General features: G+C 43.5%; 3 protein-coding genes across 9 annotated transcripts; 2 read left to right on the forward strand and 1 right to left on the reverse strand.

Moving 5' to 3' along the window:
- The first annotated feature begins 15063 nt into the window (after window positions 1–15063).
- STBD1 (starch binding domain 1) lies at window positions 15064–16701 on the forward strand. Its single transcript, XM_061354685.1, has 2 exons — window positions 15064–15319; window positions 15442–16701. The coding sequence occupies exons 1-2, from the start codon at window positions 15094–15096 to the stop codon at window positions 16221–16223; spliced, it is 1008 nt and encodes a 335-aa protein (XP_061210669.1). The 5' UTR covers window positions 15064–15093; the 3' UTR covers window positions 16224–16701.
- A 5187-nt stretch (window positions 16702–21888) lies between these two features.
- Window positions 21889–51667, reverse strand: CCDC158 (coiled-coil domain containing 158). Its single transcript, XM_061354687.1, is given in 23 exon segments — window positions 21889–22805; window positions 24016–24117; window positions 26209–26421; window positions 27916–27983; window positions 28309–28368; window positions 29788–29939; window positions 31945–32070; window positions 33717–33809; window positions 34708–34866; window positions 35410–35522; window positions 35965–36120; window positions 37401–37587; window positions 38334–38816; window positions 40090–40287; window positions 41800–41919; window positions 45591–45705; window positions 46528–46578; window positions 46580–46636; window positions 47270–47343; window positions 47684–48011; window positions 48260–48369; window positions 48786–49529; window positions 51626–51667. Coding segments are annotated over 22 exon segments (3381 nt in total). The 5' UTR covers window positions 49107–49529; window positions 51626–51667; the 3' UTR covers window positions 21889–22710.
- Window positions 51668–62466: 10799 nt separating this feature from the next.
- SHROOM3 (shroom family member 3) lies at window positions 62467–205748 on the forward strand. 7 transcript variants are annotated; one of them, XM_061354693.1, is made up of 12 exons: window positions 62467–62512; window positions 65193–65314; window positions 106311–106465; window positions 174068–174196; window positions 183881–184012; window positions 186752–190007; window positions 192785–192861; window positions 196508–197425; window positions 198567–199079; window positions 199888–200038; window positions 203886–204158; window positions 204777–205748. In XM_061354693.1, exons 1-12 carry the CDS (start codon window positions 62488–62490, stop codon window positions 205131–205133), a joined length of 6108 nt encoding a protein of 2035 aa, XP_061210677.1. In that variant the 5' UTR covers window positions 62467–62487; the 3' UTR covers window positions 205134–205748. The 7 variants fall into 7 exon arrangements, with proteins under 7 accessions (XP_061210677.1, XP_061210675.1, XP_061210676.1 ...); XM_061354691.1 differs by lacking the exon at window positions 62467–62512 and having other exon boundaries at window positions 65123–65314; XM_061354692.1 differs by lacking the exon at window positions 62467–62512 and having other exon boundaries at window positions 65123–65314; window positions 198570–199079.
- Window positions 205749–208141: the final 2393 nt, after the last annotated feature.

The raw sequence follows: 208141 nt of genomic DNA on the forward strand, positions 1-208141 counted from the left end.
AATGCCTTCCCTAGAAGAGAGCAAGCAAACCATCAAGTGGATATCCTGCTAAGATGTACTGAAGCATTCTGCCTCATAAATACTACTTCCTGTAATTGTAATTGTAGTAAGAGTGTTATGTTACTCTGGTCCTTTTGCTCATGAAAGGTGATGAGGTCACATTTCATAGTTCGGAACACTGGAAATTTTTGTGGTTCCACCCATGCAGTAAAAAGAAAAAAAAAAGAAAAAGAAAAGGATAATACTGTTCTGGAGGTTTGTTTTCCTTCAGATTCCCACTCTGAGGTGGTGTTCTCAGCTCTGTTTCATCACCAGCTCTCCAAAAGCAAACAACACAGTAAATAATTACACTCTGGTTTTGGAGGCTAATTTAATGACAGAATTTAATGACAGAATTCTCTCCCTGGAAAAAGATCTCCCATGAGGTCTCTCTCTCTGAAACTATAAACCTTCCCTGACACTGTAAAATACTGGCCTTTGGTGGCGACCAGCTGTAAGGACAATTCTTACAAGCAGATGCCTCCTCCTGCAGCACATTAAACCTATTTTCCATGGCTGCTGAAGCAGAAGGGAGACCTTCTCCTCATCTCACCTGAAGCAGTCTCACTGCTCTGTGACTTCTGGTGTTTAGTGAGGACATCTTGCTGCACTCCAATCTCAGAAAGAAACTGACCAGGTCATGTGTCTCTAAATCAGAGATAAACACAGAAGAACAAGCACAGACTGAAATTCTCTATTTCTGCAAAGCCATTTTTGTCTTAACTACTTTTCACAGCCAGGAAGCATTTTTATTAATGATGTTAAGGAACGTGCTGGTTTACGTGAGCACTGAAACCCTGGGAAATTGGAAAAAAAAAAAAAAAAAGGCAGGAATAGTTAAGGAATTCCAGCATTCTGAGATATCTTAAATGGGAGACACAGGGTTTTCTTTCAAAGGCTAAATTTGGTTTGCTACTGCAAAAGGATTCTTGCAGCCCACAGGACCACTGAAATTCTTTTAGCTGAACCCTGGCATGAATATTTATGAATATTTACAGATCAAGTGGTGATTTCTTGAATTTTTGGGTTTGCTTTATTCAGTGGGGTTTTTGTTTGGGGTTTTTCTTGTTTTGGTTTGGTTTGGTTTGGTTTGTTTTTTTTTCCATAGAAAACTACCCCTGTGATGCACAGAATCCCATCACTTCTCCATACAGATTTTCCAGATTCTCAGTTGTGAATTATTTTCTTTTTTTTTGGCAAATTATTTTACCTTTGGAAATGGAGAAAGTGCTTACTAGCAGTGACACACTTAAAATATTCCCATGAGGGGTGACTCCACCTCTGAAGTGCAGCATGGGAATGCCGTGGGTGCACTGCTGGCTCAGGGCACTATACTGTGCTGTAATTATAAATCCCTGAAGCAAGCAGAGGCACATCTTCCCATACCAGGTGATATTACAAGAGGAAGAGGGAGATAAGGCCGACATTCAGGAAAATATGTGCTTAGCCAAAGAAGACTTTGTGTCCTCATTCTTTTTCCTTTCTTACCCCCGTCCATTAGCCTTCCCTCTCCCTACTCCTTTCACTTTTTCACCATTTAATTTGCCATTCCCAAGAATGGCCACCACTTAAAATAACAGTATTTATTCCTGTTCTAATGGAAGGTGTCTGGTATAGTAGAAGGTGCTCCCACTCATGGCAGGGGCTTGGAACTGGAGGAGCTTTAAGGTCCCTACCAACCCAAACCATTCTGTGATTTCATGACGTTCATGGTAGTTACTCTGCTCATGATCTACACTGCTGTCATATCTCCATTGTAAACTCTGGGCAGAGCTTGTTTTTCTGTTACTGTACAGAACCATCACAACTGGGTCCCAGGCATGGTGGGTGTCTTCCACCAACACCGTAAATATGATGAAAACAGTAGAACACACCAAGCAGGCAGCTGTGGAGGCTGCCCCAGAAAGCACCCGCCACCCACATACACTGCTGGGCTGCCCCAGATTTTGTCTTGTGATGAAATGGGCAGGCTTCATGCTCCTAGGGCTTTAGCCCAGGGTCTCTCCTGATGATTTCCACCTATTAAAATTACTTGAAAACCCCTTTCAAAAACGAAACCATGGATGAGGCAGTCCTGCCCTATGCACTGGAAAAATGTTTAATAAATATAAAAGGCCACTACTTACTGAGGTTGTCCATGTGACTTCTCCAGTTTAACACGAGTTTCTTGGCTCCCTGGGATCTGTGTAAGGAAGGAAAAGGCTTGTCAAGGAAGGAATTTGGAAATCAGCTAGCTTGGTGTCAGCCAAATCAGAATAGGTTCCAGAAATCCTTCATCCTACTCCTGTAATTTAGTAACTGTTAGTAACCTTTCTTTAAGGAATGTTTTATGTTAGGGTGCGAACAGCAGACAGGAAAAGTAAAATGTTGTTTGTTGTCTCTTTATTCATATCCATGTCACCTCATGTATTTCTGGTCCTTGCCACCCAAGACAGGAATTGCACTTGTCCTCAGTTCTGATTTTGGTGCTACAATTGTCTCTCACTGCTGACAGACCTGTTTACACCAGGACTAACTGGATGCCAGTCTTACACTGCTTCCTTCAGGAGCTGTGACCTGAGGGCATATAGAGACATGAAACAGCCTTTCCAGAGCCAAGTGTAGTTTCATCTCTACAGTGAGAATGCAGTTGTAATGAAATCTCGTTTCTTGCTAACATTTTGGTAGACTTGTCCACTCATCTCCTTCTGCTGTATGGTGTTTGCAGTCTGCTTTTATCTATGTATCTGTGGTTCTCTTTACTTCCATCTCCACCATTGCGTTTCTGAATCCTAGCTATATTTTCCCCTGGAATACACAACAGAAGAAATTCAGAGATAAATATTACAGGGACTGACATCTTCTAGTTATCAAGAATGGTACTTTTATGAAAGTGGAACATCTCTCTCTTTGGCATAGTGTCAGGAATTAAACTCCTGGTTGCCATTTAGCTCAGCCCAGCTCACCAACAGAACATAAAACATATGACAGGTGACCTGCAGGTCCTTAACATCTCAAGTTTCCTGACAGCTCACCACAAAGAGCCTCTGCTGGCTGCATGTTTCCCAGTCTTAGAAGAGCAGCTCTTGGGAAACACCCAAGGAAGATGTTTTCAGAGACTTTGCTCTTCCCCCTTTCATGTGCAGCTAATACACATACTTGTCATCAATGAAATTACACATATTATGTATGTTTCTAGTGCTGTATGCATAATTACTAAAATAATAATCTAATTATACTGATTTCATCTGAGAGTTGAGAAACTTTTGAAAGGTTTGTAAGTGGGTAGCAACCAAATTTCACTGCACTCAAGCTTTCTGCCCACGCAGTACAAATTAACTGCTGGGAGGGAAGCAGTTCACTATAGGGCAGAGCTCCCCTGCAATTACGAGGTTCAACAGCGATCTCAGAAATGTGAGCAAAGCTGCTGCTTGTGCAACAGCAGCCTTTGCTCATGGCTTAGCTGCACAGGGATGCACACAAAGTGCATGCACTGGACAGGGATTTGTGTTTAGAACACTGTCTGACTTCTGCAACTGGGACAGTGACATTTTAGGAGATGAGAGATTTGTCTACAGCTTTGCTTCTGAGGAAATTAATACTTTTAACAAAAACGTTCTTCCTTCTGAAATCTGGTCCTGCTTGACTCTTTGACATTCTCCAGCTAAACAACCACAGTCCTCATGAACTGTAAGCCACACATACCTCTTCGTTCATGTCATAACTGTGATATAGGTCATGTAGTAGTATTTTAACATTACACATACACAGGTATATTCCTCATAATCTGAGCTCTACCGGGGTTAGCTAGTGCATCAGCTCACACCCATCAGCTGCTTCTGGGTTGCTCTGCTGCTTCCCTGACTCATTGGCTACTTCTGCACATAGAGACTTGTGACTTGGGGGTGGCCAATTGTGCCATCTCTGTGGGAGGGCAGAGTGTTGCTTCAGGCCACCTTTTTCTTACTGTTCTTTTCACCCACATTTCTCTCCTTACTCAACTCTGCTCTGTTCCATCCTCTTCTCCCCACCGCATTGCCTGCTGACCCACAGCAGTTCACTTTACTCAGCTGAACATCTTGTTTTCACCACTGCTGCAGAGCAATGCCAGAGCCCTCACTGCTCATCTTGGGCACTGTCAAGACGAACGTGGCCAAGAAACCATGCAAAGGGATGAGGGATGGAGGAAATAATTTGTGTGCTTGCAGCCCAGAAAGCAACCATGTCATGGGCTGCATAAAAAGAAGCATGGCCGGCAGGTCAAGGGAGGCAATGCTCTCCCTCTACTCTGCTCTGGTGAGTCCTACATCCAGCTCTGGGGCCCCCAGCACAAGAGGGACATGGAGCTGTTGGAGCAAGTCCAGAGGAGGCCACAGAGATGCTCCAAGGGCTGGAGCACCTCTGCTCTGGAAACAGGCTGAGAGAGCTGGGCTTGTTCGGTCTGGAGAAGAGAAGGCTCCAGGGAGACCTAAGAGCAGCTTCCAGTGCCTAACGGGGCCGGTGAGAAAGCTGGAGAGGGGCTTGGGACAAGGGTCTGTAGGGACAGAACAAGGAGGAATGGCTTTAACCTGGCAGAGGGTAGATTTAGACATGAGGAAGAAGTTCTTCCCTGTGAGGGTGGTGAGGCCCTGGCACAGGGTGCCCAGAGAAGCTGTGACTGCCCCAACCCTGGCAGTGTTCAAGGCCAAGGTGTCCCTGCCCATGGCAGGCAGTAGGAACTGTATGAGCTTTAAGCTCCCTTCCAATCCAAACCAAGCTGTGATCCTATGAAATATGCTGTGGGGTGGGAAAATGCCACTAGTGGCTTATGACCTGCACTAAGCTGTGAAACAGAGATTTTTCTATGAAAGGAGAAGAATCTGCACTTGGATGTATGGGAGACTGTGGGAAGTGGCACTGTCTGGATAACATAAACAGTGTACCAAGTTTGGTGAGGACCTGGCGTGCGGTGCCAACCCCATCTAGTCAGTAAATCTCCTACTGTCAGTGCTTTACTATCTTAAATCAAGTTATAGCTGCTAGACTGCATAGTGCTTCACTGCAGGTTGCAACAGCCAAAGAACACTATCTTTTCAAGTGCTTGATCTTATACACTTACTTGCTCATTAAGTCCTGCTATCCACCCTGTTTCTTCCCTGAGGGCAGCTCAGGGCATGGGAGGATCCATTATGGGTTAAACTGCTAGAGTCCAAGGAGACTGACAGAGCAATACAGTCCTGAAGCAGCTCCAGGACCAACGAGGTTTGCTTGATCTGTTGCTGATGAGCACTCCAAACAGCCCTGGACTGCTGGGAGCACCCTCTGCACACCAAGAGACAAGCAGAAGCGCAGGAGCACCCAAGGAGGAGCTGAGAGCACAGCTGAGACGTGCCCATGGTGTTCACAGCAATAGAGCAAAGATAATCTGGCTGTGCTGACAAAGAAAAAGGATATCCATAATTCATCTCGGCTTGCTTAGACAACAGCAGGGAAGGCAATGTGTCACTCGGTAGGGCTCCTGGCAGACCTGATGAGCATGGGGGCAGTCAAGAGGAGAGTGTGGAGCACATGTCCCAAGAGCACAGCAAACAAAGCAGATAGTACCTGAGGATGAGTGACTGAGAGCTTCTCTTGGCCCCGCAGGCAGTTCTGGATGCAATCTTCTAGTGACATGGACTTCACACAAGCATCTGCCTCTCCTTCTTGCATGTTCACTCTTTCCTCCCGAAGCTCCACCTGGAGCAGACCCAAACACATCAGGGTTAGCAGCATTTGGACCTAGTTCTTCCCTTTTAAGTATGTTATTGGGAAAACAGGCAAACCAAATCTGTTTTATCAGCCCCTGCTTTGTAATCTAGTCCTTCATCTGGCTTCTGAATGTCAGCATCCAACACAGCTCCCGTCTCACACCCTGAGACCTTGGAGCCTGAGTGGTCCTGCATGTTTGGTCCTCAGCTTTGACACCGGCCAGTGAAGATCCCTACTTTGTGTCCACCTGGTTCAAATAAAGGCACATAAAACATCTGCTAAACCAAACTGCAAGCTCAGGTCAAAGCAGGGAGCTGGGAAATATTTCATAAGGGAGATGGACCACCACCTTAGCCACCACCCTCAGTTATTTCACTCTCATTTGAAAGACAGCATCTTTACAGAGGTGAAGGCAATGTAGGTGTTGCTATTCTTCCTTGAAATGAGCATCCATCCAGTACCTGAAATGCAAAACCAGTCCAGGATTATGTTCCTTATAAATCCCCTCCCTGTCATTATTACTTACAAATAGGAAGACAACAAAGCCTGGATCACCATAAAAAATGTATCTTTGACCTTACCATAGGTAAAGCTATGAGGAGCTGACAGGTTTCTGAGACACCTTGCTAACATGGTCAGATTAGTCACACAGCTCAGTTACTGAACCACTCCCACACTCCCATCAGTATAGAGCACTGGAGAGCAGAAGCTTTACCCTCCAGCTGTGAAAACATCTCGAGATAACCCTGAACTTGCCAGAAATAGTAAAGAATCTCTTATTTCAATGGAATAAATGGTGATCATATACTTTGTCTTTTTTTTTTTTTTCCTATTTTATGCTCCTAAAAAAGTGAGGATTGCAGTCTATAGCTGTCAGTGGGACTTTGTTCAGGGCCCAAATCCACATAAATTCAGCGGTAGATGGAAACTGTGGTTCCTGACCCAAGGCCTTTGATTTGACAGGAGCTTTGTACACAGAAAGTGCTGAAATGCGAAAGCAAATCACAAGTCAGTTTATTCTGTTCAGATTCTGCTGCCAAGTGCATCTGTTTACTCCGGCACTTACTGGTGAGGGGTCAGAGAGACCTGTTAACGTTTATTTGCCTCATTTTGATTCAGCCTGACTAAGCACAGCTGCAACTGTCCATATACCTAGCTTGAAGTGAACGGTACTGGAGAGAGTACATTTTAAATGGGCAAACCAATGGCACACATTTCCCTGTGAGTCATATTCCACATGAATGCCACTCTGACAAGGTGAAGGATGCTAGACTGGAATACGGTAAGACAGAAGCATATCTGAAATGTGTTGCTGCTACACCCATTCACAGCACCACCCATACTACTCCTCTTGAAGCCGAAGACAAACCTTCTGTGTAGTTGTGAGGGACCAGTTGACCCAGTACCTTTATAAATTGCACTACAGTGCTCTAGGATGCTCTTTTTTTCCCTTTTATTAGCCTATAGCTCAACTTCTTATTGATCTGAAACAATTCAAGAGCAGATTCTGGAGCTTAAAATGCATGCTGCTGCAATGAAGCCTAGATGCACACGACCTCTACATACTATTTTACTAAGGAAAAGTGGAGGTCTGGAACAGTAAGCAAGGGATTTTTCCAGTCTCTGCTAACTACAGTTGACTGTGCCTGTGCATTTGAGCAGACCTCTAATCAATGTCTGCTTTGTGTCTTAAGTCAAGGCTGATATCTTCCCTTGTTCCTGAAATAAACATAAGTATCAAAGGCTGCAATTAGATGATTTTGTAGCCTGCATTACATTCTTATTTACTCAGGTAATCAACTAACTGTAATTGAAATTATGAAATGCAAGTATATTTTAGCAGGCAGTATCAGCATAGAGCAATACCAGCACTGAGCTCTCTGGAGTCTTACCATGCACAAATCCTGCAGACTGTCCCTCCTGAGAGAGCTGGGCTTGTTCAGCCTGGAGAAGAGAAGGCTCCAGGGAAACCTTAGAGGAGCTTCCAGTGCCTAAAGGGGCTACAAGAAATCTGGAGAGGGGCTTTTGACAAGGGCCTGCAGGGACAGGACAAGGGGGAATGGCTTTAGCCTGACAGAGGGGAGATGGAGATTAGACATTAGGCAGAAGTTCTTCCCTGTCAGGGTGATGAGACCCTGGCACATGTTGCCCAGAGAAGCTGTGGCTGCCCCATCCCTGGCAGTGTTCAAGGCCAGGTTGGGCAGGGCTTGGAGCAACCTGGTCTAGTGGAAGGTGTCCTTGACCATGGGAGGCTGTAGGAACTGCATCAGCTTTAAGCTCCCTTCCAACCCAAACCGTTCTATGAGTCTATGGCTCTATTATTAAGTGCAACGTATTGGCACAGATGAGGAAAGAGACCAGAAGGGCTCACACTGGGGGTCTCTTCCTGGTTCCCGATGTCTGTTGCACATAAATGCATGTTTGGTAGGCCCAGAACTAAGGCTAGAATGAGTCATTCTTACTCCCTAGCCCTACTCCCAGCTAGTCAGTGGCAGCCATCAGTAAACAAATGTTTTGTGTGTCAGCCTTGATACAAATAGCTTGTGTCTACCAGCTTGTACAATGAGGTTCTGTGTGTGACAGCCCACAGCTCCTGTCCTGGAGCGGGGCAACACTGGCTAAAGGCATGACAGGCACTAGCTTCCCTGGAAATGTGCCACACAGCTGAGGTCTTAAAGTGACCACTGCAGGAGAAGGATGAAGGAAAACTATGTTAAAGTAGCCCAGACTGGGGAGTTAAAGAAACGAGGGGGCTTCTAGGGGCCTAATCCTGGTATGAAGCCTATGGCATCTCCTTCCTTAAGACCTTTGAGCAGCCTGGTCTAGTGGAAGGTGTTCCTGCCCATGCAAGTGAGTTGGAACTAGGTGTGCCTGCCAGCATGAATTTTGAGTATTTACTATCTTGTGGCCAAAAGCAGTGCTGGTCCCTAGGGTGGGAATCATTAAACTAGAGCTTCAGCACAGTCTGCAGTATCTTGTATAGGGTAGCTGTATCCCCTGGCACCACTGTCAGGGCAAAGCAGAAGACACTTTGGAGAAGCAGAAAGAAAATCACACTCCTGGTTGGTTGTAGCATGTGACCTGGGTCTCAGGATGGAGTCACTACATCAAGTGTTAGCTTGTTAAGCCAAATTACTGGCTAATGTCTTGCCTTTTCCTCTAACATGACTGGGTGGGAAAGGACTTCATGCTTTCTCCTGTCATCAGACCAATGCAGCACATGACTAAGTGACCAATGGCATCATCCTTCAAAAATTTGACTCGGGAAGAGGAACTTGCAGGAACAGTTTCAGAATAGGGCATGCAGATTTGATGTCAGCAAAACTGTATTTCAAGACACATGAAAGACTGCTGTTACTGCCTTATTTATAGATAAGGATATATCCATGACTGCTTATTTCGGGGAGGAGAAATATGTAACATCCTGATAAAGGATTTGATTCTAACCTGGGAGGAGGGAAAAAATGTCAGGCACCAATCATGAAATACAACTGTACCAGCTAAGACAAAAGAGAATGGAGAACAACGAAATAGAAAGCATGAGTTTCAAAGAGGGCGACTAATAAACTGAAAAACCTGTCAAATAATGGCTCACTGGAAAGAAATCTATGAGGAAAGGGGATTTATGGGAAGCTGTCATTCCTTGATACTACTAGCACAGTACACAAGTTCAGAGAAAATAAAGGAAATACAACAAGAGTCCGGCCTGGGCAAGCCATAAGCTCTTTCTCAAACCCAACAAGTCAGGTTACTATAGGTAAGTAGTAAAGAATGGTGTTAGACCCATTTGATGCTTAAAGTAAGCTAAACAAGGGTGATATGCATTATAATATGAAAAAAATTGTAGAAGAAATTCAGAATCACAAGCTGTTTCTTTGAAAATTCATGGAAACCTGGTGTACTTCCAAAGAATCTATTCAATGTGCAGATGGCACCCAGTTAGAAAACACTACAAGGAGGTTAAAGGGCTTCAGATGGATTCAAAGTGATCTTGACATGGTGGACAGAACCTGAAAAATAAGGGAGTGCAAAACCAGGGCCAAATGACTTCTCTGAAGCAGAACTTCTCAGCTGTGCAAACACTGAATGAGGAACAACTGATGAGATAGGAGTTCAGCAAGGGAAGAATATGGGGATTCTGGTAGACTGTAAATGTCAGCCACATCCTCGTTGTGCAAAAAAGGAACCATCCTATTGTGAGAACCAAGACAAACATGAGATAAGTGTGCTTCTCAGCTTGGGTGGGACCACCCCTGGGGGCGATGTCTGTGTCCTGCCCTGGTTACTGTTCTTCAGGAAAGATGGAAACAAATTCTAAAGAAAATGGGGAGAGCTACAGGACTGGTTACATACCTGTGACTGGCATGCCAAGATAGAGCAAGCAGAGTTTCTAATACAGTTAAGAGATAACTGAGGGCATGCATCGGAAGATCCAATTAAGTACAAGGGGGATAAAAGACACTGGAATTACTTTGCTTCTCATATTTCTTTGGGACAGGTTTAGGTTACAAACTAACAATGGGTTTCTAACAGAAAGGACAGTTAAATATTTAATACATCATCTTGAAGGCTCTGGTTTATTGCTCTTTCAAGATCAGCTACATAATCATCAGTAGGTTGATGCTGTCTTGTAGGAGAAGGGTAAAAAAGACCAGCACTTCTTGACTGTTAGAAGTTGTGTTTTGTAGAGAACACATGGACCCTCTTACAATTATTTTGGTGGCTATGAAGAACAAAGCCCTTAAGATATAGCTAAGCTTTACTGTCTTACAATACTTGGATTTCACAATAAGAATGATAAACATTCAACTCTGTAACTGGCAGCAGTTGGGAACCTGTGCCTGCTGACAGGCAGAAACGTATTTGCCATCCACGTACATGTTGAAGGGGAGGAGTTTCAAAATAAATACGTTTACGGATGACCTCCAGGTGACCAGAAAACTGGACCCCAGAGATCCCTTTCAGCCTATTGTTTTGATTCTTTGGACACAAGGAAAGGCCTGGCTTTCCTTCACCGTAAGACATATAGACACTTGTGCTGATTCACTATGAGAAACAACTCATCCCTGGCTGCCTTCCAGATTTTAATGGCTGGTAATGTAAAGCAGGTCTGGATCTGGGGGTACCCTCATTACTAACTACCCTGAAAGCCAGCTCTGAGGGCACCACTCCCACCAGTTCTAACCTGCCTGCTTCTCTGCTCTCCCTTTCTTCAGTCCCTCGCTGCAGAAAGCAACTCGTTCGTCAGCAATCTAGGACAGAAGGTCCTCATGTTCCACCTGCTGGCTCCTGGGAAATGTTGCACCGGGAAGAGCGCTCAGTGCTCGTAAGCCGGCGTGCTCGCAATCAACATGATTCTTAAAGGATGGCACAGGGTTCTGGTTTCTTCCCGAGTCTGATGGAGGTCCAAAGTAGGTGAATACTTTGCCCATACCATTTGTCTGCCTGGTTGGGTGGGGACCCAACACAGAAAGTGTGGAACAGCTGCCAGGAAAACCTCCATGGCAGCAGTGTCTTGGTTTAGATTTTAACCTGGCTTCTAGGGAGAGCTACCTTAGGCTTTGTGAGCTACGGTTAAGACATCTATGAAATGATGCTGTTTCTTTGCCCATCTCCATTTAGCGCTGCCTTTGGGCACATCTTCTCACTGGGGACAGGAAGAAGAGATGAACAAAATACCCTACCTCTCTACTTGCATCCACAGCTCCATCTGTGCTTCTTCCTTCTCCCTATATCCCCTACGTGCCTTCCTCTACTCTGCTGCGCCTTCTCTTTTACTACAGAGGTATATTCCCAAACAATCCTGACTGCTTCCAGTTAAACTGTTTACTCCTTTGGCTGAAAAAAAACCACAACCCAACTCACTAGCAAATGGCTGGTACGTGACCTGTTCTCCCTTCCCCTCCTCAATACAGCTTTGTAAAAGCACCACTGGGATTTTTACATGTGCTGTCCTTATCCTTGGGAAGAGCTCCCTGCAAACCTCCATAAAGCCTTCCTTGCCAAACTCATTCTTGAATTGTCTCTGGATCTTGCAGATGCCCTGATAGTATAGCCACAGGGCTCCCTTATTTGTATTTCTTTTGTAGGTGTCCATATTTCCATTTTGTTCTATTATAAAAGTAAAACTGGAAGAAGCACTGCACACACACAAGGCTTGTTTAAGAGCAGTACTCTCCAACATCTTTAATACAGCAACTGTGGATACCACGGGATCAGACACTGGCCATGCTCAAAAGCGCTCTCGAAATAGCATCCCTGACTGACAGAACTGGAATTCTGATTCAGCAGGGCTCTTAAGCTACAGCTGAGATTCCCTGTCACCACACTAGATGGCACATTTTACAGACTAAGAACGGAGACGGCAGATGTGAGCTAGACCTTCCCAGTAACACCTATGGCTGTAGAGTTGTTTATAGAACTGTGATAGCAAATATCTGCCCTCTGACTCGGTTTTGAAATGTGAAGCGGCAGGTTTGAGGCTCCTGATCTCAGGCCAGTAATTAATCCTAGGCTGGTAACTCTGCAAAGTCTCATGTAGCTTTTCAAAATATGGTCCAGCAACTGCTATCCCGTTTTACTGAATGAACAATGGTGGGACGAAGCCTCGGTGTTCAGAGAACACTAACTTCCAAACTAACACCACATCAGAAATGGCTGCGTGAACAAACTAAAACCTTGAATTAATTAGAAACAGAATTGTGCCCTGAGGCTTGGAGAAACTATTTCCTTACGCCTTTATTGTACTGTCCCTTCATGCTGTTCCAATGAAAGCTTCAAGAAAAACACAAGACACATTTTGAAACATTTCTGTTGATCTGTTTGGAAATTTCCAGGAGAGGCAGAGGTCTCCATGTTCTATGGGATGTGAGCATTTCAAGAATCCCTAGGGAGGAAAGGCTACCAAAACCCAGGGGTATGTTACCTAAGGTAAACCTGTGTGTTTGCTTCAGAAGAGGAACATCAGCATACTGTGAGCTCTTAGGCCATGACTATTCTGTACAGTATCTCTGCTTCTAACATTCAATGAGTGATCAGTGACTTGGGAATTTCAGCCTTAGTGTTCTCCAAGAACCCGGTTCTAAAAAAAAAAAAGGAACAGAAAATAAATTACAGACATCCTAAGAGGAGTTCCAAAGCACAAACGCACTGTTATCGGGAAAGGGTATCACTGTTTCAAACATGACAGAGCAATTTAAAACTAGTTATACCCTATACATATAGTATATGTACTAGTTATGTAGTCAAATGCATTTCTAGTAACAACAGTTACTCTCTGAGCACTCAAAGTAATCTGTGTGCTTTGCTTTAGTTTCTTCTGGAGATAATGGGTGAAAAACAGTCTGGCGACATAAAAGAGTTGTATGAATATGGAAGATTAATAGAACTGAGGAGACCTTTGCTCTTTCCTTGCCCATTAAAGCAGCACCCTGCTTTTCATCACGTGCATTTTTGTGTCTTCCAAAATAAACTGTTCCTTAAGGATTTCTGTAATAGTCACTTCTAAGCTGTGTCAGTTTGGTGTCTCTTCTTTCCTAAGCTGTTTTCTCAAATATATCTAAGAAAAGAAATGTGGTTAGCATCTCCAAACACTACCTCTTCATCTGTGCTGAGGGGTGGCAGAAAGATGCTTAGTCTCATAACACAATAGTTAAGGATTTTTGTCTGCTCTGCTTCAGGGAAGTGACTAGGAGGTTTAACTTGCAGTACACACACACTACTTCACAAGCAGTAGGTGCCCCAACTAATAATCCCAGCTGAACAAGGTGGTGTACAATGGGACTGTCTCTGCTTTGAAGGCTAGAAAAAAGAAATGCAAGGAAACTGGGAAAATATCTACTATGCAAAGAGCTTCAGTAGTTAGCACAGCTCATCACAGTCAAGTGTCTGTTTTAAGTAGCAAGGCTAAGCTGGCCTTGAAGCATCAGCAGTGGTAAAAGACTGCACCCAAAACCACATTCCCTGAGAACAGTGCCCAGGCAGGTCCTAGCTTCTCAGTTCTTTTCTTTCACTGTATTATTGAGCAGAAGATCTGAGCAGTGCATGGTTAGCACATGCCTGAACACATCCAGACATTAAAGTACCAAAGTGGGTATTTTACTTTACACAAGCTCAGCACTTTGCTGGAGGAATGCTTCAGAGAAGATCTCTTAGCTACTGTGCTAAGCAAAGAAAGGGAAAATATGTAGGATCATGAACTCTGTGCATTGGCACAGGCCACCATATTCCATACCAGCCAGCAAACTTTGCTGTGAAGGCTGCACACTTGTGCTTCTATAAATTCAAATGACATTTACTGTCCTGTTAAGCTGAGGTAGCACTGCTCCAAATGACACGGAAAGATTAAGAAGTTCACACACTGGAAATAGACTTTTCTAATGAGATAGCCGATACAATCTCATCAGTGGGCTTTAGAAATCAAGGAATGACAACTCCTTTGTTCAGAGAGAGAGAATGGGTTTCAGAAAGGCAGCAGTCAGATTGCACGGAACTGCCTCCCCTAACTTCTCCTCTGGGGTTAATCTTTGGTGTTAATAATGTAGACCCATAAACATTTTTACACTTTGTCACTCTAGAACTACCAAAACACAAAGTCATACGTTGCATTTACTAAATTTCTTGGTTCCTAGTAAGACTTACCTGTGTAACCTTTTAGTTTTGAAATACAATTTGACATCATTGCTTACAGAGGAAACTTGAATAGTACAACAAAGGCAAATTAAAAGAAATATCAATTATCCTCTGCACGCCCAAAAAAGCTTCCTGAGCAGAAGGAGACAGAAGAGTAGGACAGTGTTAAGAAATCCGATTGTAGTCTTTAGATGCAGAAGTGACAAAATTAGTAGTGAATTTAATGTCACTTGCATAGGGATAACAGAAAAAAAAATGGATTTTCATCAGGTCAGGCATTAAAAGTACAAAGCAAATCAGTTACCCCAGCTACAGCATATAAATCTAAGGTCACCCGTACTGCTAGAATTAAGCTCCATAAACTTCTGCAGCACCTATAGCAGAAATAGGAAAGAACCTCACTCATCCAGTCCTTAACTTCTGTGTGTCCTCTGCTCTCATTTTTGCATTATATTTGGCTACCTTGTGTGGGCTGCCTTCCCCCAGATAAGGAAAGAGAAGGGGGAAAAGGGGAGATGATAGAAAAGGGAGCCTCTCAACTTTTCTCACCTAACTTTTGCCTGTGTTATCCTGACATGCCCTTTCCCTCCCTCCAGCCCCCCCCGCCCGTCCGACAAGAGCCGCCTCCCGCCTCAGGGCCGGCTCCTCCCCGGGGCCGGGGCCCGGCTTAAAGCGGCGCCGGGTGGGCGGTGGCCGCCCCACTGCAAGCGCCCGGCCATGGCCCGTGACCGCGGCCCGCCCGTCCTGCGGCAGCCCGCCGCTCCTCCGCGCTTCCCTGCGGCCGCGTTGCCGGCCGAGGCCCGCGGCTGGGGCTGGCTGTGGCCGGGGCTGTGGCCGGCGCTGGTGGTGGGGCTGCTGGCCGCCCTCGTCGCCTGGTTCTGGTACGGCGGAGGTGATGGGCGAGGCGAGGAGGTGGCCGGTGAGACAGCGGCGGCGGCCAAAGGTACCGGGCGGGGGGACGGCTGGGGGCCGGGGTGTGCCGCTCTGCCCAAGTGCAAGCGAGGAGTTGGTTTGCTCCTGTAAAGCTCAACTGCATTGCTAAAACCATTCCTCTTCTGTTTCTAGAGGGTCTTACAGAGGCCAAGGCTGCTGCCCTGACCAGCACTCGGAAGCCAGGAGAGGGTCTGTTGGCTGGGCCAAGAGAAGAGCTTAACCATGTTCAAGGTGGTGGAGTTTCCAGTGAACCTCTGGAGATGGAGCAGCTGCTGCTGAAGCAGGGTGCCACTGGCTCCAGGGAGCATCCAGCTGATACCCATGGAAGCCAGGCTGATGAACCAAGACCCCAGATGGGACAGGAAAGTGATGGATGGAGTATGATGAACTCGCCAGGAGCCCCTGATAGTGTTTGTAAGGATAGAAGTGAGGAACAGCAAGGTCAGGAGAGTAGGGACTTGGACCGTGAAGACTGGGAAGTTGTTTCTGATCATCTGGCTTGGGGGGAGGCTGGCAAGAATGGCAGAGTGGAAGACGCAGACAGCAAGGAATGGGAACAAGGAGACTGCCCCGATGGGGATTTGAGAGCCAAGCGAGTTGCAGCCGTGCCCCCCATGTTTCAAAACATCCACGTGACTTTCCGTGTGCACTACATCACCCACTCGGCTGCTCAGCTCATTGGTGTTACTGGCGACCACGAGTGTCTTGGCCAGTGGCACAGCTATGTTCCCCTCAAGCATGATAAGGATGACTTCTGGTCTGAATCTGTTAGTCTGCCAGTAGACACCAGAGTTGAGTGGAAATTTATCTTGGTGGAAAATGGGAAGGTGAGACGCTGGGAAGAATGCGGTAACAGAACCCTGGTGACTGAACATGAGGATAGAGTTGTTCATCAGTGGTGGGGACACCATTAATGGGATTTTGGAAGCTGCTTATCTAATGGCAGACCTGCTTAGATTAATCACAGAACCCCTAAACTTCACCCTGTCTGCAGTAGAAGACCTTCTCAAGTGCAGAGCTGTGTAAACCCTGTCTCAAACCTGGTTCAACTGCACGAGCAGCAGATCTCTGCCACCCCCTTTAGGAAATGGTTTGGCAACCTGTAAAATGAACCTCAAGTGTGTTTTGAAGATGTGCAAGGTAGGCTACAAAGGCATGAGCAGTGTTCCAAGCAGCTGCCTGGCTAGGTAAATCTGGCCCCTGGACTGGAGCTGGTGTTGCTTTGCGTAGGGCTATGGGATGAATGCATCTCTGCACCAACTGCTTACAGCTTTTGAGGCATACTAGGAAGTGTGGTTACCTACACTGTAATAGGAACTTAGGTGTTTTAACTTATGTAATGTATTAAGTAAACAATAAATGCTTTAAGACTGATGGTCTGTTACACCTTGACCAGTGAACTGACTCAATTTATTAACTTTGATAGAAGTGAGTTACTTGACCTGAAATCTTAGTGCTAAAGAATTCTTGAGGAGTGGCTGGAGTAACAAAGGTTTAAGCCTAGAGTACCTTAGTCCCTACTCCCTACTTTCCAGGAAGCACCTCTGCTCAGATGCTTGGCGAGTGAGTCCCTTTTAGTCAGATTATCCTGCTGGGAGAAGAGCAAAGGTCAGGAAGGACTGTCCTCGGCTTAATGTATTACTTTGTCAGGGTGGGAGCAGGCTTTCAAAAAACCTGGACTGCGCTGATGGGTAGGGAATAGGATCGTTTCTGAAATAAGAGATGGCATATTCTGCATACCTAGAACAATACCACAGTATTGTTAGCAACTACTTAGCTTAAATTCGTATGTGGTTTTTTTTTTTTTTTTTCCAAGGTAAGGCTTTTCAACACAGATTTATTTTAAGTTGTGGCCTTTTAGTATGACAGATAATGTAAAATATTTCCAGCTTCTATCAGGTGGTATTTTTATAGGGCAGAAAGCTGCTGTACTTGCCAGTTCTTTGTATTTTTTGTTACAAACATATGCTGCCATTTAAGCAAGCTTTTCTTTCCATAATGAGGAGCCTAGGTCTAGCTTGCACTCCGCTTCGTTGGAGTGAACTTGGTCTGAAGAACATAGTTCTGTAGGAGTTCTGGAAATGCATAAATTAGTATGCTGGTTTGGGACATTTAATTCAAAAGCACGTTGCTGATCGAATTGTCTCCACTAAGTCTTTCCTGCTTTGCATGGTGGGGCAGTCTGAACACATGAAATGAAAAGGGTTTTGGTGGTGGACTGGAAGATGAGCTTCAGCAGCTTACCTCCTGCATCTCATGGTTAATGAGCACCTAGTTGGTGGGATAATACCAGAGCTCTTGTGAAGAACAGTTGTCTGGAATGCTGTTACTGGGACTTAAGCACCAGCTATTTCATTGAACATATCCACTGGGAGCAGGCTAGGCTGCCTGCGCATGCAGGCATAGTCACAAAACCATATAATGGTTAGGGTTGGAAAGGACCTAGTTCCAACTCAAGCTGAAGAAAATCTGGATCAGGCATTGAAGGGAGGGTGAGAGGGAAAGAGACCAAGGCAAGCGAACAACTGCACTGACAAGTTGGGAGTTTTTGTGCTCTCATGTAAAACAAACTCCTCCCAGCTGTTGCTACATGGCAGAGCAAGTTGTTCTGTAGCTCAGTTATGTCTGCTGAAGTAACTTTTGCTCTCTGGTTGCCTTGAACAACATGAAGATTTGGGAGAATAAATCTTCTTTCCTTCAAGGGGTCTTTTATAGGAGAGAACAGGTTAGGAATTGTGGGTGGGAGCTGACCTCAAGACTGACTGTAAGCTTTCTGTTAACTGTTTGTCCAGGGTGAGAAATACTGCAGGTCTGAGAAGAAGGTGGTATCATTTCTGTGCACTAACTCAAAAGGGAGAGGATGGAGCTGACAATTCAGTAGGTGGTTGGTGCTGTTTCAGTGGTCTTAAACATATCAGCATGTGTGTGTAGTAGCCCTCAACTGTCTCAACTGGAAACTAATCGGGGACTTAAGTTACTTTATAAACTTAAAAGGAAAATAGGACATAGGTAGCACACCCTGGATTAAAAAATAAATATTAAGAAGAGGCTTATTTTTAGGGACTACGGTTTCACTGTAAGAAATGTTCGTACTGTTTAATTATGACTCTGCTTACTGTGTATAAACAGAAAGCTCTTAAATCCTGGCCATATGCAGCAGCAGAGAGCACAGAGAATGTTTACATGGGTTTCAGTCAGTAATTTACAGCTGTAACTGAACAGGTAAAATTGTGCTTGACCTAATGCCTATAATGGCAATTGCATTTTTTTATAACAGTAAATTTAAATGAACAATATACTTAAGATTAATAGAATTACAGACTGGTTTGGGTTGGAAAGGACCTTAAGATCATCTAATTCCAGCCCCCCTGCCATGGGCAGGGATGCCTCACACTAGCCCGTATCAGCTAAGGGCTCTGTCCAACCTGGCCTTGAACACTGCCAGGGATGGAGCATTCACAATTTCCTTGGGCAACCCATTCCAGTGCCTCACCACCCTTACAGTAAAGAACTTTTGCATCTAACCTGAACTTCCCTGTTTAAGTTAGATGGCATTGCCCCTTGTCCTATCACTACAGTCCCTGATGAAGAGTCCCTCTACAGGATCCTTTTAGGCCCTCTTCAGATACAGGAAAGCTGCTATAATGTCTCCACACAGCTTCTTTTCTGTTCAGGCTGAACAGCCCCAACTTTCTCAGAGGTACAGCTGAAATAGCTATAATAGAAGATGACTTGTCAAGTCAAAGCAAAAGGTTGTTTCAAGCTGTTCACAATTTCTTTTCCCATTAGCGCAAGCTGTTCAAATAGTGATATACTGTTAACTTAATAGGCATTTGTCCAGCAGCCACGGCCATTTGAGTGTATTTATGCATACACTGGAGGCTTGTTGGAGGAGATTAACTGTGGTATTAGGTTTTCAGAGCTGAACGAAGGACAACTAGAAAGCCACTTACCCTGCACTAGAATAGATGCTCTAATGCAATGATGAACATGCTTCAAACAGACTAACCCCGAGAGGTCTCCCAAACTGAGAACTTTTATTTTTTATTTTTTTTTCAATTAAACACCCTGCACTTTGGTCCCACAGACAAGCTGTGATTGCATCACCTTGCTGAATGGTTGAGCAAGGTTTCTGCAAAGACCTGCACTGTGCTTTTGCTCTAACCTCTGAATTATGCCATGCACATCACTGCTGGCCCAGCAGGGTTGATGCTATAAAAAGTAAACATTATTTTGTATTACTGGAGGAGTTGATTAGTACTTCCTCTAAGTGTACAGAGCTGATTCTTCACTGTTGGAGAATCTGTTCACTTAAGTGTGAAGTTAGATTTAAATCAAGTTGCCTTGCTGCATAAAAATGATTCTGCTAGATGGGGCTGCTATCTGGCTAATCCTGTTTCCTGGCTGTGAGACTAGTGAACCTACAAGTGAGAAACAAGCTCTTGTTGACATTCCTATGTGGATGTAACAGCCTAGCAGCCAGTGGCTCAGGATATCAAAGAGCAAATAATAAACTGTCTCTCTCACAGTTTGGCAAAGCCAGAAACTCTGTAAGTAAGGAGTTACCTTTTAAGTTCACCTGCTCCTATTGCTGATAATAAACTTCTGACAAATTGGACATTTGATTACTTCTAGGTAAAATGTAATCTGCTCCTACTTATGAAGTGGTTTGGTGTACAAATGCTAAATGCTGTATGTGGATGATAAGCTTGAGCTGATGACCTGAGTCTGCAACTACTGGGTGTAAACCAATTTCAAGTCACACACAGAAATCTTGCAATGCAGCTTGTTTGCTTCCTATTCGTTTTGCAGGTGCCTCTGCAAAAAACATTTTCAGCCCACATTCTCTCTGGGAGTTAGACTTACTGTTTGGAGCCTCTCACATGATCCATTCAAAAATATTAGCCTGATACTAGGTTTTCTCTCTAGCGGGGTGGTTGCCATCTGTGATGTCCTGCTGTGGTCAAGATTTGCCTAATAGTCTTCCTGTGTGATCTGCCTGTGTGGCATGGAATAACAAAGTGCTATTCATGCTGCTGTTCAAGTCCAGGATGGCTAGAGCTTCTCTATGGCCCATGAGTTTCTGACCCTCTTGCCTCCCCAGGCCTGGTGCTGGTGGCACAGAGGAAGCCCAGACACGTTCTCAACTTCACTGGATTACACCACAAGCTGCTTTTTCACTTGACAGATCTCCCTTCTCTCTGGCTATTTGTACTGATCCACCTGCTCCTTTCTGTTCTCACAGAGCTGCAGTCTTTTGGAACTCTTTTTAGCCTAGCTCCTTAAACACAAACGAGAGTGCACTTTTCACTGACCTTTTCCAACCTGCAGAACTACAGGGTGAATGTATGTTCCCATCCTCTATACCTCACTCTTATGAAAACTTTGGTAGATCTGTCAAATATGTGTAGTAAGTCCAAATTGTAATGCACAAGCCAACTAAAATGATCCTTTCGTTTTCAATACAACCAGTTCCTAGGAAAGGAGAGGTAACTTAATTAACATTTTCACTAAGTTTGCAATAGTGTTGCAAAAAATGACAGAATAAATGAATAAAAAATAAAGCAAATTATCTGAATTAATACAAAATACTGCTGACAATAACTGAGGATAGCTTAGGACTAACTCGCTGATCTCTTCTTCTGGCACAAGAAGACCCTAAATTGAAAAAACCATCAGAGATTTGATCCACTCTGAATACAGTTCTGTAGATTTAAAGTCAACAAACCCAAGCTTGTATCTGCATGGCTTGTGCTCATGAAGCTACATTTGCTGATCCATAGCTACAGAACATTTGGTTTGGACAAAATCACTGGGTAAGCCCTTGAGTTCAAGCATGGCATTCCATGCTGCCTCAAATGCAAGGCAATAACTGCTTTTCAGAAAGCAGAAAATGAGGAAAAACACTAATGCTAGTGAAGCTGTGCCACTGGCACCTCCTGCTGACCCTGGGGATGATTTGCTGGGGTACGGATTTATCACAGGACATCTTGCACCTTGTTTTGTTAGTACTGTATGCAGAAAGGACTCTCCTGCTACTACCTAGTCAGCAGCTTCTGTGACCAGCTTCTCAGAGAGCCTTGCTGGGGCCTGAAGTGGCAGTACTATTAATCTGCTCTTCACAACCAGTCCCCAGACAAAAATCCAGTGGCAAATCCTGGAAAAGTAATTAGTTTGGGTTCTTGCTCAAAGTTCTTCCTCGTGTGCCTATTTTTAAACAACTATTTTGTGCCCTGAGATACCGTCAAACACTAATGAGGCTTTAAACATCAACCCGATACTTAGCCATCCTGTTCATCTTCTTACTTTGGAATTGTTTTCAGCATTGGATAGTCTTTTAAGTGCAGTAAGTCATTTGCCCACTGCTGCAAAATCCTCAAATGTCAAACACATAGCAGGCTTTAAAATCAATTCTCATATGCCGTGTGCTCTCAACATGCCCTCCTGTTTATTACTAATCTCACACTAGGAATGGCCTTTGAATACATTATTCTTAGGCACTCATATTAAGGGAAGGTTGTCTGTGTCGGTAAGTGAAGAGCATTTTGGGGACGGAAAGTAATACGCCCAGTGTTTAGCAAACTTCTTAATAGTGGTGGTGGAGCATGGTATATAAGTCATACTAGGCTGTTATTAAAATAAATAAGTCAGTATAGGTTAAAAAATGCATTTTTTTATGCATGAACTTCACCTGTTTTAGTTTTTATAGAGGGACACAAATTGGGGAAGGACAAAAAGTCCCAAACTAGGAACATACATTCTCTCAGCTCTAAGTAAAAATAAAGTGCTTACAAAGCTAAGCCCAATGTAGACTGTGGACCCTCTATTTGTTACTACACTTGAATCCATTCTGCTTAAAGAAGTCATGGTATAGGATGAAATCTGTGCAGTCTTGCAGTTGCAGGTATGTGATTCAACACTTTACCTCACTGTTAACAGACGCCACAGGGAGATTTCCTGCTTTTATTGGACATACTTGGCAGTTCTGGGGTATTCAGATGAATTGAAGTTTTTTGAAGTAATAACAAGAAGTATGGAGTGAAGGGAAGCCAGTTCATTTTAGAATGAAAAGAAGCAGCCTAAAAAACCGTTTTAAAACTAACTTTGTAAACAACAGGACCTGAAATGGTGTGCAAGATCCAGAATCCATGGAAGAGCTACTTCAGCTTAAAGCAATCAGCTTGTGTCTGTGTCCCTCACAGCACGCAGCTATTGAAAATGTGTGCCAGTGAACGAGTCCGTATTTATATATGTTTCTACTGTGTATGTCCCACTCATTTAAAAGTTAAAAACTATAAAGAGTGTCATGGTGCCAGGCAAGAATGACAAAACTGTAAGACCTTTTATTATTAATCTTTAAAAATATAATTTAAACACAATGTATATACATGAAAGTAATCCTTAATGTACAAAGCGTCTTCCTTCTGATAGCTTTTTCTCCTTTTCCTTTGCTTTCTCTGTCTTCACTTCATGAGTTCTGATCACTGGTGACGTGTCTGAAAATAGCAGCAAGAACGGATTATCTGACCACCACCTTATGTTAAAATGATTGAGGCCTCAGGTACAGACACCTCAAGCTTTCCAGTATATGTTACACTGTACTTACCAAGCCCTCACAAATGCAGCTTTAGTTTGTAATTATTTACATACAGAGCCTTAATAGAAAAGAGAAAGCTGGTTCTAAACAGACACCACTTCATCTGCTTTGTGAAGCCAAAGCAGCAAATGCTGGAGTAGACGTGAAGTACCATAGATTTCAGAATCTCTCTTATTGGATGGTGTGAACTTAATACTTACTTAAATTATTAAATCAAATTATTAATTATCAGCAACAATTATAGAATTAAATCATTTAATTAAATTAACAGTTCATGGAAACAAGTTTACTTTTATATGGTAACTCTTAATATATTACAGGCAGGAACATATACTATTATGTGGATATAAAACCAGGACAACTGAAGATGTTAATGGATGGCAAAAAATGAAAATGAGAATGTTTACCTTATACTTTAAATAAACAACTTGATTAATTTTCCCTAAATCAGGTCACTTGTAAGTCCCTGACACATGTGCCCTGTATGATGTGAGAAATAATAATTTTACAAGTCTATGCAGTGAGACTTAAAGGGCCAAAGGGGAAGCAACTGGAATGCACAATAAGAAGTGCAGAAAAAAGAAATTCCATCTCACTTGGCCTCCTACAATCAAAGGAGCTCACAAGCACTTTACCAGTGACTTTCAAGGGAGCAAGAAGAAAACCTGGAAAGTTCTCCATTGTCATTGTGGTAATCTCAGATTTAAAAAAAATGGGAAAGAAAGGGTATGCTTCTGAGGCCACTGCTGGGAAACTGTATTTTTGGAGTCGACTGCTGTCAGAGTATCCTTCAGTTTCCATGAAAGAGTCATCAGCTTGTCAAAAATTTCACTTAATTGGACACGCCAGCACCCCTCACCAGCTGCCATGTTTGAAATGTTAAGGATCTTGAAGCTTATTAGAGTTAAGGGGCTGAACAGCAGTGCATCATGGAGTTAATCCAATTTTTCTCCTAGGAGCAGGGTACTGCTAGTAAACCAGGCACATCTAAAATTGCCTCATTTTAGATAAAGCAAAAACACAGGTAGTGCTTTGGCAGGCAACAAGAACAGTCTCTGCAGAGTGTGTATTTTCAGTAAAGTAGGAATACTTTTGGTAAATCTTTGTACCTTGGTTTTTTATCTTTAACACTCCCATCAGGTTCTGCAGGCTTTTCATCTTGTTCTGTGGCCTCCTATGTGTATCCTTACTATTTTTCATTGGCTGAGAAGCTAGTGAGAAATTATTCATCAATATGTTGTCACAGATTAAAAAAAAAAGTCATTATAAATTATTTTAACATTCCATCTGACGTTCTTAGAAAATAAAATTGCAAACAATAAAAATTCCAGTAACAAAGAAAAATAAGTAAGAAGTGAAGGCTATTAACAGAGATTTATACTTAGTGGGATTTCTGTTTAAGTGACAATGCAAACACATTTCTATTTTGCCTATAAATGTCCCCATTTGGGGAATGGAGAGCAAGGGTTACTAAATGAGTATTATGCCCACAACTTCTAAGTCCCTCTTTGCCAGTAAAACTGCAAGAGTTGTGCAAAGGAGAGCAGTAGTGTCAGTTGCATTTTATAGATGGAAAACTAAGGTATAGAAAGATGTAATGTACTGAAGCCAAAAATAAAACCAGAAAAGGTAACCCTTTGAGGATTCAGACCAGTGCAAAATTCAAAAGGCACTGTGCCTCTGGGACTGAGCACTAACACCCACAGACTGACAATACATACTACAGCCTCCCACCCTTTCAGACCTTTCTGAACAGAACTTGAACTGTTTCGTTTTTGCTCCTGTCAAATAAAAAGAGGGGAAAAAACAAAACCAAACCCAAAATGAGCTAGAGGTGGAGGTAACTGGCTGACCAAATTAACAAACAAGACAAAAGAACCTCACTCATGTTGCCAATTCAGCGCTTTGATGGGGAAATGCCACACACATTCATGTTCTGTTTACCAGCAGGCACTTCTTAGTTGTGAAACAAGCATTAAAAACTATAGATTAGCTAACAAACATGCACTTCATCTTCACACAGCCAAGCAGCTGGGGGAATCAAAGGTCAATGAGCAGCAATATTAATGTTCTAGTCAGGGTGATTGCTCAGCCCAGCTGTTTTAGAGACAAGCTTCTGATGTTCCAAGAATGCAAAAGATAAAGTGACTGGGAAGTCTGCATTATAACAGAAGATAACAATACAATACAGACATGCTGAAGTTAAGTTGGAACTACAAAAAAAATGCCACCTGAGAAGCATGAAATACTCCTTGGAGCTATGGTTAGATTTCTGCCTGTAATAGCTCTAGCTTAGAGCTGGGTGCACAGCATCTTTATTACCCTCCTACCTGCAGTGCTTATGTGTCTGTATTTTCAGACCTTGAAAAACAGAGAAATGTAGCGTTTCAACAAGACAGTCAGTTAAGTATTATATGAAAATCTAGTTTTTCCTACTGCATCTATTCATTTTGGGGTGTTTCTGCCACTTCAGTGTAATAAAGCAGTCCTGATAGCCTGGCTCCCTGGCAAGTCATTAATAGACATTAATAGACCCTGAAAATGTTCTTCACCCTCACACCTATTCTGTGATGCAGGAAAGCTTATTTTTATCACTTAAAAGCTACACAAACACAGCCTTACATCAATATTTTCAGTAAACCCCAAGGCTTTCCTAAATGTGTTACAGGAACCACAACTATGACAAATATTTAGTATTAGGCAACTGTTATGCCTGTTACTGCAAATATTGATGTTAAGCATCCCTACATTATTTATCCAAATAAAGCAATTTACCAGTACTGCATGGAATTTCTCTTCTCTTTGTATAGTACATTCATTAGCTGCTACATTTTACTCACGATTAATTTATCCCAGAATAAACTTTCTGCTTGAACAGAACTGTGACAGGCAGCCTGATGGATGCAAGAACAGGTAAGTGGGCCACAGCTGCTAAAGCAGTGCTTTAAAATGAACCCTCAGTACATTATGTTTCAATAAATTTGCATACTGTAATTGCAGTTGTTGGAATAAATGGAAGACTGATCCCATGCCAGCCCTGTACACTTGAGAGTTTGTCTTCATATTCAGCAACATGGATGGATTCTGTAAGTGATGTATTACAAAGGTACATGAAAAAATAAATGCAGTGTGAAGTACAGATACTACAATCATAAAGTGTAAGAGACCAGTGACTGATAGTGGGATTCCCCTGATTTCTACAGAATGGCTGAATTTAATGTACAGTTTATAACTCACACACTGTACTGGCTCAGAAGAAACCTAGCCAAGCTCTCTGGATCAGGGAATGGGACTGTACTTACTTATATGGGGGACTGTGGCTGCACCCTCTGGAGAGCAGACCTTCTGTGTTGATGGTCTGTGCTGTGGTGAGGCACTGGAGCCAGCTGCAAGATAATCTGGTGGAGCAGTTAACAACAAGTGTACTGGAGACTTTTCTCTGTGTCTCTGCTCCTGAGACACCTTCTTGGGGTCAGATGTATAGTTAGAAGCTGGTGAGAAGATGGATGCACCTCCTAGAAGATATCCAAGCAAAAAACAGTGAGCACATACCTCAAAAGAAACCCCCATTCAGGCTTTGATGTTATATCTGTAGCAGTTACAGGGTTGAGGTCCCTTCATCACTGCATTATTTCATCCTTTCCATTCCTTGTTAGTAACCAAGGTTGCAGGAGAGTATAGCCTCTTTTCAAAATGCTTGTTTCTCTTAAAGTGATTCTCGTGTGAAGAACAGCCAGTAAAATTGCCTAGGAGAAAGCAGGGCCTGCTTTTTCTGCTGTGTCTGTAGTGAGTATCCTAGGTACTAAACCCCAATGGTCCCCCTATGATTTTGATCTCATAACTTAGGTATAAGCAGCAGAAAAAATAATGTTGCTTACACAGGTCTGCTATTTCCCTTCTTTCCAACAAGTGACTGATATGCTTTGAATTCCTGGCAGAAAGGGAGTTATAAAGAAAAGAGACAAGACATGCACAGAAATACACAATTGACAGATTATGTAACATACTTTCATATGCTGGCACACTGTGTGCATGTAAAAATAAAGAAGAGGTTGCATGCAACTAGTAAGGGGAATAGTTACTACAGGTTTTCCATTTTTCTTCTTATAGTCTGTTTCCATACTCTTAACACCCCCCTCCTGGAACATCTTGAAAATAATTTGGTGGGTTTCTAACAAACTCCCCGTGCTGAGCTACATCTCAAGTCTTCTGTGTAAAAGAACCTGCTTGCAGCTGCTTTGGGAGCTAGGAAAAACACCTGTATGTTGAGTAGGTTTGCTAGAAGGCTGACAGTAACTACCCAGGAGATTTTCTTTAATACTCAAAAATATAAAAAGAGGACCTATAGTAGTTACTCCTCAGGACAAACAGAGGAGTTCTAGCCTATTCCTGGAGCACAGTGGCTTAAATAATAATAGAGAATATTTAAATGTATGAGCATCTGCAGGCAAATCTCAGAGAAAATTCACAGAATGGATAATCAATGGGCAAATAAAGAGATGGTGTCAAAGTCTGATATCTTCAAACCCTAATGCTCAAAGCTGTATCTATCTCTAGTTACATTACTAAACTCATGTCACCCCATTTTAAAAGGTACTGACCACCCAGTACTTGGAAAGAAATCAACGGCATTTGCAATGAGCTGATTCCTCTCAAAAGCATATCCATATTTAGATATCTGAATATAGAATTCAAGAGCCTAAATTTAGGCACCAAAAATGTGACAATATTATCCATAGTACACAACACTGTGACTATTCATGAATAACTACCATGGAAGATAAACATTTTCGGTACAGTGGTATCAACCTGCATGGACCTGGTTTGCAACAAAATACAGATTTACAGCAAGTTCAGTAAAGACTTCGTAACAGAACCTGATAGGTATTTGGGTAATGACCTAAGAAAATATACTGTATTTGGACTACATTTTTTGTAATATTATTTAATGTTCCAGTTTGATATTGATACAGCACATTCGTCCTCAACTGCAGCCAGTGAAAACTTACCAACGGATGTAAAGGGCAGGGTAACATCTTGGGACAGAAGATCTGCTGTATGGAAGGATAAAGGATCCCTGCAAGCAAAATGATGGCAAAACTGGCATTCTGAATGTATTATGCTAAGTTTTGGTAATACTAGCTAGCCGTGAAGCCCTCCTATGTAATCTCCAGATTTTATACATGTAAATTAAAAGCTAATGATGTAAAGAAGCTCCAGAGCTCTTAGAAGGATGAAAGTAACATCACAGTTTTGTTTTGTAATTCCCAGGAAGCTTTACCATTATGAATAAACCAACATAAACAAGCTCAGGGGTGACACTGTATTAAAGAAGCCTTAGGAACTTGTTCTTAAATGAGTATTTTAAGTAGGTTACTCAGCTGAGTGAAAGCACTTCTCACCATCCACAAGTATCCTTTTCCATGCTGTTTTCAGTAGCAGAGTCTTTAGATGTAGTCTCCCTGTACAGAAACACACATCACTGTCAAAAACCCAGCAAAGGCCATGACAGTAGGATCACGACATTCACATTTTTAGAAGATAAGCTTGTTTTTTTAAGCAGAGTACAATGGCAGCCACATTGTAACAGTGAAGAAAAGGCATCATAAAATTGTTATGTGAGTCCACTAAAAGAAGTCTATTAGTGTTATAGTGAATTTAGACTATTTCTCTGGGGAAATAATGACTAGATTCACAGTCATAAAGGTGGAAAAAACCCCAATAACTGCTTTAGACAACTACTGCCACTGCAGTCTTCCTTCTGGTTACTCACACAACAATGCTTCTAATTAGCTTCTTCAAACCAGCCTCTTTTTAGCTCATATTTCACCATAACATAAACTCTTGCCTTTTCCAGGTTTGGACCTATGTCTTTCCTCAGGCACTGTAAATTTTTAGAGTACAGTGGTATTTGGTAAGAGAATGGAAATGGATAATTAATTAAATTAAAAAACCCCGAACAGCTAGACTAATATTGAGCATTGAGAGACACTTCGTAGTGTTCCAAAGAAGTAAAATCTTGCTGAATTTAATGTTGACCTTTTGTAGAACTGCTCCATTTCCACCAGCAGCTCTGCTATTCCATCTCTATCTACACCACCATGTCTTGTGGATGTCACCACAATATTTTTCTTTCCAGAAAATGCCAAGGTGATGAATGCCTTTTGGTAATTCTTCCCACTTGTTTAACACCCATTCTGTAGTATATAAACCCACAAGCTTTGGAGATTATGGACACAAGCCTGACCAATGAATCTTAACACATCGTTACTTCACTAAGCTATCTCAGAGTTTTGATCTACAAGGAACTTCTAGTCTTCCGTAGAACACAGCACCAAACACAGTGTCGAACCTGGAATACATAGGATATTGACCGATATGATTTTGTTCCAACGGTGTGTATGATGGGAGAAGTGTCATGGTTTAAATAAATATGATTCTAACAGAAGTCCATTAATTATATTTTCCTTTATGTAGTATCTTTATGTTCTGGCTTAGAAATATCAGAATTTGTGCTGTATTGATTTCTCAACTTCAGGCCATTACCAGTTGTTTAGTAATTAGCTGCTACAACAATGAAAGGAAAGATATTTGCACAAGGCAAAGGAGGAACAGAGTTCTACATGAAAACAAAAGGAGAAACATCCAAAAGCAAACAATAAAGGCAAATGGTGTAGTAACCTTCTATTACGCTACCACCTAAAGCATCTGAGGAACCTTGAAAACAACAGAATCTTTGGAAGCTTTCAGGTTAACTCAAGCTAACTTATAAACCCTATTTTCTTGCCAAAAAGGTTTGCTTCTGAGGCACACAAATATCCAGATCCCAGTTTAAAAAGGCAAGACAAGTACACACCATGCAACAGAAGTAATACTCTTACACGGTTGCTAAAGGTGATTTTCTCCCACCATTGCTGCCATCCTTGCCAAGATCCACAGACGGAATATTGTTGCCTGAGCTTGTTAATTCTCGAAGAATCCTCTTTAGATCCTGCAATGGTTCATCCTTAAAAATGTCTGGTTTGAAAGACATCTGAAATAAATTTCAGTTACAAAGTATTTATAAAGGTACTCTCTTTTTCAGTTCCTTCCTATACTCATCCAAAGTCACATATTTCCCCTCCCCATGCTCTTGTCTTCACAGTTAGAAACAAGGCAGATTTCTTGTCATTTTAGTTCAGAAGTGTTGAAGGCTAGACTTGATTATGGGAAAACTGTCAAAATACTCTCCAAATATGACTGCACTCTTATCTGGAAGTTATCTGACAGCAATGTGTAAAGCAACTAAATACGACTGAGGAAGGATATGGCTAACAGCTGCATTTTCAATAAATATTGTAAAAAGGTTATGACTACTGTTTCAAGGGTAAAAACATTAAAGTAAGCCTTTCATTATGAAAGTTTTCCCCCCCACCCCTCTACAACCATTACCTTTTTCAGTATGCAGCACCAGTAATCATTGCTTATGTGACAACCACGTTTGCTCCTTTCTGACCTGTGACCCCAGGTATTACTGTCCAGTACACAAACACAGCTCTGAAGATTGAAATTGTTGTACCATGGTGTTGTCTAGGCACTCATTTCTATCACAGCTGAGCTGTCTGCAAATATAAACCACTTCATTGTCACAGCTATGCTCTGAGATGAAGTGCTGTATTATTCTCATTTTACTAACTGGGACTTGAGGCAAAGGCCTGGTTCAAAGAATCCTCTCTTGACAGGCAGAACTGGATTTTTCAGACTACTCAAGCACTTCTCATGTTCAAAGCACTGCTCCTACTGAGTTATGCTTCATCTGTGGATGGAACTGGCTAGAAACATTTTGCTAGCATGCTTTCATTGAAAAAGTTACTTCCAATCGGAACACACTAGTTTCAGCAGAGCTTCTATGGAGAACAATTCCTCAGCTTTGTAACGGGTCAATGTGATACTTAGACCAAATCCATCTTTCCCAAACTCTGGCTAAGAAACCAGGCTATCGACCAGGTAGGGTCTCTGTCTCACATGACAGAGCTGCTTCATTTTGTACAATAACTAATCATGCAGGAGCCAAGAAGATTCAAGTAAGACCTTGAATAAAGTTCTCTTATGACCTCTTAGGTTGTTGCCATGGTACTACATTAAAAATTTTACTTTACCATCAGAAGTATACATTGATTAAAGTAAAGAGAAGGGGAGTACCTGATACTGCAGGGAGTTTACAGACTTAACTCTCCTTTGTTCTTTGATGTAAATGTTTGTCACCACATCAGAAAGTAAAACAGAAAATATTATTGAAAAATATCTGCAGTAGCTTGTAGTTTCCTACAGATTTTGAGGTAAAAATTAATGAAAAAACCTCTACCAATTTCTACGGGAGATACATCAGGTCCCTTTTGGAGAATGAGATAAAATCTACACATAAAATACCAAAGATTATATTTTTTCATGAGAGATTTGAGTTGATCTATTCTGTAATGAAAAAACAGAACACTAGTACCTAAAGATGTACAAAAACAAAAAAAAAAGGAAGGACAGTGATGTGTCTTTTAGGACAAAATTGGTCATAGTAAAAGCCAGCTTGGAGAAAGATTTAAGTATTAAAAGCTACTACAGGTGAATCAGATGAAATTTATCAGAAATTATGTACCAGTCTATTTTCACTGCCAAATGTAAAGGATTTACAGCAAGTAGAGTAATAGCAAAAAAAAAAAAAAAACCAACAAAAAAAAAACAACTGAAGAACAAATTGCTTACAGATCAGTACCTTCAATTTTAACAGATTATAAATGTCATTGGTGATAGAGGTAAGATAAACTCCTATTACAATCCATAGAGTTTTTTTATTGTCTGGTTGTTTTTTGCATATAAAAAGAAAGAAAATCTGAAAGGGCCTAGCATACAAGAAGCTATAGAAAATTTTTTCATCTCTGGTGTTAAGAATTCACTCTTGGACAATCCTACTAGATGCTCTCCCATTTATCAATCCCACATTTTTTTTTACTTTTTGGAACATCCCTGTTTCCTGTGCAGTCTCCCATCTTGAGACAGGTACTCACTTGAGTGACACAGCTGGCCAAATTCAGGGAAGGTGGCATGACAGCTGAGTGCAGGTGGGAAAGGGGCACTATGTGCCGCAGCTTGCCTGAAGGAAAAGGTGCCAAGTAGCCTCGGCCCTGCAGCTCCTGTGGAAAAACATGAGCCAGGCAGAATAAGCAAGTACAGCTAAGCAGAATAAACAGGTATAGGCATCATGCCCTCTGTAACAGGGCATCTCTTAGCCAAATACCTTATAATATGCACCACTCATTTTTCAGACACTTCTTAGCGTTTATTAGGTGTTCTCAGACATAAATCTTCTAGTGACTGTATCAGGTGCAGGAGTGGTAGCTTCATTTCTTCTCAGAATTTTAATATACAGTCTGAAACCATTCAAATGGAGGAGGTCTCAGGGCCATCACAAAATTGAACTGTCTCACAGTTCCTGTACCTCTTTTTTCCCACTTGCATGAGAATTTCTTTCATTTCAGTAAGAGATTTCCTGCCTTTGCCATTGTTCATATGAAGTATTTACTGGACCAGAGGTGGATATCACTCCGATGTAGAGTGGCATTTTAAAAATAACATTTTGTTTCTCACTCAAAACTAGCAATTGGGGTGGGTCACTAAAATTAACAGTAATTCCATTCCAAGTGTTTCATTCATTTCTAGCAGTAGTTTCATTGCAGCCTTAATAGTCTATGGTTACAAGTAAGGCAAAGGCAAGTAATATTCTCTGTTAAACTCATTAGTAAAGGTAGAGATTGGACTGAATCTATTGGGCAATGAAAGTTCTAGGCTCTATGACACAGATACTGGCTTTTCATTACTGCAATGACTTTCCCTATACCCCATCTTTCACTACTGCTCTATAGCTTGACAGATGTCAATTACAAGTTTTCCTTTTTCTGTCCCAGATGTCTCATGACTGTATTTCCTTTCTCACTGCTAACATCTCTCCTGGTGTCTTAAACATGATTTTCATTGGTGCTGCCTAACTTAATAAGCATAATCAGATTCTCAGAGTCCTTGTTTCCAACCTTTATGTAGCTTTAAGGTTGCTGGTTTTACTTCAGGCCTGAAGAAGGATGTGAGTGCCCCAAAGATTGTTAGTGCTTTCTAGCTGTAACAGTTCACACTAGTAAAAGACATCCTTTCAGACCTCTCCAATTCATTTTCCATCATAATGCCATTAACATTTCTTGCTTTTATTTGCCTAAGGCTGCAAGAAAATGATGAAGTGTCACTAAAATCAAAGCCCAGCAGCTGAAGCATACGATCCAGTATTCCTGTAGCTATTGATTTTTTTTATTGCTCTTACTGTACATAGCACTTCAAAGTAACTGAAATTATGGACATTACTTGTGCAACAATCATAGAATCACAGAATCACAGAATGGCTTGGGTTGGAAAGGACCTTAAGATCATTCAGTTCCAACCCCCCTGCCATGGGCAGGGACGCCACACTCTAGACCACATTGCCCAAGGCTCTGTCCAACCTGGCCTTGAACACTGCCTGGGTGGAACATTTACCACTTTGGTCAACCTGTTCCAGTGCTTCACCACCCTCACAGTAAAGAACTTCTTCCTTATATCTAACCTGAACTTCCCGTGTGTAAGTTTAAACCCATTACCCCTTGTCTTATCGCTACAGTCCCTGATGGAGAACATGTAAAAAGAGGTTTCAGAACACAAGCTTTGTAGAGTACTTGGCAATAAATAGGGTTAAGCATGAAGTCAGGACACAAAGCAAATGCGTCTAAGTTTATACCCATGCTTCTCAATAACATACTTTTACATCTAAAGTATGCTGCAGTCTGAAACGCATTGCTTCTTGTTCCTGACACTGGATTATGCACTGACATTCTGCAAATTGCAGCGATGCCTGTAAGAGAGGAAAAAAGAGGCATTAATTTTGCTAACTTTCTGTGGATTGCAGTCTTTTCTATTTTCTTTCTCATAAAGAAACAAGGTACAAAGAGAGATGCTGTATTTATCTACTGCTATCAGTATAGAAATACTGCAATATGACCAGATACCTTTCTTGAGAGACTTACAAAAGCAACTCACCTGTTACACAATCCTAGTAGTCATAATATGCACACCATGATATCACAGAAGGGAGCTAATCCTTTCAGGAACAGTCCTAGACCTATTGAACACCTCTGGGATTAGAAAATTCAACTGTGTTAGTGTGGCAGAACCCGAGGTTTTAAAATGGGAGGCTGATAACTTTGTTGACGTGTCTCATTGTTATATATTCTTTCTTCTTTACAAGTTTAGCCTGAAAAGGTGTGAAAAAATCTAATTATGGAGCTATTTTTCACTGAGGGCTTATCAGGATAGAAAGAAGAGTGGAAGCTCTAGGCCAAAGCACAGAAAGAAGCAGAGAAGGAGCACGAAGAAGTGTGCTGAGTCTGGGTGTGCCAATGCTTAATTTCAGTGGACCCCTGTTATACTGAATAATTGTCCCTCTCTCCACAGAAGAGTTTCTTTGTGCCAAAGACCCAGAGGCAGGTCTAGAAGGTCAGCCTAATCTGTTTTAAATTCCCTGCAGCTTTTATTTCCCTAAAATAGTAAGGAGTAAGTCAAGAATTCTCTTAATGAAAACAGAAGACTGTTATCATTAAAAAGACCCCAAAAGATGATCTTAATTACAGATCTTCCTTTAGGTAAGAATCTTACAGTACCTGTGAATAGGACATACTTAAATACAACCTAGGTAAGAGGTCAGACATTCTCTTCCTAAAAAGGAAGGTCTCACTGAAAGCACCTTAAATTACCTTATCAAGGGCTGTCTCCATCTTGGATATTTTTTCTTTTAGAAGTTTGTCTTGTGATCGCAGGATCTCCAGTTCCCCAGCAATCCTGGTGTTTTCTGCTGTAATATAGCTCAATTCTTGACCTAGTTTACTATTTTTTTCTCTGAGGTAATGCTTCTCCTGAATTTAAGATGAGGATAAAAAGTATGAGTCAAAAATTCGTAACTATCTACATTATACATATCTGTTTTCTGATTTTTTTTCTCTTTGACAGATGTGAATCAACCCTTTCAGAAGCTTAGCTATTGCATTTTACAGAAAGATGAGGTTTCTGCAGCAAGAAGATAGCTCTTATAAATAAAAGCACAGTTGGACTGGTCACAATGAGATAACATCTCAGATTTTAGATCCACTCAGAAGGATACAGAATGCATTAGGTGACATTTTTAAAAAGAATGGGTATGTAAGAACCTGCTTCTTACTGAAACCAGTACTGTTCTTTCACAGAGAATAACTATAAATTAAAACCTGTCTTTATGCAAAAGGCTTATTTATGTAGTGGAGATATTCCCTCATATATGTTAGAGGTAGGACAGGGTAGGTGACCATTACACCAAATTCTCTTTGGTCCTTCTTGGGACAATTGTGCTTTGGGCCTTGCATTTCTCTAAATACAAATTTCTCTAAATACAGTTAAACACTTTTACAGGGAGCTCTTCTGACCTTAGCTGCATTTGTCATTGCTTCTTCCAAGAATTTAATCTTGCTCTGTAACACATCCATCTGTCCTCTCTTGGCTGTGATCTGCTTCTGCATTCCCACTGCAACTTTCATAGCTACAAAAGACAAAGTTCATTCTCAATGAACAACATTGATTAAGTATTCTGTCAAAAGACCCTGGAAGTTGGTTATCAGCAATATGTTAGAATAAGTAAGTCGAACCAGGATTCCATAGTCACTTAAGTGTCCAAATATTAGCATTAGCTGGAGTTTTCCATGGTAGTGACACCAGATCCATCACACTCACAAGATGAAAAGAGAGCATAGCCTAGAAATAGGCATAAAGATCACCTGAGGAAACTCAACTTCTCATTTAAGTTTTACAGTATGTAGTAAAAGGTTAACAAAAAAGTATGTTGTTATCTGCAGTACTGATTATTTATTTCACAAAACATCTGGAATATTATTATAGTATCTATTGAGGGATCAATAGTTAGAAAAATCCCCTCGTTAAAAATATAAATTATGTGATTCTGGGGAAGCTCGATCCATAATTACCATTGCCATCATATCCTTCCATAGCCTTTAGAGCAGTCCTGGTCTGTTCTAATTCAGCTTGGGCAGATTTCAACTGCATTTTCAGCCTGTTTGCTGTATTTTCCATCTCCTTGATTTTATCCTGGTAGTCCCTCTTCAAATCTTCAAATCCCTCTGGTGAGAGTAAGATTGAAATTATAGTGACAAAAAATTATCATTCTTCTAGCCAAGATTACTAATCTCCCACCTACTCTCTTAAAAGGAGTATGAGACATGCAGATAGCTAAGACATAAAGCAAATAACTAACAAATGCACAACTAGCAATTCATTGTCCTGCATGTCACCAAAAGCTTCTGTTTCACCAGTAACAAATTTGTTCTTTGGTTGCTCACCAAAGCAACAGCTCAAGTAAATGATATAAACCCATGTTTCTGAATTCTGCTGCTAGACCCAAGTGCATACTGTGAAAGTTAAGGGTATTGGTGATATACAGCATTTTACCCTGGTCATTCTTTTCCCAGACACGCCTATAACCAAGGGCTGAACTGATCTAATTTGTCAACCATTCCCCTGTAACTCTGTTTCTCAGCTCTGCTCTTCTTATTTCTCTGGAACTCTTATGTCATCCACACCACTACAAGCCAGTCAGCTGTGAGCTCAGCCTCTATCAACAGCTTGGCCTTAATTTCTCTGTGGTCATTCACTCCAATAAGCCTTTCTTAAAGCTCATTCACCCTGATAGTACTGTACAAAGTTAGGGCAGACACACAGGCTCTGTTTAATTCTTACAAAACTTAGTAAGTTTAGAAGTGAGGACATCCATGTTCCAAATGGGAATTTTATGAGAGTAGGGGGGTGTGTAGAGAACAAAACATGTGAACAGTATCATCTGGCTGGCTGCAGTGCAGATTAAGCAGAGGATCCCCCTGAATTTTGGTGGTTGGCTTAGCTCCAGACCTTACTTTTGATTATTTTTTTTAACATTATCTTGATTTGCTTTCCCTCACATTACTTCTGAAAACAGTGGAGTTACAACATAAAAATTTCTAAATAACATTGTAGCAAAGCTACAACAAAAGAGAAAGTTCCACTGTAATTTAATCACAGACTGTTAATAGGATCCCCTAGTGCTCTTTAATAACACTCAGGAAAAAGCAGTCGAATATCTGTTCTGTGATTTACTACGTCTGTTTCTTTCATCTCCAGAGCCAGGCAGTTTAAGTACTTTTGGTCAGGGTAGTGAAAGACTGCATAAAGATTGTATTTCCCCCATTGTGTGCCAGAATCCCAAATCGACACAGCTCTCTGAAGTGACCTGACCACCCCTTGCTGGCAGGGAACGTTCTGCTGTACCAGCAGCCATATTTGGATTCAGCAAGCAAGCTGCTCTTCTATTTTTAACACCAGCCCAATTTAGCGGCTATCAGAGCTGAGCCAAGTTGAAGCTCCCTACCAGCAAGGCCAGCTAGCTTACCCTGACTGGCTTCAAGTTCATTCATTAGCTGGTCTTTTTCCAGTTTCATATCGTTAAGTGCATGGAGCCTCTCAGTGCAGGTGTTAACCAGTTTAACCTTCTCCAGTTCCAGTTCACTCAGTCAGGCTTCCATTTCATGTATTCTGGTTTCTTTCTCATCCTTTGCAATCTAGTTACATAAAAGACAATGTTAACTATGTGCAATACACATAATTATATAAAATAAGCACAAAGATGGGCAGACATCATCATTACTTTAAATCTTGGTTGTCAGTGAAGAGTTTGAGGCAAGAAAGAAAATCAGAGTAAAGCGGACAGATTAGTTCTGTGAAAATTGCTAATCCAGGCAAAAGGGTGCAACAGAAACTGATCTCATGGTTTACAGCATGTTTAAACTTAGCAGGTACATTGTATGAAAATCATTTCCATCCTTTACTAGTAGCACCTCCATATTCACCTTTAATTCTCACAGAAGAGAATGAGATTCTCCATCTGGAGTGAATTTGTTCTGAAGATACTGACCTGCATAAGACTGTCCTACCTGTAATTCTTGTCAGAGTAATAAGTAGTTCTAAACAGTGTCTTCAGTTTGGAATTCTGAGTGCTACTGTGTATTATTTTTCAGTAACACTTTGTATTTCTGGTTCTGTTACTGGTGTGGACAACTGTACCACTGAGGAGAGCATGTTATATTCCAGCTTTCAGAAGCCTTTTGGCAACTGCTTTTTACCAGTGAATTATTCATTTTTGGTGGAAATATTCTCTCTGCCCACTAACTCTTTTATTGCTGCTAGGATTCAAGGTGCATTGTCTGATCTGCATTAAAACCACAGTATTAGCACATTAAGACAGACATTTAAAACCAGAAAATATTTCCTGTATTACAAAGACATAAATAAAGCATTGTTTGCACACCTTAAATTCTTCTGCTTTGAGTTTCCAGTCATCTATTTCTTTTATAAGCTGGGATTTCTCAATTTCTATTGCTCTAGCAGCTCGACTGTGCTGGCTCACAATCTTGGTCATGTTATCAATTTGCTTTTGGAAGATCTCAATAATCCTTTCCTTCTCTGATATCTGCAGTTTCAGTGTTTCACACTCTGACTGCACATAATGTAAACGGTCCTCTTCATTCTTTAGATGCTGGAACTCCTGCATCCTACTGCTAAGTTGTGAATGCAGCTTCTCAATTTCCTCACTGGTAGCATCAAGGGCTCTCTCTTTCTCCTGCAGACAGGCTGTCAGACTTGACACTGTTTTCTCAGCAACCTCCAAATCGATCTGTTTGGCTGTAAGATCTTCTTTAACTTTACAGAGCGTTTCCTTGGTTGACTCCAGCTGGACAGTCGAAGAGGAGATTCTTCCAATGCTTTCATTTTTTTCCTTATTTGCATCCATCTGAATAACAGAAATATAAAGATCAACCAAGAGAAACTTTAATTTCTACCTTTAAAACTTTCTGTCACATTTCTATTTTTCTAGAGTTCACCTTAAAACATCTGGGCTTTACAGGAAAATTAGGTCAGCATGATCTAGTCTACAATGACTGTGATTCTTCTTGTTTTCTTTCCTTTCCCCATCTTAATAAGTTAAGAATTGCTTAGAATATTGGGGTTTATTATAGAAAATGGAAAAGGTTAAACTGATGGGAAAAAACCAAAACCAACAAAACCACAAACCTGCAATGTTAGTATGAAATTTAGAGCAGCTGAGGCAAAAGAACTTTCAGTGTTAGAACTCGACTGACAGCATTGTAAGTTGGGGGGGGGGAAAGGTATGTACATGAATAATTTATACTGATTTTATTCCTGCAGGCAGCAATGTGCATCATTTAAAGCATCAAGTACTGTGACTCAGGATATGCTAATAGTATAAAATAGGAACAGGAGAAAAAAATGAACTTCCTGGTGGGAGGATTTTAAAGGAAAAATAATGGATTGAGAAAATGTAGAAGGCTATGTGAGGTAGCACAAGCCTGTAGTTTGGTCGAAATACAAAGTAATTAGCTTGATCTTTACCCATAATGCAAAGAGGGGTACCTAATTACAGCTCATTTCTGAGGGGCTGAAGTCTTGAAGAAAGAGGAATGTATTACAAGTCAGTGTCTAGGAATCTACTTTGTCAGAATTAATTCTTTCTGACATAGCACTGCATTCAGCTTAGGTTTATAAACATAAACATTATGTTTTCATTAAGCACTACATAAATGAAAGCATTATGAAGGCCTTTCATTTACCAATTATTCTTACAGAAAATACTACCTTCAATAGTTTGTTTGTTACATCTGCCAACATCAAACTTTCTGGAAATTTACACAAGGTTGTGTCAGAGGTTTATAGTCAAAATCAAGCACACGATCAGCAGAACATTTACTTTCTCCTAAGCCTTGTATGTCAAAAATCAAAATTTAAATAAGGGTTCTACATCTTCATAAGTAATGAGAAGTGAGGGCTGAACAGGTCAGAAAAGGGGAAAAAATGGAGAAAAAATAGGGGAAAAATGCAGATTTTGAGTGTTGTGTATCTGCATCTTTGGGAGCAAATTTTTACCATGTTAGCCCGAGAGGTCTGCCATCCCATGGTAACCAGTTACAATGCTTCTACCTCAAGTAAAGCCCCTATTTGGTGCTCTTTCTATTCTGAACACTATCACATCGCAGCTGCTCACCAACCTGGTACTCCAGTTGACTCTGACATTCAGTCCTCATTTCCTTTGCTGTGTTTTCCATACACTGAAGTTCCTTGGTTTTGTTGTCTAGTTGTCTCCTTAGATGGTCAATGGTGATGCTGCTGTCTGTGTTTTGATCCCAGATTTGCTTGTTCTGCTCTTTCTCTAGACTTAGTTCTATCTCTTTTTTACGAAGTTCAAGCTACAAGAAATTAAAGTCACCTACCTCTTTAAATCACATCTAGGATTTTTTTCTTCTTTCTCTTAACATCAGCAACATTCAATTATACAATTTGATAAATGAATAGGGACTACTGTATGGATTTACACTTAGCAGAAGACAGGAATATTGGCTAAACAAGTCTGACACCTCTTACATGTTTTCTTCCAACAAAGCAGTAAGTTTCAACTTCATATACTGCTGCTATAGTTATTTTGAAGCATGTAACACCTCAGCACTGAAGTCTTTCATGTCATTTATATCTATTCCAAAATCAGTGTAAGCTACAAAATTAAAAACGTTTGTGTTGTGTCAGTATCAAATGAAAAACAATGAAGCACACTGCATTCCAAGGAAGGCTGCTCTTGATAAATATCCATCTTTACCACCAATAAGAATTGCTCGTTTCATCTCATGAAGCAATTTGCCACATGTTCCCCCTAGCTTAAATGTTTTCTACTTCAGATGTAACAGTCCATAACTGAAATTATAAATGATAATTTAAAATGTTAATATTATTAAAAAATCCTGACTTTTCAGAGCTATTCATTTTGAAAATATAAATTTAAAATGTGCACAAACTGAATTATCAATAGGCATTTCTGCTAATCATAACTTTTGCTGTTGTAACCATCTGCATATTGTAAAAGTGGAAGTAGAAAACGAACTAGGAAGCTCAGAGAATGTCAGAATAAAAACATGAGCTGAAGACAGAAACAAAAGGAATCCTAAATTAAGTTTCCTAACCCTCAATTATACAATGATTTTTCTGACTCGTCTTCTCAATAGCTATGTAACATTCTGTAGGAAAAGATTTACACTAACATACCCTTGAGTAGGAGAATGCAGTATGGAATGAAATTATTTCAACATCTCTTTCAGAGCACCGTGACAATAACTAGGCAAACAAACCTAATGAAACCACACAAACTAATATCCCAAAATTCAGTCATTAAGGAATAATCTTGTGTAAGAAGAAAAGCAAGGCTAATTATAGTACATGAAGCCAGTTGTGGTGAAATCAACCCTATGTGGCAAAGCTTTTTTATACTGTATGATGTCCAATTTGTGAATATTCTCAATCAGCTATAAAGGAATGTTTAGTGCTATTAGGAAAATCCCAGATATGTCTTGCAAAGTGTGTTAAGGAATCAAGGTTCTTGAACAGAGGGACCTAAACTGTGAGGTTAAAGTGAAGGTGGCTCAGCATCTTTAATATGATTTGCATAGGATTCAAGGGTTTTGTGTTTTTGACAAAGTTAATCTTAATATAGGATGTCCTGCACTGCTAATGGCAAAGGCCTTGGGAAATTTTCTTGATGGCTAATTCAATTTTCTAAATAATCCTCATAAAAGAATAAAAAATAATCCTCATACTTAATTATAAGGGGGCTGCTGCACTTCATAAACAAACAATGAGCAAATCTCAACACCATCAGTAGAGAGAGGCTTTTAGAAAGCAAGATTCTTTTCAATATGATCACTTGTTTTTACCAGTAACTGATGAGTCTGGTTATTTGGATATCCAGATTCTTGGCTGCTTTGATCCTGTTCTGTCTGAGCTTCTATCACCTCAGAACGAACTAGGTGCAACTGCTTCTCAAGATCCTTGACCTAGAATAAAGAAAAATATTCATTAATAATTACCTTAACATATTCTATTTTAAATACTACATTGGATTTTCTCTACTGTCCTTCTAGGTTCTACTCAAAAGAAGACCAAACATCATCTTTTAGCTCAGCAGTGATTCCCTAGGTGTATTCAGAACTGTGTTGTTTTTCAGCGACTAAGATCAATTTCATTGCAGAGTTAGCTGAGGTTTCTGAGAATGAACTGGCTTCCACCATGATCCACAGCTCTTTAAGAATTCCTTACCTGCACTGTAAACGTTAAAAGGAACAGGAAAACAGCCACTTGAGAAAAAAAGTTCAAGCTCCTTGCTTGATTTGCAATACTACTAGTTAGAAAAGCCAACATAATGCAAGTATGACTAAAACACAATCTATATGGAATCATTCAATAAGAATATATGAAATCTCCTAACTAGCACTCTTCTAACAACCACTTCAGGATCTGCAATCTCTCTTTTGGCTGCCACCAAAATCTGGGCATTTCCTTTCTACTTAACTTAAAAATGTTTCTTCAGCTTGTGACAAAACCATTCATCTCTTTCTTTCCTCTTCTGCTCCCCTCTTTCATGCATCTGATTATAATGAAGACATAATTCTTTTTAATTACTAATGGCCCATTTATGCAGGGTTAGTGCCAAAAACTCAGGTCTTTCATCAACTGGAGGTTGGGCACATCATGATGAAAAGATGTTGTCAAGGGAAAGTTCTGAAGATCTTCTTATGAAGTGTTTCTTCCCCAAAACTGAACTGGTTCTCCTCCTAGAGCTCCAATGGCTAAATAGTGGAAGGACATTTTGAGGGCCTCTTCCTCCTGTAATGGGCTTAGGTCCTTTCTGAAAGGGGTTCCTCTCATCTTGTGGAACCCTCCAATAGGAGAAATCTCAGTAAATCCCAGGCCACTTCTCCCTGAATCCCTCCTTACACAACTACTCCATATGTCCACAGAAAATTTAAACCTTAAGTACACCCTCTACAGAGCTCAATAACTGTGTACAACATTATCAACAGGGCTTTCTCTGACAGTGACAGAAAGAGCTGTTCTCACATAGGGCCCTTCCTATACAATTAAGTTAATTTAGGGAGAAGTTTGTCCCAAGCATATATTCAGCCATATTCACTCTGTGTTTAATGATATAGTGAAATTCACCAGACACACTGAAGTCTAACAGCAGGTTTTATGTCGTATATGCAAACAGATCACTTACATGTTTAGATTTATATCCACTAAAGTACCACATTTTTCTGACTGCTGAAACTGTCTCGTATCAACAACTTATACCATAAAATAGTAGCTAGGGCTGGAAAGGACCTTGAGATCACCTACTTCCAACCCCCCCTGCCATGGACACGGGCACCTCACACTAAACTATGTCACCCAAGTCTCTGTCCAGCCTTGTCTTGAACAACACCAGGGATGGAGCATTACTCTTAGCCCTGCCCAATTCTGCAAGCTGTTGCAACTTCAACATACTTTGGCAGGACCCTCCCCATGTCTACTGCCTGTTGCATGAACCAACACGCTTTTCTGATTTTTTAAACCTTGCTTTTAACGATCCCAAGATTTTACGCTGGAACAGACCATGAGGTATCACCCTTTTCATCCTTTCATGCTCAGTCATCCTTTTCACACTGGTTCTGATCTTGTAAATCTCATTTATGTAACATCCTTTTTCCAGGCTGAAGAGTCCTAATTAGCTCAGTCATTCCTCATACTGAAACTGATGCTTAACTTCATCTTTGGCTTTAGCTTCTACCTACTCTCTTGAAAATTTTAGTTGTTAAGGTTTTTACCCCACCAGAGAAGCCCTGGAGGAAGGCATGTTGTAAAAACAAGACATACATTTATAAAACCTTTATTTAGATTCTCTCTCACATCTTCCAAGGAATGACTCCACATGACAACCTAAGATCAAATTATCTCCAGCTATCAACTGGTCTCTCACTAAAGTCTCCCTTAGCGATTCAGTTTATTACACTTCCTTTTGAAAAGCAGTTTTTATTGGATAAAGTAGCGTATTCTTTCCTAGATATACAACCCAAACATTTTCTGGAGTTGGTAGACTGTGAAAAGTAGGCTTAAATTGATTCCCAGTTTCCAATTTTACATCTGTTACAAGGTAAGCATTTTGGAAGGGACACATGCCTATGGAGTATACACTAAGTTAGAGCTATAAATTTGATACTATCTTATGCTATGCATTGCATGATTTGAATCAAAAGAATTCAGGTAAAGCTGACATGAAAACATACCATACATTGTACCCTCCTTGAGGATGACATACAATAATGGATATTTATTTACAAATTCCCTACAGGTCAGTTATGAAGCTGTGAAAAGTTACTTTTGGAACTGACTAATGTAAATTTTAATGCATGTCAATCAATGGGATTGACAGAGTGGAAACCTATGGAAATGATAAACCACCATGTCCTTCCTGCTGTTTTATACTGCAAGTACACACGCACCATTGCTTTACTGGCTTGACCTGCGCATCCCTGCCATTCCATTCTCAGACCTTTTTGGATCAGAGACCACGAGCTCTGCCAAACTTCATGGAACTCCTGTGACCTGAACTTTCCTTTTTTAACAGTATGTTGGAGAAGGATGCTTACATCCTCATGACTTGTAATCTAAGACAGATTTGGGTCCATCAAGCACTTCTGCATGGATCAGCTCCACTGATTTTTAAAGAGAGTGGCCAGTAACTGTTTTCAGATAATTTTCTAAAGAAAACATAAATTATCTTTCACCCCAAATAAGAAGGAATTTAAAGCTATTCAAATTGTTTATAAAACTGGAAACAAAAGCAGTGAAATAACCGAAAGATGCAGTGGGTGTGATATAGAAATGGGATACAAAATGCTGCACTGCAAGACATGGCAGAGATTTTGTGTGTAACTGTAAGACGTTCTCTCTATCTGTTGGTAGTAACTCCATGCTGTGCTACCTGGAAATGAGTTGGGCTTCAGGGAGCAGCAGGGTTAAAAAAAAATTGTCAAGATTAATGTTTTCTAACAGGATTAAGAAATAGTTTGAATACACAGGTGCTGGCCAGACCCTCTGTTTTGCCTGTATTGTATCCTGCTGGTATCCTGCCTTTGGATTTCAATAAATGTTAAAGATTCTTAACTCACAGATGGGGCATCTCCGGGCACCTGAATGCTTCTCAAGCACTGCTGTAATCTCAATGTCCTCCCATCCTTCCACTTACCAAGACAAAAAGTTACCAAAACACTTTTCTGGGCAGTACAACATAAATAAGAAGCCATTTTTACTGCCTGTTTTTGCTGACATATTTTCTTGCAGTACAGTACAACAACATTCTTGTCCTCCATGTACAAGTGATGTTTGCAGTGCAAAATCATTTTATTTATTTCCAGAAGGCATCATTATGGTATGCTCTCAATACACTTCGCAAAACTATTTTGTTCAGTGAGTTTTGCAGAGATATTTAGTGCTAAAAAGAAAGATAATGTGTTCTTAAAACTAATACAAACAAATCAACTCAAGGATGATGTAATTTATCTTATTGTACACACAGTTTTTCTGAAGCCAGCCCTTATAAAAATACTTTTCTTATATACCTAGAACATTCCAGGCACCTACACAGTTTCATTGGCACTAATGTTAACACAGAAATCCATACACATACCTTGTCTTCATATATCCTCTTAGCTTCTTGTAGTTCAGAACGCAGCTCAGAAACTGTAGATTCCAAGTGACTAACTTGATGTGCATGCAATGAATTCTGATTTCTTGTCTGCTCTCTAAGAAGATTTTTAGGTAGAGAAATTAGAAACTGTAAGAACCATGGAAGTATGAAACATCTTGTGGTTTTCACTGCAATCATTATGATCACTGAAACTCACTGCTTTGAAGTAGGATTATCACTCGCAGTGGGATCACATAAAAATTACACCCTCTTACTGGTCAGATTTGCTCTCTGATATCCATCTCAGATAAAATTATGTAATCGAAATCCTGCTGCTTTTTGTTCCTGATAAGAACTCATTTATTCCCAAGCAAGTTTTAAGAAAGGCAAGTCTGCTTTCAAATGCACCCAAACTATTCTACAAGCAGAAATGAGAAGCTTTTGCATGGTCTCAACCATGCAAATCAGATATTAATGCATACTCACATTTTAATCTCATCTTAGGCTTGCAACACTGCATGGCATGTCCTCATTTTTTTAGCTGATATACTGAGGACTGATTTCTGAGTTGTCAAGTGGCTGATGAGAATTAGTGTCTTTATATTCTCACTCAATTGTTACCAAAGTCAACAGAACCAAAACATCTATTTATCCCAAATGAAACTACCCTTTCTTTAAAATTATTATTCACTACTATTTGTACATGTATGCAAACAACCCAACTGTTTACCCATCCTTGTTTGTGAGTCAACTGAAAATGCTGCTGGAAATTAATTTTATATCTGAATCCATAGAGCATTTAAAAGGCAAAGGTCACAGTGCAATGAAATAAGAAACCAAAAGCGCAGGGCAGATAGCAGAGTATATAAGCAGCATAAGCTTTCTCTAAAGTTAAGGTTACCCTTAACATTTTCTATACTATAATCACAAAACATACTGAATGATCTCCATCTGGCTTTCCATGCTATTTGCACAGCTATGTGCATTGTGCTTTATCAGTCAGTGCTGCCACCTCCTGTTCATGCTCACTTACTAGTTCCTCAATCCTGTTTCGAAAAGAAAATACTGGTTACAATTTTAGTCTTGTCAAGAAGTTAACTTCTGCACTGAAAACATAATGATATTTTCCAGTATTCAGAAACCTAACCATTTTGATGTCCTATTGTGAATGAAATGTTATGTATTGAGTTACTGACCTTTATATTTTGAACAGGTTACCATATAATTCAGGTAGATAGGTGGGGAAATTAGGACTTCTTAAAGAGGGAAGGATAAAGCTCTTCGTGAAATTAATGAGAAAAAGTTGATGCAACTACCAAAGTGATTGCTTTCAATCTTTTCTTTCAATGGTGGAACTAGTCTCCCAACAAATTCTAGATGTCCAGCTAAATAGCCAATCACACTTAGAAAATTAAGGTGTAGAGATTCTTTTGAAATAGTAGTTTTTGATGCAGTGAATAAAACAGGAAATTGTCAGCGTGGAAGGAAAAAGCAACAGAAAGTCAAGAGTAATGAAACATCTGGAGTGGAACAATTATTAAGTCCTCTAAAACATTGCTTGCTGCCCACACAGCCAATTCCACCACCCCCCAATTGTCATCATCAGAAAAGAACTATCTGTGGAACATGTGAGAAAACATCTATTTATGTTATATTAATAAAAAATGGAGAACAGGTACCTATTTTGGTGTTGTTGAAGCAGTTGTTTTTGGGTTTGTGAATCTTTTTTCAGTGACTCAAGTTCTTCTTCTACCTATTGCAAATAGATGACAATGCTAATGCCTACAGAAGAGACACTCGAAACTGTAGATTTCAAAGTGTAATTTCCTTCCTTTTTCTGCCACCTTAAACTGTGAAACCAGTTACATGTGGTTAAATTCTGGCAACAAATCCAACCTCAAGTTCAGGGTAGTCAAAAAGGCTGGCAAACCAGCACCTGCCATCTTAACTGCAAAGTATCATTTGTATGCATTTATGCCATAACCATTTCCTTCAGCTGCTTTAGATGGGAGGTCACAGAGTTACCAAAAATACCTTCTAAAAATACAGAACATAGAAGTCTTGGAAGGAAAAGTATAACTTTCTTCACATACCAGGGCAACCTTTTCTTTGAGGTATGACACCTCTGAGTCTAAATCTTGCAGTACGCCAGCAAGTCCTCTGCTCAGGCTGTGCATCTGTCGGCTAGTAATATTCTCATGGTCACAGAGTTTCCTGCCTGTGCTGTCTTCGTAGTCCATGAGGATGCCATGGAGTTCCAGAAGTACTTCCTCATAGCTGTGGACCATCTTTTCCAGATGTTCAGTTTGGCTGTCAGCCTCCCTTAGCATCTTCTCCTGCAGGTGGCTGGCAGCTTCCAGTTTTTTAATAGTAGTTTTTAGCTGTATTTTGATAGTCTCTTGGCTCTGGAATTCCTTTTGTCTGAATTGGGAAAATGAAGAAATGATTTAGAAAACAGAATTCGCAACATGGATTTTTATCCTGAATAACAGGTTACTTACACTGATCAACTTTTTTTTGCAGCTACACAGTAAGCCATTTTCTAAACCAAGGGGCCACAGTCTCATAGTTGCCATTCCTGAGGGCAAGTTTCTCATTTAAGAGATGCGGTGTGCCTCTCAAAGCCCATATACACACTCCTCACAACACATCTGTCCTGGCCTTCATACCTAGCATCCTGAAGCGCATCTCTTTCCAATTGCACTTCCATCAGTTTGGTCTGCAAATCAGCAATGATCAACCTTAAATTGCTTTTCTGTTGCTCACGTAGCTCAGTAGTCTAAAGGAGGAAAAAAAAAAAAACAAAGACGCTAAACCAACCAAAATATTAAATAACCTCCACCCCCCCCCCCCCAAAAAAAAGAAAAAAGAAAAAAAAAGAAAAAAAAAGGCTGAGAGCAGCAAGGGTATGGGAATCAAAGGGTTTTTTAATATTTCTTAGTTAACTTGCTAGTCACACTGTGCTGTCATGGACTGACTATGCATGGAAGACTGTTACAAGGATCATGACAACATTACTACCCATTGTCTATTTCTGTCAAACGGCACGTGGAAATCATGATGGCCAAGTACAATTTACAGCAGCCAAGTGGATGCTCAAAACAGTGCTGGTGAAACTGTCCAAAGATTCAGCAATGACGAAACCAACAAAAGCTTGTCCGTATTTTAAGAAGCTGCCCCAAATTTGCAACTCACTTCATTCAGACTCTTCTGCGCATCTCTACCTTTCTGCAAGTATTCTTCTAGAATGTTTTCCATGTGTTCTTTGCCAGCACCACTCCTGTTTTCTTTCTCAGAATCAGTATGTATTTCATAATTGGAACACAAGACATTATTGGGTGAACTGCTAGTGGTACTAGAACAGGCTGAGCTCTTCATCACTGTGCTGAGAATGGAAGAAGCTGAAGCATTCTGGTTGCTGAGAAACGGAGTAGCAGCACCTGAAAGACAGATAAATTTAAATGCTGAAGCAAAAGTCATACGTGAGTATAATTCATTATCTGTACAACAGGGCATTTGTGCCTCTTAGTGCCTACCAACAGTACAGCCTAGGAATCATCTTTTCTAAGTAGAACAAATCCAGCCAATCCCAGGACTCCCCACTGGGTGTATGAAACTGGGTGTTCAGAGAACACTTCAGAGCTGCTCTGCCTTTACCTTGGGATTGTGCTGACAAGAGCTGTTCAAGACACAGGGCCTAAAGAGGATTCAACTTGAAATATGTAACATGAACTTCTAAGTCACGTAACAGTCTGCAATGTTTATAGTAATGTATTCCCATATCTTCTGAAATCTATTTAATACTTGCCCAAACTAGGCATATTGCCACTTGGTAAAGATTCCTGATGACTCAAGGGATGTATCATTGATTCCACCATGCATTTGGTGGTTTCTTTGTGGAGTTTCAGAGACTCTTTTCGCTGTTTTTCCAGTCTCTCCCTGCAGAAAAGCACACAAAAACATTTGCTGAAAAGGCAGGACTGAATACAGAAGAGCATCCAACTGCAGGCCATCACAAATGAAACCTGACAGGACTAACTGAAAAAAACCAGTGAATTTGGCAACACTGTTGTACTTTCCTGGTTTGCATGTGTATTTGGCAACACAGTGACACATCTTCAACTGCTGCAGCTCCACTGTAGACAACTGAACTATGGTCTTTTGCCACTAGCAGGCATAATCTATTAAAGTCCAAAGAAGTAAAGCAGCATTTCATCAAAGAGAATTAAGTTGGTTTACCTTCTGAAAAGGGATTTCCCTTTATTTACACATTTTTTCTGCTAGCTGGCCAGTAAAATACTACCTTACTGAGACAAAGCTGGAACAGTATGGTCCATCAAACCCACAGAAATCTATCAAATACTTCATTTGCAGGCATGATAAGACACATCTAAGAGAACTTAGAATCAAGAGACCTGTTGTTTGTTGTTTGGTTGTATAAAACCTTGAGCACAGAAGAAAGGAAGCCTGTGCCAATACACACCATCTGATTTTACTGGACTTCATCGGGCATCAGATAATTTGCTACTTTCCTGAGGGGAAGCTGGGGAGGGGGCATGTGTGTGTGTGTGTGTGTGTGTGTGTGTGCAAAGAAAGCAGGCAGATAAGTTAAAAAAGGGCGAAATCAGTTTTTTCTGACCAAAACAGAAAGAAATCCATCTAAGTGAGAATAATAGACAAGTTTTGGCAGTTCAGCTCTAAGCAGTAAAGAGAAGAAAACTAAGAGGAAACATGAAGAAAAAATAGTTGAGGGACAAACTGGAATCTGAAATTGTGGAAAAACAGTTTAATTGGCAAGTCTACAGTTGAGGGAAGACAATGAGATCAGCAAGGAGAGCAGCTCCCTGTCATTGACCATCAGTGCTCTTGTGTGTACATACCAGGACTGTGACATTCACAAATGACCCAATTACAACATGCAGAGTTGATTTCTGCCCACGCTGCACTTCTTTTTCACAATGCAACAGGTCCCTATGTGCACTGCACTTGTTATACTGCCTCTATGCAGCTGTATCAAGGCATCCTGATAAACCTTAATTTTCTTTCTGTGACATTACTGATGAAACAAGATCAGAAGACACTGAAGCAAACAGAACTACACAGCACAGGGAAAATCATCCCGAGTTTGTAACCCTAGAATCACGAAGAAGAGGGAAAGCTGGAAGTTCTAGTAACACTGCCCTGTTATTGTGGAGTATGACCTAAATGTGCAAACAGGTTAAAAGAATGACTATACAAACACCAAAGACTAACAAATTTGACAGTCGGGACAGATATTTAGATTCAGTAAGTCTTTACATTCTAATTCCCTGGAAACTGCAATGTACTATGGAAAAATACTGCTTTTTCCTCACCATTTTTCTTGTGACATCTGCCACTAGACACTGTTGTAATGAGTGCACTGGTGAGATTACACTTCAGCCTGATCCATCAGAGTCTGAGTGAATCAGTAGATCAAAGTTTTGGGGAGACAAATACAATCCCAATTCTTGTCTGCTGGCAATTAATTTTCAAATCATTAATTATCTTTCTTTGGGAGACACTTTCAAACATTATGTAGACTCATAGAATATTATATACATAACTGTACACAAAAATCACTAAACCCAAGCACTACCTTCTGGGGAAAAAAACTTCAAACACTCAAACCAGTAAAAGTCACCAAATTTCACAAGTATCACTTGTGGGAGAATCACAGACCCCTCCAAATTTATTCCAAAGGGCAGTACCATATACTTCTCTTTGTGCAGAAATCCCATTGCCAGTGAAGAACTCATTCCACTGTGGATACAAATTCAGCTATTACCCTTGCACACAAATTACATCATACAGTGTCGATCATCCTTCACTGCAGAGTGCCTTGGGCAACCATATCCTTAAATTTTGTGTTCACACCTTCCCAGTCACATTATTATAACAGACTACACCTTAGGAATCTTCTGGCTTCCATTTTCAGTAAGTAAGTGTGCTGTTTACTACAATGACAACAGCAGGTACAGGAATTCATCTAATAACAATTAAAATCTGTGTACTACCTTAATTCCTGGATATTCTTGTTCATTGTAACGGCACCTGTGGAGAAAGAGATGTCTCTTTATTTTCTAGAATATTAAAAATCAACTTTATGTAACAAAAATTAATTTTCCCGTCTGATTTTAACACTGCAGGAGGAATTAAAGGATATTCAGGGAGATAGTTTCTCTCCTTTTTAAAGTCTTATGCTTTGTTTTACAGAATGAACCCAGTACTCGCTTCTAAGTACTTGCTTGCTAAGTTTTGCAATAATAAGTGTCACATCATATCCATGACCACTTTCCTATGATGTTTCCAGATGCAGATTTTTTCTACAAGAAACCAAAGACGAGATTTCGATAAACATCTGCATTGACCTTAGCTACAAGTGTTGTCTATGCCAACATGCTCAATTAAAACCAAACAGACCTTTTCCTCACCAATGTGAGGTATGTCCAAAAGAAAAGAAAAACTTGAAGTCTAGGGCAAGTCTAGACTTGTACATCTCTAGTTTTGGGAATGTGATTGCTATTAACAGTCCCCAATTACACAATTAATTTATGTGTTGGGGGACAACTCTGTAAACCTCAGGGGCAGAAAAGGAAAACATGAAGAAAAAAAATTATTACTCAGGGGTAGCTTTGAGCCAGATGGTATTTAATGAGGTTTTATTTGCATTATTTGAATTTTCCTGGGTGACTGGTCCCCTACAAGATATAGGACTATATTGTAAATCAAGAGGTGGATGTAGTAGCAGTTTCCACACCATGGCCAATTTAACACCTTCGATAAACACATTAGACTGAAAAAGACCTCCGTAGGTGCTTCCTAAGGACACATAACTGAGAAAGCAGAATTCTGGGAATTCCAGACCCCAACTCTGAGTACCAGAAATACTTCTTTAATGGGAAAACACTGCCTCTAATCCTCGCATAACCACCCCTGGAAAGTTCAGCTCTACTACGATGACAGGCACTCTTCCTAAACTACGGCTGCCTTGCCACTTCCCCTCCCTGGCTGCATTTTCCATGAGCAAAAGGAAGACAAGGCTGGTTATGGATCTCCCCAGCGGCGATAACGGTACAAACCCGACCAAGAGCTGACAAAATGTCTGCTGCATGCAGCCTTTCTGTGGCGGGAAACGAAGGAAGGAAGTCCTTGGGAAAGTGTTCCTGACTGGTCTCCCCTGCCTGCACAGGTCTGTTCCCAACTCCTTTAAACCTCTATCAACCCTCCACATTGCCGTTCCAACGGGCTTTGTACTTCATGAGGGCAGGCACCGGCTACCCCATCCCCAGAGAGGCCACTGCCTCACACTGAGGAAAAGTGCCTCGCCCCTTCTCCAGTCTCTTCCCCCAGAAGCAGCCCTCCCATATCCTCGAGCCAATCCGAAAGGAGCCGCTCGCTTCATCCTGCTGTAGACCTGGGTAAGCTGCAGCAGGGATACCGGAACCGAGCCGCCACGGGGTGTGCCCCTTCACCCTTCCCATTGACCCCAACATGGCTGCTCACATGTGCCACCCTCAGACGATGGGCACTAGAGTTAAAGCGCCCTCACGGCTGCTGGATGGTGATAGCAGGTGGTTTAATGATGCCGTGCTTGAGAACGGAGATAAAAAATCCTCTCATAAGGGGGTAGGAGAGGGCATGCATCATCTTTTTCATGGTATTTAGCCAGCAAAGTATCACATATTGGGGGGTGACCATGACCCAAGTTGGGTGAGGAGACTTCTTCCTGCCAGAGAAAAGGTGAGAGGTCCATCTTCCCCAAAAGCCCTCTTCAGAAAGCAATATTAAATAAAGTTGATTTTCACACCAGTATCTTCAGAGATGAAACGGTTTTGAATTCCCAGAAGTGGTTGCCTGATAGGCATCCTTAATTCTTCGTCAGAGACTGAGTGCAGAGTCAAGAGACTATCACTTTATTTCAGAAAAGAAAATGATTTGGGTGTCTCCCCCATTTTGGATCTTGATTAGCAGAGTGAACATGCAGGCGTCAGTTGTCTGTTTGTCTTTTCAAGTTATTCAGAATAAAAGCCAACAGCTTATACCAGACACAACATGTTACAAGTTTCCAGGAGCAGGTGTGTAAGCTGGGCCCAAAACAAAATTACCAGAGAGGTGGAGAACTGAAGTCCGAGCAAACTCAGGAGACAAACATGTATGCTTATATATTTAAATAACTAAGAAGAAAACCAGGTAACATTTCCATAGTAGCAACACACCATTTTAATTTACAAGGGAAGAAAACCATTCACCTAGTGCTAGAGGACAAATCGAAAAGTGCTTTTACATGGGCTACTTTAAACTGAGCAAAGAAAAGTAAGAATTAACTGGATGAAAACAGACCTTTGGTCTCCACTCTCCTTACTCAAGTGCACTCCAGTTTTCAGTGCATCAGTGGCAAAAAACATACGCAGAGGATGGCAAACAGCTTGAGGAAAAAAAGTCTTTTTATTGCAACCCCCACAAAAAGAGGCAGCACTGAAAATATATAGCTTATTTCTACCCACAAAGAGGCAAAGGAGTTTATAGGTAAATATGCTATACAATATCCTGAAGCCAGATTTCAGCGCTCCAACAGCCCTGGGTGTCAACAAAGCATGCAAACTCATCTCGGAGGCAGCTTGCACCTACCTCTGACAGACACAGCTGAGGTTTGTTTCTCCTGTTTTTTGAATGATTCATCGAGACTTGCTTCTTGCCGTGGGACTGGGAGGGAGGGGGCACTGATCATCTCGCATTCACTCCTGCTTTTGCCGTGCTGCAGACCGCACATCCGGCTCCCAAACCCAAAAGCTCCAAGGGAGCCACCTGCCCCTAACCCCTTCGCCCGACTCTGTAGCCGTGGAAACAAACTCCTCCCTCTGGAGCTGATCATGTGCATGAGGGGAAGCCAATAAACGCTGATCCCAGTGTCTGATTTCCCTACGAAGTGACATTCAAAGGCATTCTTCAGTGGGAAACTCGATAACTTTTCCCCATCAAGGCCCTGGTGGTGTGATTTCTGGGGAACGTTGCCTGTCCTAGCAGCAAGTGCCTTTTTTGTCTAGCGTTTCACGGGAGTCCAGGCCTCTTGAGCATTCCAGCCTCTGCAGCTCTTTCTGCCTCTCCTGAAACAGCAGTTACAACCTGGGGACAGAGTAACTCAGGATGTAATTCCCAAATATCTTTTTTTCTATTTTAGGAATATCTGTGAGAACAAACATCTAAATATCACCGTAAGTTTACCAGCAGGATACAAATACAAGTGTCTAGTGTTTAAAATAATTCATTTCTTCCACAGAGAGGACTATGAAGTGTGCAGGGGGGTTATAGCTTGAGAGGAAGGTAATGGAGTAATTTATGACAGTAGAGGCTCTACATCAAAAATGCTTTGGTCACGCCCACCAGCTAGGTCAGATTTGGTTAAAGGCATTAATAATGGCTTTAACTGTTAAAAAAAATTAATCTGTTGAACCTTCCATGTTTCTTCATATGCCACATATTAAACATAACAATATATAGAGTTTACCCTTCTCTTTACAGGATGAGTTCAGACACAGGGCTGCGTCATCAGAGCTTGCTGCAGTGTTCATCCTTAAAAAAGAGCATCTGGCCATGGTGCCTCAGGTGACTTCAGCTGTAGTCCATCTTGCAAGTAAAAATTGCAAGAAATAGCTTGGCACAGAAACCTCTGATCTAAGCAGATAGGTGTACCTAAAACCTGACCAATTGTGTACCGAACCTGCTAGGGTAAAGACAAATACTACACAGCTGCTCAGTTAAATGAAGTGATGGCTGCCCTGAGCATTTTGTGCTGGTTTCTTTTTCTAAAGTGTGTAACTTAGTCTCAACAAAGGAAAGCCCTTAGAATTATAATACTGGATAATTCCATGTGATCATGGAATCTTTTATTAATTTAGTGTTAGAATGAGGACTTTGATGTCCCTGCTTTTGTGCATCTTATTTAGTCTATTCAGAGTGCAAAATGGCCTGTTTCTCTGGAAAGGCTTACAGTAATAAATTGAAAATCAGGGGTTGCTATTGCTGAAGTGTCCTCAATGTTGTTACAGGTATAATGCTTGTGTAACAACAGCAACCTATATGTTGCAAGGTTTCAGTGTTGTACTGTGTTGTCTCTTTTTTGATTCCTGGTTTCTGATTCAAACTCTTGGTTCAGTAGGGTGATTATCTTTGCATTACATCAGATAGATCAAAATTCATACTTGGGGAGAAAATCTGCAGTTCTGCAATTCAGATACCCTGAATTCACCTCTTTGAGTTGTGGCAGCACTTGTACTCTCCTTGGAGGAATGGAGCTATTCCTCACATTGACCTGTTGCTTCTCAGTTTGCTTTGAGTAACTGAGGAACACAGAGCTATTTTGTGCTAGAGGCAATACTAGATGGAGAGACATTTTTATGTTCCTGTCATGGTTTAACCCCAACCAAGACAGCTTGTGCACTTACCCCCAGTGAGTGGTGCCAGGCTGGAAGCAATCGAGGCCCACGTTAGTCCGTCCCCCCCCCTTCCCCAGGGGCTGCCCCTCCTCCTTTCCCCGCTCCCAGAGGGATGGGGAGGAGAATCGAAGGAATGCAACTCCCACGGGCTGAGATAAGAACAGTCTAGCAACTAGTGTACAATACGAATCACCACCGCTACCACCAACGACAACAATGATAAGAGAAAATAGCAAAGGAAAGGAGTACAATACCACGCGCCGAACCACCAGTCCGACCCGGCCGACCCCCTGTCCTTCCGGGTACCTCCCAGTTCCCCCCTGGGCATGACGTGCTGTGGTATGGAATACCTCTTTGGTCAGTTTGGGTCAGGTGTCCTGTCTCTGCTTCCTCCCGGCTTCCCCTCCTCCCTGGCAGAGCATGAGGCTCACAAAGTCCTTGGCCAAACCAAAACATCATTTTTATCAGCTTTGTTCCCAGCCTGAAAGTCAAAACACAGCACTGCACCAGCTACCAAGAAGGAGAAAAAATGACTGCTGCTGCTAAACCCAGGACATTATCCACCCCTTATTCCATACCATTCACGTCATGCTCAGATCCTACATTTTCAATATACCATCACTCCGATCTCAGTGCACTTCTATCTTAGTGCATGGACTAGTCCCTATAAAGCTGCTGAGTCCATCTGGTCCATGATGTCAGGCTCCATCTCTTGTAACAGTCTTTCAGAACAGGAGAGGCCGCGTGCAGTATTGGGTCATTGCCTGCTGATGCTGATCATTCCCTTACTGTAGAACTTGTCTGGTTCTGTCAAAGTTCACTCTCTGTTGGGATGATTGGTTGAAGGGAAGTCAGGGCTAGTCGCTGGTGGCCTGAAGACATCTGGTTGATGGGCTATTAAAGTATTACACAGCAGGCAACAACATACAATTAAGTTCATTGGCTGTTTTCCCCTAAAATTAAATCCCCTTGAGGTACACATCGGACTTCCCCATCATCCCGCATTACCCACCAAGTGTATCCAGGTCCCTGAGCAAAAGCAATCCCACGAGTGGGTTTGCCTTTACTTGAAGCAGGAATAACTCAGACTGTCTTCCCCAGCAAATTCTTCATATGCACCACAGGAACTTTGTCCCCTCTACAATATGTAAAAGTTCCGACTGGGCTGGGCCGGCTCTGTTGGCAGATCCTCTGGTGTTGACCAACCAGGTGGCCTTTGGTAAGTGTGTAATTAGTGTAGCCCATTTACTCCATGTAGCATCAGTTGTATGATGCATAGAGGAGACCCTGCCTTTGAACATCCAGCCTAGCACGGGCAACCGGGGTGCCAGGAGGAGCTGTGCTTCGGTGCCAATCACTTCCGAAGCAGCTCAAACCCCTTCATAGGCTGCCAGTATCTCTTTCTCAGTTGGGGTATAGCTTGCCTTGGATCCTTTGTATCCCTGACTCCGAAAACCAAGGGGTCGACCTTGAGTCTCTCCTGGAGCTTTCTGCCAGAGGCTCCAGGTAGGGCCATTCTCCCCACCTGCGGTGTACAATACATTTTTTACATCTGGCCCAATCCGAACTGGTCCAAGGGCCACTGCATGAACTATCTCGCGTTTAATTTGCTCAAAGGCTTGTTGTTGCTCAGGTCCCCATTTAAAATCATTCTTCTTACGGGTCACATAATAGAGAAGGCTTACAATCAAACTGTAATTTGGGATGTGCAGTCTCCAGAACCCCACTGCACCCAAGAAAGCTTGTGTTTCTTTCTTATTAGTTGGTGGAGACCTTGCTGTTATATTGTTGACCACATCTGTGGGGATCTGCCTATGTCCATCTTGCCATTTTATTCCCAGAAATTGAATCTCCTGTGCAGGTGCCTTGACCTTACTTCGTTTTATGGCAAAACCGGCTTTCAGCAGGATTTGGATTATTTTCCTCCCTTTCTCAAAGACTTCTTCTGCTGTATCGCCCCACACTATAATGTCATCAATGTATTGCAGGTGTTCTGGGGCTTGCCCCTGTTCCAGTGCAGTCTGAATCAGTCCATGGCAAATGGTAGGGCTATGTTTCCAGCCCTGGGGCAGTCTGTTCCAAGTGAACTGGACACCCCTCCAAGTAAAAGCAAACTGTGTCCTGCACTCTGTTGCCAAAGGAATTGAGAAAAACGCATTGGCAATATCAGTCGTGGCATACCACTTGGCTGCCTTTGACTCCAGTTCATACTGAAGTTCTAGCATGTCTGGTATGGCAGCACTCAAGGGTGGTGTGACTTCATTCAGGCCATGATAGTCTATTGTTAGTCTCCACTCTCCGTTAGACTTTCGCACTGGCCATATGGGGCTATTAAAGGGCGAGTGGGTCCTGCTGATCACTCCCTGACTCTCCAGTCTACGAATCAGCTGATGGATGGAAATCAGGGAGTCTTGGTTGGTGCGATATTGCCGCCGGTGCACTGTTGTGGTCTCAATTGGCACTTGTTCTTCGACTTTCAGCAGCCCCACAACAGAAGGATCCTCTGAGAGACCAGGCAAGGTGGACAGCTGCTCAATTTCCTCAGTCTCCAAAGCAGCAATACCAAAAGCCCATCGGTACCCTTTTGGGTCTTTGAAGTACCCTCTCTTGAGGTAGTCTATGCCAAGGATGCATGGAGCCTCTGGGCCAGTCACAATAGGGTGCTTTTGCCATTCTCTCCCAGTCAGGCTGATTTCAGCCTCCAGTACAGTCAACTCTTGGGATCCTCCTGTCACTCCAGAAATATAGATGGGTTCCACCCCTTGACAGCTCGATGGCATCAGGGTACACTGTGCACCGGTATCTACTAGAGCCTTATACTTCTGTGGGACTGATGTGCCAGGCCATCTGATCCACACAGTCCAGTAAATCCGATTGTCCCCTACCTCCACCTGGCTGGAGGCAGGGCCCCTCTAATACTCATCACAGGATTGGACGTTTAAGTCATGTTGAAAGGGATTATTCTTCTTTATCACAGGAGCTGGAGTAAAATCAGCTCTTCCACTCCACCTGGGAAACTGCTCACCAGAGACTGAAGCCGTAGCTCTCATGGGACGATCAGTCTTGGCCTTTGCTCCTCTTTTCAATTCACTCACCCGTTCCTCCAAAATTGAAGTAGGTTTTCCATCCCACTTTGTCATGTCTTCTCCGTGATCCCGCAGGTAAAACCATAGGGTAGACCGTGGCGTATACCTCTTGTATCTCCTTTCTCGAATCGTGGGACGCCTTTTGTTAATAACTGAAACATGTGCTGGTACACGCGAGGAGTTGGATAAGTCAGATATATCGTCCCTCAATTGTTTGAGATCCTGGGACAGTTTTTCCACAGCTGAGATGATGGAAGGGGTGAGATTGTCTTCGAACTCACTGAGTTTATGAACCATTTCATCCACTGTTAGTGGTACTATGTCATTCCAGGTTACTGTTGCCAATGAATGGGCATATGATGATGGTGCATTCCGTGTAAGTTTTCGCCACATGGGTCGTGTACATTCGACTTCATCTGGATCTATGGGTCTATTCCCGTTATTCGGCTTGATGTGATAGATAATCCCTACGATGGCTGACTGGATGCCTTTGTCTATAGTAGTCCACTTGGCCGAACGACTCATAACATTGTCCTTGTATGGAAACCTTTCTTTGACAGCTGCCAAGAGCCGCCTCCAAAGACTGAGGGACATTTTCTCTCTTGCAATTGCTTTGTCAATTCCCCCTTCTCTAGCAAGTGATCCCAACTGCTTGGCTTCTGTATCTTCTAGTTCATGACCATCGGCCCCATTGTCCCAGCATCGGAGCAACCAGGTGATGATGTGCTCCCCTGGTTGACGGGTAAAATCTTTTCGCATATGCTGTAGCTCGGTTGAGGTCCGAAGTCGAGAAGTCACTTCTCCTTCTTCTCCATCATGTGATGGTGACTCCTGATCAGGTTCTGGATCAAGTAGTGAGCACACTGTTTCTTCATCTTGCTTTAACCTTCCTGCCTCCTTTTTGCTTTTTCTCTTGCGTACAGGGGCAACCGATATTGGTACGAATTGGTCCTCTGGTTTAGTTGCAGTGGTTATCACTGTGGTTTGAGTAGCGACTGTACTTGTTGCTGGGGGTGATGTGGCTGCTGTACTTGGAGCTGGAGTAACTGTACTGACTGTTGCTTTTCCCTCAGATCCAGCGACATTTTTTTCCTTTTGAAGGTGCTGGAAAGCATTGAACATGGCCCTGTAAGCATAGGCCAAGCCCCAGCACGTTGCCATGATTTGTCCGTCTCTGGTATGGCCAGAATGACCACACACCTCATTTAAGTGTTTTACTAATTCTTCTGGATTTTGCAGTTGTTCGGTGGTGAAATTCCAAAGTACTCGAGGGGCCCACTGACCTAGATACTTGCCCATACTGTCCCACACAACCTGCCACTCATGGCTGTCCAGGCTCAGAGAAAATCTCTTGGTCCTCCTACTTCATCGTTTAACCCCAGACAAGACCCAAACCTGACTCTGCTTAACTTTTGAAAACAGATGAAATAGTTGTGGGCAAAATACACTCTGTATACGTGCCAACATGGTGATCCCCATCACAATCAGCAAACAAGTCTCAATAGCATTAAGAGGCCATTCAAAACTCTCAAATGATGCTGTAAATGCTCTGGGGGGGAGGACTGGGAGGGTAAAAGAATGCCTCCTTCACAGGTTGGCCACCCGAGAAGGAGAAAGTGTGTGTGTAATTGCTAAGCACTTCTATTATATACCTCCCAAAGTATAAAGGTGGTGACCATACTGGGAACATAAGCCAGATAAGTTTCATGATCAATAATTCTATTGTGTTACAAGTCATTATCGTAAAGTACACTGAGACAAGAACTTTAGCCCAAGCCCCACACTTGAAAAACACTAATACAGCAAATACCAGATGGAAGTAAGTTACAACATTCTGAAGCTGTGAGATCAAGAGGAACAAAGAAAATTCTTTATTTTCAGACTTTAAAGACAAGGGCCTTTTCCAGCACAAAAGGGATGCAAAATCATGGATTTTGCAGCTTACTTCTGTTTCTCAGCTTTGTACTTTTCTTTCACTCTCAGATGTCTTGTCTTTTCCTTTCTGTCTTATTTTTCATATGCCACCTCAGGCCTATCCAGAAAATCAGGCTAATTCTGTGGCCTGGAATGAAGACAAACTGAAATCCAACCTGGAATCTGAACAGAGCTTCACTTTTTAGCCCTAGGAATGTTTTTCTCTAGCAACAAATTTTGAACAGTGGTAACTGACCACAATCCCTTTGGGCCTATACGATGTCTTAAAGTGTGTTCCTTACTATAATTTCTTTAAGATGCAAGACTGACATCTTGTTTGAGATGTAAGACTGACATTCCCTGCCCATGGCAAGAGGGGTTGATCTAAATTGTCTTTAATGTCCCTTCCAAACTAAAACATTTTATAATTCTAAGATCTTACAGAGTTGATTGGATGGATATGATACAGTCAGCTCAAGTTGGAGGTAAGATAGAAAAGCTATATTTTCTATTTATCTGCTTCTAATTTTTTTACATAATAAATCTTCAGGAGAATTGTTATTCCAAGAAGAAATTATTCTCTTCTTAAGGGATCCTGGGCTGATTCAGGTGGGTTAAGTCTTTTGGCATGCGTGTTTTGTTCCATCCTACTGCAGATTTAGGTGAATGGCGTCAGGTTTCAGGGGAGATAAAGAATCCGTGGCAACTGGTGCTTGAAGGCTGACTTATTTAAAATTCCTGAAGCTCTTCAGCTTATACAGAGCCCTTTCTGGAAGAAAAAAAAATAAGTTGTTCTGTGATAAAACCAGTGAGCTAGGAAGAAGCAATGCTTTCATTTTTCACCCTTTTCATCCTTCTTGTATGACCAGAAGTAAGTCACCCATTCCCTCTGTATCTTGAAAGGTACAAAGACCCACATTTCTATCCCCTTTTGTCCACTTTGAGAATACTAAATATAAATTCTCTCAGACAGGGCTGTTGCAAGCCTTTTCCTTGTTCAACAGGAGTTTGTGCACAACTACAAATAGAGAAGACTTCACAAGCAGGAGCAAATGCAAGATTATCAGTGTCCATCCCTTCATATTGAGCTTTTTGTCAGCCTGCTTGTAATGATAGTTTTCTGCCAAATATGATATATTGGGTCATCAGTTACATTTCTGCTCTTCTGATATCCAACTCTGAGCTATTTTAGCATGTTAATACTCCTCAGAAGTCCCTTCAGTACAGATAAGGGCTGCTTTATTTTGTAGAATTTCTCTTTAGAGATAAGTTGAGATAAATTTGCTTCCTCTGAATGTACGGGATATAATTAAACAGCAGGTACATTTGAACGAAGCATAATTTTTAACTGCCCCATCCAAAAAAGGCAGTAACAAATACATACAAATTTTAGGAGCTGAATTTCCTTTGTTTGATTTCTGGGTTTACCTTTAATCTGACCTAATGATGTGCCAGCTCAGGGACCCACGTAAGATCAATAACACCACTCTGAATAAGATTCTGCCTCCTTTCTGAAAGGGAAAAATGTAGCAAATGGCAGCTAACTAAACTGTTATATATTTGCGTTTAAACCAACGAAGTAAACTAACAATTGTGACAATTTATAGTGCCAGCAGATAGGGGGCAGCATTGCTCTGATGAACTTAATTTGCGAAAGACACTAGACGATTTGAAGGAACTGAGGAAAAGCCAGAGCAGGCACCAGGAAGGAGGCAGTACCTTTGTTAATGATAAATGTAGGGTTTGATCATGAACACTGAAAAGTGAAATCAGTGGGAATTTCTTCTGGTTTAGCAGCGCAGTACTTGACAGTTGAGGAGAAGGGTTATGACATGAGTCTCTCAAATTTATTTTCTCTTACATTGGAACCATACAAAATTTTAATTCAATTATATTGTTCTGCATGGACGGCACTTTCCTGAACTTTTTGGTCTTTTCCATTTCACTGCAACAGTATCTCAGCTCTGTCCTGAGGGAACTCATCGTAGAATAATTTCTTTCTTGTGGCAAACAGTGGTAAGCTATTTATGCTATTTGAGGTTCATGCTAGAGGCAAGATGAGGAAAAAACCTCGTACTTCATACTTTAAAATGTTTGCATGTAGGTGAATGGTGAGTATTGATTTACTTGTATTCAGCACTGAAGTCTATTTCTCAGAAAAATGAGTTTTCAGCTAAAGTACAGCAATGCTCATCTCCATGTTGTTAAAAATCTAACTTCCTTCATCATTACTGCTATCTCTAGTGTTCAGAAAATCCATGTGTTTCTTAGGGCATCACCAAGAGGGATGGCCCAGTTTCTTTATGAGAAATGTATGGGTAACACAGATAGGAATTAGATTCTATGAGCACCTGATGGATTTTTAGCTCCTATGTGGAATAAGAGCCTGCTGAGAAAGCAGCACAGTATCTGACAGCCCTTTTGGGGTACTGATGTTTCCTTAGCTGATCATGGTCTCTGATACATGTACGCACCTGTATGTGACATTTTTTGAGCTGAATTAAGTGCAAACAACTAGTAAATCTGGAAGTAGTAGGGGGATAAAATTATGTGCAGGAAAGTGTAAAAAAATTGATTGAATTTTCCCCCTCTTCACAACTTCCAAAGCCCGAAGCAGAAATGATGCACATCCTAGGCACTAAGATCAAAAGTTAGGGTCACCTTGAAGGCACATGCACTACTATTTGTCTACTCAGCTCTGCCAGCAGAAAAAGGAGCAGTGTGTGGGCTGCCGTCTCTATCATGCTCTTCAAGGGCTGATAGAAAACAGAAAATATTTTTAACACCTTCGCTGATGTCAACACCAGTTTAAGGGATGAATCAAATCCCTAAGCAAAAATATATATGTGCAAAAGCAGATGCACCCACATTGATAAATTTGACAGTAGTCATTGGTAACTGCCCAAATTAATAAAAGTATTTGAAATTCTTAGTGTTATTTCTTATTCCGTACACTGAGAAAGCACCTACCTTTTAAGACAATTTAAATGAGGGAAAGAAACATGTCTAGGGAAGCTGATAGGCTCTGTGTAGAGGAAAAGCACCTTAATGAGAGCAAAATTATCAGCAGTGTTCCACTGTGCTGATTTGGAACAGGTCCATTGTAGTCAGCAACTGTCAGTTTGGATTGTTAGAATTCCTTGGCAAGTACAATAGAAAGATGATGGTTTCCGGGGCATAATAAAAGGGTGAGCCTCAGCTTTTGCACACTGCATTTTATAATTGCATGCTTGATGTGCACAATTGGGCAGTGCTGCTTCACTTGCCTTAATCCATCTCTCTCCCCCTCTCTCTCTCACTTCCTCAGCCTCCCTCAGAGCAGCAGTAGCTGCTGCAGCTTTGGCAGATCATAGGGGGAGCGCGGTACATAAAAAGAGTTCAGTCATCGTCTTAACTATTTTCCCAAAGGATTAATTTCACCTCCTTCTCCAGTTTTCTTGACAGACTTTTTTGCACTTTTTAATCCAATAAATACGGAGTTACTTCACATACTAACCCCCTCTTAAAAGTTTTAGGAATGGACTTTTTCCTCTCCTCCTCCCCAACTTTTTTTTTTTTTTTTTCCTACAAGTCAGAAAATTGTGGAGTGAGCAGACAGAGTAACTGAGAGAAGAGGCAGAAGACACTTCCATTCTTTCAGTGCACTGGGCTGAGGCGAAAAGGCCATTGTAATGGTAAATCGCATGCAGAAAGGAAGAAAGGACTGATAATCAATCACAACTGAAGCATTCGTTTGGATTTTGGCAATTTGCTGGCCAGGGGCTTTTAAGTCTGTAAACTTTTTCTAAATTATTTTTTTGCCTGCATCTTTAAAAGCACAAGTTTGATATACTGAAAACAGAATCTTTATAGTGCCCAGGATACCTGGAAATGGGGATAGCACAGTGCTGAAACACCAGTAAAACATCACAATTCTGAAGGAGAAACAGCATTCTAAAATGTTGATGGGAAATATTTTTAACCCATCACCTTGGACTCCAGCTCTGAAGAAAAATTTTCTGTCTCAGACTCTTTTTGTTTCACTTCTTCAGGGATGAAGAGGGCTTGTGGGCTTCTGAGGACAACAACTGTTGTTTTGTGATTGCCTGAGTATGTGATAGGACAGATGAGGATGTTAGACAATATTAACACCAGCATATCATCTTCAGAATGCAGCGTTACCCATAAAGGACGATATATCTACCTGGAGGCACTGCTTCTAGGAGGTGCTCCATGGGGATTCACACTGAAAGGTGGACTGGAGCACGGGGAGCCCTTAATCATCTCAAAGGTATATTTTTCTTATTTTAAATGAAAATGCAAGCAAGTTAGAAGTGGTGCCCGTTTAAAGGGCAAGGCCTATAAAATAACACTGAAATGTTATATTTTACACTGTGTTTGGCTTGGTTTTGAAAGCTATTGAGCACCTATTCAAGTTAGTAGGTTTGTTCAGGAGCTACGTGTTTGAGAAACACGAGAGCTCTTATCATTGTTTAACTATCAAAGTGCAGGTTTTGTCCCACAGGAAGTATCTTGGCTTTTAGAAATTGGATCTATTCATTTCACTACTGTAAAGGAGAGTGAGTAGGGGACTCTTATGAGGTGATGGTGTCAGGAAGTCATAGCATATCTGAGCATGTTCAGTAATCCATCACTGCCTCATCTGAAGAGAGAACGTAAGTGCTTTAAGTCAGAAGACGTGATGTTAGCTAATTAGAAGTGTGTGTACATGTGTATGCAAACAGAATAATAAATACTTGTACCTATTTGGTATGTGTATGTATTATATTATGCTAGTGTTTTTTTCACCCTACGTACTCTCTGCTTATTAAATAACTATGCCTCCAATATTTTCATTATGCCAGTTATTCATGACTGAGTATTGTCAACAGGCAACTAATAGCATAACTCGAAAGGTTATTTTGTGGGAAAAAAGATGGGCGGAGTTCTTCATTCTCATCAGAACAGGGCTATTAAAAGTACCCAGTTACCTTGAGATGCAGATACTGAAAACAACATATTTTCCAAAGTATCAAATTGAATTGACGTATATCTAATGTATGTTTGACCTATGGCCAGTAAACTGCTTTGAAAATACCATTTAGGTATTTCTGAATTTTAACTTGTAGTGGCTTTTAACCATTTTTCTCTTCTGTGCATTCTGCTTGTGCAGCATGCATTTATATAGCAAGCTGCTAGGTGCATATGTGATTATGTCTCATCTTTCTCTGTCCTGTACACTAGGATGTATGTGGGGAATTAAAGGGTCAGAGCCAATGACAGCTAACAGAACACGGTGATAATCAGTCAATGAGAACCAGTGTCATTCAAAGCCTCTGCAACTCACTGTGCAAACACATTCACATGAAGACTGTCAGTTGCTTGAATAGTTCAGCTGAAATAATTCATTTGTAATTAGTGCATCTACATGTGGAAAGGAAGAATGGGGGGAACTTCCATAGACGTTCTGCCATTAGAAAGGGATTTCAGAATTTCACATTATCTTCATTCTTGAATGACCTCCTTGGAAGTATTTGATATAGCCACATAAAGCAAAAGTAGCCTCACTGAATTAGTGTTGTGTGTTTGAACTTCGTAAACTTGAGGGACTAACACTTCAGCCAGGTTGTTCACTCCTTTTGGTAGTGTTCTGCATCTGTAAGGAAAAGGTTTCTTTTTGCTATGACATTCTTCCATGATGTAAAAAGTGCCACCCCTTTTTTAAAAAATTTAGCTGGGGGAAGGGAGGCAGAAAGGGAGAGAGATGGCTCTAGCTGCGGAGCAGTAATTCATCTATGGGAATTGGTTGCCACAACAACCAGGCCCCTTAATGTCAAACATGCCTGGAGTGTGCATAGTGCCACCGGGAGCTGTGTGACTTGTGCCTGCTTTCTGTGAAACAGCACTGCAAAAATGTGGTGGTGTTTTTTGATTGCGTTGGTGGTTTTTTCACTTGTAGCTTCTGCTTGGTTTGTGCTATCGCTGTTAGCATTTTATTGCTTTCCTCATGCACCACTGATACAGAACTGGAGCAAGTGAAAGCTGTGCTTTCAGGAATTCATGCAGTACCTATGGCTGTTTCCTGGTTTCCAGTTTCAGCTGAGAAATTCCTCTTGTGTGTGAATTTGCTATGTACTCTTCAGAATTATTTGCGTATTAGTCATTTAGCTAATTCAGTATTTTTCTAGTTATACTGCGATGTATTGAGAAACTGTGAAGAAATGATAAATTGAATCATGTTACCGGTTGAATTCTGTACACACACACATTCATAGAAGGGTTTAGGTTGGAAGGGACCACTAAAGGTCACACTACTCATGCAGGTTGTTGTGGTTTAAGCCCAGCCGGCAACCCAGAATCTTGCAGTTGCTTGCTCACTCCCCCCCTTCCTTCCCCCACTCCCAGAGGGACGGGGAGGAGAATCAAAAGAATGTAACTCCAATGGGCTGAGATAAGAACAGCTCAGTAACTAAGGTATAACACAGTAATGAATGTATAGCACAAAACCACTACTGCTACTACCAATAATAATAATGGTAAGGGAAATAGCAAGGGAAGAGAATACAACCACTCACCACCCACCGACTGATACCCAGCCTGATCCGAGCAGTGATCTAGCCCTTCCAGGTAACTGCCCCCAGTTTATATACTGGGCATGACGTGCCGTGGTACGGAATACCTCTTTGGCTAGTTTGGGTCAAGTGTCCTGTCTCTGCTTCCTCCCGGCTTCTCCTCCTCCCTGGCAGAGCATGAGGCTCAGAAAGTCTTTGGTTAGACTAAACATTACTGAGCAACAACTAAAAACATTGGTGTTACCAGCACTGTTCCCAGGCTGAAAGTCAGAAACACAGCACTGCACCAGCTACTAAGAAGCAGAAACATGACTGCTACTGCTGAACCCAGGACAAGTTACACACTAGGAATGAACCAGCAAGAGTACTAAAGCATATTACCTATAAATATCAGAAAATGTGGACATCAGGTTTTAATTTCTGATTATTCATAATTAAGGTTGGATTGCTGTTTCAGTTTCAGCTCCCGATTCTGTTTTGGCAAATACATTATGTCCACTTAACTGTCTGTATCAACAGTGGTGTTAAACGGCCCTAGGGTAAATAAAAATGTAGCTTTCAGCAAATATTGAAGCTGGTACCCATGAAAGCTTGCAACATGACTTAAAACAATCAAAGTAACATTGATGTATTGGTATAGAATACTAGACAAATAGCAAATCTGTGTGAATGCAGTAGTTCTGTCTAGCCATCAGGAACTGATACTCATTTGAGATCCACAAGTGTTGGCCTGTCTCAGCTTCAGACCAAAGGCTGTGATGAAAGTTAAAATCCAAAATGAGTGAATTTACAAAGGGCTTGGGTGTATGAAAACTTGTTCTTGCAGCTCTGACAGATTTTTCCACCAATAATATGCCAAGAAATTGCCCTGAAGCAATGGGAACAACAGTTGGAAGTACAAGTTGCAAAAAAAGAGACCTATATTCTCAGCTGATAGAAGGTGCTGGTTTAGGGATATTAGTAGCGTAGTATTAGTATCACGTCTGAAGTAAGAACGTTTGCTGTATAGATGTATTACTGTGCTTCTGTGCAACACAACAGGTGGTTTCTTGGTGTGTGTGTCTGAAGCTGAGTGCACAGATAGGCAAATTTACAGCTAGTAAATACTTTGCTGAATCAGCCTCAGTGATCAGCAGCACATCATGCAACCAAGTTTAAAGCAACTTGTCAGAAATGTTGGCTTTGAAGCTAACATGAATTTGGGTAGTTAAAGTAGATGACCTTTTTGTGCTAATGCTGTTCTTTTTTAACCTGTGGAAAGACAAACCAGTTTCATAACAGCTAATTCAAAGTCCTCAGAACAGGTCTCTTCATAATGTATTTTGCTGGAGGTGGGGGCAGACCATAATCAAATTTATTACATCCAACTCACCTTTCCCCCTCTCCATATAGGAAGCTGCTTTGACAATTTCCTCCAGTCAATTTGTTTCTGTTTCATTTCTGGACTGACTATATGTAACTCATCACATGAAGGCTGTAGAATCACTACTTTGTATTATGATTCTGTCAGTATAGGACATTTAAAAGAACATAGTGATTTTCAAAGAAAAGAAATTTGGAAATGCTAATGGTGTGTCAGCAAAATGGAAACTCAGGGTGTTGACCATCCTAGTGCAGCACTCAGCCACCTTGGGGACACAGGGACATTCCTTTGTCTTCTGGAGCTGCCTGCTGGGACACAGCACTTCAGGACTGTGCATGATACTCCTGGTCTGCCACCTCAGCTTGTGAGGGAGCTTCAGAAATAAGCGTTGTGGAGTCTACCTAACATTAATTTTTGTTCTACCAGAAGGAAAGGGGTGAAAAGATGGGCTTCACCTCAAGGGAACATCCAAAAAACCTAAGTTAGCACCAGAATGTCACTGGTTAGCAATGGGACAGTGTCCAAAAAGATAAGTCATGGGCTGCAAATTAACAAAATGTTTTTTTCCCGCTTTTGTATGGATCCTCTGGTATAAGACATGCTGTCAAGAGTGTAGGTAGGAGACTGCAAGGGAGCTATAGTCCTAACATTCTGGGGAAGAATTTCTCATTTATAAGAGCTTAGAGAATAGCTGTCAGTCAAATTCTTTACTTGGAACTGTTCACAGTTTCTCCCTATGTTTTCAAATACATAAATGTCTTGAAGATCTGAAGAAGGAAAAGAGGCTGGTGGCAATAGTAAAACACTTCTCTAAGAACAAGCATGTTTTGCTAATTTTTTCCTGCTGAGAGAATTTTGCGAGTTCATAGACCTCGATGAATGCAGCCTATACCTGCAGAAAATGTGCCACTCATAGTTATCAAATACTCCTTGGGCCAGAATGTTCTCAAATTTTCAATTTCTTTCACTTTTTTTTTTAAACATTTCTTCTCTGTTCATTTGTGTTTAAAAGGTAACTTTGTATCATAAATGTGTCACTGATACTTCAGAAACAGTAGAGGTCACATCTCCTGTAGTGACCTCCACTTCTCTGTTTTCAGATCTTGATTCATATAGTTCAACTTCTGCTTTTTATTTTGCCTGTTTAGTCTTCAGAACCAAGATTTGGGGAGATTGCCTCACAGTGGAAATGTTTCTTTACCTGGAACTGGAAATCACATGAGAAATGCAAAAGGGATTGAAGGTGATAATCCCAGAAGGAAACCCAAATTTCCATGTCAGTATTTTTGTCTCCTCCTGTGCTGTAAGATCAAATTTGCAAAATGAAAGCCCTGAATGTTCTAGGCAGGAAGGGCAAACTGGTAACAGAAGTGTTCGTTCCTTCTCAATTTCCTTCAGGAATTTTTAATTTGGGATAATTAATGTTAATCAGTCTCAACCTTTTTGTAGCCAGGCAGTCTATTTCTGGAGTCTCTTTCTCATTGCTACGCACAAACCTTTGCAATAGTTTTAGCTGTTGTAGGCCTCTGAAATGCCCTTTTTTTGAGCTCCATGATGATGATACAAACAAAAGAGTTATTTCTCTTGCCTTGGAATTAAAGCATCTAAAGCGTTCTTTCTTGGGTAGTGGCTACGTGGGAACACTTTTCCCATGCTGTTCTGTAGTTCATCGGTTCCCTTGACTCAAAAGGGTAGGTCATTTACAGGCACCTCATGCCAGAAGCATGGCACAGACTCTGAGGTTTACCTCTCAGCAGGGATGTAGGAAGCAATAAAAGTTTAATAATAATAGGAATAGCCTGGGACAGAGCCTCAGAAATAATCCCGAGTTCCTGTAAGGTGTTTAAACCTTGTTGGGAGCCTGATACATCTTCTGATGAAATGAATAGCCCTCAGCAACTGGTGCTTACTGGAGCCGGACAGGGCTGTCTTCCACAAGGCTCCTGTGCCTCTGCTACTTCTCTAATATTTTTGGTTATGATGACTTGCTCACCCCACTTGAGTGAGCTCATAGAGCAGTTAGTGACATTTAATGAGAACTGTTCCACCCCTGTTGACAAAACAAGCCCCAAAAGGCTATTCTGAGGCACTTACCTCTGTGCCTCTCATCAAAGCACTTGGAGTCAGTGTTTTCCCATTAGGTTAGTACCAGGAGCCCACTGCTTTCCCCACTCAAATGCCCAGAGTCCCCATAAACACAATTACATTATCTTTTGCACTGACAGGCAAAGTTGCTTTGCATCCATTCCCCATATCCCTCTGTGTGACAAATGGTGATTTAGAAACTGTTAACCTTTTTGTAAGTCTGCAAGCACAAAGATAACCACTGTTCACATTAGGGGTTTGTCTGAAGTTGGCAGAGTCACTACAGACTTATTGGCCTGGGCCTGATGACATAAAACTGAGCCAGAGACAGGGTGACTTGTTCTGTGATTATTATTTTTTTTTAACTTACTTTTTCTTTGCAAGTTTCCACACTTGTTCTTTTCCAGTTAGATATGGACTTTATTTCTCTCCACACTGCTGAAGAATAGCTTGGGGCCTCTGTGTTGTTAGTGTTTACAAAACTATCCCTTTTCACTATCTATCTTTCAGTACTCTGTGAATGGGCTGATGAAGGTTTCCATTTCAAAGCCATTTTACACTCATGCCTTCTTTCAGAGCACTGGCTATTCATTTAGGGACATAGATATGGATGTTGTGTATAATATGGCATAATACGTGTATAATATGTTGTATATAATATGTGTTTTTTCTTGTGTAAGAACAGAACAAGAATGGTACATAAGAATCACCTGAGTGCTGATCTCTTACTAATTAACTACATCAACTTACAGGGCATGAAGGTTTGGCACATTTGTTGTTCCTTCACTTGTATTCATCGGGGAAAGCAGTAAGTGAACAGTAAGAGGACAGTAATTCACCTAGGACTATACCATAATGTAATTTTTTGTTCTTGGTCTCAGTCCATAGGCAGGTGAAAAGGTGTACCTGTGAGTAAAAAGAAGTACAGATCTTCACTAACAGGCATCCTGTCTGGGTTGTGGTAAAAAGATCGAGAACCAAATCAATCTGGTCAGCAGAAAGTATTTCTTCCTGATTCCCCTCTTCCTGCCCACCAGTACTTCTTTTAGGTTTGGCACTGGAGAAAGGTGTGCTCTGTCTGCTGATGAGCTAAGGGGTGCATCTGCCTACACAAGTGACTCTAGTTGCTGGACTGTGGCAGCACAGAAGGCAGACGCCTGATCGCAGAAAGCAAGAAAATCTGCAGACCTTTGCTTTTAGAGATGCAGAAAGGAACTGCTGTAATTGTTTTGGAAAGCAGAGAGGCAATTTCTCACCACTCTTCCTTGTTTCTCAGGGCTCAGATTAGGGCCTCACTAAAGACTGCTGATGCCAGCACAAGGGACAGACTCGTCTACCTTTTCTTAAAGCTAGGGAACTGCTTGATGAAAAGGCCTCTATTGTCAGCCCCTCCATTAGGCTGCCGACAGTTCTCTAGCACAAAAAGACTTCTGTTCAGTTCCACAGCACTGAATTAGCAATTGGAGACAAACTGACTGATTGACGTGAGCAGCGGCTTGCTGGGCATTGCTGCTGCACCAGCAAAGTCACTAGTAGCTTTTCAGACTGCCGATGGGCTGTCCAATGAGGTAGTGCCGGCTAGTCTGCTATGCATCACGATGACCCTGTCTATTGGGAATGCCTTGCTTGTCCTTATTAACAAAGATCAGCAGAGATGGATCCCAAGGTGCACACACAACTCGGTGATGTGACTTTAATGAATGTGCATATGCAAGGAAATGACGCTTGAAAAAAGTTATGCCTCTGTGCTGACAAGCTGTGGGGCTGATGACTGACAGGGGTCTGTCTCCAGCTGACCAGTCATGCTTCAGAGTTACCTCCTCACCAGAGAGGTCAATTTAGGCTGCAAAGTTTAGGTCCAAACCCACAGATACAGCTGGTCTAAAAGATCAGGTCTCTACCACTGCATTGCAACTGCATGAGTTACAGAGGACCATATGCAGTGTAATGTCCTTCAAAGTCACAAAAAGATGTACCAGGAGTATTTTCTTCAGAGGTTCTTGGATGAGAGGAGTCCTGTGTCATTAAACACAACATGTAATCCTTAGAGTCAATAAATGTAGCCTTGGTAAATCCTGCTCTAGCTTTAGCTTACATGAAAGAGATTAGAGAGAAAAATGCCATGTATCCTTGTTTGCTTGGCTGTAGCAGGTATAACCAGTTGAGATTTACACTGAACCTAGAATGAGAACCAGAGAATGCACTTTTTAAATCAGCGTTCGTGCAGAATACATGATTGTTTATGAAAGACTGTACTACATTCAGTCTTTCCCACGCTTCTTGGAAGCCCAAGGCATAGGAGGAAAAACCGTCATCAATAATAGAGCTGGAGCTGAGCTAATCTCATCTCAAATTTCATCAGTGTTTGCCTTCAGGATCTTTTGATGAATCTCAAAACTGTGAAGCATGAATCAAGTATGTGTGGTGTGAGCCACTCAGACTTTGTGAGGGATCTCTGAAGGTGAAACAAACCTGGGTTCTCAAAGAAAATATATCTAGAGACCTTTGAAAATCGCCTGAAACCACAAAATCGCGTGCACCTACTTGTGTATTTCAAAGCCGTCTGGTGGCAGCAGAGAGCACCCAAGACCAGCGTCGGAAAACCCTGAATCTGTCAGTATCCCTCAGCCCTGGAGGCAAATCTCTCCCAAAGGCAACAGACTTTGCCTTTGAGTTTGAACAACAGAAACTGATGGGCCTTTTGCCATCTTTCTGGCGTCTCCAGGCTGTGTTTCTGCTCCTGCTTAGGAGAGGCTTTCTTTTCCTGTCACAAACCTGCTCTTATACTTGAAACGGAGAACATCCAGTTAATAATAGAAAAATACCATTCAGCATCAGGACTAGCTGCAGGAGATTTGGCATCCTCTAGGTACCTAGCACCCAGCCACATCAATCTCACATCTGGATTTCTGTCTGTGAAGCCAAGAGCATGGTCTGCATGATGAATGCCTGCCAGGGTGTGTGCTGAACAGGACCAAGCCTGCTTCATACACGTGAGATGTGGAAATCAGACCCTTGAGTAGCCCTGACTGTGCCACACCAGTGATGGAGCAAGGGTTTCTAGATGTTTGGAGATTCCATAAAAACTTCCTTTGGCTGGATCAGGTCTATGTCAGATATAATTTAGGAAGTGTGGATTTCTAGTGCAGTAAACATGTTCCTCCTTTTCCTTATAATCTCATATCATATAGGCTTCCATACCTGTGTTTGTATCTCTCCCAAAAGGTTCTTGCTTTTTTTTGTAGGTCCATTTACATCCCTCAGCTTTGACTCACTTACTAGATGCTTGTTTCTGAGGGAGATCTGGGCAGTATACTGCAGATGAACTTGCCAGAACCCAGCTCTTTAAAGAGGCTCAGGTCAGGAGCTGTTAAATTCCAGGAAGCATCTTTTCCTTGTGGAAATGCAGTTTCTGTACCACACTTAGAACTGTGAGTGAAAAATATATCTTCCTAAATGTTGCTTGTTTTAAGTAAGGGAGCGCTTGTACAATGTCTGAGCTGGAAATAAAGTTCTGCTCTCCCCATTTTCAGCCAGACACTGCCTAAATCTATTTCCTGTTACTTTGCCATGAACTTAAAAAAACCCAAATAAGTGGATCCAGGTTTCTTGGTCTATTGAAATTAGGAAAAGGACAAGACCAGCTTATCCAGGACACAGCTTGTTAACATCCTAACTGGTATACAAACATAATATTAGTTTTTCACACTTGCATTAAAAATCACACACACACACACACAAATCAAACCCCAATGAAGAATGATTCCTGCTGATAATAAAATCACTGTGCTTAAAATCATTAATAGAATACGCTGTGAGATACATTTCAAAGCACAGGCTGAGAAATAAGCTCCCAAATCCCATTAAGAAATAACAGGATTTATGTGCATTCCTCCCATATATTAGCTTTCCCTCTGGAAACGCCTTGTGCTGACTTGGTGCCATTTTTCAGGCAGGTACAATGTTCTGCAGTTCCCACAGACCTCTCCAGATAATCTGCCAGCCTGAAAGCCATGCCCTATTCTCACTCAAGAATGGGGATTTTCCAATGAACGGATGAATGATGAGTTTGGCAGAAAAATATCATAGCTCTGTGTTCTACTGGGATACAGACACACATTCTGCAGTGATGCTGTAAGCATTTTTGTCTTGTCCATATCAACAGTTAAAATGTTTTAAGCAACAGCTAACAGAAATATTAGAGAGACTGGTTCTTAATAACCATTGTCAATAGTGGACCATTATCTGAGTATGACTTGACATATACAGTCAAGTCAATCTGTGAGGCTGAAGTCTTTGTGTAATTGGTTTGTATTGTCAGTGGTGTTTTTTTTTCATTAGCAGTCAGTGTTTTTTCACCCTTTTATTGAAATGAATCTTCACATTTGTCATTACTTACAAGAGTTATCATTACTTTTTTCCTTTTAAAGACATGGATAAATGTCAAATGTTAATTCAGAGAAAAGCAGATATAAAGTGTTACAGAAATATTTGCCAAAGCAATGGACAGATCTATTTCAAAAACTGGAAACTATTTCATGGGCAGAAGGAGGCCAGAAGGGTCTCAGGATCCCTGAAGAAGACACATGCTGTAGACAAAGTTATTTCAAAAGAACTGAAAGAGCACACAGTCCACTACGTGCTGCAGAAAATTTCCTAACACCTATAGAGAACTACTGATTTCCTGACAAGTATTTACTAGCCACATGTACGAGTCATATGGGAATATTTTTCTTGGTTTTCTGTTCAGCTTGTAATCAGCATTTATCTTTTCTATCATGGAAATGCCAGCAGGTCTCAGCTGAAAACTACAACCCCTTTATGCTGCTTGTGAATGTAATAAATAAATCAGTATCTGCCTGTTCAAAATTTGTAGTTGTGATACAGTCACAAGATGTAAATATGGAGAAACAAATACAGCAGTGCGTGAAGACTGAAGCAAGGTGAGTGCAAATGCATCGGTGAATTTACTACCTCTTTTACTAAGGATGTTGCTTGGAGTTTATGCATTATTTAATGTTGGATTCTAAACTCTTTACAATGGCACATAATCACCAGAATGTTCTTGAAAACTTGCAGTACTGCTGGATATATTATTGCGGTTTTTTTTCTGTAAAAATAAGCATTATTTAAATGAACACTTCATTTAGAAAAATGGATTAGTCCCTAGTGTCAGACTTCATGTTTTTACACACTGATAGATGACCAGTCTTGCCAGTGGACTGAGAGAGATCCACATTTCTCAGATGTATTCTCACAGAAAATGGGAAATGAGTTGGTGAAATTCAGACCAAAGATCTGGCTGTTTTCCAGGACCAAATATGTAGCAAGATGCATTTCCACTTTCAAAAGAGAGGCTTGAAATGGAGAAAGAACATTTGGATAGAGATGGGTGGGTTTTTGAGGGAATCTTCAATGATCCTATTCCTCTCCCTCCTGCTCTGTTCAATTTCATGTTTGCTTAAAAGCACTTGCCAGTGTTTGTTGAATAGTGTCAGCAGAGAAGGGATGTAGCCACTGACCTCACTATGAGGCAACAGCAAAAGGTTAGTAGAATTAGTCTTGTACTGCAGGCTTGTATTAATAGTTGTATTGTGGTGTTGTTGGCACAAACTCCACAGTTAAATAAGTTGTTGGCACTCTTCCCTAGGTTAAATTACTACTACTGTTCCTCCTGCTTGCAAGTCAATAGATAACAATACTTTTGGGAAGGCAAGTTCAAACATTTTGGTTCTTTTGGAATTCTTCACATTTCTGATTTCAAGCTAAGAACTTTCTGCTGGCTTTCCAAGCAGACCTCTGTTGTTCTGTCTCTGCAAACAACCCATGCAAACTAATGCTGGAATAAACAAGCAGGGGAGGAAGTAGGTGAGGGGGAAAGACTCAACAAAAGACTGATGTAGAAAAAAATGCCTTTAGAAGGGTCCTTGCTTTGTTTCATGCCTGCACCCATGGATGTTTCTTAGCACTGAGCTGTTGTAGAGGATTAGGTTTCCATCACAGCTTCATCAAAGGCAACTTACCCTTTTTATCAGTTCAGAAAGACAGCCACAGATGCGGGGAGGGGAGTAGTGGTGTATCCCCACCTATCCTTGCCCAAAAGTGGAAAGCAGCCACTTTTTCCAGACCAAGACCCAATTCCCACTCCTGCTATAGTCAATGGCAGTTGGGTTTGGCTTGGAGCCCACCCACCTGACAGCAATATACCTCCCCAGTCCTGCTTGCCAGAGAAGTTCCTATTTTCAATTTATTAACAGATCCTTCTACTTTACTCTTTTATGCTCTTCCCTAGCACATCATAGTTTTGTTTTCCTATTTTCAGTAAAGCTAGGGAGTCAGCCAGAGTCTGACCTCTGTTCATGACCTACATGAAGACTAAGACTTAAGATGCAGTCCAGTTCTTTGGGGTAGCAAAACGTAAACACAAGAAGAGGAAGTGCTTCAGATGCTCTTTCAATGTGGCCAGTGTTGAAATGCAGCAAGACTGTGGGGAGACTGTACTACTTCATGAGTTGAGAAACGTGTCCATCTAATGTTTTTCTAAGAAACTGGTGGTATACAGGAAAACTGTCTCAGGACAACCTGTGCTTTCCTTAAGACTAGCTGCTATTTAATCAATTGTCAGATGTTGATAACAAACTGCATTTAGAGGTTTCCCTAACAATGTAATGATCTTACCATGGCTCGTATCAGTGTTCAATGGAGATTGATAGAGAGTGAGCCTCTTTCACATCAATGGAAGCTGGAAATTAGGAGAAAGGAGTAAGCAGAAACAAAAGTAAGTGCGCTTGAGTGACTCTCTGTCACTTCTTGTGTATCTTGTCAGCTGCTAAAACAAAAGGTTCCTCTGCTGGTTGGAGCTGAAGAGAGCCAGGGTGAGCATTTATTGTTCTATATATTTTATTATTCCTGGGCTCTGATCTTGTCAGTCCTCATTAGCTTAACAGGTTGTGCTGTGTCACTCTGTGGATGGGAGACTTTGAAACATGATGAGAAATGACATGATGAGAAATGACACCAAGTGGTTCAGTTTGTAGCCCTGCCTCCACTGTGTCAGTGCTGAATCACTGACCCATCAGAGTTTGGGGTGGAGAAGGTCTGATACTGCCTGCTTTGTGGAATATTCTGGCTTTGGTGATGAGATATTATAGAGGGTCAGTTGGTGGCATATTATAATAGAAAAAAAAGTGATCTCAAGAGGCAAATTCTGTTTGGGATGAGTTACATATGTACACCAGCACTATCATCTTAAATTTTTCTTGTTCTAGAGCAGCTAGGGGTTGCAGGTAGCTGTAGTGAGATGCCTTGGTAAGAGATTGCAGTGCTGCACTGAGATGGTTGTTTTTTTAAATATGTATATATATGTGTGTGTGCGTGTGAGCTGAGTGTATGTATAATTCTAATCCCATAAAGTACAAGGATGAAAAAAACCCCATGCTTTTGAACAGAGTTTAAATATATGCTGGAATATAGAACTGAAAGGTAATACAGAACTGCATTTGGAGGGGTCCCTGAGCACAAGTTACATACTCTTCTCTCGGCTTAAGTTTGTGTTCTATAGACAGTGGGAGAAAACAAGCCATTACCTCAGAAAATGGAGATAAACGCACTAGTGGGAAATGAGTAAATACAAATATGCAATGCTTGTGTAATACACTTATGTCATTTTGATGGTGACAACATACAACTGGTGCTAGTTAAGAAGTCTGGTCTATGCATCCAGTCATCTGACTTTTAAGCCCTCTTTATAGTTCACAGAGTTGCAGTCTGCCGTGGTACTTTTTCTGACCAGTCGTAGACCAGGCAGAATACCCATTAAAAGGTCTCTGGTTAGTTGCAGAGTCTTCAGCACTCAAGAGTGAGCCTGCTTTTCTTTAGAGCAATTAGAAAATGGTGGTAATATCCTGCCATTTCCAATAAAAGCATTGTCTCCCATTGTGTATGTGTATGTGGCATTCCCAAGTGACATAAAGGGCACAAATCACTCTGTGGCAATTGAATCTGAGTGCCAGTGTTGTGAGGCTCCCTGCAGCTGTGCAATTACATTGGCCATCTTCAGCAATACCTAAAAATCTGCAAGGCAAGTGTGTTGTGTAGAGTAAAGGCTTAAAGTATTTCCTAACAAAGTAGTTCAAGGTATGAATGAATACACGTTCTACAAGTTGGTAGTGTAGGAGATAGGTAAGGAAGCCATAGTCAGAAAGACACCTCTCTGCACATGAGAGACTGTTCCTTTCCAAATTCCACATATGTTCCTGCAAACTCTCTATCCAAAACCAACCCAAATCCCCCAAAACAAGGAAGGAAAAAAAAAATGGACAAAAGACAAGTGTGGTTATCTCATAGCTGCTCAGCAGGCAACTCTAAGATTCTTCTGGCAAGATCAACTGAAGCTGAATTTGTCATTGTATGGCTTGTGTCACCCAGCTGGTCGGGTCAGAGAGCTTCTCTGACCTGAGTCCACAAGTGATGGACAGGTCTGTAGAGGGCATTATCACAGCATAATCACATGGAATGAAAGGAAAACCATGTGTGCCCCAACTTGCCCTCCCCCGCTCCCCGAATCTTTAGGATAATACATCTTTTCTTATTTTACTCTGAATCTGTTAATGCTCCTGTTATGTGATAAGGTTTTCACAGCAAAATATGGCCTGGAGAGTAGTAAATGGAGCTCTTCCAAGGATCCACAAAAAGATCTGCGAAGATACTGTTGCATTAATCATAGTCAGAAATATTTCCTGCTGGGTTTTAGTGTGCTCTCTGGTTTCCTCTGTCCCTCAGGCACTAGTGGAAATTCCAGCTGATAAGAATGTGGGGTTTTGGGGTGCTTTTTTTGCCTGTTTAAGTTAGCTGTATCAGTTTTGGAATGAAACAGAGGGTCTGTAAGTTCTTAGTGGTATTACTGCCCTTGCCAAAATCAACAACAGCCAGGAAGAAATATGCTAGAAACCCAAAGACCCTGGTCAGGAGGAAACCATGGGAAGAATTCTGTTGCTCTGGGGACTTTGAAATTCCTTTTATCTTTTTGTACATCTGTATATCTGTGTGTTGCTGGGTTTGAGGGAGTGTGGGAGGAGACATGCATTTGGAGCAGGCAGCATCAGTTTGGTAGTTCACTGAATTTACAGGTTTTATTTAGTCACAGGATACTGATCATGGCATGAAAGCTGACTTTTAATACATGTAAAGCTTAAAGAACATAGAACTATGAAATGTTCTTGGTTTGTCTTGTACCAAAAGACTAGCTCCTGGGAACCCTGAACCAAAATTGTGGCAAAATAAAAGGAATAGAAAAAAACAGGGGTTTGTGTTGAACAGAGAAGTGTTGTTTGACCCTGTAGCATAACTTTGAAGTGAAAATAATAACCAAAACCAACCCCAAAATATTCTGCTTTAAAACTGTCAAAGTTAAAAGTTTCAACCCTTTTAAGTTATTCTTTCTTCCCTGCCTCTTTGGGATCAACACTATTTAGTGCATTTAACCCACGTGTGAGAGCAGTCTTGTTCCTGCCACTCAGAATCACACTATAGCTAAATAATGATGCCTTACTTCTGTCAAAATACTTCTTTCAAAATAAAGTTCTGCTTGAACGTGGAGCAATTTAGATTTCATACAACTCTTGAATGACATTCCTCATTACCTTTGTGTCTGATTTTGACCTTTTGTCTTCTGGTGAAATAGAGCTGAAACTCGCCAGAATTCTCCTTTAAGACCTTTTCTTAAGAGTACAAGTGATATACTAAGCTCTTAGGAAAATCTGGGTAGTGAGGTAAAATTTTTATGAAGGAATGAATGTGGTAATATCCCTGGATATTAATCCTGTTCATTTCATATTTCTAATGCAATTGTGATGCCTCAAAATACATATTATATAGAGGAGTGCAATGATATTCAGCAATGTGCCTACTACTCCTTTTTTTTTTTTTTTTGCATATAGGAGCAATAAGGATGGATTGGAATCACCATGTGCTGTATAGTCTGAGTAAGAAAGAGACACTGTGTGCTCACCATTAGTGCTCAACCTTCCCCCAAGCCCCAGCTGCCAAAACCTTGTTATTTCAACTACTCTAAATAACTTCTGAGATTTGTCCTTAAATCCAGGGGTAGCATTAATCCAGGGAAAGAGGCTTTGGTAGTGTAAGGCCTCATCAGTAGAGCAGTTTGAGAATGAAGCAGCTTTTCTTACAGCTTATGTGTATGCACCAGTCCAGTAGTTCTGTACCAGTGTAAGCTCTTGACTTTGCTCTAGGTTCACCCATGTAGGCTCTATTTACATTGGCACTGTAGGCATGTGTTAGAGTGACAGACATCCGTAGCCCAGAGAGGCCTACAGTTCTCCCACTGCTGAGACCAAAGGGGAGAAAACTGACAGTCATGTGTTTCACCATTCTTTGCTCAGTTTTGCATAACTCACACCTCAGTCACTTAGCTCTGTCTCTGGCCGTGCTGTGCACTTCATGTTGTGCACCTAATTTAGGGTGCTGTTATTTACCAGTCTGGTGGAGAGCACTACAGGAGCGGGAGCTACCTGGGTGCTGGTGCTCAGCATAACCCTCTAGCCGTCCACAGCAGCATTAGCTGGAAGTCCACGAGACTTGGTGTTTCTGTTCTCAGTTGAATATTGAGATATCTGTAATTCCTGGCTCGTGAGTTATCACCCTTAAGGGCTGCACAACAGCCAAGGGCTTGCCCTGGCTGAGGAGTCATGATATTTAACCAACTCAGCCAGCTGAAAGGTTAAGTCAGGACAGCTATTGTAAGCAGGTTGATGGCTCACTCTGTGCCAGCCTCATGCATCTCCTCCCCATGTGAAACATGGGAACAGTCAGAATGGTGTTTGAGGGGAAGGTGGGATGGGATCCCAGCCTTTCTGGCATCCGTGCGTGTGTGTCCTAATGAGGACCAGAGGTGACGCCAGGCAGCTATCTCAGTGTCATTTGCACATGAGTGCACCAAGAATGCACCATCTGTTCAAGGATAATAGGTTTTCATAAGCACATGTTTCTGAGCATGTCAAATTTTGTACCCTGAATAGAGGCTAAAATCCATGGAATCTGACACTGGGGAAACAACTGCATTTGAGAGGAACTCATACAAAGGGGAGTTCACATTACTTCCCAGCTAGAGCCTAAGAGTGGCTTTTCTAACACAATATCACACATTTATTCCTTAAGCAAGATTAAAACTTCAGAAAAAGAAAGATTAGTCAGCAAGATTAGAGTAGAGGAGGTTCTTTTAGTCAGCAAGATTAGAATAGAGAAGGTTCTTTTAGTCAACAAGATTAGAATAGAGAACATACTTTGAGAGTTATATTAATCATAAAGAACCATCTGCTTTCTACAGCTGCAGAAGTAAAAGGTAATTTTATTTCCACAGTTTTGGGTGGTAAAGTTCTGTAAACACACAAGTCATAGAATCCCAGGAAGGCTTGGGTTGGAAGGGACCTTAAAGCTCATCCTGTTCTAACCCTTCTGCCGCAGGCAGGGACACCTTCCACTAGAGCAGGTTGCTTCAAGCCCGATCTAACTGGCCTTGAATGCTGCCAGAGATGGGGAATGGGGTCTAGTCCATTCTTAGCTCAGAAATCCCATTATTTTCTCTGATATTACTGATGCTGATTAAAGTAAAACTTGCTTAAGCATGTAAATAAGATTAGCAGACAGAAAAGAACCATGTTTCTAGAGATCTTGGTGTCCAAATACCCAGAAAACACCAGAAGATGCTGACATGCCCAAGTCACTCTGAAATCTGAGGAATATGGTAGTTTCTCCATTAAGAAAAAATACTGGCATCTAAATCATTCCTGCTATAGAAGATCACTGGTGAGAGTGACCCAGTAAGCACCAAGGAAGGACAATGGAAAGAAATGGGGCCTGCGAATGAAGAGAGAATAGGGGTCAGGATGATGCTAAAAAAGAAGAGAAAGCAAAACTGCTCAGACTAGTATCCCACACAGGTGGGGTGAACAGGCTGAGTCCATCTGGAGCTGGTAAAAATCAGCATTGTTTCACTGACATCAGGGGGCTCACCCTCAACTACATCACCTCTTTCTACTTCTTAAGGGCATCTTAGAACTTGCATTGCCTCTCAGTACTGTCCACTCCTTAGTTTAAACAAAAATGGCGCTGGGATTAAGTCAATCCCCAACTCTGGTGACATGATCATTGCACTACCAGCAAGGCATCTTCCTTCTTAGAGATAACAAAGGTCTTAGATTGGCTTTTCTTGTCCTTCCTTGTCTTCTTATCTTTCTGTTGCCTTCCTGAGTGGAGTACTGAAGTACGACGAACGCACTGAACTCTCACTTCCCACACTGCTAGGCTGATACCAGTTCACCACAATAACCGCTCTCTGGAAAAAATAAACATTAGCTCAGAAGAAGGCAAATGACAGAATACAAAGAGATGAAATATTAAGGAAATTGTAAGCAGTCACTTGAGCTCTTACAGTAGCACTTAACTTTCTTACCCCAGGGGCTCAAGTGAGGTGAGCAGAGTTACTAAGACTCATTAACCATGACTCCATTGTTCTTTTTAAACTTTTTCTATGGGGTGATCGATACTTCAAAACTTGCGTGGGAACTGAAAGGAGATTAGGAACAAATAAGAAAAGTGAAACCAGGTTACAGGCCTGATCCTTTCTTCACTGGGGTTTTGTGCAGTTTAATTCCTGAGCAGTGAGGAATGAGGAGTGGTTCAAGAGAAGGGGCCCTGCAGAGGACCAAGGAGCTTCTGCTTACAACCTGATTCCACCTCTGGCCCCCACTCACACCATCTTTTATCTCGCTTTGGGTTTGGGGCCAGAAGAGGCTGTTGAGGGTGAAATACAATTTTTAACTTGGTCATGAAAAGCTTTCTTTCTTTAACAACACCTTTGTACTGTGCCTGCAGCAGTAAGGTGGAGTTTTCAATAACCTGTGTTTTATATAGAATGATTTTTTGTGATGCAAACCACTGCTGTACCCTCCTCTAGTATTACATTACCTGCTGCTGTGGGACAGCAGACAGTTTTCAGGCTGAGGATTTAGGTCAGCAGTATGTATATTAGCAATTCAAGACAAAAATGCAACAGGAAAATACCCATGCTTGAGCTCTACCCATGGGAGACAAGAGCAGACACTTTCAGTGGCAGAAGGTGACAAAGTGCTGGTTGTAGGTGATGGGCCATGAGACTAAAATGGATACAGAGGGCTTTTTGAAGTGTTGCACTTCAAAAAAGGCTTTAAAAGTAAGATTGCTGAGTGCATCTGTCAGGGGCACAGTGAACCCCCAGGTTGGAAATCTGATCTTGAAATTGTCCTGTGGGAAACCTGGAAAGAGCCAGTGGAACATTAGTGGTACTCCTTCTGCTGTGCACTGACGTAACTGAGGCAGAATTTGATTCTAGCTGTTGAAGTGTGATGGATAAGCATTATTATCTGTCTGGAGATATTGGGAGACAGTGGCAAAGTCATGCAAGGACAGCTCTTGGGAGCTGGCCAACATCCCAAAGATGCTCTATGTCCTTGAAAGACAGCATTTTTTCATCTGAGCTGCTTCTCTCCAAGCAGGAGGCGAAAATACCTCTTTCCTGTGTGATTCACCTTTGCTTCATGCTTCTTCTGTCTTTTCCACGCCACAGCTGCACTTTGAGTTAGCTGGTGATGGGAGAAAAGTGAGAGCTGTGCCTGAGCTATGACCTTTTCATAAGATAGAGGCCAGACCTTGGGAAAAGGTCTGTCTTACTCTAGGATAGAATTTAAATGACCCTTCTCCCTCTTTGAGATAAAAGGAGCTGATCTGAGCTTATTTCAGTGTGCTGAGACTCCTCTTTCCCCAGGTGAAGACAGTGACTGAGCCCTGAATGGGCAGATAGGAGCTTGAGCAAAGAAAATCAGGCTGGAAAAAGGGAAAATTATGGAGTACCTCTGTTGGCTGGTCTGGTTTGGTTCATAGCCAGTGGAAGGACATGCACACAGGATCATGCTGTCTGGGGAAAAACAAAAAAAGAGAGCAAGGAATTGTGTAAATGAAGTAGAATCCATTACTGTTGCAGAAATAATATATGAAGACCTTTTCGAATTCTGAAGATATGATGCTGAATAGTGATGTGTCCTTTTCCTTAGATCCTGGTTCAGTTTTGCCTCCTCCATCACTCCCATGAAAACTACCTGATTCATCACATTATCAGATACCATGTACATAGGATTAATTTCCAGAGGCCGGTGCCTTAACTGATGTAAATCAATACATTGATCCTACAGGAACAACATGAAGATCTCAGCTGGAAGGAGTAATGTGTTGCTGAGGTGCAAAACTAGTTATTGTATACCTGTTGCTCTCTCACAAGGAAACACTCAGGAATTCAGGTAGGCAGCAGTAGGCATAAGGCACAGGCACAATGTTCAGTGACATTTTGTTAGAAAATAATTTTCCAGCTGCCTTTCAGAGTAGGTCTTCTGGAAAATTCACTTGAAATAATTGCAGTGGGATTTTTCTGCCTTGCCCTGCTTTTTGAGGAACGATGCCAGTGAGACCAGAGTAGGGTGCCCTGTTTTATTTGTTCTTAGAAAGCTGGCTTTTGGGATAGAAATTCAGCAGAAGGAAAGCAAGAGTAGCAGTGACACCATCTTGTAACAGAATTTCATGTACTGCTTCAGCAGTACATTCAATCTCTGAACTGTCATTTCAAAGAGGAGGAGACAGGAAAAACATGCTGGGAAACTTAATGCATCAGGTCATTCAGCTGAGGGATTTCTTTTCCTACCCAAATAAAGAGCCACAAGGTTTTTGTTAAGAGAGTATTCCCTTCAAAAATGTCAGTTTGGCAAGGAGTGCTTCTCATCATTGTCCCGAGTGAGAAAGAAAAAATATCTGTCTGTTGGCTGACATTTGGCTTAAAGATCAGCCACTTCCACGTTTACTTGTAAGATTCAAAGGGATCACAAAAGAACTTGATTAAGCAACATCATGGATACTCACAGTGTTGGGAAAATGGTTCCAAAATGGAAAGTTTCTTAGACTGCACTATGGAAGGGATGTCTCTGCAATACAAATAGCTTCTGTAATGAATGGCATTAAATGAGAGTATTTTGTAAGATCCAGGGCTGAGATTCTGGTGTGTATAATGAAACCTGATGATTAAGCTAAATTTGGTGTTTGTGCTTTTCAACTCTTGCTGTTTAATGATCTTTTTATTCTTAAAGTTGAGAATACAAAACAATAGGTTATATGTTTCAACTCCATGCTCTTTTCTGCTATATCTGTTCTGAATGCCTACGTAATTTATAGGGACTCTCAGCCTCTTGCTTCTGCTTGCATCTGATTTATTCCTAACAAAGGGCAACCTGACGACATAAATCTCACATTTGCATATGCTTGTATGTCTTAAGTCATTCCTCTCAGGGTTTATGTATATGTAAACCTGCAGGATACTTAATAGAGTATTTCAAACCAGATTGTAATAACTGCTTGTGATCTGCTCCATTAGCAGACAATGTTCCTCTGTGATTCTTTCTCCTCATTGTGAGAAGGTGAGCAAGCATTGTCAAGTATCAATGTTACCATTGATTTTATCTACCATACATCTTTGCCTGACACTTCACACAAAAAGATGGAATTGCCAAATGTGTAAGCTTTCTCCTGAGGTCTTTAAGTGCTGGAAGGGCAGCTGGTGGAGATGTGTGGAGAGCAGATAGTTAGGGATGAGGGTGACCATGGGGGTGAAATGGCAGCTGCAGGATGTTCCTCAGCACTTCATCTTTGTCCTTGAGCACTTGAGGAAGCTACTGAGTAAATATCATGTGGGAGAAGTACAATACAGGCTCCACAAAAGGTGTTTGTAAGTCACGGTGCTCAGAGAATACACTGGGAGAATTAAGCCAGCAGGAACTTGTGCTTTCTGGTGGGAGAAGGAGGTGGTTTGCTGGGTGATTAAAATCACTGGAACTGGCAAGTTTTCTTTTGGTTCTTTCTCTTAGCTTTGTACCAACTTGGCTGACATTGAGTTTCTTATTGATTGCAAGCTCCTAAGGCTGTAAAATGCTGCTGTGGTGTTCTGGCATAGTCTTTGATCTAGTTTTAGTGCCTTTCCCTACCATATTAGGTGATCTGGATGCATTTATTTCTTCCTTGTCAACCAGATAGTCAAATTCTGATTTTATAAATGTGTTATGTTTTCATAGTACTTTAAAATCTGCAAGGAATTATAAATACAGGTAGTATTTCTGTACCTAACTCCAAACTGATACTGCCCACTTGCATCTGGGGACCTGGGTGTTTATACTGCTCTGCACTGATTTGTTCTCTGTTCCTCCTGGATGAAAGAAGCATTTCTGAGGCTGCAAGAATACTAGACTATCTCAAAAGGCAGCAGACACCTAACCATTTTGGGAGCATCTGGGCAAAAGACGTTGTTTAAACCAACAGTGTCTAAACTAAAGCAGTAGGTTTGCAGCTTTGCCAGTTTCTTAGTTTTTTTATTAGGCCAGCTAAAAGCCACATTTGAAGTTGTAATAAACCTGCAGGTTATCTGGTTGCATTTCAGTCTGTGTTATCAGTCCAACTAGCATTTGCCTTCCAGTTCCAGAAATGCTATTACGATGATGACATGTGAAGTGTTTTAGACCTGCCAAGCAGGCACTTGATCCAACATACCCTAACTCAAAGGGAGCAAATCTGACATGAGGACCATTCAGTGTAAATAGCAGCAACAAAGGAGCAGTATGCCTTTGTTTTCTGATCATTGTTAGTTACGCTTGTTAGTCCCAAGGTGTTCTCTTCATCCCCGAATCCATTACATTGGAAAAGGAATGTGTTTTATCCTCATTGCTGACATTTAATTTATAAAATTATCAGTGCAGTGTCAAGCTGGGTGTATTTAGTACTATGACCACATTAGTGCCAAGAAAGCATTTGCTCTCAGAAGAGCAGAAAGGAGCATGATTTGCTTTCAGGAGCACCGTGTTCTAGGGATAACCAAAGCACACAGCAAGAGAAAGCCCTGATTACAAAGAATGTATCACTTTAACCAAGGGATGAAAGAGAAAAGCAGGCACAGGAAGAAATGCTGTTTGGTTTGTAACAGAGCTCATTTGATACCAGTTCCATAGGGTTAGCCTCTAGATGATACAGTTTCTTACAAAAGGTATGTATCTTCAGGGGTCTAGGCTAGACAAAGTTGCTGAAGGTTTTCACAGCTGGAATGTACTCTTGGTTTGCCAGTATCAGACTTATTACTAGTTTGAGGGCCAATAGAAACAGCTGTGATTGCTTTTAACGCAATTTTAACTCTCAGAGCCTATCTGAGTTCTAGAAGTAACCTTCAAGACTTAAATCTCCTACAGGCCGTGGACATGGAGGTGGCAATAGATATCTTCAATAGACTGATGGACCAGATAGCTGCTGCTGTGAAGCATGTAAACTTCCACATCCCAGTAGGAGGAGTGTGTTCATGTGGAGAGAGAAGTGCAGTTGCAATCACATTCCAGTAAGCAGCTGAGAAACACTGATCAGTCACATACAGCTATCCTTGTACCAAAGTTACCCTTACTGCTACTTGGAGTGGAAGGAAAAGGAAACAATTTAAATCATTTTTGTTCATTAAAGTATTATGAAAGGCCTTATTCTGCCCAAGCATAGAGCTTACAAAGCTGTTTAGGGGCTGAAAGAATCAATTGAGGTGATCCAAAGGTAGCAGAACAAAAGCTCCTGGTCAGCGTAATTAGCTAAGTATTGCATGCTGTTCCTTCAGCCCTCACTTAGTTAATCAATCAGGACAGTGAGTGATGATACATGTTTCAGCTGAGTGAAAAATAGGTCTTCCTCTGATTCACCAAGACTCACCTTCCTGAGTGAATTTGTAAGGCCAAGGAAAGATAAGCAAAAGGGCAACCTGAAAGCTAAACACGGGGCTAGGCCTTAGGAATGTCTTTGTTCAGTTGGGTGTCAGTTGCAGTCTGTTTTGTGCAGCTGGCAAATCCCTCAATCTGCCTCCACTTTCTCCTGTGAAATGGGTGACTTAGCACTCCATCCCTGTCTATGCTTTGCCTGCTGCACACTGTTTTAACTGTCATTTTGGTCAGAATCTCTAGGATCCACTATTTTGCCAGCAGTAATGGTCAAGAGGCCACCACCATCACTGTAGGCAGAAACTCCTTATTTTAGCTAATCATGGGATTAAGGCATTAAGCCTTGCCCCAGTAAGGATGAAAATGCAGGAAAGATTTGAACTGCTGGGTTCAAACTGCTAAATTTGAACTGCTCTGTTCAAGTCTGGGGTTCTGTCCTGGTAGCGATAAAGGAGATTCAACAAACAGAGGGTCAGCTGTCTCTGATCCTAACTCAGCCTGAGGAACAGATGCTGCAATTTTTACTGTAACTGTTGCTCTGTGCAGCTTTCCAAAGGGCCAGCACTGTACATTTTTAATTATTATGTTGGCAAGGGTGAGAGTAAACAGCAGCAGGTCAATATCAGTGTTCACAAAAGTCTCTGCTGGGACAGCTGGGAAGTCAGACTGGCAGCCCTAAGTTTTGTTGTCCCATTTCCCTGTGGGTTTGCTCTTCTCCTGCCAGGCTGTTTGAATGTGATCTGGAGTCTTTAAAGCTCATCCAAGCTTTTCACATGTTGAACAGTCTGGTTCAACACAGACTAGGCAGTGCCTGGTTTTAATTTACTAGATTAAAGACACTCCCTCTCAGAGAGATGTCTTTAAAAAAATTACCTTTCTGTGAGATATCTGTGGTGGTGCTTGGTGTGAAGAAAGCTTGTCCAAGATTTAGATCGTCATTTAGGTTCTGCAGGTTTTTAATGCATAGGGTCAGTGCACAGCTGACAGAGTTAGTCTGGTGAATCATCACTTGCTGCATCTTGGATTAAGCCAGGTCTAGCATGGACAGGGTTTGCTTTCTGAGGTAGTGGATCAGGCTGTTATAGAGCAGAGACTGCAAACTTCAGGGTTCAAAATGTGGGTTGGCTTTGGATTTGGTAGATACTGACCATCTTTAGTCATGGCAGAATGAAATACCCATTCCAAACCCTCTGACAGTGGGAGAACTCTTTATCTGAAAAATACTTCTCTATAGGCTTCATTCAAAGCCCACTACAAGGAAAAGATGTATATTGAATTTAGCAATCCCTGGTCAAGTGCCCAGAAGAATGTTAGTTCAACTAATTCCAAACAGCCTGAGCAGTGTCTGCTGCAATATCTGTGCCTTGAGGTTTTGAGCATACTTTTTGTTCTTTCCCCTTGGAATTTTTATGTAATCTTAAAGTTTTCTGCAGCTTGTTTGACTCCAAGCTGTTGTTGCAAATTTGTTTGTCAGAAGGGACATTTTTGTCCTTCACAGGACCTATTTTTAAGACTCCTGAAGTGAAAATGATATTCCAGAGAACTGTACAGGATGCTGTGGCATCTGATCTCAGCTGATCTCAGGGACGCTGTGGAGTGACTTGGAGCCAAAACAATTGTCCATATTCATTGAAATGGCAGGGAGGCCATAGGGAAAGAGAATATAGTTACCTTCATTGGAATTTCCCAGCATCCCAGCTACCACTAATGCCTCTGTTCTTGCAGTAATGTCCTGGGATTTTCATTAATCTATGATTCAGCTTATAAAAACATGTGCCCACTGCCTTAGCCCCTGGAGCTGTGGCAATTAAGGGAACGCTCTTTAGCCAATGTTTAATGACTGGCTTTAGCAGGCATATTCCCTTCCTTTCTAGTTATTTCTGCTCCCCTCCCATTCTTTTTCCTCCCATTCCCAGGATGCAAGTGTAAAGCTTCCAGTGCAGTGTGTAAACAGCATATGCAGTGAGCCCCTGTGCCCCGTTCGTGTAGCATTCTGAGTGTAGCCTTCATGTAGCTGCATGGACACAGAAACATACTCTGTAAAATCAGTCAGGTGGGTGTTGGAGGGAAATGACCTCTGAGAAGGTCTGATCCCGGCTATCAGACTGACTTACCTTCCACCAGGGAGTGATGGATGCTCTTGACTACACCAGGGTCAGGGCAGTCCCAAGCACAACTACAGGCTGGGTGGAGAATGGCTTGAGAGCAGCCCTGAGGAGGACTTGGGGGTGTTGACTGATGAGAAGCTCACTATGAGCCAGCAATGTGCACTTGCAGCCCAGAAACCACCTGGACTGCATCACCAGCAGTGTGTCCAGCGGGTCAAGGGAGGAGATTCCACCTCTATACTCTGCTCTGGTGAGACCCCCCTGCAGTCCTCTGTCCAGCTCTGGGGCCCCCAGCACAAGAGGACACGGAGCTGTTGGAGTGAGTCCAGAGGAAGCCACGAAGATGTTGCGAGGGCTGGAGCACCTCTTCTAGGGAGACAGGCTGAGAGAGCTGGGCTTGTTCAGCCTGGAGAAGAGAAGGCTCCAGGGAGACCTTAGAGGAGCTTCCAGTGCCTAAAGGGGTTGACAAGAAAGCTGGAGAGGGGCTTTTGACCAAAGGTGTGTAGGGACAGGACAAAGGGGAATGATTTTAAACTGACAGGGAAGATTTAGATTAGACATTAGGAAGAAGTTCTTCCCTCTCAGGGTGATGAGGCCCTGGCACAGGTTGCCCAGAGAAGCTGTGGCTGCCCCATCCCTGACAGTGTTCAAGGCCAGGTTGGACAGGGTTTGGAGCAACCTGGTCTAGTGGAAGGTGTCCTTGCCCATGGCAGGGGGTTGGAACTGGATGAGCTTTAAGGTCCCTTCCAACCCAAACCAGTCTGTGATTCTGTGACTGCTCCCATCATGCAGAAAGCAGGAATATGATTTTTCAGTCACCTCTGGGACCCAGCACTACATGCAAGAAGAGACCAGCAAGTCAAATGATGTAGGAGTTAGGTCGCTTTTTGTGTGCTGCCCCAGTTCAGGTATAGAACTGGAGTAAGCCTGGCAACACTCATGGAAAACATGCCTTTATAATCCAATTCTTTCCTGAGATCAAGGGCCTTTTGCTGCCCATAGGGAAACAGGTCATTTCACATTGCCCTCACTAGTGGGAATCTCATAGTTGTTTGTCCTGTCAGTTTATTTTCAATGACATTTTTGGCAACAGAGGAGCAGAAAAAAAATAAATCAGAGAACTGTGAGAAACTAGGAAATGGTACCAAGTGGAGGAGAAGGCAGGAAGAGAAGGCACATTTTCAGTTTGTATTTGAGATGCTTTTGGTGGGTTGTTCCCTGGCACGTGTGGCAGAATAAAATTTTGAAACCTTAATCTAGAAAAGCATTTACATGTCATATAATGGGAGTAAGTCCTGCTTTTTGATGCAGAGTCAGGTGCAAATATAAGCTTCCGCAAAGTTAGCAGCCTTTCTGACTGAATACTGAGGTTTGTCTTCACACAGAAAACAGTTTCAATAGATGAGCTTAAGAGCAGGAGATCTCTGGCATGCAGGAAGGAGGAAGATAGTGTGCAATGTGCCTGATGCTTTTACAGGTATGCTCACCTCATCCATCTCCATGGTACTGGCAGCAGCACTGTCACTGAAAACTTGGACCTACCTCAACCTGAACTGCAGCTAAATACATTTATGTGTCCAATGCAGCTAAAAATAGTTTTGCCGAAAGTGTTTGGCAAACATGGATAAGCTTGGAAATGCAGCTGTAAATCCCCTTCCCTAAGACGGTTGATAAGACAGTTACAAGGAAGATGTAGGTGGCTACTTCAGAGAATCCAAGCAAGGAGAGGAATGGGTGCTGTGTGCATATCTCAGTGAACTTCACTGCTGCCTAGTACAGCTGGGACTGGCCAAAACAAAGAAGAGCCTTACTGCCTGAGCTGTTCACTTGATTTTCTGGAGCATATTCTGGAACCTGAGCTCTGTGCTCAGCTCTGCTGCTGGTGATCTTGATTCAGATAAGGTCAAAGTCACCCCTGCACATCTGTATGAGCTACAGTGGTTTGGGAAGCCTGTGTCTGCTGAGAGAACTATTGAGCTGGGGGAAAAACTGCTGCCCTCTTGAAAAGATAAAGGTTAGGCCTTAGGAAAGCAGACATTATACTTTATAAGGACTAGGAGCTTTTCCCATTCATCATCTGTCAGGATACCTGTAAAAGAAGCACAGAGCAAGGCACTAGCATCTTTGCTCTTATTGTAACAGTAGCTTTAGTGACCTTCCCCTGTCACCCATGTTTGAAGGGGTATTTTTAAGGTGGAAGAAAATAAATGTGCTTTCTTACATACCCTAGCAGTTTTTGCATTATTACTGACCACATTTACAGCATAAAATTCACAAGAAAGTTCCTGGATTGATATGAAATGCTAAGCCTGCTCTTACTATTTTCCTTTCAAAACTGTGCCAGCATTTTCTTTAGCTGGCAAAAACTCCTCCATGTGTAGGTTGAAGACACTTAGCCTGACACAGGCCTCTTGAGCACTAGTTAAAGAACTGACATAAAGCACAAACAAAATTAATTCAGTGCTTATTAATATGAATGTTAAAAAGGTGTTTTCAGGACAAACCGATGGGGAGCATCCTCTGAACCACAAGATTAAAGATACTGTCTGCAAAGATGTTAGAGAGTTTCAGCGCAAACAAACCATAGAGATGGCTGGTGGAGTGGGAAGGACTGAAAGTTAGTAGTCAGCCAGGCTAAAGAGGTCAGGACCCTTTTTCTCTCATTTGGTAACTATCCAGAGTACCTGCAGCATTCCCTGGTGAGTCTGGCTGGTTTTCAATATCTGTATTGAGAAATAAGGTTAATGCCTGTTTAACAGTTTATTCTTGCTTTTCCACACCATAAAATTTATTCCTGCATCTACCTTTGAACCTTTGAGACATTCACTCTGGCTCCAGTGCAGAAATTGCAACTGCTCTATTTTTGCAACAATGGTGAACAGTGTGAACATATTAATTTGCCACTCGTGCATAACTCATATTACTGAAAACAGAACTACACGTAGGTTTGAAGGGTGAAATTCTGATTTAGGATTGAGCTGCCAGGATTTCGTTCCTCTTCTGATTAACACTCCACAGGCTACTGTTTTAGGCCATCATTAGAAAAGCATCCATCAATGTTGACTGCCACAGCTACAAAGAAGATAGCACAGAGAAAAGCAGCTGTCCTTTGAATTTCGAACTGCCACAGTGTGGCAGCAGGGGACAAGAAGAGTGACTGCAGGGCAAGGAATTGGAACAAACAGACCAAACCTGCAAATCTCCCTCATAGAATTTATTGCTCCGTCTCCCTGCTGCTCCCAGTAAGATCATGAAGTCTTGCAAGACATCCACAAGACCTGAGAAGAACAGGCTTTTCTGTTCCATGCAGATAGCCTGGTAGGACCCTGTTCAGGAAAACACTTGTGCATATCTAAGACTGCACACTTGCATGAGGGTTTGTGGCGAGTAGATTCTCAAATGTTCAGCCAGCCTGTCCTAGCACAAACCCAGAGGATCATGTGCAAGTAGTTGTGCACAGCAGTATATAGATGGTGGTTAGAGCCACATGAACGCTTGGATCTTTAAGATGTTAATTCTTTATGTATGAAATTGAAACTGATTGTTCCACTCCCTCCTGTGCTTTCAATCATTTTTGAGCATTTGATTATGGTTCTTTACTATTTGCGTGTTATTTTGGTGTGGCAAAAAATGTTGACAGGGAATTCCTTTCATGGGTTGATTTGGAACGAGAATACTCTTACAGATGGTGCCATGATGTGGTCTTCACCTGGACACTAGTCTTGCAGGTAGCCGTACCTTTTGTATGATGTGCTCCCACACTCCAGTGCATGTGGGATCAGAAGTAATACATTCATGATGTACAAATGCCCATTTAAAAAAAATACCGGCTGCACTTGGACCTGTGGAGCAGAGAAGTAGTCTTCCTTTTGTCTCCAAGAGGCTACTCCTTCAAGAAAGTGCTAAAACACACTGGAGATGCAGTGGTGACAAGGGGCCAGGAAGGAAGGGTGATCTGTAGGCAGGGAAAATGAATCTCCAGGGCTGTGAGCCTGGCATCTTTCATGGGCACTAAATTCACTTGAGAAGCCTTTTTTAATAATTATATTAGGCTTGGAGAATAAAGAAAGGGTTTGCCAAGTGTGATGTGGTGACAATGGCTTGGACCATAAAATTCCTCTTTTGTCCCAGCACTATTGGCCTGAGCCTCGCGCTGCAGCCATTCCCTAGTTCGAGGGGAGTTCTCACTGTGTTATTGTGGTGTGTGTGTGAGCATCATGCTGCTGTGCCTTAATGAACTAGCCCTGCTGCTTCTGGAGAGCCTGTTACCTCTTCCTTTTCCTTACCTAGCAGCGCAACTCCCTTGCCCTGAAGGACATGTCTCTTGATGTTGGGCTGTGTTTTAATTGCTGCCAGCTGCTCTAAGCTTTCATCTTCAAAGACTCCCTAAAAATATTGATGCCCGATTCTCATTAAAATGAGTGAGAAGTGAATATTTAAATCCTTTAGGCAGCTGTTGAACGTCTGGCAAGAGCTTCAGTCAGTTCATCAAGCATGGCTCTGCTGCATTGTCTGTTTTGTTTTCAGATATAGACTATTTAGTGGTTATTAGTTTGCATTAGTAGGAAGGAGGAGCATGATGAAGAAGTGAATCTAGGGCAAAAGAAAGGGTGGGAAATGAAAGCACGAGGGAGAGGAAAACCACAGCAAGTAAGAATAAAAACTATGGAGGTAAGTGGAGAACCAGAATTACAGATGGAAGATTGTCCAAGAGCAGTTCCTCTTGGTTGTAGGAAAGGGAAAATGGCCCTGACAGAAAATGGCTCAATGCTGGGGCCACGGTAGAAACCTTAAAAGTCTCATTTGGCATCAGTACAGCGTGACCTGTCAGTCAGAGCAGAGAGGCAAACTCCAGAACTAATGTGTGATTCTTTCTGTGACCCTAGACAAGTTACATCAACTTTGCTTCTGGTTTTGCTTCTCTCTAATTTAAGAACAATACTTCCTGCTGTGTTCCCATCGTGTTGGAAGGGCAAATTAGCTAAGGGAAGAAAAGCTCTTGAGGATCACTACTACTATTATTATTGCTGTTTATTAGAGGTATAATGGAATTATTAATATTGGGGAAGGGAAATAAGGAAAGGAGAAGTGACAAACATCAAAAGCAGTAACTGGCCATGCTGGGGCCAAGACTCTGTCTCCACGAGAGATAAGTACTACCTGTCCTGATAGCCAGAAAATCCCAAAGGTTTGCCTAATTTACAGAATTACCTGATTGCAGGGCGGATTTTCTTGGTATTTCTGTTTGGAATTCATATCAGAAATATGCCAAGGTGGGAAGCTCACTGTCTAATCCTTTGAAATAAATTCTTGCCACTTTTAGAGCCTGGGTTGACTCCTTTCTTCTTTGAACCAATCACTGGCGTGTACATCTTAGCTGTTTTCTCAGAAATATTTTCCAGTTACCTCAAAAAGACACAATCCAGAGAAAGTCTCATGGCAGCTGGTCACCCCATCGAGCTACAGCCTCCAGGGATTATGGCAATATAGGTGATAACAGCAAGCATAGAAAAAGAATACAAAAGTCTGGGAAGACATGTGAGGCATCTTGTAAAAAAGGATAAAAGGCAGTGCTATGTAACAAGGACTGAAAGGCGAGTTTCCAATGTTGTCATTTGCTCCTTGTTTTTAGAACAGACAGGAGGGAGGTTAAAGAAATAACTACATTTCCTACTATGGCAGCTCCTGTGATGATAGGTTTGGGTTTCCCAAGGCTTGAAACATTGTCCTTGGAGTAGGTAATAAATATAACTTTGTGGATGCATCTCCAACTGGTTTGTTTCCATAGAAGGCAAGGACAGGAGGAGTGAGGGTACATAAGGTCATGCTGTGAGAAGAGAGTATGCAAAGCAAAAAAACCTGCCAAGAGCAAAAGCATAATAATACATTTCTATGCCTACTGGTTTGCACCCAGTGCAGAAGGTGACATTCATTCAGGTGGGGCAGTCCTTGAACATTTTACATTCTGGTTTGTGAGCAACTGTTAGTCCATGACATCGCCCTGTTTGGGGGTGCACTGCAACCATCAAGAAGGGCTTGCTGGAGATGGTAGCGGGGGTCCATACAGGTCCCTGTGGAAAGAATTAGGGAGCAATTCATGTCATTAACTAAAAATCCTGGGGTTTTTAGAGTGCAGGTGGTCCCTTAACAGTACCTTACCTCAGGTTTAATAGTTACAACCATTACCACAGACCCATCTCCAGCTTCTTTTGGAGCATGACACTGGGTGAGAAACCCAAAGCACTAGATTCAGTTCATCTCTGCAGGTAAAGCTTCAGTGGCTCCTGCTACAGTGGTCAGGATAGAGATGATGACTGGCACCCTGCACACCAGGAACATGATAGGAATAGCGGCATGTGAGGAGATCTGGGTTTGCCCGTGTTCCTCAGCTGCCATGCACTTCCAAATTTCACTGCTGTGATAGACTCGGTAGCCCTGCAGTAGCTTTGAGGCAGAGCTCTCTCATGTGTTGGGTAGCCACATATTTGGTAGCCCCCAGCCTAGGTATAATGGCTTGCTGTCTAAATGTCATAGGAACTGGGTTTTTAATTATTGAAAACTTCTGAGAAATGTGAGAAAGGACTGTGAAGCTGGGGGCAGGATAGCAAAAGCAGGGTGAAAAAAAGAAGCGCCGAGTGTGTAAACCTTGGGTGTGCTTGGGGCAGAGCAGAAGACCTTTCCAGCAGACTCTTCAACAAACAGCTATTTTTAACTCTCACATTGCAAAGCAAATATTAATTCTCAGACATGGGCAGTCACTGGCTTTATGTGCTCTGGAGAGGGGCGAGCTGTATCACATACAGCAGAGTAACAGGACATGAGTTCTTGTAGCCCCTTGAGCTGAAACCACCACGATAATCACTGCAGATCAAACAGGATCAGGTTAACGTGCTCCAGACCCCAGTACTTCTGTCACCTGGTAATATACCCTTTGTGGCATGCATGGAATGAATTGTTTGCAAAAACCAGTGAACAAAGAAGTAAAGCTCTCTGATTCCCACTTGCATGGGGAGAGTATGTTCTTCAGGCAAGACTCCACTGGGATAAAATCTGGCCTTGTGCAGAAAACAGAGCAAGAGCAGGAGGAAGCCATCCCTCAGGTTTTACTCTGCAAAGGGCTGAGCATCACTCCACAGCTGCATAGGCATTGCTTTTCCACAATTGCCCTGGCTGTGACTCAGATGCACATCAGTGCTTTTTTTCCTTGTCTTACCTTATTGCTGTGTGCTGTCAACAAGAAGGAAAGGTAGGAAGAAGCATTAATGATGTTTGAAATATTGGCTCCCCTGGCACGGAGCAGCAGGGAGCTGAGTGGTGGGAGAGACATGGAAGAAGGCATCTCCTGTCCTCCCGCCACCTTTTTCCTGTCTCCCTGGGGTAGCAGGACTGCTGCCACTGTAAAGTCATTTTGCCATTGGTTGCTGGGCGTGTCACAGCTGGCTGAAAACAAGCTGATTTCCGCCCTGTCCTGCAGGTGCTTCTGCTTCTCCTTGGTTCTAGGTTCAGTCTATATGTTGCAAATGTCACTGTAAGCAGGCTTTACTGCTGTCTTGCTTGCTGTTGTCACAGCTTTTCCACGTCTATTTCCTCTCTTTCTGTCTGTCTAACCAGTTATCCTGGGTCCAGCTGTAGCAGTTATTTTTCTCCTTCTTAGTATTTGGTGCAGTGCTGCATTTTTGACTTTAGCCTGAGAACAGTTTTGGTAACACACTGATGTTTCTAGTTGTTGCCAAGTAGTGTTTAACCCGATCAAGGACTTCTCAGTCTCATGCTCTGCCAGTGAGGAGGAGTACAAGAAGCAGGGAGGAAGCAGACACAGGACACCTGACCCAAACTAGCCAAAGAGGTATTCCATACCACAGCACGTCATGCCCAGTATATAAACTGGGGGCAGTTACCCAGAAGGCCCAGATCACTGCTTGGGTTGGGCTGGCTATCAGTCGGCGGGTGGTGGGCAACTGTATTCTCTTCCCATGTTATTTCCCTTGTCACTATTATTATTGGTGGTAGCAGCAGTGGTTTGTGTTATACCTTAGTTACTGGACTGTTCTTACCTCAGCCTGTGGGAGGTACATTCTTTTGATTCTCCTCCCCATCCCTCTGGGAGCAGCAGGGGGGAAAGGGAAGGAGTGAGCGAGTGGCTGCGTGGTTCTGAGTTACCAGCTGGGCTTAAACCACGGCACCAGTCCATTTACACTGTAAGGTTTGTGGCAGGAAGTGTCTGTGATGATGTGTTTGCACTATGCCTCTAAAAGAGGAACCTGATATGGCTCTAGCTGTTACCATAAAGCAAACAGAGATTAGTTTGTTCCATAAAGCAAACACAGATTAGTTCCTTGTCTTGTACAGATGGAGAATAGTGGAGAAAATTTATTGTTAGTTTTGCCTCTTGTTACAGAAAAGATCCTGGAGACTTCTCAGAGGTCTGAATCAAGGCTGTAGCATAGGTCCGTATTTCTTTGTGCATTAATTGAAAGAAGGCTTGATTTTCCCTGGCCCTTATACTTCTAAATGTAAAACTCTCTGTGGGAGCCTTACAGTTCTGTGCTTAAGAAGGTGGAAAATTATCTTAAGAGCTAAGCCTTATTTCCTCCACTGGCTTGGGAATTTAGAGTCACCAAGAGGAGTCAGACGCAAATTCACCCATGCATGTCTTCTTATCTTTTGTAGCTGAAGCCAGCAATCTGTTTTCCATTTGCTTCTTCCCACTTTTTGCTGAGGGGCTGACTGCTGAGATTAACCTTGCTCCCCGACAGGAAACAATCATGCAGGAAATGGAAAGGTGTGGAAGTGTTGGAGCCTTCATGGGAGTCCTAGGAATGACCTTGAAACCTCCCCACTTGTCAGTAACTTGCATCCATCTTGCATGGATCACAGTGGCATTTCTGCAGCTGGATTGCTGCTTCAATGCCCACAGCCACTTTGCTTTGGTGCTTGTCCTTGGTAAATTATACTGGACAAGATCATGGTCCTCTCCAGATCATCCAGGTTTGGATGGAAATCAGTATGTTTACTCCTCTGCTCCTGGCTGGGTTTTTCTCTGAGGAGGAGACAGGCAGGTGTGCAGCCAGGCATAGGGTCAGGGATACTCCCGCTGTCCTGAGGTAGTGCAGGTGCAGGCAGGGAGAGAAGGGACTGTAGAGAAGAGGTGGTGCTCAGTCATCAAGGGGTAGCAGATTTCCATCTGGATCTGTAGCACTTGGTGGGGAGCAGGCAACACCTTGCTGCTGCTGCTGCATATGCTTCATTTAGGCTTTTGGGAATACCTATTAAAGGTGAGGTCCCAGTCTCCTTTGCATCAGAGGCTCTGTAACATTTTTCCTCAGCATTCTGGACAGATTCCAGTTTAGGTAAATACAACTTGCTTGCCTGAAATCCCTCCTCTGAAAATAAAACATGAGCAATTCTGAAAATTGAGGCACCATATTATTTATTTCCCTAGAGCATGAGATGATGAATTCAGTGGAGGGGCAGGAGAGCTGATGTTGTCGTGATAGGTAGGAAATAAATCAATCTGTCTGTCTGCAGACACACACACTTAAAAAAAAGCCGTGAGCTATCTGTTACAGCCTGAGTTCATGCCTCCTGTCTGTACAGGCTCAAATACTGCTGAGTTTCTCAGCCACAGCATTAAAATCAGAGCTGGTCACTGTCACTGTGGTGACTAGATTTACAGTGGTGCTCCTCTGATGTAGTATCTGGAAAATAAGCATGGGGATGACAGAAGTTGTGAATGGCAGGGGCTGGAGTTCTTCCTAGGTTTCTTGCTCCAAGCTAAGTATGTTCATTAACTGCTTCAGGCTGAGTGTGGGAGAAATATGTTATTTGGCCTGTGTTAAACAGCAGATTAGTTTTTTGGACGTTCCAGAAGGATTTCCTAGCCCTGCTAACCCTTCAAACCATGTAGTTTAACTTGTTCTTCTATTGAATAAAGTTCAGCCTCTCAAGGTGAATTCGTTCCATGTGAACCCTGTGTGAATGCCTGGAATCAATTAGTTTCTGCGCCACACTGCTTTGTAACTGGGAGCAGAAATGCTACTGTAGAACGATCGAGAGCACCATGAGAAAAAATCCCTTCTTTGCTTCCCCGCAGAATGAAACAATAATTTTGAAACACTTTCTTTTGCTTGGAGTAAATGTCAATAGCTGAATTCTTTGGAGATGCATGTCTGCATCAGGGATGGGGAAATCCAGCAGAGACATGGCTCCAGGGGGAGACCTTTGACTTAACTATTTTTTGATTGAATTATCTTAACTGGTCTGTCTCTCTGACACAGGGGTTGGGGGACAATGGGGAGGAATTTCTGTCTGTTGCATGGGAAACACTCTCTGCCCCAGGTTGTGACACAGTTTTAACTCTGAATGAGGAGAGCAGCATATTCTCAAGTCATACAGCAGCTCTTCAACTTGGGTTTTAAGATTGAGAATCCTTGCTGAACTCCACAGGGGCTTAAAAATCTGTGTTTCCAACATTATTCAATGAGTTTACTGAGCAGGTGTGTACACTGGTCTCATTGGATGCTGCTGTGGGTGTATTACACCTAATAGTGGACAGGTAAATTAAAGACCCCAGTCTTAACCTTTGGTGCTCCAGCCTGGGCACTGAGAAGTGGTTAAAACCTTGACTGATGAATCTGTCACAGTTTCCCTGTTTTTTCTCTCCGATGCACAGCTGGTTTTACCCTTTCCCCTAAGTTGTATCAGTGCTAATGGCCTCACGGAAGAGATGAACCACAGATTCCCTGGAAATGCATTGTTCCACTGGAAAGAGTTAGTGATTCCAGTGAAATATGTGAAAACAAGAGGTCTAAAGCAGAGAATATCTTTCTGTAATGCTGCTTCTGGGCAAGTCATGGAAACTGACTCTCTCAATTCTTTCATGAAGTAAAATTTCATCCTCTCTCACCCTGTCACTTCCTATAAAATCTTTTTTGGCAGCTCAGGAATTCTGGACAGCCATCTCCAGCAGTTCATTTGTGATGCTTCCCTGCCCATCATTATAATATCTGACACAAAAAGGGCAGTCGTTTGCCATTGCAATTGCTGCTGAGAACACCCAGCTATGCGTGTTTTTTCCAGAGCACCTCCTGGTGTCCCTCAGGAGTTGCTGTGTGGTACAGCTTTCCCTTGTACAACTACATACAGTGTGCATACGTATTTGCTTGCTTGCTTTTTTTTATTAAGAAACATCAGTAGGTTTACAGTTTAGGAATCACACTCACCATTCATAACATGAAGGACACAAAGATGGAATAATCCATCTTAAAAGCTACAGAGAATTTGTTGTTACAAAAGCTCCTCAAAGAAAGGGAAAAAAGGAATAAATAAAGAAAACTTCTTTAAAATACTCAAGAAAGGGTCTCAGTTAGACAGCATTCTCTGAACCTACAGTAACCATAGCGAACCAAACAAAAGACAGTAGTAGTAAGTCTTATGTATCCTTGGTGATCTGCTTAAGCAACTTCTTGCTTTTACAGTAAGCCAAAAAAAAAGGAGAACAGATGGGTTCAAAGTCTGCTGCAGGATCTATTGAATGACAAGAAGTCTCCTCTAATGCAAGAAAATAGACTGGAGTGTTAATGCAAAGTAGGATCAGGGGTGGCCTTTGGGATTTTCAGGCAAGGGCAGTGGGCATGGAAGGCTTTACTGCAGCAAAGACAACTGAAGGGGCTTGAGTTCATGTCAGCCTGAGAAGACTATTGAGGCATTCTGAAGTGGGTGTATTTCAGGAGAGGCCAGCTTAGCAAGGAAGATCTTGGTCTCTGCTTCTGAAAGAACCAGCTAGGTATGTTTGTGGAAAACAGAAGGAAAACAGTGTATATGGGGGAGATGCTGAAGTCTCAGAAATTTGATGGGATTTCACAGGAAGTAGATGGTTTCATATTATGTAGATGGTTGGTAGGACACCATCTGGAAGGGGATACTTCCCTGTTGCATGGTTCTATCTGTCACGGACTCTTCCCAAGGTCAGGGCCTGTGAGACAGGAATTCACAGAGACAGCACCTGGAATGAGAGCCAAGACATGGATCATCATCACCCACAGAGAGCTCACATGTTAAATTGACAGGACAAACAAAGGCTGTAAGGACAGTGGCCATTTTACAGGTGGTAAACTGAGGCACGGAAACCAAGTATTTTATGCTATGGGCAAATGTTCTGCTGTACAGATACTCCTGCTGATTTCAAGGAGAGGGGTTCTCCACACGTGGCAGTGCCTGGGCAGCTGCACTTAAGACCAGCCATTGAATCCAGACCCCTAAGGTTTAGCCCAGCACATGAAGTCCAAAACCAGCCTAGTTTTTAGGTATTCCTCCACCATAACTCCTTCATTACTCAACTTGGCAGAGGAGTTGGCTCAGTCCAGCCCAAAAGAAAGAAACTTAAAGTCATTGGCAGGCTCTAACTGACTCCTTCTACACCCACAAAGTTTGCTGGCTGTGTATCATCTTGTTTTAAATAAACCATAAGAGGTCTTACTGGCTATTAATTACATTTTTTATGCAAGTGATCGTTGAGGGTGGTCTTGATAATGCTGTGAGTTCTTGAACTGCTCCTGCACAACCTGCACACTTGAAACAACAGGCTGTATTGCTGGCTCTGCCCTTGCTGCCTGACAGCACTTAGGCCCACTTGAGCTTCAGGGAAGATCTGAAGAGTTGCTTTCTCATTCCCTCTCACTAGGGACCTGGTCCGCAGCATTAGGTGGCTGTTCAGAGATGGTAACCACATGCAGAAGTGGCCTGCCCTCATGCTATTTGTCTGCTTTGCAGGATCTTCCATCCTTAACTGCTCCGTGTATCACAGAGCCAGCACAGTCCCATCCTTGGCTTTGTTCAGCCTTGCCCAGTGAAGCAGGTGTTCATGTAAATAGGTTCCATGTATGCTGAGGTTTGTTTGCTTTGTTGGTAATTGTTGCACTGGGTAGAGATAGAGCTTTGTGTTTACAGTGCAGCTGGTTTTGTTTGAATCATTCAGTCCTTTTCTTGCAATGTCACCACTCCTTAAACACAAATATTTTTAGAGGCATTCAGAGAGAAGAAATGAATGTGGAGCATGTGAGATAGTGTCTTGTTTCTGGACTTTTGTTGGAAACCTGGGAGTCTTTGGACTCTGAATGGCAATGCCAGGTCACAGGCTTCTTGTAAATGTTTTCCTTCAGGAGCTTTAAGGAATTTGAATCCAGGCAACTCCAGCCAAATAGATGACAAAACTGTACCAAAGCAGTAGGCACATGAGAGGCTAAAAGGTTATTAACAGATGAGGTAACTGTATGGAATGAAAGATCAATCCGTATCTCCATTGTTATTATCTCTAGGTATATAGCTAATATGGTTTTGATGCTGCCATTGAAAGCTTCTAAACACAAAGGTGTGGGTCTTGGTTTAGGTCTCTGTGGATAATTTTAGCACACAGGAGCAAAGCAGATCATTCTTAGCCTCTGGAATTACTCACAGGTGACTCTATACTCATGCTAATAAACTGTCCTTAAAGGCATTCTTTACTAGGGCTCTGTGGCTGCTATGCGGCCTTGCAAGCTGCAGTTTAAGAGCCTTTGACAGGATTTGAAGACAGATTTATTTCAGGGCTGCTTAGAATAATAACAACCTCATCAGAACTATTGTGGGGTTGAGTCTTGCCTAAAAGTCTTCAACTTTACATTACTTATAAAGGTGATTATGGAGAAACCCAAATTTTCAGTAAAAGAGAGGAGAAAAAGAAATGTCTAGCTCGTGATTGTAAAGAGAACCTTAAAGCAGTGATCCTGAGGAGTGAAAAAAGCCTAGAATGTAAATATAATAGAAACTAGAATATAAATACAATTTGGATTACTAGAGAATAAAGCAGGATTTTGTTGCTTTTTTAAGGTCAATGTTCATCAAGACAAAAGTTAATACAAATGCTTCTGATGGGTGTCTCAGCCTTTGAAGTACTTGCTGTTTGTTACAGAAGATATTTTTCCAGGAATGCCTTTTCTCCATTGTATGTGATCTAACATAACAAAACAAAACAAAAAAAAAAAAAAAACCTGCTGTTGAGTGTATCACAAGTTAATCTAACCCAAAGTGTCCTGCTCTATTGTATTCCATGGAAACAATACCAACCTCTTTTCCTCTACAGGAGCAACCACCTGGAGCAATACTGCATCTTTAGTTTGATATCTATTTATGATGCAGCAAGATCTAATGTTTCATCTCACCCTTCCTGGTAATTGTGATACAACACTCTTTATATGAAGCCTCGTTCCTGTGGTTTTATTCATTCTTAAGAAGAAAAGAAAAAAATCATTCATCAGTGGAATGATTTCCTGGTAGTATGACTGACAATAATTTTTATCTGCCTTTGTGGGGGACTCAGAGAATTTGTTAGCTAATGTTTGTGAAAGTTAGATTTTAGGTTTTAGAAGGTGTGTGAGCTGAAATATTATTGTTCAGGAGAACAGACTGGCTTTGCCAGTGAGCACCATTCAACACTGAAACTAATGTTCAGGTAAACATCTACATCTGCTGAGTTACATGTCTGGGTTATGGCTGAATTACACATTGCCTGGCATGACTTGAAATAAAAGTAACTTCCAGCAGTGTGCCTGCAATTTCACTGCTCAGGAAATGGTATCCCTGCAAGGAACAGCCCTTCCCCTGGCTGGCTCAAAGTCTTAACCCATCAGATACATTTCTGTGTCTCAATAAGATATCTGGGAAGGTGAAGGCCTGAAGGAGGAGATTATCCTTCTGAAGGAACACACAAAACAGAGTAAAGTGCCTTAGGATTCTCCTTCTACCTTTGCCACTACATAGCTTTGAGCAGCCTGCTTACTTTGTCCTAGAATTAAAATAATTTTCTAATGCCATAGACTACATATACCTATGTGCATCTGCTTTGTAGGTGGGAGTAAGTAAGAAGCTGTTTGTTGATCAGCCAGCTGTAGCATGAAAAGGAGCTTGAACAAAACCATCACATCCAAGCTCTTCTAATCCCAGTTTTGCCCTTGGGTTTGTGCCTGAGCGCTCTCGTCATGAGCTGCTCCATGGTTGTTGTGCTGGCATTTACTGCTTCCAAATACCAAACACTTTTCAGGCTTATTCAAATCAGTGCTTCTTGGCACGATTAATTTGGCTGCTGATCCCCTGCTTCCATCCATAAGAAACGTAGGAGAGGCAACCATGGACCTTTGAAGAAGCTGGCTGGCAAAGGGAGACATTTCTTAGAGAGCTGAGTCTGGGGCTGGTGGACCCATTTCCTTCAATAGAAATACAGACTCAGCTCTGCATGTGGTAGTCAAACTGTGGCAGGCATGTCTCACCGTTTCCTTCTCCTCTCTTTCCTCTGCAGATTGAAGAGGGAGGTAAAGCAGACTCCCTGCCTTCCAAGCTGCAGGCTGGTGATGAGGTGGTGAACATCAATGAGGTGGAACTGAGCAGCTCCAGGAGAGAGGCCATCTCCCTAGTGAAAGGGTCCTACAGGAAACTGAAGCTAGTTGTTCGCAGGTAGGCAAGACCCAACACTCCTTCCCACCCTCTCTCCTGCCCTTGCAGGGTATCACAGTCATTCCCCTCACATCTCCAGCTGAAAGCCTCTGACTTGGCCTGGTCTTGGCAAAAGCCTTGTTTTAAGCACACAGGCATGAGCCCAAGCAAATGTTTGTTTGTCTCAGGCAACATATCTATGACTCCTTTGTCACTGATACCTCCAAGCATGTGAAATACTTACCCAGCTTTCTTCCACTGCTCCCCTGCCACATGACAGTCCAGGAATGCCTGTTCAGTGATGTACAAGCAGTCCCATCTTTCCTCAAAGTGCTTGGGGCTCCCTGTGAAAGGGTGGCAGGTCTCTACCTAGCTCTTGCCTCATTTGCTGCGTGTTACCACTGTTGCTGTGACAGCACAAAATTTCCACCGGCCTCAGCAAGATTTGGAGCTGTCTCATGCAGGTGAGTGACAGAGTGGCTGCACTGACTGAGAGCAGTCTGACCAATACTGTTCTCATGATATGATCTAGGTGAAGAGCAGCTATTTCAGCTGCATCTTTTGAGCCACAGCCTTTGTGATATCACTGAATTAGTTGTATCTTACACCTTGTGTTCTGCATCAACATGAAAAATAACTGTTTTTTTGGGAGTCAGGACACAGAACCTGAATCTTGACATGCATTTTGAATCAGAGATGTTTGACTCTGGAACTGGGGGCATTAAAGACCTTTATAGAGATGCTTCTTTAATGTTTTTTACTGTGAGCATGTCCCAGCAGTTTTTTCTGTGTCAGTTATGTGATAGCTTGTATCACTTTATGGCCTGCTCTGTCCTGAATTTGCACACTTAGAAGGGAATTTGGGTCAAGATCAGCATTGCTGAGGAGCTGTCATTAGCCAAACAGAAGGTGTCAGCTTGGGTTGCTAAGTTGGAACGAGTAACATCTGGGCAGTGCTGTCCAAATAGGGCAGGTACCAACAGCTCAGATACCCTGCTGCTCTCTGGAGTGTATATCATGCTTTTGCTGTGTTCTGTTATTTACCTGAAGTACTTTTAGGAACTGACAATGAACTTAGGACAAATTCTGAATATTCATATACAGAACTGTTATATGCTTTGTGTAGCCATTGGTAAATGTTTTTTATGTAAGCCTATGTAGATTGTAGTCCAACTCTATTGGTTGAACAAAATGTTTAATTCAAACTAACTTAGCAAAATTGTGAAAATAGAATCCTTTTGCCACAGTTTAGTTTCATTTTTGCTGAGATGAACTAGTAAAATAACTGCTTCTGTTTAGCGTGAATTGAGAATTGTTTCTGGCATTTGATCTGTCCACCTGAAAGGTAAAAAGAAAAGCAAAGAGAAAAGGATAGACAAACAAATCCTGGAGTCCCATTGCAGGTGTTTCATCCCAGACCTCCTCTCCACTTCACTTGGATGTTTTTGTTAGTGGCATTCCTCTGGTGGAAACTGAACCCTGCCCATGCTGCCTTTAGCAGCCTACAAACTGAGAAAAATACACTGGGACAGTTGGTTCCTCGTGTCTTACACAAGACACCAGGATTCAATAAGCGCTCTCTCTGCCTGAATATGTATGCACACACACATAAACATACGTGCACAGATGCACATATATGTATATATGTGTATATGCATAGATGTCTTTATACACAGGGGAATGATATGTCTTTATAGATGTCTTTATACATAGGGGAATGACTCAAGGTCAGCAGTGTCATAGCCAGGCCAAAATTCAGCACTTCCTAATATTTCCTTGGGAGGTCCCTGAATAACAGAACCTTAGAAATCTTTGAGGCCTCTTTCTTCAAGCTGAAAGAGAACACACGCAACACTTTACTTTCCTTGACTAGTTTTTCACATGCAGAAGGAACCGTGAGAGGCAGAGCAACCCCAATGGGCATCCATCACATTGTTCTGGTTATGGCTGATGAGTTACTGAAAGAGGAGGTGATCCGCCTCTGCAAAAAATCAACAGACAGCAGTCTTTTATGTTCCAAAATTACACATCACAGTGTAACGTAATAGTTTCTGTCTCCACTGCTTTGAAGTTCCCAAGACCTCTTCACCTTTTCTTCTCCTTTTTAATAAGTATGCATGAGTATCTGATGTTTTGCTCATTTGGAATACTATAGTGAGTTTGAGGAAAGTTTGGTTCAGAGCCTTTCATGATTTCATTTCATCACTACTAGAAAGATCAAGCACCTTAAGAAGTGTTATATTCACATACTTGCTAAGGTACTTTAAACCCTTTGTGCACGTTTAAAACTCAGTGACAATCCATAAATTTTGAACTGGAAAATTGCAATTAGGAGCTAAAAGCCCAGCCTTCAGTTCAGGTAATTGGACACAGTCCCAGCTGACCCTGCAGTTCTGGCATGAAAGCAGCAAAGGAACAGAGAGGTGAGGTCCTGACTGCTTTGTGGGCAGTGGGTCACAAGCTGCTCTGAATTCTCTCCATGCCATCAAAGGTGGCCTCCAGACAAGGTAGAAGACAAAGACATTTATCTCCAGTACTAGAGGAAAAGAGGATGAGAGGGCATAAAAGAAGGATCCCAGAGAAGAATGGTGAGAAAGAGGAAAGTAGCAAGGGGAAAGTGAGCTTCTGCATTAAATAAAAGCTTCCAACAATAAGAAATCAAACGAGGCAAGATGCAAAAGAAACAAATTAAGGGGAGCAGCTCAGTGAGAACCTGATCCATGTGGCACCTTCATCTCAGTTAGGGGGGGTGCTGCTGGGCAGGCAGCATACCTCTGTGATGAAATGTGAAGCAACACAGGTTTGCAAGCCAAGCTTGAGGTAAAGCTACAGGATGTGCGGATTATATTTCCCCCAGACATAATGAGTTTAACCATTAAGACTGGTAAAGGAAGCACTAGCATGCCTCACACTTGGGATTGCTTTTTGTTGTGCGGCCAAGAAGATGGTGTTTTGCCGTACTATATCATCTGAAAAGAAATATTTTTTTTGAGTGCTTGAGATGCTAGTTTTTTGTAAATTGTCTGTAATGTTTTATTTGAAGTGGATTAGGGTTGCTTGCTGCAAATACCAGCAACGGAAAACTCCCTGACCAGTCATTTGTGACCTGAATATTTTTCTGTGACTTCATTATCACGACAGCTCTTGCTTAGGGAGTGACACAAACTCAGACTGACAGGGACTTTACCCCTTAAAAGTCATATGCAAACAATAGCAAAGTCTGCTAAGTGGTTCTTTCCAAAGCATATTCAAGGTCATCATGTTTTTGAAGATTTGGTTGGTTGTTTTTCAAAACTAAAACCCAGGAGCTCTATGTAGCAATGTTATGTGTTACCAGACATGGTGATGGACAGAAAGCACAGATTGGTCTTATTCAGATGTATTGTAGTGAGCCCGTCACAGGAGCAACAGAATACATTAAACCCACTCCGTACACATGTGTAGCGCACATAGCATACTCAGGTTACTACTTAATCTTGTTTTTTATTTCAGGACAAAGGTAAGCTTTTAGTACCAGTGGAAGCAAAGCAAGCCTCTACTTGTGTTACTAAGCAAAAATTGATGTTACAACACTTGTTAGGTCTGTAGACAGGCTGATGCAATGATGTGTCATTTCCCTTGGAATGCCATTTGCAAAGCTGAATAACTGATGTGTTATTCATCAGCCTGTTGATCAGTTTAACAGAAGAAAAGAGTGGGAATAGTTTCAATGAAGGGAATAGAAAGGGAAAATCAGAGGAAATTCAGTATAAGAGGAAATATTAAAATAAGTAGATGAGAAAAATTACCTATTTGACAAGGATAATATTAATGGATATGAATGGTTGCAAATAAATAACCAGTAGCAGAGAAGTTATAAGGACCACAGTCTGCCTTTCACTCCTGAGCAAACATCCTGCTGACATGAGGAAGGAATTTGCAGTAGAAGAAACATGAAGTTGTGAATTTTCTGCTTCCTTGCTCATGGATTTACAGTAGGGCAGAAGCAGAGGATCACTGAATGAATGGTAGTGATAAGTAAATGCTGTGCCTGTTCCCTCAGACGATCCTTATTTGGGAGACAACTGGTAAAGGATTTTTCATTGATGCTCTCTACCTGCATTTTGTTTGTCTCCTCCTCAGTTTGGGGACCCCCAATGGCAGTATTCAAACATTAACCTTAATCTGCTTCTTTAACAGGGCTGTTCATATCCCACTTGTTTAAAAGGCTGTTCCTAAAGCCAGTTCCTTTCTTTCTGGCCATTCCTTGCTAATCGCTGGGCCTGTTTTGCCCATTCATTTCCAGGACAACAGACCCAGATGTGTGTTCATTCCTGTAGACCTCAGGTCTGTAACTGGTGTGCTATGAAGAAGTTTGTGAATACTTCACACTTAATTGTGCTGAAGCCAGGACAAGGCAGAGTAAAAGCTTCTCTGCATCTCAGGGAACTGAAAATCTTATTGAGTGTACCTTAGGTACATCTTCCAGTCCCTGGTACGCTGAGTTACAATTTCCTGCATTGCAGACCTTGCTGGCAAGGTGAATTTAGCTTGGTGGTCTGTTCTAATCCTTTTTATGGCAACTGGTTATTAAAACATTTAGAATTGTACAACAAAATTATCTGTTTTCTCCTTCCTCACCTTTATATAGAGCTTTTCAGAACATTTCCTCTGCTGGCTCAGTAAAAAGCACATTTGTTTCTTTCTGATATATGTCATAGCTGTGTCATAGCATATGTCAGGCAAAAAGCATACTGCTGCTTGAGTGTCCCACTATCCAGACCAAATTGCCACAATTAGACAGAGTGAGCGAGGGGAACAGCCTTTCGAATGACCACAAGAGAGACAAGATAGCACTGTGCAATGGGGAAGGACAAGCAAGTATCACTCACTGGTGTTCAAGGCCAGGTTGAACCCAAAACAGTCTGTGATTCTATGATTTAATTTTGTAGTGGGAAATTTGCCTACTGTCCTTAGCAAACTACCTTGGATAGTTGATCTTTAAGCAGCTGGAGTGTTTGAAAGCTACAAGCCACAGAAATAGGCTTAGTTGTTAAATTGTGAAAGGCAGGTTATTTTTTCCGTCACTTCCTCTCCAACTTCAGTACCTAAGCAGAGTTGGGTGCAGTTAAAAAAAGACCGAGGCCTTTTCAGTGGTATCACTTCAATCTAATTGTGCTGTGCATGCTTGTATCAGCTGAGGATAAGGCTCAAAATGTGGGCGTTGCCTGGTCTGCTTTACAGTGACCACAGTGGCCTACAGCAGTTGCCAAAAATAGTCTTTTCCACAGGTCAGTAAGCAGGAATGGCTGTCATACTGTCACACTGTTTACATAGTTTTACATTCAACATGTTGGTAACAGCAGCAATTAGATCACTGAGGCATGGTGGCAAATGTAGCTGTTCTGAGAATATCATGCTTGAAGGGAACTACAGTCATGGGGACAACAGATCTCAGACCCCCTTTCTAAAACAAGCGCTGCCTGAAAAGTGGCCTCCTACAAGCCATTACTTAGAGTTGCTGTGGCATTCGCCATTGCCTAGTGCAGGGAAGGCAGAGGTTAAAACATGAAGTCATTTGTGAGACGACAGGTTATTGTGAAGTTATCCTGACATGCGCACTTTGGTCCCCGTTCTTAGTGCTATAAAGCAGCTCCACGGACTCGAATAGAGTTCAGATGAATTACCTCAGGCCAGAATTTGGTCCTTTGATTCCTTAAACTCTTGGATCCAGCATCAGTCTTGGTTAATGAGTGCAAAGCACTATTAAAATTTGCTAGTGGAACAGCAAGTAAAACTTTTCTGCAGAGGATTATCAATGTTTTAGGCCCTTAGTCTGCACACACTGAAATGCAGGAGTCCTGCAGAGCTCTTCTGGGGTGTTATTCTTAGGGCTCAGGCAAGCACATAGTTTCTGACCTGGGATGTGAGGGGCTCTGATGGTGACACTTGCATTTACAGAACCAGTGAGATGTCATGAAGTACGCATCTCAAAGGAGCTGTGCTTTACATCAAATCGGTACCCCTCCAAGACACACATCATGTATGAATCCTCTGCTCATGCCCATCAGCAGCAGTTTGAATGGAGATCTGATGCTTTGGGCTTGGTGCCATCCATCACCATCACTGCAGGGGGTTTGGACTAGATGACCTTTGATGGTCTCAAACCGTTCTGTGATTCTCTGATAAGATAGATACTGCAATTAAACTATGTGGCTGACACTACTCCTGATACTTACAAATTAGAGCTTTATTAATGCCTTTACATGTCCCAAGGGTGTCTGCCCAGTTCTCATAGTATGTTTTATGTAAAGTGAAAGGCACTTGACTGTATCATCTCTCTCTTTCAGGGACAGCTCTGTAGTGAGGTGTAAGTAGAGATAAGTACATAACAAAGATCAGTATTCAAGGCAGTTGATTTTCTGTTCTCATTGTTAGTGGTTGGTGGGTTATGTCTACCTCAAGCTCAGCAGTTCCTTCAGTTCTTTTCATCTCAAAGAGACTTTAGCTAAAAATGCAAGTCAAATAAAGGAGGAGTGGGGATAGGAAACATTATCCTTATTTTTCCTGTTGTGCTAAAAACTGTACAAAAAGAAAGGATTAAGCTTATCCTTGGCTATAACCGTAATCTGTGTGTTCGTTTTCATGCTTCCCTACAGATTCCCTGTGTCACTTCGGTTATTCATATATTGTTCTCTTGGCACATCCCCGTCCCTGGGCCCCCTTGCCTCAACGACAAGACCTGAGGGAAATGCTAGGGGAAGTACGCTGCAGTCCTGAGACCAGGAGTGTCACACGGGAGCTGGCTAATTCAGGAGCTGAGTGGACTTTGGATTCACACAGGGATATCTATAACTGAGATTTTAGACCCTATCAAAGTGTTGAAGTGTGGGAGGAAGATGTCAGTACAACTGACAGCTGAGGCTCAGGGCCGAGTCAAGCCCATGAAAATTAGTGGAAATATTCCCACAGACTCAGAAAAGCCTTGGCTTAGACCCTCACTGAGCCATGGTTTCCCTCATTGACCAGGAGAAAATGGGCTATTCCTAGAGAGAGGGGAGGCTGCTGGCATTTTTACAAAAAGCCAAGTGCCAACACAATTTTTCAAAGAACTCTGTGGACTAATCCTTTCCTCTTATGACACTAGCGTAATTTTGTGGTGAATTTGATGGCACGCCAAAAAATTGCATCAAATAAATCCAAGTTTTTTAATGAAATTAATTAGAATAGGCATTGGCTCTCACCCCACTGTATAGCAGTGCAGGAGCATGATTCCAAAAAGCCGTGCTGCAATGTGGTTATTATTTGTTCGGGGGTGATGACTTGGGGAATGAGGGAAAGGACATACACATGGAAGTTTTCAGATTGACAGCTCAAGAGGGCAAAGCTGGCCTTACCCTGGTAGAGGGCTGGCAGGGTGGTCTTGTGACTAGTGCTGTTGTATGCTCGGTTGTGAACTCCTCCACAGCTTTCCAGTGTGCCTTTGGTCATGTCACCTTATTTCTCAGATCCCCAGCTGCCAGGTATCACAGATCATAGAACCACAGACTGGTTTGGGTTGGAAGGATCCTTAAAGCTCATCCAGTTCCAGGCCTCTGCCATGGGCAGGGACACCTTCCACTAGAGCAGGTTTCTCCAAGACCCATCCAACCAAGCCTTGAATAGTGCCAGGGACAGGGTAGCCACCACTTCTCTGGGCAGCCTGTGCCAGGGCCTCACCACCCTCACAGGGAAGAACTTCTGCTCAAACTCCCCCGTTTCAGTTTGAACCCATTACCCCTCGTCCTGTTACTCCATGCCCTTGCAAGAGGTCTTCCTCCAGATTTCTTGTTAACCCCATGACACACTGGAAGCTGCTCTAAGATCTCCCTAGAGTCTTCTCCTCTCCAGGCTGAACAAGCCCAGCTCTGTCTCCATAACAGAAGTGCTCCAGCCCTCAGAGCAGCTTCATGGCCTCCTCTGTATTCACTCCAACAGCTCCACATCCCTCTTGTGCTGGGAATCCCAGCGCTGGACACAGGACTGCAGGGGGGGTTCTCACCAGAGCGTAGCAGAGAATCCGTATTGTGTGAGATTTTGGGACTGGGAGGGGGTTTTTCAAAGTTCATCTTTTAACACTAGTAAAATCAGCCTTCAGTTGGAGTCTCATATGAGGAGACATCTCCTCAGCTGATGCAAAAGTGTACAACCAGCCAAAGCCCATCAGGTCCTAGCCCATTGTTTGTACAGTATTCCTGAGGTCTGAACAGCCTGTTCCCAGGTAGGTAAAGGATTTAAAACGTCCTTGTTGGGGGAATCTCGTAAGTGTAAACATCTCGAGCATCGGTATTTTCATTAGAGGAGTTTTCTGTGCAGTTCCTATTTCCTTAGGAAGTGTCAATGCTAAACAAGGGGCAGACAGCTAAGAGGTGAACAGAATTTCATTTTGACATCACTGGCAACAGCCTTACTGTCTGTGATTTAATTAGCTACAACTTAGGACTGCTGGGCTTTTAGGGAATTTCCCACAGTGGATAGTAAGTATGAAGAAGATCTAGATACAGTTTTTGACAAAAAAAATTAGGCCACTGATGGGGAAAGCAAGAAAATGCCATAGAAAAACAAAAATGAAAGCCTCTATACTGTGTTATCCTATATGGGACATTAGAGACTGATCCCTCACCTGAAGCTGTGTTAGAAACACAGTGATTTCTGGCCACTGCCGATCTGCATTAGCTGGTGCTTTCACCAAGTGCATTTGGATTAGTTTGCCTTCTTCAGGCAATGATCAAGCTGAGGTTTGATTTGTTAGAAAGCGACACCGGGAAAGCTGGGAAATCTCTGTCAGTGCTGCGCAAAGTGCTTCTTAGGGTATAAACCTCCTGCTTTTGGAATTTTCTGAGGATTTAATTTGGAACTGGAGCAGATCATGGTAGTATGAAGATTTGAACAAACAAGCATGTGTTCTATGACTGATCTGTGCCTCACTTCTCTACCTGTGATTGTCTCTAGGCTGATGTTTTGTCAATAGGGCATATACCTGGACTTTACAGGTATTTTAAATACAGGCTTTAAATTCAAGAGCTGATTATAAATACTAATTTATAAGACATTTGTTGTGTGGTAGCTGGGTTATATATTTATTTTGCTTGGCTACACTAGTCACCCAAGAATATAAGCCAGTTTCTCAAAAGCCTTTCCATGCTTTTCTTGCTTGATCCAAATTTTCCTCTGGGAGGGAGGTTGTGTCAGGAAAGGCTAATGAACTTTAATGTAATCCTACTGATATTACCTGGTCTAGAAGAAGGTGTCCCCACCTGCAGCAGGGGCCTGGAACTAGATGAACTTTAAGGTTCCTTCTAATCTAAACCAGTCTGTGATTCTGTGATATGAGCTGAGTTTGCCTGGATTTCATTCAGTAAAACAAATGCTAGGGTGTAGGGGTCACTGGAACTACTTTCCATTTTTTCATAAATGGACTTGTGTGGGTCATACAGATCCCTTTGAACTGCTTCTCCCTTGTGGCTGGATAAATGGAATATTTCAGTCAAAAGAATAAGGAAGAGCAGAAACTACACAAACGGCTTTAAGTGGACTTTTATATGCATAAATGTTCATGGTTTAGCAAAGGGCAGCCTAACGCCCTCACATAACTGCAGAGTATTCACCTGTATGCACCTGATCAATGAACCCTGGCTATGCCAACAGCTCTGTAATATGGAATTATTTTCTTTTCCAGTACACATTTCTTCAGCATTCTGCCTGCTTTGACTTTGGTGTTGGAAGGGAGACAGGGTTGGTTTTCAGTATCTGCATGTAAAACATTTTGATGTGGGTTATACCTGCAGAAGTACACCATCACTTTTTTTTTCCTATTAAAAAGTGACTCTGCTAATTAAAATCTGAACTATTGGTTAAAAAATACATCTTTCAGGAGATGAAAAGAGCCATTTAACTCAGCTCAGATCTACCTCTTAGTCTTCTGTGCTTGGCCTGGGGCACTGGCATTGGCTCCTTCTGCTGATAGGTATTTTTATGTGACATTACTCCTGCCCTGAAATGAAACAATTTGCACCCCACGAAGAAAACATATATGTAACATGTAACATATATTTAATACATGTTTTCACCATTCTCTTGGATGCCAAGACAGCTTGGCTGGGTAGAAAGTAACTGAACTTCCCTGGCTGCATCAGGCTGACATCCTCTGTATCAGGATGGGGCCAGTGTGTTGAAGGCCACCTGCTTTTCTGTGCTGTTTCCATGGACTTGAGAGAGCATGTGTTCTCAGCCTCCTCCTCTGCTGGAGCTCAGGCTGGGGGCTTTGGTGCAGGAGAAGAGACAGTGTTACTTACCCACAGAGCTGACGGTTGGCAGAAGGTTTTTATCCCCCACCCTTACTTCCAATTACAATTTCCAAATGAAATTGGAGTGGTGAATTTTGAGACAAACACTGTAATTCCTGGCTGATGGAAAACAATTCTTTATTGAATATAGTTTCTTTTCCTCTGTCTCCCTCCAACGCCCAGTTTTAATTGTAAGAGGAGGTCAACCCCCAGTCTATAGAGAGTCAGGGCAGAGCTGACTGGCACTTTCACTCAGCAAATTTCCCCTTTCCTCACGGTTTCTGCTCCTGTCTGTCAGGCCTGCTGACGACTGCTTGGTAGGAGGGCAGTAATCTGAGCTGCCTCTGCTGAGCAAACCTCCTGCTTCTTACTGTGGGTTAGTTCTGAGGTGCCTCTGTGCGCAGCACCTGTATCCGCAACTTGTTACCTCATTTGCTATGCTCCTGATTCTCCACTTCCCAGAGCAATAGTGCCATTCCCTCCTCCGAGGACTGCGCTCACCAAATGGCAGGCTGCCTCCGGCCCAAGGATGGGAATACCTGAGCCTTGGCCTGGTGCCTCTGAAGGTAAGCGGCCTCTCAGCAGCTACAGCAAAGCAAGCCGGGCAGGGCTTTGTGTCTGTGGAGTCAGCAGGATCTCGTGGCAGGAAGAAAGGTCTCTCCCTAGGAGAAGGAAGACAGGAGTCTGAAGGACCCTGTTGGTCCTGAGCATCATGAGCATCATAAACTTCAGAGCCAGTGAGTGTTCAGGCAGTGCCGTGGCTGGGGTTCAGCTGCTATGGGAAGCAAGCTCACAGCACACAGGGAGCCAGCACTGAGCTGCTGCTTGGGCTCTGACACTGTGAAGCTGTTGAGTGGTGTTAAGGAAATCTCTCGGGCTTTAGGCTAGAAAAGTGCCAGAAGCTTAAAGGAGTGGTGGACTTTGGAGAGCTTCTGAGCTGTACAGCATGTTTAAGGCCTTTCCCTCCCTCAAAGGGTGCTAATAATGGACTTGGGACACTGAGTCTCATAAGCAGAGCGTCTGGCTCAAAATACACACTGGGATGTGGCAGGCAATTTTTAGTTTTATAGTCTGAAGGAGTCTCTGCTCAAGGCACTCTTTTTGGCCTTCACTCTTTATATGTTGAGAATTGTTTAAAGTGGGTGTCAAACCAGTCCAGCACTTTGTGTCAATGTTTAATAGAGAAGGGGTAGCCATACAGTCTGGGGTATATTCTTGTTTGATTAATACAGTAACATTGCAGGTAGCAGAAAGAGAATGTGAAAGAGGCTGATTCTAAGAGATGGCAATCAGTATTGCTCCAGTATGGGCCTGTACAAATTTACATTCACCGAAGACCTGTTGTTTATTCTGCACACCTATACACCCTTTTAGATTGGTTATGACTCATAAAGTTAAGTTCGTTGAACTTTGATTTTGTTTATTTCCTGGACATGTAACTCCTTCAGTAAACCCATTAGATGATCTTTAAACTCATTACCTGCTTCGTTGCTATTAGGAGATCTCTAACTTCAGGTTTGTTGGTTTGTTTGTTTGTTTATTAGGGTTTTTTTTGTGAATATCAGCCAAACCTTTAGCTGTGTGCTTGGGCTGAAATTCTGTTTTTTTCTCCAGTGTGGTTATCCAGTTGTTCAGTGAAAGCTGGCAGTGTGGGTGAAAGAACGTTGAAGTGGTGCTAATGGAATAGGGGGGTCTATGTACTTCTGTCAAATGGAGTAGTTTTTGGCTGTGGATTATCTGCTGAAGAAAAGCAACTTGGAACGGCCTGTTCTGAAGTAGAGATGCAGCCACAACTTGTGGGTGCAGCACATTGCCTTGCACAATATGTACTCGTTCCAGTATTTGAAGACCAGGGAGATTCTGAAGGCTCCGAGGAGACCTTAAAGTAGCTTCCAGTGCCTAAAGGGGGCAACAAAAAAGCTAGAGAGGAGCTTTTGACCAAGGGCCTGTAGTGACAGGACAAGGGAAGAATAGCTTTAGACTGACAGAGAGGAGACTGAGATGAGATTTTAGGGAGTTCTTCCCTGTGAGGGTGCTGAGGCCCTGGCACAGCTTGCTCGGAGAAGCTGTGACTGCTCCATCCCTGGCAGTGTTCAAGGCCAGGTTGGATGGGCCTTGGAGCAACCTGGTCTAGTGGAAGGTGTTCCTGCCCATGGCTGGGAGTAGAAACTAGATGAGCTTTAAGGCCCTTCCAAGCCAAACTAGTCTGGGATTCTATGATTCTATTATTTTGACAATACAACTAGAACTGTTTTCAGTGGCAAATTCCCTGTCACTTTAAATGGCCCCTAAATTTACTCCTTTTGCCTTGCCTGACACAGCTCTATAAAACAAAATTCAAAGAAGCATTTGGTCAGGGAAAGACTGTTGATACACTCTTAGCTTCAGCTCTTGGAGCACCTCACTGGCTGCTCACAAGCCAGCTATCCCATCTGAAGAGGATCTGTGCAGGGTGAGGGTGTGCATTTTCCTGCCTTCTCTCAGGAGCCCACTTTTCCTAAAGTACCTGCCATCAAGAGAAAAACTAGTCAGCATACGAGCAGCCTTGGAGATTCCTGAGGCAGTGGAGCTGACGGATCCACAGGACATGGGAAGACGCTGTTTTACAGAACAGATCCCATCACCCTGAGGTATGACCTGATGCCTGCATGGGTAGGCATGTTCCCAGGCTGCAGAGATGTATGGAAACTCTTGCCCTTCACTGGAGGACCCTTGTACACGCATTGTGAGGCTGCAGGGAGCTCTGCAAAGGATGCGACTCTCTCCTGACAGGGGGACTGCAGGCAGGCAGTATTGCAGCAAAGCATTCAGCTATAAATGTGGACAGTCAGTATAGTGTGGACAGTTGTGTACAGACAAGGGATTAACTTGGGTCCTAGTCCACTACCTGCTTGGGTGATTTGACATCTCCTGTGCTCTTCATATCAGGTTGTATATAAGCCAGACATACATGTCTTCTCTGTTCCTGGGAACAATCTGAGCAGAGTGGTTCAGTGCTCTGTAGTATTCAACGTGTGTATACATTATCTGAAATTTGAAGGGATGCCTGAATTAAAGAAATTTTGTGATTGCCTCCTTTGAGTGAATGGAAAAAATCATCTAAGTGATGTTACTGTTTTCTCTGGTCTGTTTTATAATCTCTTGAAGACACGTCTTTCTGAAGCCTTCAAAGGGTTAAAGGCAGTACCTCATAGAAACCCAAGTGGCTGAAGAAATACCAGATATTAACATTTATGCCAGTTGCCAAATCCTGGACATTTCTTTCTTCTTTTTAGAAACGACAGCCTGCGGTGACCATTTAACAATAAATGGTAGCAACTTGGCTGTTATAGGGCAGCCCATGTGCACAGGCACTCCAAGGCTATGCCAGCATCTCCTTTGTTCAATAAAAGTAACAGCAGGAATTTGATTAAAGACTGATAGAAAAGTGGGGGGGGGGAGGGTGTTAGGGGTGTAAAAGAGAAACATAGGAAAGATTAAAGAAAGAAAGAGCCACCTGGAAACTTCATTCCTCCTTTATTTCTATCTTAAGCTCATAAATACCAAATCTAAACCATTGTACGTGTGAGAGTGAGGAAAAATTCCTGTGTGCCTGCACAGAAAGGACTGCACATGCAGTGGTACAAACTGACTTTTAGCAGAAGTCACACTGTTTTTCTCAAACTTAATGCTTGCTCCTTGTCTGCATCAGAAGGAAAACAAACCAGAAAATAACTTTACCTTTGGATGGACAACATTTAGGAGGGTCAGGCAAGTCAGAGCTGTAAAAGAGAGTGGTGAAAGATCTTGGTTGAACCTGCTGCAGAGCAGCAAGGCCATTTCCCAGGCTGCCTTGGAGCAGCCCTGCAGCTTGACTCCTTAACAATGACTCAAGAAACATTCACGTGCTCTGGGGAGATCATTATTCAGATTTAATAAAGGGGTTTCTGGGAGCCACTAGTGCTTTGAATCAGATGTCCATTGCTGCAAGTCAATTAGATGCTTCTCAAACAACTCCTCCTGCCAACCTTAGTGACTATTATGATCCTCAGGAAGATTGGAAATCCTTATTTGCAAAGATTCAGGAATGCAAGTGGCCAGCTGCACACATCCAGCACTTCTCCTCATCGTCGTTAGCCTGCAGCATCTGCTGCTTTGTCTCCATCCTTGTTGTGAGTGTCCCGCCCCCCCCCCCAAAAAAAAAGATGAACAAACCAGTGACTGCAGTAACCAAATGCAAATGAGCCCCAAAGAGCCCTCTTATGTGGGATCAGCAAGCAACAGGCAAATTGCATTCAAATTCCTTCAGAATCTGAAGTAACACGTCTGTTGTTTGGGTTTAGGAGACCAGAACAGTAGGATTGAAGTGTCAAAAGTGCATGCAGGAGTGATGGTGGGTTGACTTTTCTTTAGCCCGGCTGTGCCCAGGGAGCTGGGAAGCACTTTGCCTCTCAGGCAGAAATTTTCAGTGCACAGAGAGGAAGGCTGAGAGCATGAACTCCACAGCAATGGGCACTTCTCAGCACAGGTTCGTATATCTGAGGGGCTCTTCCAGGTTATCGTGTCCTATAATAGAATAGGTGGGGCACCAAGGCAGAATGCTGTACCTGGACCCTGTTGCTGCTGCTTCTGGTGTCTTTTCTATACACCTGGATATCTCGGCTGCTTAAATCATGCTTTTCCCCACCTGGTATTTCTCTTACCCCGTCTTTATGCTGTTTTCCCTCTGCATACTTTCTCTCACACTTCTTAGCTGTTAATAATACTCTTTAGACAGTGAAACCTTTCTGGCAGTGACCTTGGTTCTGAACTGTCCTCCCCTCAAGTGATTTGGATGTGAGAATGTCCTCTGCAGCAAAGAGGATGGCTCTGCCTCAGGCCAGCCTTCCTCACCTCAAGCCATGATCCTGAAGGCTGCTACCTGCTCCATCCAGGGAGAAGGACAACCCTCAGCCCTGGTCTGCATCAGTCCATAGGGGGCTGTTACAGGATGAGGTCTGTGGGGTGTTGAGGGGACCAGCCAGCCTGTGCCAAAGTGAGGGGCCGGAGGTATGTGGGGAATGCGAATGGTATGCTTGAGTGGACAGCTTCAGAGCCAGGCGCAGGGATGGCTCTCCTGCCATCTGTTGTGAACCCCGCAGGCCCATAGCAACAGCGCCTCAGGAATGGGGCTGCTGCTTTTTTTTTTTTCTCCGTAAAGAAATTCTTCCTTGTCCTCTTCCCTGCTTCTGCATACGCATACTCATGAATAAGTAGGAAAGGGGCTCAGATTCCTGCTACAGAGCGATGCGTGCTAAAAGTTAAAAGGGCCTTTTAGAGCTCAGCTTGTATGTGGTTTGAGGAGACATTTTCCTTTCAGAGCTGTAAAATGCTAGGAACATAAGCTGAGGTGTGTAATGTATTGTGAATTGCTAAAATCTCGTTCTATTCAAATTAGTAGCGGATATGTATCTGCCATGAGGTACACTCAGTAAAGTCTACAGTGGATGTGCAGCCACCCCATTGTCCTTGGTAAAACAGAGACCATTTCTGCCTTATTATTACAGAAGCCAAGGTTAAAACTGCTGTAGATGACCCAAATGCATTGATTTGTTGTGCCTGTCACATTCCTCAGGCCCCGCAGCACTTCTCTTCTAGCTAAGGGGCTTTGATACATAGGGAAGTGGTGGGACCAAATTCTCTACAGCTATAGATAGCCCAGCATCACTGGTGTGATGCAAACTTCAGTGCCAGGAAAGATTTTGCCACAGAAGAACTCTGTCTCCTAAAGACATCAGTGTATAGCCGGTGTGCTGCTGGGAAGAGTTAGTGCTGAAAGACCCTTTATTCAGGCAGCAGCGGTAGGACCTGGCTGGCTGTGTCTGTCTGTCTGCGTCAATGGTTTTACTCCTTCCCTTCCCCTGGAAATTCACTCCTGAAATGCGGATTTCTGTTCTCCCCACACCTTACCCTTTTATCCTGCTGTCAAGTGACTGTGGCCTCATTCCTGCAAATTGCTCAACCTCTAGCTGTGAGTCAGCAAAGTGGATTTTTTCGAGCAAGTGTTTTAATTCCTTTAATACAAGGAATTAGGTGTTGTAATTTCATGTGAGAGTTTCAAGAGAATCAGTAGTTAGGTCTCTTTTTTTTCCAAACAGTACACTGATTTATTCAGTATCTCTATGCCTAACAGCCTGAGATAAATACCGAAATCTTCAGAGAAGCCCCCATAGAGAAGAAGGAGTTGAGGAGCTGCTGAACTGAAACAAATCCCTCAGATGTTTCTTGCCCTTTGCAAAGAGATGTCTTGCAAGAGGAGAGAGAATGAAAAACAGCAGACACATCCCCTCACCAGCACTAAAGGCTGTTTGAAGCTATGCACACAGCTCTAGTGGCTTGATCACAGGAAGGAGGGTAGAATTTCATTGAAAGATGATAGGTACATGGGGGGATGAAACTTTCCCTATTTCAGGTATTTATTATCCCTTGACAGCTGTCAGTTTGCAGTAGGTGATTTGCCTTTCTGTCAGCTCTCTGAGAACTAGGTGTATTTGCCTAAGCTTGTGGAAAAGGGTAAAAATTCTGCTTTCAAGTGCAGGTATCATTTAACCCTGATAAGAAGGCAGGTAAAGCATTTCTTCTGCAGGATGGCTGTGGAGAACAGGGGAGTAAAGTCTTTCTTGTCTTACCGAGATGGGAAAAAACAAGTCATTAAAATCTGATACCTACCTGCTTTTAATGAGAGAAACATTGTTTAAAGGAATAATCTTAGCCCTATCACCACCAAACCATTTTTAGGAGCCATTAGCCTTTCACCTCCTCGTACGTTTTTCTTTTACTTTTGATCATTCAGGGAAAATGGTAATGCTTTTGCAACAAGAGATTTGGGCTTTAACTTTAATCAGGAGCTTACTCGGTCATAACCATGCTCTTACATCCTTCCCTTCCAGTAAATGACCTGCAGAAGAGCTAAGGGAGTAAGGTGTAGAAAACAACACTTAAAATCAAGCACTTGGTGTCTTCAGTCATGCTTATTTCTTCAGTGAGTGGGTATTTTTATGGGTTCCGCAATGCTGTCTCCATCCTTAGTTTCTTCTTCCTCCCCAGGAACTCTTTCAGCAGCTGGGGACCATGGACTGTTAGCTGCCAGCTTCAGTTTACTGCCATGAGGTTGTCAGTGCATCTGGCCTAGGTGGAAAAAACAAAGAACAAGAGCAAGCTATGAAGGATGTTACTAGCTGCACTGAGTAGACACAACATCTTACTTAATTTAACTGTACCTTAGCATCAAGTTCTACCTTTCTTTGGTATCTTTGGTTTGCTGTATTCTCTACTTGAAAGCAGTCATAATGTAGAATAAAGATCCTTCATCCATGCATAGATGCTCCCACACTCCCCCAAATGTAAAGAAAAGAAATGAGGTTGGGTTGGTTTATTCTTGGTCAGTGGGATCAGTAAAGGAAGGTTGTTGGTGACTGGGCACTATTAAGGTTCAATCTCATTTTGTCTTCAGTGTACATTACAGGGTTTTGTGCTTTGCACCTTTCTGAAGAACATTTTAAAATAAAACCAGAAATGCAGACTAGGTTCTTTACTGAGGCAGGGTGCTCTTGCCATTTATGTGATGTACAGTTCTTCCTTCAAAGCTGCAGCTTCTGACCCAGGAGATATGTGAAGCTATCTGCTTTTCAAGTTTCTTCCTCTCATGGTTCAAAGCCTATAAGACAAAATTCTGCATGGACTAATTGTGAAAAGTCAATGGCTTTTAGCCTGCTCATGTGATTTTGGGAGCCTATTTATGCTTTTACACAGTTGGAGCATGATGCCTCAGCATAATGCAAGGGCAGAGGTTTTTCCTTCCTGTAAAGATTGCTTTCTCCTGTGCCACATTACGTGTAAAGATCTCCTGGTGCCATGTTACCCCTGAAAATCCAGCCCACAGGATCAAGAGAACACCCCTCCATCTCAGTTTTGGGAGAGGGTGCTCCAGCAGAAATCCATCTTTTCACAATAGTACAGCAACATGTATCATTGTGTTATAATACCTTCTTTGGGATGGGATATGTATGTGTGCATGTGAGAGAGAATGAAAATGCATCATTTCCTTTGGCATTGTGTCATGGCACTCTTCCACCCTGAAAAGTACTGAAGTTTTGAGACTAGAGAGGAGAAATATCTGCAGAAGAGTAACTGTCTACTGAAGGCCCTGCTGAAGGGGGAGTTCTAACTCATTGTCAGCTTGTCTTTCTTCATACCACAAGGAGCTGGCCACAAAAGTTGTTAAATCTTGAGAAAATTGAAAGTCTCTGATCTGCTTAGTTGTAGGAACAGCTGCTGAGTGGTTCAAGGAAGAGGCTGTGGAAGTTGCCAGTTCCTTGCATCTGACCTCTCTAAAAATGTTTCCCAATTCCTGGCTTCATAAGGTATCATTTAATACTGAACTATCATACTGATTCACACAGTTGGAGTTTTTGCTTCAGCCAGTGGCTGGAAGAAGAGGTTCAGAAAACAGCGCCTTAAATACACCTAGCTGGACAAAACCCTTGTGACAGGAAAGGTCATGGTGATTCCATGTGAAGGCTGGTCAGAACTTCCAAGTCTTTCCTAGCTGATCCAGCTGGAGATGCTGGGGACAATGATGATCACCACGTCTGCATTAGTCTTTTTCTAGCAGCCTGGTTCCATCCAAGAGTTCACCCACCATCTGTAGTTAAACACACACTGTACCTCAAGCTTAGGGTGAGAAGATGATCTGTCTGTATCCTCTGCCTATATTTCTGCCCAGGAGTCCACTTCCCTCTATAAAATTCATCTACTGTTGTTGCTGTACCTATACCACATCAGGTCTCTAGAATCCTTAATGATCCTAAATATTTTCTGCCTCAGCCTCCACATGTAGTGTGAGATGGTCTTTGATGCTGATTTGTTTTCCCCTGCATGTGTTTAATTCTGACTGTGATCAGTTTTAATTCCAACCCAGTTTTATTTCAAAGGTTATCCATCAGCAGTACATGAGGAAGGTTTCTTCGCTACAGACAAGCAAGTGAAAAAGACTGTGAATCATAAATGAGATAAAATACATAGGCATTTATTTCAGTGCTGCTTGTCCATATTTGGTTTCTTTTTCTTCCTTTTATCTCTCCATGTCAAAAAGCAAAAAAATGCTGAGAATGTCACATCCTGTTGAAGTTATACTGACAGAATATTCAGAGCAATCCACGGCAACAGCTGTATTGCACATAGATCTTCAAGCAGAAAATTGTACATCATCTCAGACAATGATGGCATTACAGACCGACACAAAGTTCACGGTGGGAATCATCGCTTGAGTCCCCTCATTTGTGTGCACAAGAAACATGCTTATAATATTGCTGTGACATAGCACTTTGCATCTAATTTAAGCAATACTGGAGCTTTTGTTTATCTTACAAGGTCTAACCTGAAGACAAAGAACGTAGTCCAGCCTGAAGTTTATGAGACATTACCAGACATTTATGTTCACACATACACACTCCGTTGGAGGAATTTATGGTCATTACAATGTTCTCTAATGAGTACAAAATGAGACCATTACATATTCACTGAATTAGTTTGACAGATTTTCATTTAAATATAGAAAGACTTCTAGTCTTTAGAGAACAAAAGAAGGGCTTTGTTTCCAGTGCCGTTTTTGAATCTGCTTTGCTGGAGCAGGATGCTGGGGGTACCAAATGGAGGGAGATGATTTAGTGTGAATAATTCTCATCTTTTGATTTCATGTTGCCATTTCTTTGCTCCTTTTCCAGTTCCTCTGGAGCACCTTGGGGAGAGCTGCATGATGTCGCACTTTCAGTTGCAGCCAGGGAAGTCCAAGTGAGAACTTGGCTTTTCCAAAGTGTGAAGGATGATTTGAGATTTGAGGGGATTTAGGGAATTCCGAGAATATTAGATTGCTGCTGTGAGTTGGAGTGAGCTTTAGTCTCCAGACCTGTTAGTTCACTCTGTCTCACTGTTGGTCTAGTTCTTTGGCCTAATATTTTTAATAAATGTTGGGAACTGGAATGATAAGCTTGCTTACAGATATATGATGCCATTTTAACAGCTCCATGCATTAGAAAGACTTCCAGAGTAGAATATGAGCCTTGAAACAGCAGACAAGTAATGCTGGGGCTTGATCTTGGTCCTAGGACTCCACTTGATGTGTGAGCCTATTCATTTGTGCTGTTTAGTTGAAAACGTTTTCTCAAATGCCTGCTTTTGAAGATTGCCTGTGATTCCATGTCTCATAGGATGAAATGTGAGAGAGCACCATACTCGTTAGCATCCTGCAGTGAGCAGTGTGTTGGTGAAGGTCCTGGAGCTCATAAAATCTTTTCCCATCTTTGTAGCTGTCCCCTGAGAGCATCAAAACCCAGGTGAAGTTGCCGTGGGCTCAGAACCATCACTATAATATATGATAGCCTGGACTCTTCTTGAGAGTTTCTGAAAGAACTAATACAAATACAGCTATATCTGTAACTGTACAGCTCACCTGCTGTAAGCTTAGTGGTGTGGAGTGGTCTTTATCGACAGATAAAGTGTGGGTATTCATGATTATGTGCAGTGTCTTTATCTGTGCATACAGGCATCTCCTAGGCAGGATCAGACAACATGTTGGTGAATAAATGCCATTGTCTGAACGTGAGTTAGTGATCCACACTTGGAGTCACCCACATGCCATAGGAGAATGAAACATTAGCGAATGTGCTGCAAAAGCAGCTGCTATCCATGTGGAGAAAGATTGGCATTTCAGCAGGAATTGCTTTTTGAGCCTGTTTTGGAAAGGTGTATTTTGTTCATCAGCACTCTGAGCACTCATCAGCCATGGGTCTCTACCTTTTTTATTTTTTCTGCTCTGGACTTAGCAAAGAAATTGTCTCATCCTTATGTTGTGGACTTACAGATTTTCCTTTTGTCTCTCACTTACACACGGGCATGGTATCATGAAAAGATGCAGACAGCTACCCACCCCCCTCCACAGCTTTCTAACTTTTATGGTATTTCCTTAATAGGACAGTTTTGGAAGTCCAAATTTTCCAAAGTGGGGGAAAGCCCCCTCCATCATGTGACCCTGCAGACTTCTGCATGCTGAGTGGGCAGTTCTGGCTGGCAAAACCTGATGGCAAAACCTGCTCAAAACCTGTTCACATTTCAGGGGCACAGGAGTTGCACAGTAGCATCTTTAAGCCTCCTCCTTAGCGTGATTGCATTCTTTATGATATTTTTTCTGTAAGCATCACTATGAGTTCATGTTATGTGATAAGGTATGCTTCCACTCATCTCAGGAGACCCTGTGGGGAAGAAACACTACGGATTCTATCCTAGCAGTTGTCTCCTGCAAAGGAGATGCATTTGGGCTAGAGGGAAAATAACATGGTGCATATATGCAAATATGAGTGAGAGCAATTTGGGACAGAGAGCAAGCCACAAGGTAGGTAGTTCACAAAACTGTGTCTCTGGAAATCTCATCTCATTTGAGGTTGATGTAGGCTTAGAGTAAATCTTCTCTTTTTATTGTGCCACTTTTCTGTGTGGGGGCAGATTTGTTCATGGAATTATTTCACTAAAGAGGTGAGCCTAGCCTCACGAAATGGCACAGTTCCTTGCCTGTTATTAGCAAATACATAAAGTGTGATCCTAGGTACCATCTCTTCTTTGTCTGGAGGGGAACTGAAGGAATGTGTCCTTGCTCCTCAAGCTGTCAGTCTATGTCAGATACTGCAGTGGCTGTTGGTGGCGATACAATGTCATTGGTTAGAGATTTTTTTCACCTTAATAACTTTAACCACATGGAACAAGACAAACGTTGCTGTACGATCAGCTCTTCGGAGCAGCAGCCACACTAACACTTGACACAGGCCCCCTGTGTGCTTACCCCAGGTAGTGGCACCTTAAGGCATGTTCTCCATTTGCATCTATCTCCATAGAAGAGCCCAGGTGATGAATAGCAGGTTTTGTAATAGCTTGGATGTTATCATGGGACACCTTCAGATAACAGTACCTCCTTTCCCAAGTCCTTTACTGGCTTTATTTCTTCCCAACACAGCAACTAGTTAATCTTAAACAATCTCAGGCTGGGCCTGACCCTGAAAAATGTCTTCACTGAATTTGCATAACAGAGACCATCTAAAATACAAAACATTTTGAAGGTTAATAGTATTTTAGCAACACATGAATGACCCTTTCTAAAAAAAAAAAAGTGTTCCTTTTAACCTAGTGCTTTGTCTCTAGTGTTATTAACACAGGGAGCTCCAGAGTACACAGAACTGGCTCCTTTTGGTTATGTACCTGGCCAATCGTACACCCTGGAGACTGATTCTTGTTTCAGTCTTGCATTTTTTAGGATTTTTTCCTAATATCATCTTGCATCAGCAAGTTCTGTTTCTCAGAAACTTGGCCATCAGAGAAAAAGGTTGGGTTTTTTTTTAATTTTAGTTGTAGGATTTTTTGTTGGAAAGGTTAACAACAGCCATACCAGCCTGCTCTCTACCTTTCCTTGTGCCTTTTCCACATCTCTTCTATCTGCAGTCTTTTGTCCTTCAGTTTATTCATCTTTCTGTACTGTATATGCTCTATTGGCATCACTTCAGCTGTGGTTCTTGTTCCTGAATTGGTTGGGAGATGGAGCTTTTTCAGTGATTCCTAAAGGGAAACTTGCTTAATTTTGTTTCTGTTTTTTAAAGGCTACATGTTGGCCTGGTCATCTCTCTATGATAAGCACTAAGCATAACAATTTCCAAAGACATTTCTGTACTTCTTAAAAGTCAACTTCAGGTGTCCCCCAAAGACCCACGTGTGCATCCAGCATATCCAAACCAAAACTCCTTGGATTATGTTAGATTTGGATTGCTTTAGGCTTCGGTTACACATCTCAGGTCTGCCATCTAGTACAACAGGTTAGTGCCCTCAAAATGTCTAAAGCATATAGTTGATTCATAACAAGTCATTTGTCCCCCTTGCCTTGTCCTTCCCGGAGATTGCCAGGTTGGCTGCTAAAGTCAGGTAAGAACTGACATTTTCTTTGACTTTGCTGTAAGCATAGCACTTCTTATGTTCCATTAGGGATCCAAGTGCTTTCATTCCGTGTTGTTTAACTCTTATCTTCTTTTCCTGGAACAGGCCTTTTTAAAATGAACTAACAAAAAGGTGTTTGGGCTTAATGATGAATTAGTGCTATTGGAATTTGAATTTCAAATTATTCCTGTCAGACAGGCTGTACTTCTGGAAGAGGATCAGAGGCTGCTCCTTCTAGTAAAGCAGACAAAGCAGGAAATGATCAGCCAGCCCTTAGCAAAATCATAACTAAACATTTATTTTGAGCCACTGTGGAAGAGACCCAGACTTATAAATCAACCTATTAAGCCTTCAGACATGAGTTTTTGGAACCTCCTAGGCATTTCTTTTTTTCTGATGCCGATAAGAAGTCTTTTAAGGTGCAAGCTCTGTGATATCATTAACGGCAAGAGTGAGTGATGTTGCTCCAGGCCTTGAATGGAGGCAGTCATTGACCTTACCCCTCCATACCAGCAACTTCAGCTCTGAATATTTATTACACATAAGCACAAACTGAAGTGAGGTACCAGTTCATCAGGAAGCAGATATAGTCATGTGTAGAATAAGTACAATTCCCTGAACTGTTTTGAGGAGGTACGTTGAAGAAAGCAAACCCTGCCAGAGCCAAATAAATTATTTCAGAGCAAGCAAATGCACTCAGTGAATGTATCCCTTGCCCCCATTCTTTAACAACATGGAAGCAGATGCTGATACTTCCTAAAATTATGTATTTTTAAAGAGAACTTGATGGATACTCTGGACTAACCTTTTCCATACCATAACTGGTTTCCAGGAGCAGCTGGCAGAGCATATACAGCCAGAAATGTTGGCTGTGGTGCATGTCCCAGGAGCTTAGCTTTGCCTGTGAAGTAGGACACACCCTCGTGGTCTTCGTGTGCCCCTGCTTCAGCTTCTTGGAGAGACATGGGGACCATGACTTTGTCCTGTTTTGCTTCCTGGATTGGTAGTTAGGTGTGTAAGAAGATGTCAGGAAGTATCCTTCCAGAGAGCAATCCCTTTGGAAAAGGTTTTCAAGGGCTGGGTCCCTGTCTAGCACTGCTCATGCGGATAGGACCTCCATACTGCCTTTTAGTGATTTTAGACTTTGAAGGTTAAGCATAGCCCAAGTGAGTGGGGAAAGCATCTATTGTCTTTTTGCAGTTCAGTTCTGCACCATGGAGGACAGCAGGCCTTTTGGTGTGTCTGAAATTGAGCCCTTCATGTGAGACCTGTGTGCAGTCTTAGTACATGGGTGTTTATCTTGTGCTCTGCAAGAGACAGCAAGCCTTCAGGTGAAGGTTTATGGGCAAAGAAAAATACAAATTGTCTACACTTAACATCATTTAAATTTAGGAGTCAGGCAGCTACTGTTATTTTTCACTGTTTACCCAGCTCTAATTCCCTTGGAAGCTTAAGGAAAGAATAATAAACCATCTTTTTGGTTATATACCTAAAAGATATATACCTCTTTCCTCATATAGAACATTAAAACAAGGGCCTGTAGTTACGTTGTATAAAGTCTGATTAGTAGGTGTACAATTTCAGACTCCTGTTGAGGATATAATGATGAGTAACTGGTTCCTCTTATGCAATTTTGTGCAACTTGGTGTTTTGTTTGGTGCAGGTGCTGGCTAGAAGCAAAGAGACAATGCACAGGCAGCTTAGCAATGCAAAGGTATGCCACTGGGCCCATTTGGGCCCATTTGGGATGAGCACTACAAACTTGGCTTACATTTCCGCCATCTCTGAAATTATGAGTAACAGAGCACCCCAGGTACCTGTAGCTCTCCATAAGTGTTGTAAGCTATAGGATTTATCAGGTGAAGCTTACACTGTCTGCAGTCTGCTCCTTGCCATCCCAATAGACTTTCAGCCTACTGGGATGGCAGGGATAGTAGCTGAAAGTCTTGCACCATTACTCAGGATCTCTGCTGAAAATTACTTTTACACTTATAATTCTGGCATTTCCCAACCCCTGAGGATTCTTCATCTATGAATCTATGATTCTGTCATTCTGCAGTGCTTCAGCTCTCTCTGGGATTCACCAGAAATTAAGAACACACCACAAGGCATACGAGGTAAAGCAGCTTTGCCACAGGGGAGAAGCTAGGGAAATGCAGCTTTGTACCTTCCCTTATGTCTACCTTTGTTTGTTTGAAGTTGAAGGTAAATCATAAGCCACAGGGCTGGAAGCCATTTTACAGCTCATGGTGTAGGAATGGGTGGGTGTGGGTGCATTCATTGCTTCAGAGTAAACCAGAAGTAAGTAGGTTTATTTTGCACACTTGTTTAAGGGAACTGTGCTGGGAAAGGAGATGTGAGGAACAGCACAGAGTTTGGTTTTGCTCTGCAAATTGTCCATGTGTCTTTTGGGGTACTTTGTTTTTAACATGGTTTACACAGATAAAGCAGAGTTAGTCGCTAAAAGCAGGTTGCGGGTAAGACTTGTCTGTTGATGGAAGTAGTGAAGCAAGGGCCTCTTATCCTACATGTACTGTTTAAGGAGGCAGCAGTAAGTGCTGGAGTGACCCTGTGAGTTGCTGTGGACAGGACAGGACAGCACAGCCTGAGCAGCTAATGTATGTGTTAACACTGAGTTGGAACAGCTCTTGTAAACAGGTTTTCCTCTAATATACTTATTTCTCCCAGCCTCTCCTAAGGGTGTTTCTTTGTCTTTTCATCCCCTGTGATGCAACGCTAAACAAGGACACTCCTACACAGTGTGGGGGCCACCAGGAAACCACCAGCAGCTCTTCCCAAGGGCTTTTGCCTCACTGAGAAGGACAAACAACTAGAGGAAAAGAAAGCTAAACCAAAGGGATGGACTGGCAAATGTGGAAAAATCCCAATGGACAAAGAGGCTGTGAAAATACCAGCATGTCTGTCTCAGCAGTTGCCAGTGCTAAGGCCTCTTCTCCTTATGCAGATTTACATGGGCTGCTCTTATGACTGCAGTGGGACTAATCAGACAGTAAGGATTACTCATGCGGGTAAAAGCTTGCAGGCCTGAACTGCCAAGTGCTGCTCACACTCACCCTTGTTTTTCCCAGCACTAACTACGCTCTGGGAGATGTGCACAGGAGTATTTTCCAGGGCCCTGAGCTTTTTAGCAGCAGTTGCAAGGTTAATTTGAGCTCTCTTACGACCTTCTGACCCACAACGTGCTATGGGGTGAAAGGTGCTTTGTTCTCCTTCCAGTTTTGTCTGAGCTTCTGAGGAATGGACAGCCTGGGGAGGTAATGTGCTGTCCAGGCAATAAAGAAAAGTCCAGCAATGTCAACTTTGCTTGACATTCATGACTGATCCTGAATTTCTGTCTTAGCAGATGGTCAGGTGAAGCAAGTCCTTTGCGATGTCCTATATCTTTGTTTTATAAATGGCTTAGTCAACTTCATGACTGGTTCCTACCTAGTGGATACTTTGGATCAGGTCTAGCCCTGCAATGCTTTGTTGAAAAGAAGTGGCTGAAATGAGGGTATTAAGACAAAGCACTTTTCAAATAACCAGACATGCATGTGAGCTGTGGGCAGTGAGATGTGCTGGATACAGCACTGGCCTCTGACTCAGGATACTGGCTTCTAATCATTGCTAGTTGTTAACTACATGGTTGTATCTGATAGGAGCTCTGCTTCTGGGTTAGGAACCAGCAGTGCTTGCTGCCATAAAAGCAGAGCAAAAGGCAGAGTCAGGCCTTCAGGCAGCAGAAATCTCCCCATGCACCTTGTGGTATCAGGTACTCCCTGTGGTATCAGGTTCCCATCATACCAATCCAGCTCTGCAGCCTTCAGGGCTGACCCAGAAGGCCACATTCATATGGGACAGAAATGTATTGCCTGTGAAGTTACAGCCTGGAGTTAGTTGGCTCAACTGTATTTATTTTATTAGGTGCATTTGGTGTGAAGTGTTTGTGTCTGAAAAGCACCAAGTGGCTGTGCTGAGAGCTGCTTTGGAAGAGGCCATTGCAGTCTGGAGCTGCTCAAGAGACTTGTGAAACAGATGAGCTTAGCAAGTGCTTTCCATCCACCTGTAAGATTCTTCTTGTTTCTGTTTCATGGTAAGAAGCAAATGTGATGTTTGACTGGTTTTGTGATGATTGTACTTTCCATGTCATTTCCAAAGAACTGATTCACTGCTCTCAGTGCAGTGATGCTCTCAGCTTTGCTACTCATCTCCAGGGTGGCACTGGGTTTGTACTTTACTTTTTCTAAAAGAAAAGACTTAAGCATTTTTTTATGTTAAGGTGTACATAAAGAAGATCTTAATTTAATTTCAAAGCCATTAAAATATTTTCTGTCATGAGCAGACATCTTTCATCTGACTTACCCCTGTGTGTGTGGGGAATTAGGAGAGTTTGTAACAAATGGCTTCTTTAAAGAATGAATAAGGGTCCATAGTTACAATAAGCTGCCTAAGAACTCCGAATGATCTTATCTTTTTAATGAAAATGACTGTAGTGTATTATGCCAGCTCTGAGTTCATGCTGTCACATTTCAGATTCCTTACTCAAATTTGCTGTTAGAGTCAGTGTTCAAAGATGGATTCACCAAGGATAAAATTTGCCTTGTGAGAAGATTTTTATTTTTCAGTTCACTGCCATTTCAGCTTCCCTCCTGGGAAATGATGAGTGCAGTATAATAGCTGCTGGGATTGCTTGCTGGCTGAACAAAGCACTCTTCATTCATGCTGGAGGGAAATGCTTCATGGCTGTGCTTCTGTAAGACAGGAATGAGTAAAGTTTGTAAGAGTAATCCAGGAGAAGCATTCACTGATTGCCTTCAGGAAAATTTCACTGTGATGGTGTGCAGCTGTGGAGCCCTTCCCTGTTCCTGAGTTCTGCCACTGGTTCTAGTGATTCCTCCTTCTCCTTAAGCAGATACCAAACATCTTGCTAGTCCCTTCTTCTGGAGCAATAGAGAGGGATGGGGTAGAGGCTGGAAAGAGAATCCTTGGGAATTGTCCACACATCTTATGCCCATGCCTCAAAAAAAAAAAACAACCTAAAAGGCAATTACTTGACTGCTAGCCTGTGTGTTTCAAGGTTAAGCCAAGCAGGATTCCTGATGTTTCAGGGCCTAATCTCTAAGAGACATCCTATGGATTACTTGCCTTTATCACCAGACACATTGGTAGATCCAGGGGATGTTAGCGATGTCTGTTCCCTAAGAGCGAGGGCAGGATTTGTTCCTAAGGTTGGGGGACCAGCTTGCCTCTTTGCCAGATTGGAAGCACAACCTTTCCAACCAGTTTGTCAGCTCAATTATTTAGAAACCTCCTTGGTTTATGCTATAAAACCCAGCTCCTGCATTGAATGTAGATTGCAGGAGGGCACAGGAACAATGGAATGAGTTGCTTTAAATCTTCTGCATAAACTACAGCAGGCCTTAGAGATGTAAAAAGGAGGTTTCTCTCTAGCTGATAGATTTATTCTCAGCCACATTCCTGTGACCCCAGTGGAGGAAACAGGCTGAGCAAATGGAGCAGAATACAGCCCAAGAAATGTGGTTAGAATAGTGAGAGCTCAGAGCAAAGGGCAAAACACGTTCTGCATGGCTGGGGGATTAAAGTCAGACTGGCAAACAACAGGGGCTTTAACTGCCTTCAGATCTTTCACCTGACAGTGTTTTTAAACCTGTTTGGACTCTAACAGAAATGAAGGTGAATTAGAGGGAGATTTTCTTTGAAACCTGGGCTAAAGAGACTTGAAGATGTTAATACTCACCTTGGGCTCAAACCCCCTAATTTTAGTGAGCTGCTCAAGGCCTGGAGACCATGAGGTTTTCCTTACTCACTTTACTCACAAGTATGCAGTTAAAGGCAAGCCCAAAATGCATGATTTACACTTCAGTCTGACTCTGATCTGTCCCAGAGTTTGGAGATTGCTCTGCTCATCATTTCATTGCCTTTGTCACTTACAGGGGATGTTCACTGGGTTGCTTAAGCTAAAGGGCAGGCTGCTTGCAATTGGGAGTCTAGAGTGCAATGCAAAGTGCAGGCAAACCACTCTAGCAATGCGTTTCACAGGCAGTGATGCCATGAAGGTGATCAGCAGATAGGAAGGCTTACCAAAATAAGCAGTTCCCAAAGTAACTCAATCCTGTGCACTGCCAAATATTCTGGTTTGATCCAGCAAAGCTTTTGAGATCATGACCAACTTTGAGAATGTGAGTAGGTGCCATGCAGTGATGTGGATTACCCCTGTGCTCATGCAGGGACATCACCCACAGCCTCGCAGCATCAGTCCTTGGATTTAGGGACCATGTGCTGGAGGAAGAGAGAGAGGTGGCACTCCTGTCACAGAGTAGCACCCTGGAATTTAGGGCAAAAGCACATTGGGCTTTTTAGTTTAATGCCAATATGCCTCATGTCCTCAAACTCTGCAGGCCGACATCAACAAAGGAGGCTAAAACCTCTAAGACCAGTTTCTCTTACTTGCTGACAGCAATGTCAGGCACCAACCCAAATTCTTTCTGGGTGTTGGGTAAGTCAAAGTCTGTAGAGTGCCCCAGAAGGGGATTCTTGGGGATTTATGTTCCATCAACAAGATGAGTGATAATTAAAGCCTGAACATTTCTGCTAAGCTGGGAAACAAGAAAGGACCGTCTTAATTCCTTAAATTCCTCATGCCAGGCTGTAAAATATATTCCATTCATGCCTGTGTCTTTCTGCTTGTTCTCTCTGTGTCTCTTTCTTCAGCATTCAGCCACCTGTTTGTAACCAGTGTCCTGCAGATTCTCAGGGCAGTTTTCTTCTCAGCTTTCTCTGCCCTTGGCGTTGTGTTGCTTTGACACTGAAGCCTTGTTGTCTGCCAGAGACAGTACATTAGAGCTCCCTGCCTTGCCCAGCTCCCATAACTTCATTCCTGGAAAGTTTCTGAGTTTCCCGGGTGATAAAACATGAGCAACACTTGCTCTGACCTAGATCATTTCTGAAGGCATTCAGCCCTGTTTTGTTATGAAGGTTATACTCAGGGTGGGTGGTAGGGCACGAGAATTCCCAGGGATAGCATTCCTGAGAAGTGTCAGGAAGACTCTGCCTGCACCTTTTACTCTATGGGATTGTTTTGATCAGGTTTTGAGTGGATGCTGAAAAATACATCTGAGAAGCTGGAGGATAAGAGACACGCACAGAACAAACCAGCATGTTCCAAGATTGCCTGTGGCTGCCTTCCCCCAGCCCTCACCAAAACGGGGGGAAAAAAGAGGAAAGTTAAAAAATTCCAAGCCCCAGCTCTGTATGTGTAGCAGCTGTCAAACTATGGCAGATCCCTACTATTATAGCTTGGTTTAGAATAATGTAATAGTGGAGTGTTTGTTAGGCTTGTAAAAACCTCCAGTTATCCACTGGAGACCAAGCTAATGAATCAAGTAGGACTGTGTTTAAAACTGTTAAAAAACCCTATAAAATGACCCCAAAATACCCACCCAGTAAATAACTGTGAAAAGTTGTGGGTTGACTGCATGAAATATTTTGGGTTGGTTATTTTTTCTTTGCTCTGCATTATTTATCCCTTTAAAATTAATACTGTATGCATGTTGGGTAGCTCATCAGAGGTGGCTTTACATAGACTTATAGGGAAAGTTCACTAACAGTTCTCAAACAATTACTTTGGAGTCTGATTCTGTTCTCATTGATTCTGGAGTAAATGGGAAATAACTGTGTGCGCTGCATGTCTGTTTGCCTGTGGAATAATACAACCTTGAATGTCTCATCTTTGTGTCACAGGTGACTCCAGGTACTCTCAGTCATTTTAGCTGTTTTTTACTACATTTCTTGTGCAGAAGGATCTTCTGCTGGCATCGATGTATTGGCTTCCATGGTGACATGCTGCATGTGTGCTCCCAGCCTCTGCTCATGGGAGCAGCATCACTTCCAGTAGAACTAAAAAAGCTTCAGTTTTGAACTTTGGAAATATTCAGTCTCAGGTCCCATCTTTAAAGAAAATAATAATAGTTAAAAAGACCTCCTTAGTGGCTTAAATAAAATGCTGGAACTGAACCAAAGCCCTAGTTTTGACAACCCTCAGACTTGGAGGAGGCTCTGAAACTTGCATTTTCACTTTTTTATTCTTGTAAATATTATCCGTCTGTAACTAACAGTCTACCAGTGGTAACATGGGTGGGTCTGGCAGTCCCGAGCCCACCAGACAAACCAGACACTTGTGACAGAGATCTGGCCCCTCAACCCTTTTGGAAGTGGGGGAAAAACACATGGAAATTTGGAGACTAAAAGCCAAAATACTTCCATCCTAGGTGGCTTGCTCTTTCAGTCTCTTCAGTAGAAGGCTGGGTTTCATGGTGAGATGTTATGTCACACATTTCATCATGGTTTATCTGCCCAGAGAGAAGAGGTAGGCCATCGTGAGAGATGTTTCCAGGCCAAACCTGGTAACTAAAGAGCAGTCTCCACAGGACAGTGTGGTGTCATTTCCCAGGCCCACCTAGTCAGATGGCACTGGCTTTCGTCATGAGACTATGATTGTATTTTATTTTTATTATTATATTATATTTGCTCAAAACAAAGCATTTACTTTTTGTTTGTAACTTCATTTCCTCTCAGAAACACGTGAAAACTTTGTAACAGGATCATTTAGAGCCAGATCCCATCATGCACATTGACTTTGCCTTCCATGAACCTTTCCAGCACATTGACAGATCCTGCCAGTGTGGCTGAAGGTCATTCTGCAGCATCTCTGCCATCAGGAAACAGGAAGGTTCAATCTAATGTTATGCCAAATTAACAGACAGGGTTTTAATGCAACATCATTTATGTATGAGTACTCACAAAAGGAATCCTGGTCCTGCTTCAAGGAAAGCTCTTGGGCGTACACTTGGGGATAATGTAAGTACAAGTGCTTTCCTGTGTTGTGTCTTGGAAGTGATGAATGCCAAGTTGCCTTCATTTTTCCCCAAACCTGCTTTAAACATTAAAAAAAAAAATACAATTGGCTGTAACAGGTAACTTCTCCTGTGTAAATTTTGTCATAGTGGCAGTAAGGCAGACTGAAGACAGCCATCAAAGAAATCTTAGTAGCAGTTTGACGCTGTGATATCCAATGAACTGGTGAAGAAATTACATGATGTGACACTGAAGCTTCACATTTCATTATTCAACCTCTCCAAGAGGTGAAGGAGCTTGCAAAGCTCTCTCAGTATCACTGTTTTAAAAAAAAGTACATCACCCAAGTAGATAGCTCTGCGGGAGAAGGATTTATGTGAGGTCTGGTGACTAAAGGCAACTCTGGTTCTGATCTTTGGAAGTAACAAGTTCTTTGCCACTGAGATGCCCTCCTTGAGAAATCATTTTGCCTCCAAAGAACCAGGGTCTTAGTGTGCTACTGATGGAAGGAGGTAGAATGTTAGATGGGAATCTTTGTGCCCTCTCAGCAAACACTTGGTTTCCTTTTAGAAGCAAAAATGCCATTTTCCATTTGGTTACGGTTTGTGAGTCTGCAAACCCGGTTTGCTGAGCAGATCCCTGTACAAAGCAAGGTGGGTCACTGTCCTTTTCAGACAAACACCTTAGCCACCTGCATTGAGGAGAGCATGTAAGCCTGTGTGTAAGTCGTCTTATAGTGGATTTCACATCATGCTGCAGATGAAGCATGTGCACAGGATGTAGGGATGTTGTCCATGGCCAGTGCCAGCTTCAAGCACCTCCCCAGTTAGGGTTCAAAAGCAGAAGCTGATAGTTCTTTCCATGTTCAGGATGACCGGGAGGTTCATAAGAAAAGGTCATGCTCCTATTCTGTGCTGCATCAAAATTAGAAATGGGACTTCTCTACACAAGGATCCTGAGTGCTGGTCAAGATGGGTAACTGAATGAAGTTGTGTTAAGTAACGGAAAGGTTTCAGCTGAATGTAAAATACTGACAAAGGTGCTCACTGACATATTTGCCTAAATAGAATGCCCTTCTGAAAAAGAGATGACACAGCATTTATAAGAGATCATGGTCTCTTTCTCTTACCATGAGAAATGTCTGACTCAGAGCCTGACCTTGTGATCTGCAGGCAGAATAATTTGGATTAAGAAGCTAAATGCAGCTTTTATTTTGCAATAAAAGGATGTTTACACTGCCTTGAGATGTGCCTCTTCTCTGTGGTTGGAGGGCCTTTGCTTCCATCATTGGTAACTAGCTTTAGTTAATTCCTTGGAGTCATACAATGCCTTTCCTGGTCATGTCTTGTGTGTCAAGATCCACACTTTATTTTCAGCATCACAGTTACCTTAGCCACTGCTTCTTAGATGTGCCATTCCTGGAGACATTCAAGGACAGGCTGGATGTGGTCCTGAACAACCTGATCTAGTTGAAGATGTCCCTGCTTATTGTAGGGGGATTGGACTAAATGACCTTTGAAGGTCCCTCCCAACCCAAACTATTCCATGATTCTTACTTGACATCATAAGGGCTTCTCAACTATTTCAGAAATGATGCTCAATGAACTTTAAAGAACAGCATGTGCTCAGAGATGCCCAATATTAGCATTACCCTGCACACCTACCTGAATTTAAGCCAGTGGCAGAGACAGATGCTGCTTTTCCTCCCACATTTTATGAAAGCTTGAAAATTCTGACCATAGAGCACGAGTTACAGAACATTTCATTTCCCTTTCAGGAGTGCTGTTCACAAGGGTTTACATTTGAGATATGAGATGTGAATCAATACCCTTCCATTTCTGCCTTGTTATGTTTTGTTGTTTAATTGCAACATTACACAAAGCTTCTGTGTGTGCACGGACAGATGATGTTAATACAATCAAGACAAATTCTAAGGCAAAATCTAATGCCTACAGTGTTTGAGGAGAGCTCACCCAGCAAACCATCTTGCTGTGAAGTAGTAGCAAGGCTACAGTTGGCATCCGTGGTCATTGTTAATCCAGGGTGTAGCTGCTTTTAGCATTAACAGGTTCGGAGGTGTATATGATGAGGAGGGAGGACCCACACTTGGTAATATGACAGAGCAATTGTCTGCCTGGCAGTCTAGTGAGCAAATGTAATTAAAAACATTCCTGTCTCCAGCACAAGGCTTGTGAATCTGTCTTGGCTGTCTGTAATTAGTGATGCTAAGTGGACATATTGGTTTTGGAATAAGATTATTGGTACTTCCCTTGCTTATGGTCCTACTGTTTTCATAGAATCACAGACTGGTTTTGATTCAAAGGGACCTTAAAGCTTATCCAGTTCCAGCTCCCTGCCACGGGCAGGGACACCTTCCATGAGAACCCATTGCTCCAAGCCCCGTCCAGGGTGACCTTGAACACTGCCAAGGATGGGGCAGCCACAGCTTCTCTGGGCAACCTGTGCCAGTGCCTCACCACCCTCATAGGGTAGAGCTTCTGCCTAAGAGCTCATCTCAATATCCCCTCTGTCAGGTTAAAACCATTCCCCCTTGTCCTGTCCCTACAGACCTTTGTAAAAAGCCCCTCTCCAACTTTCTTGTTGGCCCCTTTCAGGCAGTGGAAGCTGCCCTAAGGTCTCCCTTAAGCCTTCTCTTCTCCAGGCTGAACAAGCCCAGCTCTCTCAGCCTGTCTCCAGAGCAGAGGTCCTCCAGCCCATGCAGCATCTTCATGGCTTTATGGTGGAACGTTCCCTGGGACATCCAGAGGAGTTCAATATCAAAAGTGATCAGGGAAGGAGCAGAGCAGGAAGTAATGTAAGCGGGTTTTAGATCAAAGGAGAGCACTGTCCTGCTGCTTATGTACTCTTTAAAGAAAACACTGAATTTCGGCACCTCTTTAATGAAGGTCAAGGTAGACTGATCTCCTGTTACTGATATAATGAGAAGACATAGACCCCTTGCATGAGGAGGGGGAAAGAACCATAAATTTAGCAAATACACACTGTCCCAGAACATCAAGAGGGCAGGGCAAAGCTCACGGCCCAGAGAGCCCTGTTAACCACCCTAACCCTCACCTACAGGCCAAGCTTTCAATCAAAATGGATCGTTTTCCTTCTCCTTCTTTTCCACAGCCATGTGAATGGCTGAGCAGGACTCTTTGAAGTAAGCGGTGTCTGCAAAATGCTCTGTGCTTTTGAAACTCAGGCCATGAATTTAGGCACCCCTTTGTAAAGATCTTTATCTATAAATTAGCAGTGCTTCAGCTTCCCTATCTATATGACAGGTCAAATGATTCCTTCTTTCTTCAGGGTCTCAAACAGGGGGAGTGGAGCAGAAATGCCCTTATCTTGTAGGAAAACCTTGTTTAACCTCATGTGGATGGGTACATGATGGACCTAACTGAGCCACTCTTTTCAGAATATAATAAGGAATGTAATCCTTTTCATAACTGTTTTATAATACCCTCTATGAGAAAATTAATGATTTGATAAAATGGCATAAAGTATGCATAAAAATTGTGTGTGATTCAGCAAGGTGACCTTTTCCTGTAACAATTTCCATGTCTGCCTTTCTCTGGGTTTCTTCTTCTCTCTGGTTTCTCTGTCATTTCTGTTGGGGCTCCTTTATTCATTTCATCAAATTCTTCCTGACTTTTTCATCTCTCCCTCTACGGGGCAGGTGAGAAGCAGCAGCAGGGAAGGAGGAGAGGGACCTGTGTGACAGCAGCTTTTTCTCAGTCATCAATCCTGCAGTATCACTCCATCCAGGGAAGCAAAGGACTTTCCCAGGACTGGTTCTCATGACTAGAGGAGTAAAGGCAGTATCTGAAGAGGCAGTATCTGAGCCAGGAAAGACGAGGCTATTACCCAACCACGGCCTTTAATTCCCAATGTAAGGACTGGGTGGAGAGCAGCTGTAGGTGTGGTTGTGAAACTGGCAGTAAAATGTGTTTCCAATCTCTCTTCATGAGTAGTAGAGATCACACACAGGGTAACTGATCAAAACCAGAGAAGATGTGAGAACTGCCGATATTGCCTCTGTTTCTTTGTAGTATCATTTCCAAAGGAGCTGTGGCACCATGGAGAAACTGAAATAGGAGCTGTCATAGTTATTTGAGAGAATGTTTAAGGCTTTGAAGGAAGTGTCAGTATGAGGCTGGAATGTATCATCACTCCTTTTTGCAAGTCTGTGAGGCAGCACTGATCTGTTAGAGCTCTGACAGCTCAGGATCACTGAAACACAGGGCATGCCATTAGCTTCATAGCAGATGACTGCTTTTCTAAGATGTAACAAACAAGCCAGCTTTTCCATCTTGCATTCCTTCTGCTTTTCCTTCACTGTTTTAGTCACAACGCTCTTCTTTACTCTCATCTCATCAGCTCAGTGCCTGCAGCCCTGAGTTACTGCAATGTGAACGTCTAACAGGCTCTGGCTGTCTGACCGCTGGCAAGTGGAGCTCTGTCATTATTACTGCCTGCCTGTTAAAAGTATGAGCAAGGCTGGCTTATTCTCTTTCCCTGCCCCTGACCTGCCATCACATCCTTCAGCACTGATGGTGAAGGTACTTCACACTTCTCGCAGAGAACAGCCTCCTGGCAGAGCACACGATGCAGACAAATCTGCATGCCCTTAAGAAGATCCTGGCCTTCTGGACTGCATCACAACGGTGCGTACCCCAGCTCCATGGCTTTGCTGCTCCTGTGCAATTTTTACAGTCAGTTTGGCATTTTACTTCCCACTTGGGCACACCAGGTCTTTTGTGAATCATTCCCTGGCAGACCGTTTGCTGTGGCTTCCTCATCCGTCATGAAAACTTTTGCTCCCTTTAGTGACAGTTGAAGGCAGTTCACTGCATCTTGTTTTGTCTGTCTTGTTTTGTGAGGGATTGGACATTCTCAGACCTGGTGAGCTGGGTTGATGCATTTTGCTGTTACCTCTCATTTCTGTTTCTTCTTCTTCAAAGCATGAACCTGTATAGGTCAACACAGTCGAATCTGTTGTGCTGATGCAACCAGTTCCAGACTACTACAAGCCCTCTAGCAGCAGCCTGTGAATGGTGCTGTCAATGGGATGCTTTGTTTTCTTCCTTTGCCTCATGCTCAGTCCCTGCAAAGACTCTGTATAGTCTCCATATTGTTACAAGGCATGTTTCTGTCATTGAATGTCTTGTTATAGACGATAAGTTGATCAGAATAGCATCATATCACACTAGGAGCTTAACTACAGGTGGGCATTGTGTCATTCGGACAAGTCGTGCTCACTTGGGTTGCATGTTTGATCAGCAATAATATGAAGTACATGATATTTGCTCCTTTTCTGTTGGTCTGTTTATTCAGGGGCTGTGTATGCAACTGAACCATAGAATCACAGGATGGTTTGGGTTGGAAGGGACCTTAAAGCTCATCTAGGTCCACCTCCCCACCATGGTCAGGGACACTTTCCACTAGACAAGTTTGCTGAAAGCCCTCTCTAACCTGGTCTAGTAGTTGAAGTACTAGAAACTTCAGAGAGATCTATTTTCCAAACTCCACACTGAATTTTCAATCTTCCAGGTGAAATTCCAAAAAAAACAATCAGCTTTGCCTTTGCAGAGACACAGAAATGACCATGGTGGAGTGATATATTTTCACCCAACCGGAGTTAGGAACTAATGATACCAGGTATGGAGCAGCCTTGCTTTATAAGAACAGCATAGCTTATAATTTGATCTTGACTTTATAAAATTACAGGTCACCTTCCTTTTCTGCCAGGACATTGTCTGCTGGTGTCACCATGCTTGGCACACATTGCTCTGAGGTATTTCAGAGGGTGGCTTCTCTGTTCTTGAGAGTGCACTGAGGGCATGCACTTGTTTTCAGTGGTGCTGAACAAGTATTAAATGGTCATTCTTTCAGAGTTCTGTTGTCATGTAGTCTTGAATTACTCTGTAATTCCTGAAGACCTCACTGTTCAAGTGATTACTTTTCTTGCGGCCCAAGTGATTGGGAATTAAAATAAAACTGCTTGGATTTTCCAAGGTGTCTAATATCTATGACAATCCCAAGGAAATCATTGTGAGCTGTAGCTTAGACATACTTGAGCATAGGTATTTTTATTTAGGTGTTTTACTAATAAGTCATTCCCTACCTGTTAGAGACTCAGGTGTTTCTCTTTCTTGTTTACTTGAACTGTTAAGTGTGACTTCCTCTACTTGGCCTCTTCCAATGTAAATAATCCACAATATCTTTCAGTGTTGGAAGCTAACAAGAGTTTAATTGCATGACAGTACAGGGTGACTGCCATCATACTATCATGGCACCAAAGTTGCAATACTGATGCAGCTCCTTAGAAACTGATGCTAAAGGAAACAGTTTCTTTCCACTGTACTGAGCTTTGGCCTTGTTTTGCAGGGAGTCAGCCACATCTTTATTGTTTTCCTTTCCCATTCTTGAGCTCACACCTCCCACCTGCAGATGAGCAGCCCAGGAATGGTAATTATTTAGTGGCAAGCATGTAATGCTGAGCACCTCTGTGGTGCCCAGAGCATGGGGCCAACTCTTCCATGTGATGCCTGGGAAGAAGAGGAGGATTTGTTCCCAGCCATGCCTTGTTGTATTGCCTGGGACAGTACTGGCAGAAAGAAAGCCTTCAAGCCAGGCTTCACCAAGTAACGATGGGAGCAGAAGAAACCCTTTCTGGGAGCAGAAAGAAACCCTTGACATTTGGCACTTGCCAAATTCTTCATCCCTCAGTTTGGTGAGATAGCTGAGCAAATTCTGTTCTCCATAATTTCATCAGTAACACTTAACCACATGATTTGTACCTGGCATTGTTTTCATAAGCACAGTGGAAGGTTTATTTAGACCTGATGACTGGTAGATGGCGACTTGATCTATATAGGGGAAGCAGAACTTTATCCTACTGTAAAAGGAAATGGAGGCACTTCAAAATTTTAGTCTGGAGGATTTGAAAGTTAAAAAAGTAAATGTTCATTTAAGTGTGCCTGTACATATATGATAAGTGTAGTTCTCATTTCAGGAAGTAATTGGTAAGATGTCTCATAAAGGACTAATAACAGGTCAGAGAAGATGGAGTCATCATTCTGTGTCTCAGAGTGGGTATGAACAGTAACTCCCAGCAGTGCATGACACAGACTTTACCACAGGCTTGTTCCTGTTTATTCTAAATGGTAACCCACAGGATTCTAGTTCTTGAGAGAAACTTACATGAGCTCAGGCTGTGCTGTGAGACAGAGTGATGAAACAGACTGTCCTAAGGGATCAGACAGGACAGCAAATCAATTCATTCCATCAGCATCTTGAAAATGTCTCAGACCAAGTTCATTGCTGGAGAGCAGACTGAAGTAATGTGATTCAGTGGTTACATGCTGCTGGTCAGTGGCAAGTCACATCTCTTATAACAACATACTTGACCTACAAACCTGGTAATGATAATTTGTGCATCTGAATCCACCTTTACTAGCTGAGAGTTTTTCACTTCAGTGGCTTGTAGCTGAACTGCTCTCCCATTGCTAAATCATTCACAGTCAAAGTTCACTTTTTGTTTTTATTGGTTTGCATAGTGGTTACCTGTGAAACAGCATGTGAAAGAAATTGAATTATTCTTCTTATCAAGACTTTGAGGGATCCCAAGTGTATTTTGGCATTCAGACCTTTTAAATTCAACAAGCCTCAGGCACTTGTCTTTCCCTATTTATTAAGTAGTAGTCCTTTCAGGAAACAAATTAGAGTTGACTTGAGCTCTTGTGACAGAGTTAGGGTCCATGTATACATGGGGCAAGTGAGATCAGAGCTCTTACTTTTTGCCAGAATTAGATCTGAATAAGAAGCCTCATGCTCCTGATACCTTTCCAAACATTTTTCTTTGTTTTATCTCACATCATTCAAAACTTTTCTCTCTGTTTATGGGTGACATCATGGTGACCCTGGTGGTCAGGGTATTGGGATCCTGCCAAAAGCTACTTATGGTGTGGTGGCCTCATTGTCATGAGCTTACATCAGGGTTGTGCAAGCTGTATTTAATTACTAGCTGATAAGAGTCAGCGCTCCTAACTCGCTCTTACGTTAGATTACAGGACCTCTTAGGGAGTTCAGTGGAAGAGGTGGCAACAGCAAAAACATACTTCTAAAGTAAAATAGCAATTAGGCAGAGCAAACCAAAAAGGGAATGTTACATGTGGAACGTGACACGATGTGTGTATAATAAACATGAAACTGAGCCCACAGAGGTTATAATGCAGTTGAGAAGGTGTCTATATTAGATAAACTGAAGTTTCAGAAGTTTTCACCAGCAGGACACAGACTGTGGACTCTCAGAGGGTTTATAGGAAGCAGCTTTGCCTGGGAGCAGCTCCGTCTCACCACAGCCTGGTGGCTGTCCCAAACAGGTGGCTGTGTCTTAGAACTGTTGGAGACTGGGTACTGTGATGGGGCTGTTTGCAGACCTGTATCTTTCCTTTTGCCCTATGAATCAAGGGCAAATGCATAAGGATGGGACATATTTTCTGTGCTTGGGTGGTTTTGTCTTTCTCTACTGGTTTCCCTGAGCTTTGCTAGTAATTCAATGTAAATCATCCCTCACTGAAACAGGGAGAAACAACTGAAAGCCACCTCTCATCAAATGTTAGGCTACTGACTTGCACATGGCAATGCAAGCAAAAACTCCATTTGTTTCTTAAACCTTCACAAAGCCACTAAAGCAGGAGTGACCAGTGACCTAGAAATACAGCAGCTGCATCTCTGGCAATCACTAAAATAGCTTCTCAGTGACCTAATTTCTCCGAGCAGTGGGCATCACGCTGCACAAGCATGAATCCTTCCTAGTAAACTAATCAACTTCTTCCCACTGAGGATCTGGGGAGGTTGCAAATGAAGTGGTACACTGGGAGGAACTGTGAGATTTATAACTTCCGATTCATCTGACTAAGTCCTATTTTTCAGACTCAGGCCAAATTAGCCAGGACACATTAAAACCGCAGACACATGAGCTGCTGGATGTTTTGGGAAATGCGACCTAGTATCTGTTGTTTAATCCCAAAGCTGCTGTGCAGTTTTCTTTTCCAATCCCACAAATATCTCAAGGGAGTGTGCACTGTAGGCTTTCAAGGTGCAAAATCCACATAAAAGCCTACCCTGATTTTCAGACTTTGGGGCAGTTTCTCAGTGTTTTCTCCCACTTAGCCTGCAGTTTGCAGAAATGATGGAGTGTGGAGCAGAGCAGAAGTTGCTATGCAATCCCTGTCATCTGTACACTGATGTCTGATTTCCATTCTGCATCTCTGTTAGCCTTGGTAATAGCCTTCCTTTTTTACACATAGCTATTAGCCTGACCTTATCTCTGTACTTAACAGTATGATATGTTAGACGCGCCCTAGGAAGCCCCTGAAGATGCTGTTCATCCCAACTGGCACACCAGAGGTTAGACTCTATTATATGTAAACCCTTTGCAACTCTCTCCCAGAAGCTCATTTTGTTTTAATTATCTTTCTTGCTTTCCCATTTTGATTTATGTAGAGCAACACTGACATCCATTGGCTTATTAAGCTAATCATAAGTGCTGTACACACAACAGGTATTTATTCAAGGTAGAGGGCTTTACAGGAGGCCTCCAGCTTCTCATTTAAGTAGGAGATGCTTGCTCTCCAAAACACCAGCCTCATTCCTCCTGTAGCAACCTGTTTGAACCCTCACTTCAGATACTGACTCTTGTGAAAAAAACCCAGCAGTGAATGAAAGACTTAAAGCCTCAAACAGGGTCACTTAAACCAAGCCAAGCCAAACCAAACCAAATTATTTTTCTGAGTGGGAGATGTGGAGGATTCTGATTTCATTCCAAAGAACCTAAAACCAATTCAGTTTACCTTTAACCTTGTCAGTGAATCGGTAGAAGTTTCCTGCAGATTTTCCATTGAACAGAACCAATGTCTGTAGTAAATTTTTGACCAGCTGAAATCCCACTTCAAGGTCAAAGAACATGGCTTCGAGGAGGATTGAACTCACAAGCCTGTGGGCCCGTTTTCATTGCCCCAAGGCACACTGCAGCTATTTCTGTTTGTATCTGCAATGAGGTGCAGCTTCTCCCTCATGACTGAGACAACCTGAACTTTAACCAGCAAGGTCAGCACAGGGTTTTTCCCTTCCAGCATCACCAGAGATAGAGGGGAAAAGAAGTTATTCTGATTCATGTTGCCTGATTTGGAGTCTAGTTCATAGGTCTTAATTAGAAGGGAAAGTGTAAGTGCTATGCGTCCTTCTTTGGAGCAATAATAAGTGAGGAGGGGAGCTAGAAGTGCTCAAGTCTTCAGTTCAACAATCTTGAATCAGGTATCACGTCCACAGCACCTGAGAAGAGAGATCTTTCCTTTGTTTAGATTATCTCCAGCAGGAGAGCCCAAGTGATGCTCAGTGTATCAGAGAATTGCAGACTGCACTTTGTGGATGAGTGGACAGTGAGCAAGGAGGAAGACTCATGGAGAATCTTTGCTTCCTGTCACAGAATTATAGAATCCCTCCAAACTGCCACATGCTGGAAAATGCTTTTGTCTACCTGATGTGATTTTAGCCCTCAAAGTATCTCTCCTTTGCTTGCCTGTCTCTTGCATTGGCACTTTGTATGGTCTCACAGCTTGCAAATCTTTCTGCTGGGTATTTTAGATATGCATCTTAAACAGCTCAATCCAGAGAGTCTGTTCCCTTTCTGATGCTCTGTCTTCTACCTGGTGGACTTTGGGGACTTCTTTGCGGAGATATCTGGATGGTTTCCTTGCTTTCCCACCTCCCTCTGAAGTGCTTTTATGCCTCTCCATGGATCCGTGTCTATAGCAAATGCCAGTGCATTGTTGCTATGCTTTCAGGGGCTGAAGGAAGAGCACATTTCTTTTTTTTCCAGGTCTCTCTCTTCTCTGGCTGATTTCCCTCTGTCGAACAGAGTTGCTTTGCAAGTCAGCCACATACAGCATTTGGGTTTCTAGGGCCTGATCTTCCTGAGCCATTACGGAACACTGGAATTTCCCTCGGTGTTGACTTTCTGATGTCTGTTGAGTTCCTTTTCTCATTCCTGCAGTGTGTGGTTTCACAAGGAGTGGTGGCTCTTGGCTCAAGTTTCTCTGACTATACTTCGTATACATTTTCCATGATCAGGGAAGACAGGGAAGTGGACAAAATCCTGCTGTTTGCAGATAACAAGGAACAACGTTGTGATAACAGAGATTTGCATATGAGATAAGAAAACAGCCCCATTCATACCCTTCTGTGACAGTGCTGGGTCTTAAACTGCTTTGAAATTTGAGGTGGGTTGTTGCTCAATTACATAAAGCAACCAGAATTGCCAAAGCTTTTTGCAGGCTGCAGGTGCACTGCACTTCCTTGTCCCAGATCAGCCTGCAGCAGGGGGAGGATGAGACAGCATTCCTGCCACTGCTGCAAAGCTCCCGGAGTCCTGCGGGAAACTACAGCCTACTTATGGCTGTTTGTGGTACAGGTTTCAGAGGATGGAAAGGAGCACCTCTTCTAGGGAGACAGGCTGAGAGAGCTGGGCTTGTTCAGCCTGGAGAAGAGAAGGCTCCAGGGAGACCTTAGAGCAGCTTCCAGTGCCTAAAGGGGCTACAAGAAACCTGGAGAGCGGCTCTGGACAAGGGCCTGGAGGGAAAGGACAACGGGGAATGGCTTTAGCCTGACAGAGGGGAGATTGAGATGAGATCTGAGGAAGGAGTTCTTCCCTGTGAGGGTGGTGAGGCCCTGGCACAGGGTGTCCAGAGAAGCTGTGGCTGCCTCATCCCTGGCAGTGTTCAAGGCCAGGCTGGACAGGGCTTGGAGCAACCTGCTCTAGTGGAAGGTGTCCCTGCCTGTGGCAGGGGGTTGGTACTGGGTGATCTTTAAGGTCCCTTCCAATTCTAACCATTCTAGGACTCTGTAATTCTATGAAAATACTGTATATGTGGTCCTGAGTAAGCTTAGCCCCGTTCTTATCCATAAAATAAGGATGACTTAGCAACAAGTAAAAATCAAAATGCTTTTTGGTAATGGATAAGCCAAAAGGTGGTCTTCTTTCTAGAGAAAATATTGTCATTTCACTGTAAAACGGTACCATTGGATATACACCACTGTACATGGCAAAGACTGCACCAGTCAGCTTTTTACACCTGGGAGACCTGCGTTTATTCAGTCTTTCTGGTGGAGACAAACAGGGTTATCCTTCTTGAGTGTGCCTGTGGCCTGCAATGAAAGGAAGGCTTTCATTCCCAATGCTAAGAGGACCCAGAGTTGATGCTCTCCTACCACATGGGGACCTTGTTCTGCCTGTTTGTCCCTAATTAATAACATCCTGTGCTGATTACCTGTGACACAAAGCAGCTTCTCACTCAGGTATTTTATTTTCCTTGTGCTGCTACACCAGACTGGGGAAAAGCAGTAGATTTAAGGCAGTAAGGAAGCTGCCTCTTAGAAAACGATCTCTTCCATGCGATTCTGCTAAGAGCTACTTTAGGACTTGTGTGGTGTCTAAGGTGGAGTGATATGGCCCATTTCTCTGCCAGGCCTGCAATACCCCCATGGTTATGGAGTCCCTGCCGTGGGCTTTCATGACTCTGCTGTAGTGAAGGGCAACTGGATGTTTTTTTTTGCTGAGCTCCCACTGCTTCCCTGCTCTCACACACAGGAGCTGTTTGCATGTTTTCAGCAAATAATGCTTTATTGCTATCTTGGTGAAAGGAGGAAGGCAAAATGAAAAAGAAAAGGCATAGAGAGAACATCTTGTGAACCTGCAGTTCTCAGATCTCTCCGATAAGGACAGTTCCAAGTGCGTGAGAAGTTTCCTGCTCTGAGATTTATTTACTTTGGAAAGAAAAGCCACCTTCGTCTCATTATTTTATGTTAAATACAGGTTTTAATTTGGTGAGAAAATATCTTCCCCATAAAGAACCTATTCTGCCTCATTAACTTCTATAAAAAGCACCACCCCTAAGCTTGAAATGTTAAAAGAAGCATAAATTAAGGCTAAGTTTGTTGTTTGCCGCTTTAATCAACAAACAACCTTATAAGGGACCCACAAAGGGTTCTGTAAACTAAATTTATTAGTGAGCAGGAAGACAAGCCTTCAGCTGCAGCCTCCTCCTCTTCCCAGCCCCCTGCATTTGGGCATGGGGGGATTGCAGTGACTGTTTTTGTGTGCAGTGTCTTAGGCAGGTTGTTGTGGGCCCATGGATCTCTGTCAGACTTTTATGATGCAGCTGAACTGAAGTGACTTGGGACAGAGTCTGTAAATTAGGTCTTCAAAGCCTCCTCCTTTTTCTTCTCCGTACAAATGTCCTTTTTACCTCTTCCCTAAATCTGCTTGTCGGTAGCTCAGAAGGAAAAAGGAGGTTTTCACAGCAAGAAGGAGCTGCCATTCTGTTTGCCTTCCTTTCACCTCTCCAGGATGCTAGAGGAAAAATAGATCCACATCTGTTTTCTGCCTCTTTCCTCCCCTTAGTGTGTTTAGGAATCTTTCCTCTATTTCCTCTCCATGCTGTCACCATGATCATCACTTATATCTTAGGGATATGTCCACTCACAGAGTGGTGCTCACAGTGACTGCTGTTCCAAGAGCAGGGGGAAAAGCTTAAGGACATAATCTAGAAAGTTTCAGTGCAGAGGATGGGATATTTGGATAAAAACATTAAGAATTCCCTTTCCTGAGCTGGCACATGTGAATATATAATTTCTTTCCAAATTGCCCTTGACATAGAGTGAACGTCCTTACAAATGTCTTACATTCAAATTCATTTAAGTCTTGAACTCATTTTTCACTGATTTTACTTGGGAGAAGCATCTGTGAGAAAATTCAGTAACGGATTATGGTCATTACTGCAGGGTTCCTCAATTCTTTTCACAGCTGTCTTAATTCTGAGATATGCAGTGTGAGAGAGATCCAAGAAAAATCACTTTCATTCACTGGAAAAATAGCATAGATCCATTAGGGAGCAGTCTGTGATATTTCTCTGCACACCTCCTCACCTTCTGGGAGTCAATTTGAATTGGAGATGACCCAAGATGTGGAGTTTCTCTAAACTTCCCCCAGGTTTATGGGCTTGAATTCAAACCATCCTGGCTCTGAACAGCTCGTGGCTCACATTTGCAAGATTGAAAGGCAACTGGGCACATTTTGCAAAACCTGAACCTCCCCTGATGGAGTTTTGCTCTGCTCTGATTGATAGCCCTGGTTCCAGCCCCTCCTCGCTCTCCTTCTTCATGGTGTGTGGGTACATCAGCACTGCAAACAACTCCTCAAAGGAAATCATCCTCCTTCCACGCATCGTATGCCTTATTTCAGAAACTAATTTCCTCTGCCCATCCCATGCCTCCCATTCCTCCACCAGCAAACGTGACACAGGTCTCATGTTTCACACCAGCTGCCTGAGAAAATGCACAAACATGTCCAAATTTACTGTAGCCTGGCATCTGCATTAGCCAGCAAACCAGTGGCATAAATCAGAGGCACAAGACAGGTTCTTTTTGGAGCATTTGACGTTGTGCTTTCATCTTCCAAACAGGATCTTTTTGCCATTGCTGTGAACCAGCTGTAGCTCGGCTCTGTGTCCAGCAGCTTGTCTTGTGAGAAAAAAGAGACATGGAGCTGTTGGAGCAAGTCCAGAGGAGGGCCATGAGGATGATCCAGAGGCTGGAGCACCTCCCGTATGAAGACAGGCAGAGAAAGCTGGAGTTGTTCAGCCTGGAGAAGAGAAGGCTGCTTGGAGACCTCATCTGAAGGGGGCCTACAAGGATGCTGGAGAGGGACTCTTCATCAGGGACTGTAGCAATAGGACAAGGGATAATGGGTTGCAACTAAAACAGGGTAAGTTTAGGTAAGATATATGGAGGAAGGTCTTTACTGTTAGGGTGGTGAGGCACTGGAGCAGGTTGCCCAAGGCAGTTGTGAATGCTCCATCCCTGGCAGTGTTCAAGGCCAGGTTGGACAGAGCCTTGAGTGACATGGTTTAGTGTGAGGTATCCCTGGCCATGGCAGGGAGTTGGAACTGGATGATCTTCAGGTCCTTCCCAACCCAAACCATTCTATGATTCTATGATACGAGGACAGGAGGTGTGGCATGATGGGGAGCACAGGGATCTGGGGCTGTGTGCTTTTCCAGTGCCATCACCAGGGCACGTGGGCATGCAGTGGTCCCCTGCTTCTCAGGAGACATCCCAGCTTTATTTGAGGAGGAAGAAGGAAGTTTTCTCAGTTATCCAGTGCCCCAGGAGCATGCTGTTCATTGAGCAGGGCAGTACATGGCATCCAGGGAGCCTGGGGACAGGGAGGTGGAGAACAGGAGCACTGGCTGCTGTTGGCTTGAGCAGCATTGAACAATGAAGGGCCTGGGTGCATGGGGGTGAATACAGCCCCTGAAAAATGCATTTGGCATTCACATTCTCGGTAATACCTGGGCTTTCTCATTCTGCCAGTTAGCCTATGGATTTCCTTAATTTGCAGTTGGTCCACTGGGTCACATAATATTTATTTCCCTTGGGATTTTTTTGCTGTTCATTTAGGGGTTTCGGGGTTTGTTTTGTGTCAACTAGAAAAAAGCAAAAGAGAAAAATCTCCTGGTTGAATGTCCAAGTCTTTTGGTTCCCCACAGCACAGTTATTCCTGTCATTTCTTGTGGAATACATGGGGAAGGGAGGTATGTGGAGGGAGCTGTTCATCAAATTGAAAAATGTGCTTGAGTGCTTTGCAGGTCTGGGGTGCTTATACCCACTTACCACCTGTACACGTCAGTCCTGCTGATATGTAATGGCCTCAGCTCAAGGAAATTTGCTGGGTTTATTCTCATTTCCATTACCAAGTCCATCAGTGACACGAACTGAAGGAGGTAATAGCCTGAAAGCCTCTGTGTCTCTTAGTAATGCCCCTAGACTGGATTTGACAGGAAGTGCAGCTCCTGTTGTGTGGTACACTGACCAGAATTACAGATTTTATTTCCAAGTGGTCACTGACAGTGAACAAATAGATGGCACACAAAGTGGGCTGCTGTAACCTGACCCTCAAATCATCACAACCATGGATTGACTCTCCCCCTTACCATCCAAAGGTATTGTGATGGCTCCTGCAACCAGTTCCCAACTATTACTTGCAAGAATGGTGCAAACATAGCCCTAGGGCGTCTTCATCTACTCCCAAGGGCAAACATAGCTAATGCATGTCAAGGTGGTGTGTACACAAGTTCTTCTTAGGCTCTCCCCCTGCTCCAGCTCAGCTGTTGGCTGTGACGTGGGAACAGAAATGAAACTGCCTTCCTGCTTTCAGTCTGACTTCCAACATTGCTAGGTTGGAAGGGGCAGTGAGATGGTCAAGGCCTTCACCGCATCCACTGAACACGTACTCGTATCCATCTCTGACATGTTTCATTCGGCTTCTAATGCAACTTGCCACAGCTGGGAGAAACATGTCAGAAAGTCATGGGAGAGTCCAGCTCCAGATTCTTCAGTTTTTCTTTTAAGTCAAAGGACGTCGGTTTTCAAAGTGTTCTCACTTTGAAAACACAGTATACCCATGCCTGTAGTTTGTTGAGGGAGACTGTAGGAACCCTACTGTTATGATTAAATAGGATTAAACTGCTGTTGGAAACAAAGAGCAAGCAAGAAAACAAAATCCTGCCAAAAAATGTTCAAAACTGCCCTCTGAGTTCTCCCCCTCATCCTTACTCCTTGCAGGCTGTACCATTTGTTACTGGTGTCACCAGAGTCACCTGCTGGAGAAATTATGCTTTGTTATATATATTCTTTCATTTCTTTGTATGGAAGGACTTTCTTCCCAGAATAAGCACTAAAGGGCTTGGCATTTGGCCTGGTCCATGCTGGGTAAAAGCCTATGGAAGTAGTTCAGTGGGAGCTGAGCTGTGCTGGAGCGGTGGCCCTCCTCTGCGTGTGTGACACAGCAGCCGCTTAAGCCCATAGAGGACAGTGTGACTGCTCCAACCAACCAGTGGAAAAACCCTTTTCTGTTGAAGCAGGATCCGGAGAGAATTGCACCATGGCCAAAGAGCAATTTTCCAAGCTGGTGTTTGGTGGAAGGACCGGAGATCACCTGGCAAGAGGTGAACATGGCTTTGGATGTGAGCAGAATGTATTCAGCTGTGTAAGGGTGGTGAGGACACTGCCACCACCACTCAGCAGGACACTGGTCTGATGATGGTACCTAGGGTCAGCTCATTACCGTGCAGCCTGGTTGTATCCTGCAGAATGAGATACTGCAGTCTAATCCAAAATAGATGTAGTGTCACTGATGCAGGAGAGACACAAGGTCAGCTGTGGACACTGAGCTCCTCCTAGATGCGGCTGTCCATCAGCAGCACCTCAGCTCTCCAGCATGGATGTTGGCCTGACCCACTGTTACCTGTTCACTTTAGAAGACAAGCCGTGGTCACATTGCAAGGTGGCATGGCTGGAAGTTATGTTGCAGTTTTCCTTTTGTCAGCAGAATATGCTTGATACTATCCCTCACAGCTCATTCCCACTTGGGCTAGCTGCCTGCCATCTGTCTTAAGGTGCTACCTGTGCTATCACAAGTACATAATACCTAAATAAATACTCCAAGGTTATGGGAAGTCTCAGGTTTATGCCATGGGTGGTAATTTTCCTCTTATTGTTTTTATCACAGAAGGACAAATGTTTGTGAGCTTTTATGATTACATCCCGAAAAAGGACTTTGTTTCATTGCCTGGTAACTGCTGGGAAGCTGTTTACGACTCGGTGTCTTTGAGTTGTTGGCCAAGATGCAAAGTACACTTCAAGTGTTTAAAATCTAAATAAACCCATCTGGAATCATTTTATGAAGCGTTGGAGGCTGATGGTTAGGAGTTAGCAGGTAGGGGAAGAGCGGTCAGCATGAAAAGTAGAGCTGCTTGAGCATAATCTACCCTAGCATAGATGGACCATGCAGGAGGCTGAGAGTAGGACCCTTTCCCACTTGAATTAAGGGCACATCCCTTTTCCTCCGTCAGTTAATTTTTCCCTCTATAAAATAGGGATGCTTTTGGATGGACATTTCTGGATAAAAAAATTCCTTATAGTCCAGCTATGCATGTTGTGAAGAACAGCTTTTCCAGCACCTCCTTCAGTCACCTCTTTTGGGTCAAAAGGTATTTTCTTTCCTTTGGTGAATATGTGTCATGCTCCCCCATGGACTTGCAGGTCTCTCCTCTGGTGCTCCCAGCAGCCTCAGTGTACTGAGGCATTACAAGTACAGATCTCTGCCTTAAACTTCAACTCCTTACCAGTGTATAACACAAATCATTCCATGGCTTGAAAGAGTTTTTTTAGTTATTCACAGCAAATACGAGAAATTACAGGGATTTATCTTGTCTCTGCCTGTCATCTCCCTTTATGAGATACAGCAGTACAGCTTCACCTAGGTTTTCGATTAATTTAATATAGCTCATTTGATGATTAAATGTCCAGTTCTTCCCTGTGAGGGTGGTGAGGCCCTGGCACAGGTTGCCCAGAGAAGCTGTGGCTGCCCCATCCCTGGCAGTGTTCAAGGCCAGGTTGGATGGGACTTGAAACAACCTGGTCTAGTGAAGGCGTTCCTGCCTGTGGCGGGGGGTTGGAACTGGATGAGCTTTAAGGTCCGCTTCCAGGCCGACTCATTCCACGATTCTGTGACTCCTACCGGGACACACCAGGCAAAGCCCGAGGGAGCCCGCTGCCCCTTCGGCTGGGAGACCCGCGCCGCCAGCTCACGGGGGCTTCAGGGCGCACCCCTCCCTGAGGCCGCTGCGGGGCGGGGGGGGCGGGGCGGTGCGGGGGGCGGTGCCCGCGGCGGCACCTGCCGGGACCCGCCACCGCCGGGCTCCGGCGCCCTCCCTCGGCGTGACTCTGAGCGCGGGAGCTGCCGGCGCCGCGGGGCACGGTGAGAGCCGGCGGAGGGCCGGGAGCGGTGGGGGGCACCGGGGATGTGCGGCGGCCGCGGGGCGTGGGAAGCGGGCTGTAGGGGGAAGCCGGGTGCCGGTGGCGGCTTGGGGAACGGAGGCTGGCGTGCGGGGGACCGGTCTCCAAGGGACGGACTAACAAAGGCGGCGACCACGGAGCCCGGCTCGCACCGGCGGAGCGCCCTGGGGCAGAGCGCCTGGTGGCCGCCACCCCTTCCCGTTCCAGGTGCTACCGCCTTTCTCGTTGTTTTGGAGCTCTGGGTGCGGGGAGGGAGCCGTCAGTGAGGTAGGGGGTGTAGGATCAGCTTCCCTCTGTCCACATGTGAGCACTCAGACTGATCCTCCAGGTACGATTTAAAACCCGTCTTTGCTCTGGTTGCATGCACGTCGTCTAACCGTCCTGTGTCTGCCTGGCTGTCTGAGGGTTGCTGTGTTCGAAGGGTTTGTTGGCAGCCCTTTCTGCAGAGGAAATCGCCAGGCAGCTGTGTTTTGCCAGGTCCTGTGTTTGCACCCAGTATGGCAATTGCATGTTTTTTAGTGAGCTGTGTAGTGTTTGTGGAGGTAGTTCTCCTGGCAGGTGCCTTGCAATGAGATACTGGGGCTGAAGCTGAGAAATGTTATCGCCTGGTTGGAATGACACACAGGCTCCTTAAAAGTGTCTCGGAACAGAATTATATTCAAATGTAGCATTGTCAGCCAGAAACCTTTGTAGATTTTGGAGGAATGTGGTCCACAGACCTCATTTGCCCATGTGACTTCACTCGAGTTTTCTCCTCACTGTCTTCTGCCTGGAAGGTCCAGAGGCTCTTTTTCTCGTGTCCCCTGCTATAATGCCTTTTAAAGACTGATCTCTGCATGTTCTTCTGCCTATATCCAGCCTTAAATCTCTGATCCATTCAGCACTCCCTGCCCATTAGGTGACACCAGCTGCACCCATGGAAACGTGAATTTTTCACCCCAAACCAAGCTATGTTTTGCCCAGTGAGGAGTGGAGTGGCCATCAGCATCCCAGTGTATTTTCTCAGCAGTGGAGTAGAGATTTTCTTTCACTTCAGCAGGAGCAATGTTAGGGAAAAATCAATGCCCTAAACCTCCTTTTACTAAAAGAGGTGAAGTCCAGGCCATCTTGGAAGAGAGAAGGGTGCCTCTGCAGGTCCATATTATAGGAGTGTAGAGGACTGAGAGCTTGTCAGCCCATACTGAATGGTGCTTGGCACCAGTGGTTCTTGAATCAAAGTTTCAGTTCACTTTGACTGAAATAAGAATTACTGTAGTTTCTGTAAGAAAGTTCAGGCTGTCATTTAATAATCACAGAGGCTTCCAGAGGTCAGCAGGCCAGAAGTTTAGGTACAAAACATTGCTGAGAAGCCAATGACTACATATACAGTCAGCTCCAGCTTCCTTGACATTGTCCTACAAAGAAGAGTCCTGCCTCTGGGAGACACGCAAGCTGGGTTTCTGCAGGAGCCAGGAGCCTTGGCCAATGCACCCATTATCAGCAGATGGCAAACAAGAAGACCCTGGATTTTTTTATGAGAAGTCGTGGGATGTAGAGTCCTTCTACCCCTGTTGCATTGGCCTAGGTCTCGGCAGCAGCAGGAGAAAAGCTGAGCTCCTTGTGGGAGGATGCTGTTGGAGTCAGTGAGCAGATGGACTGGAGAAGGGTGCTGGTAGGGAAAACATCCTTCCTGCATTTGTTTAGTTAGGGTGGACCCTTCTTTAGTGTTAGGCCCTCTCACTGACCAATTGTCTTTCACCGTACTGTTTGCAGAGCACCTGGCACAGTGGGGCCTGATCTGTTCCCGGGCTTCCTCACCTCAGTGGAGGTATATAAATAAATAAGCAGGATAAGACATCGAGTAGGGTATTTTATATGGCTTTAAGCTGACAGACGGTAGATTTACATTAGACATTAGAAGGGAGTTCTTCCCTGTGAGGGTGGTGAGGCCGTGGCACAGGTTGCCCAGAGAAGCTGTGGCTGCCCCATCCCTGGCAGTGTTCAAGGCCAGGTTGGACGGGGCTTGGAGCAACTTGGTCTAGTGGAAGGTGTCCTTGACCATGGCAGGGGGTTGGAACTGGATGAGCTTTAAGGTCCCTTCCAACACAAACCACTCTATGATTTTATAATGCCACTCTTCCCTAGCCCTGCGTGATCCTCACCATAATTTCTAGCTTGGCTAATGTTTGTTTAGGCAAAGAGTTCTCATGGCCAGCTGTGGGTATTTGGTAACCGTGGCTCACTGTCTGGCCTTTGGACATCCAGGTGAACACAGCAGTACCTCTGCTTCTAGAATGGTGTTACAGGTGTAGGAGAAGGGGTGAAGGCTGAACTCCTCTTCTGAGGGTTCCAATTCAACAACACTCAATTTTAAACCTGGGGTAGGCTGATTTGACCCTTGGCATGGGTTTCAGCAGAACTACTGTGATAAATTCTTGGTGCTTGCAGTGGCAAGCTGACTCTAATGGATGTGGAAGTAGAGATCAGCTTATGGGCAGCAGCATCAGGCTCACTGTAGCCACACTACCCAGTGTATCATATGCTCAAGTCACTGGTAAGGAAGAACCTGTTGTCAATGTGGAAATGGAATGAAGCTGGTTTTTGCTAGCTGCAGACCTAGCTCCAAATCTATGACAGGTCATACAGTTGAAATTATGTGGTAATTGCCCTTTACAAACACTTATTCATGAATATCCCTAAGTGGAAGCTTATTTATGCTCCGGATTCCTGCAAGAGCAAAGTTGGAGTCTTGAGTCTCACCACACAAAGACTACCTTTATATCACTGGATGTAGGGGCAAGTTGCAGAGTGGGGATAAAGCCTGTTGCCCTGAATGAACAATACTTAGAGCCTGGCTTAACTGCTGTAAACCAGGGCAGAGACAATGACAGTGTTTCCCTAATTCTTATACCAGTTTTAGACACTCCAAAAGTAGGATTTCACAGGCTCCCACAGCCCAACAGCTGCTGGGATGACACCATGCCCCATCTTGACAGTGGTAATCAAGCAGAGAGTGGGTCATCCTTCTCCCGTCACTTGGCTGTCTCTCTCTTGTGATGCACAGGGATGCTCCCAAGGGTCATCCGTGCTATGGAGGAGACTGAGAAGGATGCAGACTGTCCATTTGCACACTCATCTTCACAAGCATTTCCCTTTTCTAGGCAAGTGCAGTGTTGAAAATAGATGATTCACTCCTTTGTGATACCCAAGCAGAAAGAAGAGTCGCACAAGAAAAGGCCCTGCATGTGTTTGAAAGTGATGATTTAAGGGGGTTGTTACTAAGCTTAACGTGGTTATTCGTGATGTGATGCATGCTTGCCTGTATTCAGATGAGAGTAACTTCCCTAATCCTTTACATTCCAGTTGTACCAGTGCTTGAGTTAGTGGCACTGTCCTTTGGGTTTGAAGAAAGAGGGATAATTTCAATCCTGAGTTGTTCTTGATGGAAGAGGGTTGGGTATTTTTTATGTAGCAGTGACTGCTGTGTTGGCTTAGCTCTGGTGGTAAGGAGAAGGATCAGAAGCATAAATCTGTGCCTTTGAAAGAGGAATCTGATACAAATGAAACCAGCCCACTTTACCCTGGTTAGATTTCATCATGTTGGGACTTCAGAATGCCTTCAGCTTACTGGCAACAAGGGCAAAGATTTGAGAATTGTACAAACATTAAAAGGACACAGTTCCTATGGATTATCAATGTATCTGTCTTGTAAAAAAAAAAATGAAAATCTCATCTTTACTATTCTTTCAGCAACTTAAAACAGCCTTGAAGAAAAGTATTCAGGCAGACAATAAAAATAGCCAGGCCAAGTGCTCTCCAGCAGTGACCTGATCCTGTCTCGTGTGTTGCAGAGGGCACGGATTCCTTTGCAGTTACAAAGAGGCTCCAGGCTGGAGACAGTCTCTATTTCAGACTAATTTAAGTAAAGTACATGTTGATAACTGATGGCCAGTGCACAGTACAGCTACAGTGGGGACTCAGCCCCCCATGCAAGATGGCTGCATCCTTCTCGTGCCATGGCAGCTGGAGTTTCCCTGCATAGATGGGAGCAAGTATGTGCTGCAAGGCATAGCTCTAAAAACTATGCTACAACCCTGGTGGAAAGATCAAGCCTGAAGTATATTTGTCTTAGTATTGGTTTTCCCATCCAGGCAGGGAGAAGGGAACCATCTTGTTGCACAGCTCACAAGTACTTTTTAAGTGGATTTCCCAACAATATTTTCTTTAAGGTTTCGTATTAGTCCTGACTGTTCCAGGCAGATTGTTAGTTCCCAGGTGCAGAGGATAAAGATTAGGGTAGCAAACATTAAAAAGAAACAAGAAAATGCAGGGCTAAAACAAGGTCTAGCACCAGCATATCAACAAACCCCAAATTTTGCCTGTATCTGAAGCGAGGAGCAAACATAAATGCAAATATCATCACAGAGCTTCATCAGTCGGAAGACCTGCCACCATCACTGTTTCACCCATTGTGAATTTTTTGTGGCGAGGTGCAGGGGAATGCTGGGCCTGCCTCCAGGCTTTGGCACAGGCTCCTTCAGCAGTGTCATCTGGCACAAGTTAAACTGAGCTGGTTCCCATCCTTGGTTTGAGTGCAGCTGCACACTCCAGGAGACAGAGTATACCTCTACCTAAGGGTGAGAATGATTCATAAGGAAAAGGAGAAACTGTGATACTTGAAGTGGGTGTTGCAGCCAAGGAGTTTGCCTTGTGAGACTATCATTTTATTTATTTGACATCTTCTGCCTGGGAGCTCTCTTCCTCCATGCTAATTTCAAGTGCTTACTGCGCTGCAGTCCAGATCCCAGGACAGTACTACTCTGCACTGGGGAAAAGAGCCCTTAAGCCAGCGAAGCCCCTCCAGACCAAAGAGGTGTGTGTTGAGAGGCAGATTAAAAGGAGAAGATTTTGTGGGGCCCTGTAGCTTTGTTTGCAGGATGCCAGATCTTTATTCTGGAAACTGTTGGCTATCACTGTGTGAAGCAAAAAAGGAGCTTAGTTTCTAAGTGGCTAATGACTTTACTACCTTATTTCTGTCAAGAGTTTCGCAGGGGTGATGCTGATTAATGTCATGTTCTTTCCCCAAGGCTATCCCCTTCCTCTTCCATCTTGTCAGGCTCAACCTGACATCATTGATTAGGCTACTTGTCCCTGATCTGTGAAGAATAAATATTGACACTGATGGTTGTTTAATAGGATTTGGGTTTGCTGTTCGCGCTGTGAAAGAGTTTGGCACTTCTAACTCAAATGACAATTTGTGTTTGGGACTGGCTCCACAAAGACTCCTTAAGACGTCTTAAGCGACCTGTGAGGAAAGTCCCATTAAAAGCTGATAGGCATTTAGGCTAAGGGGGGTTTTCTGGGTTTCCCAAGCTCTATGAAAGGCTCTTTATCTACAAAGTAGCGATTTCATGTTCTGGGAGCCCAACAGGAATTGGGCATTTCCCTGGAAATAAAAGCCAAATGCTGATCTGTGGTGTAATTTCTCTTAACTATTCCTGGAGCCGCTTCGCCACATTGGTACTCAAGGGCAGCATCACTGGCCTTGACCTGACCTCCTCCAGGTGAGTATGTGAACTTCCCCCAGGCTCCACAGGTGCTAACTGAGCCCTGCAGCATATTTGAACATCCCAAGTCCCAACTTTGGATCTTGCTTTGAACCCAAGGAGTGACTTGGGTGTAGACTCAGTGTTGTCAGACCAAAGCACAGTAGACAAGGTGACGGGAAAGAATTATCCTGTTGGCAGGGCACATAAAAGAGCTCCCACACAGGGCTGTGTACAGGAAAGATGCTTGTAGTATCTTCTGAGCAGGAGAAAGGCAGAGGCCTGAAATTTTTGCATTCCCTAGTCTTATGATTGAAAAAAAAATGTTCATGACTTCTTTGCTCTTAGCAGTTGTTCATGATTTGGTGATGATGTTATCAATCCCGTTTCGAAGGCTGCATGAGACTTCATCATGTAGGGAGAAATGAGTGAAATCTTTACTTAGCTGTGCTGTGCAAAGACAATGTCTGAGAGACAGCAGAGACCCAGCTGCTGGCCACTGGGAAGGGTTTTGTGGTTCCAGTGTAAGTTTCTCATCCATCTCCTTTCAGTGCTAACCATGAGACTGGAGCCTACTTGTCTTTTCCACCCTCACACTGAAGCATAGCACCAGGTGAGAGAGACCTGTCTCTCATCTAATGGGTCTTGGCACAGCTGTGGTCTTCATCCTGTTCCAAATTGTTGGATAGTTCTCATCTCTGCCAGACTGGCAAATAATAAAATTTATATGAGTAACCGACAGATATTGATTTATTAGCTTAGCAGCCAGCTTTTCTGTACCTTGCCTTGGGCACAAAGAGTCACAAAGCACTCAGAGGGCAGAGCCTTTGCTTGGGACACTTGTAACTCAGATGGCTTCAGGTCCATGGCCTTCACTGCCCAAACTGATCTGTGGCTGCATTTATGGCTGGAGCTATAAAAATCTATTATATCACTGCTGCAGGGGGACAATAACTGCAGCAAATTCATTGTACTCCTTAAAAATACATATGCAAGGAGGTGATCAGCCAGATTGCAAAACTATAGTAACCTCATTTTCCTCCTTGCTTTTCTGTGCTACAGTCCCTGAGAGCTACAGGCCTCTGAACTCTGTACAAAATTATGCTGCAGGTGCTGCAGAGATTGTGTTTTCTAAAGCAGCTGACCAACTCCTTATCACCTTACTCTGTCTATACTCATTTCTCACTTGAGCAACTCTGATGAAGTCCTGAGGAAGTAAATGGATGCTGTGTTGATTAAGGGATTCAGGAGTTTGTCCAGGAAGAGGTGGGTAAGTGGGATGGAGAAGCAGCTCCTAAGAAGCAGCTCATCTTCTGGGGATTAGGCATTGCTACACCCATGAAGGAGATACAGGTCTGAACACTCCACCCCTCATGTTACTGCAGTTCAAGTCTGACATACCAGGAAATACTGTGAAATAATCAGGTGAGAGAGCAGAGACAGCTCAGCTGCAGACTTGATGGTGAATGTCCCCCACGCCTTTGGCAAATGTGAACATGAGGCTTTCTTCTGCCTTTTCTGAGTAGAAGCTCAGATTTTCACTCAGTACCCACCACTTAGGTGGGTATTTCAGCTAACAGCTGAGCTGCTGTTCCAGCACGTCAGTAACATCCATATTTTCAAAGGGGAGCTACTAGGGTAACATTTCAGGACTTAATTCCTTAAAGTACATGGGCAAGCCAGGAAGAGAGACCCAGCTCTGCTGGTAGAAATGATTAATGCCCTTGCTTGCTCATCAGTGCCAGAGATCTCATCCATCTGCCACTGGGACAGTTCATGTAAGCACTTCCTTAATTTTTAGCTTTAAAGCACTTGAATTGTGGGTCTGAACTGACTTAGTTTGGTTTATCTTTAACATATTAGGAAGTGCTCGGGCAAAGCAGTGCACCAGAAGATCAAGTCTGGCTCCAGCTCCTGCTTGCTGCTGGGAAAGGTTCCCGGTGAGGGCTTGTCTTGCCTTTCAGTCTGCACCCCCTGGCCAGGTCCCAGGTGGGACATGCCTTGCATGACAGTCAGACTCCTCCCTAGGATGGCGCTTTTTTATGTGGATAATGTCACTGTTGGGAAGGGTGAGTGTAAAAAGAATAATTCTGGGAAAAAATACCTTCTGCTTATTGGATATCTCTCTCTAAAAACATCACTATTTTTTCATCATGGAGGGCTTACATGTTACAGTCTTTTCCCATGGAATCATTTGAATTCTCTAATCCTAAGATGGAAACCAGTCCTTATTTTATATGAATATGGCTTTTGCTTCCTTCTTATGGCTGCCTTTCTTTGTAAGAGCTGCAGTTATTTTGGATTTTATTCATGCTTGTTTTTTAAAGCTGGCTTGTGCTTTGTTTTGTACATAAATGCTGTAATTTATACAGAATGAATTTTGATCAGCACTGGTATACCCTGGAACATGTAAAGATAATGTGACTGTTTTACCTGTGTGTGGTAGTCATGGTCCTTAAAGGGACAGATGTGTTAATGATCCTTCTGCTTGCAAGAGTGCTGCAGTACATTGTCTTCATTTTGGGTACCTCTGACTAACAGATCTGAGCACTTCTGCACCTTAGAGAGAGTCTATCCCCATCTTTTATAAAGACTGTTCCTTGTGGCCTCGCAGTCCATGAAGAGGGGTGATGCTCTGATTCCCTAAGCAAATCCCACAGCATCTGGTGTGAATTGATATCTCTGAAAAAAAATAAAGAGATTTTCAGTAGCGGTCCAGAGCAAGTCTATAGATAGTCCTGTTAATCATGGGGTGGAATAGAATCAAAATTATATTTCTCTGTGGTTTTACTTTTGTTTTGAATTAAAACGATTCCATGGGAAATGACTACAAGCCCTCCATGCTGAAGAAATAGTGGGTTTTAGAGAGACATAGCCAATAAGCAGAAGGTATTTTTCCCAGAATTATTCTGTTTTCTAAGGGGGGTAAACTACCTGACTACAAGGTGCAGGAAAGCATTTCACTTACAAGTACAGTTGTGTAGGGATTGCACTCTGCTATAGAATCATAGAATCATAGAATAGTTAGGGTTGGAAAGGACCTTAAGATCATCAAGTTGCAACCCCCCTGCCATGGGCAGGGACACCTCGCTCTAAACCATATCACCCAAGGCCTCGTCCAACCTGGCCTTGAACACTGCCAGGGATGGAGCATTCACAACCTCCCTGGGCAACCTATTCCAGTGCCTCACCACCCTAACAGGAAAGAATTTCCTCCTTATATCCAATCTAAACTTCCCCTGTTTGAGTTTTAACCCATTACCCCTTGTCCTACCCCTGCAGTCCCTAATGAAGAGTCCATCCCCAGCATCCCTATATGCCCCTTTCAGATACTGGAAGGCTGCTATGAGGTCTCCACGCAGCCTTCTCTTCTCCAGGCTGAACAGCCCCAACTTTCTCAGCCGATCCTCATATGGGAGGTGCTCCAGTCCCCTGATCATTCTCGTGGCCCTCCTCTGGACTTGTTCCAACAGATCCATGTCCTTTTTATGTTGAGGACACCAGAACTGTACACAGTACTCCAAGTGAGGTCTCACGAGAGCAGAGTAGAAGGGCAGGATCACCTCCTTTGACCTGCTGGTCACGCTCCTTTTGATGCAGCCCAGAATACGGTTGCTATCGAGCAGTGGTACAAACCAAGACAATTGGAACCTCTCGCTTCCCACCTCCTGAGAAGGTGAGATCTCCCCTGAGCAGGCAAAGGGCTCAGGAATTACATTTTGTTTTTTATCAGTGTGTACAGCTAAGGAAGGGTAGGCTCCAGTGCCTGAACAGGCTCTCTTGGTGGTACTGTGGCACAAACAGTAAGCTGTAATTGAGTATAACTGTAAACTTCTATTACAAAAAGCCAGGAATTAAGTAGGGATAAAAGCTAATTTCTCAGCCCTACAGGTTCTTCTTTCCAGCTAGGGTTCAAGTTTTTTTGGCAGGGAACCATACACTCTGACCACCAGCTTGGCAGCACAAGAAAAGACTCTGGGCTTCAGGGCTGCATGCCCAGCTGCTGGCCTGCACACTGAATTCACACACCAAACTACTCATGCAAAGCAGGGGAAGGCCCACAATTTAGGGTGTCTTTAAAAGGGTGGCAGTCTCTGGGGTTGAGGTCTGGGTGCAGTGGAATGCCTATTATCATACCTAAAGACCAGAGTGAACACTCCATATTGTGGACCCAAGTGCAGCTGGCACAAGCCAAAAATGTGCATGTGAGTGCCTTTCTAAGTGCCCAGTAATCTTTCAGGGCAAAACGAGGATTAGGTCTCTCTCACAGACAAAGAGGGAGTTCATTTTCTCAAAGGTTTCTTGGCCAATACCAAATGAAGTGAGGAACCCAAATGAATGTGAATAGTCCTTTCAGACCTCTGCTTGCCAACAGGTACAGTGCTGAAGCAGCTTGCGTGTGTGAGCCTGTGCAAATACGGTGCAGCCAGATTGAGGGATTGAGGTCAGGTCAAATAAAACCCCATCCAATCACAGAGAAAATGGAGAGCCAGAAAAACTACTATCAGATAGGACTAGACAGTATTGCGCTGTCAAAATGCAGTCTTCTTTCCCCAGACATTTTCTGGGTGGTCCTGGAGGTCAGTGCTCATTGTTTTAAGTCAGAGTTGCATCAAGTGAAGAGCCCTTCTCAAAGCAAAGCTGTGTCTGAATCATTTCCAAGTGACTTCTCAGCCTTTCTATTTCTTTGCCCTGAAATACCATGTGCTCGGCATGACCACATGGGAGCCATGAGACTGAAAGAGATGGGTACTTGAAGGTGAGATGTATCCATTTAAAATTGGCCATCCCAAGAGAGCTGTGTCATTTCTTAGCCTTTAATCTGTCTTCAAGCAATGAGGAAGCAGCAGTTTTGGGTTGTTTTTTATCTCTGAGCATTACTGACCTATCTGGATCCAATATGTGGATATTATTGTTTCTACTTGAGACTTCGATCTCAATGCAGAATTCTGGGAAGAATACCTAATTCCATCCCAAGATTCATGTGCTCAACGAGCCTTATTGAGATTTCAAAGCCTGTCTTGCTCTGCATTAGGATGAAAAAGTCCTTCCAGGGGTTTTCACAGATGGAGCTTGTTGTGCTTTGAATTGTTCCTGGAGCAGCCTGGAATTCCTTATCTGCCTTATTAGACTGTGGACTTGAACCTGGCTCTTGCCCAGGTGAGTGTCTTAACAGACAGGCTACAGATTTTACCCAGGAGCTGAGAGACTTTTCCCAGCAAAATCTTTAATCAAAACTCTGCAGGAAGAAGTTTCAGCTCAATTTAGAGGAATTCTTCTGATGAAAAAATTCCTTTGTCCACATATTTCCAGCTGGTCCTGGCTCTCTGTGTGGCTTGGGCGGCCCCATGAGCATAGACTGACAAACCTGTCAGCTAAGACCTGCATGTGCTCAGTCCAGGAGAGGACCTGGCCCTCTGCTCTGACGCACAGGGCACTTCCACTTCAGCTAAAGGAGCTTCTGAGAGCCTGACAGCTATGTGGATTATGGGCTATTTCTGGACCAGCCACAGGAGGTAACAAAATAAGCAATACGTAAGCAATCCAGTCTTTTCACTTGAGGTGGAGCAGGAGGACCTGCAAAGCAGCGTGCCCACTGGTGAGAGCAAGGTGGGTGCCTGGGGTGAGTGTAGTCAATCTCCTCTTCTGCAACCTTTCCCAGGGGAGCCCTCTCCTTAACAGCACCAAGGAGACAGGAAGAGGCGGCTTGCTGTTTGCCAAGAGATGGTTGACTGTAGTGAAGACAGAGTTTTCATTCACAAGGAGAATCCATTCCTGCTTATCAGCTGCTGAGAGCTTTCCTGAGCCTGCAGGATGAGGATAGCCAGAGATGAAGCTACCCAGCTCCCTTATGTCACTTGGGTGCCCTGTGACATTGTGTAACGTGGGTGCCCTGAGGATAAACTGGCAGCCCTAACTCCTTCAGCTCTCTCCTCCCAGGGCTGTCAGGGCTGTCGGAGTAGAGTTCTGCTTTGTTGCTGCTTCTCCTTTTTTGTGTGTCTTTGCTGTGCTGTTGGCTGTTTCTGTAGTTGAGGAGGGTTGCCTCTTGTGTTCTGATTTAAGACAGGAAAAAATATCAGTAATTGCCTAAAACTTGGAAGAGTTGCTCCTTGCTTTGATCTCAATTTCAGAGGTGGCAGGGTGTGAGCAGTTATTTTTGGAGGAAAGCTTTCAATTTTGATAGCGTTTATAAACACTTTTGTCACTCCTGAATGATTTAAAAATCAGAAGTTAAGCTCCTTGCTCTCTTCTAGGAATAACACTGATCTTAGAAGTAATGAGACATTAAAAATTACTAAAACTATTAACATTTGGAGTTTGATCCTCTGGGCCTTAGGTCTTCTATTACTGTGGCAGCAAACCTGGTGTTAGCTTAAAATAAGTAATCAGGAATCCAAGAGTTGGAACCATAGAAAACACCCATTTTGAAAAATTTAAAGACAAAAACTTCAATTATTTTTAAATATAGTTCCAGGTGCTGTGTAGGGATGAGTTCAACTGTATCCTAGTCTCATACGTGGTACTACAGACTAAGCAGAAAAGCTGAGTACAGGGTGGTAGTGCAGACAGAAGCGTAAGGCTGATGTGCTGGAACACAAATGCTCTGAGTAGTCAAAACTACAGAAGTTTAATTTTGTACAGCTTCCCCGTGTAAAAGATCTTTCCTCTGAGTATTACAGCCAGACAGCTCAACAAACACTGCAGCCATTCCTCAGAGTATGCAATGATTTCTGTTACTGCCATTGCTCAGGGAACTATTTTTTATGAAACATGGAATTTAATAATTATAATTTAAGAATATTCCTTGAGAATAATATCTCTGTAGACCCTGGCTGAAATTGGACAGCCAGTTCAGGCATAATTGTTGGGGGATCTGCTAGGCAGGTGCATGCACCCCCACTTAATGTCTGGGCTGGATTTAGGAAACCAATCTGTACTGGAATGTGTATAAATAAGGATAAGGCAAGTGAGAAAGAAGAGCCAAAAGGTGGAGATAAATGTCATGAAATGTTTCAAGTATGCAGGTAAGCAGAGGTCAGCACAGGAGGGAGGTAAGGCAGCCAGAGGAGGTCAGTCATATGTGGTCAGAAGCAAAGGATGTCTCTAAAACAGTGGATGAGTTCTGCTGGGATTGTGGCAGCTCAAGAAGGGCGTGAGACATGGGATGGCAGCAACAGGCAAACCAGTCCTATCAGGCCATATTTTTAGATACAGGAAAAACTGAGAAGAGTGTCTTTGCACAGCTACTCATTAACATGTGTGGTATTTAATGCCAAAGGCACCATGGAAGCAGCAAGTATAAATAACAATTCATAATTAAACACGAACTTTGCAGAAAAGGAAAGATTTCAGAGGCTGCTGCCAGCCTCAGGTGGGAGGTAAAGGGGTTTTAAATAGACTGTGCTAGGTTTCCTGTCTCCCACTTGAGAGCTCTAGAAACAACATGATAACACAAAGAACAACTGCAGGCCACTCCTTGCTGGAACTACATTTTAGCTATGCAATTGTGAGGCACTTTGCAATATCCAGAAATAAAACGCAGCCCTGAATTTAAGGAGCATCCCGGCGGGCTGGGTGCCGGTGCAGTGAGCCATCACGCCATGCCATCTGAGGGACAGCCTGAGCTTGACAAGAACAGTTGCCCTGAGGAGAAGGTGTGAGTGGTGGCAGTCAGGATGCAAGGTAGGACCTCAAGGATGGTCTTTGCACAAGGGTAGCTGGTTCTGTGTTACGAGTGAAGAATTGGAACAGGCTGCCCAGAGAAGTGGTGGAATTGCCACCCCTGCAAGTGTTCAAAAACCATGTAGGTGAGACCCCTAGTTTAGTGGTGGACTTGACAGTTCTGGGGGTAACAGTTTGACTTGATGATCTTAAAGGTCTTTTCCAACCTGGTTGATTCCATCATTCTATAAGAAGTGTCTTTATAGACATAGGCTGCTGCTGAAGAGCTGCTGGGCTCCATCCCTGAGGCATGCATGCTTCACTGGTGGAAGGATCCTCATCCCTGTGTTCCCTATTGGGCTCGATTAATGGTGTTATTTATAGACTGGCTGATTAGTTTTCAATGTCTTATTGAGCCTGCTGCTTGCACACAGAGCTCAGTCATTACAGATTTTTAAGAGGCTCAGGAAAAACTCCATCGCATTTCCTTCTTATCCCTGAACAACAACCCTCCAGCCCATGCAGACACTAATTAAGGCTTCTTTGTCTCTGAGAGGTAAACCCCAAAGTTATGCATGCCAGCAAGCATGGGTTTCTCCCTGGGTGAGGGGAACACCCAAGCTGCTTAACCTCCCACTGCTGATTGTGAGGGTCAGATCCGTGTTCATCCATATGGGAACCCTTGGAAGTGACTTATGCAGAAAGCTCTGCTTGCAGCGGAGTGTAGGTCTGTGTTGTCTCTTGCTTTCTTTAGGTGGTTTGAGAGCTATTTTGGTTTGGTTTGTGATTTTTTAAACAAATAGACTCCTGTGCAGACAGGCTGAGAGAGCTGCGCTTGTTCAGCCTGGAGGAGAGAAGGCTCCAGGGAGACACTAGAGCAGCTTCCAGTGCCCATAGGGGCCCATAAAAAAAGCTGAAGAGGGACTTTCTACAAAGGTCTGTAGGGACAGAACAGGGGGAATGGCTTTAACCTGACAGAGGGGAAATTTAAATTAGACATTAGAAAGAAGTTCTTCCCTGTGAGGGTGGTGAGGCCCTGGCACCCATTGCCCAGAGAAGCTGTGGCTGCCCCATCCCTGGCAGTGTGCAAGGCCAGGCTGGGCAGGGCTTGGAGCAACCTGCTCTAGTGGAAGGTGTCCCTGCCTGTGGCAGGGGGCTGGAACTGGATGAGCTTTAAGATCCCTTCCAGCCCAAACTGTTCTTATTCCAGCCCATGACTGTAAGTGCTGAAAGATCATTTGGCTGTGGTGACTGGGAAGCTTTAGGCTCTTACTCCTGTACATCAGTTTCTCAGGCTGCTGATGACTCTTTTTAATGTACTTGCTGCAAGGGCTATTTCCCCGTTCTAAGTATTGTAACTGGCTACTTCAGGGGTAGCTGACTGGAGAGAAGGCATGAGCAGCTTTACACACTGGAGGAGTACAGCTGTTGTGTAGCCTGGGAGAGCCAAATTCTGCTTTTTAGGAACTGAATAGGGAAATTAAGACTCAGCGCTGCTGGAGGTGCGTTAGGAAAGTTCACTGCTGATACAAGGCAAAGATCTACACTTAACCTGTGCCAGTATCTGCTTTCAAACAGGTTGAAACAGCAGTCTGAGAATTACCTGGAAGAAATCGCCTTGACTCTGGAAGTGTTTTGGTGTTGTGATGATCTCTCTCCTGAGAGATCTGCTGTTGGATCTCTGTGCTGAGAATCTTTCCCCTTGAATGGGAAACAACACAACACTGTCAGTGAGACACTGGGCTTCAGCAGGATATGCAGCAGCCTCACCACAAATTTGAGCTGTGCTTATGTTCTCTCAGGGCTCTGGAGAGAAATTTGTCATGGGAATCTCTCCAGGGCAGCACTGTAGGGGCGGAAGTGCAGTTCTTTGTGGCTGGGACCATCTCTCCAGTGTTGCCTAGAACAGAGGACTTTGTCCTTTAAACACTACAGCTGTAAATATATTTTGCTTGCAAAATTGTGCACATATTTATTGATATAAATTATGTACAGTTTTTTAACTTCTCATTTGTAGCAGGCCTTCTGTCGTTTATCTTGCAGTGAAATCTCCTCTAAAAACCATTAATTCTCATGGTAAACTTGGTAAGCAAAGAGGGCTGAAGCAGATAATGATATTGGCACTTTGCAGGGCTGCAGAGAACGAAATCATGCTCCTGGTGTACAGCAAGGCTGGTACGGGACCAGGGAAGGGAATCTCTCCAGTTTGATGAGAGGCTTGACATCATCTCAGAGTGGAGACAGAACAGGATTTGGCACACAGAAAGAAAAAGCAGCAAAGGCAGGATTTGAGGGGAAAATGTAGATTAAGCTAAGCAGGGTGAGCAAAAAGGCTGTTCCAATCTAAGTGAAAGTGCTGCTGCGCTTCCCTGGTATATCTCATCCGCATTGTGAGGCTTAACATTCCTGCCTGGCACGTGGGGGCTTGGGGAGGGAGCGGGGAAGGGAGGACTGAGCTGAACACAAAGACGGCTGGTCTCTCACCGGAATGGCATTCAAGCCATCTCAGCTATCCAAAGCCCCAGCTGCTGGCATGTGGGCTCAGCCTGCAGCCCAAGCACACAACAAGAGGCAATTACAGCTCACCTCGGGCCCAGGCCTGTTGTGGGTGAGCTTTTATTCAGTGTGGGGGTTCCTTCAGCAAGCAGAAAGTTCCAGTCTCCCGCATTTTGGTGCTAAAAATGGGAGCAAGTGGGAATACTGGTTTGTTTCAGGCTGTCCTGTGCCTGGGGGAAGGAAGGAGATGAAGTGATGGTACACCATGTTTGTGTCACTTTCGCATGTGTGGGATGAAGCAGTGTAAATATTTGTTAGCTAAAATACCAGTAGAGGGGAGGTAGGCTTCTCTTCCTTGCTCTCACTGTGTGGACCTTTCTCTTAGCTTTTCTCTTGTGTGTTCAGATCATTCCCTGAGCTCTCAGAAGGTGTTTACATGTGGAAAGGGCATATTTCACAGAGGAACCTCTGAGTTCCACACCTGAGGATTTAGAATCCCAAAACAAGGTTTGCACAGTGGATGCTGCAGCTGTTTAACCCTTGTGTGCTGGGAAGCAGTATTGTGGTATCGTGAAGCTCCTCCAAAATGACTATGAGGGGCACTCATGGGGGATGATCACTTCCTACGTATAAAGGAGAGCAAAATCTCACTCTTGCAGCCTGCATGGGCAACAATATGGAGAAGAAAAGGGATACATATGGCTTTGACCTTTTTTTTGCTCTTGTTAAAAACTATGCCCCCTGGGTATGTGTATTGCCTTCTTCCCTAAAATCCTCATCAAATATAGGATACAAGGGCTGAGTTTTTTGTGTGTTGATGTTTACATGGCCTTGGTTTCTTCTGACAGGGACACACATGCAGCAAAGGGATGCACTGACCTATCTCCCAGCCCACTCAGTCCGGATTGTGTGACCACTGAGTTTCAGCCCAGCAAAACCACATGGTCCGGAGGAGTTAAGTTACGGCTGAAGACCAGGTGAGAATGTGTCTACCTGTGTCCCTGTCTGCTGTGTTTTGTGGCTGCTGCTCTTGGAGAGCAGCTGGCAAACTCCACTTCCCTCTCATGGGAAGTACTGCTGGAATGGAGCGCTGTGAAACCCCAGTGTCTGCAGCATCAGGCAGTGGAAGAAGTCCTGGACAGTTTCTTAATGTCATGCTCACATTTTTACATGTCTTCCTTGCCCTCAGCATGGTGCCAGTGAAATAAATTCACCTTTTGGGCCTTGAGTCAAACGTCAACTGAATGTCTGTAACAGCTAGTGTTGTGACAGAGCCCGACTTCCTTCCTTTGCCCATACAGCTTAGGACCAAATCCTTCAGCATTTACTCAGCTTTTGCTGGCATCAGAAGAGCCTCTTGCATCATTCAGATGGTAATCTGGATGACCTCATAGATTTTTTGTCTCAGTCTTCTGAGATTTGCACCATAAAGTCAAAGCAATGACTTTTATTGGCAACACTGAATTCAGGCCAGACTTATTTGAAGTCACCAAGAAGCTGTACTGGTTTCCTGTAGCTGGAGGAAATGTGACCTGGCACCTGTTAGTGAGCAGCTGAGAAAGGAATGCCACATGAGAAGTCACATTCTGATTTTATCACCATAAAGAAAGGATGCACTTTTGGAGTAAATTCACTGACACCAGTGGTGTTGCTCTAGGTTTTAGCCGCTGCAGACAGTTATGGATGCTAACCCTGCATAGCCTAGGTTCTGCAAAAGAGGAGAAAAGGCTCACCTCTTCCCCCTGTGTTCATGTGTGTAACCTCACTACATAGGTATTGCTTACCTCCATCTCTCGGATGGAGCAGATTTTGCAGGCAGAAATCTCCCCTCAAGGCAGTTTTATCAGGAAGGATTCATCTCTGAGTGGAGAGTGGGACTCTGCAGTTCCTGAGGTATGTGACCCACAGCAACTTTGGGAAAAGAGCTTCCATGTATCTACCACCTTTCTATAGCAATGAGTTATTCAGCATATGCTGTCTGTAAATCCTACTTGCCTGTCCACCTAATAGCAGATCTTCACAGAAGCTCCAAAGTTTAGTGTTGGATTAATTTGGCTGCAGAGCCCCTGTTTTATTTTACTTTTCCAGCAGAGTCAGAGGCTATGTCTGCATATCTCAGCTTATCTCAGGCTGAAGCTTTGGTTACCAACAGGAAGTTGCTTTAATGTATAAGAATTTGAGTGTGGGAGGGTATTTCAGACTCAGCAGCCTTTGCTTTGGCCACAGGACTGGGTGCAATTTCTCCATCTGTTTACTTTCTGCAGACCCACCCCAGGCAATGAAAGCTCCAGGCTGTCAGCAGTCTGATCAATTTCTGGAATTTGGAGTGATGAATGAATGTCCTCCATTGGAGGGGAAATCCAGAGCTCAGGTTCCTCAGGTGTTACTGAGCACTTGTAGAAAGGAGCAGCACAGCAGCAGTCTGCAGCTCACCCTCCCGAGTGTGCATTCAGTGATTGCTCACTGAAGCTTTGCCTCATTTCCTCCACTATGCAAAATAAACAAGGCCAGGGTGTATTGCCAGCCAGCACAGCCACGTTACTACAGCTCTACCCATTGGTAAAGGGCAATCTGAGGTGAGAAGGAGGGAAGAATTAGGTCTAGAAATCTAGATGCAGGGGTGTTTTTCAACAAAATGTGTTTATTGCTAAAGTGATTGAAAGTTTCCCTGAAGCAGAGGATGGATTTGTTAGCTGTTCAGTGGCTTGAGTTGTGTTAGATCACTGCAGGTTTGCTATTCAGCTCACCCCACTGGTGTAAGCCCCAGTGATATACTCAAGGACGGCCACCTGCTCCCTGCAGGAACAGTGGGAAGGTGGGAATTCCCAGCTAGGAGTAAATCACAATTTACTCTGGCTAGTTCACCTGACTAGCTAAAAGTTTTAACTCCCCTTGGTACCTTTTGCTCTTTTTTGATTTGCAGTACCTCAGCAAGCAGTCTGTGAACATATCCCCTCCCCATATGTGTGTATATAGGTACGTACATTCAGCACATGCACCTAAAGGACTTTCCTCTTCTCTCCCATTTGTCATTTCTACATGAGCACTTTGGTGTGGAGTTTATTAGTGTAGTCTGTGATTTGTAGCCCTGCAACTCAGAGAAGAAGCCAGCTACAGCTTGAAAGCTGCCCTGAAAATCCCCTTGGTTACCTGCCATGACTCATTGTCCATGTTCCATTGGTATAATCGGGCTCACAGGGCAGCGTTCCTGCTGCCAGCCACCAAGTTCCTCCTAAGCACTGAATGAAACAAGGAAAACACATTCCTCCCATTGTTTCAAAGTCTCTCCTGTTGCAAGTTGCTGTGTGTTTGATATAAGGGTGAGAAAGAATCCAAGCTATGCTAGTTTTTCTGTCTTTTTAACAAATTTACTGGCTGGAGAAGAATGAGGAAAAATTATTTGAATTAAGCCTGTTGGGCCAATTCATCAATCCAGGTAAACTGATGCAGCTCTGTGGCTTCTGCAAAGTCGTGGGCAGGGAAAGCCACTGTAGGACTTGGCTGCCTGTGCCATGAGAGATGATGTGAATGCCTGGAGCAGGCAAGAAATAATAGGGTCCTTTTCAAAGGCTCTAAGTCAGTCAGCTGTCTCTTCCACATCTTTCTTCCTCTCTTTCGAGCAAAGGAAACAGAGTAAAATTGTAGCAGGAAGTGCAAAGCTGCAGAGAGTCTCTAATCCAGTGCTCACCAGCCCCTCATTCTAGCCTACACGTGCTCTAAGTACCAGGCAGGAGCCTGTCTTGGCTCCCACGTGTCTAAGCCACAGCCTGGTGTGAACAGCACAGATGGACTATCCTGGCACCAAGTACTTTCTCAAAATAGACCTCTGAAATACTCTTTCTTTTGCCATTTAAATCATACTTAAGAGTGTTTGCTTGGTAATGCTTTCTTTCAAAAAGCTGTCAGAAGATCCTCGTAGGACGTCTGTGAATCCAGTAATCAACAAGAGTGAAGCTTGTATACATCACCTCTCACACTAACAACCAAGGCCCCGCTGTTCCTATTCAACCGTGTTGTCTGGTTAGTGTCAGGGAATGTCAGCTGGACCCTTTCTTTGTGCAGGTCAAAGTTCTCAATCTAAATATTGCCTGTCAAACATATGCTTAGGTGAGGGAAAATGAAGCTGTAGCACCCGGCCTGGCTCCTATACTGCACTCTGCGGTAGGCCTGTGATTTGGGGTGATTTTATGTAAGTCACTTCACCTCTTGAGGCCTTTGTTTCCTTTCCTGGAAAAAGGATAAATGCCCCTTTCTTGGATAAGACAACCAAAGAAATGTGATAACCCAAAAGTGTGACATACAAGACCAATAATCATTAATTACAATGTTTGACTGTTCCTAAGTTCAACTAAGGAGCAATCATTCTCATAGCTGCCATCACCTCTGAGTGATCCCAGCATTTCCTTCTGCAGCCTGGGCTGGAGAGCATTTCTTTCAAAAAAAGCCAATTTGTTTTTTCTGCAAACTCTGGCAAATTTTGCTGCAGCACGTGTGCTTTCATGTGCCCTCAGCCATCCATACCTTGTCCCATACCAGAAGCAGCATGATGAATGCTGCTGTGGCCTTAGTCACTCCCATCCACAAAATAATCTTTCTGCACCATTTCTGTCTGCCTGCTTTTGGTGAAAGCAGGGAGAGGAGGATGAGAAACAGGCTCTTTCCTTCATGTGGAGTTGAGAAAAATGATAGGAAAAAATATGTACATCCAGACACGTGGCTGTCATCTCTGCTTCCTCACAGTGCTTTTCTTTCCAGGGGTATGGTGGGGAGTTTCTCTCAAAGACTTGGCAATGGTGGTAGGAAATCTGAGCAGAAACCTCCAATCCTCTGCTTCCTCACCACAGAGGGACTTCAGGGAGCCCGGTACCTGTCTCCCAGCTCTGATGTGGTACCCAGGGCCTGATGCAACACAGACATCCAAGTGATGCTTGTCAAAGGGAAAACCAAATAGTGTCTGACAGATCAGCTGGAAGCAACATGTAGGCACAACGTCTGCCTCTGCCGCTGGAAAGGGGCTGGAAAGATAAATGAGGCCAGACAGGCTTTGGGTAGAGCCCTGAGCTCAGCTAGGGTATTTTTATCAAGTTTCTATCATTTTTTTTCTTAGTTTAAGACTGAGACTGCTAAAATCTGTGAGATACTCTGAAGGGATTTCCTGGGTGAGCAGCTGTCCTTTAGAAGTTGCAGAGATTAACATACTGTGGAAAAGAAGGTTGTTTCTTGGTAAGAGGACATTCACACATTTCACCTAAATCTTATGAAGTGAGGGGGTTTTAGTCTGAGCATAAAGAGGGTTTTGGGGGAGGAGACTCTCCCTGTCCTAAAGGTGTGAGAAGACACTCTTGCCCAAGATGCATGACCTGAAATATCATTTCCTATAGTTCAGGACTTTTTTCTAAAGAGTCCTTTTTTTTTAGTCAGAATTATAAAGGGACAGAGCTCGCTCCAGGTGTCTCCTGCCCCAGAACTTACCAGAAGGGCTTAGCTGAGCCTAAAAACAGAGATCCAGTGAAAGACACACCAAGCTGAAGCCATTAGGGTCCAAATTCTTTCAAATTGGCTTCATCTGTTACACTTATTTTTAGAACCATGACTGAACATTAATTAAGAGCGACATTGCTTTGAGTAGATTGTGGCCTTGCTCTGTAGAAACCCTAATAGGCTTCTGAGTGCTTTAGTTTTCTCTTCATCTCCTGCTTAATAGCCAGGCACAGGGACCGCAGCAACACATTAGGATGCCTGTAGAACATCCCTGTTACACTCATGCTCCTTTAGATGTGTCCATCTTGGAGACAGATGAAAATACAGATTGTTGTTTCTGCTTTCTGTTGATGCAGGTACCCCATCATCCTGGGAGCTTACACATGAATTGCTATGGTCAGGATCTCTCTATATAGAAAGAGCCTACTGCACCATGCAGCAGGGTACAGCTCAGGCCATACTTCCTCTGCCACAGTGTTATTAGTGTAACTTCTTAGTTACTTCTTAGTAACATTTTATTTTAAAAATATCACCAGCTTGAAATCTTTGCCACCATGAGGATGATGCGATAGGGATGGGCAGCTGCCTCTTTGGCTTGCTTTCTTCTTACTGGATGCCTGGGATCAGATCCAAAAGGCACAAGCTTTGCACTTGCATCCAAGTATTTCTCCTCTTCTACAGGAGGAGGGTGTCTGCTGCAGGACACCCCTCCTTCCTACCTCCCAGATGAATGGGCCAGGCCATCCCTTCCAGCCACACCAATCTCCCACAGAGTCTCCTAGGCCATGCAGCTGCTCAGAGGGGGAAGCATATCCACAGGGATATGCTGCACATTTGTCTGTGATGGCACAGTGACCCTCTTGGCCTTAGTTCTCTAAGTTTTCCCACCTTTCTTTGTCATGTTAACAGCAGCAGCTGGTCAAACTCATCCCTGCAGGTCATGGAGAATGTGTCCAAGTGACCACTGCTCCTGCCTGGATCCACAGGTAGATTCTGCTCCTTGGGGAAAGATGCTTTTCTTGAAAGGCTTTATCTTCAGTGTTCCCTGTCTTTGCTGAGGAGATTTTTGAAGTTTGCTGGGACAGAGTTAAAAATGAGCACTCGGTCAGTGGTAGAAGAATAATTGTTCACAAATGGTCTCTTCAGCCATTTCAAATGACATGTTTGACAGACATAAGACTGATGAAAATCCAACTCTCCACAAGCTCTGTGGATGTGTTGCAGTAGAAATAGGTCTCTTTACTGGGGCATTGATAACTCTGTGTTGCTAATTGGTCAGCCACAACATCCCCTCCCTGACTTGCGCTCATTAGCTTTCTAAAAGGCTGAGTTACATCCTGTTATTGTCTGTGAGGATAAAATTCAGTCGTGTTTCCTAAGGGAAGGTGCTTTCCTTGTGAAACCCTTCTCTTCTACCTTCAGCATCTTCCTTTGACACTCTTATGCTATGTCTACAGAGCAAGTATAGCTTTGGATGGCTTTAGTTTGTAACCTTGGGAAAAAGATAAATTAGTCTTTCAGTCACACTGTGAAGAAAGCTTTGGATGGCTGTTCTGTAGATGCTGATTCGTTTGTAGAGTTAGTAACAAAGTATCTTTATAAAGTTCCATCACTGTTTTGCATACAAAGCATTAAAATAATCTAGGGATTACAGGGAAGAACACGCTCAGCTCTTCACAATAAGCACTAGCTACAGAGCTATTAATGGTAAAGGGCCTCAGGAATGTCAGTATGGTCCTTGCAGCCCAGACGGCAGCAAGCCTCTGCCAGACTGCATTAGAGGAGACTGCTAATGTGCCAGTCACGTTTCTTGTCTAAAAATGCTGTGGCTCGTATAGCAACGAGGAGCATCCAGATAACAACAGCTGGACAAGACTAAAGACTATTCCCTTTTTTCCAGTTTACGTGGTGAATTTGGCAATATCTGGTGAGTAATCAGTGTTACAGCTACCATGCCAGCACGGCACCAAGGTCCTCTGCCTTCTCTGGGTACCTTTGCTCCAAGGCATTTGTCGTGATGCCCAGATTATCTGATCACTGGAGGTGTCCATGAGGAAACAGGGGTCTCTTTTCCAGTTTTGGCATTTACAACATAGGGATCACTTCCTCCTTTATCTGAAGTGGAGAATTTTTCAGTACTAAGATTGTCCAGATGTTTTTATAAATATGGTGCAGGTGCAGCCCTTGAGGAACTAGTGTGAAGGATAGGGGGATGAAGTAATTTTGTTATTTTTGTTGTTATTATTATTATCATCACTATTGTTATTACTACAGTTCTGCATTTTGAAATCCTACAACTGCCTGGAACAAAGAGTGAGCTGTTGCTCCTGGTTTTGTTGAAGGCAGCTGAGCCATGCCAAATTTATACCACTGAAAGATCTAGTGATTTATTTGTCTTCACTCAAGTCAGGAATTTGCAAGCTTAATCACTCAGCCAGTTTGTCTGGGACGAATCAGGATCTCATGTTGTGGGCTTCACAAAAATGGTTCTGCCCTACTTGATTAAATTCTTTTGAGTTTAATCTTGCTCTGGTTTTTATTGCTTCCGAAGTTGTGCTCTGCAGTAAACCAAGTGTAACCAAAAGCTGTTGCAGAACTGGCAGATTAACCGTGTTCAACTCCCCTTCTGTCTGTAACAAGAAATGGCTGTTCTCCTTTAGAGAATACTGTGGAGTGAGCACCATGGTGCTCACTGTCTCATTGCACACCAGTTCCAGTACTTTCCCCTAATTAGGCAATAATAATTATAAAGAAAGAGGGGAGATTTAGATTAGACATGAGGAAGAAGTTCTTCCCTGTGAGGGTGGTGAGGCACTGGTACAGGTTGCCCAGAGAAGTTGTACCTGCCCCATCCCTGGCAGTGTTCAAGGCAAGGTTGAATGGGGCTTGGAGCAACCTGGTCTGGTGGAAGGTGTCCCTGCCCATGGATCTGGATAAACTTTAAGGTCCTTTCCAACCCAAACCAGTCTGATTCTATGATTCTATGCTAAGCTTAAGGAGGTGGGGTGAAGCAAGGTGCTATTTTCAGGTGCTACAGAAGGCTGAAGCTATGAATGTCTTGGCATTCCATGAACAACTCCCCCCAGGCACTGGCAGCATCAGCTGTCCCTTGCTTTTACACCTTCAGAGCTGCAAGGAGAGTCTTTTGGTTGATTCATTGGAGATAGGATCAGCCCCAGTGTTCTCTGCCTTTCAGTGCACATATTTGCACAAACAACCCCATACTTCCATCCTGGAGATGCCCTGCATGAGTCTGCAACATGAGCTAGAGATCATGTGTACTGCAGTGCTTCTTCTCTTGGCTTAAGCTTGCCTAAGATTCGGTTACCCTTAATCCATGTTTCCAGTATCAGGTAGGTGTGGAAACAAGGCAAGGTTATCCAGCACAGGGCTGGCATGGCAAGTCTTCTGACTGCAATTCACAGCTTTGCTGTCCATATGTTGTATTATTGCAAGGCTGTTGACCAAAAGGGTTTAAAATACCTGTGGCTCAGAAGACTGGCTACACAGCTCCCTGCAGCTTTTTGCTGATCAGATCAAAGGGTAAGATGCTTTGCTGTGATCATTCAGTTTGCTTTCACAAGTAAAATTAATGCTGGGGGCTCATTCTACTCTGAAGTACAGAGTCCTTAAATCTGTGCAACAGAAAAGGCAAGAATGTGGCTTATTCTTAACAGTTTGTCAATTTCCCATCCAGCAGTGTTCAGCTTCCTCATTTCTCTGGGCAAGGAACTTAACAAAAGAGCTCTGTTTTAAACAACACCTACACAAGTAATGGTAAAGCAGCGCTCAGTTCAGCTTGCCCTATGTATGCCTCGATTGGAGCTTTCCTTAAGACAGCCCTGTCACAACAAACGTTAAAAGGAAAAGAATGTCACTTTTTCTTTCCTCTTAGCTGCTGATAAGAGAGTGATCTGTGCTTCTGAAATCTGTATGAAAAAACTACTGGTGAAGTGGTTCTACCTCTCACTTTTTGACAGTGCTTTTCCATGTCATAGAACATCAGCCAGTGCTGGCATTTATTTGTAAAAGACATGACCCTAACAATTGTTTTACACTTTGTGCATTTTCCTGTACCATTTCTTTTCACAGTCTTAGGCAGTACGGAATAGTCCTCTTTTGGCATCTGGTATCCATCTGCAGAGGGCATTTTAATCTGTTTACAGACTTATTCAGGACATGCTTTACTGTGACATTTTTAGTGAGACAGAGACTTTAAAGATGTGTCATATCCTCTTTTTTCATTTATGCTTTCTAAGTAAGTCAAGGTTGTCCTGCAGGCTTTTAGGACTTCAGTGGTACACAGGCCTAGTGCTGCTCCTTGTTCTCACAGGGAGAATGAGGAGCTGTGGAGATGAGTGCTAGAGCAGGGGGAGACATCGGCCCTGGAAAGCAGCGAGAAGATTAAGTACAAGCTCAAAGGCCGGGGGGAAGCAGAGTCTGCAGCATGTTCAGGGTACTCGATTGCTAATCCCCTGCTTTGACTTTTCATTGCACCATTATGTGCTTTAAATAAGGTTGCTGGTGCTTTTTTTCCTGCTAAGAGCTGATGGAGGCTGGCCTGAGCCTTGGTGATTTGGTGACAGCACACGCTGCAGCAGGGGGACAGCTGGAGGACGCATATTGTGGCACTTGGTAGTCATGTCCCTTCCTGCATTTTTATCAGCACTGAGGAGAGATCAAAACAGCGTTGTGCATGCTCCCACCCCCTCATGGTGTTGGATCCTTTAGATGACTTTGCCAGCTGCTACTTGAAAATTAAGAGAACCTTTTGAGGAAAGCACTCCTTCAGCATCCATCACAATCACGTGTGGGAGTCTACATTTAGCCCAGCCTGTAAACTCATCCCTGTGGATGCGCCCCCAGGCTCATCCCAAGTGAGGAGGCTTCTGGCTGGGAGGTAGAGCGGAAGACCCTCTGCGTTTGGCAGTAACTCCTTCATCTGCCTTGTGTGCCCATGCCTGTTGTCTTGCAAATATTGGGGGAGTGTTGTGTGAATGTCAGGAACTGTGTGTGATCACTGCTTGATTTGCTGGAAGAGGTGAGAATGTAACAGTGAAACAGAAGTGAGCATGAGCAATTTTAAACGTGGCTGTTGGTGTTACTTTACATTTCATTCACATCTTCCATGGAAGAGCTGACCTGTTGCTAATGTGCAAAATCCTTCTGCTTTCACCTAGGCGGAGTGAAACTCCAGGCCGGCCTCATTCCTGTCATTCAGGCAAACTTGCAGAGAACCAGCCCAATCCCAGCATGATGCAAATATCTCAGGGTATGCTTGGCACCCCTTGGCTTCAGTCCTACCACTCCAGGTAAGCACTACGTGGCTCTGATCCTGTGCTTCTTGGGCAGAGAGGTAAAGCAGAATCACATCATAGAATCAGAGGATTTGGGTTGGAAGGGACATTAAAGCTCATTCAGTTCCAACCGCCTGCCATGGGTAAGGACATCTTCCACTAGACCAGGTTGCTCAAAGCACCATCCAACATGAGCTGATAGGTTTACAAACAGCCAGGTCATTAGCATTAGTTAGGAAGGCTTTGGTTCCTGTTTGGTTACCCAGATAAAGTAAGTGGCTGTGTTTTCCTCCTTTAAGTGTTCTATGAGGTGGTTAACAGCTAGGAAATTAATTACTTTTAAAATCCCCCTTCCCACCAAGATGGGAACCCACTGTCAGGATGTTAATGCAGCTTTCTATGGAACCGGTTGCAGGAGCTAGAGTCTTGCTCTGCATCCCATGGTCTGTCCCTGTGTAGAAACATGGCATGTTTTTTTCCCCAGCAAAGGAAAAGAAATGCGAAGTAAAAGTTAGCCTATAAAAAAGAAAAAAAAAAAGAGGAAGGAAAGGGTGTAGGTACAGAGCATCTGTGCCTGTCAGCATAACCAAGCCACTCTCAGGAGCAGCTAAGTAGTGCAGCACCAACAATACTGCCTGGGTGAGAAGTTCAGCAAGGGATTTCCTGGTTTTGGCTATCACTTTCTGCAGAAGTCAGCTCTATCATAGCCATATGTGCATGGCTGCTTCTCTAAGAAGTTAACACAGGGGTTTATCAGTCCCCAAAAGACTAAACTAGTAACCTTAGTGCTGTTAAAAGAAGGTCGTACGAGGCCACTCTGGTTTTGGACATGGGAGACTACTGGAAGCAGTGATGGGGCTGTTTCTGTGAGGCCATGTAGTGTGATGAGTATGGGGAGGAGACAGACCCCTCAGCTACCATCAGGAGTCCCAAAATGTATTGGGGGTAAACCCTGACACAACTTGAGGGGGTTCAAGTTTTAATTGTGCCCTTTGAGGGTTTTCCCTGGAAAGGCAGAATGGTTTCGGGTGTGGGAAACTCTCCTTATAGCCGCTGTATTAACACGTTTCTTTTACAGGCAAGACTGAGCCTTGGCAGAGGGGAGGAAAATGAAAATAGCATTAAAAAAAAAAAGTGAGGAGATGGTTGCAGAAGAATGTATGTTCATCTCTGGCCTTCAGCACAGATCATGCTGTAGCAGTTTCATTTCCCACCGAGGGGCTTTGCTTCCCAGCCACAGCTCCTGGCAGAGCCCTTGGCAGTACAGCTCAGTCTCCGAAGAGGAGCACGGGGAACATCTAGCGGCCAGCACTGCCAGGGAGATACGTAAAACTAGAGTGGTGCATTTAAACGAGTAGGCCAGCTTTTCCCTGAGAGTTGCCATATCTCTTCCTGCCTGTCCTGTGTTCCTTTGCATCCCTCTGCAGAGCTGCTGCTTTTTTCCCTTGCAGGCAGGATTCCTCCTGCCTTTCCTCTCCCTTAGCAGCCTTCCCCTCCCTATCTGTCCTTTGGGCTTATGGGTATTAATCAGCTACAGGTGGAGGTGGCTAGTTGGGATACAACTGGAGGAAGCTTTAGGCTTTTCAGCAGATGCTTGCTGAAGAAGGTTTTACCTGCTGTCTCCTTAATTTCCAGGCTGCTGTGCATCCCCAGCTCCCCTGCTACACAGAGCAGGGTTAGGTTTGTTATTCCAGTGGAGCAAAGCACGTAGAAATGGACTTTGCCTTTCCAGCTTGCATTCTGGCAAACCCAGGCTCCTCTCCGTTCCTGCTTCCAGCTCCAAGCCTTGCTCTGCCACCCTTTGCATGGGACAGCAGTCTTTCCTTTCATGGTGCTTTCCTGTGGGTTTGCCAGCACAGCGCACGTAGTTGCACAGGGAACTAGAGAAAAACAATATCTAAGCGAGTGGAGCTGGGAACAGAGGGAAGAAGAGTGAAATCCTCAGGCTACAATCCCAAATCCTCAATGTATTTGTTTGAATCTGGGAGAAGAGATTATCCAGGGGAAACTGGCTCCCCTGTCAGGAGGGACTGTGGCTGGTACAAGATGCTCCCTTCTCACTGATGGGAAGATTTCCGAATATCCTTCTTTTTGAAGGCAGTGAGCCCTCTTCCAATACACATGTACCTCAGAGCAGATGCTAAGATGTCCTGCATGTCCTCGTATGTGAGGAGGTGGCTGTGAAGACTTCCCGGGGCATTCTCAAACCCCTTCTACTGTTGTACCTCCCACTTGCCTCCACACACAACCACATGCATCTTTTCTCTGTCTTGTCAGTTTAGTTTTCTCACAGCAAACAAACTATCCTTAGGACAGCTGAATTTCCAGGAACCCTGCCAGGACATAGCCTTCCTCTCCATAAAAAGAAATGGGGAAAAAAAGGAAGAGATTAGATTCTCCCCACAACGCCTCTCGTGCTCCTCTCCTCCTCTTCTGTGGCATCGGGGCTCATTCAGCTTTCCAAGTGCCTTGGATAGGTTTGATGGGTGAGGTTGATCCTCCCTGGCTCCAGTGATGTACCATCTTTCTGTCTGTATTTCCCTCCCACCCTTCTGTAGTAAATAAGAGCCATGTGTTGCAATGTCAAACAGTTCCTCTTCGTGAACTGGGATGACTGCAAACAGGGGATGGAGTAAGGCCCAAATATGGGTTGTCATCTCAAAACTAAACATCTTGGTTCTGAGCTCACTTATAAGTTGTTGTGCCTCTTCTCTGCTGGCAGTGCGTTTTTACTCTCTTCTTGCTCTTCCCCAGCTCCTCCACCAGCGATCTCTCTGGCTATGAGCATGGCTATCTGAGGAGAAGTCCTGACCAATACAGCTCCCGGGGCAGCATGGAGAGCTTGGACCACTCCTCCCCTGGATACCACCCTTGTCACCTGTCCCCAGCCAAGTCCACCAACAGCACTGACCAGCTCTCCCACCTCCACAACAAGAGAGACTCTGCCTACAGCTCCTTCTCCACCAACTCCAGCATCCCTGAGTACCCCGCTCCTCCCTTCAGCAAGGAGTACTCCTGCTCCACAGACAGCATGCAGCCCCAAGGCAGCCCACATGAGAGGATGAGGCAAGCTGACATCAGGTATGTCAAGACAGTCTACGATGCCCAGCAGGGGATCTCCAAGGAATATGAGGTGAAGTCCTCTGCCTTGCTTCCAAGCTGTGAGGCCCAGGCTTCACTGGATGGTTGCGGCCACATCAGGCTCTTCAGCCGACACAACACAGCTCCCTCCTGGGCTCAGCCAGGCCAGGGCTCCTTGGACAGCAAAAACCAACCCCCCAAGGGACCTCCCTTGCCTCCCACCCGCAGCGACAGCTATGCAGCAATCAGACATCATGAGAGGCCCAGCTCATGCACTGGTCTTGATCTGAACAAGCCTGGTCGAACCCAGCTGAAAGGGTCCTGGCCTCCGCTTGCCAGCGCCCTGTCCCAGGGGCCAGTGCAGAAAACCCCCTTTGGAGAAGGACATCTGCACACCGTGGTGGAGAAGAGCCCAGAAAGCAGCCCCACCATGAAGCCCAAACAGAGTTACTCACAGCCAGCGCAGCCGGGGCAGCCCCTGCTGCCTACTGGTGTCTACCCAGTACCCTCCCCAGAGCCGCACTATGCCCAGGTGCCCCAGCCTCCTGTAAGCAATAATGGGATGCTTTATCCTGCTCTGGCCAAAGAAAGTGGGTACTCTCCGCCAATTCCAGCCTCTTATGACAAGGCCATAGCCAGCAGCACCCAGGGCCTTGATGAGAATGAAAGCCAAAGCACTACAAACAGATCAACCATCTTCTACCAGCCCCTAGCAGCTGAGATAAAGCATGATGCTGCAGTAAAACTTCTTCAGCAAAAAGCTCCTAGCATGGCAGGCCCAGAAGTCTGCCTGACCACCTCAAGAAGGGAGGAGCTGCTACCTCCTTACAAAGGAGTACACAGCAACCGAGAGTCCTGCACAGGTACTGCACAGGCCTCCAAACACAGTTTTCAAGCTCTGCAGCCCCAGCTGAGGGATACTGGTGAGAGAAGAGCCCATTATCAGCCCAAAGAGGACTGGACAGCTGAATCCCAGGAGGACAAAAATGGCAGTGCACAGATAAATGAGACAGATGCTGCTGCTCACCACCAGTGGTGTCACAGCAAGGCCCAGCAGTATGGCTTCCCCTCCTTGCAGAACGTCCCAGAGAGCTCCAGGAGGCAAAGCAACTCTGAGGTCAGAGATGTGCAACCGGGTGATAGTTACTCCAACACCAAACTGTCCTTCTTGAGGAGCAGCAGCGAAGAGAAGGATCACAGGGGACAGGGGCACAAACAGTGGAGTGATGTGGACCCACAGGCCTTTGCAAGGCAGGAGGAGGGAGGCAGGAATGTCACTCCATTCCGTGCTGCCGAGCCAAAGTGTGAGGAGCCCCCTTCTCCACAGCACCCAAGGACTTCTGATTTTGGGAGGAGCCAGCTCATCTCTAGCAGCACCCAAAGCTTTCCTTATGGCAAACCAGATGCTGGCAAGTCCCGCTGCTCAGTGCTGGAAAAGGTCAGCAAGTTTGAGCAGCGAGAGCAAAGTACTAACCAGCCCCAGAGTGCTGGTACTCTCAGCTTTGGCCAGCACTATGGGCCGAGCAGGACCAGCCAGCCCTCCATCATGAGGTGCTCTCTGTACACTCTGGAGGACATGCGGAGCAAGTTCCATGAGCCCAGCCAGCTGCCCTGCGAGCCAGGCAGGGTCTCCAGCCCCTCCATCAGGAATGGGAAGCTGGAGGAGGCTGATTGGCACCCTGTAGAGCTGCAAATGGTGGCTTCGGTGAAGCAGGCAAGACCCAGCGAATACTACAGCCTGTGTCCTGAAAAGGAAGCACAAATAAGGGCAGCTCAGCTCCCAAGGAGTAAAAGCACATTCCAGCTGGGAGCTGAGCCTGAGAAGGAAGTCCTCTGGAAGGATAACATCCACGATGCCCATGGATCGCAGCTGGACACACCATTTAACAGAGCTTACAGGAACAGCATTAAAGATGCTCAGTCCAGGGTCCTGAGGGCAACTTCCTTCCGTCGCATCAGCCCCCCATTCGGGAGCACACCCAAGAGGACAACACAGAGGCCTGCTTCAGCCCACGTGGGCATGAGGAGCATGGTGCCATCTCCACACACCCCAAAGGAGAGGCACAGTATCACCCCAACAGAAGGCAGCCTGTCCGCCCTGGACTACGCCAAGACACAGCACATCTTGCGCATTGGGGGCCGAAGGCGGCTAACAGCAGAGCAAAAGAAGCGGTCTTACTCAGAGCCAGAGAAGATGAATGAGGTGGGCATCTCTGATGGGGAGCCATCGCCTTTCTCCTTGCAGAAGAAAAGCATCCATTTTGTGTTCCCAGAGAATACGGTGGCTGATCGGCGTAAGATCTTCGAAGGGGATGGCAAAGCTTCTTCCACAGCCAGTCTCTCCAAGCCGGAGCTCAAGCAGCTCCAGCAGAATGCCCTTGCTGACTACATTGAGCGCAAAACAGGGAGACGTCCATCCTCACAAGATGTGGGGCTGCTGCGGGAGCGCTCCCACAGCTCCTACCTACAGCCATGTGGCCCAGACAGCCAGAGCCTTTCCTCTGCCTCCAGCATGAACTCTCTCCAGGACCAGAACATTTACCGCCGGAGAGAGTCCATAGAGCGGATATCCAGGACAAGGCAGATATCTTCTACTCTTCCTCCTGGTCTGATGGGCTGCTTTGACCTGAGTGGAGATGAGAAGAAGACAGGGCGCCAAGACAGCTCGGTCACAAGCCGACCGAAAACAGAGAGGTGCCGGGATTACAGAGCCAAAACAGAGCTCATCAAAGGCATGCAGACAAACCCTTTGGGCATGCAGGGCCAGCCTCGCTACAGAAAGCAGGAGCAGGTCTTTGAAATACCCTCCGTTGCCAGGAAATCTGGGAAATCAGTGTCTGTGGAAGACTTGCTTGATAGGTACGACAATCAGACATTCCCTGTGCATATACGTTCCAGGTCGTCTCCTACAGCAGATAAGAAACACCAGGTATGTGGAAATGGGATCACGCATGCAGATGAGAAGGGCTCTGAACCAGGGAATGTCGGGATGTGGGATTAACAAGCTGAAGTTCAGTCATGGCTGTTACTCCATTCATTAGAGAGAGGTTAAATACATGTTGAGATAGGGACACTTTGTTGTGTTTAAATTACCAGGGTGTTGTTTTAACTGCTTATGGGTGAGGTGCTGCTTGTATTCAGTTTTCTTAATGCTGGGGCTATTTCAGGGATTTCAGAGATGCTGAGATGCAGTTCTTGCTGCTGTGGACGTCCCATCCCATCCTGTTTTTACCTGTTGGTAAACACATCATGGAATCATCACAGTAAAAAGCATCACGCAAGAAGCACTCAGCACTTTCTGGTGGGCTGTACCATTAAGGTGGTGATAGGCTGCTGCTGCTCTTCTACCTTATCCAAGTTCACTGGTGCAAAGTAGAGAGGACTAAAGGCTGCTTGAAATCTCCCTTGCTCACACTGTGCCCAACAGTGCTGGGAAGTGTGCAGCAAAGGCTCTGCCAATAACCATTATGTTTTGCCTCCAGCCCTGGAGGGAAACATGGCAGAGAAAACTTAGTGGAGACCCTGACTGCTTGTCCCATGTACCCTGCTTGGCAGTTGGAAACATTGCACTGATGTTACAAACAGGGAATTTGACTGACTCTGATGAGGGTAAATACTAGAAACAGGCTAACTTCTTAAAGAACAACTGCCCAGGCCAGCTCTTCAACTGCCTGAAATCTCTTTAGACCTATATAGGTAGCTGCATCTGGTCAAGCCACATGGATTTACAGCAGTGTAGGTCTGCTGCCCTATCCCTCTTTCCCCACCAGGCTCATTCATTACGGGGAGAGGGAGGAAACAACCAAAGGAGCCGTCCTCCCAAACTCACTGTGTGCTTCATTCTAAATGTCCTCCTTCAACAGACCTCAGATCCCACGCTACATTTTTAAATAGAGAGAATTCAAAAAGCAGCTTGTGAATATCAAGTGACCAGAACGCATTTCCACAACCACTCCTGTCTTATCCCATCGTCAGTTTTTTTCTACACCTGCCAGGCATCAGTCTCATCTGTGCCATTTTGTCACACTTGCTGATCATGAAGTCTTGTTCAGTAAGAGGACAGTCCTTAAGAAAGGGTTTGGGTGAAGGCCAAGCTGTGACTCTTTCTCTGCCTCCTCAAGCAGCCTGAGCAGCTGAAAACCAGCCATCCAGAAAGAGAAATATCGCTAAAACATACTTTTCAGTGACAGGCAGCCCTAGTTTGCCTTTACCCAGCCCACTCTCTCAGGCAGGGGACATACAGGGTAGTTCTGGAGATCTTTATTTCCCCCTTGTTGGCTCATTTTTAATCTTGCAGCCAAACCAGAGATTCTGGCTGTTGGAAGGTGACTTGAAGATGACGAACAGCCCTGCAGACCCTCTTACAGGAGGAGAGTGGAGGAGGGGAGAGCCCTTATTGCTGTTTGACAGTGATGTAGCTGTGTCCTCTTCTGGAATGAGAATTTAGTCCCATAGGCAGCAAGGCACTTGGGAAAATCCTGTTCTTAAATCCTAACTCATGAAAGCATGTTTGACTTCCAATATACACACCAATCCATAAGTGTCTGTTTGAACGGGAAGTGTATGTTTAAGTGCTCATTTCATTAGGTTTGCTTCTGATCTGTCTCCAATACAAAACCACAGCTATGAACGTGGGGGCCAAAGCCAGAGAAACAGGGTGATTTGTTTTTATTTTTTTTTGGAGTCTTTTCAGATTTTTTGGTGGGAAATGCTTATTTCCAGTGTAGCAGCAGATTTCTCTGCCTCACTGTATATTTTTCAGTGTACAGTGTCTAATGTTTCTTTCAGGCTGCATATAAATCACATTGCAATGTCACTGTAGGAATTTGTTTAAAGATATAAAGAAATTGATAGTCATGTGGAATTATTAGCTCTCAGTCTTCAGAACACGTTCTCAGCCTTCCTTCCTCTCTGCTTTTTTAGTTTGTCTCACCCTGTATATCCCCTGGCTCCTGGACTCCTAAATCAAGATCTGCACTTACCCTCCCTCTGCAGCAACACTAACCAAAAAAAGCAATTACTGAGGGTGCAGGGAAAGGGACACTGAAATGCTCTCTGCTGGAAAGATTGTATGGGAGAAAATACCAACCCTTTCCAAGGCAGGCTGAGCATTTGCTTTCATGTCTTATAATAGCCTGATGTCCTATGGTGGGAGCTCTAGGGCAGAGAGAGTCAGATTCACAAAGGTATTTCAGCTGCAACATTTTATCTGGTTTTAGAAGGTACAAATGCCTAAAGAGGAGGTAGTTCCTGTGCTTTGGTTTTCCAAAGAACCAAGTGCTGAACATTGTGAAGTTTTTCAGCACCTCTGCGCGTGGCTGGACTTGGCAGCCTTTGTGTCATTCAGTATCTCTACAGAGTTTCTGATCTGTTTTGGCGCTGGGCTTGGGCACAGATTGTTCACTGTTTACCTTCCCAGTTAAGGTTGCTTCAGTGATGTCTCAGCTTTCTGATTGCATGTAGAACAAAGTTGAGTACCCAGGTCCCACTGATACCCTTGAGCATGGTTTTAGAAGAGGCAAGGACTTGCTGAGGGGTTTTAAAAAGACATGTCTCTGAATAAGTCTGCCTATTGGTCCACAGTCCATCCAGAAAAAGGCAGGCAGGTCCTCTAAATAGGAATAGTGTTCTTTTACTATGAAATGTCAGTGTTTTCATACTTTGTTTCTCTTTCTGCTTACTGCTAATATTGTCTTCGCACTCCAGGACCTGCTGCGAAGGGAAAACAGTGAATTTGGCCCCATGGTGAGAAATCCATTCTACGTGGTCAGTGCAGGAGCCAGGTAGGTACATGCTGATGTCCCCTTTGTCACTCAGTGTGGAATAAACTCCTGCCATTCTGCTGCCAGCAGCAGTTGTCACATGTTGTCTGTGTAAACGGATGTGTCATAACAAACTAGAGAAAACATCTGCAAAGGCACAGTTCTGGGTCTGTGTATCCATCAGAGTTAGGAGAAGTTAAGTTGCTGAGAGCCTTTGTTTTTTCACTACAGACATTAATTCACTATCAAGGCCTCCTCATGTCATTTTGGAGCATGTTTGTACAATGCATTTCCAGTCGTGTAACTTCCAAAATGTGCTTGATCTGCCATTAGAACTCGCATCCAGATTCTGTCCTAACTGACGGATTCTAAAGGAAAAAATATCCCAGTATCCCAGTCTGTCTCATTTTCTCCAGTCCAGGATGCTGCCTCCCCAGAAGCGGTGAACATTTGCGTGGACCAAACTCAACAGATTTCATTTATCTTACTGAATTGGGAGCTTGCGTTTAGGCTGCTTCTCTTTATGCAGGCATGATATTTTGCTCAGCTAGAGGGGAAAGAGAAATGTTTTTAAAAATAGAAAAGTGTAATCATAAAACTCGTAATATTACGACTTTACATAACTATCCACTTAGCAGTGGATTGTTTTGAAGTTAACTAGAACTGAAGTTGATCTTGCTGTATTTACATTTAAATAATAAATAGATGTTTGCCTTAAGCTCTGAGTGCTCAAATAGCTAACTTATATTGCAGTAAAAACCATCAAGAGGGACTCAAAGAATTAGTCACGAAGGAGCTCTGTTGCTCATAAGCTCTCACTAAAGGTCAGCCCACTGGGCTGTCACGGGGGGAGTTAACACTGCTGTCTCCAAAGGTTTCACCACACAAGAAGTAGAGGAAGGCTCCTAGTCTAGCTGCATCTTACTGCTGACTGGCTGGCCATTTTTACCCATAAGAAAACATAAATGTTGTTCTAGAGGGACTCAATCTGCCTTCAGGCTCATCCTTTTATGATTATTTAAAACACACCCGTTTACTTTCATTTGAATAACTTTTTCCATTATTTTTTCTTAAGAGAACAATACAGCTGCTTTAGTTCATCCTGCCTCCCCATTTCTTCTAGAGATGGCATTTCATCATGCTTCTCAGTAACTACTTGTGGCTTCTTTCCATCCCCCAACCTATTTTCCAAGTAACAGGATTGAACACCCAGACTGAAAATAAGTTTACTGGAGCACAAAACATAGGCTTCTCATTTTCATGCTTCACTGTGCAGAGATTATTTGTATTAATAGTTTTATGATGTTTCAGCTGCATAGGCATCCTGCTTGTTCTGCAAACCCATTTCTTCTGGGAGATGGGAGGCTGCTATGATGTTTCAGCTGCATAGGCATCCTGCTTGCTCTGCAAACCCATTTCTTCTGGGAGATGGGAGGCTGCTTTCCCTTCCTAATCAGTATTGGATTTCCCAAAAGATAGGTTGAGAGATGGGAGAAGACAGGAAAAAGCCCTGGCTCTGAGGACGGAGGGTCCCACTACACAGACTGCAAATCACTCCCTGCGAGCCTTGGCTGCTGAGTGATTTTTCTGATGTTACTGCTACTGAAATGACCTGAAAGAAAATAGGCTGGAGTTTTGGAAGCCAGAGGGCTCTGATTGTGCACTGCTGAAGCTGGTAGAAGTTTTACATTTAAACCTCGATGAGAGCAAGACCTGAATTTTCTGCAGACTGAAAGGGGCAGGTAGACCAAAGACCCTACCCATGTGTCACAGAAGGAGGTCAGCTATCAGGATGCTGTTGAATGTTCCCCTGCCCCAGTGTGAGTATTTCACAGTCTGGTTCCTAGGGGATTATTGTAGCATCTTCAATCCAACCCTTACAAGATGCAGTCTATGTCTGCCCTGTGGTTGTCAGCCCCAAACTGCTGTTTTCTAGCTGGTCTTCTCACATCTTACCATCACCATCCTGTTGCTGTCTGCAGCTACTCCATGCACAGGCTCTTCAGGGAAGGCAATAGCAGACAGTAGAAATTGTGCTCTTAGGGTTCCTTGGGACACAGCTGCTTAATGTGCTGGAGAAGAGATGGGACCATCCCTACCACTTCTCTTGCTAAAGTTAGGGAAACCCTGGTCAGCCATCAGTTGCTCTGGTCACACGTGCTCCGTGACTTACACTCTGTGCTCCTCTCCATGTGTCATACAATAACTGTCTCATAAGCACTGTTGGGAACAGTTGTTGCTCCACCAGTTTTAGAATACACAATTGCTTCCACAGTAGGAGAGATCTTTCAATTAGAGAATTACCATCTGGTGTTTCTGACAAACACTGAGCATCCGAAAAGAATACACATTGCTACTGTCCAGGAACCACAGACAATACCAAGAGCAGTCTGTCTGGAAAGTTTCCCCACCCTCAGGCAAAAGCAGCCAAATTCTATTCTCAGTTACACAGGAATAAAGCCGGAACAACCCATGTCTTTGGCAGTTATTCTTAATTTGTACCAGTACATCTGAGAGCACATTTGGGGCCCAAGCCTCAAACATCACAGATTAGTAGTGTTGAGTTATGTGAACAACACATCTCAAGAACAGAAAATAGACTGGCAGTAAGAGCTTTATTGTATTTCATTGGTTTATGGTATGGACTCATGTTTTTAGCCCATCTAGGCTTGCATCTGCTAGCGCTGTTACTGTTGCTTCTTTTGTTTCTAAATAGCCACAGGGGCAAGTAGGTTTGGCTATGGATTCTGAGAAGGATCCTCACTTCAAAGGCCAGACACAGTTTCTCAGACTCACATTAGAACATTTTAGAAGACCTGGAAGGAATAATTTACTCTGCTGGCTTTGCAGCCTCAACATCCATTTGCAGTTGAAGCGCGTTGGCTTTGGGTTCTGTATACCTGCTCTCTTTCCTAACAGGATTACAAGGTTTTGAGAGTTGGGAGGTTTTTTATTTTTATCTGCAGTCAAAATAGTGCTTTTTTCAGCCTCACTTTTTTCTTGGAGACAGTCGAATTGTTTTGATGGCACCTTTCCAAAAGGAGCAGATAATGTTACAGAAATTCTGACACAAACACAAACTGATTTGGATTGGAAGGGACCTTAAAGCTCATTCAGTTCCAACCCTCTGCCACAGGCAGGGACACCTTCCACTAGACCAGGTTGCTCCAAGCCCCGTCCAACCTGGCCTTGAGCACTGCCAGGGCCCATAGAGCTGAAATTCTTTAAGTTACCAGCAACTGAGAATAGAGCTTGATGGTAGATCATGGCAAGCAGTCTATCTTACAGCAGTTACTACTAGCCCCATCTGTAACAAACAAAATTCAAAGCAAGGCTGCAAAGGAAGCCAGGCATTTAGGTTTCCCTAGTTTTCTTTCTATTAAATTATTGCTGTGGTGCTTGCTACATGTATGCATACGTGTGTGATCTGGCATACACTGAAAATAAAGATGGAGAGTGGGACTGGATCTGTCTCTGTGTCCCTAGCATTAGTAGACTGGATTCTACTAGCAGTTTCAAAGCCTAGCTGCACCTCACCTAGATCAGCAGGCATTGACCCAGGCCCCTGGTATGGTTGCATAATTTACTTATTAAGGAGATGCACAATAGCTTTTCTTGCTCATTGATTAATTATTAATCTTATCATGGTGTGTCTCTTGACATTTAGGTCTCTCAGCAAGAAAGAAAGAAGCCACTCAGAAAAAATGGCATTCACCAGTTATTATCCCCATCCTCACCGCAGCAGTGAGGTGGTCACCGGGTCCACCACACTGAACGAGAACCACAAGCTCTCAGAACTTTCCAGGCCAGATAGCAGGACTTCTGCATTTGTCTCATCCCCATCAGAGGCAAGGAGTCGCTATCCTGAGCAAAAGCAAGGCTTTAAATCCTTGTTCCTTAACCTTACTCATGGATCTGGCCAGTCCTCCCCCAGTACACCCACCCCGGCTCCCTCAGACTTCCAGAGTGCAAGTGATGGCCAGGCTCTGAGACAGCACCATGCCAAACGAGATGATGTTCCCCCTGAGGGCAACGGTAATATTCCGGCACAGTCTTTGGATGATGTCCAGGATAGATCCTCCAAGACTCCCACAGAAGAAATGATGTGGAGAAGGAAGGCTGGGCTCCTCCACAGATCTGTTCCACCTAAAGTGGTGTGGGCCCATTCAGTCAAAGACAACAGCTACCTGAGGGCCATGGGGTCTCCTCCAGCAGCTGGGCCACAGTTCCCCCAAAGGTGGCAGTCCCTGCCGACACAGAGCAGCACTTCTTCTGACCCAGAGACTCCTTCTCCCCAGGGGACAACCCATCTCCGGATCTCAGAGTCAGGGCTGCAGCTCACACCCCCACCACTGCTGCAGGATGATGAGGATGACGAGGTGTTTGTCATGCCTTCCCAGACCAGGGCTGTTGTGCCACCCTTCTCACCCACCTCACTGCCATCCCATCCTCTTCCTGAGCTGAGCTCTTACACTTCTGCCAACAGCACAGAGGAATTCCCACCTCCTCCCCCTCCTGTGGCCCTTGAGGGGAATGGGGCATCTGGAGACAAATGCACCAGTCTCGCAGAGGAAGCCAAAGTGAGGTAGGGGTGGGGGCAGGGGGGGGGGCTGGAACTCACCATCTTGGGCATTGTAGGGCCATATACAGCATGATATGCGGGGCTCCAGACAAATGGGACTGAGATCTGTGTACCGCAATGAACTACACACAGCTGGTAGCTGAGCAGGCAGTTCCATGCTTCTTACTCCAGCATGAAGAGTTAAAATGGCTGCTGTCTCCTTCTAGTTACTGGGTTTTGAGAGAGAACTGTGAAAATCCTTGATGGTTTTTCCAAGCAGTTAGAGTTTCCCAGAATACATTTGAAACCTGGCACAAAGTAATGATGTTATGAAACAGTGACCATCTGCCAAGAAGCGACAACACAAATATGTCACAGTCACACTGAATAGTGATTTTTTCCTGAAGGACAGGACTTGGGGCTTAGTGCCCAGCTGGTTTAACTCAGCACAGTTTCCTTCACTCCCAAGGAACTGCTCTGAGTTCCATCTGGGAAGAATCTGACTAGGGCTGTGGTAGTGATCGGCTTTTCCAACATGAAAAGGATAAATGAGTATAGACAGCTCAGGATGGTACCTCCAGCTGGGGAAATGCAATGTCCCCAGTCTGTGAGCAGAAAACAAAGTAACTTGTCATAGAATCACTAACTGGTTTGGGCTGGAAGGGACCTTAAAGCTCATCCAGTTCCAACCCCCAGCCACAGGCAGGAACACCTTCCACTAGAGCAGGTTGCTCCAAGCCTCATCCGGCCTGGCCTTGAACACTGCCAGGGATGGGGCAGCCACAGCTTCTCTGGGCAACCTGTGCCAGGGCCTCACCACCCTCACAGGGAAGAACTTCTTCCTAAGGTCTCATCTCAGTCTCCCCTCTGTCAGTTTAAAATCATTACCCCTTGTCCTGTCACTGCATGCCCTTGTCAAAAGCCCTTCTCATTCACTAGTTCTTTCTATGTTGTAATGACAAAACAGCAGTGTCCAGGTTGAAGGGACAGTATGTTTATGGTGCCAGTAGCTTCATACTGTGGGCTTTTGTGTTGAAATGAGGAGTAAGACACAAAAATTAATGAGAGAGAAGGAAAACTTACTTGTCTTAGGCCTTCACCATGTGTTCACAATGGTCCTGTGTGGTAAGTTTATGTTCATCTCACAGAATTTTTCTGTCCATAGCAGCTTCAAAAGCTTTCCCAGCGACCTGGCTGAGTGGGAGATAACAAGATGGGGCACCAGTGTCCATGAAAACAATTTTTCCCTCTCCCCACCTGCATCAAAGAGGACTAGCTCTCCATCTGCTGTGGATAAACAGCACCAGTTACTTGCTGCTTCTGAAGCACCTCAAAGTACTGATAAGCAACCCATAACTCAACCTGAAGGAAACCACAGTGAGCCAGCAGTCATTACCAGAGGACTGGAAAAAGGCAGCCTGGATTCCAGAATACAAAGTGCAGCATCTCCAGTGAAGACAAAAACCCCAGAGGATATTAAGTCAGAAGCTCTAGCAAAAGAAATTGTCCATAAAGACAAGTCTCTGGCTGATATCCTGGATCCAGATTCCAAAATGAAAACAACCATGGACTTAATGGAAGGGCTTTTCCCCAGTGGAACCAGCTTGCTGAAGGAGAACAACATGAAGAGGAAGATGACGCAGAAGAAAGCTAACAGGACAGTGGCTGAAGATGACCCGTAAGCACTGTTTCTTTGGGTGGTGGGCTAACACCGCTGCAGAACTCACTAACTGCTTTTAAGGACAAGCCAGTGCTGAGTTTTTCAGGTGGATGCTGGTGGAGAGAGAGCTTCTCTGTTCCCAGGTGTGAAGACTGAAAGCCCTTTCTCAGGAGCTTGGCTCTGTGTGTGGCCTTTGGGCTCACCTCTGTGAGCTCTTTGGAAAACCATGCCGAGCTTGGTAACAGGGCTTGTTACATGTGTTACCTGATTTTGTGTTACTTGATTTTGCTCTCTTAACTCTTGTAATCTGAAGCAATTCAGTCCAAAGCACAATAACAGGGATATGAGAGTAAAGTCAGTACTAAAACAGTGGTAGGCAGAAAGATAACGAGTGGCCAAATTTTGAAAGGAGGGATGGAGGCACCTGCTTATTACAGGGAGATGCAAAGTTCAGCCCAAGTTCTCCAGTGTGGATTTTATAAGATAGAGACTCCCAAGTGACACCTGGAGAACCATATAGAAATAAGCTGTAATGCATCATGCTAGGTGATATGGTCAAGTGCAGCCATTACCAGCTGAGGTGTTCTGATTTAGCTTCAGCAAGGATCTGGTTCTGTAGAGAGATGGTAACCAAGTCTACGTTTAAGGAGAGGGTAGGCATGAAAGCAGCTGACATGCACCCTCTGATGGCAGGAATCGGCCATTTCCTTTGTGGATAATAACACTGGGAAGGTACCAAAGAGGAAATGCTGGAAAACCATTGATCTAGGCATGGGAAAAAGTCAGGCTCTGACTGAACTTCTCCTTTTTCTTCACTGTGGTGTAGGAGAGAAGAAAAGGAAGCTCCTGTAACCCTAGTCACCTGTCCCGCATATTACAGTGTTTCAGCACCCAAAGCAGAACTGCTGAATAAAATCAAGGACTTGCCAGAAGAATTAAGTGAGGAAGAGGAGCTGCTGGACATAAATGAGAAGAAGGTAAATTCAGCACACCACCACCATTTGCTAGTAACTTCCTGAAATTTCTATTTGAGCTCAGGTTTTGACAGTCCCAAATTACAGGAGGGCTAGGTGTGTTTAGGCCCCCTGTGAAGCTTTGTTACAGTGACCCAGATTGAACAAAGAGAGATAATCTGAGTACTCATAGTAAACTTGAGTACAAATCTTGCACAACCCCGAGGCAGGTCTGTACTGTACTAAATGCTGAGTGCAGTCCCTGTCCCATAGCAAGGAAGGAAAAGGGAGAGGTGAATTGACTTTAGTACGTACAGATCAGGTTAGAAACAGGAACAGATTCCAGCTAGTGACTGCACTGAGTGCATGACGTTTGCCCTAGGATTTTCCTCTTCAGTGAAGCCAATTTACCCATTTTAGCTGCTATCTGCATTCACTGCTTCCAAAGAAACATTGGCTATTCCTTTTCCTCCACACTTTGTTGTTTCACTGACCTGCCGAAAGTGATGTGCACCTCAGCAGCTCAAGTCAACATAACCTCAATATGATGGGTGGAGGAGAGCAGGGCAGAGGAGGAGGAAATCTTTTCCTCTGATTGCAGCTCCATTTCACTGAGGAATGGCCCCTGCAGTTCTTGCTGCAGGCTTGGGTGCTCTGTCTTCCAGGGCTTTTGCAGGGCCTTCTAATTTGCCCCTGTGGTTGTCTCACATTGGTTACCTGGTAATTACAGACGTGTCGTGAAGCCCACAAGTCCCAAAGACCTACAGGCAGGTACTTGCCTGTCTGTGCCTCCGTTCACATGCCTACATGTCAAAAGCAGCTGTGCCTGTAAATTTAGAACATCCTACATTGCACCAGAGAGAGTAGTGCAGCCCATATTCCAGCCCGTATTTGTACAGCAGCAGAGTTTAAACATACTAAAGGATACAAATGTTTGTGCAAGTCCCATATGATGTGATTGTTCCTGCACTGAAATCAGGCATGATCTTAAAGAAAGCCTCTCAAACCCAGCCTCTCCATCATAGTGCAGAGAATTCACATCTCTACCACAGCTCCACATTTTCTCTCCAGGTCCTCATCCCCATGCCACGTGTAAAAAAGCAGAGAGAAGATGTGATGCCCTGTAGCCCTGACTTGGGAAGCTTAGTCTCTTTTCCATATTGCCTTACTGTTTCTATTCTCAGCTTTTATCTGTTAAGCACAATCTGCTCCCTACCAGGCTTTAATACAGTGACAGCTAGAATGGGACCTCCAGCAAAGTGCTAACATGAATAAGGAGTGCTAAGACAGGAGACTTTTTCTATTTTGTGAAGCATCTGAGGTGCAGTCAAGTCTTCAGGAGCTGTCATACCATGCCACTGGAATGGATTAGAGGCACTCATGCCTGCTATCTCTTACTTCTGTAGTCCTACATAGATTCTGCGTAGCAAGTCTACACAGATAGATCATGCACGTGTTGCTAATTAATGCTGCTTTAATTATCTGGCCCTAGCCATCGGCTGTAGAGCACCTAGCTTCAAAGGTAATCAGCCCGATCATCTCTTAGGGTGCTTCAAAACCAGCTGCCTCCTTAAACGAGCGTGAAAGGTAGGGAGCAGTGAAACAAGAGGTGCTGCTCCATGGAGTCAGTGGGCATGCTGCAAGCATCTGACAGGCTTGCAAGTAGATGTGAACCTGCCATGGAGGATGAGTCCCAGGGCTCAAAGGGTACATTTGCATGGAGAAACAGAAATAGATGGGAGTGATTAGGCCAGTCAGCAAGATCTGCCTGGTATGTTTGTTCGTGGTCTGTGTGAAAGAACATTTGCATAGGCATTTTCTGAGAAGGCAGCTACTCTCAGAGGTCGTTTGGATAAACCAAGCTCATTTCCATTGTTAAGTATGCAAAGGAGCTATATTGGTTGGCATTTGAGATCGAAGGAGAATCACTGATTAATGAACACAAAGCAAGTGTGTCACAGCCCTGTACAGCTCCCATGCCTTTAGAACAAAGGTGTGTCACTCCCAGCAGTCCTAGAGCCTCCTGCTATGGCTCGGGGGCAGATTTGAACCTTGAGCAAAGCTCCTGGAGCACGGAGGAACGACTTATCATCTGAGCAGCTCTATCCTCCTGAAAACCTGTTGAGGTTAATGATGGACTCTCTTCAGCCCATACAGTCCTGCTATAGAGTTTTCCCTCCAGGTATAGTAATCATTGAAAATAGATCACTTCTTTTGCTCCCCAGGATATGGTCCAGCTATCAACTGGTGAGGATTTTGGATCTCTCTTTTGAAGGTGGTATTAGGATCAAAGGCACAGGGAAGGACAAGTGTTGGTCTCAACCTGTCCCACTGAGGGGAGAATGGAAGGAAAGGTTTTGTTTTTCCTTATCCTAGCAGGTGGGATTTAGTACCACCTTTGTTCTTCTCTTCCCCGAACTACCTTTGAACTAATAGTGTGACTTAGCAGTCATTCCAGCATAAGCCTGGTCGCTGATGTTTATTTTAAGGGAATAATATGGTTTATTCAGCCTTTCATCTATGTGGAAGCTGGCAGTAGACTGCAGTGCAGCCACAAAACCGTGCACACAGAGGATGTGCACCAAGTGTTCCATCTAGTGGTGTCTGGCTAAGCACTGCTGATGATGTCCCTGCTGCAAAACCAGCCTGTTAAAACCTGCTCTGACAGGCCATCCCAGGGATCAGGGCCAATCCAGACTACCCCAGCCTGACCTGTGTTTGAAGATACTTTCTACTTTGGGGTAGACTTCCTTCTTACATGGAATGACCATCAGTTTTGATGGAAAGAAGGCTTTGAGAGTATTTTCAGGCAACCCTGTGATTTATTTCTTTTTCATCCTGCAGTGTTTGTATGCAGAGCAAATTAAGATAGATGTAATGGTGTCTCAGCAGTGCATAAACCGAAGAGACTGAAAATACCTAAGCCTCCTATGAAGAGCTTTACCTGCTCTCTGTGCTCTCAGTTCTGAGTTAAATGGAAGCAAGAATTGCAAGCCCCGGGCCATACACTTCTGCTTTTGCATGTCTTTCCCCTGAATCCTGACAGAAATTAGGATCTCCATCATATGTGCAGCATGGCTGTTTCCGAAGTAACTGAACTCTGGGGGCCTCCTTTTCTTTGGCAATGAAACAGTTGCCAGCATTTTCACAAAATAGGTGTCTGCCCTTCATGTCTTTGCTCAGTCACTAAGTAAATTCAGAGCATCTTTGGTGTAAATTCTTGCTCGATTCCTCTTTCTGTGAGGCAGTGCCTGCACAGGCAGGAAGCTTTGGTCATAGCTGAATTAGAGGCTTACACCTCAACACTAAGGCAGCTGAGTAAGGAACAGTCAGTAGTTTCAGGAGGAGGAAATATGTAGCAGTTCCTTTTGTCTTGCTAAGCCATATGTAAGTGTCAGCTCAGCCTCCTGTCATGCCATTAATACAGCTGAAATTCATTTTTTTGCCAGTTGTTTTGCACAGTTCTGGGTCATATAAAATACAACATCCAAATAAGACATTTCAGGCTGGGGCAGGGAGTGGGGAATATGCAGGAGATGTGGCTGTAGCTCTTTTCACTTGGAGACTTTAAAGAACCAACATCTTTCAGATATAGGAAATTGGATATCAGAATATGGTGCATCAAAGCAGATGTCTCCCTCAATGGCAGAACAAGTATATCTTCATGCAGTCTGACTGGGTACTCAGGTTATCAACTAGATGTGGAATTTCAGAGTTTTCTCTGTTTCCTCCTTAACGTCTTCTTTGTCAGCTGCTGCTGACTTGACCCTGCTCCTCAGGAACTGTAGCCATATCCTTTCATTGTCGTCATCCATAGATCCAGGGAGATCATAGTGATTATGAATGTGACAATGCGTTTCCCTTCTGACAGGCTGAGCTCATCGGGAGCTTAACCCACAAGCTGAAAATCCTGAAGGAAGCCAAGGAGGGCTTGCTTGCAGACATCAAGATGAATAATGCTCTTGGAGAGGAGGTGGAGCTGTTGATCAGCAAGCTATGCAAACCTAACGAGTTTGACAAGTACAAGATGTTCATTGGCGATTTGGATAAGGTGGTGAACCTCTTGCTCTCCCTTTCTGGACGCCTGGCCCGTGTAGAGAACGTTCTGAGCAGTCTGGGGGAAGATAGCAACAGTGAAGAGCGGGTATGTATCTGCACAGCCATCTTGGCCTTGTATGTATCTTGGCCTTTTTCAAGGCGCAGGACACCAGCAGTCACAAGAACATGCTTGTATAAGCCAGAACCTCCAAAGACTCACAGGTGTCTTAGTGCTTATGTATATACAGTAGCAAATGCTTGGTCCCAGTTTGTATCAATGTCTCAGATGCTGTGGCTTTTGTCTCAAAACAGAATAGCCATGGCTGGGACAGCATGTCTGTGACGATCGCTGGAGGAAAGGGTGCATGGTATTGTGTGCTGTGGAACAACCCACTGCCTTTTGCCTCAGTTCAAGCTATCTTTTAACATTCTTTGGGTGGTTGAGAGACAAAGCCAGGTTTTCCTGGTAGTTGTTGCTTTCAAGCAAGTTTTACTGACTTTCTTGGAGTACTTTCTCTCCTACTTTGACTAGAACATTGTCCTGATTCGGTGGGATTCAGGTTTAATCTGTAATGAGGAATTCACCCTCCTCCCCCAGGCTTAGCTGGCTTAGCAGCCATCTCACCTCCCCCAGAGGTGGCAAATATGGTGTTGGGAGGAAGGAGACAGGAGATCAGTGATTTTGGTGCTGCTGATACTGAAGTGCTCTCTTTGGCGTGTGCAGAGCTCACTGAATGAGAAGAGGAAGCTGCTGGCTGGCCAGCATGAAGATGCCCGGGAACTGAAGGAAAACCTTGACCGTCGAGAACGGGTGGTCTTGGAGATCCTGGGCAACTACCTTTCTGAGGAACAGCTCCAGGATTACCAGCACTTTGTAAAGATGAAGTCGGCACTCCTCATAGAGCAGCGAGAACTAGACGATAAAATCAAACTGGGCCAGGAACAGCTCAAGTGCCTGATGGAGAGCCTCCCCACAGACTTCACGCCCAGGGATGCAAAGGCAGCAGCTGCCTTAGCTGCAGCACTTGCTACCTCTGCAGGTGTTGGTGGGAAAACACCTCCAGCGTTCTCCTCATTTTAACCTTTCCCAGGTGGACCTGGGATACACTCCTCCTGCTCAAGTCTATTTAATCCAGGTACTTGGCAGATGGTTCTCTACAAAGACAATGAACAGGGACAGGTTTAGAACAAGATTTCAACAAAGGAAAAAAAATAAATAAAGGTTTTATTTTCCTTTTCTTCCACCTCTGCTTCCTGGAAACGTAAAACAGTGTGGAGGGAAATATCCTCCTGCCAGAGATGGGGAAGAGTCTCATGAGAATTGAAGACACACATTAATAAAAAACATGACCTCCTCTCTTCTCTTCCTTTCCTGCCTACCTGGCACCTCATTAAATAATGAAGGATCTAAAAGAATGAAGCCTTAAAAATAAAACCCAACCCATTCTACTGAACATTATTTATATTTTTAAAAGAACAAGACAGAATGTGTAAGTTTTTGTACATACTCCAATCAGTTACTTGATTCTACTTTGCTCTGTATGTAGAAAAGACATTTAATTTTGTATTTTGTGAAAACCTTAACAAAAAGAGGGAACCCCAAAGATAGTCATGCATTAGCTTGGAACATCTCTTTGTGGTTTTGTTGCTGTTGTTGTTTTTTAATGTAATAAAGAACTACCAGAAGAAGCTTCAACCTGTTTCAACACATGCTAAATTGAGTGGCCTTGTGAAGGAGCTTTTGACCAGGAGAACACAATCTTTTTATTAACATGAAATCTGATGTTCTCTTCCTACCCACAGAAGCCGTGCACATGTAAAGATAATGTTGTGCCCCTAGTTAGATAGGCAAGAGCCTGCTGTAAGGATAATTGGATTATTTCCTAGTTAGGGCAGTCTGGAGTAATCAAATTTGCCTGACTGAACTTCAACACAGCTAGAGGACTACTGCCTATTTGCAGTCAGTAAAGTAGACTGGAGCAGGCCCTCTTTTTGTGCTTTCCTCTCTAACAAGCTACATCACCATTTAAGCAAAATGCCTACAAGCTGCATGAACAGATTATCATCATGGCTCATGAGCCAGATATGTATCACATCTCTCCAAACCTTGCAGTGACTTTGAAGCGATTCAGGCTTCTCCTTTCTCCAGGGTGTTGCATTGTTCATCCGATTCTATCTTGCCACCAGGACCACTGCAGAGATTTTAGTTATGTAGTTTTTAAGCCCATTCACTGTGAATGTCAACTTTAGGATGTTACTGAAAATTACAACATTCATTGCTTTCTGTGCTGGTTTAAAAGCCCCTTTATGTTTTTTAATAGCTCATATCATAGTTCTTCCACAGACAGCTTGGCAAACTGAAGAAAATGCCAAATTAAAGAAAGTGCCTTTCTGTCATACCAAGCATCAGCTGACCTATACCCAAAAGAAATTTTACCTGGGTTTGTAATGCTTTTAGAAGCAGCAATTACCTGTGATGACATATCCTTTTCATTACTTCTGAGTCTGAACGCTGTTCAGGCTCATACAGCATTTCATGAGACTCCTAAGCAGGGGAAGTGGTTCTTAGGCCTTAACAGCTGAATCAAAAACAAAACTAGAGGGAAAATCAAAAATAATTATTTGTTTGAGTGGAGATTCATGAAAAGGCGGGGGGGGGGGGGCTGTTTCAAGCCAATCAAAACATTTAATTTGTCCTAAAAAAGAAATCCTACATAGTATTTTAGTTTATTAGATTTAAAGGTTGCTTTAATTTAGATTTTTGTTTTGCAGCCACCTTTCCATCCTACACTTACCAAAACAACAATTTTGGTGTTTGGGATTGAAGTTTTTACAATTGAAATGTGTTTGGGATATTGGAATGGCATAGCCTACCTCCCACCCTGCCACAGGGACAGCAGCAGTGGCTGTTTGTTGGCCTGCCTCTGTAGCCTACTTCCTTCTGTAGGTGACAGTGGATGCGACTCTTCCCCAGGTCAGTTCAAAGGACCTGAATCAAATACCTTCTCCTGGGCAGCCTCCAGAGAAGTCCATTGGCTGTTGAAGGATCCTGTGACAGCTGCCTGGCCTGTTCAGCCAGCTACAGTCCAGTGCTAGCACAGGATCACGTGTGCAGTCTCACTTCACTGCCTTGAGGGAAACTCCTAGTAGGGACAAAGTAGTTACACTTTTGACAGGCATTGACAGTTCAAAGTGAAAGCTAGTTGTACAAAAGCAATGGGGTTCCTCATTGCCTGTTACGATACATTGTGTTTGCATGTGTTATTAGGAGCACAGCGTTTTTTCCTGAGTCAGCATTCTTTAGATAATTATCTTCAATTTCCAGCCAGTGTCTGAGGGAACTCTCAGGAAAAAGGCAGCTGTAACTCATCCTTCCAAAGCCTCCTGCTAAAGCGCCAGAGGGCTGGGGTGCACTTTTCCTGGGCTTTGAAAGTAATCAAACTATATTGCTGTGATAACACTCAGACCTAGCACAGGGGAACAGAAAAAGATGAAAGCATGCACTTGCACCATGATGATAGTGCGCAAGATCTTGAAGCAGGCCTTTTAAATCTAGCTCTCAGTAAGTCCTCACATGCTTTTAGCGACATGCCGCACCTACAGCCTGCTCTGCCATGGCATGTGATACAAGCACTGTAAAAACCTAGTGATTCAACTTACTATTTGGGGTTTCATATTGAAGCCCTTGGGCAGTTGATGGTAACAAGGAATTCACGTCAGATTCTTTCCTCAAGACTAAACCTAGTAAAGAGTGTTTACATGCTAGGGCCTGCTGCTTGTAGGCTTATACACAACATCTATTGTGAAGGTTAACTATAAAATTAAACACAGAGCACCGGAACAGTTTATGCGTCAGGCTTGATCCATCATCTCTACAACTCAGCTGCTGTCATAATTGTTTAGGCTGGTAATTAAGAGAAGCAAGCAAACCAAGCTGGATAGCGTTTCACAGTCACTGCACACAAATCCTGAATATTAACATTAGCAGTGATTTGTCATTTGCAGAATGGGAAACAAAACAAGCTCTCCTTAGGAGAGCCTATGCTTTAAATCCATGTGAGCAAACCAGGGGCATATCTAGAGACCCAA

This window comes from Neopsephotus bourkii, unplaced genomic scaffold (assembly GCF_033783945.1).
Source record: "Neopsephotus bourkii isolate Nb327-2 ecotype Australia unplaced genomic scaffold, CSIRO-AGI_Nbou_v1 NB_741, whole genome shotgun sequence".
Lineage (NCBI taxonomy): Eukaryota > Metazoa > Chordata > Aves > Psittaciformes > Psittacidae > Neopsephotus > Neopsephotus bourkii.

Coding starts and splice junctions, on each gene's coding strand:
- SHROOM3 (XM_061354691.1), top strand. CDS start 65,150: ATGAGGATGTTAGACAATATTAACACCAGCATATCATCTTCAGAATGC. Junction 65,315..106,310: donor AGCCCTTAATCATCTCAAAG/GTATATTTTTCT, acceptor TTTCCTCTGCAG/ATTGAAGAGGGAGGTAAAGC. Junction 174,197..183,880: donor AAGTTACGGCTGAAGACCAG/GTGAGAATGTGT, acceptor GCTTTCACCTAG/GCGGAGTGAAACTCCAGGCC.
- STBD1 (XM_061354685.1), top strand. CDS start 15,094: ATGGCCCGTGACCGCGGCCCGCCCGTCCTGCGGCAGCCCGCCGCTCCT. Junction 15,320..15,441: donor GACAGCGGCGGCGGCCAAAG/GTACCGGGCGGG, acceptor TTCTGTTTCTAG/AGGGTCTTACAGAGGCCAAG.